Raw genomic sequence first — 260,707 nt, 5'->3', positions numbered from 1 at the left:
GATGAGCCGCTGAACCTCTGTATGCCCCAGTTGAGTGTGCCTTTATGAACTTTGGCGGCTGTACTTGTAAGTCATTAGGATTAGTTCTACTAGCCAGTGGTATAACCTTTGCCTGGATAAAACCTGGCCTTGTGTTTTCTCTTTGTAAGATATAAACAATCTTTTCATTTTTCTAATCTCCTTTGTGCTTGCCAGGTAGAACAGAAGAGCTCTCCTGACATCCAGGGAATGCAGAGCCTTTTCAAGAGAAGTCGTAGGCACACTAAAGAAGGTAGGCAGTACGATATCTTGGTTTATGTGAAAATCTGTCACAAGCTTTGGTAGGAATTTGATATCAGGATGTAGTAAAATCTTCTCCGGGTAGAAGCGTGTGTAAGGGACATCCATTCTCAAGGCTCTAAGCTCACTCACCCTACCGGTGGTTGTAATCACCACTAAGAAGGCAGTCTTTAGTGAGACCAGTTTCAGGCTAGCTGTAGCCAGGGGTTCAAAAGGGGTATCCGTCAGAGCAGAAAGGACCAACGATATACTCCACAGCTCCAGTGACTATTTAACCAGTGGATATAGATTGATGAGACCTTTCAAGAAGCTCTTGCAGCTGGGGTGAGAGAATACCATCCTCCCAGCCCAGCCCAGCCGCTTCGCTGTGATAGCCACTAAGTGCACTTTTATCAAGACATTAGACAGCAGGGAAGTCTTTAGTGTCATCAGATATATATAGCAGGACTTGGCGCACCATAGCTTTCAAAGGGCAGAAGCTGTGTGAAGCCGCATAGCAACTGAATTGTTTCCATTTACTTGCATATTTCTTCTTAGTTGAAGGCTTCCTCCGGTTAAGCAAGATTTTATTCAGAAGCCTATCCTCCAGGCTGTTAGCTTTAGTGGGCACCTCTGCGTACAGCACTTACCTGCTTTCTTGTGACAGGAGATCTTGGCACTGTGGAAGTCTCCTGTATGTGTGTCTAGACGGTCCGAGTAGATGCGGAAACCACGGCTGCCAAGGCCACCATGGTGTTATCTGGATGCAAGTGGCATGATTGGCTGGAAGTCATGCTACTACTCTTCCTATGAGTGGTAGAGGAAGCCACATATACAATAGGTGTTGGGACCAGTCTATTTTGAATGTGTCCTCAATTGACTGCGGGTCGTGACCCACTCTCGAACAGTGCATCTTGCACTCGGCATTGTGAGCCTTCATGAGTAAGTCTATTTTGGGGTACCCCCATGACTTGAATATTGGAATTAGGTACTTGTTATTCAATTCCCACTCGTGCCATTCCTCTCTGATAAACGAGCCACTCAGGTCATCAGCAAGAACATTGTCCATCTCCTTGATGTGAATGGTCTGGGGAGTGATTCTATTTCTGATGCATCAGTGCCATATCTGAACACTTAAGGCACATAGCAATCTGGACACCCTCCCCGCTTGCCTGTTTAGGTAGGCAATTGTTGTATTGACCAACTGTATCTGTATGGTTTGCCCTTTTAGATAGGCAAAAAAGCCTTCATGGTTTGAAACACTGCCTGGAACTCCAAGAAACTGATGTGGAGGTGTCTCTGTTGGTAGATCCACAGCCCCTGAACCACGTTGCCATTGCAATGATACCTCCCTCACACCAGGCCAGCATTGATGCGTCCGTTGTCACCCATACCATGGGTGACTCCAGCTGAAATGGGACACTTGGCAGCAGGTTCTCTGCATGCATCCACCAACCCAAGGTTTGGAGGATCTGAGGAGGAATGTTTAACTGTTTCTGGGGGCTGTCTGTTCAGATGGAAGGTGGATATGTACCATAATTGCTATTTTCTCATTTTCAGATGTGTGTGATGAACTGTCATCTTACAAGATGCCATGAGACCCAGGAGGCATTGAATCTTCCTTGCGCACATCTGTTTCAATTGGAACTAATACACGAGCTCCAAGATGGCTTGGAACCTCTCCTGCCGTAAGTAGGCCTTTCCTGTCTGCATATCCAGGATAGTCCCAGTGTAGGAGATTGATGTCACTGGAGTCAGATGGGATTTCCCCCCATTGACCTCTATCCCGAGGGCTTGGAGAAGTTGCAATAAATACTGTATCTGAGAAAGTAACCCTTCTCTGTCTTTTTGATGTCAGTAGCCAATTGTGGGCAGTCCAGAGGCCAAGTGCTAGCATTTAATATTGGTAAATTGAGTTGCCCACCATGAATCTCAGATATTTTCGGTACAATGGCCTGATTCCTATGTGAAAATAAGCATCCTGTAGGTCTAGCGTTGCAAGCCACCACTCCTGATGTAGAAGTGGCAGAATGTCTTGCAACGTAGTCATTCGATACTTCTTCACATGTACGAACTTGTTCAGATGTCTCAGGTCCATTATAGGTCATATTCCACCACCCCTTTTGGGGATCTGAAAGTAGCAGGAGTAGAATCCCTCCCGCCTCTGTGCTCACTGCACCGGGACAAGTGCTTTCTTGTTTCTTGGTCTGTGTACTAGCAACAGGCCTTTTCAGTGCTGCAAGAACATCCGTGATCTGGGTACTCACAGCAGGCCTTCAAGGCCTAATCTCAGTAGAGGTCTGCGTTGCAGTGGTTGAATGGACCTTGCACAATAGCGTCACCTGCATTGTTGCAGGCACCATGAGCTTGGCAGAACACTTCCTCGCCCTCCATAATCTAAATTCCTGATTCTGGAGCCTGGTGACAATCCATGTCACCTCATCCACCATGGGGCAATAACTTTGGTCCTGTGAGTAATACCCATGTTTTCTTTACAAAAGCCCTTTTGTTAGGAGTTGTAATGTGGATGCATAAACTGAAGTGGTAGATGGCTTGAACAATCTCACTAGGGACATACTTGGAGTCTTTGGCACTGAAACAAGCTAATCTCCAAAGGAGTCTTCATCTAAACCCTGGCTCAAGAAGCCATGGAATGTGGAAGCAGGCAGGGTGCTCTCATTAGATTCAAGTAGTGTGAATAGAGTCTTAGCATTAGGGTCCAGACTTGCATCTATATCAGCCTGTGTAGTCACCTCATGGAAAGCCACTGGTAAGTGAACTTGTGAAAGCACCCAACTGTGAGGGTTGGAGGGTGACTGCTCTGATGTTGGTGTAGGACAGGGATTCTCAGTGTTGGGCCCCCAAATGGTATTGGTCTTCAACTCCCATAATCCCCAGCCCCAATGGTCTTTGGTTGGGGATTATGGGAGCTGAAGTCCAATACCATCTGGCAACCCAACATTGAGAATCCCTGGTGTAGGAGACAGGGATGCTGCCTGATATGGAGCTATTTGGCAACATTGGGCTTTGTCTGAAGACGGGAAACATTGTGTCATTACTGCAAACACTGTCAGATGTTGCTGTCTTTTCCCTGCTAGTGGCGCTGGCTCCAAATCCACACCCAGAAGTGGGGCTTGCTGAGCCAACGGTGGGGTTACTTGTAAATTGCGCTGCAAACGCAGGCACAAGGGGGCAGGCACGAGTGCATGCGCTCTTATTCCTATGCTTCTTAGAGAGAGGCTCCACACTATCTTCCTTATCCGCCCTGCTCTTCTTGTGGCGACGCTCCCAACCTTCTGCCCCTTTAACTGAAGGCTCCTGCTCCTTGAACTGACTCGATGTGCTTGATATTGGAGCCTCTGATGTCGAGGGTTTCAACTACAAAGGAGATGCAGCCTTTGACATCATAGCCAATCCCGAAGGGAGCGGGACATTGGCGTCCCAGGTCTGAAGGTGTCTGCAAACAATGCTGCTCATAATCTCAGGACTCTAGATTTCAGTGTTTGTTTAGAAAAGGAAGTGCAAACTTTACGTTTAGAAGTATTGTGCTTCTCCCCTAGGCAGAGTATCCAAACAGAGTAGCCATCTGTTGATGGGATGGATGCTCTACAATTAGAGCACCTCTTAAAAGTTTTCTTGTTTGGTTTAGGGTCCATATGTCTTTGTTTGGTTTGGGTTTTTGTTTTTGAAACAGTTACAGAGTACTAGAGGTCCATGTAAATGCATTACATTTAACACTTTCCAATCAGTCGTCCACTAGTCAAGTTAGTTGTTAAATATTGTCCAAGTCATAGAAAAAAGAATCTAAACTGATTCCACACCACCACTCCCCACACACACTTTTAAGAACAAGTTTGAGGAGCCATAGCTACTGCAGTATCAAGCACTTAGGTGGTCAAAAAGAAACTGAAGAAGAGAGCACCCAACCACCAATTAAAACAGAACTGCAGCACATGCAGGGGGCAGTTCTGGGCACTGCAAGGAACTGTCAAACACTACCCAGCTAGTCCTGTGCAGGCACAGAACCCACAATTATGGAGGTCATTGGATCTCTTTCCAGACCAATATGCATCACTCTGCAATGAACATTTGCCATTCTGTTGCTAGTCTCCCAGTCTGGAGAGATCTCATTAGAACTCTGTTGCACATTTAATAATCTGGGCTAATCCACAAATCAAGTCACCTCACTGCTTATCTTAATTACATGTAATCTATGAACAAATTGAAAACCACTAGTTCCAATACTGAACCCTGAGGGGGCCCCACTTCTCACTTCCTTGCATTGCATGTATGCTTCTAGTTCTTCAGCCAATTGCCAGTTCACAAGAGGACCCATTCTCTTACCCCATGACCCATTTATAGAACATTTGGCTTTGTCAAAAGCTTTTTGAAAGTGCAAGCATACAACATCAACTGGATTACCTCCATCCACATCCTTGTTATCACTAAGATTTGTGAGGCACAAAAGCATGCCAATTCTTGTCCTTGCACATGTGATCATTAATTTTGCTAATGCTTTTTGCCCATTTGTCTAGAACAGTTTAGTAATCTCCTGCATTCCTTTTTAAACATCAATGTTATATTGGCTTCTTCCTAATCCTTTGGCATGGAAACAGATTTCAGAGATGTTATTTTGGTTAGATAATCAGTTTCACATTTGAGTTCTTGAAGAACTCTTGGTGAATGTCATTTGGACCTGGTGATATGTTAGTTTTTAATTGGTTGAAATGCCTTAAAACATCCTGTAGCAGATTAAAGCTTTTGTCTCAGAGCAAGCTCACATGAGGGGGGGAAATGCTGAATCATCCCTGCTGAGCTGCCTGGCTAGACTTCTCCTAAAACTATTCTGTATTATCAGTAGGTTCAGAATGCTGCAGCCACCACCCCTTTTGTCTACAGAAACTCTCTGGGCTTTGGGTGGGATAACTCTTAATTTGCCTCTTGGACAAGTACAAAAATCTTCAGCATGCAAAACCTACTGATAGTTTTGAGGACGTGTTTGCACCAGAGAAATCTGCCTTTGTTGCCGCCCCCGCCAACTTTTCCAGAGTTAAAAACCAACTCGGAGAGGCTTGTAAAAAGAAAGGAACTACCAAAAAGGTTTTATTCAATTATTACTATAGACTGCTTCCATCTGATGTTTCCTCATCTTTTAGATACAATTAAGAATATTTAGTAGAATTACAAAAATAGGTTGTCTTAATGCACACGTAAATGTTTACAAAGGCTTTTGCAATGCCCTAGGTGTATTGAGCGCAGGCTAGTGTTTCTTATTCCAATTACATTGCAGGTAAACTATAATAGAACAGTATCCACAATATGCAGAGCACACACAAAAAAGAAATAGGACATACCTAACGCAAAATCTGACTAAACAAACTTTCCTCTAAACTTTTCTTTTCCTTGAACTCACTAAACTCCGGGTGGGACTTAAAGCCTCCTGTAATCCTGTCTTATCAGGATTTAGAGTTATCCTCCTGTAGCCAACCTCTATGGCCACATATCCTCCTGTGCACCTCCAGCCAAGCTGCTTTTCTTGTTCCCAGAATTCCCAGCAACCGCTCTCTAGGTCCCACCCACCCGGGATACTGATTGGCTGCCCTAGAGTTCACCAGCCTGTCAGTCAAGGCAGGATTCACTTCCAGTTAACTCTTTAGAGGGAGGGGACCCTGGTCACTACACTTCCTGTCACTTCAATTTGTCTCAGTTCATCAGACTCCCTTCCTGAAAGGAAGTGGATGGAGAGTCCATCTTGTGGTAGCTAGCATGAACTGACCCTTTCCTAGGCAGGGTTCACACTGGTTTGCATTTAGATGAGTGACTAACTGCGAGCACTGCCTGCTGTAAGGTACTTCCCTCAAGTGATCGTGCAGTGGCTCAGTGATAGAGCATCTGCTTGCATGCAGAGGGTTCCAGGTTCCATCCCTGGCTTCTTCACAGGTAGGGCTGGGAAAGACTCCTGTCTAAATCCTTGGAGAGCCACTGCTGATGACTGTAGACAATACTGAGCTACATGTTGACTCAGTACAAGGTAGCTTCCTCTGTTCCTATGAAAGATGGGAGATGTTTCCCATAATGCTACCACATTTTTCTTGCAGCTTCCTCTGTTCCTACGAAAAGTGGGAGATGCTTCCCATAATGCTACCACGTTTTTCTTGCTTAAAATATTGAAACACAACTCAAAGTTACATGTATGGTAAGTTCTGAACTGTATGGCATCTACTTTTGGAAATGTAGCACTTCCACAGATTTTTTATATTAACTGTGTGTGACATCTTGCTTCAGCATTGCTTTCTGGAAAGGGATTTCCACCATAGTCAGTTATCCATTTGCATGGCTAAGAGAAATGGCAGACATATAGGGTTTACTGTACTTGTGATAACAGTTTAATATATTACTTCCAAAGTTGAACCTAGAGAGGAATCCTATAGATTATACTAGCACAAGTATTTGGAAAACGTGTGCCCACAGCATACTAGAGTGTGAAGAGAGATCCAAGACTGGAAGCAAAAGGACAGTGTATCGTGCAATTTGCATGGAAGAGGACATTTTACACACACTCAAAAAACATTCCTTAGTAAAGGGACTCTCATGTCACATCAGATGCTGGTCTGGAAAATGAGAAGTTGGCAATGCTTCTCGCCATTCTCCCAAAAGCTCTCTTTCAGCATGTGTATGGGGGCTTTTGGCCTAAGAACTGTAACAAGTGGTTATCACCTTTTGGGCAAAGCTAATCTGTGTTATGAGTTATGAAAGCTTCCTGGAGGTAGAGTTCATGTTGTGAGGCTTGACTTATGGTCAACACTTCTGATTAATGATCTGCATTGTAGTAGGCTGAATGGCCTTTAGCTGGTAAGATAGGTTGACAGTGCCATTCAGCTGCTCATTGATCCAGCTGTCAGTGTACAAAAAGGTGGCTGCTCATTATGAATCACCACACACACACACACACACACACACACACACACACACTAACAAAACAAGACTGGTTTGGTTTATTGGTTTCTCACTACAATAACCTGAATCCACACATATGTAAGCTGTTAAATCATCAGTAAGACTACATGAAAAACAGATTATACATGCAAATTCCCATTTACATCAGCCACATAAAGATACATCAAGAGCACAGTCCTAGGATGAAACCAATCTGAAGATGTATGCCCCAATTCTAAACATGTTACTTTGAAGGAAGCCTTCAGGGGCACCTTTGTAACCGGTCTAGGATCAGAGCTGAAGTATGAAAAGTTACATAAACATTAAAAAGTTAACTATTTACACAGTTAGGCTTTGAATGCTGCCTTTGCTTATACTGGAGATGTATGAAAAGTACTAAATTAAAGCAGCAAGCAAGAGCTCAGGAAAATAATACTGGTCAGAAGAATTTACTTTCTGCTATACAAGGACATAATTGAAATGCTGAGGAAACAAGTCTTTTTAAAGCTGGTAATTAGTTTTCCTATTTTCTAAGTACCGTATTTTACGGACTATAAGACGCTACGGACTATAAGACGCACCTTAATTTTAATCCAGTTTTTCTGAGTTTTAACATATTAAACTGTTAAAACATATAAGACGCACCTGAATTTTGGCGGATATTTTTTGAGGAAAAAAGTGAGTCTTATAGTCCATAAAATACGGTAATACACTGCCACTAAAATAAAGCGGTTGCAACTTTTTTGTATCAGCTAGACTTAGACTGGAATATGGAATGTTTCAGAGGAAAAGATATTAACTGTTTATGAGAACCAACATTAGGGGAATTATTTGAAGCCTGAAAAGATTAAATGCTGATGAAATCAACTCTGGTTTTCAAAACGTGATAATAGTTCCTTAGTAGCTACCAACATCCATCAGCTCAGAAATTCTGTCATCACCCCCAGGTTTCTATAAACAAATATTGGTTTAGAATGCATATTTTGCATAACATTGAACACACTAACAGAATTATACTTCTATTTATTCTACTAAAACCTATCTCGTATAGAGTTTCCCCAATTTTACTGTATTAAGATTAACATTAAAAATAAAAGTTTTGTTAAATCCTCAAGCCTTAAAGTTTTTTTTTTTTTGCATACACTTAAGCTTCTTTTGTCTGCTTCTGATCTCCAGCCATTTTGTCCATGCGTTTCTGCAACAGAAAGCAATAAGGAGGCTGAATTAAAGTTCTGTCAAGCCAAGTATTGGTATGCTTAGACATACTGGATTGTTTGTTTTCCTCCCTCTCCCTCCAAATGTCATCCAATCCTGTATTCTGTTGGGGTGGCTATTTGGGAGAATTTCAGCGACCACACTTAACGCCTTCCATATCACCTGTTTCGCCAGAGGGCTATGCTTGACAAGAATCATGAACCATGTCTACAGCCAATATATACATTGGCAGGATCCAACCAAAGCTAGACACTTCTAAGTTAAAGAGTTTTCAAAGTGCTTAACTTCAGCTAGATTGTGTAGATTACTATAGTATGCATTATGGAGAACAATGCCATCAATCAAATGAGTCCCATTTGTTACCCAGTCCATTAGACTAGGCAACATATGTCCGACTAATAATGGCAGTACAAAGGATGGCTGTTTGCCTTAGGGAACATATGAAGCTATCTTCTCCCAAATCAAATGATGGGTCCATTCAGCTCATCAAGAACAGTACTGACTGTCAGCAACTCTCTTCCGAGAGGGCTCTTTCCCAGTTCTACTTAGAGATGGCAGAGGACTGTCTGCATACAAACCAGGTGTACAGCCACTCCTCATACAATCCCCCCACCCCGTTTCAGTGCCTTTAACTGCCCGCCACATGTTCTACCTTCTTTTTCTAAGAGTTCCACACAAAACCCACAAAGGTTTGTCTCACCTTCAACTTTTGATAATGTGCAAGACTGCTGCAGTGGACCTTTTTCGCAGCATCTTCATTTGTGTAGAACAAGGAACACAGTTTGCAGTAAAACCCAGCTCTGGGCACCACAAAGTTCACACCTAGAGAGAGAGAGAGAGTGAGAGTGAGAGATAGCTAGCTAGCTAGCTAGATATTTTATTTTTATCCTGTGTGTGCGCGCACATTATTTTCATATCTAATTTAGCTAGGCTCGCCTACAGAATGATGTCAGCGGAATGCAGAATCAATCAATCTGCTCTCTGGGCAGCTTCATGAACTTCCTCAAGAAGCTCCTCCAAAGGAAGCCTTGGCAACACTGTGGGCTGCAAGATGGGTGGGAAGGGAGAGAGCTTGCTGGATGCAAACATAACCACCTGTAGGCTGCAAGTCTGCTGGAGAATATCTGGAATATCTGCAAAAGCCAAACTCCTTTTGTACAAAAGAGACTTCTATTTCAGATGCTTGATTTCAAGCAGGAGTATTGTCTTGGCTACATGCGTCCTTGCTTCAATTATATTCTTAATAGAATAAGGAAGTCCTTCTTAGAAACGTGATAGCTTTGGAGATACAAATTGCATCTAATTTGTGCTCATTATAAAATTTTGGTGACCCAACAGGCCAATTCTAGTTAATGCCTCCGTATGGTAAGCAAGACAGGAATCGATGACAGACCATAACGAAGAGATACATTTATAACAATGCAGATTACACTGAAGGAGGCCAAGGTATTCTTACCAACAGGAACATTGGGCTGATATGGTCCCACTCTAGGCTCATCTGCAACAGCACGTTTCTCACGGGCCGACTTCGATTCTTGCACTTCTGTGTTTTCGTTTTTATCTTTCTCTTGTGTCCCTGTGTGGTCAGTCGCTTCAGATGTTTCTAGCTTCAAGTTCTCTGTTTTGGCACCATTTTCTAATGCTTCATTTTCCTGCCCTGTTGCCTCAGCTTTTTCAACCTTATTTTCAGTCATGCTGTCCTCACTTTTTACAGCAGCTTTAGCCACGCCAGATTTACGTTGTTTCTGATGTTCTGAATCTTCCTCATCACCAACTTCATCCAGAGTGACAAAACCTTCCATGCTTCTTGGAAAGCCACCTGTAAGTCGCTGCTGAGACATCAGATATGGAGAGTCTCCTTCAACATTAGTTTATGAAAACGTACACCAAGTCCAATTCTAGTCGAATGCTGACATCCACCCACCATAATTCTCTTCTCTACAAAGCACCGCCAAGGGAGAGAGAGAGTGTGGTCTGTGGAGTACCGACACCAACGGCCCCAGAGGATGCCACTGCAGCAACCCTGGAGAACAGGCTGAACAATTCTCCCCTACTCAGCAGGTAAAAGGAACGAGATGCCATACGACAGCTCAAAGCGGAGTATCCACAGAAAGAGGAAGACTCCGTACGTTTGAAAAGGGACCTCATCCAACAGTTTCTTAATTCCACAAGTGGCACTCCTCCACACTGGGCCTCAACAGCAACGCTGGGGTCAGTATTCCCTGGCCATGAGTGGGATGGGAGGTATGGGAAAGAGTAGAGGATGGAATGACTTAAGTTCACTTGTGAGCTAAGTGAAAGTCTTGATTAATACTCTCTGTGCAAAGTTGCTAGATGATAATGTGGGAATGGGTGATCACTTGCTCTGTGGGAGTGGTGGCTATATATTTTTAGAAAACTGCTGACCTTGTTGAATTGCTGCTGAATGAACACAAGTTCCTGATTTGCTTGGGATGTTGCACTGAGAGCACAGCAGCCGCCGCCATTGGAGAATGCACTGGATCTCCAACTTAAGATTAGCTGCCTGTCTCTATTAAAATGGAGAGATTTCAAATTTGGATCCTAAAATTGTGATCTGCACATTAGAGCCTATGGAGTGAACACATTCATGTCCATCCCTTCCCAACACCATGCAATTTGTCAAAACTTCTCTGCCCAAGCTACAGTTTAATCTGTAAGCGATTCTCTTTCGTAGGGGGAGAGCAACTGGCCCTATCCATCCCCAGCACAGCATCCCTCCAGTGGCTGTTGCTGGTGTCTATCGAATGTTTCTTTTTTAAGACTGTGAGCCCTTCGGGGACAAGGAACCACTTTAGTTATTTATCCCAAAAGCACTATATAGTTATCCCAAAGGCACTATATAGGGTGATTACCACTGCCGGATTACAGCCATCTCTCTCTCTCTGGGGACCTACTGAAACCACGCACACAGACACCCCTAGCTTTCTTTCTCAGATTGTAATCAGAATATCCCATTATGAAGCAGTATGTTTTCTTGGGAGGTAGGGGGACATATGAAATAAGATAGGAAATGAAGGGTTTTTTGCAATCAAATGCAATCCTTCCTGACCTTTTTGAGCTTTTTTGCCGCTGTAGCACCAACACTCCCTTCACTCTTTGTGGTGTTTTCATCCTCAGCAGCTTCCTTTTGTTCAGTAGTCACATCGCCCAAGTTGGCCACATCAGTATCATCTGCTGCTGAGCTGCCACTTTCTAGTAATGCTGCGGCTTCATCTTCATCTGCCAACAATTCGTCTTCAGATTCCAGGAGCAAGTTTGGCTCCTCTTGATCTGCCTGTTCACCACCTTTGGTATCCATTCTCTCTGCCTCATCTCTCCTTTCCTCTTTGTCTTCCGTACTGTTGCTTTCCATTTTTTCATTATCCTCCAACTTGCATTTCTTATCACTTCCAGAGTCTTTGCTGTCTGGAGAAAGACCTCTTTTTCTGTAAAATGCAAAGAAAAGAAAATAAAGCTTTGCTTACCCATTCCGTTTTGAATTTTTTAATAATCTAGTTATCTACAAGATTATTACCGAGGTTTATCTTTCTTCAGCAAGTCCACTCCTTTGTTGGGAATCTGGGAGGGGGGAAACAAAATTTTGTATAAGTTACACACAATTTATTTCTATAATAAAAGGATGTGCTATCTCTACTCAAGTGAAACAATGTTTCCAGTCTTCAAGGCATATCGAAGTACACGTCATGTAGTTAGTGCTAGAAAACTGCAGCAGGATAGGCGATAAAATGCCTTAATAGGAAGGCATTTTGCCTTTTCGTTCTTACCCAAGAATTCCCTGTTCTGCACAGTACTTCTCAGAATGGGAGTTCTCCGCACACCTATTATCAAGACACTCTGCAGGAGTCAAAGAGAGAACTATTCTCTGGGAATTGGCTTCATGCACAATGCCATAAGGCCTGAGAGGTGCAAGGAGGACAAAAGGAGGTTTCCCCCCCCCCGGATCTTTGTAAAAAGTTCCTAGAAACTCAAAGAAGATACCTGAAAGCACTTCCCTACACAATTGTCTAAACTTCAGTTGAAGAATTCAAAGAATGGAGAGTCTATACACTTGACACATGGATCGAGTGCAGAACTAGTTCCACAGTTCTAATGTTTAAGTCCCATCTACTCCTATGGAGTTGCTTCTTATTCCGTCCCTCCCCCCCTCCCCCCGGGAGTAATGGTGTTGGGGCTACAGCAACTGACATGTTCCTTCTCCTGGAAAGGCTGCCCCCCATTAGCTAGTTAAGCTTAGTCTGTTTGTCTGTGCTTTTCAGCCCAGTTCCCACAGAAGATACCAGGACCCACTTGTCTTGGGCTTCAGAATACTGATCTACAGAAATTGACAGCATGGACTTTAGGCATTAGTCTAAGTTGGAGGTGGGAAGCACAAGCTACGAGCCAACTACCAGTCTCCCCTGTGGACCCTGGATCTTTCCTCCAATACTCAAGAGTTAGGCCAGGGGAAGTGAGGGTTCACTTTCTGCCAGTGTAGCTGAAGTGGACTGAAGTGCAGAAGGCCAAGCAAGGAGGGAAACATATTCTCTTTCCTAAGGGTAGTCTCACATCTGGACTGTGGGGCATCAAGACTAATCTTTGTTCCAAGTGAGTGAAGTGCTCCATCCAGACTTCTACTGTCCAGGGTGGCGGCCAGAAGATTCCCTAATCAAAATTTCTGCAGTTCCACAATTTGAACGATGTGCCCGTCTGCACCACCTTGTCTTTTTGCTGGCAAAACCTCTTCTCAGGCTACTGCCAATTATTCGGTTGTCTTCATTTGCTAAAGCAATTGTTGTCAGCAGCCACATATAAAATTGGCCACTTCATATTACAATAGCGCACAATCAAGTTAGAATTAAAAGCTTATGACCACACATGGTACCTACCCTTAATATTAACTTCTTGTATTTTTCAGACAAGTCTACTTTGACACATCGTCCCTGAAACCAAATGGCTTTGTTGGAACAGTGCTCCATCATTGCTACAGCATCTTCTCTGGTCTCCATTTCTATGAAAGCCTAGAGGAGTTTCAAGAGATTGTATTATGCAGTGTTTCAATACGATTCTTGTAAGGCCCCTCCACACAACAGATAACATTTACAAGGGGACCACTCCTAAAGTTACTCGCTGGGTAAGCCACCCCACACTTGCCTCAGAATTGTTACAAGGATACAATGGACGATGAGAACCAACTTACTCCAATCTCTGGCAAAAAGGATGCTCAAATATGTAACACGGAAGAAAGTAACGAGCCAGGTGTCCAAAATATAACACTGCCATGTATAAGAAGAGGCCATAAAGCCAGCCTTGAAATTAAGTGCACAAAAATGGCCAACCATCAAATTCTTACTCTTTAGTGCCACGAGGAGCTTGAGCATCCCACCCGCAAGTTCCTGCACAGGTGCAGAACTCAGGATTATGAATGTACTACAGATCAAGTTAAAGATCTTCCATGTTTTACAGCTCTTTGAGGCATAGGACTCCCAACTCCCATAGGTAGCAGTTAGGGATGTGCACGGACCGCAGAGGCATGGTCCGACGCCGGGGGTGGGTGGGTTGTACTTACCCCTCCCGCCGCTTTTCCCCTTCCGGTGCTCCAATTTTAAGCAAAATCTTCAGGGCGGCGCAGTCCTCCCTGCTACCCCTGCCCCCTTGTTGTTTGCAATATGCGGAAGTAACTCCAGCGCATGTGGGACCGCACATGTCGGCGGTCCAACATGGCCTGTGAACCGGTTTGTGCACATCCCTAGCAGCAGTCTACAAATGAGGTATCCAACTGTATAATTAATAAGATGAAGATTATAAAGCATGTTGCACACAGAAAAGTGCAACAGAAACTTAAAGAATAGAATCCCACAGCTGGGTACTGTCTAGGGAGGGCCAGCTGCTGGTACCCCACTTCATTTCAGAACCCAAGTGATTATTTCTTAGGAGCCAATGAAGGCTCCTCATTTGGGGGAGGGGGGCATTGTCCCCCTCCTTGCCAGTCCCACATTCTCTCAAACATACATCTCTTCCTCTCTGTCTCTCTCCGAGTTCCTCTTGCTTGAATGTTGCTGCTGCATTTCCACTGCTTGCCAGGAGTCGGCCCTAGCTGTTGGTCTTTTTTCTAAATTTCCTTTCCCTAAATTTTGTAAAGCCATTTCCTTCCTCTGTGGGTGTTCAGTGGGATCATTGCTTCCAAATGAAGTAATTACCATACTTAGTCACTACCCAAACTGCAAAGCCCCAACACCAATCAGGATCTAGCTTTTTCTGCCCCACAGAAGGGTGGGTAGGGTCTAGTCTTGCCTCCAACAAGCGTGAAAGAATCGTTTACAGGCACCTATTCTGACCAATAGCCAGCAAATAAGGCCAGCCCAGTCATCTGGTTTCCAAGGGTCCTTCAAGGCCGGCTGAGCAGACTCCCTGGAGATCTGTGTGCAAAATGGGAGCACTCAGTCTACAAACCAACTGAGTTCAGAAGGTAGGAGCTCTGGCTACCTTTCTTCACCCGCCCCTTCTCCAGAGGGAAGCCAGCCCTTTCCTTCTCACTCAGCACTGACAAAGCCCCGAGCATTAGGTTTCTCCAGCATTTGCTTGGAGATCTTTTCCTTACAATACTTCTCTCCAGACCTTTTTTTAATTTTGCAAGTTAAAGCATAACAAGAGAACTGCAACAAAGAATAACAGGTTGCTCAACTGTAATTATTGATCTGGTAGAGAACCGTCAACATCCCAAAAAGTGGGTAATGCGCCTGTGCAGGACCCTTGTGGTAGAATGCCGCAGCTCATTGAAGTGACCAAGCCCTGCCCCCCTCAAGCCAACAGCGTGCTATTTAAGGGTGGGGCAGATGCCTGTTCTTCCGTTCTTGGATGACCGCCATGGAGGACAGTCATCCATAATCAGTAGAGTTCATCATCAAAGGAGAATAGCATGCACACTCAATACACACATAGTGTAGCACTACTGCAGAAGGGTGGTTTGGGAGAGTCTTATGGATGTTGACCGATCTCTACCAGATCAATAGTTACAGGTGAGCAACCTGTTTATCTGGATTGAGATCCGTTGAGATCTATAATAATGGGTGTTTAGATAGCTCCCAATGGAGGAGGGTGCAGTAAGTAGCTATTTTAACACCTGCTTCAAAACGCTTCTCCTGAAGTTGGCCTCAGCAGCAGAGTGCACATCTATGGCGTAATGCTTGACGAAAGGCAACTCCGTGGATCAATTTGCTGCTTTGCAGATGTCCATGAATGCAGATCCCCATTCTACCATGAAACTCACTGGGTGACTCTGTGCCAGTCATGTATCTCTCCGCCTAACCTAACCTACAGGGTTGTTGTGAGGATAAAAATAGCCATGTACCTTTGAGCTCCTTGGAGGAAGAGCCGGATAGAAGTGTAAAAATAAAATAAAAATAATACACAGAAGAAAGGGGAGGAGAGAGGAGGGGAAGACTGATGACTCACAGCGATGCCTGTTTATTGCTGACACAGAGAAAAAACATGGGAGAGGGAGGATATGCAACAAAAATGTTACTTGAACCCTTTAATGACCTATGTACTTTAAGATTTCCTTAATTTCTTCTTTGCTGTTGAACTCAGGCCATAGTTTATCCAAATATAATACTTCCTTTATATTTCTTTTAAGTGTACAATGTTCAGATTCTAAAATGCCTACTAAGCTAGGAATCTAGCAGAGATAAACAGATATAAATTCCCCTTAAGAAGAACTCATTGGGGCTTACTCCCAAGTAACTGCTGTGTGCATAGGATTGCAGCCCAAGGACATATCCCAGAAATGTTTATACTGTAAGAAAGGGAGAAATAAGGCTTGCTTTTTAAAAATGTAAGAGCGTGTGAGTGTGAGTGTATGAATGAAGAAAGGAAACTAGTGGGGTTTATGCATTGCCAAATACATTGTGGTATTTTCAAGTGGTATGAAACGTCTGTATGCAGGTGCTACCTGCAAATAGGCACTCAACCCCATCCCCTTCAGTTGATGATCTTAGCTTAGCCCTGCAAGGGGTGCAGAGATGGCTGAGATTGCAAGGAGGAGGAGAAATGGAGGCAAGGCATATAGAAGACAGGATGGAACAACTGAAAAAGAAAAGGCAGCATGGAGACTTGAGAGAGAGAGAGAGAGAGAGAGAGAGAGAGCGAGAGAGAGAGAGAGAGAGAGCACTGCTACTTTCCACACTGACTCCTACAATTAACCACACTCAGGACAGGATTCAATTACTTACAACCAACCAAAGAGCAAATTTAGCACTAAATTGGCAGCTGGCTATTTAGTGCTAAGTGCTGGTGTGAATGATGGAGATTTTGGTTGAGACAAGCAAACAAATTTATAGATGGAGAAAACCATGGGCTGGTTCTTTGTCTTAGGGCTTGATCTGCCCACTATTGGCCCTACCTATGGTTACCCCAGCTCCTCCACCAGCAGCCCCAAGAGGCAGCAGCCACCACTGTTAGAGGAGCACTGGGTTATGATGAGGGATAAGGGTAACTGCATGATATAATCTTCACCACCACTTCTTTTCGGGTTGGAGGGGAAGACAACTTTGAATATACCCAACAAGAGTGAAAAGTCCTATTCTATTTGGAAATTGCCAGTTTGAAGGGAATGTTTCCTTTCTTTGGCTGCTGCTCAGTTTCCCCTTTTTGTATTTTGCTTTGATGTCTCATCATATCCCTGCCCCACACAAATTGAGATAGTGGCTGGATTGCTGTCCCACCTCTACCTCTGCTTGAGAATAGTGTAAATCAGGCCACACTGAAGGTATTGTGGGGCTGAGGCATCTAACTCAGCGGGAAAAGGACAGACGTGGGGCAAAGGGAAGAAGAGCAGGCAATGGCTCAAGCCCTACAAACAGCTGCACATTTGAGAGAAGAAACCTACCCTCTTGAGCAACACTGGGACCAGTCACCAGCCCCAAATTTAAAATGCCTTGTCTACTGGACACCTCTATTTCTGCATCCCTAGTAGTACTAACACACTCTGTATTTAGGTGATTTTGCACAGAAGGCTGAAATGCAATTTGTAAAAGCTATATTGCCTACAGGAATACTACAATATGTATTACCATATTTACCCAAATCGAAGACAACTCTAATTTTGCATTTTAAGAATCCCCCTTTAAAATGCAGATGAAATACAAGTTATACCCAGGGCTTCACATCATTCTTCAGATCCAGTTCTCAAATGAGTACCAGCAGAAATGGTTTGGTACTCACACTGCCTCTCTGCATGTAACCAGAGAGCAGCAGACTCTCTGGCCTCTGGTGCTCCCCACGCATTTCAATAGGTGGCAAGGTTCATAATGAAGGAGGAGCTCTCCTAAATACATTGGGCCTAAGCTGTTAAGGGCTTTGTAGGTAATAGCTAGCACTTTATATTTTGCCCAGAAACCTATTGGCAGCCGGTGTAGTTCTTTCAAGAACAGGAGTGCTATTGTTTCTTCAGGACAACTGCAAGACCAACCTAATGGCAGCATTTTATAGTTTCTTGACTATGTACAGAGGCAGCCCCACATAGACTGCATTGCAGCAGTCAAGCCTGGAGGTGATCAGCAAATGCACCAGTGTTCCCTCTAAGGCGTCCACATGTGCATGCACCCATATGGTTTTAATGTCCGCTCAGTTAATTGTATATCCCACTCAGGTTGAATCAGGAAGATCTGGATCGTGATCTGTTGAACCCATTAGAATGGGTTCTGCGCCTGCGCGGAAGCCTCTCGGTATCGGGTCTACAGCTCCTCTTCGGTGCCTGAGCCCCGCCCCACGTGGCTATTTAAGGCAGTTCCTTTTCTACCGCCGTGGGGATTGCTCGCGATTTCTACGGCTCCTTCGTTTTGGTCCCTTGCTAATATTAAAAAGTTCTACTGACTACTATCGTCTTGATCTCGGACTGCACTTTGACTACGCTTTTGATCACGATTTGGACTGACTGATTACTGGCTTGACCTTGGACCATTTTTGGTACTGCCTTGCTTGCCGATTTTGTACGTTGGAAAGAGCGGACTGATTCTCGGATTTTGATCACGGACTGTTTGTGGAGTGAGTACTATGGACACACCTAAGGGAAAGAAAAAGTTCAAACGCTGTGATAAATGTAAAGCAAAACTGCCCTCCCAGGACGGCCACAACTTATGCCTGATATGTTTGGGGGAGGCCCATATAGCTTTGGTCTGCAAAATTTGTCAGTCTTTTTCCAAGCAGACGAGGAGGAACAGGGAACTTCGTCTGAGGGCAGCTCTATATGACGATGTTTTGGCGGCACCTTCCACCTCGACAAAATCTCCACAAGGCATGAGGGCCCTGGGTTTGGCCCTGTCTAAAACCTCTATGCCCGCCGAGACTACCCCTAAGTCCTTGAAGAGGCCGGGTGATAAAATAGCTGCTGCCAAAAAGCCCGCGAAGCAGGCTCGAAAGTTGTTGACCTCGAGTGCCACGGCGTCGCTGAAATCGGCTCAAGAAGTGGAGGTGGTTTCGATCTCGACGGCACCTTCCATATCAGAAAAATCAGTCCCGTCGAAACCAAGGGCTTGTCACTCGACCTCGTCGTCATCGATATCGAGAGAAGTTTCTCCGTCACGTCGACAAGCACCTTCGACATAGAGAGATCCGGCATCGACCACGTCGACATCAATATCGACAACTACCTTGGCAACCACCTTGACATCGACAGTACCACCGGCATCGACGGAAGCGGTTCTGATGACCGCACTGGCATCGTTACCCGCTATACCTTCCGCCCGTGATTTGGTGCCTGCCACAACACCGATCAGGTCTCCATCGACATCGAAAGAGGGGGAACAACCATCAGTCTTGCGTACACCGACCAATATCACTGCCGTAACTCCTCGATTTAGAGTGCCCATGACCTTCTCTTTGGATGAGGAAGATCTTTCTGATGCAGAGGCGGCTCCGTTGGACCCTCTTCTTAAGATGCTAGACTCCACTACTGCTACCCCCTCAACTTTCAGAGGGTTTCCACGTTCTGATGATGACCAAGCACCTGACTCTACTCCAGTTCTGAAGTTACTGACCTCTACGCAGCTTTCAACTTCGACGCCTTGGCTCACTTGTGGCTTTAGCCATGCTGTTACACCTTGGAATGAAATTGCACTGCCAGATGCCTCCTCACCAGGGACGGCTGATGACTACCTAGAGGACAGGGCTTGGAGACAACCAAACGTCTCCATGGCTTGTCAGGCTAAACTAGATCCAGTGCCACTCCGTGTTTGTCCGCTTTCATCAGGGGACATTCCTGTGAGGCCAATGAAAACACTTTCTATGGCTTCCACTCAGACTCCTAGACTTGTTACTGCCAACAGATATTCCTAGACAGTAATGGGTTCTTTTAGTGATTCAGCTATACAAACTGAGCCTTTGTTGGTTTTGGCTCCACCACCCCCTGAATTGCCAGGCCCGTCACCGTCCACTCGTTCTCGTTCCAATGAGAGCTCTGGGGACAGCCATCATGGCTCCTCCGATTTTGAATCAGACACGGAAACTGGGGAGGCAGATCCATCCCCAGATGTAGCTACCTCGGCCCATGTTTCACCAACAGAGAAGGCGTACCATTCACATGTGAAGCAGATGGCTTCTGCGTTAGGTCTAGACCTCTCTTCTCAACTTAAAACCATAGATGACCCGGTCTATAACTTTATGCGACGATCACAATCAGCCCAACGGCTTTGCCGTTACTGCCTATCATTTCTAATGCAGCTCAGTGTGCATGGCAGGTGCTGCACACCTCTACTCCCACATCAAAGCGTTTGGAAGGACTTTATCGGGTGCAAGAGCAGGATAACATGTACCTGTTCAAACATCCTGTCCCGAACTCCCTGGTCATTGACTGTGCCACCAATTCAAGGTCAGGGACATACCACCCTTGCTGATAAGGAGGGGAGGAAACTGGATGTTATGGGGAGGAAACTGTACTCTACCTCCTGCCTATCAGTTAAAATAGCTAATTACTCTGCCTGCATGGCGAAGTATAGTTACTGTATATGGGAAAGCCTGGAAAAAGACATGGATTCACTGTCACCGGAAGAGCTTAAGAATAGATTCCGCAAGACTCTTCAGAAGGCGGCTGACCTCACCTGCCAACAACTAAGTACGGCCAAACATCTGGCTGAATCGGAGTCCAGATCCATCACCACAGCAGTGACTCTGAGACGTCATGCGTGGCTACGCTCGGCTGCACTCCAACAAGACATGGAAGATAAAATAGAAGGACTGCCTTTTTATGGGAAGGGCCTGTTCTCGGAGGAGACAGACCCAACTATGGAAAAAATGAAAGTTGAAGTTTACCACCAAGACATTTACGGCTTCGGCTTCTGCTTCAACATCTTACGGGGGAAAACAAAGATCCTTCTATCGCCCGCGTCCAGCCTATAGACAACAGGACAGACGGGACTACCACAAGTCTTACCAGCCATATAATAAACGTAACAATCAACAGAAGGGAAAATTCCGCACAGGCCAACGAAAGCCTGCAGAGGAGAATAAGCAGCGTCTTTGAAATACAGGACAGCCCATCGCATCACCAAATGACACGTTTGCTTAACCCCCCCCCCAACATCGGGGAGATTCTGGGAGTGGCAAACAGCAACAACATCAAACAGCCGCATCCACTAGCCACCAATTCCATCAGGTTGGCAAGTCATGCGAAAGCATGGCGCCACATAACATCAGATCGCTGGGTACTAAAGATCATCCAGTACGGTTATGCAATAGAGTTCAAAGCTCGTCCGCGATTCCAGGGCATCCGCTTTACCAAAGCAACTCCAGTCTTGTACCAGGAGGTACAGGAACTATTACAGAAGAAAGCGACTGTGCCGGTGCGATGGGCACGAAGACGGGAGGGATTTTACTCTCATTATTTTCAAATCCCCAAAAAGGATGGAGGGATCCGACCAATTATGGATTTAAGACATCTGAACAAATACGTCCAGGTGAAGAGGTATCGCATGACAACGTTGCAGGACATCCTACCGCTTCTGCATCAGGAAGGGTGGCTGGCAACGTTAGACCTCAAGGATGCCTACTTTCACATAGGGATCTGTCCATCCTTCAGAAAGTTTCTTCGGTTCACTGTAGGAAGTGCGGTTTACGAGTACCAAGTGCTACCATTCAGACTATGCACTGCCCCACGTGTCTTTACAAAGTGCATGGCAGTGGTAGTGGCCCACTTACGGACAAAGGGGCTAAAACTTTACCCGTAGCTGGACGATTGGCTCCTGTCGTCAAAGGACTAAAGTGAGTTACGTTCGCAAATACAATATATGTTAAGGCTGCTCCTGGGACCTAGGAATACAGGTCAACTGGAAGAAATCCAACCTCACGCCTGTACCTGTCAGCTCATACACTGGGGCTGTACTAAATGCTACCCTGGGAAGGGCGTTCCTTCCAGAGGACCGTTTCCAAACTATCACATCACTGGTATGTCATTTTCAGAGCAACCCGTTACAACCAGCTCGCCAAGTGCAACGCCTCTTGGGCCTTATGGCATCTTGCAAGTCCACCGTTCGATACACACGTCTGAAGATGAGAAAGTTGCAGATGTGGTTTCTCTCCTCCAATCTGCTGAGAGACGACCCAATGAAACTCTTGCAGGTGCCCATACCAGTCCTACGCACGCTGTCTTGGTGGACCCAGGCAGCCAACCTACTCAGAGGTGTGTCATTCCAAGCACAAGCTCTATTGGTATGGGTGACGACAGATGCATCCCTGAAGGGCTGGGGTGGTCATTGCAATGCTACCAAAACTCAAGCTCACAGAGCCATCTACACATACATTTCTTAGAGCTGTTGGCGGTGTTTCAGTCAATGAAAGCCTTCCTTCCGATGCTACGGGGCAGGGTTGTACAGTTGCAGCTGGACTACATGACGGCCATAGCCTATCTAAACAGACAAGGGGGAACAGTCTCCAGGTCTTTATGTGCCCTGAGCCTTCAAATTTGGCATTGGTGCATCAGAAACAGCATTACGCCAATAGCCATCCACATCAAAGCAGCAAACAACATACTAGCAGACAACCTCAGCCGTTCCTTCTCGACGGAGTTCAGGCACGAGTGGGAGATGAACGATGCTTACTTACGCAACATATTCCGGCTCTGCGGTGTCCCAGATATAGACTTATTTGCTACAGAGCAAAACAAGAAATGCAAGCTGTTTTGCTCCAGGGCAGGCCTCGAACCGTTGTCCCTAGGGGATGCGTTCCAGCTGGATTGGTCGGTGCGCTGGACTTACATGTTTCCCCCTCTGCCTCTTGTGAGCAGGGTTGTAGCTTGCCTGTTTATTGGGTCATGTGAAGGGCATCCTGATCACACCTTGGTGGCCCCGCCAGGCATGGTTTCCACAGCTACTCAGACTAGCTTCGAACACTTATCAGAGACTTCCAAACCGTCCAGACCTCCTGATTCAGGAACGTGGCCGTCTTCTACACCCAGAAGTTCTGACTCTACAACTAACAGCATGGAGATCGACTGTTAAAGAGGATCCTGCTGAACCAGTGTAAACCGTCTACACGGCGAAACTATGCCAGCAAGTGGAAAAGATTTGTGATCTTCGCTTCCCAACATGCTTTCCGCCCAAAGGAAGCCTCCATCTGACAGGTCTTATTGTATATGACCTCCCTGAAGACAAAGAATCTGTCCAATGTATCAATTAAAGTTCATCTGGCAGCATTGTCATCTAAGCATCCGGGATGGGATGGCAAGACACTGTTCTCCCACCCATCTTGTAAAAGTTTCCTGAAAGGCCTTTCTAACCTATAACCCCCATCTGTAAACCACTCGAACAATGGAGCATCTCACTGGTTCTCTCGTCCCTGACTGAGCCTCCATTTGAACCCATGCACTTGGTGACATTAAAACTAACATCCTTGAAAACTGCCTTCTTGGTGGCTATCACCACTGCTCGCAAGGTGAGTGAGCTAATGGCGCTCCGAATGGATGTCCCCTATGCCTGTTTCTACCCGGTCAAGGTTCTCCTTCGACCAGATATCACCTTTTTACCAAAGATTGTGTCTGACTTCCATATAAATCAGGATGTGGTACTGCCCACTTTTTTCAGTTCACCAACCACACCATTGGAGAAGGCTCTGCATTCCTTGGATGTACGCAGAGCACTTCTCTACTACCTGTCAAGGACTAAGCCTTTTCGACTTACAAAATGACTGTTCATCTCCTATAAGGGAGTAAAGAAAGGGCAAACGTTATCTAGACAAAGGCTTTCACACTGGATAGTGAAGACCATCCGTATGGCCTACTCTCTGCAAAAAGTTCACCCACCAATGACCCTTAAAGCACATTCCACAAGAGCCTATGGTACGTTGGCGGCACACCTGTCTGGCATATCCTTCCAAGACATTTGTAAAGCTGCTTCTTGGTCTTCTGAGCAACCTTTCATTAAACACTATGCTATAGACCTACGGTCTGCAGTGGAGGCAAATTTTGGGAGAGCGGTTCTTAAAAGGGTGTTACAATAACTCTACTGCTCCCTCCTCCTTTTGGAGCTAACTAAACACCCATTCTAATGGGTTCAATGGATCACGATCCAGATAAACAGGTTGCTCACCTGTAACTGATGATCTGGTAGTGATCCGTTGATATCCATTAGACGATCCCGATCCTCCCCTCCGCAGTAGTACCTATCTTCCTGCAGTAGAACTTACCTGCCTATTCGACTGCTTCGGCGGTCTCCAAGGAACTGAGGTGCCTGCGCTTCCTCCCGCCTTAAATAGCCACATGGGGCGGGGTTCAGGCACCGAAGAGGAGCTGTAGATTCAATACCGAGAGGCTTCCACGCAGGCGCAGAACCCATTCTAATGGATATCAACGGATCACTATCAGATCATCAGTTACAGGTGAGCAACCTGTTTGTCCCCACTCTGAATGCATGTGCACACACACTGCTTTGATACTGCCGCCCAGAACATAACTCATTCCGCAGACAGATGAAAAATATTAGAGAGAACACTGATGTGCACCACTGTCTCAAAGTCACACTCTTCCAGGAAAGGGCACAGCTGGCGTATCAGCCGATAAAGAAGCACTCCTGGCCACCACCTCCACCTGAGATAGCAGAGAGTTGGGTCCACAAGTACTTCCCAACTGCGAACCTGTTCCTTCTGGGGGAGTGTAACCGCATCTAGAACAGGTGATGGTGGTGAGAAGTGGCCAGCTTTTTCTTTTCCCTGCTCCCCAGAGCAGGGAATACAGGAGCTATGGTGCCACTGGAAGGGAAGGGGGAGGAGCAAGTAAGAGCTGGCAGGCTGGGCAGGAGGGAAGAGACTGAAGGAGGGTGGGAGAGATCTTTAGACAGGCTTGCTGTCACCCACCCACATTATTTTCTCTCTGAGCACAGTTCTTGGTTGTCTATGGCAACCAGTTAAATGCAACTCTGCCACAAATGTGGGCTACAGAGAGGTGGGCAAGTGTCAGCCCCACCTTCCCTTTCCAGATCCCATCCTTCCTTCCTCTTGTCCAAGGCCTCCATCTCTTTTCAGTCCACAAAGTTATGGAACATGGCTTTTGACTATGTTTCTGTACCCATTTGCCAGTGAAAACAAGGACAGGCAACTCCTTGCGTAATTAGCACCAAGACCTAAATGGGTAGACTCCTCCAGCATCTTCCTATGAAATAGGTGGGCAAGCCTTGCTTTCAATATTATACAGAAGTGTATACTCAATTACTTGCATCCTATCTTCCTCCTATCAATATGCCCAATTTAATGCTTTACGAAACAGAATGGCAGATATTCCTAGTTCAAGAATCATATCAATTCACCTGGCTCTTCATTCTCATCAGTATGTAGTTCTTTATTTTTCCAAAGGGCTCAGCTAATTTCAGGACAGCACTGTCCGAATATCCCGAGTGAGGCAAATTGCTGAGATGGATCACACGACCAAGTTCCTGTTTGGGAGGCTCATACTTTGGGTCAGGTGTTCCTTCTGGTTTCTAAAAAAGAGTTTTGAGAACACATTGTGCTGATCCATTATAGTAGTTTGATATAAAAGCCTTAGTTTGATGTCCTAAACTAGAACAGAGAATGAAGCAGCTGGACATTTACCAATAGAAACGCTAGAAGAATATATGGAACTGGTCTTACCTTTATTCTTTTATACTTCTGTGACAAGTGTACTCTCACGGGTTTGCCAAACACTAAAGCTGGTGTTGCTGAATAAAATTCAACTGCAGCTTGAGCATCTTCAGTGGTAGACATTTCAATAAATGCCTGCAATTGCAATGAATACCATCAATACCATAATTTCCACATTCTTCTTCTGGGGGGCGGGGGTGTCTGTCCAATAAGTGAATAGTAATGAAATACAAAAGAAGAAAAATAACCTTAAAAATCATTAAATCAATGAGCACTAACCTTCTGTAGTAAAGTAACAGATCCTGCAGTCTTAGTATCTATCTAATGAGAAATTTGAATTTGCAACGTTGGATATATTTTCAACAAAACATATTCTAATAAGGGGTAAAAGCAGCTAGCTTAATCCCAAAAACTGTACCATAGAAATGCTGCCTTCAGATATTCAAATTTCCTCTGCTACCATTTAGACTAGAAAATTACTTTTAAAGAATGAAACCTGACAATACGATGAAGCCTTTTCATAATATAAGGAAACTTTGAGGCCGCCTGTTTTTTAAGTCCTGTGCGCTGCATAACCACTGTACATCTGTGCAAGTTATCCAAGTTCGGGTTCATTTAGCAAAGCAAATCATGATTTATATTGTTTCAAAAACACTTACTTCATTAATTTTGTTCAAGATTAGGTGATTTGTGATTATTCCAAATGGTTCAACAAGTTGCAGCAGCTCTTCTCTCAAGTTTTTTCCTCTATGAAAAGCCATGATGTGCACAACTCTACTCGTTTCCTATTAAGTAAGACATGCAGTAAACATAACATATTAAAAAGAGATTATTAAAATGTTCATCCAAAATGTTCATTTTGATACAGGATTTTTAACCTAAGTTTGTGATGAGCAGATCACTGCTCTAAAGTTCAGTATCAACATTTAAAAAGCAGACACCTTTAATCCAAGATAAATTTGAGGGGTGCAAAGTAATAAGTGTAGATGTGTGGGGGCGGTAAAGAAAAATAATTTAATAATAATCAAAAGGGAAGGCATGTGGCTTTTGTGTTTCACTTGTATTTTTTTGGCATGATACCTTGAGCAGAGATTAGAAGACACTACCATTAAGATCTTAAGGAACAGAGCAGTTCCCAAATCCAGCTAATGTTGACCATGTTCTCACCTGAGCTCCTCCACACAAAATCCTTGCACATAAAGTTTAGCATGTCAGGGAAAAGGCTGATCTGGTCTCTTCGAAAGGCTAGTGTTACTTGGTTTTAATCAAGGCACATTTTATACAGAGTAACATTCAAACATGTGAGCCATCTCTCTCTCCCCACTCCCTTTGCAGTCTATACTGGTATAATCCAGACACAAAATCACTTCAGTGAGAAGTAAATCCTCATCTCATTCTACTAGCCATAATAACTGCCATCCAAAAGTCATCCAAGGGCAAGAAATGCATCTTTGTTTTTAATGCATCAACTCCTGTGTCAATACTAACCACTCTGCCCTTCTGCATGTGTCTTGGTCCTTGCATACTTCCATTTCCAGCCCCTTGATACAAAAAAGTGAGCGAGAAATATATAATTAGCAGGCTTCTAAAAAAACTACTTCTAGTTGTACTATCACAACATGCTTTTGAAAGGTTTATGGAATGCAGTTCAATTAACATACCATGACTGATCATAACGGGGTTTTTTAAACAATTACAAGCCTTATTAAGCAATAAATCCTTACATTTTACACGCAGACACACCCTTACTAGTACGAAATTCAGTGGCTGATATCGAGACTAACATTTCATGTGCACAAAAGGGGAGGGACAGTTTTCCTTAACCCCTCAGGGACACATATTTCAGGAGGCACAGAGGACTGTGGAAGGAAGGGGGTGGGTAATCCGCAAGGAACCACGTCTTCCCATTGTCCATGCAACTTTTAGTCTGGATGTCTGTTTATCGTTCATTTGTAAACCTCCTTGAGACACTTGTATGAGGCGGTATATAAAAGTAATGAAAACACCCACCCACACACCCACCCCATTTCTGTGATTCTGTTTAGACCGATTTAAGATAATTTGACACAGCATCAACATTTAAGCCACTAAAGCTGCAATTCTGTTCACTCTTATCCCTGGGCAGGCCTCATTCAACACAACAGGACTTACTTCTGGGTAGACATGCAGGCGATTGCCCTGCACTGTACATCACACTACCAGCTAACTTTGTCCCCTATTTTTTAATCTTCAAAACACACTTGGTCATAAGTATGGATTTTTTTCCTGTCTTCCAGGTCTTAGTTCTTCACACAGTTCATACATAATACTGATCAGCAAAGCCTACTATGGCCAGGAACTGAGAGGTTTAAGAGACCTCTCAAAGATGCATTTGCTCATATTACCTCTTGACCCAATTGGTGGCCCACCCAGATGAAACGGTGGTGGAGGTGGCCCCAGAATTCCAGGAGCAGGATTTGTAGACTGTTGCAACATAAATGGATCGCCCCTAGAAGTAACACACATGTACAAAATGAAGCCAGATTAACCTTTAAAAAAACAACTGTCTACACGACTCCAAACAAGTTTTACCAAAAAAGCAATGAACTGTCAAGGCAGGGTCCCATTGTTCACTTTCTTCTGAAGAGACTAGCGCGTAATATTGGTCCAGCATGGCTAAATAGGGCCAACTACTAGAGCTGGCTACAATTCTCAAAGATCCAAAAGAATTTCCATACAATCTCCATCAGTAGTAGTGCCAGGTGGGCAGAAAAAATACAAGTAGTAGTTAATTGAAGAGGTATTTCCTATTGTGGGAATTTGGAGTTACTATTCAGTGTTTGCATGCACATAGTTTGCAGGGATGCATCCTAACAACCCCAGCCTCTTAAAAAAAGACAGTGCACAACACTCCACGGTAATACTAATCAGAAATGCTAGACGAGACACTGTGGAAACTAAGTGTATATATAAGGAATAAAATCTGTTCTTGAGATGATTGATGAACACCTCCATTTATTTAAAACATTTTGAATATTTGAGGGTAATTTTAACCACAGAAAACACATCTGAGTCATCATTCCTCCAAATATCAAACAGTGACCCCTTGCTTGTCAGCTGGGTAGTGAAATGAGGACATCCAGACCAGAGTGGTTTATGTTACTGTGATTAAAAACAACCACCACCCTTCAAAAATAGCATGTTAAACACTACAGCCTTCAGGAGACATGGAATGCTGGGAACGTCCATTAAAAAGGAGCAAAAAAAGTGTATGTCGGGGAGGAGAGCATAGAGTGGGGAGAAACTGGCCGAGTCAAGCCCCTAATGATGGAGCTTGGTTTGGTGTAGTATCCTTGGGAAAGGGGAGGATTAGGATCAAGCAATGTGCTGTGAAGCGTACTGTAACCTCTAACCATAATTCCCAACCCCAAGTCCAGGATGGTATAAAACCATTAAGGGCTCTGGTCACTTTGATGCTAAAAGTCTTTGCTGGTGTGGGAAGCACGTGTAAAGAAAGTGCTTCCTCCAGTTTGAATAAATCATCCCGTAAGGGCTTTTTGCACTTACAATATTCTGGAACGAGAAGTACAGTTAGACTCAAAGATGTGAGACACAGCCTCTGACCTCAGTTTCCTCCAACCTCTCCAAAGGGAGATATACAATAGCCTCCCTACCTGAACTATTCCACTCGGGTTCTGTGCTAGATGAGCAGCTTCCGACTACTTGGCCCCAAACCTCAGCAGCCAGCACTAGATTGTTGAGGTGAGCAGGAAGCCATTTAGCGCACACTATCAAGACATCCCCCCACATTTCCTCATAGGCTGCCAACTTGTTCCCTTCTACTTGTAGAGCACGTTTTACTTACATTCCGTGTCCAGAATCATTATCAGGGTTCCACTCTGGATATCTTTAAAGAAGAACACAGACAGTCAGGAAGATGACATTCTCCTACAGCTCAAATATTGTGCATTTGTTTTTCACCCAAGTAGCAAAATGCTGAATACATAAAGAAGTTGCCTATATTGTAGTTACAGGACTAGCTTAGATGGGATGTACCAAAGTATTGATTATTCCTGATTTCTGAAATGACTGTAGGCTGGTTCAGGCATCACGTAGAATCACAGTTAAAGCCTGGCCCTGGGAGACATGTGCAAGCCTCGGGAGTGCGCGCTTCCCTCTCTGGTGCCCATGAGAGCACCTACTTCTGATTTAAGTGAGAATGAACCAAGACTGGTCATGATGTCCAAATCAACTGATCGTGGCTTATTCTAACCAACTAACAAACTAAACTGAATCTTTCTTACAGATCACAGTTTATTTCAAGCACGCTAAGATCAACAGGTTTGGACGTCATGACCAATCCTGATTTAGTCCAATTTAAATTGGAAGTAGATGCTCACATGGGCACAGAAGAGGAGAGTGCATTCTTCTGAGGTGGGGCCAGGATTTAACTGTGGTTCCCACATGGTATGCAGACCACCCTGTGCCTTGAAATATGGCACTCTCTCTTACAAGCAAGTTACTTTAGGTTACTGACCCATTGCATACAAACTTGGAAGGAAATAAGGCTTTCTTCGATAGACATGTACAACTGAAAATCACAACAGACATTTGAATTCTATACACTTTGTTAAATGGACTAAACTTTTCATTTGTTTGTCATAACTCATCTCATTTCACCCAGAGATTGTATGACAGAGCATCAGGTTTTGTTTCTTAACCTGGCCAAACAACAACAAAAAGGAAGAGGGATGCATGGGGGATTTACATAAACTATGAAAGGTTTATATACATTAGGGGTGTGCAGAACCAGTTCAAACATAAACCAGCACCTTACTGGCTTGTGCAGCTCCTCTAAGCTCCACCAATGCTTCCCCCAAGCAGCGTGGGCAGGCAGCAGCCTGGTTCTGGCTTTGCAGATGCCATTTGTGTCACCATTTGTGTGCTGCAAATAGCCTCCGCATCCGTGGAGGCCACACAAATGGTCTCGATGCACCTGCAGAGGCTGGAGCCAGGCCGCGGCCAGCCTGCACTGCTAGGAGAGAAGCGCTGGTGGGAGGAGCTCTTGAGACACAAACCAGTAAGGTGCCCTCTCGTCACCCTCACCCCAGCCACACTTAGAACATTTTTAAAGGACTCCACCACCCCCTGGTGATGTAAAGAGGAATCCTCATCAGAATTACCCTTTACAAGCATAGCCCTTGAATTGGTTCGAACGGTCGGCTGGTTCAATTGAACTGGCTCGCAGACTGGCATTTCGGTTCAAATTTGTGTACACCACTAGTGTGAAGGCTTTTTCCTATTGCTGGATAGGACGACATCTCATGGGTTATACTTGCCAGTTGCTCCAGAGGCAGGACTATGCAAATTAACTTAGAAAGCTTAAATAGCCCTGGGAATATAACCCCACCCAGTTCTGAACAGCCGAGATAACTTAGGGAACAATTTTAAGCAACAGTAAGTAGAGGGGAAAAGGCAGTCCCTGCGGTAGACCTGGACAGCTCAAGCAGATGGTCCGAGATTTCCTCATATCCAGCAGTAGGAAGAAGCAGCCTTCAGGTCATGTTACCAATGCTCCTTTCCCCGCTGCTGAAAGAGGACATCTTGTGGGACAGGCCACAGCTGATGAGCCTGGGTGGGAAGTGTCCAGGAGTACCTGCTGTGGCTCTCTTCTACTGAATGTAGCTTCAGCAGAGCACTGAATGTCCATCTGGTAATGTCTTGTAAAGGTAGATGGGGATGACTAGGAATGGGCCCAGACCGGTCCGGAGGCCACTGTAAAGGCCTCCAGACCAGTCCGGACCTGGGCATCCTGGTTGGGGGGTGCCTTTAAGAGCGGGGGGGAGGGTTTACTTACCCCTCCCACTGCTTTCCCGCTCTGGCGCCGAAATTGCATGCGCAAAGGACTCCTGGGAGTTTTTAATAGCGACCGCGGGGAAGGGGCGGCAGGGAGGTATCCTGACGCCCCAATTACTTCTGAAATTACTGCGCCAGAGCAGGAAAGCGGTGGGAGGGGTAAGTAAACCCTCCCCCCGCTCTTAAAGCCACCCCCCACCCCAGTGCTGGACCGTAGTTTGGCGGTTTCGTGCACACTCCTAGGGATGACCATGTTGCTATGTTGCAGATCTCTGACAAAGAAGAATTTGTAGAAAAGGCTGCCATTGCTGCTGCTACCGCCACAGTCGAATAAGCCGAGAGATGCAGGTGCGTTGGTAGCTTTAACATACTGTATGCCAGCGAAATGCAGGCTTTGAGTCACTTGGCTATAATGGATTTTGAGACCTTTTGGCCCATGGAAGTGTGGAAATAAGACACAAAATAAGCCATCTGAAGTCTGGCACAGTTCAATACCAGTTCAAAACCCCCTGATAACTTGGCAAAGAGGCACCTTTTAACGTGGTGATTCTCTTTATTTAGCAGGGGGAGAGTAACTGGCCCTAACCACCCCCAGCACAGTACTTCCAGTGACTGTTGCTGGTGTCTATCTTATGTTTGGGGACAGGGATCCATCTTATTTATTATTTCTCTGTGTAAACCACTCTGAGCCATTTTTGGAAGGGCAGTATAGAAATCGAATAAATAAATAATACTTTGGATGCAAACCTTAAAGCAGCATCAAACATCTAGTTTGTGCCATTCCCACTCTGATGGATGTGAAGGTTTAGGACCAAAAGGTAGAATAAAGTCCTGAGATCTATGAAGTGCAGATGGCACCTTAGGGAGAAATGATGGATCAGGGATCATTCTAACTGAATTTGGAGAAATTAGAGGTGCTTATTTACCGATAGAGCCTGAAGCTCGGACAGTCTTCTGGAAAAGGTAACAGCTACTAGGAAGGCCAGTTTATAGGATAAAAGGTTGGTTACGATAAAGTGGATGGACTCGAATGGGGGCTCTGTACCGCCCAAAATACTATTTGTAGATTCCATGTCAGGGAACAGTGTACAATAGGCCTAACTCCCCAGAGGAAGTGTCTGAGGTGGGATTGTATAAGGTGTTGCTATCTGATGCTAGAAGTCAAAAGTCCCAAGTGTGCCGCTGCTTTACCCTTACTCTGCCTTTACTCTTACTTTTCTTTTTAGATTTTCTGGGGGTCTGGCTTTCTGAGGACAAGGAAGGGGATGCTTGATCTCTTCTTCACTGTTTATTGTCTTGCCCACTTCAATGACCTGGACTGTTGGAGAGACTTATCCAGCACGTCTTTAAACCAGGTCTGCCATGCTGGGGATACTGTCTTAAAGGCACCTAAAGGTGGAGTGGAGGGCATCCCCAGTAAGGTCCACCGGGGATTCCCAGTAAGATCTCCATTCAGGGGATCCATAGATGCTGGTCTGTTAGGTTCTTGGCTATCTGGTTGGGACATTGTCTGAAAAAGGCATCTGTGGCCCCATCAGTGGCCCCCATCAGTCCACTCTGCTTCTACACCCTTTCTGGGCATAGTCACTGTGGCTCACTAAGGCAGCTGGGCCTGAGCGTCCTCCTTCCTTCTTGCCGTTGAAGCCTACATTTCCCTCATGGTGAGCATGGGATCCTTGTGGCTCTTGCGAGCACAATCCAGGCCTCCAGACAGGGCTGACCTTGAAGACCTGGGAGGAGCTGAGAGCGAGGAGGCTGCCGGAAGAGAGATTTACAATCTTGTGGCACGAGGCACACCTGTTGCTTGGGTCCTGGGCAGACTGGGGAGGGTTTGGGGCATGGCAGAACTCTCAGCCTGGTGGTGAGAGGCCCAATGGCTCTTGCCCCAAATTCCCAATCGTCATGGTAGCTTGGACAAGGGCCTCATTGCTCTTGGCGCGCTGCTGGGGGACCTCTGTGTAAGAAAACTTGCATGCTTCTGATTGCTTCTAGGAAAAAAGATGGTTAGGATCTGAGGACCGCTCTGCATCCTAATCGCTGGCTCCAGGGAAAAGATAAGGAGGAGCAGGAGAGATAGGAAGAAAAAGGGACTTTTTAATAATCAGGAGAAGGATAGAATTCTGGAAGGATAAAATAACTGAAGAGCTAAGACAACAGGCTTTTGGGAGAGAGGGGGAAAAGGCTGTCTCTGGAGCAGGCACTATCAGAACGGGATGGGGTTATCCTTCCCAGGGCTATTTAAACTTACTGAGTTTTCCCCATAGTCCTGCCTCTGGAGCAACAGGGAAGTATAATCTATGAGATGTTCTCCTATCCAGCAGTAAAGAATAGTGGAGGAATATCCTAGGGCACCTAGAAGTGAAATATGTTGTGTTATGAGCTTCAGTAGGCAGCCTGCTTCATCAAATGCATGAAGCAGATATTGAAGGTGTTGCTACTCTCCATATCAACTATGGGATGAAGTAGGTTCTAGTACATGAAAACTTCTGCCACAGTAAGTGTTACTCTTTAAAGGTGCAGCAGCACTTTTGGAATACCATGGGTTTTTCAGATTTTTCAATTTTACCTTTGCGAGTCAAATCTTGCAATTTTGGTTTTACTGCTAGAAAATGAATGAGAATCCTCACTTCTTTCAGAATAGGCTTGTCTTACAGATACTGGGATACATTAAAAATATACTATGGACATTAAGGCTTGATTCAAACAATCCAACAACCTACTGTTTGTTACATCAGGAATTGAAGGAGGTGAGCCCTCCTTCCCTTTCCCTTCTCAACTTGGTCCTAGAGCTGTGAAATAAGAACCCTTGTTAATGCCGTTCCACATATTGACTGAATGCAAGAGTTGCTGTTTACAAACCAGGATGTGAAATTAAGATCAAATCCTGGTTTGTAAGTTACCATTAAGCAACAGCTCCTGGGTTTAGATGACATGCAGAGTTTAGAAACTAGCCTCTGAAAGGATGGTTTCAGATACTGATTTGTTAACTCGTCAGAACAAACCAGTTCCCAAAACTATCTGAACTCTGGAAACTGTGGTTTGTCCCAAGTTCAGACATAACAGAGCCACCGTGGTGTAGTGGTTAGAGTACTGGACTAGGACCGGGGAGACCCAAATTCAAATCCCCATTCAGCTATGAAACTAGCTGGGTGACTCTGGGCCAGTCACTTCACTCTCAGCCTAACCTACTTCACAGGGTTGTTGTGAAAGAGAAACTCAGGTATGTAGTATACCACTCTGGGCTCCTTGGAGGAAGAGCAGGATATAAATGTAAATAATAACAAGAAGGAACGGTAATTTGCTCACAAGTGGAAGCAGAATCCCCTTCTCTCATGTATAAAGAGTATATGCAATAGCCTCATGCTTTGCTTGTCCCATAAGCAATCACTGCTCACTACTGAAACCGATACTGAAACACTTACATGAGATATTAAGAGTGACCTAATTATTTTGAAATATTAATGGAAAGCATTCGTATTTTCTGAAACTATTTAAGTTATTTCAGTTAAGGAAAAACATTTTAAAGTCTTCAAGTCCATACATTTCAAGGAGAAGTTGACAACGTCGGCTATGTGTTGCTCCATCGATATGCTGGTTCCACTCCTGCAGCAGAGTACAAGGTCAAATTATCAGGAACAACATTTAAACTAACACCTACACAGTCATTTACAAGTCAACCAAAACCTCAAATGTAAGAGGGAATGCCTTTATCTTGGGCTGCATATGATGATTAAAGGGTATATAACTTATTATCCAAACAAAGGACAAACTCAAAATATGCAGCTTTTTATTATGGAAAAGATATAAAGCAGAGTTACAAATCTATCAGCAATTTACATTTTATTTTTATGTCCCTCTTGCTGAATATTCTTTGACATTATCACATATGAGGCTGCTCATATGAGCTCTGTACTGTATTCTCAATATTAGGAGCTATAAAAGTCTAAGCGAAGATAGAAAGAATCCACAGAACAGTCTGGCTACCTATAACTGGGAATGATGCAGTGTTACTGGAGTAATGACCACCCCAACTTTATTTACTGGCCGCCCTATAACAATTGTTTTGTGGGTGGCTCACACATTTATTGTGAGTAACCAACCCCCCCAAGTTATTAAGACTGGATTTGAATATTACTTTAATAAAATACTGCCTTTATTACCCTAATAAAAGATTGTCTTTTGGATGATTAACAAATCTGAAGCCTCTGAAAGAGGGTGCATCCACCAAGACAACTGGTTTGCTACATTTCCCAGGTGGAGGAAAATGAACAGAAGCATGTGGCTGCTGCACACATTAATATTCTTGGGGCAGAAGGAAGCAAACTATCATACAGCAGCATGAATGTGCATTCCTCCTGTAGTGTTGTGTTGATCAGACACCACAGTTTATTTCGTTTCATATACCACAACAATATGTCACTCAGACCACCTCAGATTGCTTGAGTCTCAGGACAACAGAAAAAGAGGGTACATACTTGCTCCTTTGTAGCTCTTGCTCAGGGCTACATTTAAAAAAAAAAATCACTCCCTAATAAAGCAGGTCCTCTCTAAGCAGCAAGCTTTTTCTTATCTCAAGTTAATATGGGGCAGTGCAGACATGACCTTGATTAAGCGATCAGGCACAGGCCAAAGGACTACCGCCTCTTCCCTGTGCAAAATTCCCCTACTGGTCTTAACCACAGTGAAGGGTTATGCCAGCATTATTTGTGAAGCATGACAGTGTTTCTAAGCCAGCTTCCAGCTCTGGTTAACATTAGTGTCAACATAACCGTTAACCATAGTTAAGGGCAGCAAGGGAGGGGTGGGGGAAAGGAACACAAAATCCTCTAATCCAGGGATTCTCAATGCCGGGGGCCCCAGATGTTATTGGACTTCAATTCCCATAACCCCCAGCCCCAGTGGCCTTTGGTTGGGAATTATGGGAGTTGAAGTCCAATAACATCTGGGGACCCAGCGTTGAGAATCCCTGTTCTAGTCCATTAATTATCATTAAGGGATAAGCTGCATTAAATCTGCACCAGTCCCAAGAGTCAATGGTCTGGTTCAGATCACTGCCAAACCATAGTTTAGTTTTAACAAGAGTACACCACAACATGCCTGGGAATTGCACACCTCCCTTCTCCTTCATGAGCAATAAGCTTCCATTTGTGGTTTATAACGAATTGCAATTTTCCATTTCATCTATGCACTGTCAACATCCTGGTTTGTTAACTATGCTTTGTACAAGGCAGTTAACCACACACAGAGAGAGAACCTGCTATACAGTTTGTTGCACATCATGAACACAAGCCTCTAATTTGCATGTGAAAGGAGGAAGTGATGGTGAGAACTGAACCTGAGGCTTGAAAAAGTGTGTTCTCATAATGATACTCCATGGTTTAGAACTACATCTGAACCAGGGTCTAACACTGCACCTATTTGAAGATAAAAATTAGAATCAAGTCCAGTGTCCACTGTCTTTCCTTTGCAGAGTAACTGTTGTTTATTTCGCCGCTGACCTCATGACTATAAACAACCTAATCAAAGTGCCCCTTTAGTAATCCTCACAGTGCTGCTTTTAGACACAATTCTAAAAGTGCTGCATGCAGAATTCAACATCCCAAAAATCTCAAGCATGCTTTTGTTTGTTTGTGTTTTTCAAGCAACATGTCTATCTGTTATGGCTGTAAAGACAACCTTGGAAAAGCGTGGGCAATGCCTGCTGAGGTTCGGGAAATGAGAGGGGACGGAGAAGGGATTGCAAGGGACAGGCTTAAAAAACTTTGCCCAGTACTCTGCCTCTCCCGAAACCTTGATACAGAATACATGAGTCGGTTTTGTGTGATATATACAGGCAGCAGAATCCAGTTTTCTATGGAATAGAATGAGGTTCAATTGGTAATGGTTTTAAGGAGAAAAGCAGAGACAACCTTGCTTTTAGGGCATTTCTGATCAATATTAGATTGATAAAAAGCAGTGTGTTACAGATTCATTAAAATAAATTACATTCAATCATCACATAAATTAGCACTCAGAAAAAAGGTTAGTAATTCAAAAGGCCTACAGCTTTCTATACTCACAAAAAATGCCTTAATTCCACCAAGTCTAAAATAGTTCTCCTAGTAAAACAAGGATATGTTCCTCCCAACTGTACCCCATTGTGCCAAAGGCAATTGAGCGTGTCTATGTGTTCATGTTTTCCAAGTTCTCAAGAAGACAGGAACATTTTTCATTCATTCCTTCTCTGTCTAGCCACACTACTTCTATCTTACACCTACAGATTATCTTAGCAGCACTCTGTGGCCAAGGATCAATTTAGTGGTCATTTTCTTCACTCTTCCATACAAAAAGATTAGCTTATTCCCAAGAAAAGGGAAAGTTCCTTCCAGTACCAAATGTCTTTTCCCAGTACTCAACAATCCTACTTGAGATAGTTTCTTAATTTTTTTTTTAACTTAAGGATCTGCTTATACTATATTGTATTTCTGCTGAGCTACAAGAACCAAACTGTTTTAAGGTTTTATTGATAGTTAAATTGTTTTAAGTGATCTATTATTTTAATTGTTCATGTTTTAATTTGTAAACTGCCCAGATATCTGTTTAATGGGCAGTGAATACATTAGGGATGTGCATGAACCTGTTCAGAGGCCCTTTTACAGGCCTCCAAACAGGTTCGAACACTGGCCGGTTTGAACGTTTGGTGGGGGTGGGGGGTAGGATTTCAAGGGTGGGGGAGGGTGCACTTAACCTTCCCCCTGCTTTTACCCCACCAGTGCTGGAATTAGGCAAAATCCCTCAGGGCGCAGCGTACCTCCCTGCTGCCCCATCAGCTTCTTCGGCCAGAAGTACCAGCCGCCTGTGCGCATGCTGGTTGCATGCGCGTGTGCACAGGCGGGCACGATCGCAATGTGTGCGTGCTGCCGGCATGTGCATGCGCGCCCGGTACTTCTGGCTGAAGAAGCAGAGGGGGCGGCAGGGAGGTACCCCTCCAACCCAAGGGATTTTACCTAACTCCAGCACTGGTGGGGGAAAAGCGGGGGGAGGGGTAAGTGCACCCTCCCCCACCCTTAGTCCTACCCCTCACTCCTTTGAGCCACCCCCGCCTGGTTCCGTGCACATCCCTAGCATACATGTGAACAAACCCATTTTTCTACATAGTTCACTCTATTGAAGAATTATTCAATAATCCTCATTCATGCCAAAATTCTTATATTATGCTTTCTACAGTTTTCTTTAAAGAAAATCTATTCCAATATTCCTTTGTATAAACAAAGGAGCTGTGAGCTTGAAACTAATATAGATGCATCAAGCAAACATAGCTAATGAATGAACACCTGAGAGTCATATTTCAATTATAATAAGTTGTTCAGGTCAAAACCATTAAAAAACGTAAACATTAAGTTGTATGTTTAAGGGTACAACTAGGTATGACAATAAGAAGTCTGTTACTGGATCTACCACTCTTTTTCTAACCTCAGGAGTAGCTGTGTTAAGGCTGAATCCTAGTAGAACCACAGGAAAACAAAGTTAATTCTTCCAATCTGTGCAGTTTTCTTGAAGCAAAAAATATACGAGGGGCAGAGCAGAAGTTTATCAGAGAAAAATTCAACCCTATCCTTCAGAAGCCTAATCCTGACTGAATTCCTTCCACTCTCTGAGTGGGAGATGTTATCATGGATCTCTTGCTGTCATGTCTAGTTTGGACCTGAAACAGGATTCTCTAGAAAATAGATTAGTCATTTTCATACATGCTGCTAGATCAGTTTTAACGGAACTGATGCACTTTCAGCATCTTTCAGCCTTTTTGGGGTGGGGGAGGGGGACCAACAGTACTTAAGCAAGCCAATCCAGGGCACACATTAAAGGTATTTCCCATTCATATGACATTTTTTTCAATGTGTACTTTCATTTAAAATTTAACGTTAGCTTCCAGAAAAGAAAGCTACAAGACAATTTCCTCCTTGAGATGCATGCCCTGCCTCACTTCTCAGCAGAACTAAGTGAGGAAAATGGCACTGTAAGAGTTAAGAGCTCCCACCATTTATACTTTAGCATCCTTTTCTTTTTGAGAGATGCAGATTTTATAATACCACAAGTTTTATTCAGTTGAGAGAATGAACCTTACTGCACAGCAACTATTTTTGTACAAGTTCTGAAAAATCCAGGCAATGTATCAATACCTTTCCATTAAAACGTCTCTGCATCAGACCTGTCAAAGCTTTAAGTATTACATTCACAATTCAGCCAAAGACTTTAAAGTTGACAATACATAACTTGAAATTAGTCATTAACATGCATTGCCAAGTCACTAAAGACTTTAAAATTCTAAAGAGACAAATGTTGTGAGGGCAAGATACTGTTCAGAAAGAGACAGAATTAAAGTGCAAAAGGGAATCTTAAAATTATACGATTGCTAACTGCAAATGTTTTTAAAAACTGCATTTTATAGTTCTGTGGATTTGAGATTCATCTCCATGTGATCGACAAAAATGTTAATTGTGATTGGCAAGAGAAAAATGTAAAATGTCCGATATAGAAGATTCAAACAGAGAAGATGAGCAAAATATAGCACTTCATTCTTTCCACTAGTCTTTTCAGATAGTGAAACAAAACTAAGATATTTCCCAAGAAAATATGCTTACTGTGAAGCAAGCATTAGTGAATATCTAACAAAACAATTTTAATTTCACAGTATGCACTCTTACCTGGAATATATTTTGTAACATGCTTTGGAAAAAAAGTAGAGACAGGGACACCAATAGCCAGTTTAGCAAACAACTGACAAACTAGTAAATGATGAACAGATTGTAAAACAGTCAGAAAACCTGAATAAAGCAACACCAGGACACTTGCTACTTTCTCTGAGAACCGAATTAGGAATAAAGAGAGAAGTCTATTTTGTTCCTTAAAAAACAAAAACAAAACAAAACTAGGATCTACTCTTAGATGTAGAGAATGCCAATAAGAGCATGATTTTGCACAGCAACAGATTGGATGTCTGAGGTTCCAAATAGGGACAGATGCATTATGTAATAATAAAAAATGAGTGTGAAGTGTTTAAGAAAGTTGTGAAAGGGGAGAACAAATGAGAAGTTTCAGTCACAGTATGAAAACAGCTTTTAAAGTGAATTTTTAAAAAGAATGAACTCATCTTAAAACTGAACTACAATCCTGCAAATAGGTTCCACGGCACTACATTAAGTTTCTCTGGCTATTGACCAGAGGAAAAGAGCAGAACTGTGCAAAGATGCAACTATAAATAAATCAACAATCAAGACAGATGGGAAAGAATGCCAAGTCTAGCTTCTTGAATAACTGCAACACAAAACTGAAAGAACTACCACCCCAACCTAGGTTAAGAGACTATGCAGATGCAATATATAAATAGACTCGATGACAACTAACCTGGAGTTAAGCCATATGGGTGAAACAATATGTTAATGCTAAGCCCTGGTTTAATGGGTCTTTCCCACTTAAAAGCTCTTTGAGACCTTTGCATATGTAATCAGAACATAGACAATGAGGCAAAGAAACAAGCAACAGGGACTACAAAGTAAAGAAAAAATAAGCATCTGATGCTCAACTCACCTTATTAGAATGAACAGGCAAATCACAGATAGAGCACAGATGGGGATAACCCTTCGGTAAGAGTCCATGGAAGTCTTCAATATTGCTATTTGGAGGAGCGCCTCTCTTTTTTTCAAAGAGAGATCTCTCAGGGCCCCGGTCCATTCTGTCATACTCACTGTCAAATTTGTGATACTTATGTGAAGTCTCACCATAATAAGAGTCATCCCTACACCTTTCTCCATCTCTTAATCTGTCATCTTCATAATCCAGTCTGTCATAATAAACAGATTCTTGAGAATGACTTCTATGATCATAGTCAACCACTGGGTTGAGACTAGAACCACGATCGTCAAAGCTATCTCTTCTAAAATGCCTTTTCTCTTCCCAATCGTCCCTAGGTACTCTGTATGGCGGCTCCAGTGCAGCTGATCTGCCATCTCTACCATAACTCAGTGAAGTGACTTCTTCAGCTCTCCTCCTCTTAAGTTGCAGAAGAATTTGAGGCAAGTTTTCAGGAGTGATCTTGTCCTCAGGATAGCGACTCAGTTCATCTAAGTCTCTAGCAGACAGACCAAAGCTGGCCAGAATGTTAGTGGCCTGCTCTGCATCTCCACGGTGCTGAGAAGACAGAGAGAGTGGGCCTCTACTTCCAATGTTAAATATAGACTGTAAAGCATGGGAAGATGCACTAGCAGAAGACAGCGCACTATGAGATCCTTGTTGATTCAATGAAGAATTCACTCCAAAATTCATTAAGCTAGCAAGGCGTGCAGTACCCTGGTTCATCCTTCCAAGAGATGCTGGCACGTTTAAAGACTGGGTAGCAGCAGCAAGAAGGCCTATTCCTGCAGACAGGTCACGTCCATGACCTTGGGAATCCCTACTTAGAGATGAGTGCTGGAACGACTTGGACATTGCTGAACTATAGCTTGTCTATTATGGATCAGTTACAGATGTCTGAAAAGAAAGCTCACACTAGAAAGCTAGGTAAACTTCACTTCAAAAAGGTAACGCCAAGAAAAGGGATCAATAATGACCGGAGATCATCTTCAAGCTGAGAAACACCAGACAAGTCTGTAGAAAAACAAGCAGGTTTAGTCATAAATCCCTTTATGCAGATGCAATTTAAAAGTTTATGCATCAGGTTGATCTAAAAACAAATTTAAGATCTTACATGGCTTTTATTACATAACTTCAACCGACTGAAGATGTGTACCCAGAACCCTATTATATATGACTTTTTGGTTAAAAAAAACCCTAGTTCTCCCCACCCCCCTGCATATGCACCAACTTTTGCTTATAATGTGCACTTTTGTTTTGAAGATCAATGGTGTTCAACTAGATGTACAGAATTCTCTATTTTCAAGCCTTCATATTTAAATAGCAGGGTGAAATCATCATGTTACTGCAGTAAATTCCAAGGGAGGAAAAAGACCACAATACATCACTTGTGGAACCAAGAACTGTAACTCACATTGTTGGAAATTAAACCTATACTACTATAGGAAAGGATAGAAGGAACTTAAAGAATAGCTGATGTCTGAATAAGTATTTAACGAAAGAGTTACCAAATGAGACCAAATCTATTCAGTAAAACTGAATTACTGATAAGACTTTTATGAAGAAAAATAGGTTTCAGGTTTGGTAGAAATACATGAGACCTCTTGTTCAAGTAACAGTTTATATGTTATATGTTATATATGTTGTTAGCACCACATATGAACTGTAGCTGCATATTTCAACATTAAGTTGTTTGCACAGCCTATGATGCAAGATCTTAAGCCAAACAAAGCCAGATCTCATGAATACTGGAATTGGGAGACTCCAATTTTGCCTAAAAAAGATAATTTCTATAGCACTATTCCCAAACTAGTTAATTCAAGGATATGTGCTGTTGTCTTTCAGGAGAGACTTGAAATTTAAATTAAAACATGTGATAAGATTCTCATGACATTTTGACAAAACCATTCTTTGAACTAACTTCTTATTCTTGCAATGCTCATCTACCTCATCCTATGACAACAGTAAACAATGTTTAAAAGTCCACTCGCTTCTACCAAGTGACTTTAGAAGAAGAGAAAAGGCTCATGACATTTTTCTAAAGGACCAAAGAGTGCAATTCGAATTCCTATATCCTTGCAGTGAAAACTAAGATCTTATGTTACTTAGCCACTTCTGAAAATTCCACTAGTTGCGGTCTCATAGCACTCACCCTGCTACTGAGGAATAGTTTAGGGACAGGATAGAAAAATGGTAGACCACTACATCCCTCGGAGAGAATACCTTGCACAACCAGAAGCAGCACTGTTTCAGTTAGGAAGCAAGACCCAAAAAATGCAGGCAAGTGTTGACAAAATGTAAACACTCTTAGAGTTATGTATTGTTTCATTGGTAAGTGAATTTTTTTTGAAGTATTTAGCTTTACCAAAGAACTATTAACTTCTGCAGTGACAAGATGCTATACAACATAGAAGCATACTTATACTGTCAAAAGCCAGCACACTTGCATCATAAAGAGATAGCACAAAACTCATTTTCACATAGCTTTTAGATTTGGTTGGCTCACATGGTGGCTCATCAACAACTGATTAACTTTGAGCCTATGCAGCTCATAATGTAACAAAGAAGTTTCACAGCAATATACCACTAAAATATATCAAATTAAATTGCATAGGTGTGAGGGAGAAAAAACTGAACAGCATTCATGGAGGTTTAGAACAAGGAGGATGCTCCACATACTGAAAGCACAGAGTAGATGTCAACAGGAGTAGAAGGAAAACAAAAAAAACAAATGCAGAGTGAGACACAAGTTTACCCATAAGGCCGGCTAAACACAAGAGTTGCTAGATAAAATAGTATTCTAACATTTTAGGTCTGCACATGAGACCGACAGTCACATGCTCAGCAATAACAATGCACACGGCTTTTGAATGAAGAATTTTTGGTAAACTGAAGACAACAACTTTGTTCTCAGGCTTGCAAATAACTGCAGGCCTACGGCAAGTAAATTGCCCCAGACCTTCTGGTTCATAGCAAGTGAGTCCAGCCCTTTCAATGATCAGCACAAGGCCTGGCCAGCTTTTAGTGTGTACTATCTAGCCAGCAGCTTGGCAAAATAAGTCCTCTGCTTCGTTGTGAAAACAGCGACTGCTCATCTTTCCTGTCCACTTAGCTACAACGGCAAAGGTTGACTTAAATGCTTGTTATTTCTCAAGCTCTTGCTTGTCTTGAGGCTAGCCATCTTATTTATTATTTCTCTGTGTAAATTGCCCTGAGCCATTTTTGGAAGGGCGGTATAGAAATAGAATTAATTAATTAAAATCATCATCATCATCATCATCATCATCATCATCATCTCCACTTATATTGTGCAAATATTGACCATGCAGGGGCTTATTTTTCTGCTCGGTTCTTGACTTGTTCTTTCTTGTAGGCCTGCTTTATTTCATTGGTGCTGAATAGTTTTATGGTCAATAACGCAAAACTATTCAACACCAATGAAACAAAGCAGGCCTACAAGAAAGAACAAGTCAAGAACCGAGCAGAAAAATGGAAAAATAAGCCCCTGCATGGTCAATATTTGCACAATATAAGTGGAAAATCAGACATCACCAAGACCTGGCAATGGCTTAAGAATGGTTGCTTGAAGAAAGAAACAGAGGGTTTAATACTGGCTGCGCAAGAACAGGCACTAAGAACAAATGCAATAAGAACCAAAGTCGAAAAATCCACCACAAACAGTAAGTGCCGCCTTTGTAAAGAAGCAGATGAAACAGTGGGCCACCTAATCAGCTGTTGTAAAAAGATCGCACAGACTGACTACAAACAAAGGCATGACAAGGTAGCAGGGATGATACACTGGAACATCTGCAAAAAATACAAGCTACCTGTAGCCAAAAATTGGTGGGATCTTAAAATTGAAAAAGTGGTAGAAAATGAAGATGTGAAAATATTATGGGACTTCCGACTACAAACAGACAAACATCTGTCACACAATACACCAGATATAACTGTAGTCGAGAAGAAAGAAAACAAGTTAAGATAATCGACATAGCAATACCAGGGGATAGCAGAATAGAAGAAAAAGGAATAGAAAAAATCACAAAATACAAAGATCTACAAATTGAAATTGAAAGGCTGTGGCAGAAAAAGATCAAAATAATCCCAGTGGTAATTGGTGCCCTGGGTGCAGTTCCAAAAGACCTTGAAGAGCACCTCAACACCATAGGGGCTACAGAAATCACCATCAGCCAATTACAAAAAGCAGCTTTACTGGGAACAGCCTATATTTTGCGACGATATATATAATAACCAACAGTATTGATGATAAACTTCAGCCATCCCAGGTCCTTGGGAAGGACTCGATGTCTGGATATAACAAACCAGTCAATAACACCTGTCTGACTGTGTAAACAAGAAATAATAATAATAATAAAAATAAGAAGCCATGGTGAGTCAGTCACTATTAACTGAATGCATCGTTTGAACTAAACAAATAGGGTGGGGTCAGAGAGAGGAGACTATGATGTTTGTTATTTATTCTAAGTATCAGTAAGATTTCTGTATTTGAAGGAACATGGTGGTTAGCTATAGTTATGCAGTGATAAGACTCTCTGCAGATGCTGCCCTTACTGCAGAAGTTCTTAGACAGAGCCTGGACACTAACAAAGCCCAGCAAGACCTGACCCAAAGTACAGAGGGTGTGGTGGGTGCCACTTCTACATTCAGCTACGCAGCCCTAAAGCAAATCATTCTGTGTTGTAACCTGTTCTCTGGTTTTGGCAAAAAACAAACACCAAAGCAACCCCCATTTTCCAATTCCAGGAGTATGTGGTTTCTCAGTTGAAAAATCAATACTTTGTACTCAGAAGCTTTTGACATGTTCTTGAGTTGAGCTATAGCAGCGAAAACAGGTTATGCACCAATTCAAATCAAGCACTTGACGATGGGATGGAGAAGACAAAGATGTTAACCTTTAGCTGCAAAGCTCAACTATTCACTGTTCTTTAGTGTAAACAGGTATTGGTTTGAGCATCCTTCAATGTGTTCTAAAAGTTTGGGCAGACAGGCTAATCATGTCTGAGAACTTATTTGCAAAGTTGATGACCTTCCTTTCAAGCAGGGGAACAACAGGTTGCTTACCTGTAACTTTGGTTCTTCTAGCGGTCATCTGTGCTCTTACACCATAGGATTTTGCGCCTGCACAGAGTCCATTTCATAATATACCAAGTTTGAGTTGGTTTTTTAAAAACATATTTATACCCCACCCTTCCAGTACACTACTGCTCAGGGTAGCTCACAACAATAAAATAGATGCAACATACAATAAAAGCAATAAAATTAACCAAGTTAAGAGAACAATTCAAAAGTAAGGTTAAAAACCACAATCAGTATTAATTTTCAAATCAAAAATTTTAAAAGCTAAAAATTGAAAATTATAAAGTTCAGGCGGAAGCCCCACCCGCATCCCCTTATGTGTCTGTGCGAGCCTCTTGTTCCCCAGTCTGAGTCCTCCAGTTAACAAACCAGAAGAGAGGGGAGGAGGGAGGGTGTGTCAGAGCACAGATGACCACTAGAAGAACCAAAGTTACAAGTAAGCAACCTGTTCTTCGGTGTGATCTTCTGTGCTTTACACCTGAAGAAGGAAAACCAGGCTTTGGTTGGTACTGGCCTGGGGATGTTGAGTTGAAGGTTACCCTGAGTAAACAGCACTATTAGCAATTGCACTATTGTGCCTTCCTGTTGTTCTCAATTCACGTTGCAGTTAGTTGGGAACACTGTCTTTCTCTAGTTGTTATTGATGCTCAACACTGTGATGGGACTAACTACCTCACCAGATGTTACTGCCTCTTATGACATTATTGGTACAACATAAACTGTTGTAAACCTTTCATGGAGGTCTCCATTTTTTGAATGAGCTCTCGAGTGGTTGCTAAACCAATAAAGCTACTGTTTGACTTTCAGCAACTGGTGAATAGCCTCCAATCATTCCGAACCTAGTGAGAAGTATTTTCTCACATCACACCATAGGGCGCATTGCAAGCCAAGGCTTACCTGGAGGTGTGAGTCAAGTAAAGAGCGACTGCAGTACAGCTTTCCCAAAGGCAGAGTATCCGCAAGACTAGATATCTAGAGCGTACTGCTGGATGAAGAACAGTGGAGAAGAACAGGTAGCAGCTTGTTAGATGATGTCCAGAGGTACAGATCAATCCAAGGCTATAAAAGTGGCTACCGCCCTGGAGGAATGATCCTTTACCAGCAAGGGGAGGGGCACCTTAGCAATCAGATAGGCCAATTGGATGGTGTTCACAATCCACTTGGAGAGCGTCTGAGATGAAACTTGCCAGCCTTTTTTCGGGTTTGCAAAGGAGACGAAAAAGGCAGTAGAAGATTGCCATGGGGCTGTGAGGTGAACCTAGAAAGCCAGTGCCCTGCGAACATCTAGGGTGTGGAACCTGCATCTGGCATTATCTGATGGTGAAGGAAAAAACACTGGGAGAACTAACAGTTGTGGAACGATGAAAAGAAGATATAACTTTTGTTAAGGAGGAGGAGTCATCTGGCCGCAACACAACTTTATCCCTGTGAAAGGTTAGGTAGGGAGGGTCTACATGGAGAGCCCAGAGTTCACTAATCCATTGGGAAGATGTAATAACGACTAGGAAAGCCACCTTCGAGGAGAGGAGGCAGGGATCAGCGTTCGCTAAGGGTTCAAATGGGGGATTCATTAGGCAACAAAGTACTACAAAGAGATCCCACGCTGGTGCCATGACTAGGGCATCCAGGAACTCATGTTGAAATACTTTCAGAAATTGTTTTACTGTAGGGTCCTGAAACCAGGATGGACTGGTAGATGGCATATGGGCCATAATTGTAGCTAGGTGAACCCAGAAGGACAAAGTCTTAAGGCCCTTTTCCTTTAGATAAGTGGGTAGGCACAAATGGTTTCAGTAGTCAGCGGACTAGCAGGTTGAGCCATCTCTGCTAAGAATGACTGGAAGTGTTCCCATTTCGAGGAATGGAAAGTGTGCGTTGAAGGCTTTCTGGCTGCTAGGAAAATCTTCTGTAGTTCAGCCAGAAAGGCAGCCATATCCTCCATGCAGGGTATTTGAGGTTGTGCAGATTGGGGTGCAGGAACTTGCTGTCTGCTTGTGTGAGGAGGTAAGGGTGCTATGGGAAGAGGTATGTGTATACCAGTTGAGAGTCGCAGTAAAGTGAGGATGCAATCTAGGCCTTCCTGTTGTATCTTGAGCAGTATGCGCAGCAAGACAGATATTGGCGGGAAGAGATAGACGAAGAGGCCTTCCCAGGATATAGCAAATGCATCTCCCAGGAAGTTTCGTCCTTTGCCCACTCTGGAGCAAAGGAGTGGGCATTGGGCGTTGAGTGCAGATGAGAAGAGGTCAATGGTCTCCATGTTCTGGAGAGGGGAAGTAGCACTGTCTTCTCCAAACACCATTTGAGCGTGTCTGTGCAGAGTTTGTTCAAGGCATCTGCTTGCTACAATGCTAAATCATTGTAAACCGCTTAGAGCGCTCCGGCTATAGAGCGGTATATAAATGTAAGTGCTATTGCTATTGCTTCAGAGTTGGCCATACCGTGAATATAGACTGAGTGGGCGAGTATTTTGTGAGCAACACACCATGTCCATAGAGGTGTGTGAGGGCTCTGGAGCCCTCTGAGGGCTTTGTAGATGGTGAGGAGTTCTATGAAATTGATATGGTGTCATGCCTCAGATGGAGACCAGAGGCCCCTGAAATGCAGGTCTTGGATGTGCGCTCCCCAGCCTGATTCGGAGGCATCTATGATAAGTATATGAGTTGGCTTGGGTGTGTGTGTGTGGAAGAGGGCTCCCATGGAAAGGTGACATGCATTTGTCCACCACTGAAGAGACTGGCATACATGGGGGGGGGGCAATACAGAGTCGTAGTCAGGCTGGTGGTCGAAATTGCGAAGGAACCAACTTTGTAGAACTCAGGAGTGAAGCCATGCATAAGGGAGAATGTGCGTAGTTGAGACCATGTGGCCTAGGAATAGCTGAATAGTCCTTGGTGAATCATGCACACCGTAGTCGACTTTGGTAGCCAAAGCCAGTAAGGTGTGGATTCTGTGGCGTGGAAGGAAGATTTGGGCGTGGAGAGAATGGAAGAGCAGCCCAAGAAACTCTATCACAGTGGTCGGGGAAAGCTGCAACTTCCTGTAGGCCCAGATCGTTGAGGAGTGCTATCGTGGTGTGTATAGACATGGTCACTTCCACAAAGGAATCTGCCACTATCAGCCTGTTGTCTATGAACAGGTAAATTGGACTCCCACTTCTTGAAGAAATGCCACCACCAGTGCCATATATTTTGTAGAGACATGGGGGGGGGGGCCTGAAGAGAGCCCAAAGGGAAGAGACTTGATATTGATAAGTGGTTTCACCTATTTTGAAGTGGAGGAACCTTCGGTGTTGGGGTCTGATCGTTAGGTGATAATAGGTGTCCGTCAGGTCTAGGGCTGCAAATTATATTCTGTGTAGGAGTATGAAGATAAGTGGGATAGTCACCATTTGGAAGTGTTCAAAGGTGATGCAAGAACTCATGCCCCTGAGGTCGAGAATGGTACGTATGTTGTCTGCTTTGGGGATTGAGAAATATGGTGAGTAAAGCCCTGGGCGTTGGAGGTACGTGTTCAATGGCATCCTTTTGTAAGAGGGAGGCAACTTTGTTCCTCAGCATCTCTGTATGACTGGTGGTGAGAGAAAGTGAGTAGGGGTGGGTGGGTGTTGGATGAGAATTCTGTTGTATAGCCTATCCTGAATATCCTAAGGACCCATGAGTCAGTGTAATTCCTTCCCAAACTGGCAGGTAAGGGGATAGGTAAGTACCGACTCTGGACAGCCTGGAGAAGTCAATGTTGGCTTAGTATACAAATTGCTGTTATCGTCCATACTGTGGAAATCTTGGGGAACAAAAGGAGCAGTCAGAAGAGAGGTAGGGAGGATTTTGACGTGGCTACAGTTTGGGCCATTGAGACTGTCTGTGAGTGCGGGAAGTTTGAGGCTGAAAGCTCACTGAGCATGCCGTGTTGCACAATTTCTGGACCTTCTGCAAGGTCTTGTCCGTCTTTTCCCCAAACAGCGCATCTCCATCAAATGGGAGATCCTCAATGCGTGCATGAGCCTCTTGAGTAAAACTGGTGGAGGACTGGAACCAAGTGTGGCGGTGGAATGCAATGGAGGTGGCCATCACTTTGGCAGCACATTCTGCAGAGTGCCGAATATAGTTCTTATTTGGTCAGCTGAAATTATTCCTTGTAGAATACCTTGGCTGCATCTTTCTTCACCTGAGGTAAGTATTCCAGGAATGGGCCAATTGTATCCCAGAGGAAGTGACTGTATTTTGCGTTATATGCTTGGTAGTAGGCAATCTTGAGGTGTAATGCCAAAACAGAGTACAGCCTGCATCCAAATGAGTTGGGTTTCCTGCCTTCCCTGTACGCTGGGGATGAGGCAACGCGAACTCTGTTGCGTACTTGGGAGGTCTCGATTACCACCAGGTTTGCTGTAGGATGTTTTTGTAGGCCCATTGCCTGTGGTCTCATCAGCAGTGTGGACTTTATAGAAGTTCTTCAGGCGTTTTGTCAGTTGCTGTAAGGAGGATGGTTTGCTCCAACAGGACTTGGAAATGTGTAGCAGGACCAAATTAAGTGGTAAAGATACTGGCGCACATGCACCTGCATTTATGAGGCCAAAAAGAGCATCTAAGTTGGTTTTCTTTTTCTGGCTCAGTTGGATACCTAGTGAAGCAGTCATTAGAGATAAGTAATCCACATAAATTTTGCAGTCCTCTGATGAGAAAGATGGCTTGTGGTCAACTAGCTGGTCATTGGGGGGTGAGACAAAGGATGTGCCCTTGGACTGTGGTGATAGGAAACCTTCAATGTCTTCCTTTGTCCCCTGTTGTTCTTCCTCCTCATCTCCCGAGTCCTGTTCTGGTCTGGGTTTTGAGGCAGGGTTGAAGGTTGGTCTTTTGGTAACTGGCTAGCCTCTGGTTCAGCAGGTAGCTTTTTTTTTTGAGTGATGGTGGCTGATGAGGGAAAAACAGGTTTTGGCTGGCCCTGGCCTGTGCAGTTGGGGAACTAGGATTAACTAGGATTAACGGAAATGCTGTAATGAATGGAATAACCATATTTGGGTTATCCCTTTTGCACATGGTTACTTCCTTTGCACATGGTTAATATGTTGCTGTATTCAAGGAAACTGTGAACTAGTTCTTTGGCCACTGAGGCTATGCTCTGTGATTGGACTAAAATACCTCTCCTGATGTTGTTTGCCTAATGACGTCAGTGTTACTAAATCAGCTACTATAGCTTCCTTTTCTGGTTGTCTCCTTAGGGAATTCCTGACATTACTAAATGTTAAATACATACATACAGTGAGGGAAATAAGTATTTGATCCCCTGCTGATTTTGTCCGTTTGCCCTCTGACACAGAAATGACCAGGCTATAATTGGAATGGTAGGTTTATTGTAGCTGTGAGAGACAGAATAACAACAAACAAACCCTCAAAAGCCCAGTGCCCAAAAGTCAGCGATGGATTTGCATTGTAGTGAGGGAAATAAGTATTCGACCCCCTATCAACCAGCAAGATTTCAGGCTCCCAGGTGTCTTTTCACTATATGCAGGTAACAAGCTGAGATGAGGAACACCTTCTGTAAGGGAGTGCTCCTAATCCCAGCTTGTTACAGTACCTGTATAAAAGACACCTGTCTATAGAAGCAAGCAACCACTCAGCTTCCAAACTCACCACCATGCCCAAGACCAAAGAGCTGTTGACGGATGTCAGGGACAAGGTTGTAGACCTGCACAAGGCTGGACTGGGCTACAAGACTATCGCCAAGCAGCTTGGTGAGAAGGTGACTACAGTTGGCACGATAACTCGCAAATGGAAGAAACACAAAATAACTGTCAATCTCCCTCGGTCTGGGGCTCCATGCAAGATCTCACCTTGTGGAGTTGCAATGATCATGAGAACGGTGACAAAGCAGCCCAGAACTACACGGGGGGAACTTGTCAATGATCTCAGGGCAGCTGGAACCATAGTCACCAAGAAAACAATTGGTAACACACTACGCCGTGAAGGACTGAAATCCTGCAGTACCCGCAAGGTCCCCCTGCTCAAGGCAGCACATGTACAGGCCCGTCTGCAGTTTGCCAATGCACATCTGAATGATCCAGAGGAGAACTGGACGAAAGTGCTGTGGTCAGATGAGACCAAAATCGAGCTCTTTGGCATCAACTCAACTCGCCGTGTGTGGTGGAGAAGGAATGCTGCCTATGAGCCCAAGAACACCATCCCCACCGTCAAACATGGAGGTGGACACATTATGCTTTGGGGGTGTTTTTCTGCTAAGGGGACAGGACACCTTCACTGCATCGAAGGGACGATGGACGGGACCATGTACTGTCAGATCTTGGGTGAGCACCTCCTTCCCTCAGCCAGGGCATTGAGAATGGGTCGTGGATGGGTATTCCAGCATGACAATGACCCAAAACACACAGCCAAGGCAACAAAGGAGTGGCTCAAGAAGAAGCACATGAAGGTCCTGGAGTGGCCCAGCCAGTCTCCAGACCTTAATCCCATAGAAAATCTGTGGAGGGAGCTGAAGGTTCGGGTTGCCAAACATCAGCCTCGAAACCTTTCTGACTTGGAGAGGATCTGCAAAGAGGAGTGGGACAACATCCCTCCTGGGTTGTGTGCAAACCTGGTGGCCAACTACAAGAAACGTCTGACCTCTGTGATTGCCAACAAGGGTTTTGCCACCAAGTACTAAGACATCTTTTGTGAAGGGATCGAATACTTATTTCCCTCACTACAATGCAAATCCATCGCTGACTTTTGGGCACTGGGCTTTTGAGGGTTTGTTTGTTGTTATTCTGTCTCTCACAGCTACAATAAACCTACCATTCCAATTATAGCCTGGTCATTTCTGTGTCAGAGGGCAAACGGACAAAATCAGCAGGGGATCAAATACTTATTTCCCTCACTGTACATACATAAAAGTTTCCTCTGAACTTCCAACAAAATGGTGTGAAAGCCTCCACATTATTGAACTGATCACAGGTGGGATATTTTTCTGCGATATGGCCTGGGGCAGCTGTTTCTGAGGCTGGGGTTCATGTGGAGGTAGTGGGGTTTATTTTGGTGGGGGATGGGTTCAAGGTGTCTGGTCTTTCGGGATCGGATGGTCTTGACCATGGGTGTGAGGTGAATGGGACTGAGGCTACAAGTGGGCTGGAGAATATGTTCTGTAGCGATCGTCCCATGGGTCTTCATATTCTCCGAGATACATGAATCTGGGATGGAATGCAGGTTGGTAGAGGTATGGTTCTGCTGGGACGTCTGCCTCAGAGTCATACACTAAGACTCATGTTCCTGAAATCTGACTCGAGACTGAGGGCATTCGTAGTCCCATTCTCATTGTTCTCGGTACCGAGAATAAGAATTCCCTCAATCCCAAGGGTCTGGGAGTGGAGGATAGAGGCGCTCAAGCTCAGAGTGCAGAGCTGAAGTAACTGAGTGAGCTTGGTCTGGGTCTGAGTCAACATCCGCCTGCCCAGAAAGCTAGGTCTTTCTGGGTTTCCTGTTCCAGTTCTGCCTCAAAGTCCTCAGGATCTACTTCTTCTGGTACTGAGTGCACCTAGTTCAGGGACCCCTGGCATGGCTGAACTGTCAAATCCGAGTCCAGGAATGGTTGTGTGGCACTTGAATCTAAAGAATTGGAGGACTTTTTCAGGCGCAGAGCTGGGTAGTCCAATGTTGGTCATTTCTTTTGTTGTTTAGCCTGGGCGTAGCTGGATCCTGACCCTGAAGACTGTAGAGGATGCTTTTTCTTTTTCAGAAGGCTTTGCTGGGAGATTCGAGCTTGACTCGCCTGTCCCAGCATCAAATCTGAATGAGCCGTGGGCTCTGGGGTCGGCTTTTGGAGCACCCCGATTGTTTAGCCATTGCTGTCCCTGAGTGTGGCTGCCTTTGCTGCAGAGGGGGTGGGGGTGCTCACTTGGAGAGGCCTGCATGGTTTTTATGCTATTGTCTTTGAAGAGGGCAAGGCCTGTTCCCACAGCCACAAGAGGAGCCAAGGAGCCCGGTTTTTGTTGGCTTGTTTGGTAAAATTTAGGCAGTAGCCACAAATCTCCGCCACGTGTGTTTCCCCTAGGCAGAACAAACACTGACAGTGGTGGTCTGTAGATGGAAGTTTGGCGGCACAGTTTAAAGGTTATTTTCGGGGCCATACACGGAATATGTCCCTGAAATGAAGAGGAAGGGATGGGGGTGTTTAGAAAATGGAAACGCAAACTAACTGAAAAGAAAACTCTGACAGGAAAGTAAATAATAATACTAAAAAAACAATGGGATGTAAGAGAAAAACGATAGGAGGGTAAATAAAAACTTAGTTGAACTCTCTTTTTTTGAAGCTTGTAGGTGTCTACTTCTCAGCTGACGAAGAAAGACTGGGGAACAGGAGGCTCACACAGGCATATAAGGGGATGGGGCAGGGCTCCTTCCTCCCCGCCCCCCTAGTTTTTATTCGATTTTTCCATAACATAAAGACACACACATACACACACGGAAAAAGAAAAGGACTTCCATCTCATCATTAGAACAAGAATCAGTTACAATACCCAAGTCTTGCCTGTTACTTAGTCATTCTCCCCCCGTTAAGTCATACAAAAGTCAGCTCTAGGGCAATTTGGTTATCACAGGGCAGGGCTCCTTCCTTAACTCAAAGTAATATGGAATATTCCGAAATGGTTTCTGCACAGGCGCTAAACCCTATGGATTATTTATTATTAAAGAATTATTTAGATCCTTTCCAGACTGGCTTTCAGGTGGGATATGGGGTTGAGACTGCCTTGGTCGGCCTGATGGATGATCTCCAATTGGTGATCAACAGAGGTAGTGTGACTCTGCTGATCCTTTTGGATCTCTTGACAGCTTTCGATACCAATGACCATGGTATCCTGCTAGGTCACTTGAAGGAGGTGGGATTGGGTGGCACTGTTTTACAGTGGTTCCATTCCTACCTTTCTGGCAGATTCCAGATGGTGTCACTTGGAGACTGTTGCTCTGAAAAGCGAGAGATAAAGTGTGGGTTTCCACAAGGCTCCATACTATCTCCAATGCTTTTTAACATCTACATGAAACCGCTGGGAGAGATCATCAGGAAGTTTGGTCTGGGGTGCTTTCAATATGCTGATGACACCCAGATCTATTTCTCCATACCAACTTCATTAGGAAATGGAACAAGCCCCCCTCCCCTTAATTACCTGCCTGGATGAGGGAAAACAGGCTGAGGTTGAATCCAAACAAGATGGAGGTACTGTCTGTAGGGAGTTGGGATCTGAGAGATGGCTTAGGTCTGCCTCTTCTGGATAGGGTTACACTCCCTCTAAAAGATCAGGTTTGTATTCTGGTAATCCTACTGGATCCCCAACTCTCCCTGGTTTCTCAGGATGAAGCTGTGGCCAGGAGTGCTTTTTACCAGCTTTGGATGATATGCCAGATATGTCCATTTCTGGAGACAAATGACCTTAAAACGGTGGTACATATGATGGTAACCTCTAGGTTTGACTACTGTAATGCACTCTACGTGGGGCTACCTTTGTTCGTAGTTTGGAAACTAAAATTGGTACAGAATGCAGCAGCCAGGTTGATCTCTGGGCTTGCCTGAAGGAACCATATAATACCGATTCTAAAAGAACTTCACTAGCTGCCGATACGTTTACGAACGAAATACAAAGTACTGGTTACCACCTACAAAGCCCTTAATGGCTTAAGAGGGTACTCAATAGAGCTCCTTCTCTGTCGGGAACCCTATCGCCTATTAAGATCATCTGGAGAGGTCCAGTTACAGTTGCCGTTGACTTGTTTGGTGGCAACTCAGGACCGGGCCTTCTCTGTGGCTGCCCCAATGCTTTGGAACACGCTCCCCACTGAAATAAGAGCATCTCCTTCTCTGTTTGTTTTTAGAAAGACCTTGAAGACATACCTATTTTCCCAAGCTTTTGACTGAAACCAAACTTTAAAATTTTAATGTGTTTTTATCTTTTATGATTTTCATCTGTGTTAATAAATTTTAAATGTTTTATGTTTTATATTTTACTAGCTGGGCCGGGTGAAGAGCATCTGCACCTCTAATTCTCCCCGCTGCTTCTCGCCCGCCCATCACTGTTTTCTTCCATCGGCCCACACGCCACCACCTTTTTCTCCCCCCCATCTTTCCCACCTCACCCACAAGCCTGTCTGCTGGCGCCACTGCTTTCCTCTCCTACTGCCAGCAGCTCTCTCATGAGAGCTGCCACTCATGGGATTAGCGACAGGTATGCCTTAGAGAAAGAAACTTTGAACTTACCGTGAAGGGTTCTTTCTCTTCTGAATTAGGAGATCACGGCTCATAAAGGGTTAACTTCCACTCTTTGCTCTCAATAGATAGGAAATCTCAGGTGTTTTTCAAGTAGCTGAAGTCCGTCTCCTTCTCCCAGCATGCTCAGGTGCGATTCCCCAGTTCCGACTGTCACGTTTCATGATTTGGCTGCAAAACTCCACAGTGTTGTAGAAACCAGAAGTTAGCATGCAAAGGCTACAAGATAGAGGACGGATGCCCTGAGATATTAGTCACAGTAGAAACAGAGGTTGTTCCAAAGGTTAGCATCGGAATAATTAGTCCCAATGGTTGGCGCAGACAGGCATGGCCTGACACAGAGCTAGTCCCTGATCCACAGGTGGGCCACATGATCTCCTACTTCAGAGGAGAAAGAACCCTTCATGGTAAGTCCAAAGTTTCTTTCTCCCTCGAAGTAGGAGATCATGGCTCACAAAGGGAGCCACCAGAGCAGTTACAGATTACCGGGGTGGGGGAGTGAATCAGTTCTGTACCATGGTGGAGCACCACTTGCTGGAGCACCGTCCGCACAAAGGCCGCCTGCTCTGAGACAAGTGAGTCAATTTTGTAATACTTGAGAAAGGGAGAAATTGAGAAAGGGAGAAATGGAGCTGCACAGCAGATCTCCCCTAGTGGCGCCTGCGGTATGAAAGCTGCCGAGGTGGCTGCACTGTGGGTAGTGTGCGCTGTGATGCCCTGTGGAACTTGGAGTGACAGGGCTTGGTAGGTTGTGGCGATACATGCTCTTAGCCAATGAGCTAGGGTCATCTTAGAGACCCTAGCGCCCAGGGAAGTAGCGTAGGAGGACATGAAGAGGGCCTCAGACTGCCTTAGGCCCTTTGTCCTTCAAAAGTAGGTCTGGAGCACCGTCTGCGTAGGGCTCTGCGCACATCCAGGGGATGCCACTGCGTTCTAGTGGGTGTCTGGGCTTAGAACAAAAGGAATGTGACTGCTGGAAGCCAGAGTTTATTTTTGGAACAATGATAGGATCAGTTTTAAGAACCACCGCGTTGGGCTGCAGGACGCAGAACTCCTTTTGAACCGAGAGTGCCCCCAATTCCGGCAGCCTGCATCCCAAAGAGATCGCCACTAGAAATAGGACTTTGAAGGATAGATGCTTTAGTGGGATGGACGAGATCGGTTCGAAGGGAGCCCGTGTGAAGGCATTCAGGACTTTATTGAGGTTCCATGAAGGAACACAATGAATTGGCAGAGGAGTGATATTGGTAACTCCTTGCAAGAGCGAGAGAAATGGGGGTGGAGTGAGGTACTGCCTGCTCTTCTTAGCTTCAGGACTGAAGCTAGGGCAGAGGCCTGTCGTTTCAGAGTATTGGGCCTCAGACCCTGGTCCAGGCCCGCCTGTAGGCAGGCTGGTACCTGGGGAACTTAGGCCGAACATGGCTCAACTTTTTTACGCCTTGCCCAGCTGAGGAAGGCGGCCCAGGTAATCGGGTGAATCCTATTGGTGCTCTGGCGCCTAGCGGCCACAATTATATCTTGCACTGTCCTGGAGTAGCCCTTTTTAGCTAACTGTGCAAACTCAAAATCCTGCGAGAAGTTGGAGCCATGCTGGGTCTGGGTGAAGTAACGGCCCTTGGGTCCAAAGGCAGTAGAGGCATTGGGGCTGCGACAGAGAGGAGTACCAGTTTGGCGAACCATGGTCGCCTTGGTCAAAATGGGGCCCCTAGGATGACCTGTGTCCTTCTCTATCGGCGTTGTGCCACCAGCCTTGGAACAAGGCCTAGCAGGGGGAAGGCGTACAGGAGACCCTGTGGTTAAAGAGAGTTGAGTGCATCTGTGCCCTCCGCAATGTGTGATGGAACCTCATGAAGAAGCAGGGAGGCTTGTTGTTTGTAGGGGATGCAAACAGATCCACCTGGGGATCCCCAGGCAGTGCTGTATGAGACTGAGCACCTTGGGATGAAGAGCCCACTCTAACTGTTCTGCTGTCTAGCGACTGAGCCAGTCTGCCTGGACATTGGATGCACCGCTCATGTGTTCTGCTCTGATCAAAGCTAGATGCCCTTCTGCCCACTGGAAGAGGTCATTGGTCTGCATCAGGGATCTGGATTTGGTCCCCCCATGCCGATTAACGTGGGCCTTGGATGTCATGTTGTTGGTTCTCACCAACACCTGCCTCCTCTGTAAGTGGAATGAGACGCGAGCTAGAGCCAGCCTGACTCTTAGTTCTAGCCAACTGATGTTGTGTAGGGCCCCCTCCGGGGACCAGGGGTCCTGCGCCCTCTGCTCCTTGCAATAAGCCCCCGAGCCGGTCAGGATAGCGTCAGTTGTGACAGTGACCCTATCGGGTTCCCTCAGGATTTCTCGTCACCACTGGGGAAAGCCACCAGAGGAGGTGGTGCGAGAGGCGGCGGTGTGTAGCCCGACTGTGGTGGCGGGGGGAAGGTCAAGGGAAGTCTGTGCTGCGGGCCTGCTGGGTGGCGGGACAGGTTGGGTCCCGTCCCTGATCTGGCCAGGTGGAAGCCGTGCCGCTGAACAGCTGGTCAGGGGGGCAGTGAGAAGAGAGTTCCTGTTGGCCACTGCTGCCAAAACGAGAGGTGCAGGGCTTACTCCCTGTGCCGGCACAGTGGTGTAGAGCTGTGAAGAAGCCTGGCTCCGGTCACTGTTGCTGCCACGCCTGGGCGAAGAGAGGTGGCAAGGCCCGCTGTGGTCCTGGGTGGTTGGGGGGGGACACCTGCAAAGTCCTCCCCCACTCCTTGTGACCCGGTTGAGTTGGGTGGAATCAGGGAAGCTAGGGGGAATGGAGCCCTGCTCCCCACTGCCGGCCACGTGTATCTCCTGACCCCCAGGCTGTTGCCATGATTAACTGCAAGCAGCTTGTATCAAAATTCTCTCACTTTGTCGCTGAGCAGGGACCCTTGTTTCTGCTTCCCATCCTTTTATTTGGGTGGTTTCTTATTCTTCCCTGTGCCATGTGGGTCAGAGGGCTCATGGCGGTGCCGCTTAGCGGCCTCTTTTGTCCACCCTACTTTTCTCTTCCCTCCACCCCATGCTCTCCAACAGAGAACCTGCTAATGTGTCCCCAGCTTGCGAGAGAGAAAGGATGAAAGCGGATTAGAAATTGGGCAGGAGCCCAGGTGTATGTCTGATCAGGAACAAAGACAGGAAGGAACTGGGAATCACACCTGAGCATGATGGGAGAAAGTGACGGACTTCAGCTACCTGAAAAACACCTGAGATTTCCTGTCTATTGAGAGCAAGGAGTGGAATTTAACCCTTTGTGAACTGTGACCTCCTACTTCGAGGGAGAAATATATATATACAGATGTTATGTTTTAATCTGTATACCACCTAGAGATATTAGGTGGTATATAAATTCAATTAAAAAATATGGTGTAAGCCACAGAAGACCACGCAGAAGAACCACTATTAGGCTATCCCTCTGATTTTAGTCAGCTGCTGAAAGTATTGGACAACATCAGACCCAGGAGCATCTGAAGAATACCTCCTGACACCGAGTTGGGCTGCACAGCAGATGGTTTCACTGCATAGCCTGGCTTCCACAAGGCTTATTGTGAAAGTGATGTAAACCTACAAGGAAAAAGAATGTATCAGAGAAGGCAAGTCTTAAAAACAGATCACTGAAAGGGTAGGGGAGAGACAGACAAGAGCAACAATAGCCCATATAGCCTGGTCAGTACTACTACTCTGCAGTTCAACTAGTTGTATTCAATTGTAATGCTTAAGGAATATGAACTAAAGGGAAATTAGGATAGATAAAATGCCGAATGATAAAATTGGGAGTGCATCTATCTATATCTATCTCTAGGCAGTGTATACCTAGTATGTACTAGCTTTATATAGTTACTCAATAAGAAGGTCTGAAAAACAGTACTTTTTGTAACATGAGCAGTGTATTTATAAAACAAATTAACAGAGTTTATTATCACAGTCATTCAGCTCTGAAGAACAGCAGCAAACTGAGCTAGATATTCTACAAGTGACTAGTAAAACGTTACTAATCCAACTATTAAGCCTCAGACAAACAATGAAACATTCCAGTTTCAAAATAAACTCCCTATTTCACACAGGAGTATAATAGCAAATTAACTGCCATCTTTAAATCTTAAAAACATAATTAAAACTACTTGATTCAGATGGCTTCCCTCTCTGCAAATCCTTAAAAATCCATTCTTTTCCTAAACCTTCAATCTCAACTCTAACTCAGTTTTAGTATTGGTAACTGCATTTGCTCACATTTATTCCTTTTTGGCATACTTTCCTTAAAGAAAGTAAGCTTATGAGATCTCCCGGCATTGTGTGTGTGTGTTTCCCCTGATCAACTTTGCAAGGCCTGGACCAATATGAACCAAATTGGGAACAGTTGTAGGGACATACAGGGACACCTCAATGATGTCATTTGTAATGACATCATCCACCCTAATTCAAGATGGCAGACGTGTAAACGTTTAAGGCACAAGAGGGCTAACGTGTGAATAAACTAATTGATTTGAACCAAATTTCGAAAAGAGTTGTAGGGACACATGAATAGCGTAGTTTGTGAATTGAGTCATTCACCTCAACTGCAAGAACAGTTGAGGCACATGGGTTAACTTGTGAAGTTGCTAAGAATAAATTAAGATTATAGTGAAAGCTTAGATTTTACCAGAATTTAAGAACCTAAGAACAACCCTGCTGGATCAAGCCAAAGGCCTATCTAGTCTAGCATCCTGTTTCACACAGTGGCCTACCAGATACCTCAGGGAAGCCCACAGGCAAGAGCTGAGGGCATGCCTCCTCTCCTGTTACTCCCCTGCAACTGATACTTTGAGGCATCTTACCAATATAATAGAACTTGTCACATTATGTTATGACCAATGGATAAAACAATAAAAACTTACACATTCATTCCTTGAGAGACCTGTCTCACCTCCATTAACTACCTCACTGTTAATTTAAAAAATTATTTGGGACACGGACCTTTCTGCTGACAAAACTCTTATATGACATGTACATTTATGGAGCTGAACCAACAAGTCAGCTTTTTTACCTGAATAAGCATACTGGATTTTAAAAGAGTGAGATTAGTCAAAGTATTCTATGTTTTCAATTATGGTATTCCAAGTTTTATACTCAGAACTTGCAATGCTCACCCACAGCTGTCCATAGGAATTACAGCAAACTGTTGATTAATATTTAAGAGGCAGACAATGTAAACTGCTCTAGTCCTTATCAGACACTGTAGCTGAGTCAGGATCAGGGACAATGGTCAGCTGTAGAGAAGCCATGCAACTGGCCCTCTTCATGCAATTTAAACACTACAGCTGCACTGCAAGATGAACCCAAAAAACAGCAGCTCCCACATGGCTGCTCTAACATCTAACAAGTTGTTCCAGTAAGAACTAATCTGCCTATTTTTCTTTCATAGAATCTTGATACCATTTTCACAAGTTAGCCCATTTCAGCCTTAAATGTTAGCACATCTGCCATCTTGAATTGGGGTGGATGACATGATCACAAACTTTGCCGTTGATGTGTCCCTATGTGTCACACTACAACTGTACCCAATTTGGTTCAAATCAGTTAGGCAGTCCACACGTTAGCCCACTTGCGCCTCCAACATGCATGTGTCTGCCATCTTGAATGGAGTGGATGACATCACAAATTACACCATTGAGATGCCCCTACAACTGTATCTCATTTTGAGTCTGAGGATATCCATGCCAGACTTTGGAAGAAGTATTGGAGTGAAGCACCACCCAAATTGTGGACTGGTCACTAAGTATATTTCCCTATGCATGGAAAGCACCAGGAGATTGCTCCGAGATGACTACTGATGCAGCAGCAGGAAAAAAGGTAGTCTCAAAAGATATGCAGGATCCTGGTGAAGGCCCTACAGTTTAGGCCAAAACCTTGAAACCACTGAATAAGTCAAACCACCACCACATATAGTAAAGGTCTGGTTAACTGTATGACAAAAGTATATGACTGGCTCACCTATGCCGTATGCATTTATTGAAGAGAGGTCATAGTTCAGTGGAAGAGCACATGCTTTGCATGTAGAATATCCCTGGCAAAATCCAACATCTCCTATAAGTCCAACTTGCAATTGATCCATAAGAGTGGGACACATTTGGACCCCCTATAACTCACGACTATGCAACTAAGCTAGTGGCTGCCAAGCAGTGTTCCCTCTAATTATTTTTTCTATCTATGTGAAGAATGAGTTTTGTCCTGGGTGGCAGTATCAAGGCAATCTGTAAGCACACACGCATTCAGAGTGGGACCTTCCTGATTCAACCTGTGTCGGATCTAAAATTAACTGAGCGGTCAACAAAATACATGTGAGCATGCACACACGCCTTAGAGGGAACACTGCGGCCAAGTCATACAAACTACAATTTCATCTGCTACACAACTGTCATCTGCGATTACCAAACTGTGGCTTCTAATTAAGCCAATCGGGATATACAAGACCACTTATCTGAAGTAGTTCAAACATGTGACAATAGCAAAAAAGAAAAAGAAAAAAAAGAGTATCCATTACTGCTGCAGTGTGGTCATTTAGATTAAATCAATGCTAAAGTTGGTCTTTGGCATGAGCTGATCAGAACTTGTCCTTGAACTGCCCATAGGAACACAGGCAACTGCCATATACCAAGTCAGACCATTGATCCATCTAGCTCAGTATTGTCTACAAAGAGTGGCAGTGGTTTCTCCAAGGTTGCAGGCAGGACAGTCTCCCTCAGCCCTATCTTGGAGATGCCAGGGGAGGGGGGCTTGGAACCTTCTGCATGCAAGTATGCAGATGTTCTATATTTGCATATCAGCGGCATCTAGTCCCCCATATGCCTGCAAAACACAAGTAATGCTTTGGCAGAATGTTTGGGTGCCACTACTGTCAACAGAAGATCCAAGATCTATGAATTCAGCCAGACTACTACAGAAGCTATCAAGGTCAGCAGCCATATTTAGCTGCTGACCAAAAGAATGTCAATACTCAAACAGCTCCATGAAACAACAGAACCTAAACAGTGTTTCACCTGGACAGCAGAATAGATTCAAACCCTCAGAAGATCCAGCCATGACAATGAATTAAGCAAGTGCAAGACAAATCCCTCCCTCATCTTAATTCCCACAGGCTCCCCATTCTCCTTCTATTTTGGTCCAATATGTACAGTAATTTTCCCCCTACAGCAGTTGACCTGGATGACAGGTAGCTCAAAGAGCCTAGCATCCCCACACACACACAAAAACAAGCACCACCAAATGATGAACAGAAAGGTGAAATGGGGTAGGGGAAGACGTGCAACAGAAAAGAGCAGCCCCCTCCTTAAAGATGGAAATTCTAGGGTACGTTCAACTGTGTGGGAGAAGTACTTCAAAATTCTATGGGACACAGAGCAACTTCAGGTGGATTCTGAAAGCATCTTCTGGAAGTCTGCTAGCCATTTTTTATTTATTTTTTTACATCTGTACAACACACGAGGCAAAATGCAACCTTGGTAGAAAGGCCAAAACAAACAAAACCCCAAGAGTGGTGCTAAAGGGAGACATTACCAAGTTGGAAAAATGTTGCTGATAATATCCTGAGATACTTGGGAATACAAGTTAGGGAGTACTGTGCTAGAGATCATTATTACCCTTGAAGCTACTTGAGAGATCATTGCTACCCTTGATTCTTTTTGTTTGAAACTTTTTAGGCATTTCCATTTGGCAGCAGTCTCAGGTTCAGCCTTTTAGTCTGAAGCCCATTTGAGATTAAAATGCTGTACTGCCACTCCACCCCTTAAATAATAAATTTCTTAAATTTATTTAAGAGGTGAAGTAATGCCCTGTTTGAAGAGTTCAAACAGTATTTGGAAGAACAGCAGCACCTTACTTCACTGAACTATGACACAGTGTCCATGGTTTACTTGAGAACAGCAACAGCATGCCAACTAAAGAACAGTTGCAGGAGGAGTACTATATATTTTTCATTCCTTCTCTCTGCGACCTACCAGTATGAGAGATGTGTTGCCAGCAGAGTTACCCCAAATTTGAAGGAAAATCTGGCTGACATCCAGACGAATTCTGCACACACTAAGGGAAAATAGGAAGCTGCCATATACCGAGTCAGACCATTGACCCAGCTAGCTCAGTATTGTCTTCACGGACTGTCAGTGGCTTCTCCAAGGTTGCAGGCAGGAATCTCTCTCATTCCTTTCTTGGAGAAGCCAGGGAGAGAACCTGAAACCTTCTGCTCTTCCCAGAGCAGGTCTATCTCCTGAGGGGAATATCTTACAGTGCTCACACTTCTAGTCTCCCATTCATATGCAGCCAGGGTGGTCTCTGTTTAGCTAAGGCGACTAGTCATGCTTGCTACCACAAGACCAGCTCTCCTCTCTGAACAATGGTGTTTGTGAACCGGGGAGGAGTGATTTTCACTGATCCTCCCATCCCCTCCGCAGCCCTCTGTGCCTCCTGTAAATAGGTCCCTGAGCAGCCTTGAGGGACATATTTTCATGAAGCATAGAGGGAAGCGGGAGTCAGTTAACTGTGCCTCCCGTTGCAGCTGTACCACATTTAATCTCCCCCACAACATTAATATCACATTTGAAGTAATATAATTCAACACACATCCCTTATTATACGATTATATTCCTTACTGCTATAACGTGCTCCCTCATATCACCAATGGCTTTTCCTTTTAAAATTTGTGCAATCACCTCAACATAGTTTCCACACTACTCCAAGTACCATTACCAGTTCTCACTTCAGGGCAAGTATACACATGACTCATCACTTGAGTACTGTGATGTATAACTAGCATGTGTGAATGCCCGTCATGGTACCTTGAGTGTTGCCATTTCCTGGTTGCTAAGAATATAGCAGGGCCTCAATTTAACCCAGCAGACCTAGGCGAAGCTCTAACAAAGGTAGTGAATGTGTCGGGGGCGGCGGCACATTATTGAATGGTCCACCATACAAAAAAAACCCTCTTGACACATTAGAAAGCTAACTTGTCAGGGAGAAGTGTTCTAGCCTAGTCCTCTCTCCACCATACTAGTTTTCTACATGCAATGATGGTTTACCACTTCAAAGTAGGGTTGATTTAATTTAAAACAAATTTATTTAAATCACTTCACAGGACTTGATTTTAATTATTTAAATCACAGTTTAAATTACTAGTTTGGAAGATTCTATTTAGTCATCATTCTTTATAAAAGTATATTCTTGTTTTCCAATATAACCATATATATATATTTAAAGTTAGATGTACGTTTCATTTTTAGAATGCAGGGACACACTATAATAGATACACGCTTCTCATAACGCTGATTCATTTGGGCAACCAAGCCTTGCATTTCATTGTTGCACTGTTTGCATTCTGCACACATGCCTCTTGCACACAGGCACTGCATCTTCATTAAAGTATTCCCAAATCGGTTCTCTTTTATGGCCTGCTGCCATGGCGTGTTTCCCTTCTACAATAGGATACATTTGGAAAAGGTTACCTCAGGACTGCATGAGTATGTTCCTGCACCTTTGGTTTCACTTTCTATTCCCTCCCCTCCCCGTGTATTTATATCCAGACTCCTCCTCCCTTGGCTGGGATGCAGATCTACTGCATCCCATCTCCTCTGGCTGGGATGCAGATCTACGGCATCCCAGCCAAAATCCTCTAATCATTCATTTACCTTCTTTGTCCTTGCACTTGGGGTGATGGGAGCAAGGGCTTGACTGTGTGTGTGTGTTGCATGTACACCACCTGCAGAATAGGACTAGAACATAAGAACAGCCCTGCTGGATCAGGCACAAGGCTCATCTAGTCCAGCATCCTGTTTCACACAGTGGCCCACCAGATGCCTCTGGGGAGCCCACAGGCAAGAGGTATGTGCTTGCCCTCTCTCCTGTTGTTGCTCCCTGCAACTGGTATTGAGATGCATCTTGCCTCTGACACTGGAGGTGGCCCACAGCCATCATACTAGTAGCCATTGATAGACCTGTCCACCATGAATCTGTCTAAGCCCCTTTTAAAGCCATCCAAGCTGGTGGCCAACATCACATCCCATGGGAAAGAATTCCATAGGTTAATTATATGCTGTGTGAAAAAGTACTTCCGCTTGTCAGTCCTAAATTTCCCAGCCTTCAGTTTCATGGAGCGACCCCTGGTTCTAGTGTTGTGTGTAAGAGAGAAAAATTTCTCTCTATCTTCCCTCTCCCCTCCATAATTTTATACACTTCAATCATGTCTCCCCTTAGTCGCCTCTTTTCCAAGGTAATGAGCCTCAGATGCTGTAGCCTAGCCTCATAAAGAAGGTGCTCCAGGCCCCTAATCATCTTGGTTGCCCTCTTCTGTACCTTTTCCAGTTCTACAATATCCTTAAGATACAGTGATCAAGCTGTATGCAGTACTCCAGATGTGGCCACACCATAGATTTGAATAAGGGCATTATAATATTAACATTTTTATTTCCAATCCCCTTCCTAATGATTCCTAGCATGGAATTAGCTTTTTTCACAGCTGCCGCACACCAAGATGACACTTTCAATGAGCTGTCCACCACGACCTCAAGATCTTTCTCCTGGTCAGTCACCGACAGCTCAGATCCCATCAGTGTATATGTGAAGTTGGTGTCCCCCCCCCCAATGTGCATCATTTTACACCTTACATTGAACCACATTTGCCATTTTGTCGCCCAGTCCTCCAGTTTGGAGAGATCTTTTTGGATTACTCACAACCTGTTGTGGATTTCACTACCCTAAATAGTTTAGTGTCATCCGCAAATGTGGCCACTTCACTGGTCACCCCAACTTCTAGATCATTATGAACAAGTTAAAGAGTACTGTCCATTTATTCCTACTCTCTGTTTCCTGTCTTTCAACCAGTTACCAATCCACACATGAACCTGTCCCCTTATTGCATCATGACTGCTAAGTTTACTCAAGAGCCTTTGGTGGGGAACTTTATCAAAAGCATTTTGCAAATCCAAGTATACTATGTCAACCGGATCACCTTTATCCACATGCCTCTTGACACTCTCAAATAACTCCAAAAGGTTAGTGAGGCAAGACTTGCCCTTGCAGAAGCCATGCTGGTTCTCCTTCAACAAGACCTGTTCTTCTATATGCTTAACAATTTTGTCCTTAAGTATGTTTTCCAACATTTTACCCAGCACCAAAGTTAAGCTGACCGGCATGTAATTTCCCAGATCCCCCCTGGATCTCTTCTTGAAAATTGGAGTCACACTGGCTACTTTCCAGTAGGTCAGTTATCTCTCATCCCTATATACAACTGTTAAAATGTTCATAGAATATAATTATGATTGTATTTCATATAATTATGAAACCTTTGATTAGGTTTTTGGTGACTTTTTAAAAAAATGATTTAAATTTTAAAAAATCCTTTTAAAAACTTTTTTATATCATCAATTTTTATCAATCCTGCTTCAAAAACACCAAAACACTTCGTCAAATCAGAGTATGGCACTTCCAAAAACATATTATATTTGTGCACGAACTACATTTGCATGTGCAAAAGATCAAAGACTGCTTCAAAACACAACAAACAAAGGGCTACAATATAAGAAGATGCAGAAAGGCATCATCTCAGACCGCAGGAGATGGCAATGGTAAACTTCCTCCAGTATTCTACCAAAGACAACCACAGGGCTCTGTGGTCACCTGGAATCGACACTGACTTGATGGCACACTTTACTTTACAGTTCATTTACAGTTACCAAAGCCAAGTATTAAATGTTTCTAGCACCATCCAAGTGGTGTAGTGGTTAGGGTGCTGAACGTGAGTTCAAATCCCCATTCAGCCATAATACTAGATGGGTGATTCTGGGCCAGTCACTTCTCTCTCAGACTAACCTACTTCACAGGGTTGTTGTGAAAGAGAAACTCAAGTATGTAGTACACCACTCTGGGCTCCTTGGAGGAAGAGCGGGATATAAAATGTAAAAATAAATAAAAAATAAATAAGGCCTCTTGAATTCGAGGCTCATGTATGCTTACTCGGGAGCAAGGTCAGACTGCAATCCTATGCAGATATACCTGGGAATGGACCCCACTGAATACAGGCGAACTTATTTCTGAGTACTTCATACACATCTGAATGCCATTTTTCGCTTTCTCTTTTTCCGGGACCCCGCACGCGGTATTAATGGACCTCCGGCAACATGAACTGAAGACACTACTTTATATGCAAGCCAAAAGGAATTAGCTAGGTCAGGAAAAAGCAACTATGAACTGCACGCAAGAGAACTGGGAGATAACAAAAAGGCACCATGGCCACAAGCAAAGAATACTATCCTTATACCCCAGAAACCACCACTCCTCGAGCACCAGCATCATGGCCCCGGCCTCCACCCGCGCGCAGGCGCACAGCCACTGTCGCTGCCACTACGGTCCCTCTCTACCCGCACATGGTCCCTCCTCCGAGACCAAGTCTCGCGCCGTAATGCCTTTTTCTTCTGCCCCTACCCCGTTTTTTCAACGGCCCAAGTCACACAACACATAAAACAAAGGGTGGGTGAACAAGAATAGATACGACACAGTCACCCCACTCCTACCTCAGTGAGAAGTAGTTCTTTCTTTACTTGACGTCACAATCACTAGCACCTTCAAGGGAAAGGGCCAGCGCCAGCAACAGAACCACCCCAGGGAGACTGCGCAGCTCTCTATCCCTCACCGTTCCCGTCCCGTATTGGACTGAGTGGGAATCTAATTTACGCATGCGCCTTCTGGGTAGCGGGTGGCGAGTTTTCCGCGCATGCGCCTTTCCTGCGAGAACACGGCTCGCCGAGCGGCGCCGTTCCTTCCCCTCACATATCGCGAGAAGCCGGGATCCTGACTTTCGCCTGAGCTGTTCGTTTTTGTTATTAAATGTGGTTTCACTTTGGCTCGTGAGGAGATTATTGGCTTCCTGTAGTTCCCCCACCATGGGAATTCTGGATTTCTCCGTTTATTTATTTTTTTAAAAGTTGCTCTCAGTTCCACCTCCTGTGGGAGGAAGAAATGTATAAGGAACCCGGAAGATAATATTCCACGTGAGTCTATGCTTTTTACTCGATGGCAGGAAAGGAGGCGGTTATGTGACGCGGCCATTGTTGATTGGTCAAGTGAGCTCCTGGCTGGGTGCTTCGGAGTTCGTCCTGGAAGACTCCGGCGCGAAGGGAAGGTAAGGGGAGGGGAGGGGAGGGGGCCTGGGCTGCGCTGCTCTGCTCGGGGGGGAGAGAGAGGGAGGGGGCCTGGGCTGCTCTGCTCAGGGGGGAGGGCGTGGGCGTGCGCTGCGCTGCCCAGGACTTCTCCGCGGGGCTTTTGCCCGCCCTCGCCTCCCCGCCAAGTTCTTGCTCTTTCCAGCCTCGAAGGCAGCATGCCTCTGAGTAGTACCCGTTGCAGGGGGTGGGGTGGGGGAGCAACAGCAGGAGGGAGGGCACGCCCTCAACTCCTGCCTGTGGGCTTCGCGGAGACGTCTGGTGGGCCACTGTGCGGAGCAGGATGCTGGACGAGCTGGGCCTTCTTGGGCCTGACCCAGCAGGGCTGCTCTGATGCTCTTACGATGCTCCTTCACGCAACCCCGCCCCGCCCCAAAGCCACGTCCCCCGTGGCTACTAGGAGACGATCCTAGGTAGTGCCCACCTTGCTCCTGGACGTGCTACTTTTCTAGTTTTAGGCAACTGGCAACTGGTTGTGTTTTTTTTAAGTGTGTTGATTGTGCAAAGTCCCTCCTCTTCATCTGCACAGCCCAGACGTGGGCGGGTCTTGGTTAATGTTATGCAGAAGGTTGTGTGGTCTGATGTTCACAGCCAAAGGAACGTGTGGAGGAGGAGTGCAGAAGTCTTTGCACACCTGTCACTTCGCTTCCCACAGGTCCTCTCATTTCTCTCAACCAAGCTCACTTCTGGTTTTGGAGAACAAATGTAGAGCTGCAGAGCAGAAAGGTGTGCGGCGTGCGCCGGGGGAGCCCCTCCCCGCCTAAGACCCATTTGCCTGTGAAAATCAGACCTGTCTCCTTTTCTTTGTGATTGGATCTGCCACCATCATCTAGAATATTGCCAAGCAGATTCTGCATGTATCAAACCATATTTGCATGTATTTGCATATTTGCATGTATCAAATTTGTACACATTTGCATGTATCAAACCATATGCATCATACATATTCACTGAGGATTTGGCATCTGTAGAGCTAATCAGCCCATCTGCAGTTTGTGTGGTGAATTAATTTAATCTAGGCACTAAAAGTTGCTTCTGTAATATTGGAGTATCTTTATTCTCTGGCCTCTCGTCCCACAGCACAAGACCTCATATTTAACCTTATAAATAAATACAAGACCTTATAGCAGAATAGAAATCCAAAGCAAAATAAAAATTAAAAAAAGCAAAACACTTAAACCTCAAATGCATGCTTTTAGCGGGGAGCAGTTCAAACAAAAACAATGTTCTGTTTACAGAAGAACAGAATAAAACAACTTTTATTGCCTGAAAATTTGAGTGGAAATGTGTTTATCATCTCTGAGCAGCTCAGTGTGGCAAACAAGATTTTCCTCCATGCATGTTTTTAATCCCTAAGAAAACTCTTTTGGGTTCATTTTATTTATCTGTCTATCTGGGAGAGGAGAGCTGGTCTTGTGGTAGCAAGCATGACTTGTCCCATAGCTAAGCAGGGACTGCCCTGGTTGCATCTGAATGGGAGACTTGATGTGTGAGCACTGCAAGATATTCCCCTCAGGGGATGAAGCTGCTCTGGGAAGAGCAGAACGTTTCAAGTTCCCTCCCTGGCTTCTCCAAGATAGGGCTGAGAGATTCCTGCCTGCAGCCTTGGAGAAGCCACTGCCGGTCTGTGAAGACAATACTGAGGTAGATAGACCAATGGTCTGACTCAGTATATGGCAGTTTCCTATGTTCCTATCATTAAATTTTTATACCACCTTCTAATAAAACAATCTCAAGGCAGCTTACAAAACATTTAATAGTAACACAGTAAAAATATTAAATTAGAATATAGAAATACAAATCTAATTACAAGTTTAAAAAACATAACACAGTAGGATTAAAGTACAGAGCAGCAGCAACAAAAACAACACTCATATAAAAGCCCAGGTAAAAAGCCAAGGTTTTACTTGCTTTCTAAAAACTGTGATGGAGACTGAGGAGCAGATGCCAACAGTTTAGGAGATATCATCTGTCAAACTCCATGTGCTTTTGTGTACAAACAGAAACATGTGGCTGAAGAATTACATCATGGCGACCATGTGGGGTGCTGACATCGTGAGAGCTCTCAGAAGGTCCTTACATCACAAGAAATGGTCAGAGGAGATCCTTTCCTCACCAGAAAGGGTCAGAACCAGGGGTATGCCCTTGCCTCGGAAGTTCAGCCCCCCAACCTTCCACTCCACCCTAGAATATGTCCAGGCATATCCTGAAGGTGGACATGTGACCCCTCTATGAACACACTTTGCCAGCCTGGACCAATAGGAACAGGTTTCAGAGTCCAGAAAGGCCTGAATGCACAGGTGTGAAAATGGCAGCCATTTCGTGTAGCTTTATTGGTCAAATCGACATCAAGTAAACCTTCTACGAAAAAGCCCCACCACCCCGGGCCTATGAACAAGTCCCCATCACTTGCCGGCATGGCTAACAAATAAAGTCAAGGAAGTTTTAAAAGGGGCAACACAAACTCTGGCAAGATAAATGCAAGGTGCAGGTGAATAGACCATGACTCTCTGAGCCCTCTTGTTTTTGCAGACTCACCCTTTGTGTGATAATGGAGTCCCCTGAGAGATCCTTGGCATCAGCTGTACCACTGTCAGTTGTTAAACTTAGCCCGAGATAGTGTTCTATTAGCACAAGTTCTGTTGAGAAGTTTCCACCAGAGCCCACTTCTCACAAATACGCAGGTGCACACTTTTTCTTTTTAAAAGCAAGCCTTTTTTCTCTCTGTCTCACAATATAAATATTTCTGGGATATATCCTTAGGTTATAATCCTATGCCCAAAACAGTTACCTGGGAGTAAGGTAACTTATTCTTATTTAAATTATGTTACAGGTAAACAATAATAGAACAGTATCAGGAATATGCAAAAACATGCCCTTGCTGGTCGCTGACCGAAATAAGGAGATTGATTGATTGAAAAACATGCACACCAAGGAAATATAAGTTTCTAATGCAAAGTCTGACCAAACAAACCTATCCCTAAATTAATCTTCCCGAAGCCAAAACCCAGGCTGCCTTTCCTTGAACTCGACCAACTCCAGATGAGAATTTTCTCCTTTCTTTCTACCCTCTTATCTTTCAAGGATCTGCAGAGTCATTCTCCTCAGCCAACTTCCATAGCTGCATGTCGTCCTCTGCACCTCCAGCCTAGCTTCTTCTCTACCTCTCTTCTTCCTGGCAACAGCTCTTTAGGTCCCACCCACCTGGTGTGCTGATTGGCTGAACCCTAGAGTTGACCAGCCTGTCAGTCAAGACAGGGTTCACTCCTGGCTAACTCTTTAGGGGAAGGGGAGTCTGATCACTACATCCTGGTTTGCTGTGAGGTTAGTTTCTGGAACCAGAACCTCGTCAGCAATAAGGTCAGCCATCTGGTGGGTATTCTATCCTGTGACAGGGTAGGACAGACTCTTTGGTGTCATAGGCCTAATGTTCAGGGGTGTCTGCAGCAATGATAGGTCCATGGGATGTAGTGGAGTCCTAGCATCAGTCATGGTCTTTGTACAACAGTAAAATGGCCACCTCTAAACTCGCAGCCACCACAATTGTTCATAGAGAGGTCACTTGACCCCATTTGGGCCAATAACATTACACAAAATGGCCAGTGGTCCATTGTCACACCTGCGCAGTTAGGTCTTACCGGCTTCTGAAACATGTTCCTATTGGTCCAGGGTGGTGAGGCATGTTTGTAGAGGGCTCACATCCCACTTTTAGGACATGCCTGGACATATTCTAGGGTGGGGTGGAAGGGTTGGGGACTGAACTTCCAGGGAAAGGGCATACCCCCTGGTTCTGACCATTTCCTGTGACATAAGTGTATTATTTATTTACTTACTTACTTACCTACCTACCTACCTACCTACCAACCACCCTTCCAAAATGGCTCAGGGCAGTTTACAACAAGGTAAAAACAATTAAAACAAGTTAACAGTTAAAATCAAACTATAAAAACAGAATAAACAATTCAAACAGCTAAAAAACCCTGGAGAACCAGGGCAGCAATTTAAAACAATTTTAAAAGTTTGTCAATCATTTAAAAGCCCTGGAAGGCCAGGCCAAACAGATAGGTTTTAAGGGCTCTCTTGAACCATTTCCAGTGACGTAAAGACTTTCTGAGAGTTCCCATGATGTCAGCACCCCATGTGGTCATCGTGATGTCATTCCTCAGCCACATGCTTCTGTAGACAAGGTTAAAAACGTAACTTGTATATTTGAAAGTGTTGGTATATAAAGTTGGGAGGCGGGGTGCTTAATGCTCAGGTAAAGAGAGCTTCCCCAATCTTGTGCTGAATTAATTTTTCCCCATTGCTTAAATTGCAGGCCTGCATTTTTATTTTACTAGTTTAAATTTTAGGCATATGAGTCTTTAAAGTTTTCACAAACTGCTGAGGGCCCATGTTTTATTTTCTAGTTTCAGCATGAGCTGTTCTCGATTAGAATCAGATGCATGTGATGCAGCTGATTCTAGTCTACAAACGTTTATGATGACCACGTTGGTTTGAACAAGTCACTAATTATTTAGGGCAAAATAACCTACCTATTGTTTCTCTGTAGAAACAGCCATGTGTTGGGCAGACTGCCACTTTAGAAGTTGCATAGGGCAGTACTATAGCTTTGTATTCTGGGAAGCAGAGCTTTAGGGAGATGTTTTAGGGAGCCACACCTGCAGAGCTCTCATAGGAACATAGGAAGCTGCCATATACTGAGTCAGTCCATGGGTCTATCTAGCTCAGTATTGTCTTCACTGACTTCTCCAAGGTTGCAGGCTGGAATCTCTCTCAGACCTATTTTGGAGATGCTAAGGAGGGAACTTGGAACCTAGATGCTCTTCTCAGAGTGGCTCCATCCCCTATGGGGAATATCTTACAGTGCTCACACATGTAGTCTCCCATTCATATGCAGCCAGGGCGGACCCTGCTTAGCTAAGGGACCACAAGACCAGCTCTCTTCTCCTCTCTCTCCCTTTTGGGAATTTTGGTAGTTATCTGCACCTTAAGGGAAAAACTGCATTATTTTAATGGGAAATATTATTTTACATTGAGCAATTAGCAAACACATTGAAGTAACTGATTCATTATATTGTTGCTTTCTTTTTCAGATGTTTACACAATCTGCCCATGGTCTTGGACAAACATTACAATATCAGGGTACCGGTGTGAAAGTTTGCCTTCTCAAGTACATACACTACTGTGTTCGACACTCTACATAGAATATCAAATATGTAATATGTTACAACTCTGCATTGATTCATGTTCTTTATGTTGTAAGTGTAACTTTACATGTAACTTTGCCCTCTGTGTTACCCATTCATTACTTTCTCCAGTGAATGTGGTGTTAGAAAAGGCATATTAAAAACTCTAGCTGACTTGTGTTCAAAAGCTAACTTGTTCTATTGCCAGGTTTTTAAGTGTTTCACAAGGCCTCTATCTCTGTAGACAAGTGAAAAGGTTCTAGTTTTTTAAAGCAGACTCATCAAACTGCACCCCTGGCTGACATCAAAGCGTCTGAATGCAAAATGGTTCTAGCTAATGTGTTGTGCTACTAAATGGAACAATGCTTGTGTTTGTGTGCAACATTTGTACAAATTTGGTATGCCACATCTGTCTAAATGGGAACATTTGTGCAAGAATGCTCTTGTGATAATCCAGCGGTGGGTGGGTGGGTGGGGGTTTGGTGCAACTAAGTTAAACTTCTTAAGCTAGCACAAACTCACTTGTTTGCTCTAGATGCTGGCCCCTGGGGTGTGTGTGAGAGCTGAGACCCTCAACATAGAATGTGGATAAAATCTGGCCCTTTGTCAGAATGCAGGCCTGCTTTAAAGCATCTGGTACTGCTTCTAGGAGTTGTGTTTCTGCAATTGTGTAGTGACTAGAAATGGCAGGTTCAAATCACTGCTCAGCTATGAAGGCCAGTTGCTGATGACCTTGGAAAAGTTACTCCTTTAGCCTACCTTGTCTCCGTGGTGGTTGGGAGGGTAAAATACTGTTTTGTGGTACTTGGAGGAATGTATAGTATATTACATCCCTTTTGCCCTCTTTAGTATTCTCAAAGTTGTTTTGTTTTGTGCTCTGTGTGTGTGTTTAAAGTTATTATTGGAGCATGTTTCTCCTCTTTCTATTCTACTATTTGATAATACAATTTTCTTCCTTCCTCATATTACTTGTCCTGCTTCACCAGCTTGTAATCTGGAGCAGGGTATACTAACTTAAACTCTGTTGCAGCATCACACAACATAAGGGGATGGGGAATGTCACAATAAGGTTATGGATAAATATGCTACATACATTCTCAATTAAAAAAAATTAGTTAGTTTCACTCTCACTGATGTTCAGACATAGATTTCTAAATATATTTGTGTGTGTGTGTGTGTTCCATCAATAGTTAAAAACCCATGTTTTTAATATGACTTTTCAAAGTTATTAATAAATAGAATTTTTCCACATGTGCAATGGATAGCATAGGGTACTTGTACAAAAGCACAACACAAAGCACTGCCATGGTTGTGAGTTCAAGTATCCCCTGGGGCACTAGTTTTAAAGTATTCAGAATAAAAACTCAATGTTTTTAGAAACCAATTAGAAACACATTTTTTAAAATGCTGTAGTTTTTATAGTTCTCAGGATTTTTTTTAGCTTTTTAAATAATTTACAATTTGAAACTTTTAAAAAATAAATTAAAATTACAATTATGGTTTTAGTGTGGTCTTTTAGCTTGTTTAGTTTAATTTGGTTAAATTTATTAGTTTTATTTTACATTGTATCTTTTTTTATTAAGGTTGTGATCCACCCCCAAGCAGTAGAGTAATGCAGGGGTGGGGTGTAAATATTTTAAATAAATAAAGTACAACCTTGTGGGGTGGGCTGATTTATAATTTTCTAACTCCATCATGTTCTTGATTTTAGAACTTGCTGATGAGGAGCCAGGCAATGCTGACGCACCACCAAATCTGGTGGTGTGTGCGAAAGACCACATGTAGGGGTCAAAAGCCATCCGCTGCCACTTCTTTAAAAAACCCTTCCATACTGTCTGATGATCCTACCGAGCTGTCTCAAACAAACCCATCTGCAGAAGCAGAAAATACTGCTGATCCACGGGGTGCAGATGAACCGTTGAATATGAAGTCAGGTCCACTACAAAGACAACTTTCTGTTGTTGATCTGGCTATAGGTTCTTAATCAGCTAGCTCTGAAGAATCTCAAGAGGGCAGTGCTATGGGGTCCTGACAGGACAGCTCAGAAGAATCTCACACTAATATGGTTTCTCGTGTATACCCAGACCCCGCACATTCACCCCCCCCACCCCAATATCTGCTTTAACAGTGTCCCAGCTGTGTGGGCACTTATCTCAACCAGTCCCACTTCCCATTTTCCAGGAAGATCCTGGGGCCTTGCTAATTGGATAGTGAAGGCTGAACTACAGTTCTTGCTAGCATTACTGGGGAGGGTAATGTAAAATCTCCTGCCACCCATTGGTGTAGGGGCAAAGTAGGCACAGTCCCACAAAGATCTCCACCTACAGCTGGCATGTTACCCATTTAACTATAAGTTGCAGGCATCATTTTGAATTCAGTAACATATGCAACATCACACACACACACACACACACACACGATTTTACTGCTCCAGGAATTGCAGTTTGTGTGGCTATGGTGGGGCTCCAGGTTTTGCTGGGAACTTTTCTCTTTTCCTTTCCTTTTTCCCCTCTTTTAAAATTTCACTAGCAAATCTTAGTAATGTTCAGAGATCTAATAAAAGGGGGTGGATGGGAAAGGGATGGGATATGGTGGACTGGCACTTCTTCTGGGGAGTTCTTTTCATAACAAACACCCACCTCCTTTCTTCTTTGTTCTGGGGACTTTAAGGAAAGCCTGTTGCTAGCTCCTTCAGCTTTTTCTGCCATTAATTGGAGCAAGTCCAAAATAGTCAAGTCGCTGCAGCTCTCTATAGTCCTTATACCAGTTTTTAGCCGACTTTCCAGTAGGCTTATGAGATCACCTGGCATTCTGTGTGTTCGTCCGTCTGTGTGTTCCCCCCATCAACTTTGCAACGCCTAGACCAATATGAACCAAATAGGGATACCTCAATGGTGTAGTTTGTGATGATGTCATCCACCCCGATCCAAGATGGTGGACACGTAAACTTTTGAGGCGAAAGTGGGCTAACTTGTGAACTGCCTAACCCAATTTGAACCAAATTTGCTACAGCTGAAGAGACACTAGAGTAAAGTGTGCCCTCAAGTTGATGTTGACTCCTGGTGACCACAGAGCCCTGTGGTTTTTCTTTGGTGGAATACAGGAGGGATTTACCATTGCCATCTCCTGTGCACTATGAGATGATGCCTTTCAGCATCTTCCTATATCACTGCTTCCCGATATAGGTGCTTCCCATAGTCTGGGAAGCAGACCAGTGGGGATTCGAACCGGCAACCTCATGCTTGCTAGGCAAGTCATTTCCCACTGTGCCATTATAGGGATGCTCAAATGGCGTGGTGTGTGATGTCATCCACTCCAGTTCAAGATGGCAGCCACGTGAACAAGTGAGGTACAAGCAGACTAATTTGTTGACTGACTAACGTATTCAAACCAAATTGGGTACAGCTGCAGTGAGTGACACATGGGGACACCTCAGTGACATAGTTTGTGATGATGTTGTCCACACAGATTCAAGATGGTGGACATGTAAACTTTTGAGGTGTAAGTGGACTAACTTGTAAACCACTTAAATGATTTGAACCAAATTTGCTACAGCTGTAGGAACACATAGGGACACATCAATGGCAAAAATTGTGACCATGTCATCCACCCCAATTCAAGGTGGTGGAAATGTAAACTTTTGAGGCCGAAGTGCACTAACTTGTGGACAGTTTAACCCATGTGAACCAAATTTGCTACAGCTGAATGGACATATAGGGATTCCCCAATGGTGTAGTTTGTGATGTCACCCACCTCGCTTCAAAATGGAGGATGCATATACGTTTGAGGTGCAAGTGCACTGACATGGAGACTGTCTAACCAATTTGAACAAAATTTGGAATATCTGTAGTGAGTGACACACAGGGACACCTCAATGGTGTAGTTTGTAATGACGGCATCCACCCTAATCCAAGATGGTGGACATATGAACATTTGAGGCTCAAGAGATCTAACTTGTGGGTCTTGATTTGTACCAAATTTAGTCCAGATGTAGAGACAGTGAAAGGAAAGTAGGCTGATTAGTTCTTACTAGAACAACTTGTTTTGTTTGCTGTTGGTTGTTTATTTTGTTTTTTAAACTTGGCTGATAGTAGTATTGAAAGGAGAGATCTTCAGCATCAATTCTTTGTCAGGTCTATGGCTTAATTTTCAAATCTGATAAAGTAAAGGTTGCATAGAATTGCAGCCAGGGTTGAAAGAAACCAATGATTTTTTTAAAAATCAGATTTTAAAATTTTTTTCTTAAACCAATTTATTTTACAAAAAGAACATAGGTCAAAGATATCATCTTTGCTCATCCCTGCTAACTTGGCAAAGAGGCACCTTTTTAATGTGGTGATTCTCTTTTATTTAGCAGGGGGAGATTAACTGGCCCTATCCACCCCCAGCACAGTACCTCCAGTGACTGTTGCTGGTGTCTATCTTGTGCTTCTTTTTCTAGATTCTGAGCCCTTTGGGGACAGGGTTTCATCTTATTTATTTGTTATTTCTCTGTGTAAACCGCCCTGAGCCATTTTTGGAAGGGCAGTATAGAAATCGAATAAATCATCATCATCATCGCCATGAATGTTAATCATAACTCCAAATTATATTATGTGAACTTGTTAACAGCAGACTATGGGATGAGAGCTAACAGGTCTGATTAATCTTATTCTGCAGGTGGTGTACATGCTATGTGCATGCACACACATACACAGTCAGGCTCTTGCCCCTCTCTACAAGTAGTGCAAAGACATTAGGTTCATTCACACTGTGAAAAAATGAGGCCTTGACCTCTTGGGTTTCTGTATATAATGCCCTGTATTGTTATTAATATTCCCAAACCTCTTCTTGTAAATAAGCCCTGATAAATGAATTGTTATGTTATGTTCACAAAAACTCTGCAGTATTGTAAATAGGATTTCTGTGCTTTCAAATCCTTGTGCATGGAGAAGATGCAGCATCAAAAGTTCATTCTCGTTTTTCTGTAGTTTCACATTGGGTTTAGCATTTTAACAGTTGGTTTTTTGAGGGAAAAGAGATTTTTTTAAAAAATGGAGGAAATTTTTTGTTTGTTCTGATTGGCTGGGCTGAGGAACTGATGGGCCAGAGAAACTGTATATATTGGGAGTGTTTAGAGAGGGAAGTCAGAGTCCTGGAAGAGAAATCAGAGTCCTGAGAGACAGAGACCTGGAAGCTGAAGTCAAGAATGCAGGAGAGAGGACTAAGGAGTCCAAGAGAGAGTCTTGAGAGACAGAGAAGTCAAGAGTCTGCTAGACAAAGACCTAGAAGGGAAGTCAACCGAGTCCTGAGAGAGAGTCTTGAAAGACAATCTTGGAAGGCAGAGAAGTCAAGTCTGTTGGAGAGAATTGGAGCTGAAGGTTGAAGAAGACAGAGTCCTGGAAGCCAGTCTGCTGGAGGGGGAAACTCATCTAAAATCACTAAGAAGAAAAAGAAGAGCCAGGTTGGATTGAGCCCCTGACCTGTGCTGTAATCAGAACTACCCAGCAGGCCAGAAGCCGACAAGGAAGCACAGAGGACTCTTGAGTAAGGACCAGTATAGAGTCAGTAGTAGATGTGTTTTCCCAGTTTTTATTTTCCCTGACCTGCTCTGTTAATAATTTTTTTGAATTTGTATTTTTTAAAGTAACATTTTAATTGAACCAATTTTTCTAAATGTAAATTCTTGTGGGTTTTTAAAAAAAAACAACACAACACCAAACAAACTAGAAGCTTGTTGATTGTCTTCACCCCAAGCCTATAAGCCTTTCTACACTACTGAGGGGTGTGTGTGTGTGTGTGTGTGTGTTTGGTTTGGTTTGGTTTGGTTTGGGGGTGTGTGTGGAAGGGCTGTTGTACTGGACCCAGCCATACCAAAAGTCCATTTGGTGGCAGCAGTAAGAAGGTTAGGAAGAATAGAGGGCTGTTCCTCCACATGTGGAGGTAGCACTGGGATCTGTCACTCATGGTAGAGGGGTGGGAAAGCTGTTCCTCCACACAGACATTATGTTCAACACTTGTACAGTGAGTGTACACACAGATACAAATCTGTGCACAGGTAGTCTTAGGTTGAACACAGGTACAGCAGTATACTTCCTATCTGTACCATGCATTTGAAGGGCCAATATGAACTCAGGTACAGTAATTCACACCAACATGTGTACACTTGCACAGCATATTGTCTGAATCGGCCTAAAGAAGGCCAAAGAATGACTAGAGGATTTGGGGGTATGGAATAGATCTGGGCAAGGAGCAAGAACATGGAGGAAACCTTTTCTAAGTTTATTCTCCATTTTAGAAGAGAAATGCCTATCATGGCAGCATGCTTAAGAGACCCCCCACTTGGGAATATTTTTATGAAGTTCCTGTACCTGTGGGTGAGACAGGCATGTGTGCAAAAATGCGAACAGTGCAACAAAGAAATGCAAGGCCTGGTTGCCCAAATGAAACAGCATTATGATCTCTGAATACATATTAATATTATACTAGACAACAAGAATGTACTTTTACTAGAAAATGGCAATTAAATAGCATCTTCTTGACTAGTGATTTAAATTGTGTATAAATCATGGTTTAAATCATAGCAGCCCTGTTTGCAACCATTCTATACAATTTCCAAGTAAAGCTTTAATGAACCAATGGGGGCGTACCCCAAGGTAACTGTTTTGGGCATAGGATTGCAACCTGAGGATATATCCCATAAATGTTTATATTGTGAGACACGGAGAAAAAAAATACTTGCTTTGAAAAAGAAAAAGTGTTGCACTTTATGTACATATCTCAGAATGTAAGTGGTAACCATGAAAGCCTTAATCCCTAGCCCTCCCCCGCCCCCGCCAGTTTTGTAGGATCCAATGTAGAATTTAGTGCTGATAAAAATTCACTCAGCACTGCTCCTCCTCATGAGCTCCGATTTGGGTATCTTCACCTTCACCTTGCATTTGTTTTGCCAGAGTTTGTGTTACTTTCTATTCTCTTCATTTGGGCAGACCTTCCAATTTCTGAAGGAAGTCTTCTCCTTTAAAGCTTCTTTGAGTTTATTTGTTAGCCATGCCAGCAAGTGGTGGGGACTTGTACATAGGCCCAGGGTGGTGGGGCTTGTTCATGGAGGGATTACCTGACCCTGTTTTGACCAATGTATTTACACAAAATGGCTGCCAACCTATTATCATGCCTGTGCCGTTGGGCCTTTTCAGGCTCTGAAATCTGCTCCTATTGGTCCAGGGTGGTGAGGTGTATTTGTAGAGGGGTCACAAGCCCACCTTCAGCATGTGCCTGGACATATTCTAGGGTGGGGTGGAAGGTTGGGGGGGGCAAACTTCTGGGGTGAGGGCATTCCCCCTGGTTCTGACCATTCTGAGAGCTCCCATGATGTCAGCGCCCCATGTGGTCCCCATGACATCATTCCTCAGCCGTGTGCTTCTGTTTGTACACAAGAGCACATAGATTTTGACAGCTGGTGTGTCTCCCAAACTACTGATGCCCACCAGGACAGCATTCCAAAGTCTGAGGGCAATAACTGAGAAGGCCCTGTCCCATAAGCACAACAGCTGAGCAGTGTTCTCTCTGTTTTTTTAATTTTTGTGTGGGTGGAATGAGTTTTGTTCTGGGTGGCAGTATCAAGTCAGTGTGTGCTCACATACCTTCAGATTGGTGCCTTCCTGGTTCAACATGAGCGGGATCTAAAATGAAATGAGCGGACATCAAAAAATGTGTGAGTGCACACCTTAGAGGGAACACTACAGATGAGCCTCTCTCACAGTTGGCACATCGAGCAGAGCCCCCTCCGATGACCTTGTCAAATGGGCAGAATCCCTTGGGAGTAGGTGGAGCCTCTGGTATCCAAGGCCCAAACTGTTAAGGGCTTTAAAGGTCAAAAACAGCAAGAAAACAAATTGGCAGCCAATGTAGCTCTTTCAAAATGGGTGCAATATGATTCCAGCGGGCAGCTCCAGATAAAATCCTAGCTGCCACATTTTGCACTTTTGCAACAAAAATAGATTTTTCCAAATATTCTTCAAGGGCAGCCCCACATAGAGCACCTTGCAATAATCCAGCCATGATGTGACTAAGGCGTGGGTAACTGTGCCCAGATTTGCCTTCTCAAGAAAGGAACAAAGCAGGCACACTAGCCAAGGCTGTGCAAAGGCACCCCTAGCCACCGCCTGTACCTGAGCCTCCAAAAGCAGAGCCAGAGGTCATATCTGGCTGCCATTTTGACTTCAGGAGCCACTGGCTCATTTTTTTAAAAAAGGATAAAAAATGCTGATTTTTCTTAAAATTGTAGGGCATCTTCAGACTCCTTGAAAGCAGTGGAACATGGTAGGGCAACTTAGTTGGCCCGTTTTGTCCATTTGTGGGGCAATTTGGGATGGTGCATGAATCTAACCTCACAATTTGCATTCACTTTAAAGGTAAAGTGTGCCATCAAGTCGGTGTCGACTCCTAGCAACCATAGAGCCCTGTGGTTATCTTTGGTAGAATACAGGATGGGGTTTATCATTGCCAACTCCCGCACAGTATGAGATGATGCCTTTCAGCATCTTCCTATATTGCTGCTGCCCGATCTAGGTGTTTCCCATAGTCTAGGAAACATACCAGCGAGGATTCGAACCAGCAACCTCTGGCTTGCTAGCCATTTCCCCTCTGCACCATTAGGTGAATGCCCCGTTATTCATAGATTCGCACTCCGTGCCCCACCCGCCCAGACTAGAACTCCCATGAATAACTGGATTCTCCTGTATTTTGCATCTACCAGCCACTGCAAACCAACTGCAATTCCAGCCTGTGATTTGTATATGTGCATGCATGATTCAATGGTTTTGCACGCAGAAGCTTCCTGGTTTAATCCCTGATATTTTGAGGTGTGGGGTTGGGAAACATTCTTGGCTGAAACCTTCTTGGAGAGCTGCTGCTAATCAGCATAGACGATGTTGAGCTAGATAAACCAATTGTGTGACTCTAATATTAGTCTTCCCTGAGACTCTGGAATGCGCTCCCTGTGGAGATAAGAACCTCCCGTTCTCTGACCACTTTTTAAAAGTACCTAAAGCCTTATTTCTTCAGCCCAGTTTTTTAATTTGACTGTGGTTATAAACCATATTAAGGTTTTTATCTTCTGTGTTTTAACTTGTTTTATGTTGTAAACTGCCCAGCAATTAAAGTTGGGGGTGGTATACACATTTGATAAATAAATAAATAAGTGTAACTATAAGATAGCTTCATATGTTCAATAGTGTGTTGGACTGTAGAATGCCTGCAGTCAGAAGTCAGTGTCTCTGGCTGCTTATTGAAGTGGTGTAGTCAAAGAGATCAGGCATCTTTTTTTCAGGAGACATTCTGAAAATGGAGTCATCCAGACAGAAGACATCCTTGTCAAGGTTTCTGACAGTAGGCTGATTAAACAGATGTCAAGAACTGTAGGGGAACAATTTCAATCGGGAATTCAACCCATACAATAAAAATAATATTTGTGTAGTGTTTTCTATCTAGTGTGCAAAGCACTTCACATGAAAGAATTTCATCAAGAGAATACAACAAACGTGAAATGTAAGTGGGTATTATCCCCATATGGTGATTGAAGGGGCTGCGGCTGAGAGGAAATGGCTTGCCTAAAGTCAGCTAGCGAGTCCATGGCAAAGGTGAAATTTGAACCCCTGAGTTCCTGATTTATAACTCAGCCTCTTAGTGACCCCAGTTTTCAGACCTTTATTCTAGAAGGCTTAGAAGACGCACGCTTGAAAGTTTTTATTTCTAAGTTTCAGTAGAAGCATATGAACTACAGGTGGGGTTTTCTATTTGATCATTTTCTTTATGAGAAATGTGAAACATTATGCAAATTCATACTCCCGAGGAAGGGATTTATTGATGGAAGAGCTTAAGGATGCTGATGTTATAAACAAGCCAGATGGTGGTGATCATGCGTTGTCTTAGTCTTAATCATATAATTACAATGAGGGGAAGGCTGTTTTCCTGGTGATATTTAGGATGTGGATTACTTGCAGGGTTTGTTTGTTTGCTCTGCTTTGATTTTGAAGGGATGCTTTTTAAATTTTTGGATGTATTGAGAATGTTTGCAGGAGGCTTCTGGACTGAGAGACTCCAGGGGAGAAATGAACAGCTGTCCAGAAAAAAAGAATGTCCGTTATTCTTGGCATAGTTTGAGAATTTTTCCTCTTGGGAAGGTATCTTTAGAGTACTGAAATGAACAAGTAAAATAAACATACCAACACCCATTCTTCTGTAAAATCAATTGTTTTAGAGAGGCATAACAATATACAGTTGCCCGGTAGTTCATGTACTGTGTGAAGTACTTCCTTTTGCCAGTCCTGAATCTGATGCCAAACAAACATCATTGTCTATGACAGAAGGGGGAAATGCTCTCTCTGCACTCTCCTGCCATCCTGTCATGTCACCACTTAATGATTTTTTTTCTAAACTAAAACATCCCAAAGCTTCCAGCCTTTGTTCATAGAAAGGTATTGCGAGCTCCTGTTAATGGCCTTTCTGTGCCTTTTTCAATCTATTTGCGTGTCCTTATCCTTTCCCAGTGTTGTGTGTGTGTGGTCATTTAAAAGGATTTATTCCTCTGAAGAGAACCTGTACACCGGAATAAGAGTCATATCTTAGGAATTCATTCTGCATGATAGAATGGGATGTCTGTTAGCCCTGAATCAGAGGTTCTCTGAGGGAGGAGGTACATTTGGACCAATTTTAGTGTGATCGGTGTGGATTTAGTCTGGATTGTCAGATCCTGGCTTTTGTGACTGTAAAGGTAAAGTGTGCCATCAAGTCTATTTCGACTCCTGGCACCCCGCCGAGTAGATATATTTAAAAAGAATATTTAAACAACAATTTTAAAATAGATGAAAAAATGGAACCTTAATTGTAGCACTGGACATTTCTATATGTTTGTGCTAAATAAAGTAAACAGGGCCAATATATCAGCTGCCAGCGGAACAGTTCTTGTACATTCTTTTAAGGTGGAAATGTTGTTCTTCTGTGTGATGCTTTTTTTGTTTTCTGCAAGGTTGGGCCATATTGATATTGACTCAAGCTCATTTACAACTCAAGAACTCAAAAAGGCTTTGTCTAAAATGAAGGAGCACCTGAAGACAGATGATACACTGGAAGAAAAGGTATTCCTCTAGGACAATAACAGTAGGAACACTACTGAAAACTTAACAGTTTTGTGCTTAGATCAAGCTATGGAGAATATGAATACAACGATGAATATCTATAAACCAAAATATTTGGGAGGTTTTTCAGCAAAACCTCCCAAAGCTTTTAACGTAGGTATAAATAAAATAAAATAAAATAAAATAGGCTCCCTGTCCCCAAAGGGCTCAGAATCTAGAAAAAGAAGCACAAGATAGACACCAGCAACAGCCACTGGGGGGATGCTGTGCTGGGGATGGATAGGGCCAGTTGCTCTCCCCCCTGCTAAATAAAGAGAACCACCACTTTAAAAAGATGCCTCTTTGCTCGGTTAGCAGGGGACAGAATAGCAGAATAAGATGAAGGAAACCTATCTTGTGATGCAAATATCAGCTGAGAATAGAATTGCTATGAAAGTTCAGAGTCTAAAAATCTGCTGCAAATAATGAGCTTCCAACTGGAATTTCATATTAGACTTGTCAGTCTGTGCTGCCTGAGCACAAGTGGGAAATACAAGCCTCTAACACGGAGTCCATTTGTTTCTGCAGAATTCTGAAAATCTCTGCTGTATGTTAGTGCCATTTCTTCCCTTCTTCTAGCAATGGGGGAGAGAAACAGCCCTCTAGCTTTAACAAACTGGTTGTTCTTTGATCTGCAGATGTATTATTTCTTGTTCTTTCTTTGCTTTCGTTTGGAGCTGTGTTTGTATGTTTCAGGTGGAAATAATGTGGGGGTTTTTCTTCTTCAATTCCCTTTCAATTTTACAAAATAAGAATCGAGAGGGACAGATTGCCCTATCAGTTTCAAATTAAATATTCAGAGTCTTCCCAATCTGCCCTACATCTGTGCCTGATATCAAAACCCTGTGGCAAACCGTTGCATAAATATTTAAAGCAGGGGTGAGAATAACCACAAAAAGTAAATCACATTATACCTCCATTACTAGATCTTGCAAGAACCTCTAGTACGGGAAGATGAAGTTAGATAAGCACTCCGGTCATTACCAGGTCGGAAGGCTACAGGAATTGATGGAATAGCTGCAGAAATATGGCAGGCAATAGAAAAAGATTCAGTCAAGGCTCTAACCAAACGCTGCCAGAAAATTTGGAGAACACAGTGGACAACAGATTGGAAGAGGTCAGTCTACATACCCATACCAAAGAGAGGAGATTTAACAGATGGTGCAAGACATCACACAATATCCTTAATTTCACATGCTAGCAAAATAATGCTCAGGATCATCCAACACAGATTAGAGCCCTACGTGCAAAGCAAAATGTCAGATGTTCAAGCAGGTTTCAGAAGAGACCGAGGAACAAGAGACATCATTGCTGATGCACACTGTATAATTGAGAAAGCCAAAGAATACCAGAAAAAAGTCAATATGTGCTTTATTGACTACAGAAAAGCCTTCGATTGCGTTGACCGTGCCAAATTGTGGAATATCCTTAGGAAAATGGGCATCCCAGAACACCTCATTGTTCTCATGAGAAACCTATACACAGGACAGGAAGCCACAGTCCAGACGGAACATGGTGAAACAGACTGGTTCCAGATCAGCAAAGGAGTAAGACAAGGCTGTATACTTTCTCCTTCTTTATTCAATTTATATGCTGAGCATATACTGAGAGAAGCTGGATTGGAAGAAGATGAGCGTGGCTTTAAAGTTGGAGGAAGAAACATCAATAACCTGTGCTACGCTGATGACACCACTCAGCTGATAGCTGAGAATGCGGATGATCCGCAAGCTCTAGTAATGAAAGTCAAGGAGCACAGTGAAAAAATGGGATTACAACTAAATGTAAAGAAGGCTAAACTAATGACAATGGGTACAGCAACCAGCCTCAGAATTGATAATGAAGACATTGAAGTGGTGGATAGTTTTTGCCTTTTAGGATCAACCTTCAACAGTAAAGGATCCAGCAGTCAAGAAATACGCCGCAGACTAGCACTTGGTAGGGTTGCAATGAAGGCCTTGGAAAGGATATTTAGGTGCTGTGATGTGTCTACACCTACAAAGATTAGAATTGTTTGGACCATGGTTTTTCCAGTGACACTCTATGGATGTGAAAGCTAGGCTTTGAAAAAGCAAGATAGAAAAAACATTTTTAACTTTGGTGCTGGAGAAGACTTTTGAGGATACCATGGACAGCCAGGAAAACAAACAAATGGATCATAGAACAGATCAATCTAGAATTTTCACTCGAGGCACAGATGACCAGGCTCAAACTATCATACTCTGGACACATTATGCGAAGATCCAGCTCCCGTGAGAAGTCCATAATGCTGGGGAAAGTTGAAGGAAAGAGATGAGGACGACCAGCAGCAAGGTGGATGGACTCGATCACAACAGCAATGAATGCACCACTAAGAGACCTTAAAGGCCAAGTTGAAGACAGATCATCCTGGAGAGAATCTATCTATGTGGTTGCTAAGAGTCAACACCGACTTGACGGCACTTAATCAATCAATAAAGCACTAGGTCTGAGGAGTGAGTCCAACTGTCATCAGGCATAGGCAGGGTAAGGCAGAGGGTATGCACAGTGCTGTGGTGGGCATGAGCAGCCAGCACTGGGGATACTGGGAGTTGTAGTCAACAAAATCTGGGAATCCCTGTTAGAGGGAACACTGACTCCCAGCCGTATTCAACCTACATAGTTTATCTTCCTCCTTTATATTCCCCTTTCTGATATACTGATCTCTCCTCCCAGCCTCCCTTTTCTGCAAGAAGCTAGTTGAGATCTCTGCTCAGGAGATAAATTCTCCATTCCTGACCTCATTTCAGTTTCTCTCCTTTGCACCTCTTACAGCTGGAGTTTCTCTTGTCTGATCATATAACCCAGTCTGGGTAAAGCCTCACCTGAGCTTTATGCAAATGTTTGGTTACGTAGCAATTTTTTTTTAGCAAGGCCTCCCCTAATACATCAAGATTCAGGACTAAAATTTACACTCTTCTGTTGGAGATGAACTTCCAGTGCATCGACCTTTTGCACCAACTGTCCTAATGACCACTAGGGGCATTGGGAGTAGAGACAGTGAGTAAGGGTCTCCCTATCTGTCCCTACTCTATGACCCCTGAACTGACTCTGCAGCACTTCCTGTGCTGAGTCACAATCCTTCCTTTCCTCCTAGAGAGCAGATGGAAACATCTCTCTCTCTCTCCTTACCTATCCACTATGTAGTCCTTTAGATTAGATATAGGTCTTTCCTGTCTAAGTGTATTTAACCAATAAATGTTTAGTGTTTAGTCATAGGAACATAGGATGCTGCCATATACTGAGTCAGACCATAGGTCCATCTCGCTCAGTATTGTCTACACAGACTGGCAGCGGCTTCTCCAAGGCTGCAGGCAGGAGTCTCTCTCAGCCCTATCTTGGAGGTGCCAGGGAAGGAACTTGGAGCCTAGATGCTCTTCCCAGAGCATCTGGGAACACAAGGATCTCCATGTGTTTTCTCTAAATAGCTGCAATATCCAAACCATCCTCTGCTACCTGCTCTGTAACTGGAGTGTGTGCTCATTCCTTAGTGCTCTGCTATTTTACCTATTGTGGGTAAAAATCAACAACCTCTGACAGGGTTATGGGCCCAGCAGGAGCATCATGCTTCTAGGCACAAGCAGAGTTTATTTTATTTTTCATTTTTGAAAGTGCAGCTGAGTTAGAGACTGCAGTATGGATCCTGTGACTACAGCCTACTCAGGAATGGCTCCTTCTTTTCCCAAACTGGATGGCAATAACTACGAAACCTGGGCCCTCAAGATGAAAGCGATCTTCATCACAAAAGGAATCTTTGAAGTGCTCACGGAGAAATGACCAGCCCAAGATGAAGCTGTTCAAGCCTCATGGGACAAGAAAAACCAACACTCGTATGGCCTTTTAATTTTGAGTATAAGCGATGATTTATTGATCTATGTGTGGGATACTGATTTAGCCTCAGAAGCGTGGGATAGACTGAAAAAGCAATGTGGCCAAGTCTCTGCAAACACAGCTCTTCTCCTGTATAAAAGGCTATGTGAAAGCAAACTGCAGGAAGGGGGAGACTTTGAAGCCCACATAGCAAATATCTTAGAAATTAACAGGCTTTTGAAGAGTAACCAATGTGAATTGAATGAAACTATTCTAATTGGGGCAATCCTACAATCCCTGCCTAAAAGTTTTGAACCCCTAATTGTCACTCTTGAACTGTCTCACTGTGAACTGAAGGTTGATTATGTCATGTCCAGTCTGAGAAATTTTAATATAAAGTTGCAGCAGGAGAAATTTGAAAGCGATGGCACTCTGGCACATTTCAGCAGGCAAAGTAATTCCAGCATTAGCAAGCGAAGTAGCCTCAGTGACTCATCAGCATATCCAAAGAGCAGGAAACTCAGAGGACACAGACCTGGTCACCATGGCAATGAAGTAAACACAGGGATGAATTATGGCGACAAACAAAGAAGGGAGGAGAAGCACAGACAAGGTGGCTTATCTGAAAGGGCCAGTAGGAATGCCAAGAGCTACAGCATTACCTTAGGAGAGCGAACACAGGGTCACACTTTCATCCTGGACTCAGGTGCATCCCAGAATATAATCTGTGATCACAATCTGTTCATTGAACTCGACACATGCTACAAATCGGATGTCACATTAGCAGATTCAAGGAAGATAAGTGTGGCAGGCAAGGGGGCAGCAAAGATACTTTGTGGCTCTGCTACTGAAGCTTATGAGGTTAAGATAAATGATGCACTTTTCATGCCAGAGATGCAAGTCAACTTGATTTCAATTGGGCATGGACTCAAGAAGGGGTGCAAAGCAATTTTTGAAAATAAAGCATGCTACATCTCTAAAGGTGATGAGTTAATCATGCCCACATGCGGGATGATGGACTTTTTGAAGTGGACTGTGCTACTGCACAAGCAAACGTGGCAAGTAGTTGCCAACACAAAAATTGTGATTTCTTACGGCACAGAAAATTGGGCCACCGAAGCCTAGACTTTAAAACTGACTCCCAAATGAGGAAAGTAACCAAGGGATTTAATATAAGGGCATGTCCAGAAATGGCCAGCAGATGTCAGTGTTGCATTCTTAACAAGGGAGTCAAGCCAACCTTTCCAGCAAGGGGAAGTGTACAGTCTGGGAGCATTTTGGAACTGGTGCACTCAGATATTTGTGGGCCGTTACCAGTCAGTTCAGGTGGAAATAGGTATGTCCTGACTTTCACTGATGATTACTCCCGATTTTGCTATGTGTATGTTCTAAGCGAGAAAAGCCAGGTGTTTGAGAAATTTAAAGAGTATATTGCACTGGTGAACAACAAATTTGGAAGGAAGCCCCAGTGTTTGAGGTCAGACAATGGAGGGGAATATATGTCAAACCAGATGAAAGAATTTATGAAATCAAATGGTATTTCTCACCAGACTACCCCTCCATTTACTGGACAGGTCAATGGGGTAGCTGAGAGAAAGAACAGATCTCTAGTGGAAATGACCAAATGTCTACTACATGATGCCAATCTAGCAGACAGGTTCTGGGGTGAAGCTGGGGTGAAGCAGTGATTACTGCTAACTACCTGCAAAACAGATTGCCAACCAAGGCAACAAATAAGACACCATTTGAACTTTTGCACAACAGAAAACCTTCCCTAAGATGTATCAAAGTGTTTGGTTCAATGGCCTATGCATATATTCCCAAAGCAAAGAGGACCAAACTCAATTGCAGATGTGAACTGGGAATTTTTGTTGGCTATGAATCTAGAGGATACAGAATCCTTGATCCAAAAAGTGGAAAGGTCAAAGTCCGCAATGCAGTGTATTTCGATGAAAGACAAAGACCAAATAAAGGTGAAGCATCAAAGATTTCCCCAGAAATCCAGATGAATAAAGAGCCATATGATTGGACTCAAATGGATCTGGAGTCAAGCAGCGATCCCGAGGAATCAGTGCCAGATTCAGAAGGGGCTGCACAACCAGAACCAGAACTGAGGTGCTCACAGAGGCATAACAAAGGGGTTCCTCCTAACAGACTCTCACTCATGGCTAAAGGAGGAGAGATGCAAGAACCCACTACATGGCAAGATATAGAAAGGTTGTCAGCTGATGAAGCTGAGAAGTGGATAAAAGCAGCAATGGAAGAAATTGACTCCTTGCACAAAAATGAGACTTGGAGACTTGTGGAACTACCCGCTGGAAGAAAGACTGTGGGATGCAAATGGGTCTTCAAAGTCAAGCAGGATGCAGAAGGGGATGTACAGCGCTACAAAGCCAGACTAGTAGCCATAGTAGGACTATGATGAGACTTTTGCACCAGTTGTGAAACACACGTCAGTTAGAACATTGCTCAGCGTGGCAGCAGCCAAAGGGATGCAAGTTGAACACTTGGATATAAAGATTGCCTTCCTACATGGGGAAATCGAGGAAGACATCTACATGCAACAACCATGAGGCTTTGAGGAACCTGGAAAGAAGGGGCTAGTGTGCAAACTGCAAAAGAGCATCTATGGCTTAAAGCAGGCAGCCAGAGCATGGAATGAGAAACTGAATCAATTACTACAGTACTTAAGGAGGGGTTCACGCAAGGAAAAGCTGACCCCTGCCTATATTCTAGACTCAGAGACAATAGATGGACTTATATTCTGACTTACATTGATGATTTGATTCTTGCACATGAGGAAATGCAAGACAGTCATGAAATTGTACAACACCTGAACAAGGAAATAGAGGTGAAGGAACTCGGAAGCATCTCATATTACCTTGGCATCCAAATAGAAAGAGAAGAGAGTGGAACATTCCTTCTCAACCAAAAACAGAAGATAAAAGATCTTCTAGAATGCCTGGGACTGATAGATGCCAATGAAGTCAGCACGCCAATGGATGCTGATTTCTGGAAGCAAGATGAGGACAGCCAGCCTTTACCAGCCAACAACCAGTACAGAAAGGCAATTGGAAAACTCTTCTACATAGCCACAGTGACAAGGCCAGACATTGCCTCAGCAGTGGGAATCCTGAGCAGAAAAGTGAGTGTGCCAACGAACAGGGGCGTAGCAAGGTTGGAGTGGGCCCAGAGACAAGATTTTAAAATGCCCCCCCCCAAAGTCCAGGGCCTCCGCACACCCCAGGCCCCCAAGGATTTAAGTCTGATATTCCAAAATAAGTATGCTGCCTGCAAATACATTTCACTGAATACACACACACACGTCACAATATATAGTGATATACATTGAGTACTATACATTTGTATTACTTTTAATGCCTAGAACACACTAGAAAGATGAATTATTAAAATGGGCCCCTCGCTGCAGATTAGCAAAGGAGACTTTCAACCATGCAGGGTGAACCTATGTTTGTTTTCTCAGAATTCTGAACAAATTCAGTCAAGTTTGATTGCAGGAGGTTTTTCACAGGAGGCTTTTAAAGCCCTTTAAGACACATCTCCTCTGGAATGGAGGTGCTGCATTCACATGTTGGCCAGATTTACCCTGAAGTCCCTGCAAGTTATTGGGGAGCAGTTCACACACAAGAAAAATAAAATAAAAGCACCACACATGCTTCACAGTTCTCACTCAGACCTTCTGGGTTGCAAAACAACTTGAACATAAGTGCATTTATAAATAAATGAATGAATAAATAAAATTAATAAAATACTGTTCCAGAAGTTTTTGCAATTTTCTGCCATGAAACAAGCCACTTATAGGACTTTTTAGATAGTTTTTTTTAAGTCAGCAAATTTTCCAAGCTGTTTCAAAATAAATATTCAGAGACTTCTCGGTCCCTCCTCCCCCACCCCCATATCCAAGCCCTATGGCAAGCAGATCCCTATATATGGGGGGGGGAAGGTAACCACAAAAAGGAGTTCACACTCTACCTGGCAAATGCTGGTCTGGGTTGAGCAGGGCAGCAAGGGGTCTTCTGCTGCAGAGAACACTCTGGCTGCCTCCTCCTTCCTGGCTTGCTTGTGCCCTACTCGAGTTCAGGCTTCACTGCGGCCTACACGGAGGCCTCCGTGGAAGCCCCGCCCACCCGCCGATCAGCTGAGAGGCGGGAGAAAAGGAGCTCTTGGCAGCTTGCCTGCTGCTTCGATTGCGGGCCAGGAGGACAAGCAGCAGAGACGGCGAACAGGGCAAGTGGCTGAGGGGCCTTGGGGCTGGGCAGGGGGCAATGGGGAGTCACGTGAGGTGCCTCTGGGGTGCCCCTCCAGGCAGTGGGGCCCCCAGACAACTGTCTCCCCTTGCCCTATCATTGTTACGCGCCTGCCAACAAACAAGGACTGGATAGCGGTCAAAAGACTGGGAAGGTACCTGAAAGGTACTGCACATTATGCATTGGAGATCCCAGCAAACAGCAATTCCAAACTTGTGGGATATGTGGATGCAGACTGGGGCAAGGACAGAACGGACTGCAAGTCCACAAGTGGACACCTGTTCCTGTATGGAGGTGGAGCCATAACTTGGAGTAGCCGCAAGCAGTCACTTGTTGCGCAATCATCCACAGAAGTCGAGTACGTTTCAGCAAGTGAAGCACGCAGGGAAGCAGTATGGATACACCAACTACTATCTGACTTTGGCATCGAGGAAACAAAACCCACAGTGATGTTGGAGGACAACCAAAGTTATATCCAGATCTCCCAAATGGAGAAGATGAAATCTCGAAATAAGCATATTCCCATAAAGTACCACTATGTTTGGGACTTGCAAGAAAAAGGGGTGGTCCAGCTGAGGTACTGCCCCACAGAAGAGATGCTGGCAGATGGATTAACTAAGCCATTATCCAGAGACAGATTCCAGATGCTTCGTGAGAAGATGGGAGTCGTGACCAGGTGCGACAGGCGATGAGAAGGGGTGTTGGATATGAACTTCCAGTGCATCGACCTTTTGCACCAACTGTCCTAATGACCACTAGGGGCATTGGGAGTAGAGACAGTGAGTAAGGGTCTCCCTATCTATCCCTACTCTATGACCCCTGAACTGACTCTGCAGCACTTCCTGTGCTGAGTCACAATCCTTCCTTTCCTCCTAGAGAGCATATGGAAACATCTCTCTCTCTCCTTACCTATCCACTATGTAGTCCTTTAGATTAGATATAGGTCTTTCCTGTCTAAGTGTATTTAACCAATAAATGTTTAGTGTTTAGTCACACAAGGATCTCCATGTGTTTTCTCTAAATAGCTGCAATATCCAAACCATCCTCTGCTCTGTAACTGGAGTGTGTGCTCATTCCTTAGTGCTCTGCTGTTTTACATATTGTAGGTAAAAATCAACAACCTCTAACATCTTCAACACATCACATTATTGGCTTAGTCATTTTACAATCAATATCTGAACTTCTCTGTCCTCCACATTCATTCTTACTGGTGAGTTTCTAGTCAATAATACAAAGGCTTTTTGTTAGTCTCAAAATGTCTCCACCGCTCTGGGCTTCTTGGAGGAAGAGCGGGATATAAATGTAATAATAATAATAATAATAATAACAACAACTATTCAACACCAATGAAACAAAGCAGGCCTACAAGAAAGAACAAGTCAAGAACCGAGCAGAAAAATGGAAAAATAAGCCCCTGCATGGTCAATATTTGCACAATATAAGTGGAAAATCAGACATCACCAAGACCTGGCAATGGCTTAAGGATGGCAACTCGAAAAAAGAAACAGAAGGTTTAATACTGGCTGCACAAGAACAGGCACTAAGAATAAATGCAATAAGAGCAAAAGTTGAAAAATCAACCACAAACAGCAAGTGCCGCCTTTGTAAAGAAGCAGATGAAACCGTGGACTACCTAATCAGCTATTGTAAAAAGATCGCACAGACTGACTACAAACAAAGGCATGACAAAGTAGCTTTGGTAACAGATTATGCTTCCACTGGATTTTCAGCAGGTGGTTTCCCCCTCCCCCCCATAACTCCATTCTCAAGGGGCCCTCAACCCTTGGGAGAGGCTTTTCAGGAGGCACAGAGGTTATTGTGGCAAGGAAGGGAGTTCCCTTGTGCAAACTTAAGCAACTTGGGATACCACTCATTGCTTGATTCCTTGCATATTTGATTGCAGCCATAATAGTCAGTGAATATTGTTTCTGCCAATGTGTGATATGATGGTATAAGTGAGGCTGCTTTGTCTGATTTGAGAAAAGAGATTTTGTTTTCCCCCACCCCTCACCCCTAAAGCTTCTTAATCTCCTAAGTGGTTAGAACATGTTTTGATCTAAATGTACCTGCTTTTGAGGGAAAAGTCTGAATGGAAAAATGTACACCCTTCCCTCACACACAAGTTCATATATAAATGTGGAACCACATCTTTTGTAGGTGGACAATGCAAAAGATTTGCATTCCTTTGGTGGTCTACAACTTCTGATTAATGCGCTAAACAGCACTGAGCCATTGATGAAGGAATATGCATCCTTTGTTCTGGGAGCTGCACTGTCTAGGTGAGAATTACTAACATGTTTTGGTGAATTTGGAAGAAAGAAAAGAGTAACCTTAAGAAGCAGGTAGTATCCAGCTATCTATTCGTGTTGACACACAAACTAGTAGAGTGCTGTGTGGCCAGCAGCTTGATGCCCCATTGTCAGATCTGGTCAGCCTAGAATTGATTAGATATGTCCTGTGGTTGCTAGGCAACTGTAAAAGGCCTCTTACCTGGTTGAGGACTGGCAAGACAGCTGTCCAGCTGCTGAAAAATGGCTGGAGTAGAAAAGAGCTGACCCTGCCCACATGTCCAGGTAGAGGATTTCAGGGTGCTGGCTTTTACAACAAAGAAACAAGACACTGGAGAAGACTCTGGTAATTAAATGGTAACTGAATCAAAAATACAGTATGTGTTGCCGAAAGGATTCAAGGTCCTCCAGAAACAAAGCAGTGCATGAGAATATATGCTATTTTGGGAAATACAGCAATAAAATAATTAAAGCAGTTGTTTGTCTCCAGTACCATTCAGAACCCTCAAAAGGCACAGAATAGGGAAGGCAGGACCGTTATATAAGCAAAGCTGAGTGTTTCACAATTGTAAAAGCGAACAAATAGGCCAAGAAAAAGTGCCTTGCAAAATGCAAGGCTTGAGTTTTCAGCAGTGGTATCTGTGCAATCATACCCCCAAAGCCCTTGATAGCAGGACAGGAATTTTGCAAATCTTTTACATGTTACATTCATTTTCAGAAGTACAGGAATTTGGATAAAATTTCCAAAGAGGCCAAATGCAATTGTGTGTCTATGTCAGGGCCTGTCCTTCTGAAAGCAAGGTACTGAACCACTGTTTTACTTCAGCTTTAGGATACCTCACGTCCACTAAGATTTTTAAGGAATCCAGAATCTGTCTTTTATTGTGGCATAATGATATGGAGAATGGAGCATGTTCACTAATAGCATTGTTTGCTGGAAATGAATTGTCATAGCACCACATTGTAGTGGTGTGTTTGGCATGAGTCAACCCTTACACCAGAGGTGGATCCACCATTCAGCAAACGGGTTAGAAGAACCTGGGCTGCCACTCCTCCTGGGCTGCGCCTCACACCCCAGCCACGCCCCCTGCATCTGAGGTCAGATGCGGTGGGAGTAGCTTTGCTTGCAAAAGAGGCTGCATGGGCCCCGTTTGTAGGCAAAATCCCCCACCAATGCCATATTCGCAGCGTGGCTGGAGCAGCTCTCCCTGCCTTTTAGGCAGGGAGAGGCACTCCCGCCGTGCTGCAAATGCGGCATTGTCTGAGGATTATTGCCGCGCAGCCCCATTTTCAAGCTAAACCAGTGCCATGTTCACAGTGTGGCCAGGAGCGCCTCTCCCTGCCTAAAAGGCAGGGAGAGCCACTGTGAACGCAGCGCTAGCAGGGGATTTTGCCTGCAAATGGGGCCCTGTGTCCCCGTTTGCAAGGAAAGCCATGCCCCTTGTGTCTGAGGTCAGATGCAGGGGGCATGGCTTAGCACCTGCCATCAGACGCAGGGGCAGGGCTAGGGGGATGCGGGGGTGGGTTGGACCCGGGCCGCCGCTGGCCTCCTTCCACCCCTGCCTCACACTTGCCAGAACTTAAATGCTTTAAACAAAATCAATGTGGAAATTAAGTACTGAGTAGTATCGTAAGCATGCACCTTAGTGAGCTGTATGGAAAACAGCCAAAAGGCATATTGTCATAATGATACAAACCCAAGAAAGAAAATGGCAGAATCTGAGATCCAGCCAAAAGTTATAGTAATGCTTGAAAAAAGGTTGGATATACACTGAACAAAGAATGAACAACAGGAGAGCTGTTCCTGTGGCAGTAAGCATTAATTGTCCCCTTTACTAAGCAGGGTCTGCCCTGGTTGGCATTTGAATGGGAAACTACATGTGAGCACTGAAATATATTCCCCTTATTTTATTATTTATTTATTTATTTGATTTGATTTGATTTGTATACCGCCCTTCCAAAATGGCTCAGGGCGGTTTACAATTAAAACAGGTTGGGGCCTTCCAGGTTGGGGCCTCTCTGGGAAGAGCATCTGCATGCTTGAGTGTAGAAGGTCCTCCCTGGCAGCATCTCCAGATAGGGCTGAGAGAGACTCCTGTCTGTAACCTTGGAAATGCTGCTGCCAGTCAGTGTTGACCAGGGGTGTCAAACTGTGGCCCTCCAGCTGTTGTTGGCCTACAACTCCCATCATCCCCAGTTACCATGGCCAGTAGCCAGGGATGATGGGAGTTGTAGGCCAGCAACATCTGGAGGGCCTCAGTTTGACACCCCTGGTGTAGACAATACTGAACTAGATTGACCAATGGTCTGACTTAGTTCTGGCAGCTCCCTGTGTTCCTATGAATAAGTTTCCCACAAAGCAGTATGAGTTAACTTTATTTTTCAAATAATAGCTGTTCATTTTTCTCTCAAGTTCATTCAGTAATGTTTCAAATATGTTCACAATGAAAACCTAAATGCTTTTTGACTGGTGTCTTTTTCAGGAGCCACAGCAACAAAATCCAAAACTGATAGCAGTCAAAGCCAAATAAATCAAAAAGCTCTTACAGCCCAGCACATGTCTATAAAAAGAACAGATCTTAATTGTAAGAATTGAAGGTTTACACACATTGTTAGAAGGGGTCAGCCCTGGGTATTTAAAATGCAATAAAGCAGTCTACTTGAAAATACTAGTAAAAGAAGCATATGGCTCAGCAATATGCTGTATAACCTTTTGTTATAAAAGCTCTCTGTAGCTATTATAAGGGGGGGGGGACAATTAATGGTGGTTCCATGTGTCTCTGCATTAAGAATAGCCCTCAGAGTTCTTCTTGTTCACACATGCTGGTTCAAGAACTTCCACATCACATTTGTCAACAATTTCTGCAGGTATCTTTCCTTCTTACAGTGAGTCGAATTATTAAAATTAGGGTTTGTTTCTGGTTGAGTTTCAACAGCATTTTTAAACTCTCTGATTCAGACTTTAACCTTAAAAGGTGTTTCAGTAACCTGTTCAGATGCTCTGAAGTGGTTTTGGACCAGTTTAGGATACATTTCATGTAGGATGTTATTAAACCCTTTAGCTTGCAGTGTAAATCTGCAAAAGAAATTCAATAATAATGATAATCAAACTGTACAAAAATATTCATTTTTAGGCTGCTCATTGCTCAATTTTTAAATGGTCATTTTAAAATACAATTAAAATAGATGATAGGATTTTTTTTTTTAAGCAGGATCACTAAGGTGATGGAAGGAACTTTTTGCATGGAGGGTAGGAAGCATCATCCATTATCATCATCGCTGTGAAGAACTTGGAGATCTTTGAGGTGATCCATGTTCCCTCACATCCTAAGTTCTGCGATTTTGCAGTAAGCCTGGTAGGAGATTATTGTTGGAAAGTTAAAGGACTTTGTGCTGTCTCTTGCCTCAGACAGTGGAGGACAGACTAGTAAGTCAGAGGGCTAGAGGGTCAAGACATTGGTCATCACTTCTCCACTGCTCTGATGCTATCCCTTTGATGTGTAGATTGCTAATCTCAGGGACTTCCTCCTTCCTCTCTCTCTTGCTACCTGCCCGCCTACCTTGCAACATGGCAAGTTCCTCTCCCTGCACCTTTTGTGCAGAGAGGATGCAGAATCCATCTGCATCCAGTTAGATAGATAGATTAGAGATCCTAAATCCTCACTTTCCTATCTAGAATGGAGTTCCTTAATAAATGCCTTTTATATTGATTTGAAACTATGAATTGGCTCCAAGTTCCTTTACTCTCAGCACATGCACATGCCTAACTAAATCCATTGTGTGTTGTGCCTCTGTGCACTCTGCTATATTGAGAAAGGGATTCTCTCACCACAGAGAATTTCCAACAGGTTATGGGAGCCCAGTATTTTTAGCTGCGTGTGCTGCAACTAGAGAGTTAGGTTTGTTCCAGGAGATCCATTGAGATCTAGCGTGGACACTTTGAATTGCTAATCTACAGCAATTGCCTTTTGGAGCCGGTGAGGATGGCTGCATACCTAGAAGGGAAACTCAGGCTAACTATCCTGGATGCGGACAACTACTTGGAATGGAAGACTCGACTGAGGATTGCACTGAAAGCACAAGGACTCCACCAAGTTGTTGAGGAGACGCCCCCACCAGAAGGAACCACAAATGCTGAAAAGACTGCCAGACAAAATTGGCTGGTCAAGGATGCGAAAGCTGGAGCGATGATAGCAGCTTCTGTGAGTAAAAATCTTCTTTTTGCTATTTGTGATCTTGGAACCTCAAAGGAAATGCTAAACAAGCTAGATTCCTTGCATATGAAAAAAGGGTGGGCATACACCTTTAATTTACGAAAGAAAATGCAGGATCTTCAGTATAAAGATGGGGACTGTTTTTCTACTTTTGTGGGAATTTTGGAAGATTTCTTTTTTCAATTTAGAGAGGCAGGGGAACAATTTACAGAGAGTCAGAGGCTGGAAGCTCTGTTCCTGAGCATGCCTCCCAGCTAGAGCAGTATAATCGGCCAATTGGAAACCCACACCAATCTAAGCTTTGAAAAGGCTGTGGAGACGCTCTCCTCAGAGGCAAACAGAAGAAAGATTTTGAACTCACGCTATGAGAGTGAATTGGCAAGTAACTTTGCTCTTAAAGCAACAATTGATCATTCCAGACATAACCCGAGATGGTGAGGGAATGCTGCAAGAGGAAACCTCATGGGCCCCCCACATTTACTTACAAAGAGATCTGATTATGTTGCCGCCAAAGAAACTCAGCCCAGAGAGAGCGGTCACATGACTGCCAGTGCTGAAATGAGGTCAACTGGGAATAAAGCCTTTAGATGTTTTCTATGTAATGAATTTGGCCACAAGTTGGCGAACTGTCCCAAGAATCAGACAAAGGATGTGAGTCAGACAAAGGACTTTACTAAGGAGAATGGAAATCATGATTTCAAGTTTAATACAGAAAGATATTCCAACAGAAACAGAAATTATAATGTTTATTTGATGCAAGGTGAAGAAAAGTTTATCTTAGATTCTGGGTTGTCTGTGCATATCTCTAAAAATCTAAGTTTCTATACTGAACTGTTTGATATTCCTGAAGAGACTGTTTATTTGGGCAATAATACTACAATTAAAGCCAAGAAGAAAGGTGAAGGAGTTTTGTATTGCAAATTGCTGGATGGATCTGTTAAACCATTTTTTCTTAAAGATGTTTTATATATCCCTGACTTCTCAAGCTCCTTGATTTCAATTTCCAAGCTAGAAAAACAAGGCTGTGAACTGTATATTAAAAATGGACAATGTGTTGTTACCCAGAATGGAGAAGTTTGCCTTGTAGGCTCTAATTTTAAAGGTCTTTATTGTGTGGAAGAGCACTCTACAAACAGAGAAAGACCTGAGGCATACCAGCCTAATAAAGTGAACCTTGCTAAGTTATGCCAGCATGGAAACTGCTTACAATTATGGCATAGGAGGCTAGGACACAGAAGTTTTGAATCAATCCACAACATGAAGGAACAGGGATTAGCTAATGGCATTGATTTTGTACCATGTGACATTGTAACTAACTGTGTTTCTTGTCTCGAGTTCAGAGCAGCTGACAAGCCATATCCAAAGCAAAGTGAAAGGAAAACTGAAAAACCCCTGGAATTGATCCACAGTGACATATCTGGACCACTACCAGCAACCATAGGTAATCAAAAGTATTTTCTAACAATAACAGATGATTTCTCATGATACACGTGTGTTTATTTACTAAAGGAAAAATCAGAGATGCTCTAGAAATTAAAAGGATATGTGGCGATGGCAAGCAACAAATTTGGCTGGAAGCCAAAGATCCTACGCACAGACAATGCAGGAGAATATATGTCCAACGCTACACAGCAGTTCCTGAGAGAACATGGAATCGTGCATCAAACGACGGTACCTTACTGCCCGTCCCAAAAATGGAATCGCAGAAAGAAAGAACAGAACTCTACTGGACATGGTAAGATGCATGCTTGCTGATGCACACCTCCCACATAAATTCTGGGGAGAAGGCATCATGACTGCTACATACATACAAAACAGAATGCACACAAAGCCTATAGGAACAACACCTTATGAACTTTGGCATGGTCATAAGCCGTCAATGATGCACCTGCGTGTCTTTGGGAGCATGGCTTACTCATACATCCCAAAGGAAAAAAGGACTAAGTTAGGGGCTAGGGCCACAAAAGGGATTTTTGTAGGCTACGCAGCACAATCCAAAGCCTACAGAATTCTGGATCCTGACACCAACAGGATAACCATAAGCAAGAGTGGTGTGTTTTGAAGAGAATGAAAGAGCTACACCTTCAGAGGGGGCGTATACCGAAGCAAGCAACCAGACCAAGCACCCTGATGACTGGATTATGCTTCCTGATCTCAGAGGAATTGAGGAGGAGGAGGAGGAGACAGCAGATCCAGAACCAACCACACTCGATACAGAGACCCCCAGTGATCCACCAGACGCACCTGAGGTAATGGGAGAGACCACAGAGGGTGAAGTGAGGCGATCAACACGCTCAAACAGAGGTGTTCCAGCTCCGAGACTGTCCTACCTCACAAGAACGGCGGAACAACCGGAACCTTCATCATGGGAGGAAATATCCCAGCTACCACAACCAGAAGCCCAGAAGTGGAAACAAGCTGCAATTGAAGAGCTTGAGGCTCTACAGAAAAACAAAACCTGGACTCTTACTAAGTTACCACAAGGAAGGAAAGTTATAGGCTGCAAATGGGTTTTCAAACTCAGACATGATGCTGATAGTGAGATTCAGCGTTACAAAGCCAGATTAGTAGCAAAAGGATATTCACAGAAATATGGAGAAGATTATGATGAAACCTTTGCACCAGTGGTTAAACATACCACAGTAAGGACTCTGTTAAGTATTGCTGCTAGCAAAGGAATGAATGTTGAACACCTAGACGTGAAAACTGCATTCTTGCATGGTGAACTAGAAGAGGTCATTTACATGCAACAACCACCAGGTTTCTTAGAGAAAGACAAAGAGGACTATGTATGCAAACTGCAAAAGAGCATTTATGGTTTAAAACAAGCTGCCAGAGCATGGAATATAAAACTGAATGATATGCTGCTTCAAGCAAACTTCAAAAGAAGCAACGCGGATCCCTGTCTATACACGAGATGCATAGGTGGCAAGTGGACTTATATTTTGGCGTATGTTGATGATTTGATTCTTGCCTATGAAAATCCAGATGACAGCAAGGAAATAATGCATCATCTGAACAGAGATGTGGAAGTCATGCAACTTGGCAACTTTGCACACTACTTGGGCATTCAAGTACAAAGAGAGAAAGATGGAAGTTTCCTCATCAACCAAGAACAGAAAATCAAAGATTTGATAAACTTGCTCAGACTGGAAAATGCAAATCTTACACCAACTCCAATGGAAGTGAACTACATAAAGCAAGAAGATCAAACTGAGCCACTATCTGACAACCATAGATATCGTGAAGCATTGGGTAAGCTTTTATACATTAGTACACTCACTAGGCCAGATATCAGTACAGCAGTTGGCTTACTTTGTAGAAAGACTGCATCACCAACAGTCAAGGACTAGAATGCAATGAAAAGACTTGTTAGGTACCTAAAGGGTACTGCACACTTTAAGCTCAAGCTGCCAACCAAAACTAGAAGCATATGTAGATGCAGACTGGGGTGGAGATATAACAGACAGGAAATCCACCAGTGGTTACATAATTTTCTATGGAGACGGAGCGATAAGCTGGTCAAGCAGAAAACAAGACATAGTAGCATCATCAACCACTGAAGCGGAATATGTATCAGCTGCACAGGGCTGTCACGAGATACAATGGCTGTGTCAACTACTGAAGGACCTAGGTACAGATGTACCACAGCCCATACCAGTGCATGAAGACAACCAAAGTTGCATTCAACTCTCCAAACAAGAAGATGTAAAGAGGAGTTCCAGACATATTGATGTAAAGTACCATGTAGTGAGAAGTCTGCAGAAGGATGGACTAATCAAGCTGATCTACTGCCTGACAAATGAAATGATTGCAGACTTACTCACTAAGCCACTACCAAGACCCTGCTTTGAAAAGCTGAGAGAGAAAATGAATGTTGTGAACTGAGTCACGAGACATCGAGAGGGGGTGTTGGAAAGTTAAAGGACTTTGCGCTGTCTCTTGCCACAGACAGTGGAGGACAGACTAGTAAGTCAGAGGGCTAGAGGGTCAAGACATTGGTCATCACTTCTCCACTGCTCTGATGCTATCCCTTTGATGTGTAGATTGCTAATCTCAGGGACTTCCTCCTTCCTCTCTCTCTTGCTACCTGCCCACCTACCTTGCAACATGGCAAGTTCCTCTCCCTGCACCTTTTGTGCAGAGAGGATGCAGAATCCATCTGCATCCAGTTAGATAGATAGATTAGAGATCCTAAATCCTCACTTTCCTATCTAGAATGGAGTTCCTTAATAAATGCCTTTTATATTGATTTGAAACTATGAATTGGCTCCAAGTTCCTTTACTCTCAGCACATGCACATGCCTAACTAAATCCGCTGTGTGTTGTGCCTCTGTGCACTCTGCTATATTGAGAAAGGGATTCTCTCACCACAGAGAATTTCCAACAATTATTACGCACCAAGAGGTGCTATTTGGCTCCGCTTAATCACACACAATACGTCCGTTATTTTCAGTGGGAGAGCATCTACTGTATCTTTTCAGCTCCTTCTCAACCTCTGTGCTGCACAGTTTAGCAGGTTGTTGCTCCCTTGTGCCTCATTCCTCAATTGTTTTTTCTCAGGCATCTGAACTTTTGTACTGGTTTTTCAGCTATTCGTCTTCAATTTGGACTTATTTCGTACATAATATTTTTGGCTTGACTCAGAGTGTGTTTTGGACTACTCTTCATCTTTCATCTTCAAATTGTTTGTGGTCTTTTCCAGCATCAACACAGTCTGTATATGGTTTTTTTCTAATTTTGGTGCGCAACTTTTCCCTGATGGGTGTTAAGAAGACATTCAAGAAGTGTGCTTCTTGTGGCTTCACCCCTCCTCAGAAAAACATGATGAATGCCTGCTTTGTCTTGGAGAAGGTCACAATATCAAGGCCTGCAAGATCTTTCTGGCCTTTCCTCAACAAACGAAAATGAGTCGGGAACTCCATCTCTGGGCCTCCTTCTACAAGATGGCTCTCCAATCCCTGACACTGATGCTGCACTCCAATCTGCCATTGACATGGTTGATGTTGACGCCATCAGGAGATCACCCCTCAGGTTCAAGGGCTGTGTCGAGTTCTTCTGGAACTAGGACTCCCAAACACCCTCTCCTGCTACCGAGGACATTCACTGTCGATGCCACAAAAAGCAGGAGTAGTGGGAGGGAGAAGAAGTTAGCCATCTTCCAGCCCAAAGTGCTTGGCCCTCGATGTTGATTCAGGATCTTCTGTGTTGGCCAGATCTAAGCGCTCAAAACTTACCTCAACGTTGACTCCATTGGCTTTGTCTTTAGTTAGGCCTGGCTCGATATCAACACAGTGGAAGCCAGCTTTCACTTCGACATCCACTGTCTCGCCTTATATGACATCCCCATCTACAGCTCAGAGCGGGTATAAGGCTGATCGGCCTTCAACTTTGTCTACTCCTCAGCTTCCAGTGTCAAGCCTGTTGTTGGCACCTACTTTGTCTATCATTACTCCAACCTCACTCATCCTGGGTCATCACCCATCCAAGTCAGCAGTTCCACACTACGTCGTGAAAACTTGCAACTTCAACCTTATAGGTTCTTACTAAGGCTCCATCGAAACCACCACCACTTCTTCCTGCTGAGTTTTCTCCTGCCCGTTCTGGGTCATCCAGGGGCTGCTCCCTGACTCATGGGCATCATACCATCGAGATGGCTTTGGAGTCTTTGCTGGATTCTAATAGCAGCATTCTCTCTGCATCTACTTTCAGTGGTTTCCATCTCATGGGCCCGAACACGATGATGATTCTGATCTTCCTCCAGTCTCGAATACTCATTTTGTTTCGTGAGCAAAAGTGACCCCTTGGTGCTCCCCCTTTCCTTGGTGGGAGTGTTACCACCATTGGCACCTAATTATGCTTTTCTCACTCATCCAATGGACTATTGGAGTTCCCTGGGTGCCCTGGATCCTGGCTATATCAGGAGTCTGTGGTGTTATTGTGATGCTTGCTACCTACTGTCCCCAGGACTGTGATATTCAAGCACCAGCCACCCAGCTCTTTGGTGATTGATTGTGCAGTTAGTTTGAAGTCTCCCAAGTAACACTCAGCCCCGGTAGACAAAGAACAGAGGAAGCTGGACTCCATGGAACGGAAATTCTATTTCACATCCTGTTTGGCTCTTAAAAATTTCTAACTACATGTCATATAGTTAGATCAAATATGATCTCAAGGATGTTCCGGAAGCCTTTCATGAGAAACTCAAGGCAGCTCTAAATCGCACTAGTTAGCAGTAGGGATGTGCACGAACCGGGGTTGGGCCAGTTTGGTGGCTGGGGGCGGTGGCGGTTTATCTTTAAGGGACTGGGAGGGTGCTGTTAATCCACCACCACCACATTTCCCCTGCTGGCGCTGTCTCCAAAACCACTGGTGTGGGGAAGCAGCGTACCTCCTTGCTGCCCTGGTCAGTGTCAAACCGGAAGTACCCAACGCACGTATGCATGCACATGCATCACACACTTACATTTTGACGCTAACTGGGGAGGCAAGGAGGTATGATGCCATCTCACACCAGCGGTTTTGGAGTCAGCACTGGCAAGGGAGAGCACCCTCCCAGTCCCTTAAAGGTAACCCACCACTGAACCGGCCTGGACTGCTGGACTGGTTCATGCACATCCCTAGTTAGCAGGCTCCATAATGCTTAGGAGACATGCGAGGTTATGCTGTACACCTTTACAAAATGACATGAAGGATAAGATATGAACTCTCCCTTTTGATGATGATGGATTGTTCAATTCTCAAACTGATGTAACAATGGAGAAATTGAAAACATCCAAATATACTGCTAAGACCTTCACATTGTCTACCCAACAACAGTCTTACCCCAAAGATTCAAGGACTTTGGTCACCAAAGGAACCACTACAAGTCTGCTGATTGCAAGGATTTTAGGAAGGCTTCAAAGTACACTCCAAAGTGACAGTTTTTCTCTAGCAAAGACATCAGCGAAAAGCTCATGCCCAGGACCACTCCAAGCAGTTGGTTTGATGGCTTGGGCGAGGAAATATCACACCTGCAAACCCTCACTCCTATTTACCTTGTTCCCTATTCCCCAAAATAGCATCACATAATGTGAGATGCCTGCATGTTATCCATCATCATCGGAGCTGGCTTTGCCATCAAAATTTTAAGCCATCCCGTTTACACGGGAATCGAATACACCCACTCAGTTCTAATACATGAGGATGAAGTCATCTTGCTGCTCCAGAAGGCAGCAATATGAATCCCCTTGGAGGACTGGGAGAAGGAGTTTTATTCGAAATACTTCCAGGTGCCCAAAAGATATGGGGTCTTCACCCCACTCTAGATCTCCATCACTTGAAGAAGTTCATAAAGCCAAGGAAGTTCTGGATGCTCTCCTTGCAGATCAGTCTTCCCCTTCTCATGGGGGAAGAGTGGTTTGTGATGCTGGACCTGAAGGACGCCTATTTTCATGTAGGGATTTTTCCCAAATTCTGGAAGTTCCTAAGGTTTAAATTGGGTCAGCATTGCTACCAATAGACCATTCTGCCATTTGGCCTGTTGAATCCGCATCTTCACAAAGTGTGTCAGTGCAATCATAGCACATGTGAGGATGCGGAACATAGCGATTTATCCCTTTTTGGATGATTGCCTAATGTCTTCAGAGTGAGATGCTATTTTTCCATGTCTGTTACACACTTGACCTGCTATCCCATCTGGGGGTCACGGTGAACTTAAAGAAATCTGTTCTTTCCCCTCAGTCCAGGATCCAATTCATAAGAGCTGTCCTGGACTCGCGTATGAAAATGCTATACCTACCAGACAACAAGAAAGCAACTGTCATAATTCTAACCACTGCTTTCCTTCGCAATTCCTCACTTGGTCTATACAGAGAGAGACTGTTTGGTCTCATGGCCCCCTGAATGGCTACTGATCCCAGCTCACGACTTTGACTGTGAAAACTACAACTGTGGTTTCTATCTGTTCAAACCTGTTTGAAACAGTTCAAACCTGTTTCCGACAATCAAAACAAATGGCTTACGTTGCTGCCATCTGTTCTGCGATCTCTTTGTTAGTAGACCAATGTACAGTTCCAAGGAAAAGGCATGTCATTCCCTTCGCCAATTCTGGCTATAACACTGACCACAGATGCCTCTCTAGTAGGATGGGGTACATATTGCTAAGGACTTCATGTATGGGGTGCATGGAGTCTGCATCAACGGACTCTGCACATAAATTATCTGGAATTCCTGGCAGTGTTTCAGATGTTCCACTGAAGTCCTTCCTGCCTATTCTAAAACATCTAACTGTTCAGGTCTTGCTGGACAACACCACAGCAATGGTATACCTGAACTGCCATGAGGGGACTATTTCTCGCTCCCTATGCAATCTACCCTACCAGCTATAGACCTGGAGCCTAAAACATTGCAACCACCCGATTGCATTGCACATCAAGAGGATAGACAAACATCCTGGCAGATGCCTTGAATAGGGACCTCACCTTGGAACCATCAACAGGAATGGAAATTGAATTGGGATGTCCTGCATGCCTTCTTCCGTTCCTGGGGGACACCAAAGATAGATTTTTTTGCAATAGGGCAGATCAAGAAGTACATTCTGTATTGCTCTCGAGTAGGTCTGGGGATGCTCTCCTTAAGAGATGCATTCTAAATACCTTGTATACCTTTTCTATTCCCTCTGCTCTCCAGGGTTTTGAGCAAGGTGTTACAGGATCGAACATGGTGCATATTAATCACAACTTGGTGGCCACAGCAACTGTGGTTTCCCTCCCTGCTATGTCTATCCAAGGGAAGCCACCAGCATTTGCCCAAACATTTTGAGAAAAGACGTGTATTTCACCCCAACTTGAAAGTGCTAAATCTGATGGCCTGAAAGATGAATTACTAGATACAGTGGTGCACCTCCTGCTTGCCAATATTTGACTAAAGTACCAGGACTGGGAGGGTCCTTGGACAGTTACTGTGCACAAGGACTTACAAACTCCTGTTTTGATTGGAAATGATCTGAGCAATCAGGTTGCCTGACATGCCTGCGTCAGTGTGGTCACATGCAACCAGGTTCAAGCAAGCAGGGTATCCAGAAGCCCCACCAAACCTCATTGAGGACCAGCCACTTGCATTGTTCTCAAGTACCAGTGATACCATGCAAAAGGAACAACCGGTGCTCAGGGTTAACCCAGAGACCAATCCAGTAGTGGGACAAGAGGGTCTTACTTTCCAGATCTGTCCAGATCCTGCCGAATTGGGGAGCAGAGGAACTCAGTGCAGCCAGCCCAGAAAATGCACACAAGGTCTGCTTGTGGTGAGCAGTGAGAGAGAAAGAGAAGGAATAGTGTATTGGATGAAGCACAGCAGGATCAGTAGCCCAATCCAGGCAGCATGCATGATCTAACAAGGAGGTCTGTGAGGCTGCTGTGCTATCCCTAGCAGCAGCAGCAGCAGCAGCAATGGCAGAGGGTCAATGCCTGGCTTCTGGAACACAGCACTTGGTCAGTGGCTCCCAACCTCCTCTCTCTCTCTTTCTGTATAGGTATGATGAATTTTTATATACCACTTCTCAACAAAAGTTCCCAAAGAGAAACTGCTTTGGGAACTTTTGTTGAAAAGCGGCGTATAAATATTCATCATATTTATGTGTAGTGCACAGTCTGGCTCTGCTGCAGGAGTGGCGGTGGCATCGTAAGGGGTGGTGCTCGGTGGCATCAGGTAAGGGGGCATGGCTTGGGGGCACCAGGGACTATTTTGGCCAAGGGCACCAAAACCCCTTGAGCCGGCCTTGATGGCTCCCTCTTAGTCTTAGCTTTGGTTTTTGGCTTTCCCCAGCATATATTATGAAAAATAATGGAAATGGTCACACAGATGCAATACAAAACTACTTACTGCATCCAGCAGTGGTATGCATCAGCTTAGTGCTCTGCCCTTTCATGACCTTCTGTGGCTTACTGTCTGAAAAGTGGGGGTTTCTCATAAAGAATGACTTCTAATAGATGCTCACTTGAGCAAAGTGCTTTGTCCCCCTTTAGGAAACATTTTCTCTTCTGCACTTATTCACCTAGTTTCCACACAGACCAGAAGGTGATCGGGTGCAAACGAAGGGGCGGGGGGTGGCTACTGGCTTCCATAAGCACCTGGGCCATTACTTGTAACTGCTGCCACATAAATAACAGCTGCTAGAAACAATCCTGCATTCACAGTCTTCCAGTCATAAATGCACTGAAGCGTAATAACCATGGCAACAGTTGCTGAGGGCAAGTCTTCATAACAGAAGAAAGTAATGCTTTGCAGAGAACAATGGAAAGGACTTTACAAACAAGTTGCATCACACCTAGCCGGAGGCGGGGAAGAGAGTGAAAATCCATGCTGCGCTAAACTGGTCACCCAGCCATGCTCCATGGCATCTTTCCTTTTTAAAAGAAGGGTTTGATCAAATGCAGTCACTATGATCCCATTCATGAAATGATTCAGAGGCAGAAGAATGTGAGCAGTGGTTTTTTTTATTTGTACAACACGTGAATATAAAACATGTGTTGGTTTTTGAGTAGGAATACATGCAAAGGCCAGAGGGTTCTGGGAAAGGAATGTAATCTTCCAAACACGCTGAAATGGGGAGGGAGGGCTGAGATGAATGACAAAGTGTGTGTCCCACTTGCTTGTTGATGTGTTTGGTGGAATTGCTGCTCTGTACAGTAAAGTACAAAGTTCCGTCAAGTCAGTATCGACTCCTGGTGACCACGGATCCCTGTGGTTTTCTTTAGTAGAATACAGGAGGGGTTTACCATTGCCATCTACCACACAGTATGAGATGATGCCTTTCAGCTTCTTCCTATATCTCTGTTGCACCAGCAGACATTCGAACCAGAAACTTCTTGCTCCCTAGGAAAGTTACTTCCCCCTGCACCACTAAGTGGTTACACTGCTCTATAGGGGGCATATGTGACATCACGGGCATGCTACGTCCATAGTCCCCTGCTAATTGAGCTAACCTCTGCTAATTGAGCAAAGAGGCACCTATTAAAGTGGTGATTCTCTTAGATTTAGCAGCGGGAGAGCAACTGACCCTATCCAACCCCAGCACAGCATCCCTCCCATGGCGGCTGTTGGTGTTTGCCTTATGTTTCTTTTTAGATTGTGAGTCCTTTGGGGATAGGGGATCATCTTATTTATGTATTTTTCTATGTAAACTGCTTTGAGAATTTTGTTGAAGAGCAATATATAAATATTCATAGTAGTAGTAGTAGTCGAACTGCACAGCCGTGCAGTTCGGCCAGGGAGGCCCACCAGCTACAGCACCCGCCACCACGGGGGGTGGCCTGCCCCGCATGGCTCACCCCCCATCCCAGGAGGCCGAGATAACAAGTGGTGGTAGGGTGGTGGTGGGATGGCTTCTTGGGGGCCTCTTAGAGGCCCCCTGACCCTCTGGGCCCAGGGACATGTGTCCCTGCATGTCCAATGGACGCTACACCCATGAATGAGATCAAAATGAGAGACATGTATGCAAGCATAAGCAGCAAGCAGCAAGCAGCAGGCAGGGTTTAAATCCAATAGATCTGTTCTAGATCACGGTTTAGTCTTGCAATATCTTGTGGACAAACAAATTAGGATCAGTAAAAGACCCCTGTTTGCCGCCTTCGTGGATTTTAAAATGGTTTTTGATACAGTCTCTAGAAGTCTATTATGGACCAAACTGGCTGATACATCTATTGATCAAAGGCTTTTGCTCTTGCTCATTAAATTGCATGAGAATTCCTCTCAAGAGTGTGTTTGGATTCTGCCGGTAATCTTACTAACCCAGTTCCGGTCACAAAAGGTGTGCGTCAAAGGTGTGTATTGGCTCCTTACTTATTCAGTTTTTACGTTAATGATTTGATCAAGCACCTGCAGAAGTCTGATACTCATGCCCCCAAATTGGCCAATAAGAAGATCCCAATCCTGATGTATGCCGACAATGAGGTTATTTTATCTCAAACCAGGGTTGGGCTCAAAAGAGCTTTAGATGTCCTAGCCTCGTACTGTAATGAGGTGCAGTTAAAAATTAATTATGATAAATCAAAAAGTATGTGTTTTAAGAATAAAGCAAAGAAATTTATATGGACACTGAACGGACATCAATTAGAACAGATCACTCAAATAAAATATCTGGGGGTAGTTTTTCAACAAAATGCCAGGAAATCTACACATATGAGAATGGTAGCCGAGTCGGCAAAACACAGCATGGTGGCAATGAATAGATTCTTTAGAACGCAAGGTGCAGGTTTTATCCCTGCAGCCTTAAAGTTATATTCTGCCAAGGTAATTCCGCAGTTATTGTATGGCATTCAGTTGGGTCCATACTCAAATTTTGATATGCTAGAAAGAAAAAAAATCAAGCTGAGTTTTTGAGAACTTTATTTGGTACCCAAGATGCACTTCAAATGTGGTCCTATGTATGGAGGCTGGTTTTCTAAAAATTGAATCACATGCTTGGCTCTTAATTATTTATTTCTGGCTGAGAGTACACTTGCGGCTGACTGGGCTACTTCCAGAGTTCTTATCAGCTGTTCCTCAGCCAATTTGGTGTTTAGCAGTAAGCAATAAGCTTACCTCTTCAGGAATAGTTCCTGAACTGCTCTTAGAGTTGGGCCAGGCAAATGCTAAAAGAGCAGTGAGACAACGTCTGGTAGATATTGAGTTGCAAAATAACTGGGCCTCTCTACCAGAGTTTTATAAAGGAATAAGATCTGAGATGGCTCTCCCACCTGCTAACTATTTGTCCTCCATTGTCCTTAGTAAATTCCGATGGGTATTCACAAGAGCTAGGGTCAACTCCTTCCCTTCAGTGTTATTAATAGGGAGATACCAAGGTATCCCCATAGAAGAACGCTGTTGTAGCTGTGGATCTGGAGAAGTAGAAACCATCGACCACATTTTATTGCATTGTAAACTACATCTAAATCCAAGGATATGCTTTATTTTTCCTTTGATACGTAGATTGTCAAACCAGTCTGATGAATATCTTGTTAAATTTTTACTTTCAGATGAGGATGCCTCAGTTTCTAACTCTGTAGCTAAGTTTTGTTATATTGCTTCCAGGATGTATGTAGGGGAATTGTTTTTAGGATGTTAATGTATTATTGTATAGATGTAATTGTATCCACAGGTGATATATGTTTTCTGTTTTGGTCTAAGACTGTAAATAAAACTTGAACTTGATAAGCAGCAAGCTAAAGCAGTGCTAAAATCGGCCAAAATCTCAAGTCCAGCTCTCGGCTTAAGAGATGAAGCTTTGTCAGTCCTCAGCACTTCTCTGGTTCTTAAAGATTCTTTGTTGAGCTCTGGCTTTTAATATATAAGACTCTGTGCTGCATAGGAGCTCCCTTTAACCCTGCCTCTGACTTCCTGGTATCTGCCAGGCCTTGGTTTTCTCTCTAACATGTTACCTTGTGATGTGAAGGACTACGGTATATGAGCATGGTGCAATCTAACTCTGACAGTGCCACATGTCCTTAGATTCGAGCTTCAGCAAGTCTCATGTGGGAAATTGTACCACAACAGTCAGGGGATGACTGTCAGTAACTTCTCAGAGTCCGGTTGCAGATTTCAATGGGAGCCAGTACCATATATGCTGTTGTAACGATCAGGTAGTAACAGCCTTTCCTTTCCTGTAAAGAGTGAACCCTGTCTTGACTGACAGGCAGTGACTTCTAGGGATCAGCCACTCAGCACACAGTGCGTGGGACCTTGAGGCCCTTAAGGCAGGAAGAGAAGCGTGTCTTTGTTCAGAAGGAGTTAGGCAGGAGATGAGAGAGGATGGGCAGAAGACTAAGTGAACAGCAAGGGGGTTTTGCTGCCTCATAGTTAACAACTAGCCTGGAGAATTATCTCAGATCATTGAGAGACAGGATAGCAGGAAGCTTGAATTCTCTCCTGGAGTTTGGGGTGAGTTCAAGGGGGGAGGAAGCCAGGGCTTTTGGCTTCTGAAGGGTTTCGCCAGGGAACAGTTTGTTAATTAGCTTGCGTTAGATTTCTTTCTTTTGGTGTCCTTTGCAAATCCTTACAATTGTTCTGAGCTTGTTTATCTGTAACTTAATTCTCTGGTAGCATATGAGAGTGGATTCATGGTTTGTCATTGAAAATCTCATATCTACCAGAGAACCTACACTCAGAACACCTCAGAAACAACAGAATCCAGCAGCTCATAGGTTAGCAAGCCATGGGAGTGGTTGGCACCATATGTGCACTACACCACCACTTGCTCTGGGCCACCCCAGTGTCCCCCAAGTGGAGTTATGGGGCTACTGAAACCTCCATTATTCCCTATGGGAAAAAAATCTTAAAGATGTGTAAACCTCAAAAATTCCTAAGGAATCAGCCCTTTGCCCTATTTGGAATCTGGGTGCACCACCCCTTGGGGCACTGCCCCCTCACCCACTGTTTTGCCCCTGAAGCCTCACATAAACAATTTAAGAGTGAAGAGAATGGTGAACAACAACAGCACTTAACTTTTTGGCGCAGTTCTTTGAGAATTTTGCAGTGGTAGGAGCCTGTCCCTGTGGCACTAGCACAGCAGCACAGCCCATTTGTGCATCCAAGCAATCTTTCAATAAAAATGCTTCCTCCCCATGAAACAGTGACCACAGGTCACTAGAGATAGCAAGATAAACCAATGACCTGCCTTGGTACTATAGAACAGCTTCAAATGTTCATTTAACTGAAGTAGAATAAGTAGTAGCCCAAACAAATCAGCCTACTAAACCATTCATGCCCAACAGGGAAGCTCTGCCAGCTTTTTGCATATCTTATCTTCTGCTAATCACTCAGTGCCTCAGCTGGAGTGGAGAGGAGTCAGAGAAGTCAATTTCAATTGCAATGCTGAAACGGACTTTTCCAAAGAACAAAACATTCAGTCCGAAACAGGGTCATTTCAATTTGGAAACAAAAATCTGTTTTTTTAATTCTTGATTTCGTTTTGATTACAAAACCTCAGAAATTGTCATTTTCGGGCACAAAACGTTTTGTGAATCGAAATGCACAAGCCTAATACAAATCTTCCACTTGAAAGTCCTATGTTGTTCAGTGGTCCTCCTTCAGTGCTTTTCCCACTTTGCACAGTCTGCGTCTTGGTCATGCTAAGTATTTGATATTTTGTAATATCCCCTATACCTCTGTTTGGAGGAACTCTCCTCTATGTCCATATTATGTCAGTATCCTTTTTGACCTGCAGTAGATGAGCATTGCTGTGATGAAATGAGTTTAGAAGGTAAACATGTTAACCAGTCTGGCCATGAAAGACTTAACACTCTTTCTAAGGTAGCCTGCTGAAGGCAGCCTTGAAGCTGGGACTGGGAGACCCCTGTTGAGAGAAATGCCAGTTAAAATATGTTGAGAGTCAGTTGGCAGGAGGAGTGTGTACTGTTAGACCTAGTTCATACATAATGGGGAACTGGAGGTCACTTCACCTCTGGTTTCCAAACCTGAATGTCCGAACCCAGGGAAATGGAGTTTGCGGGGGGAAAGCAACCCACGGATTCCCTCGTCAAACTCCCCTCTGAGCTTTCAGTCAGAGTGGAGTTTCACTACTGCAAACTCCATTTCAGCGGTGCCAGCATTAAGTATGAATGCAGGCACTGCAGTTTGGGCCCCATGGAGCTGGAGTTGCGGGAGGAAGCTCCTCCCTCATTCTGGCCTGATTGGCTGTGCGGGCTGTTCTTCTGTGAAGAAAGAAGCCTGTACAATCAGCTCCCCTGCTTCTCTGCAGTCTCGCTGACTGCAGAGAGATGCTCTCCCCAATGTCCGAACGCAGACGCGTGAGTGGGGGCAAGGGCCCGGAACCATAGGTCCATAGGACCCACGGTTCCATGTTATGTATGAACTGGGTCTTAGCTTGTGTCTGAGAATACAGCCTGGGAGGAGGCTGGATTAAGAAGAATCAGGAAAGGTTCTGTAAAAATGAACATAGATGTAATTATAATATATGAGCTCTGGGAAGAATGTCAGACTCATAGAAGGCTTATACCAGAAGTAAACTATACTACCAAAGAAACTGTTCTGTTACCATCTACCCTACTTATTAAAGCAGAGAAACAAGAAAACCTCAGGAACTGTAAATTAATACCTCTTTGCTTTGTGAAAAAATAAAGGAGATTGTTTCTGTTGGTTCCCCCACACCTACATCACTGCGTTACCAAATCTGAAGACCCCTACCAAGAGTTCCTGATTATTAAGAGAGCATATATGGTGGCAGAAAAACAAGATCCTGTTGGGAAGATTAGAAAGGAAGATTGTTTAAAGAAATATTAGTATAAAATCTCTCCCACCCCCACCCCGGTCACTATTGCCTTTTTTTGTTCACATCCTTAAAGAACGTTTTGTTGTACCTGCCTATAAATATGGTATGCTAGCATAGAACTTCCACTAGTTCACACTCGGCAGACAGGCAAGCCTTCTGAAACTGTGGCGACCTGTGATTTCTAATCTTAAAATAGTCTTTCTCATTGCCCATCACTTCCGCTACTTCCCTTCAGCAGGCAGAGTTTGTAACACACTGAGCCCATTCTGAATCCAGTCCAGACTCCTTAGTCAACTGGGTCCTGTTGCATACTGGTCCCAAGCTTACCCAGCAGCACCAGTGGTGTGACAAAACACAGAACTCTATCTAAACTCAAGAATGTCTTACACTTACACTCCACTCTGAGTGCTCTGAATGGAGAACATGCCTCCCTTTTGTTACTGAATGGGAACAGTCTCTTACTATTGTCATTGAAGGCTCTCTCAGCCAAGGACCTGCCTACTGCTAGACTAAAGTAAAGCTCAGTGCTAGTTTTCGTTTTTTTTTTAAAAAAAAAATTCTGTGTGCCCTTTTTTACTGCCAATTTCCCCTGTTTTCCCCAGTTGCTTATTCTGTGTGCAACCCTTGTCTTTTAATAAATTTCATATACTTAGAAGTGGCTTCAGTCTGCTTTAAAAAGTTCTAGAGGGTTAGAAAGATAGGAAGCTGCCATATACTGAGTCAGACCATTGGGCTATGCAGCTCAGTATTGTCTTCACAGACTGTCAGTGGTTTCTCCAAGGTTGCAGGCAGGAATCTCTCTCAGCCCTATCTTGGAGAAGCCAGGGAGGGAACTTGGAACCTTCTGCTCTTCCCAGAGCGGCTCCATCCCCTGAGGGGAATATCTTACAGTGCTCACACTTCTAGTCTGCCATTCATATGCAACCAGGGTTGAACCTGCTTAGCTAAGGTGACAAGTCATGTTTGCTACCACAAGACCAGCTTTCTTCTCCAGTTACTTGCAAAACCTTCCCCCCATGTGCCTTATAAGATCATGTGCTACTGTTGATTTTTTAGAATATATTGTTGTCTAGAGCTGTGTGGACTCCAGCTGCACAGTGCCTGTCAGTCCCAAGCCAGACAGTTCTAGGCTGTGGAAGCCGTATCTCAGCCTGGTCAATGGTTTTTGATCAGTCTTCAACTGGTGGCAGCCTACTTCGAAGGAGCGGTGTGTTCCTAGATTGGGATCAGAGCAATCTCTCTACTGAGGGTAGATCCCAGGAAAGCCTAGAGTAACCCCATCTCGTCACAAGTGGCAATTGAGAGGCCTCTCATTGCAGGGATGCTGTTAGGTCCTTGATGCCGTCATGGCAGAGTACAGGGCCACCCAAAACCAAGGAAAATGTTGTTTCTATGGTTCTAGATGTGTCTAGTACATTTTCCCATGGTTTCTGATAGCCTTGGACATTACTGCAGCATATTGTAATAGCAGCCCAGAATAAGCTGCGGAGTGCACACACAAAAGAAGAGCTGGTCTTGTGGTAGCAAGCATGACTTGTCCCCTTAGCTAAGCAGAGTCTGCCCTGGTTGCATATGAATGGGAGATTAGAAGTGTGAGCACTGCAAGATATCCCCCTCAGGGGATGGAGCCGCTCTGGGAAGAGCAGAAGGTTTCAAGTTCCCTCCCTGGCTTCTCCAAGATAGGGCTGAGAGCGATTCCTGCCTGCAACCTTGGAGAAACCACTGCCAGTCTGTGAAGACAATACTGAGCTAGATAGACCAATGGTCTGACTCAGTATATGGCAGCTTCCTATGTTCCTAAGTTTTGCAACCCTGACTTGAAAAAACCCGCAGAAGCACACAGTAAAAAGGAATCTGTCCTCCCAACTCAGAACACACATTTCAAACACAGTCCAAAGATGGCCAAAAAAGAATCACTGACCCAGAATCCACTGCCAGCCACAGTACTTGCGCTGCAGTAACATCATTGGCACAAGTTGTGCTCTCTCACACAATTATGCCTCCCTACTTCCTAGCCTTGCAACAGCTGCCACAGCAGCACCCTTCCTTAGCAGCAAGTAAGCAGGCAACCTTTACTTAGCAGCAATTCAACTAGAGCAACGTCAGCCATATTTTGACTGAGTACAATACAATGCAGATTGCAGAGCAGAGCAGAACAGTGAGTAAAGCACAAGTTACTCAAGGCCAGACATGGAGCTCATCACAGCAATCACCAAGATATATTACACACACAGTTGTCCCTACATTCCGGCTCTGGGAGAACTGAAAAGTAGCCAATGTACCTCCGATTTTCAAAAAGGGATCCGGGAAATTACAGGCTGGTCCGCTTAACTGCAGTGCTGGGTAAATTGATGGAAAGCGTACTTAAGGACAAAATTGTTAAAATTGATCTAGAAGAAAAGTCCTTGTTGAAGGAGAACCAGCATGGCTTCTGCAAGGGCAAGACTTGCCTCTCTAACCTTTTGGAGTTATTTGAGTGTCAACTGGCATGTGGATAAAGGTGATCTAGTTGACATAGTATACTTGGACTTCCAAAAAGTTTTTGACAAAGTTCCCCACCAAAGGCTCTTGAATAAACTTAGTAGTCATCGGCTAAGGGGACAGGTTCATGTGTGGATTGGTAATTGGTTGAAGGGCAGGTACGAATAAATGGATAGTTTTCACAATGGAGGGAGGTAGGAAGTGGCGTCCCCCATGGATTGGTACTGGGACTAATGCTCTTTAACTTGTTCATAAGTGATCTAGAAGTTGGGGTAAGCAGAAAAGTGGCCAGATTTGCAGATGACATGAAACTATTTAGGGTAGTGAAATCCAAAACAGCTTGTGAGGAGCTGCAACAAGATATCTCCATACTGGGGGACTGGATGACAAAATGGCAAGTGCAGCTCAATGTAAGCATGTGTAAAGTAATGCATATCACATTACGTATATGCTGATAGGATCTGAGTTGTCAGTGACTGACCAGGAGAGAGATCTTGGGGTCGTGGTGGACAGCTCATTGAAAGTGTCAACTCAGTGCACAGCAGCTGTGAAAAAGGCTAATTCCATGCTAGGAGTAATTAGGAAGGGGGTTGAAAATAAAACTGCTAATATAATGTCCTTATTCAAATCTATGGTGCTGTTACATCTGGAGTACTGCATTCAGCTTTGGACACTGTATCTTAAAAAGGATATTGTAGACATGATTGAGATATATAAAATTATGCATAGAGTGGAGAGTGAAAAGAAATTTTTCTCCCTCTCTCACAACACTAGAAATGGGTCATCCCATGAAACAGAAGGTTAGGAAATGTAGGACCGACAAGAGGAAGTACTTTTTCACACAGCGCATAATTAACCTTTGGAATTTTTTGCCATGGGATGCCATTTTTTGCCATAGCTCCTTGGATATCTGCAAAGCCACCACCTGGTCTTCGAATCTCCCGTTTGTTAAGCATTATGCCATACGTGTGTGCTCTGCTGCAGAAACTAGCTTCGGGAGAAGTGTCCTTAAGCGGGTGTTACAATAGCGCTACTGCACTCCCCTCCATAGGGAGCTTGCTAAACACCCATACTCATGGCTGTCGATGGATTTTGAGCCAGATAAACAGGTTGCTCAGCTGTAACTGATGATCTGGTAGAGATCTGTCGACATCCATAAGACCCTCCCAACCTTCCCCTCTGCAGTAGTAGTGCTCTGCTATGCGCGTACTGGTGTGCATGCTGCTGCCCTTGAGATGCCTTTTCGTCAAGTGTGAACTCACCTGCTTACAGGATGGTTGTTCAAGAACTGAGGGACGTCGCATCCAGCCAGCCCTTAAATAGCATGCTCTGCGTGGGGGTGGGGCTTGGACGCCTCATAGGAACATACTGAGTCAGACCATTGGTATATCTAGCTCAGTAGTCTTCACAGACTGGCAGTGGCTTCTCCAAGGTTGCAGGCGGGAATCTCTCTCAGCCCTATCTTGGAGAAGCCAGGGAGGGAACTTGGAACCTTCTGCTCTTCCCAGAGCGGCTTCATCCCGAGGGGAATATCTTGCAGTGCTCACACATCAAGTCTCCCATTCATATGCAACCAGGGCAGACCCTGCTTAGCTATGGGGACAAGTCATGCTTGCTACCACAAGACCAGCTCTCCTCTCCTGAGGCATGGCTACTGTGGGTTTCCTGTGCAGGTGCAGAACCCATTCTTATGGCTGTCGACGGATCTCGATCCAGATACACTAATTCAAATACTAAACCCTGAGGGGCCCCTGCTTGTCACTTTCTTTCATTGCAAGTATGCCAGTTCACAAGACCACCAATTCTCTTATCCCGTGACTCCCAAGTTTATACATTTGGCTTTGTCAAAAGCTCTTTGAAAGTGTAAGCATACAATGTCACCTGGATCACCTCCATCCACATCCTTGTTGACACCAAGATTTGTGAGGCACAAAAGCATGCCAATTCTCCTTTATTAAGTCTTGTTCTTGTACGTTTGATCATTTTAACTCTGATAATGCTTTTTGCCAAACAGTTTAATAATTCCCTGCATTCCTTTTTAAATATCAATGTTATATTGGCTTCTTCCCAGTTCTTTGTCATGGAAACTGATTCCAGAGATGTTACTTTTGTTAAGATTGTCAGTTTCACATTTGAGTTCTTGAACTACTCTTGGTGAATGTCATTTCGACCTGGTGATGTTAGTTTTTAATTGGTTGAAAATGCCTTAAGACTTCCAGTCACTTCTATTTGTCTCAGTTCATCCAACTCCCTTTCTGAAAGGAAGTGGGTGGAAAGTCAGTCTTGGGGTAGCTAGCATGAATTGACCTGTATGCTAAGCAGGTTTTCACACTTGTTTGCATTTAGAGGACTATCTGCGAGCAATGCCTGCTGTAAGGTACTTCCCTCAAGTGATCAAGCTGTACCAGTGGTAGAGTATCTGCTTCCGGTCAAGACGCTGATGGGAGGACAGCGTTTTTGTGAGCTTACTCTTTTAATCTTTTAGCTTTGTTTATTTCGTTTTATCAACTTGGCTAGCTGCCTCTGAGGAAAATCTTGAAGCACAGCAGCTGCTGTTTGGCTTGTTTTAATTTGTTTTTATTCTATTTGAGCTAATATCTATTTGAGAAACTACGTCAGAAAGGAGACTGAGCGTTGAGTATTAACAAGGACTACCTGATTGTTTTCTATTATAAAGAGATCTCCTGACTGGTCTTCGAGGTGTTATGACTAAGAATAAATCTTCTAGATTTAAATCACGAGAGCAAGGGTTGAATTCTGGATCTCCAAAGCATGCCTTTGTCCAGACTAAATTGGATACCTTCCTATCAAAACAACGGAATGCTCATAAAAGTGATAGTAATGATGAAGTCATTTTATGCCAAGAGTTAAAGTTCTTGGGGAATGAGACTCTCCCTTCTGAATTAGATGTGACTGGAAGGCAGAAAGGAGATGGAGTTAGAGAGAACTTTGCTTCTTCCTTGTCTCTATCTTTATCCACTCCTACTCCCTTTCTGCTTACAGACTCTCCTCAAGCACAGAATCTGTCTGATCCAACTAAAGAGTCATTTTTCCCTTTGGCTAGCACGGCTAGTGATCCATGCCTTAAACTCTCACTTCTTACATCAGAGACGCTTATTTGTTTATTTCAGCGTATGTCATCAATTGTTGCTAAGCTTGATGAACTTAAGGTTGCAGTCAATAAACTATCTTCAGTATCAACTTCAACTTCCTCCAAATATGAGACCAAGAAGTTTGACTTATGTTCTGCTGAAGGATCTCAAAAGATTTGTCAAGAGAACTCAGATGATTGGGCTAATGTTAATTCTAATTTTGCCTCTACTCATTGCAAGGAGACTCCCAATGAAAAAGCAGCCCCTATAGGCTGTCTTAGTAAAGTTTTACAATTGAAGCAAGTTTCTCTTTTAATCTCTTTGAACCGTTTGAACTCAAGCCGATGGTCTAGTTGGTTTTTAATTAAGCGCTCTCTTGCACGACTTCTTTCATTCCATATCAATTTTATTGATCTTCAGTCATATGATATACAACCCACCAGAAGACCGAATACTCTTAAGCTTCTCCTCACATTCAAGTCATCCTTAATTCCGCTTTCTCTTCTACGTATGCATGATTTTTTGGCTATCTACAATATCCAACCTCAAAGAGTTTTTGCTGATGTTTATTCTAAAACATTTAAAAGGAAGAGCTCTCCTGAAGTGTCAAATAGGAATTTCACTTCGGCTGTTAAATGCTCTGTGTTCCCTCAGGATATTGCTCAGGACATTTCCCCCTTGGCTGATTCTGCTATGAATCAATTGCAAATTTTATCTGTTAAGATGGACTGCGAGTCCTTTAATAACTCTGGAAATTCTGGAAACAATCTTAGTATTTCTCCGGATGAATTGAATAGTAGCCAGCTGTTGACCTTATCAGAGATCAATTCTTTTTCTGATCATTCTTCTCCTTCCGCCTCTGGAACAGATGAACAATTAATTGTTATGCAGGAGGAACTGGAGTCTAGTCAGAGGATCTGTATTAAATCGGATACTTTGCCAGAATTGCCAATCCTATTAGACAGTTCATCCCAAGACAAGAGGGACCCTGTATTGGAGGGTCAAGTATTGCCTTTCTCTGCAGATCCACATTTTGATCAATGTATGTTACTCTTAAATACAGGTTCATCCCGTCAACCTTTGCAGGAAGCTATTCAAACTAAGGCAGCACTATCTCCTATGCCTGCCCTACTGAATTTGCAAGATTCTGGTTCTCCAGCTCTTCTTCCTTCTCTGCTAGACCAGTCATTTCAGCCCGAGATGGAGGATCTTCAGACATTTGCTGATTTTACTGGTCCGTATATGGAACACAGGCAACTTTTGGATTATGCTAATATTGTAACTGAGCATTCTGACTGACAATTTTGTAAGAGCCGTTTTCTCAAAAGTCTCTCATGGAATGTGGCTGGACTAAGGACAAAACTGCTGGATTTGGAATTTCGGAAATTTCTGGTGGACGCTGACCTTCTTTTTCTGCAGGAAACTTGGATGACCGAGGACCCGTATTTGAATAGTTTTGTTACCTTCTCACTTGCAGCTACTCCTCCAGTGAATAGAGGTAGAGCGACTGGTGGTCTCTGCATATCAGTTAACACTGCTCTTAATTTTGAATGTCTTTTACTACCGAGTTGTGACCAGTTTGCTATGGCCCTTCTTGTTAAAGCTAAGGCCTTGCTCCTATTACTCATTAATGTATACATTCCACCTTTGAATCGGATTGTTTGCATTAAGTCAATATGGTCTAAACTGAAATTATACATAGAAGGTCTCCAATGTTTGTATCCTCAAGCGCATCTGATAATTGCCGGCGATTTCAATGCTAGGCTGGCTGATAATAATCAAAAACTATTTGCTATGTTTAAATCTTATTCATTTGATGGGGAAATTCAATACCCACTGTTAACTCGTCAGTTTAAGGACTCCAAGGGAAATTTTGCTGGGCTATGCCTATTACAAACTTTTGATGAACTAAATTTGCATATTCTTAATGGGGCAATGTATGGTGATTATCCGGCTGAATATACATATTGGTCTAGCGCTGGCTTTTCAACAATTGATTATATTGCTATCTCGCCTTCGCTTTTTACTCAGCTGGTAAATTTTAGAATTGTCATCCGGTGTGAGAGTGACCACCTCCCGGGGGAATTACTCCTAAATTTTGATACTTTACCTAAATTGGATGTGATTTGTACCCCCACTTCTGATCTGGAGGTTTGTCCCTCTCGGGTGAGATGGTCGGATAGTTTGGGTGCTAGGGTGGACTCCTTACTGACTTCTCGTAACATTGATATGCTTCGCTCAGTTATACTATCTGGTGGTTGTGAACTTGGGCCAGACTTTTTAAGATCTTATGACAAAATAATACAGGCCCCACAACCTATTCTTACTCGGCCAAAGCCTGGGGGAGCTGGTGGGATCTCAAAAAGCTCCCATGGGTGGTTTGATGAGGAGTGTTACAAAGCTAAACACCAACTTACTGCTGCCCTTTTGGTCCACAGAACTACTCTGACCTCTACCTCATTGGCTGAGGCGATGGATAGGAAGAAAGCTTATAAACTTCTTATAAAGCGCAAAAAGAGCGAAGCAGTTATGGCTGACTGGAATCAATTAATTATGGCAGCTAAAGCTAGAAACTCTGCAGTCTTCTGGAGACTGATTACCTGTCAGTTACGATGTAATTCTATTCTTTTTGATTATGTAATCCCCCCATTAGTTTGGGAGCAACATTTCACGAAGTTATTCCAAAAGGAGGACGATTTACTCTTCCATTTAACAGACATTTCGGCCCCATCATCAGACTGGCCTCCGGTGTCATGCAGTGAAATCAATGCTCTTATTACCCAGTTGAAATCAGGCAAAGCCCCAGGTATTGACCATATTACCGCAGAGATACTTAAGAGTAACATGGCTTGGTGGTCTCCTGTTTTAGCTTCCCTATTCACTTTTATAGACCGAACCACTCAGATTCCGAGTGATTGGGGCATAGCAATCATTATTCCTATCTACAAAAAGGGAGATAGGAGACTCCCAGAGAACTATCGCCCAATTAGTTTACTTAGTACTATTGCTAAACTCTATGCTAGGCATCTGTATGGCAAATTGGTGGATTGGTGCGATAGAGAAAACATTCTATCGGATGAGCAATTTGGATTTAGAGCGGATCGATCAGTTTTGGATCCGGCTTTAATCCTTCAACATCTTGTTGGGAAATATGTGCTTGCTCATAAGGCTGCTCTTTTTGCCGCCTTTATCGATTTTAGGGCTGCATTTGATCTGATCCCGCGTGATAAATTATGGTCTAAGCTGTCTGAATCCACAATTGATCGTCATCTTCTATGCCTCATTGGCAAGCTTCATAATAATTCTCGGATCAGAGTTCGTTGTTCTAGAGTTGGGCATCTTACTAAGGAAGTACTGGTATCTAGAGGAGTTAGACAGGGATGCATTTTGGCTCCCTTGCTGTTTAACCTATATATTAACTCATTGATCGCTCACTTGAATCAACTGCATCACCATCCACCTAAGTTAGGCACAAGACATTTGTCCATTTTGCTTTATGCTGATGATGCGATAATTTTATCTAGAACTCAAGTGGGTTTAAGGAGAGCTATGTGTGCCCTTGATGATTATTGTAAGATGAATCTGCTGGAAGTTAATTGTTCCAAAACTGAAATTGTGGTATTTGCAAGACGCCCTATTTTACATCGCTGGTTTTTTAATGGAGTCCAACTTGAACAAGTGAAACAATTCAAATATCTCGGGATTGTTTTTTCTGCTACTGGATCACGACTACTGCACAGAGATTATGTTATCCAGAGTGGAAGAAGAAGTGCTAATTTGATCCAGTCCTTTTTCCGCTCTAGAGGTGCTCAGTATGTCCCAGCAGCCATCAAACTATTTAATGCAAAGGTAAGGGCTCAACTACTGTATGGTGTTCAGTTGGGGCTATACTCCAATTTCGAGAAAGTTGAGGCAATACAATCAACCTTTCTGAAAAACATCTTTCAAGTACCTGGCTGTGTGCCCAGAGTAGTGCTGCGCCTTGAGGCAGGATTGATTAAAGTTGAAGCCTGGGCATGGCTTTTCATTTTGAGCTATTGGCTCAAATTGATGTTTAGGCCTATTGGTATTGTCTCATTGATTTTTCAAGATTCTTATCGCTCAGCCTGGTTGGAAGCTATTGAAGCGAGATTGCAGTACTATGGATTTTCACCTGCAGCCATTCTTAGTTTGCCTTATGAGGAGGCTAGGGGCAGACTTAAGGAAAGGATTCTCGATATGGAATCTCAGATTGACAGGAGTTTAATTCCTAGGGGTGTTTTCCTGAATGTCGAAACCGTAAGCTATTCCCCAGCCAGATATGTATCTCTTCTTACAGTACCTAAATTTCGTAGGGCTTTAACTTTGGCCCGTTGTAACGCCTTGAACACAGCTGTGCTGCAGGGGAGATTCCAAAATATTCCTTATCATTGCCGTGTTTGTCCGTGTGGATCGGGAGAAGTTGAGACAACGGCTCATGTTCTTTTGTATTGCCAATTTTACAGTGATATTAGGAAGAAATACATTTCACCTCAACTTATCCTGTTTCCAGGATTAACTGAAAGTGATTATTTAAATTTAATTTTAAAGGATTGTAAAGAGGAGAACTTACTCAATGTTGCTAAATTCTGTTATATTTGCGGTGTTATTCGGAATGAAGTTGTTAATTCTAAATGATTTTATTTTTGTAATTCTGGCCATTGGCTGTATTAATAAAGACTGACTGAGTATCTGCTTGCATGCAGGAGGTCCCAGGTTCCATCCCTGACCTTTCCCAGGTAGGGCTGGGAAAGACTCCTACCTAAAGCTTTGGAGAGCTGCAGCTGATCACTATAGACAATACTGAGCTACATGCTGACAAGGCAGCTTCCTGTTCATATGAAAAGTTGGAGATTGTTTCCCGTAATGCTACCACATTTTTCTTGCTTAAAATAATGGCAATTGAAACAACTCAAAGTTACACATGAATGGTAAGTTCTGAACTATATGGCATCTACTATTGGAAATGTAGCACTTCCACAGATATTATACATTAACTGTGTGTGACATCTTGCTTCAGCATTGCTTTCTGGAAAGGGATTTCCACCCTAGTCAGTTATCCATTTGCTTGGCTAAGAAAAACTGTAGACGTAGAGTTTACTGTACTTGTGATAACAGTTTAATACATTACTTCCAAGGTTGAACCTAAGGAGGAATCCTATAGATTATACTAGCACAAGTATTTGGAAAACGTGTAGCCACAGCATACTAGAGTGTGAAGAGAGATCCAAGACTGGAAGCAAGAGGACAGTGTATTGTGCAATTTGCATAGAAGAAGACTTTTCACATACCCCCAAAAAACATTCCTTAGGAAAGGGACTCTCATGTCACATCAGATGCTTGCCTGGAAAATGGGAAGCTGACAATGCTTCTTGCCCCTCCCAAAAGCTCTCTTTCAGCATATGTATGGGGGCTCTTTGTCATAAGCACCGTAGCAAGCGGCTATCACCCTTTTTGGGTAAAGCTGGCCTGTGTTATGAGTTATGAAAGCTTCCTGGAGGTAGAGTTCATGTTGTGAGGCTTGACTTATGGTCAACACTTCTGATTAATGATCTGCATTGTAGTAGGCTGAATGGCCTTTAGCTGGTAAGACAGGTTGACAGTGCCATTCAGCTGCTCATTGATCCAGCTGTCAGTGTACAAAAAGGTGGCTCATTATGAATCACTACACACACTCTCTCTAAAAAGACTAACAAAACAAGACTGGTTTGGTTTATTGGTTTCTCACTACAATAACTTGAAACCGCACATATGTAAGCTGTTAAATCATCAATAAGACTACATGAAAAACAGATTATACATGCAAATTCCCATTCACACCAGCCGTATAACGATACATCAAGAGCACAGTCCTAGGATGAAACCAATCTGAAGATGTATGCCCCAATTCTAAACATGTTACTTTGAAGGAAGCCTTCAGGGGCAGCTTTGTAACCGGTCTAGGATCAGAGCTGAAGTATGAAAAGTTACATAAACATAAAAAGTTAACTATTTACACAGTTAGGCTTTGAATGCTGCCTTTGCTTATACTGGAGATGTATGAAAAGTACTAAATTAAAGCAGCAAGCAAGAGCTCAGGAAAATAATACTGGTCAGAAGAATTTACTTTCTGCTATACGAGGACATAAATGAAATGCTGAGGAAACAAGTCTTTTCAAAGCTGGTAATTAGTTTTCCTATTCTCTAAGTATTACACTGCCACTAAAACAAAGTGTTTGCAACTTTTTTTAAAAAACTGCATATGTTTTAATATAGACTCCTCAAAGGTGAAAAAAATTATGAGTATGTCTTGAAAATAAGGTATCAGCTAGACCCAGACTGGAATATGGAATGTTCCAGAGGAAAAGATATTAACTGTTTAAGAGAACCAACATTAGGGGAATTATTTGAAGCCTGAAGAGTAAATGCTGATGAAATCAGCTCGGCTCTTCAAAATGTGATAATACATCCATCACCACAGAAATTCTGGCATCACCCCCAGGTTTCTATAAACAAATATTGGTTTGACTTAGAATGCATATTTTGCATAACATTGAACACACTAACAGAATTATACTTCTATTTATTCTACTAAAACCTATCTCATATAGAGTTTCCCCAATTTTACTGTATTAAGATTAACATTAAAAATAAAAGTTTTGTTAAATCCTCAAGCCTTAAAGTTTTTTTGCATACACTTAAGCTTCTTTCGTCTGCTTCTGATCTCCAGCCATTTTGTCCATGTGTTTCTGCAACAGAGAAAGCAATAAGAGGGCTGAATTAAAGTTCTGTCAAGCCAAGTATTGGTATGCTTAGACATACTGGTTTGTTTGTTTTCCTCCCTCTCCCTCCAAATGTCATCCAATCCTGGATTTTGTTGGGGTGGCTATTTGGGAGAATTTCAGCGACCACACTTAACGCCTTCCATATCACCTGTTTCGCCAGAGGGCTATGCTTGACAAGAATCATGAACCATGTCTACAGCCAATATATACATTGGCAGGATCCAACCAAAGCTAGACACTTCTAAGTTAAAGAGTTTTCAAAGTGCTTAACTTCAGCTAGATTGTGTAGATTACTATAGTATACATTATGGAGAACAATGCCATCAATCAAATGAGTCCCATTTGTTACCCAGTCCATTAGACTAGGCAACATATGTCCGACTAATAATGGCAGTACAAAGGATGGCTGTTTGCCTTAGGGAACATATGAAGCTATCTTCTCCCAAATCAAATGATGGGTCCATTCAGCTCATCAAGAACAGTACTGACTGTCAGCAACTCTCTTCCGAGAGGGCTCTTTCCCAGTTCTACTTAGAGATGGCAGAGGACTGTCTGCATACAAACCAGGTGTACAGCCACTCCTCATACAATCCCCCCACCCCGTTTCAGTGCCTTTAACTGCCCGCCACATGTTCTACCTTCTTTTTCTAAGAGTTCCACACAAAACCCACAAAGGTTTGTCTCACCTTCAACTTTTGATAATGTGCAAGACTGCTGCAGTGGACCTTTTTCGCAGCATCTTCATTTGTGTAGAACAAGGAACACAGTTTGCAGTAAAACCCAGCTCTGGGCACCACAAAGTTCACACCTAGAGAGAGAGAGTGAGTGAGAGTGAGAGAGAGATAGCTAGCTAGCTAGCTAGATATTTTATTTTTATCCTGTGTGTGCGCACACATTATTTTCAGATCTAATTTAGCTAGGCTCGCCTACAGAATGATGTCAGAGGAATGCAGAATCAATCAATCTGCTCTCTGGGCAGCTTCACGAACTTCCTCAAGAAGCTCCTCCAAAGGAAGCCTTGGCAACACTGTGGGCTGCAAGATGGGTGGGAAGGGAGAGAGCTTGCTGGATGCAAACATAACCACCCATAGGCTGCAAGTCTGCTGGAGAATATCTGGAATATCTGCAAAAGCCAAACTCCTTTTGTACAAAAGAGACTTCTATTTCAGATTCTTGATTTCAAGCAGGAGTATTGTCTTGGCTACATGCGTCCTTGCTTCAATTATATTCTTAATAGAATAAGGAAGTCCTTCTTAGAAACGTGATAGCTTTGGAGATACAAATTGCATCTAATTTGTGCTCATTATAAAATTTTGGTGACCCAACAGGCCAATTCTAGTTAATGCCTCTGTATGGTAAGCAAGACAGGAATCGATGACAGACCATAACGAAGAGATACATTTATAACAATGCAGATTACACTGAAGGAGGCCAAGGTATTCTTACCAACAGGAACATTGGGCTGATATGGTCCCACTCTAGGCTCATCTGCAACAGCACGTTTCTCACGGGCCGACTTCGATTCTTGCACTTCTGTGTTTTCGTTTTTATCTTTCTCTTGTGTCCCTGTGTGGTCAGTCGCTTCAGATGTTTCTAGCTTCAAGTTCTCTGTTTTGGCACCATTTTCTAATGCTTCATTTTCCTGCCCTGTTGCCTCAGCTTTTTCAACCTTATTTTCAGTCATGCTGTCCTCACTTTTTACAGCAGCTTTAGCCATGCCAGATTTACGTTGTTTCTGATGTTCTGAATCTTCCTCATCACCAACTTCATCCAGAGTGACAAAACCTTCCATGCTTCTTGGAAAGCCACCTGTAAGTCGCTGCTGAGACATCAGATATGGAGAGTCTCCTTCAACACTAGTTTATGAAAACGTACACCAAGTCCAATTCTAGTCGAATGCTGACATCCACCCACCATAATTCTCTTCTCTACAAAGCACCGCCAAGGGAGAGAGAGAGTGTGGTCCGTGGAGTACCAACACCAACGGCCCCAGAGGATGCCACTGCAGCAACCCTGGAGAACAGGCTGAACAATTCTCCCCTACTCAGCAGGTAAAAGGAACGAGATGCCATACGACAGCTCATAGCGGAGTATCCACAGAAAGAGGAAGACTCCGTACGTTTGAAAAGGGACCTCATCCAACAGTTTCTTAATTCCACAAGTGGCACTCCTCCACACTGGGCCTCAACAGCAACGCTGGGGTCAGTATTCCCTGGCCATGAGTGGGATGGGAGGTATGGGAAAGAGTAGAGGATGGAATGACTCAAGTTCACTTGTGAGTTAAGTGAAAGTCTTGATTAATACTCTCTGTGCAAAGTTGCTAGATGATAATGTGGGAATGGGTGATCAGTTGCTCTGTGGGAGTGGTGGCTATATATTTTTAGAAAACTGCTGACCTTGTTGAATTGCTGCTGAATGAACACAAGTTCCTGATTTGCTTGGGATGTTGCACTGAGAGCACAGCAGCCGCCGCCATTGGAGAATGCACTGGATCTCCAACTTAAGATTAGCTGCCTGTCTCTATTAAAATGGACAGATTTCAAATTTGGATCCTAAAATTGTGATCTGCACATTAGAGCCTATGGAGTGAACACATTCATGTCCGTCCCTTCCCAACACCATGCAATTTGTCAAAACTTCTCTGCCCAAGCTACAGTTTAATCTGTAAGCGATTCTCTTTTGTAGGGGGAGAGCAACTGGCCCTATCCATCCCCAGCACAGCATCCCTCCAGTGGCTGTTGCTGGTGTCTATCGAATGTTTCTTTTTTAAGACTGTGAGCCCTTCTGGGACAAGGAGCCTCTTTAGTTATTTATCCCAAAGGCACTATATAGTTATCCCAAAGGCACTATATAGGGCAATTACCACTGCCGGATTACAGCCATCTCTCTCTCTCTGGGGAGCTACTGAAACCGCGCACACAGACAGACAGACACCCCCAGCTTTCTTTCTCAGATTGTAATCAGAATATCCCATTATGAAGCAGTATGTTTTCTTGGAGGGTAGGGGGACATATGAAATAAGATAGGAAATGAAGGGTTTTTGCAATCAAATGCAATCCTTCCTGACCTTTTTGAGCTTTTTTGCCGCTGTAGCACCAACACTCCCTTCACTCTTTGTGGTGTTTTCATCCTCAGCAGCTTCCTTTTGTTCAGTAGCCACATCGCCCAAGTTGGCCACATCAGTATCATCTGCTGCTGAGCTGCCACTTTCTAGTAATGCTGCGGCTTCATCTTCATCTGCCAACAATTCGTCTTCAGATTCCAGGAGCAAGTTTGGCTCCTCTTGATCTGCCTGTTCACCACCTTTGGTATCCATTCTCTCTGCCTCATCTCTCCTTTCCTCTTTGTCTTCCGTACTGTTGCTTTCCATTTTTTCATTATCCTCCAACTTGCATTTCTTATCACTTCCAGAGTCTTTGCTGTCTGGAGAAAGACCTCTTTTTCTGTAAAATGCAAAGAAAATAAAATAAAGCTTTGCTTACCCATTCCGTTTTGAATTTTTAAATAATCTAATTATCTACAAGATTATTACCGAGGTTTATCTTTCTTCAGCAAGTCCACTCCTTTGTTGGGAATCTGGGAGGGGGGAAACAACATTTTGTATAAGTTACACACAATTTATTTCTATAATAAAAGGATGTGCTATCTCTACTCAAGTGAAACAATGTTTCCAGTCTTCAAGGCATATCGAAGTACACGTCATGTAGTTAGTGCTAGAAAACTGCAGCAGGATAGGCGATAAAATGCCTTAATAGGAAGGCATTTTGCCTTTTCGTTCTTACCCAAGAATTCCCTGTTCTGCACAGTACTTCTCAGAATGGGAGTTCTCCGCACACCTATTATCAAGACACTCTGCAGGAGTCAGAGAGAGAACTATTCTCTGGGAATTGGCTTCATGCACAATGCCATAAGGCCTGAGAGGTGCAAGGAGGACAAAAGGAGGTTTTTCCTCCAGATCTTTGTAAGGAGTTCCTAGAAACTCAAAGAAGATACCTGAAAGCACTTCCCTACACAACTGTCTAAACTTCAGTTGAAGAATTCAAAGAATGGAGATTCTATACACTTCACACATAGATCGAGTGCAGAACTAGTTCCACAGTTCTAATGTTTAAGTCCCATCTACTCCTATGGAGTTGCTTCTTATTCCATCCGTACGTCCACCCCTCCCCCGCCGGGAGTAATGGGGCTGGGGCTACAGCAACTGACATGTTCCTTCTCCTGGAAAGGCTGCCCCCCATTAGCTAGTTAAGCTTAGTCTGTTTGTCTGTGCTTTTCAGCCCAGTTCCCACAGAAGATACCAGGACCCACTTGTCTTGGGCTTCAGAATACTGATCTACAGAAATTGACAGCATGGACTTTAGGCATTAGTCTAAGTTGGAGGTGGGAAGCACAAGCTACGAGCCAACTACCAGTCTCCCCTGTGGACCCTGGATCTTTCCTCCAATACTCAAGAGTTAGGCCAGGGGAAGCGAGGGTTCACTTTCTGCCAGTGTAGCTGAAGTGGACTGAAGTGCCAAGCAAGGGCCAAGCAAGGAGGGAAACATATTCTCTTTCCTAAGGGTAGTCTCACATCTGGACTGTGGGGCATCAAGACTAATCTTTGTTCCAAGTGAGTGAAGTGCTCCATCCAGACTTCTACTGTCCAGGGTGGCGGCCAGAAGATTCCCTAATCAAAATTTCTGCAGTTCCACAATTTGAACGATGTGCCCGTCTGCACCACCTTGTCTTTTTGCTGGCAAAACCTCTTCTCAGGCTACTGCCAATTATTCGGTTTTCTTCATTTGCTAAAGCAATTGTTGTCAGCAGCCACATATAAAATTGGCCACTTCATATTACAATCGCGCACAATCAAGTTAGAATTAAAAGCTTATGACCACACATGGTACCTACCCTTAATATTAACTTCTTGTATTTTTCAGACAAGTCTACTTTGACACATCGTCCCTGAAACCAAATGGCTTTGTTGGAACAGTGCTCCATCATTGCTACAGCATCTTCTCTGGTCTCCATTTCTATGAAAGCCTAGAGGAGTTTCAAGAGATTGTATTATGCAGTGTTTCAATACGATTCTTGTAAGGCCCCTCCACGCAACAGATAACATTTACAAGGGGACCACTCCTAAAGTTACTCGCTGGGTAAGCCACCCCACACTTGCCTCAGAATTGTTACAAGGATACAATGGACGACGAGAACCAACTTACTCCAATCTCTGGCAAAAAGGATGCTCAAATATGTAACACGGAAGAAAGAAACGAGCCAGGTGTCCAAAATATAACATTGCCATGTATAAGAAGAGGCCATAAAGCCAGCCTTGAAATTAAGTGCACAAAAATGGTCAACCATCAAATTCTTACTCTGGAGTGCCACGAGGAGCTTGAGCATCCCACCCGCAAGTTCCTGCACAGGTGCAGAACTCAGGATTATGAATGTACTACAGATCAAGTTAAAGATCTTCCATGTTTTACAGCTCTTTGAGGCATAGGACTCCCAACTCCCATAGGTAGCAGCCTACAAATGGGGTATCCAATTGTATAATTAATAAGATGAAGATTATAAAGCATGTTGCACACAGAAAAGTGCAACAGAAACTTAAAGAGTAGAATCCCACAGCAGGGTACTGTCTAGGGAGGGCCAGCTGCTGGTACCCCATTTCATTTCAGAACCCAAGTGATTATTTCTTAGGAGCCAATGGAGGCTCCTCATTTGGGGGAGGGGGGGCATTGCCCCCCTCCTTGCCAGTCCCACATTATCTCAAACATACCATCTCTTCCTTTCTGTCTCTCTGAGTTCCTCTTGCTTGAATGTTGCTGCTGCATTTCCACTGCTTGCCAGGAGTTGGCCCTAGCTGTTGGTCTTTTTTCTAAATTTCCTTTCCCTAAATTTTGTAAGGCCATTTCCTTCCTCTGCGGGTGTTCAGTGGGATCCATTGCTCCCAAATGAAGTAATTACCATACTTAGTCACTACCCAAACTGTAAAGCCCCAGCACCAATCAGGATCTAGCCTTTTCTCCCCCAAAGAAGAGTGGGCAGGGTCTAGTCCTGCCTCCAACAAGTGAGAAGTCAGAATTGCTTAAAGGCACCTATTCTGACCAATAGCCAGCCCAGTCATCTGGTTTTCCAGGGTCCTTCAAGGCCGACTGAGCAGACTTTCTGGAGATCTGTGTGCAAAATGGGAGCACTCAGTCTTCAAACCAGAAGGTAGGAGCTCTGGCTACCTTTCTTCACCCGCCCCTTCTCCAGAGGGAAGCCAGCCCTTTCCTTCTCACTCAGCACCCTGACAAAGCCCTCAGGAGCCATTCGATTTCTCCAACATTTGCTTGAACTTTTTTTTTTTTAATGCCACTAGCAAATATTGGCAGCGTTTAGAGATCTAGAGAATGAGGGATCAAGAGGGTGATAATGGACTGGCACTTCCTCTGGGTAATTCTTTTACTTGCTAGCAAGCAAGCAACCCCCTGCCCCCCACATTCCCTCTTGTTCTGGGACTTCAAGCAAAGCCTCTTGCTAGCTTCCTTATCTTTCTCTTGGCCTCTCACCTCTCTTGAGGGTGAAGGAGAGGGGAGGAGGTTATAGCTTCCAAGTAAATGATATTTAAACTGAAATTACTAATTGGACAATTTCAGACTTAACCTGTTCGAAATGTGTGTGTTTTTCTACTAATGCTGATATTTGTTTTTATTTAACAATTCTGAATTCCTTCTCATCAGGCACAGCTTTGAAACTAGCCCAGTCCAAAACAGTCAAGGAGCACCAGTATTCTATAATGCCAGTTTGTTTTCTGTTGGTTGGTTATTTTGTGTCCCCTGCCCTGCCTCCCACTCCCCAGTGAGTGGTAGTAGTATTGAAAGGAGGTCCTCAGCATGGACAGGTTTGATTTTATATAGTTTAATTTTCAAATCTGATGAAGGTTCTCAAGTAAATGTCGCATAGTACTGCAGCCAATTCTATACAGTTTATTCCCAGTAAGGCCTCAATGAACTCATTGGGCCTTACCCCGAATTAACTGCTCTGTACATAGTCAGAATTAACGAATTAACTGCTGTGTGCACAGAATTGCATCCCGAGGACATATCCCAAAAATGTTTATATTGTAAGAAAGGGAGAAATGAGGCAGATGCTACCTGCAAATAGCCACACCCCTCCCCCACACATTCGGTTGATGACCTTAGCCTAGCTTTGCATGGGGTGCAGAGATGGCTGACATTACAAGGAGGAGAAATGGAGGCAAGGAACATAGAAGACAGAATGGAACAACTGAAGAGGAGAGGCAGCATGAGGACTTCTATGGAGAAGGAGGGAGGGTGGGCAGGTGCTGCTACTTTCCATGCTGACACTTACAATTAACCACTGTAAGGACAGGATTCCTTTATTCACAGCCAACCAACGGGCAAATTTAGTACTAAAGTGCTAAGTGCTAGTGTGAATGATGGAGATTTTGGTGGAGATTTTGGTTGAGATAAGTAAACAAATTTATAGATGGAGAAAACCACGGGCTGGTTCTTTGTAACTTAGGGATGGACCTGCCCACTATTAGCCCTGTCTATTGTTACTCCAGGTCCCCGCATCCCACCTGCAGCCCCAGGAGGCAGCAGCCACGACTGTGTAGAGGAGCTGGGGTATTATGAGGGATAAGGGTCACTGCACGGTATAATCTTCACCATCACTTCTTTTCGGGGTGGAGAAGCAGACAACTTTGAATATACCCAATAACAGGCTTCTGAAGCATGCTGTGAATCCCCAACACACTGAAATTGTTTTCCCCTCCCTACTAAAACCTGCAATGATGCTCCTGTACCCCCGTATCAGCCACTCACAGCCTATGGCTGAATCTTGACAAGTCCTACTCTATTTGGAAATTGCAGTTTGAAGGGAATGTTTCCTTTCTTTGGCTGCTGCTCAGTTCCCCCTTTTTGTATTTTGCTTTGATGTCTCATCATATCCCTGCCCCACACAAATTGAGATAGTGGCTGGATTGCTGTCCCACCTCTACCTCTGCTTGAGAATAGTGTAAATCAGGCCACACTGAAGGTATTGTGGGGCTGAGGCATCTAACTCAGCGGGAAAAGGACAGACGTGGGGCAAAGAGAAGAAGAGCAGGCAATGGCTCAAGCCCTACAAACAGCTGCACATTTGAGAGAAGAAACCTACCCTCTTGAGCAACACTGGGACCAGTCACCAGCCCCAAATTTAAAATGCCTTGTCTACTGGACACCTCTATTCCTACATCCCTAGTAGAACTAACACACTCTGTATTTAGGTGATTTTGCACAGAAGGCTGAAATGCAATTTGTAAAAGCTATATTGCCTACAGGAATACTACAATATGCATTACCATATTTACCCAAATCGAAGACAACTCTAATTTTGCATTTTAAGAATCCCCCTTTAAAATGCAGATGAAATACAAGTTATACCCAGGGCTTCACATCATTCTTCAGATCCAGTTCTCAAATGAGTACCAGCAGAAATGGTTTGGTACTCACACTGCCTCTCTGCATGTAACCAGAGAGCAGCAGACTCTCTGGCCTCTGGTGCTCCCCACGCATTTCAATAGGTGGCAAGGTTCATTATGAAGGAGGAGCTCTCCTAAATACATTGGGCCTAAGCTGTTAAGGGCTTTGTAGGTAATAGCTAGCACTTTATATTTTGCCCAGAAACCTATTGGCAGCCGGTGTAGTTCTTTCAAGAACAGGAGTGATATTGTTTCTTCAGGACAACCACAAGACCAACCTAACGGCAGCATTTTATAGTTTCTTGACTATGTACAGAGGCACCCCACATAGACTGCATTGCAGCAGTCAAGCCTGGAGGTGATCAGCAAATGCACCAGTGTTCCCTCTAAGGCGTCCACATGTGCATGTACTCATATGGTTTTTGATGTCCGCTCAGTTAATTGTATATCACACTCAGAATTGAATCAGGAACCCCACTCTGCATGCATGTGCACACACACTGCTTTGATACTGCCGCCCAGAACACAACTCATTCCGCAGACAGATGAAAAATATTAGAGAGAACACTGATGTGCACCACTGTCTCAAAGTCACACTCTTCCAGGAAAGGGCACAGCTGGCGTATCAGCCGATAAAGAAGCACTCCTGGACACCACCTCCACCTGAGATAGCAGAGAGTTGGGTCCACAAGTACTTCCCAACTGCGAACCTGTTCCTTCTGGGGGAGTGTAACCGCATCTAGAACAGGTGATGGTGGTGAGAAGTGGCCAGCTTTTTCTTTTCCCTGCTCCCCAGAGCAGGGAATACAGGAGCTATGGTGCCACTGGAAGGGAATGGGGAGGAGCAAGTAAGAGCTGGCAGGCTGGGCAGGAGGGAAGAGACTGAAGGAGGGTGGGAGAGATCTTTAGACAGGCTTGCTGTCACCCACCCACATTATTTTCTCTCTGAGCACAGTTCTTGGTTGTCTATGGCAACCAGTTAAATGCAACTCTGCCACAAATGTGGGCTACAGAGAGGTGGGCAAGTGTCAGCCCCACCTTCCCTTTCCAGATCCCATCCTTCCTTCCTCTTGTCCAAGGCCTCCATCTCTTTTCAGTCCACAAAGTTATGGAACATGGCTTTTGAATATGTTTCTGTACCCATTTGCCAGTGAAAACAAGGACAGGCAACTCCTTGCATAATTAGCACCAAGACCTAAATGGGTAGACTCCTCCAGCATCTTCCTATGAAATAGGTGGGCAAGCCTTGCTTTCAATATTATGCAGAAGTGTATACTCAATTACTTGCATCCTATCTTCCTCCTATCAATATGCCCAATTTAATGCTTTACGAAACAGAATGGCAGATATCCCTAGTCCAAGAATCATATCAATTCACCTGGCTCTTCATTCTCATCAGTATGTAGTTCTTTATTTTTCCATAGGGCTCAGCTAATTTCAGCACAGCATTGTCCGAATATCCCGAGTGAGGCAAATTGCTGAGATGGATCACACGACCAAGTTCCTGTTTGGGAGGCTCAAATTTTGGGTCAGGCTTCCCTTCTGGTTTCTAAAAAAGAGTTTTGAGAATACATTGTGTTGATCCATTATAGTAGTTTGATATAAAAGCCTTAGTTTGATGTCGTAAACTAGAGCAGAGAATGAAGCAGCTGGACATTTACCAATAGAAACGCTAGAAGAATATATAGAACTGGTCTTACCTTTATTCTTTTATACTTCTGTGACAAATGTACCCTCACAGGTTTGCCAAACACTAAAGCTGGTGTTGCTGAATAATATTCAACTGCAGCTTGAGCATCTTCAGTGGTAGACATTTCAATAAATGCCTGAAATTGTAATGAATACCATAAATACCATAATTTCCACATTCTTCTTCCAGGGTGTGTGTGTGTGTGTGTGTCTGTCTGTCCAATAAGTGAATAGTAATACAAAAGGAGAAGAATGACCTTAAACATTGCTGCATCATCAATGAGCACTAACCTTCTGTAGTAAAGTAACAGATTCTGCAGTCTTTAGTATCTATTCAATGAAAAATCTGAATTGCAACCTATTTTCAATACAATAAATTCTAATAAGGGGTAAAAGCAGCTAGCTTAATCCCAAAAACTGTACCGTAGAAACGCTACCATCAGATATTCAAATTTCTTCTGCTACCATTTAGACTAGAAAATTACTTTTAAAGAATGAAACCTGACAATACTATGAAGCCTTTTCAGAATATAAGAAAACTTTGAGGCCACCTGTTTTTAAGTCCTCTGCGCTGCATAATGACAGGTTGCTTACCTGTAACTTGGGTTCTTCTAGTGGTCATCTGTGCTCTTACACGAATGGGCTTTGCGCCTGCGCAGAGACCACATCGGAGCTTCCAAGCTAGAGATCTAACTTTTTGGCGGTAACCCCACCCCCTCAGTATATAGGCGGCTGCGCAGGCTTCCCTCTCCAGTCTTCTGAGTCCACAAATCTGAAATACTAGCAGAAAAGACATGAGAAGAGGGAAGGATGGGTGGGCGTGTAAGAGCACAGATGACCACTAGAAGAACCCAAGTTACAGGTAAGCAACCTGTTGTTCTTCGACGTGGTCTCTGTGCTTTACACAAATGGGTGCATAGCAAGCTGCACCCATGCCATGCTCACCTGGAGGCGGGATCAGGTGAAGATGGATTGTAGCACCGCCCTGCCAAACACTGTGTCTTTTGTGGCTTGGACATCCAGGGCGTAGTGTTGTACTAATGAGTGCTTTGACGCCCACATAGCCTCCTGGCAGATGATGTCCAAAGGAATAGACCTGTCAAAGGCAGTAGACACTGCAACCACTCTCGCTGAATGTGCCTTGACAGAGAGCGGGAGAGGCTTTTTGGAAATCTGGTATGCTAGGGAGATGGTGCGAACCACCCATCTGGATATGGTTTGTGCAGAGGCCTGCTTCCTCTGTTAGGTCCAGAGTGGAGCACAAAGAGAGAATTGGAGGTTCGAAGGGCGGAGGTGCGGTCGACGTAGAAGACAAGTGCCCTACGAACGTCCAGAGTGTGGAGACGTCGTTTGGCCTCAGTCACCGGCTCGGCGCAGGTAAGGAGATCGGTTGGGATTGGTGAAATGAGGTGACCACCTTTGGAAGGAAGGCAATGTCCGGCCTAAGGACAGCTTTTTCTTTGTGGAAAATTAAGTATGGGGGGTCAACTCTAAGTGCCCTGAGTTCACTTACCCACCTGGCCAAGGTGACAGCCATGAGGAAGGTTACTTTACAGGAAAGGAGGTCGAGAGAAATCGAAGCCAGGGGTTCAAATGGAGGGTATATGAGTGAGGAGAGGACCAAGGTCAGGTCCCAAGCCGGGGACATGACTGGCGGGTCCGGATACAGGTGAGTGAGTCCCTTAAGGAGACGCTTGACAGTAGGGTGTTGGAACCACGATGGTGTTGAGGGAGCAGAGTTAGCCACTATGGCTGCGAGGTGAACCCGCAACGAAGGGATCTTGAGTCCGGCCTCCTTGAGGGATGGCAAATATGAACAAACATGTTCTACAGAAACAGTGTATAGGAATCTCCCTGTCCTTTAGAAATTTTTGAAAACGGGTCCACTTGTGGGAATAGGAGGAAACAGCGGAGGGATTACGCGAGGCCTGAACTATTTGTAGCAGGTCTGCTGGGACTATGTGCCAAGCTGTAAGGTGGAGGTGCTGTAGATCTGGATGGAGAAGGCGACCGTCCTGCAGAGAGAGAAGATGAGGGATGTGCGGGAAGCGGTGGTACCGATAGTTGGATAGCCGAAGGAGTTGGGGAAACCAGGGCCTCCTGGCCCACCATGGCTCAATGAGAATGCAATGCGGGCGGTCCTGGGAGATCTTCTGAAGGACTCGAAGAAGTAGAGGAATTGGAGGGAAGGTGTAAACTATGCGTTCCATCCAAGGCAGGACAAATGCATCCCCCAGCGAACTGAGTCCGATCCCGGATCTGGAGCAATACTGTTGGCATTGCACATTCGCCTCTGACGCAAAGAGATCTATTTCTGGGAGGAACCAGCAGCGGAAGACGGAGCAGAACGTGGGGGGATGTAGTTGCCATTCGTGTGATGTTGTTTGAGTCCTGCTTAGCCTGTCCACCGGGACACTGTCTTGTCCCTGTATATGGACCGCCAGGGGCGTGATGCTGTGGTGAATGCACCAAAGCCATAGTTCCATGGACAGGGACAGGAAGAAGTTGGAGGAGGTGCCGCCTTGTCTGTTCAGGCAAACTTTGGCGGTAGTATTGTCCGTCTGAACAAGGACGTGGGAGCCTCGTATCAGGGGAAGGAAGGCTTTTAAGGCCTTGAAGATGGTTAACAGTTTGAGATAATTGATGTGGTGGGCAGCTTCAGTCTAGGTCCAGATGCTGTGGATGTTGTGATTGTTGGCATGAGCACCCCAACCGTCCATGGATGCATCCATGGTAAGTAGAAGGGCGGGACGCAGAAGGTGGAAGGGGGAGCCGACTTTGAGGTCCATCCACCACAGGAGGGAGCGCAGGACCCGAGGCGGGATCGTTAGGGTGGTGGCGAGGGAGTCCTCGTTTGGAGACAACACTGAGAGGAACCAGTGCTGGAGAGTCCTGGCCTGTAGCCTGGCATGAGGAAGGAAGTAGGTGGTGGAAGCCATAGGTCCTAATAGGCATTGAACTGTTTGTGCTGATTGGATTGGGTGGTAGTGTAGGTGGGCTGACAAGTCCAGGATGGCCTGAGTTCTGCGCTGAGGCAGGAAAATTTGGATTTGAAAATTTTGGATTTGGAGTCGAAGAGGATTCCCAGAAATTCTATCGTTCTGGAAGGGGTGAGCTTTGATTTTTCATAGTTAACCTGGAGGCCCAGGTTGGAAAGGAGGGTGATGACCATGTGGACATCTTTGAGCAGGGACTGTGGGTTGTGGGCCAGCACGAACCAATCATCGAGGAACGGAAAAATTTGAATGTTTTGTTGTTGTAGGGCCGCCACCACCTGGGCCATGCATTTGGTGAACACCCGGGGTGCAGATGCCAGTCCGAAGGTGAGGGTGCGAAATTGGTAAGTGTTTTTTGCTATTCAAAAGCGGAGGAAACAATGGTGCTGGAGTCTGATGGTGATGTGATAATACGCATCCTCGAGGTCGATGGATACGAACCACTGGTTCTTTTGTAGGAGGGAGATGATGGTAGGAATCGTGACCATACGGAACCTGTGGTAGGTGATGTAGGAGTTGAGTTCTCGGAGATCCAAGATGGGGCGAAGGGAGCCGTCCGGCTTGGGAACAGTGAAGTATTGGGAATGGAAACCCGGGGATTGTGGATTGTGAATCAGTTCTATTGCGAATTTGGAGAGTATGAGTCGAGCTCAGCCAGGAGAGCCAGGGTGGGTGGAGTGGATAACAGGGAGTTGTATGGAGGAGTGGATGCAAATTCCATAGCATAACCGACCCTCACTATGGTCAGGGCCCAGGAGTCCGTGGTGATATTCTCCCAAGTGGGAATGAAAGGGGAGAGCCTGATGCCCCAGTGGGGAGGAGGGTATAAGTCATTGTCCTTCGGCTGGGGGCTGAGATCCTTTGAATCGCTGCTGCATCTTGGATCTGGTGAAATTGGAGCGCTTTCTGTAAGGCTGGTATCTGTCGAAGCGAAAGGACTTGTCCTGGGGTTGATAGTATTGCTGTTTAGACGAATACGGTTGGCACTGCCATTTTTGTGGTTTATAATGGTGGGTTGTGGAGTGTTGAAAACCCATGGAGCGGGCTGTGTTACGCAGTTTCTGCACTTTTTGAAGAGTGTCATCTGTTTTCTCTTCTAATAGAGAGGAACCATTGAAGGGAAGATCTTCCACTATGGATCTAGCATCAGGCGTGAGACTGGAAGACCTGAGCCAGGCATGGCGATGGAGGACAACGGAAGTCGCCATTACTTTAGCGGCTCCCCCTGTAGAGTGGCAAATCGCAGGAAGTTCCTGCTTAGAGACTTGCGTGGCTTCATGGAGAAGAACTTTGGTTGGGCCCTGCTGTTCTTCAGGGAGGTGATCCAAGAAGGGAGCAATATGGTCCCAAAGAAAGGACTGATATTTGGCATAGTATGCCTGGTAGTTTGTAATTCTTGCCAATAAAGAAAGCAATGGAGTATAAACGCCTTCCAAACACGTCCAATTTCTTCTCCTCTTTGTCGGGTGGGGTGGAGGAGGAATATCCCTTGAATTTAGAGAGGGAAGATTCAACCACAATCGAATCCGTAGATGGATATTGCTTCAGAAAGGAATCATCTTGATCCGCAGAAGCATGAATCTTGTAAAAGGAGTCAAGTCGTTTAAATGTTTGTGGAAGAGAGGAAGGCTTGACCCAAGAGGTCTTGGCCACTTTGAGAATAGATGAGTTTAATGGTAGTGATACCGATGGACGGGCATCATCTTCGATTAATTGAAAAAGGGGGTCAGGTTCTGATTTGTCCCTTAGAGAAAGTTGGACTCCCAACAAAGCTGCCATACATGAGACAAAGTCTGTATAAATACAGAAATCCTCTGATGGAGGATTGGGCCTAGGGTCCAGCAATAAAGAGGGAGACGAAGAGCCCAAAGATATCCTATTGGATAGGGAGGATTCTGGGCCTTCCTCATCCGAGGACGAATCTGACGAGTCAGTCGATACCGGAGGTCGAAGTGGCCGAATCAGGAGCCGAGGTGTTGCTCTGGAGTCGGGAGCAAAGGTAGCCGTGGCTGCCTGCACAGGCGAGATTCTGGGTGGAACCCGTGGAGATAGAAGAGATGTAGTTCGGGGTGGAGGAGGCGGCAAAGTTGTCAGTCCCGAGATCGAAGATCGAAGCCGAGGTCGAGTAAGGCGGTATAGAAGGGCGAGGAGAGGCAGAATGTCGAAGGGGCGGCTCCCCAGCAGTGGAGGCCCGATGGCATTGGCGAACTTCTTGATGAGTGTAGAAGTAGTCTGCTTCTTCTTCAACTTGTCTGGCCTAGCGCTCATCCAGAGCAGCTTCCAAGTCTTGGTTGACCCAGCTGCATGGTTGCTCCGGAGGGAGCTTCTCAGGCTCAGAGTCATGCTCGGACTCGTACACGGGATCGTGTGGGCTAGAGCCATAGGCGACCTCGGTATCAAGAATAGTTTCAGTATGTAGAGTTCAGAATCGATGTTTGGTATCGTGCGTCGATCTCTGCTTCTTTGTTGGTGGTTTGGAAGGAATGCAATGGTCCTTCTTTCTCTTTTTGGCCGGCTAGACAGAGCATGGCTCAATCAATGCCATAGTTGAAATCGACACTGCTACCAAACTCCTCGGTATCGATGTCGAAGCCCGAGCCATGGGATCGACAGGTACATTCACCTCGGGGGTCGTCGCCGAGACTCCCGGAGGAAATGGGCTCTAAGCCCTGGGCTGCAGGAGAAGCACTGGACGAGGCCTGCATGGTGGACAGTTTGTCCGAGCCCACAGTCTTGAACGCTTGTTCCCAAAGCCAAGAACGAAGTCGAGAGGCTTGATTTTTGCATGCCTGTCTGGTAAAGGCTGCACAGTGTAGAGAAGAGCCAACTTTATGGGATTCACCCCGGCAGAAGAGGCAGAGCTTGTGGCCGTTGGTCAAAGGGATTTTGGATTTGCCAGTGTAGAGAAGAGCCAACTTTATGGGATTCACCCCGGCAGAAGAGGCAGAGCTTGTGGCCGTTGGTCGAAGGGATTTTGGATTTGCAGCGACCACACTGCTTAAATTTTGTAGTTTTTGCCATAGGCCGAAGAAGGTATCGGAGAAAAAATGGAGGCCAAGGATCCGCAGCACGCCAGGCCCGAAGGCCGCAATGGGGTGGAAAATGAAACCAGGGAGAAAGCTGAGGGGGTGACTAGGGACGAAATAAAAACGCTAAGGAAGGGAAGTACTGAACGAAAATGGGCGGGGGGAAGGAAGGAGTTATGCAGGACTTGCAAAAGAGTCTAGCAAGGAGCAGCTCAGCAATGTGTCTTCAATCACGGACGAAGAAAGACTGGATAGGGAAGCCTGCACGGCCACCTATATATCGAGGGGGTGGGGTTATCGCCAAAAGTTAGAACTTAGAAGCTCCGATGTGGCCTCTGCGCAGGTGCAAAGCCCATTCGTGTAACGCACAGAGACCATGCCGAAGAACCACTGTACATCTGTGCAAGTTATTCCAAGTTCAGGTTCATTTACTAGGGAAATCAAATCAAGATTTACATTGTTTCAAAAACACTTACTTCATTAATTTTGTTCAAGATTAGGTGATTTGTGATTATTCCAAATGGTTCAACAAGCTGAAGCAACTGGTATCTCAAGTTTTTTCCTCTCTGAAAATCCATGATGTGCACAACTCTACTCGTTTCCTATTAAGACAGGCAGTAAACATAACATATTAAAAAGAGATTATTAAAATGTTCATCCTACTCATTTTGATACAGGATTTTTAACCTAAGTTTGTGATGACCTGATCACTGCTCTAAAGTTCAGTGTCAACATTTAAAAAGCAGACACCTTTAATCCAAGATAAATTTGAGGGGTGTAAAGTAATAAGTGTAGATGTGTGGGGGCGGTAAAGAAAAATAATTTAATAATAATCAAAAGGGAAGGCATGTGGCTTTTGTGTTTCACTTGTATTTTTTTGGCATGATACCTTGAGCAGAGATTAGAAGACACTACCATTAAGATCTTAAGGAACAGAGCAGTTCCCAAATCCAGCTAATGTTGACCATGTTCTCACCTGAGCTCCTCCACACAAAATCCTTGCACATAAAGTTTAGCATGTCAGGGAAAAGGCTGATCTGGTCTCTTCGAAAGGCTAGTGTTACTTGGTTTTAATCAAGGCACATTTTATACAGAGTAACATTCAAACATGTGAGCCATCTCTCTCTCCCCACTCCCTTTGCAGTCTATACTGGTATAATCCAGACATAAAATCACTTCAGTGAGAAGTAAATCCTCATCTCATTCTACTAGCCATAATAACTGCCATCCAAAAGTCATCCAAGGGCAAGAAATGCATCTTTGTTTTTAATGCATCAACTCCTGTGTCAATACTAACCACTCTGCCCTTCTGCATGTGTCTTGGTCCTTGCATACTTCCATTTCCAGCCCCTTGATACAAAAAAGTGAGCGAGAAATATATAATTAGCAGGCTTCTAAAAAAACTACTTCTAGTTGTACTATCACAACATGCTTTTGAAAGGTTTATGGAATGCAGTTCAATTAACATACCATGACTGATCATAACGGGTTTTTTTAAACAATTACAAGCCTTATTAAGCAATAAATCCTTACATTTTACACGCGGACACACCCTTACAAGTACCAAATTCAGTGGCTGATATCCAGACTAACATTTCATGTGCACAAAAGGGGAGGGACAGTTTTTCTTAACCCCTCAGGGACACATATTTCAGGAGGCACAGAGGACTGTGGAAGGAAGGGGGTGGGTAATCCGCAAGGAACCACGTCTTCCCATTGTCCATGCAACTTTTAGTCTGGATGTCTGTTTATCGTTCGTTTGTAAACCTCCTTGAGACACTTGTATGAGGCGGTATATAAAAGTAATGAAAACACCCACCCACACACCCACCCCATTTCTGTGATTCTGTTTAGACCGATTTAGAATAATCTGACACAGCATCAACATTTAAGCCACTAAAGCTGCAATTCTGTTCACTCTTATGCAAGAGCAGGCCACATTCAACACAACAGGACTTACTTCTGGGTAGACATGCAGGCGATTGCCCTGCACTGTACATCACACTACCAGCTAACTTTGTCCCCTATTTTTAAATCTTCAAAACACACTTGGTCATAAGTATGGATTTTTTTCCTGTCTTCCAGGTCTTAGTTCTTCACACAGTTCATACATAATACTGATCAGCAAAGCCTACTATGGCCAGGAACTGAGAGATTTAAGAGACCTCTCAAAGATGCATTTGCTCATATTACCTCTTGACCCAATTGGTGGCCCACCCAGATGAAACGGTGGTGGAGGTGGCCCCAGAATTCCAGGAGCAGGATTTGTAGACTGTTGCAACATAAATGGATCGCCCCTAGAAGTAACACACATGTACAAAATGAAGCCAGATTAACCTTTAAACAAAACAACTGTCTACACAGACTCCAAACAAGTTTTACCAAAAAAGTAATGAACTGTCAAGGCAGGGTCCCATTGTTCACTTTCTTCTGAAGAGACTAGCGGGTAATATTGGTCCAGCATGGCTACATAAGGCCAACTACTAGAGCTGGCTACAATTCTCAAAGATATATAAGGAATAAAATCTGTTCTTGAGATGACTGGTGAACACCTCCATTTATTTAAAACATTTTGAATATTTGAGGGTAATTTTAACCACAGAAAACACATCTGAGTCATCATTCCTCCAAATATCAAACAGTGACCCCTTGCTTGTCAGCTGGGTAGTGAAATGAGGACATCCAGACCAGAGTGGTTTATGTTACTGTGATTAAAAACAACAACCACCCTTCAAAAACAGCATGTTAAACACTACAGCCTTCAGGAGACATGGAATGCTGGGAACGTCCATTACAAAGGAGCAAAAAAAGTGTGTGTCGGCGAGGAGAGCATAGAGTGGGGAGAAATTGGCCGAGTCAAGCCCCTAATGATGGAGCTTGGTTTGGTGTAGTATCCTTGGGAAAGGGGAGGATTAGGATCAAGCAATGTGCTGTGAAGCGTACTGTAACCTCTAACCATAATTCCCAACCCCAAGTCCAGGATGGTATAAAACCATTAAGGGCTCTGGTCACTTTGACGCTAAAAGTCTTTGCTGGTGTGGGAAGCACGTGTAAAGAAAGTGCTTCCTCCAGTTTGAATAAATCATCCCGTAAGGGCTTTTTGCACTTACAATATTCTGGAACGAGAAGTACAGTTAGACTCAAAGATGTGAGACACAGCCTCTAACCTCAGTTTCCTCCAACCTCTCCAAAGGGAGATATACAATAGCCTCCCTACCTGAACTATTCCACTCGGGTTCTGTGCTAGATGAGCAGCTTCCGACTACTTGGCCCCAAACCTCAGCAGCCAGCACTAGATTGTTGAGGTGAGCAGGAAGCCATTTAGCGCACACTATCAAGACATCCCCCCACATTTCCTCATAGGCTGCCAACTTGTTCCCTTCTACTTGTAGAGCACGTTTTACTTACATTCCGTGTCCAGAATCATTATCAGGGTTCCACTCTGGATATCTTTAAAGAAGAACACAGACAGTCAGGAAGATGACATTCTCCTACAGCTCAAATATTGTGCATTTGTTTTTCACCCAAGCAGCAAAATGCTGAATACATAAAGAAGTTGCCTATATTGTAGTTACAGGACTAGCTTAGATAGGATGTACCAAAGTATTGATTATTCCTGATTTCTGAAATGACTGTAGGCTGGTTCAGGCATCACGTAGAATCACGATTAAAGCCTGGCCCTGGAAGACATGTGCAGGCCTCGAGAGTGCATGCTTCCCTCTCTGGTGCCCATGAGAGCACCTACTTCTGATTTAAGTGAGAATGAACCAAGACTGGTCATGATGTCCAAATCAACTGATCGTGGCTTATTCTAACCAACTAACTTAAACTAAACTGAATCTTTCTTACAGATCACAGTTTATTTCAAGCAAGCTAAGATCAACAGGTTTGGACGTCATGACCAATCCTGATTTAGTCCAATTTAAATTGGAAGTAGATGCTCACATGGGCACAGAAGAGGAGAGTGCATTCTTCTGAGGTGGGGCCAGGATTTAACTGTGGTTCCCACATGGTATGTAGACCACCCTGTGCCTTGAAATATGGCACTCTCTCTTACAAGCAAGTTACTTTAGGTTACTGACCCATTGCATACAAACTTGGAAGGAAATAAGGCTTTCTTTGATAGACATGTACAACTGAAAATCACAACAGACATTTGAATTCCATACACTTTGTTAAATGGACTAAACTTTTCATTTTTTTGTCATAACTCATCTCATTTCACCCAGAGATTGTATGACAGAGCCTCAGGTTTTGTTTCTTAACCTGGCCAAACAACAACAACAAAAAGGAAGAGGGATGCATGGGGGATTTACATAAACTATGAAAGGTTTATATACATTAGGGGGGTGCAGAACCAGTTCAAACATAAACCAGCACCTTACTGGCTTGTGCAGCTCCTCTAAGCTCCACCAATGCTTCCCCCAAGCAGCGTGGGCAGGCAGCAGCCTGGTTCCGGCTTTGCAGATGCCATTTATGTCACCATTTGTGTGCTGCAAATAGCCTCCGCATCCATGGAGGCCACACAAATGGTCTTGATGCACCTGCAGAGGCTGGAGCCAGGCCGCGGCCAGCCTGCACTGCTGGGAGAGAAGCACTGGTGGGAGGAGCTCTTGAGGCACAAACCAGTAAGGTGCCCTCTCGTCACCCTCACCCCAGCCACACTTAGAACATTTTTAAAGGCCTCCACCACCCCCTGGTGATGTAAAGAGGAATCCTCATCAGAATTACCCTTTACAAGCATAGCCCTTGAATTGGTTCGAACGTCCGGCTGGTTCAATTGAACCAGCTCGCAGACTGGCATTTCGGTTCAAATTTCTGTACACCACTAGTGTGAAGGCTTTTTCCTATTGCTGGATAGGAGGACATCTCATGGGTTATACTTGCCGTTGCTCCAGAGGCAGGACTATGCAAATTAACTTAGAACTAGCCAACCTCAGAAAAAGCATCTGTGCGGAGCTTTGGGGTCGGCTGTTTCCCCCTCCCTCTTCCTCCTGCCCCGGTATCTCCTCTCTTCCCCTTTCCTCCGGCCCACGCTCTCCAGCCCTCCTCCCCTCCTGTTCCTCCCCACACAGAGAGCTGCGGCGGGCAGCCAAGAAGGGCCCCACTGCCGCCGCCGTTTTTACTCTGTCTGCCCGCCGCCGCCTTTCTCTCCATCCGCCTGCCGCCGCCTTTCTCTCCATCCGCCTGCCGCCGCCTTTCTCTCCCCACTCCCGCTGCCCAGCGCCGCCTTTCTCTCCCCCGCCCGCCGCCGCCTTTCGCCCAGCCAATCAGGCGCCTCCGCCAGCCAAACAGAGCTCAGCCAATCAGGTGCCTCCCTCGCCGGCAGGCATTGCCTTGCCACATCTCCACACTGGTTGGTTAAGAGAATTAATTATAAAGAAACTTAAATAGCCCTGGGAATATAACCCCACTCAGTTCTGAACAGCCGAGATAACTTAGAGAACAATTTTAAGCAACAGTAAGTAGAGGGGAAAAGGCAGTCCCTGCAGTAGACCTGGACAACTCAAGCAGATGGTCTGAGTTGTCCTCATATCCAGCAGTAGGAAGAAGCCTTCAGGTCATGTTACCAATGCTCCTTTCCCTGCTGCTGAAAGAGGACATCTTGTGGGACAGGCCACAGCGGATGAGCCTGGGTGGGAAGTGTCCAGGAGTACCTGCTGTGGCACTCTTCTACTGAATGTAGCTTCAGCAGAGCACTGAATGTCCATCTGGTAATGTCTTGTAAAGGCAGATGAGGATGACCATGTTGCTATGTTACAGATCTCTGACAAAGGGGAATTTGTAGAAAAGGCTGCCATTGCTACTGCTACCGCCACGGTCGAATAAGCCGAGAGATGCAGGTGCGTTGGTAGCTTTAACATACTGTATGCCAGAGAAATGCAGGCTTTGAGCCACTTGGCTCTAATGGATTTTGAGACCTTTTGGCCCATGGAAGTGTGGAAATAAGACACAAATAAGCCATCTGAAGTCTGGCACAGTTCAGTACATTGGATATAGACCTTAAAGCAGTGTCAAACATCTAGCTTGTGCCATTTCCACTCTGATGAATGTGAAGGTTTAGCACAAAAAGAGGGTAAGATAATGTCCTGGAATCTATGAAATGCAGATGGCACCTGATGGATCGGGGATCAGTCTAAGTCTGGGGAAATTATGCAGAGGTGCTTATTTACTGTTGGAGTCTGAAGCTTAGACAGTCTTCTGGAAAAGGTAACAGCTACTAGGAAGGCCAGTTTAATGGGGGCCTTGTACCGCCCAAAATACTGTGTGTCGATTCCATGTCAGGAAACTGTATACAGTAGGCATAACTCCCCAGAGGAAGTGTTTGAGGTGCGATTGTATAAGGCGTTGTTGTCTGATGCTAGAGGCCAAAAGGCCCAAGTGTGCCACTGCTTTACCCTTACTTTTCTTTTGAGATTTTCTGAGGGGTCTGGCTTTCTGAGAACAAGAAAGGGGATGATTGATCTCTCCTTCACTTTATTGTCTTGCCCCCTTCGACAACCTGGACTGTTGGAGAGACTTATCCAGCATGGCTTTAAACCAGGTCTGCCATACTGAGGATACTGTCTTAAAGGCACCTAAAGGGCGAGTGGGGGGCATACCCAGTAAAGTCCACCGGTTCAGGGGATCCATGGGTGCTGGTCTGTTAGGTTCTTGGCTATCTAGTTGGGACTCACTGTTTGAAAACATGTGTCCCCGCTTACACTCTGTCCAATCAAGTCCACTCTGCTTCTGTGCCATTTTGGGGTATGGTCACTGTGGCTCACTTAGGCAACTAGGCCCAAGTGTCATTCTTCCTTCTTGCTGCCAAGGCCTACATTTCCCTTGTGGCGAGCATGGGATCCTCATGGCTCTTGCAAGCACAATCCATGCCTCCAGACAGGGCTGATGATTCCAGGGCTGGCCTTGAAGACCTGGGAGCTGAGAGCGAGGGGGGCTTCTGGAAGAGATTTATGATCATGTGGCAGGAGGCACACCTGTTGCCTGGGTCCTGGGCAGACTGGGGAGGGTTTTGAGTATCCCTACTTCCCTCAGCATGGCAGGACATACAGCCTGATAGTGTGAGGCCCAATGGCTGTTCCCCCAAATCCCGAATACACATGGTAGCTGGGGTGGCAGGCAACAACAGCTTTGTGGCACTTGGTGTGCTGATGGGGGACCCTGGAGTAGGAAAACTTGCATAATTTTGATTGTCTCTAGGAATAAAGATGTTTAGGATCTGAGGACCACTCTGCATCCTAACTGCTGGTTCCAGGGAAAAAGTAAGGAGCAGGAGAGAGAGGAAGTCAGAGAAGAAAAAGGGACTTTTTAATAACCAGGAAGGAAAGAATTCTGGAAGGATAAAATAACTGAAGAGGAGCTAAGGCAGCAGGCTTTTGGGAGAGGGGAAAAAAGGCTGCCTCTGGAGCAGACACAGGACTATCAGAACTGGGTGGGGTTATCCTTCCCAGGGCTATTTAAACTTTCTGCATTTCCCCCAGTCTTGCCTCTGGAATAACAGGAAAACATAATCCACGGGATATCCTCTTATCCAGCAGTAAGGAATAGTGGGGGAGAGTGGGGAGAATCCCAGGGCACCTAGAAGTCAAATATTTTGTGGTATGAGCTTCAGTAGGCAGCCTGCTTCATCAAATGCATAAAGCAGATATTGAACGTGTTGCTACTCTCCATATCAACTATGTCAGGAATTCTCAATGATCCCAATCATTCAAAGGCTTTGTGTGGGTTCTTTTGTGTTTAACAAAGGACTTTCTATCAGCATAGCTTTTCCCCACAGCCTGAACATTTGTATGGTTTTTCTCCAGTATGAAGCCTCTTATGACTGGCAAGCAGAGAGCTAGTATTATTCGACTTCAACTCCCATAATCCCCAGGCCCAGTGGCCTTTCGCTGGGGATTATGGGAGTTGACATCCAATAACAGCTGGAGACCCAACATTGAGAATCCCTGAACTATGTGATGAAGTAGATTCTAGTCCACGAAAGCTTTTGCCACAGTAGATGTGTTACTCTTGCTGCTCTTTACAAGCCAGGATGTGAAATTAAGATCAAATCCTGGTTTTTAAGTTACCATTAAGCAATAGCTCCTTTAGATGACATGCAGAGTTTAGAAACTAGCCTATGAAACCATGGTTTCAGATACTGATTTGTTAACTAGTCAGAACAAACCACAGTTCCCTGAACTATCTGAACTCTGGAAACTGTGGTTTGCCCCAAGTTCAGACATAACAAAGAACTGTAATTTGCTCACAAGTGGAAGCAGAATCCCCTTCCCTCATGTATAAAGAGGAAATGCATGAGCCTCATCCTTTGCTTGTCCCATAAGTAATCACTGCTCACTACCTAATTATTTTGGAATGTTAATGGAAAGCATTCGTATTTTCTGAAAAAAATTAAGTTATTTCAGTTAAGGAAAAACATTTTAAAGTCTTCAAGTCCATACATTTCAAGGAGAAGTTGACAACGTCGGCTATGTGTTGCTCCATCGATATGCTGGTTCCACTCCTGCAGCAGAGTACAAGGTCAAATTATCAGGAACAAAATTATCAGTAACAACGTTTAAACTAACTCCTACACAATCATTCACAAGTCAAGCAAAATCTCAAATGTAAGAGGGAAAGTCTTTATCTTGGGATGTGTACGATGATTAGAGGGTATATAGCTTATTATCCAAACAAAGAACTCAAAATATGCAGCTTTTTGTTATGGAAAAAAACAAATCCAAGTTAAAAATTTGTCAGCCATTTACATTTTCTTTTTATGTCCCTCTTGCTGAATATTTTTTGACATTCAAATACCAGACTACTCATATGAGCTCTGTATTGTATTCTGTTTTTTCCTATCATCTTGATATTAGGATCTATAAAAGTAAGGGAAGACAGAAAGAATCCAAAGAAAACAATCTGGCTACCTATAACTACAGGTTGCTTACCTGTAACTTTGGTTCTTCTAGTGGTTATCTGTCCTTTTACACCAATCGGCTTTGCGTCTGCACAGAGACCTTGTCCAAACCTAACAAGCTCAATTATCTTGCTTTAGGCAGGAACCCTGCCCACAGCTGCTATATGCAGCTACGCCACTCCACATCCCCTCAGTCACGAGTCCATCTTCAGTAGATCCAGCGGGGAGGATGGGAGGGCATGTAAAAAGACAAATGACCACTAGAAGAACCAAAGTTACAGACAAGCAACCTGTAGTTATAGGTAGCCTCTGTCTTTTACACCAATGGGTGCATAACAAGCTAGCACAGAAGGTAGAGGGAAAAACCAAACAGAAACACAGATGTACTCAAACAAGAATTATTTATTTCAAATTAACAAAAGCACACCAACTGAAAATAGACTGCAGGACAGTCCTGCCAAATTTAGCATAATTGTGTGCCCTGGCATCAACAGCATACTGACAAATAAAAGAATGGGGCGAAGCCCAAGTAGCTGCTTGATGGATAGTGTCTAGGCACGCTGGATACTCTGGGTTACTTCCGGTAAAGGGGGCAATGGGGCGGCAGGGAGGAGCGCTGGCCACAGGAAAAATGGAGGAAAAATGGAGCGCTGGCAACAGGAAAGTGGAGGGAGTGGTATGTGCACCCTCTCCTGCCCTTGAAGGTGTACCCTTTGCCTGGTTCCGTGCACATCCCTAATAAGTTACATTAAATCTGCACCAATCCCATGAGAATGGTCTTGTTCAGATCAGTGCCAAACTATAGCTTAGTTCCAACAAGAATACACCACAGCGTGCCTGGGGGTTGCACACCTCCCTTCTCATTCATGTGCAATAAGCTTCCATTTGTGGTTAATAACTAACTACAGTTTCCCATTTTATCTATACACAGAAAAGATCCTGGTTTGTCAACTATGCTTTGTACAAAACAGTTAACCACACACAGAGAATCATGCAGTTTGTTGCACATCATGAACACAAGTCTCCAATTTGCATGTGAAACGAGTTAGTGGTGGTGGGAATGGAACCTGAGGCTTTCAAAAGTGTTTTCTCATAATGATACTCCATGATTTAGCAATACATCTGAACCAGGGTCTAACACTGAACCTATTTGAAGATAAAAATTAGAAGCAAGTCCAGTGTCTACTGTCTTTCCTTTCCAGAGTGACTTATGTTAATTTGGCCGCTGACCTCATGACTATGAACAGCCTAATCAAATTGCCCCTTTAGTAATCCCCACAGTGCTGCTTTTAGACAGAATTCTAATTGTGCTGCGTGCAGAATTCAACATCCCAAAATTCTCAAGCATGTTTTTTGTTTTTGTTTTTCAAGCAATATGTCTATCTGTTATGGCTGTGAGGACAACCTTGGAAGAGCGTGGGCAATGCCTGCTGAGGTTTGGGAAATGAGGCGACTGAGAAGGAATTACAAGGGACAGGCTCAAAAAACCTTGCGCAGTGCTCTGTCTCTCCCAATACCTTGATACAGAATACATGAGGTTGTATCCTTATGTATAATATGCATTTGTGTGTTATATACAGGCTGCAGAATCCAGTTTTCCATGGCATAGAATGAGGTTCAATCGGTAATGGTTTTAAGGAGAACAGCAGAGACAACCTTGCTTTTAGGGCATTTCTGATCAATGTTAGATTGATGAAAAGCAGTGTGCTACAGATTCATTAAAATAAATTACATCCAATCATCACATAAATTAGCACTCAGAAAAAAGGTTAGTAATTCAAGAGGCCTACAGCTTTCTATACTCACAAAAAATGCCTTAATTCCACTGAGTCTAAAATAGTTCTCCTAGTAAAACAAGGATATGTTCCTTCCAGCTGTACCCCATTGTGTTAGAGGCAGTTGAGCATGACTAAATATTTGTGTTCATGATTTCCATGTTCTCAAGGAGACAGGAACATTTTTCATTCATTCCCTTCCCTGTCTAGGCACACTACTTCTATCTTACACCTACAGATTATCTTAGCAGCACTCCGTAGCCAAGGATCAACTTATCATTCATTCATTCAATTTCTATACCGCCCTTCCAGAATGGCTCAGGGTGGTTTACAAATAAAAACAAGAACAGTTAAAATCAATCAACAATTAAAACAAAGATTTTAAAGTACCACAAGACAACAGTTAAACAATAAAAACAGTTTAAAAACCCTGAAAAACCAGGTACACTTAAAACCCTTTACAACAATTAAAAAACCCTGGAAGGCCAGGCCAAACAGATAGGTCTTAAGGGCTCTTCTAAAAGCCAATAAAGAGTTCAAATTACAGATTTCTGCAGGGAGTGCATTCCACAGTCCAGGAGCAGCTACAGAAAAGGCCTGCCTCTGAGTCACCACCAGACGTACCAATGGTAACTGGGGATGGACCTCCTCAGATGACCTTAGCGTGCAGTGGGGATCATACAGAAAAAGGCGCTCTCTAAGGTAACCCGGACCTAAGCCGTTCAGGGCTTAAAAAGGTAATAACCAGCACTTTGTATTTTGCCTGGAAACATATCGGCATCCAGTGCAAGCAACTGTTTCAAAACAGGCATAATATGGTCTCTCCAAGTTGTCCCGGAGACAGAGATTGGGGCAGGAAACAGGGGGAGGGAGTGTAGAAGCAACAACCAACCAATCGAATTCTCCCAACTAAACCCCTAAAAGTAAGTAAACTACAGCACAGATGCTCTGTGCGGGTTCACCTAGTTAAAAATATTTCCCATTAAAATAACATTTTTTTTCAGTGTGTACTTTCATTTAGAGTTTAATTAATGTTAGCTTCCAGAAAAAAAGCTACATATGTCAAGACCATTTTGTCCTTGAGATGCATGCTCTGCCTCCCTTCTCAGCAGAACTAAGTGAGGAAAATGGCACTGTAAAAGTTAAGAGCTCCCCACCATTTATAAGCACTTTAGCATCCCTTTCTCTTTGTGAGATGCAGATTTTATAATACCACAAGTTTTCTTCAGTTGAGAGAATGATCTTTAATGCACAGCAACTATTTTTGTACATGTTCTGCAGAATCCAGGCAATGTATCAACACCTTTCCATTAAAACGTCTCTGCATTAGACCTGTCAAAACTTTAAATATTACATATACAATTGAGCCAAAGACTGCATTTTATAGTTCTGTGGATTTGAGATTCATCTCCCTCCATATGATCCACAAAAACGTTAATTATGATTGGCAAGAGAAAATGTAAAATGTCCGATATAGAAGATTCAAGCAGAGAAGATGAGCAAAATATAGCACTTCATTTTTCCACTAGTCTTTTCAGATAGTGAAACAAAACTAAGGTATTTTCTAAGAGTAGATATGCATGGGAATCTGTACCTCCCAGTAGTTACTGTGAAGAAAGCATTAGTAAAAGACAAAAACAATTTCAAGTTCACAGTGTGCACTCTTACCTGGAATATATTTTGTCACGTTTTGGGGAAAAAAATTGAGACAGGGACACTAATAGCCAGTTTAGTAAACAACTGGCAAACTAGTAGATGATGAACAGATTGTAAAACAGTCAGAAAACCTGAATAAAGCAACACTAGGACACTTGCTACTTTCTCTGAGAACCGAATTAGGAATAAAGAGAGAAGTCTATTTTGTTCCTTAAAAAAAACAAAACAAAAAACCAGGATCTACTCTTAGATGTAGAGAATGCCAATAAGAGCATGATTTTGCACAGCAACAGATTGGATGTCTGAGGTTCCAAATAGGGACAGATGCATTATGTAATAATAAAAGAGAGTGAAGTGTTTAAGAAAGTCGTGAAAGGGGAGAACAAATGAGAAGTTTCAGTCACAGTATGAAAACAGCTTTTAAAGTGAATTTTTAAAAAGAATGAACTCATCTTAAAACTGAACTACAGTCCTGCAAATAGGTTCCACGACACTACATTAAGTTTCTTTGGCCACTGACAAGAGGAAAAAAGCAGAACTGTGCAAGGTCGCAACTATAAATCAATCAGCAATCAAGACAGATGGGAAAGAATGCCAAGTCTAGCTTCTTGAATAACTGCAACACAAAATGAAAAAAATCACCACCCCAAACTAGGTTAAGAGACTATGCAGATGCAATATATAAATAGACTCGATGACAACTAACCTGGAGTTAAGCCATATGGGTGAAACAATATGTTAATGCCAAGCCCTGGTTTAATGGGTCTTTCCCACTTAAAAGCTCTTTGAGACCTTTGCATATGTAATCAGAACATAGACACTGAGGCAAAGAAACAAGCAACAGGGACTACAAAGTAAAGAAAAAATAAGCATCTGATGCTCAACTCACCTTATTAGAATGAACAGGCAAATCACAGATAGAGCACAGATGGGGATAACCCTTCGGTAAGAGTCCATGGAAGTCTTCAATATTGCTATTTGGAGGAGCGCCTCTCTTTTTTTCAAAGAGAGATCTCTCAGGGCCCCGGTCCATTCTGTCATACTCACTGTCAAATTTACGATACTTATGTGAAGTCTCACCATAATAAGAGTCATCCCTACACCTTTCTCCATCTCTTAATCTGTCATCTTCATAATCCAGTCTGTCATAATAAACAGATTCTTGAGAACGACTTCCATGATCATAGTCAACCACTGGGTTGAGACTAGAACCACGATCGTCAAAGCTATCTCTTCTAAAATGCCTTTTCTCTTCCCAATCGTCCCTAGATACTCTGTATGACGGCTCCCGTGCAGCTGATCTGCCATCTCTACCATAACTCAGTGAAGTGACTTCTTCAGCTCTCCTCCTCTTAAGTTGCAGAAGAATTTGAGGCAAGTTTTCAGGAGTGATCTTGTCCTCAGGATAGCGACTCAGTTCATCTAAGTCTCTAGCAGACAGACCAAAGCTGGCCAGAATGTTAGTGGCCTGCTCTGCATCTCCACGGTGCTGAGAAGACAGAGAGAGTGGGCCTCTACTTCCAATGTTAAATATAGACTGTAAAGCATGGGAAGATGCACTAGCAGAAGACAGCGCACTATGAGATCCTTGTTGATTCAATGAAGAACTCACTCCAAAATTCATTAAGCTAGCAAGGCGTGCAGTACCCTGGTTCATCCTTCCAAGAGATGCTGGCACGTTTAAAGACTGGGTAGCAGCAGCAAGAAGGCCTATTCCTGCAGACAGGTCACGTCCATGACCTTGGGAATCCCTACTTAGAGATGAGTGCTGGAACGACTTGGACATTGCTGAACTATAGCTTGTCTATTATGGATCAGTTACAGATGTCTGAAAAGAAAGCTCACACTAGAAAGCTAGGTAAACTTCACTTCAAAAAGGTAACGCCAAGAAAAGGGATCAATAATGACCGGAGATCATCTTCAAGCTGAGAAACACCAGACAAGTCTGTAGAAAAACAAGCAGGTTTAGTCATAAATCCCTTTATGCAGATGCAATTTAAAAGTTTATGCATCAGGTTGATCTAAAAACAAATATAAGATCTTACATGGCTTTTATTACATAACTTCAACCGACTGAAGATGTGTACCCAGAACCCTATTATATATGACTTTTTGGTTTAAAAAAACCCTAGTTCTCCCCACCCCCCTGCATATGCACCAACTTTTGCTTATAACGTGCACTTTTGTTTTGAAGATCAATGGTGTTCAACTAGATGTACAGAATTCTCTATTTTCAAGCCTTCATATTTAAATAGCAGGGTGAAATCATATGTTACTGCAGTAAATTCCAAGGGAGGAAAAAGACCACAATACATCACTTGTGGAACCAAGAACTGTAACTCACATTGTTGGAAATTAAACCTATACTATTATAGGAAAGGATAGGAGGAACTTAAAGAATAGCTGATGTCTGAATAAGTGTTTAATGAAAGAGTTACCAAATGAGACCAAATCTATTCAGTAAAACTGAATTACTGATAAGACTTTTATGAAGAAAAATAGGTTTCAAGTTTGGCAGAAGTACATGAGACCTCTTGTTCAAGTAACAGTTTATATGTTGTTAGCACCACATATGAACTGCGTAGCTGTGTATTTCAACATTAAGTTGTTTGCACAGACTAGGATGCAAGATCTTAAGCCAAACAAAGCCAGATCTCATGAATACTGGAATTGGGAGACTCCAATTTTGCCTAAAAGAAGATAATTTCTATAGCACTATTCCCAAACTAGTTAATTCAAGGATATGTGCTGTTGTCTTTCAGGAAAGACTTGAAATTTAAATTAAAACATGTGATAAGATTCTCATGACATTTTGACAAAACCATTCTTTGAGCTAACTTCTTATTCTTGCAATGCTCATCTACCTCATCCTATGACAACAGTAAACAATGTTTAAAAGTCCACTCGCTTCTACCGAGTGACTTTAGAAGAAGAGAAAAGGTTCATGACATTTTTCTAAAGGACCAAAGAGTGCAATTTGAATTCCTATATCCTTGCACTGAAAACTAAGATCTTATGTTACTTAGCCACTTCTGAAAATTCCACTAGTTGCGGTCTCATAGCACTCACCCTGCTACTGAGGAATAGTTTAGGGACAGGATAGAAAAATGGTAGACCACTACATCCCTTGGAGAGAATACCTTGCACAACCAGAAGCAGCACTGTTTCAGTTAGGAAGCAAGACCCAAAAAATGCAGGCAAGTGTTGACAAAATGTAAACACTCTTAGAGTTATGTATTGTTTCACTGGTAGGTGAATTTTTTGGGGGTGGGGTGGGGAGGTATTTAGCTATACCAAAGAATTCTATCAACTTCTGCAGTGACAAGATGCTATACAACGAGAAGCATACTTATACTGTCAAAAGCCTGTACACTTGCATCATAAAGAGATAGCACAAAACTTATTTTCACATAGCTTTTAAACTTGGTTGCTTCACATGGTGGCTCATCAACAACTGATTAACTTGGAGCCTATGCAGCTCATATTGTAACAAAGATAAATTTATCAAATTAAATTGCATAGGTTTGGGGGAGAAAAAACTGAACAGCATTCATGGAGGTTTAGAACAAGGAGGATGTTCCACATACTGAAAGCACAGAGTAGATGCCAACAGGAGTAGAAGGGAAACAAAAAACAAATGCAGAGTGAAACACAAGTTCTCCCATAAGATTGGTTAAACACAAGAGCTGGTAAATAAAATAGTGTTCTAACATTTTAGGTCTGCACATGAGACCGATAGTCACATGCTCAGCAATAACACTGCACATGGCTTTTGAATGAAGAATTTTTGGTAAACTGAAGACAACAAATTTGTTCTCAGGCTTGCAAATAACTGCAGGCCTACGGCAAGTAAATTGCCCCAGACCAGTAGGTGGTGACCCAGAACTCTTGGTTCATAGCAAGCGAGTCCAGCCCTTTCAATGATCAGCACAAGGCCTGGCCAGCTTTTAGTGTGCACTATCTAGCTAGCAACTTGGCAAATTAAGTCCTCTGCTTCCTTGTGAAAACAGTGACTTAGCTACAATGGCAAAGCTTGGCTGGAATGCTTTTTTCTCAAGCTCTTGCTTATCTTGAGGCTAGGTAATAAGAAGCCATGGTGAGTCAGTCACTATTAGCGTAATGCATTGTTTGAACGAAACAAATAGGGTGGGGTCAGAGAGAGGAGACTATGATGTTTGCTATTTATTCTAAGTATCAGTTAGACTTCTGTATTTGAAGGAACATGGTGGTTAGCTATAGTTATGCAGCGATAAGACTCTCTGCAGATGCTGCCCTTACTGCAGAAGTTCTTAGGCAGAGCCTGGACACTAATAAAGCACAGCAAGACCTGACCCAAAGTACAGAGGGTGTGGTGGGTGGCACTTCTACATTCAGCTACACAGCCCTAAAGCAAATCATTCTGTGTTGCAACCTGTTCTCAGTTTTTGGCAAAAAAATAAACACCAAAGCAACCCCCATTTTCCAATTCCAGGAGTGTGTGGTTTCTCAGTAGAAAAATCAATACTTTGTACTCAGAAGCTTTTGACATGTTCTTGAGTTAAGCTATAGCAGCGAAAACAGGTTACGCACCAATTCAAATCAAGCACTGGATGATGGGATGGAGAAGACAAGGATGTTAACCTTTAGCTTCCAAGCTAGACTATTCACTGTTCTTTAGTGTGAACAGGTATTGGTTTGAGCTATGTAGCACCCTTCAATGTGTTCTAGAAGTTTGGTTTTCCTACATGGTGTTCTCTAGTTAAAGAGGCATCTGCCTCTTTAAAATAATTCCAAAGTAAAAAGCCTGAACACAGTCCACCTTTTAACTTCTGTAATCCCTGAACCACCATTTATTACTTCTGATTTAAGGTTTCAAAAATCAGACCATTTATCTGGATTTTGAGAAGTAGATCTATACACACATGGGCCAACAGGCTAATTGTGTCTGAGAACTTAATTGCAAGGCTGATAACCTTCCTTTCAAGAAGGGGAACCATTATTAGTATACCCCTCTGATTTTAGTCAGTGGCTGAAAGTTTTGGACAACATCAGACCCAGGAGCATCTGAAGAATACCTCCTAACACCAAGTTGGGCTGCACAGCAGATGGTTTCACTGCATCCACAAGGCTGATTATGAAAGCGATGTAAACCTACAAGGAAAAAGGAGATATCAGAGAAGGCAAGTCTTAAAAGCAGATCACTGAAAGGGTAGGGGAGAGACAGACAAGAGAAACAATGCCCCATATAGCCTGGTCAGTACTACTACTCTGCAGTTCAACTAGTTGTATTCAATTGTAATAATGATAATAATTATTATTATTTTACATTTATATCCCGCTCTTCCTCCAAGGAGCCCAGAGCGATGTACTACATACTTCAGAGCCAGCGTGGTGTGGTGGTTAGAGTGCTGGACTAGGACCGGGGAGACCCGAGTTCAAATCCCCATTCAGCCATGAAACTAGCTGGGTGACTCTGGGCCAGTCACTTCTCTCTCAGCCTAACCTACTTCACAGGGTTGTTGTGAAAGAGAAACTTAAGTATGTAGTACACCGCTCTGGGCTCCTTGGAGGAAGAGCGGGATATAAATGTAATAATAATAATACTACTTGAGTTTCTCTTTCACAACAACCCTGTGAAGTAGGTTAGGCTGAGAGAGAAGTGGCTGGCCCAGAGTCACCCAGCTAGTATCATGGCTGAATGGGGATTTGAACTCGGCTCTCCCCGGTCCTAGTCCAGCACTCTAACCACTACACCACACTGGCTCTCCATGCTTAAGGAATATGAACTAAAGGGAAATTAGGATAGCTATCTTCAAATCTTTAGCCCTATTCAGATATTATGTTTCACAGATACCTGTACACATGTACATGTTTGTGTAAATGAATATACATATTTCACTTTATAGGTTAACGTGGGTTGAGGTCCCTTAAATGCATGCTATAGATATGAAGTGTACTGTTGTATGTGTGTCCCATGCAACATATGAATAACTTTACCTGTGTACAGATCAGCATGTGCTACACTATACACAGATTGTGCATGCATTGAACGTAACATGTGAATAGGGCTTTAAGCATTTTCTAAAACTGGTTTTTGATCCTATATCTTGAAAACAGTAGAAAAGGGAATAAAGAAGGGGCTAAGCTTATACCAACAAGTAACTGTCTCCAATATTTTCAGATTCAGTTTCTCATTCAAGTAACAACAAAAGATATATCCTTTCAAGTTCCATGCAGTTTTATCATTCAGCATGAACATAATCAGTGAGTAGTACTTAAAACCCCCTATCACTGAACCGCTTTATTTATTTATATACCACCCGATTTTAAATGTGCGTGCATATATAAAATAAAGCAGGTGGTATATAAATAGATAAAGCAGTTCAGTCATAAGGGATCTCAAGCACTACTCATTTATGTTCATGCCAAATGATAAAACTGCATTGTAGTTTTGATAAAATGCCGAACGATAAAACTGTGCACGCATTTCTAGGCATTGTATACCTAGAGAGTTGTGTACTAGCTTTATATAGTTACTCATTAAGAAGGTCTGAAAAACAGTACTTTTTGTAACATGAGCAGTGTATTTATAAAACAAATTAACAGGAGAGTTTATGATCACAGTCATTCAGCTCTGAAGAACAGCAGCAAACTGAGCTAGATATTCTACAAGTGATTAGTAAAATGTTATTAATCCCACTATTAAGCCTCAGGCAAACAATGAAACATTCCAGTTTCAAAATAAACTCCCTATTTCACACAGGAGTATAATAGTAAGTTAACTGCCATCTTTAAATCTTAAAAACATAATTAAAACTACTTAACGCAGATGGCTTCCCTCTCTGAAAATCTTTAAAAACCCATTCTTTTCCTAATCCTTCAATCCCAATCCCAACCCTAACCCAGGTTTAGTATTAGTAACTGCATTTGCTCACATTTTTTCCCTTTTTAGCATACTTTCCTTAAAGAAAGTAAGCTTATGAGATCTCCCAGCATTGTGCATGTGTGTGTTTCCCCTGATCAACTTTGCAATGCCTGGACCAATATGAACCAAATTGGGTAGTTATAGGGACATATAGGGACACCTCAATGATGTTGTTTGTAATGACGTCATCTACCCTAATTCAAGATGGCAGATGTGTAAACGTTTAAGGGACAAGAGGGCTAACGTGTGAATCACCTAACTGATTTAAACCAAATTTGGCAGAGTTGTAGGGACACATCATCAGCATAGTTTGTGAATTGAGTCATCCACCTCAACTGCAAGAACAGATGAGGCACAAGTGGGTTAACTTGTGAAGTTGCTAAGAATAAATTAAGATTATAGGAAAAGGAAAGTAGACAGATTAGTTCTTATCAGAATTTAAGAACCTAAGAACAGCCCTACTGGATCAAGCCAAAGGCCTATCTAGTCCAGCATCCTGTTTCACACAGTGGCCTACCAGATACCTCAGGGAAGCCCACAGGCAAGAGCTGAGGGCATGCCCCCTCCCCTGTTACTCCCCTGCAATTGGCATTTAGAGGGATCTTATCTATAAAATGGAACATGTCACATTATGTTATGACCAATGGTTACAACAATAAAAACTTACACATTCACTCCTTGAGAGACTTGTCTCTCCTCCATTAACTACCTCACTGTTGATTTTAAAAGATTACTTGAGACATGGACCTTTCTGCTGACAAAACTCTCAAGTGCCATGTACATTTATGAAACTGAACCAACAAGCTAGCTTTTTAAAAACCTGAATAAGCATAATGGGCTTTAAAAGAATAAGATTAGCCAAAGTATTCTACTATGTTTTCAATTACGGTATTCCAAATTTTGTACTCAGAACTTGCAATTACCACCCCAATCTACTTCACTTCCTTCTTTCATGCACTAGAGAAGACATGACATAGAGTTTACTTAACAGGCACCCTTTTTGCAGTGCTTTTCTTTTAAAACTAGCTGGGCCAGGTGCAGAGCATCTGCGCCTCAGGACAGCACCACAGCTGCCTCCCCCCCCCAACTTGGTTTTCTGGCCGGCTGCCCAGCCCTCTTCTCCCCCTGTTCTCCACCCCCCCCCCCAGTTTTCTGGCTGGCGGGCCAGCTGGAAAGCCAGCCCGCCATCTCCCCCCCCCACAAACTCTCAGCAGCGGCCACCTCCTCTCACCAGCTAGGCCGCCTCCTCCTGCTCCCAGCAGCCAGGTCAGCCCATCGCCTCCTCCTGCTCCCGGTGGCTGCCGCCGCCTCCTGCTCTCAGCTGGGCTGGCTGGCCTGCTTCTCTTCTTCCCCCCTTTCTCCGCCCCCCTCGCTTTCTGGCTGGCAGGCCGGAAAGCCAGCCCGCTGCCTCCTGCTGCTCCCAGTGGCGGCCATCCCTATTTTCTCCCCCATCCCCATTGCTAGTCCGGCAGATGCTTGCGAAGTCTTGTGAGAGCTGCCACACATGGGATTAGCGACAGGTACATTTAAGAGAATTAAATATATAGATAGATGCTACTACAGCTGTCCTTAAGAACCCAAGAACAGCCCTGCTGGATCAGGCACAAGGCCCATCTAGTCCAGCATCTTGTTTCACACAGTGGCCCACCAGATTCCTTTGGGGAGCCCACAGGCAAAAGGTATGTGCATGCCCTCTCTCCTGCTGTTGCTTCCCTACAATTGGTATTGAGAGGCATCGTGCCTCTAAGGCTGGAGATGGCCCACAGCTACCAGACATCCTTAGGAACTACAACAGTATGGGAGCTGCTTTTTCTCTTTTTTACTCACCAACTGTTGCTTACCATTTAAACTGTAAATTGCTCTAGACATTATCAGAAAATGTAGCTCAGAGAAATGTTGCTGTAGCGAAACCATGCAATCATTACAACAGCAGTGCAAAATCAACTCAAGAACCAGCTGCTCCCACACAGTTGCTCTAACAGCTAACAACTAATCAGCCTACTTTCCTTTCATATAATCTTGATAATACCATTTTCACAAGTTAGCCCATTTCAGCCTTAAACGTTTGCACGTCTGCCATCTTGAATTGGGGTGGATGACATGACCACAAACTATGCCATTGACATGTCCCTATGTGTCAGTCACTACAACTGTATCCAATTTGGTTCAAGACAGTTAGGTAGTCCACACGTTAGCCCACTTGCGCCTCCAACATGCATGTGTCTGCCATCTTAAATGGAGTGGATGACATCACAAACTACACCGTTGAGATGCCCCTACAACTGTATCCAAGTTGGGTCATACAGTATTTTATGGACTATAAGACGCACTTTTTTCCTCGAAAAATATCCACCAAAATTCAGGTGCGTCTTTTACTCGTAAGCCTGCCCAACAGGTTTGGGGGGGGGGCTATCCCCCGGCAAAGCCTGTACGGATGCTAAAGGAGGGGGTTGGGGGCGACCCTCTATTAACGCCGTGCAGCCTGGGGACTGCCGCCCCAGCTCACCCTCCGCCGCTTGGGCCGTGGACTCCTCCTCCTCCCCGATCGTGCAAGTTTTACATCATCACCAGCAACACCATTGTTATCAGCTCTCCCTCCTGTTTTACTTTCTGCAAGCATGTTCAGCTGCCTTTCTGCAAACATGTTCAGCTGAAGAAAGTGCAAAGAAGTAGGAAAGCCGAAGTGGTGGTCGCTCCCTCCTCTTCTGGTGAGGAGAAGGAAAGCTCGAAAACGAAAGAGCGTTTTTTTAAATAACAGGGTCAGAAGCGAGGTCGAAGAGAAAACAAGGAGTGGAGTAGGAGCAATTGAAAGAGGACTTATCTGAGGCAAGAAGAAAGGAGAGTCCTTTCCTGGAGCTAGCAGGACTTTTTGGTACAGTTTTGATAACAGTTTAATATGTTAAAACTCTGAAAAACTGGATTAAAATTAAGGTGAGTCTTATAGTCTGTAGCGTCTTATAGTCCATAAAATACGGTATTGGTCCAGATATTGCTAAGTTAGAAGGGGACACACATGGAACGCCAGGTGATCTCAAAAGCTTAGTTTCCTTCAGGAAAGTAGGCTAATAAAGGCACTACACTGGGGTCCGGATTGCACTGATTGATCACAATGGGCTGAGGAGTAGATGGGAATATTTTCTATATATGAACATCTGTCTCTACAGTATTGACAGGAGTTGTGAGTCTTGTCATGTATTTGGATTCTTGTAAAGTTCCATCCTCAGTGCAGACAAAAACCTGAGAGCAGACTATCAGGTTTTATCAGAGCAAAGCAGATTAAATATCCTGCTCATTCCCAGGCCCAAGATGCTTGTACAAATAAGAAGGGTTCCATTTTGATTCTGAGGATATCAATGCCAGACTTTAGAAGAAATATTGGAGTGAAGCACCACCAAAATTGTGGACTGGTTACTAAGTACACTTGCCTGTGCATGGAAAGCACCAGGAGTTTGCTCTGAGATTACTACTGATGCAGCAGCAGGAAAAAGGTTGTCTCAAAAGATATGCTGGATCCTATAACTCACGACTATGCAACTAAGCTAGTGGCTACCAAGCAGTGTTCTCTCTAATATATTTTTTTTCATCTGTGTGAAGAATGAGTGCATCTTCTTCACTGTCCTTGATATATTCTTCAAGGCCTCGTTTCTCCTCCTCTACTGTTTGATGGACTTGCAGCATTCCTTTTCCACCTGAGCTGCGAGGGAGGTAGAGCCTATCGACATCACTGCAGGGGTGCAGAGCATGATTGATGGTCATGATTTTCCTGGTCTTACGATCTAGCGTCTCTAGCTCTGCCTGGGTCCAGTCTATTATTCCTGCAGTGTATCTGATAACAGGTATAGGCCAGGTGTTTATGGCTTGTATGGTGTTCCCGCCATTGAGTTTGGACTTCAGGATTTTTCTAACTCTCCTGATGTATTCACTTCCAATTTTTCTTTTAACTTCAGTGTGTGCGATGTTATCATCCTGGAGAATGCCCAAGTATTTGTAAGGTTCTTTCTCTTCCAGGTTCTTGATTTTGCTTCCATTGGGCAGTTCTATTCCTTCGGTTTTTCTTATTTTCCCTCTGTTCATTATTTATGCAGCACACTTGTCTAGTCCAAACTCCATTGCTATATCGCTACTGAATATACGGACAGTGTTTAGCAGTGATTCGATTTCTGACTGGGACTTTCCATACAACTTCAGATCGTCCATGTACAGCAGATGGTTGATTTTACTGGATGTTTTAGATGTTTGGTATCCGAGGCCTGTTTTGTTTAGTATTTGTGAAAGTGGGGTCATGGCGATTACAAACAACAGAGGGGATAGTGAGTCCCCTTGGAAAATGCCTCTTCTAATGCTAACCTGTCCAAGTGTCTCGCCATTGATTGTTAACTGTGTACTCCACATGCTCATTGCTTTTTTTTTTATAAATTTCTGAATGTTTTTGCTGACACCAGTTGTTTCTAAACATTTTAGTATCCATGTGTGAGGCAATGAATCAAAGGCTTTCTTGTAGTCAATCCATGCAACACTTAGATTTGTTTTTCTTCTCTTGCAGTTTTCTAAAATCATTTTGTCAATCAGCAGCCGGTCTTTTGTGCCTCTGGTGTTTGGGCAATTTCCTTTCTGTTCAACTGGAAGCTGTTTGTTAAGTTAATAAGTGTTGCATCACTTCATCTGCTATTATTCCAGTTAATAATTTCAACATGGTTGGCAGGCAGGTTATCGGTCTATAATTACTTGGAACTGCACCTTTTGCTGGGTCTTTCATGATGAGATGAGTTTTACCAGTTGTTAGCCATTGTTCAACATCACCTCCTTGCAAAATGTGATTGAACTGTTTTGATAGTTGTTTATGAAGGCTTGTTAGGTGTTTAAGCCAAAAGCCATGCAGTTCATCGTCGCCTGGCGCAGTCCAATTTTTAATTTTCTTTGCTCTTTCACTTATTAATTCTGGTGGTATTATTAGATCTTGCATTTGTTGGTTACATTTTTTGACCTCTTTCATCCAGCCTGCTTTTTTATTATAATCTATTGGATTGTCCCATAATTTCCCCCAGAATTGCACTGTTTCTTCTTTATTTGGTATTTCTAGGTTTCTTGCAGTTTCTCCTATGCTTTGGTAGAAACGTCTCTGATTCGACTGGAATTGGAGATTCTGCCTGTGTTGTGTAATTCTGGCTTCATACCTGCTAATCTTCTTTGACACTGCTGCTATTTGCTGCTTTATTATTTCCAGGATTTCTCTAATTTTCCTTGAATCTAGGTGGTATTTTTGGATCAGATACTGTTTGGTGTTTTCATTCTTCAGCTTCTTGTCTTTCATATCTTTCAATTTACTAGCATCTGATCTAAGCCTGGAGATTTTATTTTCTAATCGAATCTTCCATTTAGGTGATATACTGCTTTCTTTTTTTACAGGTCCACTGATCTTATATCCGAGCTCTTGTGTTGTTATTGTTGCTGCACTGTACATTAGTTGGTTTGTTTCTTGCAAATTCTTGGTTGTTATCTCTGCAAGTGCAGCACTGACATCTTTTAATGCCTGAGCAAGTTGTTTTTTGGCAACTGTTTTTAGAGCTGGAAGTCGAACCCTGGTGGTTGTTTGGTTCATGAGCTCAGTTATTTTTTTCTATAGTTCTTGTTACTTTTCTGTTAAACGGCATTTGGGTTTTTGAGGTGAAGGCAAAGGGGTGGTTGCCTGGTTTTGATGATGATGATGATGATTAATTCGATTTCTATACCACTCTTCCAAAAATGGCTCAGGGCAGTTTACACAGAGAAATAATAAATAAATAAGATGGATCCCTGTCCCCAAAGGCCTCACAATCTAAAATGAACCATAAGATAGACACCAGCCACAGTCAATGGAAGCACTGTGCTGGGGGTGGACAGGGCCAGTTACGCTCCCCCTGCAAAATAAAGAGAATCACCATGGTCAAAGGTGCCTATTTACCAAGTTAGCAGGGGTAACGTGCTCTTGCTCTTCTGTTTGTGGCCCACACATCCAGGAAAAACACGGGGGTTTCAGAACAGCTACAGGGGAATTTATTCCAAGACAACCTTGTTAAAAGATTGGTAGCAGAGCCCCTGATTACACTAATGCAAAGTGCCTGGTGAATTAATACAAGAAGCTACCTATTTAATTCGCTACTGCCAAGGGTCACTGAATTAAATACGGAGGCTTGAGTTTTTGAAGGAGCTGCGAACATTCATGGCCAATAACAACAATGGTAACTCTGCTTGATAAGAGAAGGGTAACTGGATCTCATGCATCAGGGAGTAAATTGATCATTGAGGAGCCAGGGAAGAACCAACTCCCTAGCCTAGTCAGTCAGTCCTGAACATTTAGCTAGGGGCATGATCAAGGCTTTGTCCCTTATGAAAACATTAGCTATTGGTCACTGCTGGAGGCAGATTACTGAACTGCATGAAGCAATTATCTCTTTCCCCTGAACGTCTACTCCAATGTTTGTTAGCCTCCAATATTCAGGCCAGCCAGTGGGATCAGTTAGTTGATGAATGATTCGAAGGCTTTCTTGTAGTCAATCCATGCAATTTATGTAGTCAATCCATGCAACACATTATTTATTAATTAATTATTATTATTATTATTATTAATTCAATTTCTATAGCACACTCCCAAAAATAGCTCATGAGGTTTATGCAGAGAAATAATAAATAAGACAGATCTCTGTCCTCAAAGGGCTCACAATCTAAAAGAAACATAGAATAGACACCAGCAACAGTCACTGGAGGTACTGTGCTTGGGGTGAATAGGGCCAGTTACTCTCCCCCTGCTAAATAAAGGATCACCATGTTAAAATGTGCCTCTTTGCCAAGTTAGCAGGGGACTCATCCAGCCCATTATCCCTCATCCAGCCCATTACTGCCTCCAGGCAGGCATTTAGAGAAGTTATACCTTCTCCTGATGATGTTGACATGAAGAAATAGATTTAGGTGTCAGCAGCATATTGATAACAGCCTGCACCAAATCTCCAGATGATCTCTCCCAGCAGTTTCATGTAGATGTTAAACAACATCAGACACAATATGGAGCCCTAAGGGACACCATAGGAAAGTTCAGATTTGAAAGAATAACAGTCTCCAAGGCAGTGTGTGTGCATGCACGTGCATTCAGAATGGGACCTTCCTGATTCAACCTGTGCAGGATCTAAAATTAACTGAGCGGCCATCAAAATACATGTGAGCATGTGCACACACCTTAGAGGGAACACTGCTGCCAAGTCATACAAACTACAATTTCATCTCCTACACAGCTGTCACCGGCGATTACCAAACTGTGGCTTCCAGTTAAGCCAATAAGGATATACAACACCATTTATCTGAAGTAGTTCAAACACATGACACTAGCAAGAAAAAAGTCTTCACCACTGCAGCAGTATGGTCTTTTTGATTAAGCCAATGCAAAAGTTGGTCTTCTTTGGCATGAGCTGATCAGCACTTGTGCTTGAATTGCCCACAGGAACATAGGCAGCTGCCATATACCAAGTCAGATCATTTGTCCATCTAGCTCAGTATTCTCTACACCAGGGATTCTCAATGTTGGGTCCCCAGATATTCTTGTACTTCAACTCCTATAATCCCCAACCAAAGGCCACTGAGGCTGGGGATTATGGGAGCTGAAGTCCAAAAACATATGAGTACCCAATGTTGAGAATCCCTGATCTACAGACTGGCAGTGGCTTCTCCAAAGTTGCAGGCAGGAGGAGTCTTTCAGCCCTATCTTGGAGATGTGGGGCGGGGGGGGGCTGGCTTGTAACCTTCCGAATGCAAGTATGCACATGCTCTATTTCCATATCAGTGGCATCTGATGTGAGAGTGCATATTTTTGAGGCTGGAAACTAGGGATAGATTGGGGATTCGTGTACTGTCCACTCTGCTGCCCAACTGACTCCTTAACTGAGCTGACTGAGTTGGTTGTGGAGTTGGAGTCTCCTAGACTTTTGGTGCTGGGGGACTTCAATATCCACTTTGGAACTGGCTTGTCTGTTGCGGCCATGACAACTATGGGCCTATTCTAATTAGTTTCTGAACCAACTCCCGTTGCCAGCCACACACTCGATTTGGTCTTTTGTTCGGATCAGGGGGGTGTTCTGTGGGTGAGGGATCTGGTGGTTTCCCCATTGTCATGTATGGACCACTACCTGGTTAAGGGTGGTTTCACAGTCGCAATCTACCCCTGCAGGGGTGGTGGACCTATTAGGATGATCCGTCCAAAAAAGCTGCTGGACCCAGTAGGATTTCAAAAAGCCTTTGAGAATTTTCATGTTGATGCAGCTGGTGTTTCTGTCAATGCCCTGGTGGGAACCTGGAATAGGGAACTCATCAGGGCAGTAGATATGATTGCTCCTAAGTGTCCCTTCTGACCTGCTTCAAAAATGGCCCCTTGGTATACTGAGGAGTTGTGTGGGCTGAAGCATTTGTGTAGGCGACTAGAGCGCAAGTGGAGGAGAACTTGGTTGGAATTTGACAGGATGCAGCATGCGACCTATTGGAAGACTTATGCGATGACGGTGCATGCAGCGAAAAAGATTCTGGTCTGCGCACACTGCGACTGCAGATTCGTGCTCAGCAGAGCTATCCCAGGTTGTGAGGAGTTTAGTTTCTGTTCCTTCTACTTCAAATCAGCCCCCAGGTCGTTCTGCTGTGATGTTTTTAATGGGTTCTTTGTGAACAAGATCACCTGTATTTGGGCCAACTTGGACTCTGCTATTTTTACAAGGTCTATGGAGGAGGTGTCCAGCGATTCCTCTTGCAGTATTATATTGGATGAGTTTCAATCTGTGACTCCTGAGGATGTGGACAAGCTGCTTGAGGCAGTGCGGCCTACTACCTGTTCTCTGGATCCTTGCCAGACTTGGCTGCTTCTATCTAGCAGGGAGATTGTTGGAGGTGGCCTAGTTAATATCATAAATGCATCGCTGAGGGAGGGTAGGGTGCTCCATGTTTGAAGGAGAGAATGGTTAGACCACTCCTTAAGAAGCCTTCCCTGGATCCCTTAGCGATGGATAGTTACAGGCCAATCTCCCTTGGCTGGGCAAGGTGACTGAGAGGGTGGTGGCCGACCAACTCCAGGCAGTTTTGGAGGAAACTGATTATCTAGACCAGGCCTGCTCAACTTCGGCCCTCCTGCTGATGTTGGCCTACAATTCCCATAATCCCTGGCTACTGGCTGCTGTGGCTGAGAATTATGGGAGTTGTAGTCCAAAAACAGCTGGGGGGCCTAAGTTGAGCAGGCCTGATCTAGACCCATTTCAAACTGGCTTTAGAGCTGGCTATGGAGTTGAGATGGATGACCTTCACTGGGGAACCGATAGAGGGAGTGTGACTCTGCTGGTTCTTCTGGATCTCTCAGTGGCGTGCAATACCATCGACCATGGTATCCTTCTGGATTGCCTGGGGGAGTTGGGGATAGGTGGCACTGCTTTGCAGTGGTTCCACTCCTATCTCTCAAGCAGATTCCAGATGGTGGAGCTTGGTGACAGTCGCTCCTCAAAGCAGGAGCTGTAATATGGAGTCCTTCAGGGCTCCATTCTGTCACCAATGCTTTTCAATTTCTACATGAAACCGCTGGATGAGGTCATCACGAGATTTGGTGCTGGGTGTTACCAGTATGCTGATGACACGCAAGTCTACCTCTCCTTTTCATCTTCATCATGAGGAGATGGCACTCATTCTCTAAATGCCTGCCTACAGGCAGTAATGGGCTGGATGAGGGAGAACAAATTGAAGCTCAATCCAAGCAAGACAGAGGTGCTCATTGCGGGGGCTCAGAATCTGAGGGGTGTGTTAGATCTTCCCATGCTGGATGGGGCTACACTCCCCCAGAAGGAGCAGGTGCGCTGCTTGGGAGTACTCCTGGACCCAGGCCTCACCCTGATATCTCAGGTGGAGGCCATGGCCAGGAGTGCTTTCTATTAGCTTCGGCTGATTCAACAGCTGCACCCATTCCTTGGATGACCTCAAAACAGTGGTGCATCAGTTGGTAACCTCCAGGCTTGACTATTGCAATGCGCTCTACGTGGGGCTACCTTTGTACGAAGTTCAGAAACTTCAGTTACTTCAAAATGCGGTAGCCAGATTGGTCTCGGGGGCAACCCGGAAAACACCATATTATGCCTGTCTTGCAACAGTTGCACTGGCTGCCAATAGATTTCCCAGCAAAATACAAAGTGCTGGTTATTACCTTTAAAGCCCTGAACAGCTTAGGGCCGGGTTATCTTACTGAGTGCCTTCTTCTGCATGACGTTAAGGTCATCTGAGGAGGTCCATCTCCAGTTGCCACCAGTTCTTCCAGTGGCAACTCAGAGGCAGGCCTTCTATGTAGCTGCTCCTGGCCTCTGGAATGCACTCCCAACAGAAAATTCGTAATTTGAGTTCATTACTGTCTTTCAGGAGACCCCTTAAAACCTATCTGTTTGGCCTAGCCTTCCAGGGTTTTTAAACTACTGTAAACTGTTTTAAATTGTTTTAAATGGTTGCCCTGGTTTTCCACGGTTTTTAGCTGTTTGAATATTTAAAATGGTCTTATCCTGTTTTTATAGTTTTGATTTTAATTGTTAACTGGTTTTAATTGTTTTTATCCTGTCTCGTTGTTTTTATCCTACAATTCCTAAGCACCAAGAAAGACTGGGTCACAGCCTCTTATTTCTATACAATCTATTCACCAAAGCTGCGCTGGGCGTTTACAAGAGCTCACTTGAATGCTTTACCCTCGGCGATGCTAGTAGGGAAATTTGAGAGAAAACCCTATGAGGAGAGACTATGCCATTGCGGAGCTGCTCCCGAAACATTGAAGCATTCACTGTTACATTGTCCACTTTATACTGATGAAAGAGATTTATTTTTATCTCAGTATCTGAAAGATCTCCAAAGCCACTCACTGGAGACAATTCTTATATGCTTATTAGAAGACAGGGACCCAACAATATCCCTGGCGGTTGCTAAATTTTGTTATAGATTGACCAAACTAAGAGAAGCTAGAGCACAGCAATCGGTTACTGTAAAAGATTCCTGATTTTATATATTTGATGACATTTTAGACTTTGTTTCCATTATTGTTTTCTCTTTTTACTGTGTATATTGATGTTTGATCTAAGATCGTAAATAAACAACAACAATACCCTGTTGTAAAACGCCCCGAGCCATTTTGGAAGGACAGTATATACATTGAATAAATAATAAATAAATAAATAAATAAAATCTCGTCCCCCATATGCCTGCAAAACACAAGCAATGCTTGGACAGAATGCTTGGGTGCCACTACTGTCAACAGACAAGATCCAAGATCTATGAATTCAGCCAGACTACTACAGAAGCTTTCAAGGTCAGCCAGTCATATTTAATTGCGGACTAAAAGAATGTTGATACTCAAATAGCTCCATGAAACAATAGAACCTAAACAGTGCTTCACCTGGACAGCAGAAAAGATTCAAACTCTCAGAAGATCCTGCCATGAAAATGAATTAAGCAAGTGCAAGACATATCCCTCCCTCATTTTAATTCCCACAGGCTCCCCATTCTTCTCCTCTTTTGGTAGAATATGTAGAGTCATTTCCCCCACTACAGCAGCTGACCTGGTTGACAGGTAGCCCAAAGAGCCTAGCATCCCAGGAAAAAAACAGATGATGAACAGAAAGGTGAAATGAGGCAGGGGAAGACATTGTGCAACAGAAAGAGCAGCCCCTCCTTAAAGATGGAAATTCTAGGGTACGTTCAACTCTGTGTTGGAGAAGTGCTTCCAAATTCTACAGGACACAGAGCAACTTCAGGTGGATTCTGAAAGCATCTTCTGGAAGTGTGCTAACCATATATATTTTTTACAGCTGTACAACACACGAGGCAGAATGCCAACCATGGTAGCAAGGTCAAAACAAAAAAACCCAAGAATGGTGCTAAAGGGAGACGTTACCAAGTTGGAAAAATGTTGCTGATCATATGCAGAGATACTTGGGGAATACAAGTCAGGGAGTACTGTGCTAGAGATCATTCCACCCCTTTAATAAATTTATTTAAGAGGTGAAGTAGTGCCCTGTTTGAAGAGTTCAATCAGTATTTGGAGCAACAACAGCACCTTGTTTCACTGAACTATGATATAGTGGCCATGGTTTATTTTGAGAATGGCAAAAGCATGCCAACTAATTAACAGTTGCAGGAGGTGTACTATATATTTTTCATTCCTTCTCTCTGCCACCTACCAATATGAGAGATGCATTGCCAGCAAAGAAGGAGGATCGATTTTGACCCGTGTCATAACAGGATGTTCCAAAACTCTGGTAATGGGAACTCAATATGGCAACAGTAAAAAATCTTTTAACATGTGCTATATATAATGATATGACTTTTATATATATAGTAAATTGTGTGGCTTCTGGATATTTCTTGTTTGTTTCTTCTAACAAAATAGGGTAATAAGCAACTCAGGCAAGAGTTGTGTTTGAATAGTGTTTCCCCAAATTTGAAGGAAAATTTGGCAGACATCCAGACTAATACTGCACACACTGAATAACAGTATTTGTGAACAGTAGGGGTGTGCATGGAACTGTCTGGCCCGGTTCAGTTTGGTACGGCCCCCATCGAACCCCGCCCCCCGGTCCGGGAACTTTTAATTTTTTCAAAAAAAGGTAAAGAGTAATTACCTGTAGCCCCTTCAGGGAGCTTGCTGTAGCCCTGGGGGGGGGGTGTCCACTCGAGTTCCCCCCCCCGCCAGCCTCCCTCATCATGGCCGCGGCCGGGTAAACTTAGTCTTTTTGGCTCTTTCGGGCCTCCGTAAAAGCGAGCGTCCGCCATTTTAACCACCACCACGCATGAGCAAATGCCCTCTACGGCCACTCGCTTTTAAGGAGAGCCAAAAGGACTAAGTTTACCCAACTGCAGCCATGATGAACGAAGCGGGGGGGGAGGAAACCCACGCGGACCCCCCCACGGCTACAGCAAGCCCCCTGAAGGGGCTACAGGTAATTACTCTTCACATTTAATTTTTTTTTTAAGTTCATGGACCTGCCGGACTGGATGGAACCGGGGTGGTGGTGGTGTTCAGTTCGATCACAAACCCCTGGACCGAACAGTCTGACCGCAGACCAGTTCCGCACATCCCTAGTGAACAGGGGAAGAGTGATTTTCACTGATCCTCCCATCCCCTCTGTGCCTCCTGTAAATACGTCCCTGAGAGCTCTGCAGCTCTGAGGGACATATTTTCAAGAAGCATAGAGGGAAGGGGGGGATCCGTTAAAACTTTGCCTCCCCTGTTGCAGCTGTACCACATTTAATCCCCACAAAACATTAATATCACATTTGAGTTAAAGTAATATAATGCAACACACATCCCTTATTATACAATTATATTCTTTATTGTAGAAGGAATTCTAATATAACTTGCTCCCTCATATCACCAACAGCTTTTCCTTTTAAAATTTGTGCAATCACCTCAACATAGTTTCCATACTACTCCAAGTACCATTACCAGTTCTCACTTCAGGGCTAGTATACACATGACCCATCAATTGAGTACTGCAATGTATAACTAGCATGTGTGAATGCCTGTCATGGTACCTTGAGTGTTACAATTTTCTTGTTGTTAAGAATATAGCAGGGCCTCAAACCCAGCAGACCTAGGCCAAGCTCTTACTAAGGTAGTGAATGTGCCTGTACTAAGCTACAGACTGCAGGGCTGGGACATTATTGAATGGCCCACCATACCAAAAAAACCTCCTGACACATTAGAAAGCTAACTTGTCAGGGAGAAGTGTTCTAGCCTAGTCCTCTCTCCACCATACTAGTTTTCTACCTGCAATGGTGGTTTACCTCTTCAAAGTAGGGTTCATTTTATTTAAAACAAATTGATTTAAATTAACTTGTAACTGTTTTAATCTTGGCAACAAAAACAATAATTGTTCAACAAAATATTTGGATCAATTAACAATTGAGCAGTGATATAATAAGGTGTGGTCAATTGTACTCTTAGAAAAAAAAATCAATGATAAGATTAGATTAACACAGGCTGTGAGAGTGGAATCACAGTTCCACCGTATTTGGACAGATTATATTAATATTAACATTATTAGATATGATTTTGGAGTTTCTTGTGATATATATTGTAATAATAATAATAATAAAATAAATAAATAAATATATAGTAATAATAATATATGGAAAATATGATTGTTAGATGTACTGTGTTATGTGATACTGTTCTATGTTATGTAATTATTGCAAATAAAAACTAAAACAAAACAAATTGATTTAAAAGGCTTCACATAAGGACTCAATTTTAATTATTTAAATCACAGTTTATATTACTAGTCAGGAAGATTCTATTTAATCATCATTCTCTATAAAAGTACATTCTTTTTGTCCAATATAAACTTAATACTTATTTAGAGATAGATGGAAGTTTCATATTTAGAAGGTAGGTACACACTAGGGATGTGCACGAAAAATTATCGGTGCCGGCGGGGGTAGGGCTTTAAGGGCGGGGGAGAGTGTACTCACCCCCCCGCCGCGTTTCCCCCGCCGGTGCTCTCCGAATTTTAAGCCCCTCGGGGTGGCAGCATTCCTCCCTGCCGCCCCGTTTCCCCCGTCGGCGAGAAGTGGCTGCCGCCCTGAGGGGCTTAAAATTCAGAGAGCGCCGGCGGGGGAAACGCGGCGGCAGCGAGTACACTCTCCCCCACCGGCGCCGAATCCGCCCCCACACCCGAAACGTTTCGGCAGCCTTTTCAATGGCCACCGAAACGTTTCGGGCACAAGCCTAGTACACACTATAATAGATACACACTTATAATGCTGTTTCATTCAGGTAACCAAGCCTTGCATTTCATTGTTGCACTGTTTGCATTCCTTAGACTCAAGACGGTTTACATAAATTAAAATGACGACAAGAGAACAAGGGGGGGGGGAGAAAATTAAATAAGAAAAAGAACCCCCCCACACACACACCCTAAAAATGAAAAGCCTGGCAAAATAGATAGGTTTTCAGGAGCTTCTTATAGGACAGAAGAGAGTGGGGTATTATGAATCTCAGGAGGCAGTGTTCCATAAGGATGGGGCTGTAACAGAGAAGACCCTCCCCTGGGCCTGGAACTCTTGAGAAGCTCCACCTGAGACGACTTCACAGAGCAGGTCAAGGTTGGACGGGAGAGGCAGTCCTGAAGGTACACAGGTGCCGAACCTGGAAGGGTTTTATAGTTGATAACCAGCACCTTGACTTGGACCCGGAAGCAAACTGGTAGCCAATACAGCAACCTTAGCAAAGGTGAAACAAGTTTATATTTTCTGCTGCCCATAAGCAGTTGGGCTGCAGCATTTTGATCCAGCTGAAGCTTCCAAGTAGTTTTCAAAGGCAACCCCAGGTAGAGAGCATTGCAGTAGCCCAACCGAGAGGTGACAAGGGCATGAGCTACGGTTGCCAGGGCCACTTGGAAAAAGTTTCCTCAGGACTGCATGAATATGTTCCATGCACTTTTGGTTTTACTTTCTATTTCCTCCCCTCTCCATCCAATGAATTTATATCCCAACTACTCCTCCCTGCTCAGATCTACTACATCCCACCACAAATCCTCTATTCATTCATTTACCTTCTTTGTATTGGATTTGGGGCAAGGGGAACAAAGGCTTGACTGTTTGTGTGTGTTGTATGAACACTACCTGCAGAATTAGACTAATCATTTTTAGATCAATCCTGCTTTAAAGAAAACCAAACACTTCATCAAATCAGAGTACTGTTAGCTTTAGTACGGCACTTCCAAAAATGTATTAAATTTGTGCACAAACTAAGTTTGCATGTGCAAAAGATTGAAGCAGTCTTTGATCTTTTGCACAAGCAAACTTAGTTTGTGCACAAATTTAATACGTTTTGGGAAGTGCCATACTGAAGCTAACAATACTCCGATTTGACCAAGTGTTGTTTTCTTTAAAGCAGGGTTGATCTAAAATAAATTAAAAATCAGATTTTTAAAATCCAAGGCACAAGAAACCAAAGGCTACAGTTCGTTTACGGTTACCAAACCCAACAAATATTGAATGCTTCTAGCACCATACAGGGTTAAGGCCTCTTGAATTCGGGGCTCATGTATGCTTACTCGGGAGCAAGGTCAGGCTGCAATCCTATGCAGATATACCTGGGAATGGGCGCAACCGAATACAGACGAACTTATTTCTGAGTACTTCATACACATTTGAATGCCATTTTCCGCTTTCTTTAATCAGGACCCCGCACCCAGGATTAGGGGCCGCCGGTAACATGAACTGAAGACACTACTTTATATGCAAGCCATAGGAATTGAACTGCACGCAAGAGAACTGGGAGATAAAAAGGCGCCATAGCCACAAGCAAAAGATACTATCCGTTGTTCCTCAGAAACAACCACACTCCTCGAGTACCAGCATTATGGCCTCGGCCTCCAAACACGCGCAGGCGCACAGCCACTAGTCGCTACCACCACAGCTCCCTCTACCAACGCATGCGTATGGTCCCTCCTCCGTGTCTCGCGCCGTAATGCCTCCCCCAACCCCGTTTTTTCAACGGCCCAAATCACACAACGCATAAAACAAAAGGTGGGTGAATGCCCCAACGGGAATAGATACGACACAGTCACCCCACTCCTACCTCAGTGAGAAGTAGTTCTTTCCTTACTTGTCGTCACAACCACTACTACCTCAAACGCTTAACATCAATAAAATGTGAAGAAAGGGCCAGAAACCAAGGCACGCCAAGCTACGCAACTCTCTATCTCTCACGGCTCCCGTATTAGACTGCTGCTAATCTAATTTACGCATGCGCTTTCTGGGTAGCGCGTGGCGAGTTTTCTGCGCATGCGCCTTTCTCGCGAGAACACGGATCGCCCAGCGGCGCCGTTCCCCTCACATATCGCGAGAAGCCAGGATCTTGACTTTTGAGCTGTTCGTTTTTGTTAATAACCACGGTTGTGGTTTCACTTTGGTTCGTGAGGAGATTATTGGCTTCCTGTAGTTCCCCCACCATGGGAATTCTGGATTTCTCCGTTTATTTATTTTTTTAAAAGTTGCTCTCAGTTCCACCTCCTGTGGGAGGAAGAAATGTATAAGGAACCCGGAAGATAATATTCCACGTGAGTCTATGCTTTTTACTCGATGGCAGGAAAGGAGGCGGTTATGTGACGCGGCCATTGTTGATTGGTCAAGTGAGCTCCTGGCTGGGTGCTTCGGAGTTCGTCCTGGAAGACTCCGGCGCGAAGGGAAGGTAAGGGGAGGGGAGGGGAGGGGGCCTGGGCTGCGCTGCTCTGCTCGGGGGGGAGAGAGAGGGAGGGGGCCTGGGCTGCTCTGCTCAGGGGGGAGGGCGTGGGCGTGCGCTGCGCTGCCCAGGACTTCTCCGCGGGGCTTTTGCCCGCCCTCGCCTCCCCGCCAAGTTCTTGCTCTTTCCAGCCTCGAAGGCAGCATGCCTCTGAGTAGTACCCGTTGCAGGGGGTGGGGTGGGGGAGCAACAGCAGGAGGGAGGGCACGCCCTCAACTCCTGCCTGTGGGCTTCGCGGAGACGTCTGGTGGGCCACTGTGCGGAGCAGGATGCTGGACGAGCTGGGCCTTCTTGGGCCTGACCCAGCAGGGCTGCTCTGATGCTCTTACGATGCTCCTTCACGCAACCCCGCCCCGCCCCAAAGCCACGTCCCCCGTGGCTACTAGGAGACGATCCTAGGTAGTGCCCACCTTGCTCCTGGACGTGCTACTTTTCTAGTTTTAGGCAACTGGCAACTGGTTGTGTTTTTTTTAAGTGTGTTGATTGTGCAAAGTCCCTCCTCTTCATCTGCACAGCCCAGACGTGGGCGGGTCTTGGTTAATGTTATGCAGAAGGTTGTGTGGTCTGATGTTCACAGCCAAAGGAACGTGTGGAGGAGGAGTGCAGAAGTCTTTGCACACCTGTCACTTCGCTTCCCACAGGTCCTCTCATTTCTCTCAACCAAGCTCACTTCTGGTTTTGGAGAACAAATGTAGAGCTGCAGAGCAGAAAGGTGTGCGGCGTGCGCCGGGGGAGCCCCTCCCCGCCTAAGACCCATTTGCCTGTGAAAATCAGACCTGTCTCCTTTTCTTTGTGATTGGATCTGCCACCATCATCTAGAATATTGCTAAGCAGATTCTGCATGTATCAAACCATATTTGCATGTATTTGCATATTTGCATGTATCAAATTTGTACACATTTGCATGTATCAAACCATATGCATCATACATATTCACTGAGGATTTGGCATCTGTAGAGCTAATCAGCCCATCTGCAGTTTGTGTGGTGAATTAATTTAATCTAGGCACTAAAAGTTGCTTCTGTAATATTGGAGTATCTTTATTCTCTGGCCTCTCGTCCCACAGCACAAGACCTCATATTTAACCTTATAAATAAATACAAGACCTTATAGCAGAATAGAAATCCAAAGCAAACTAAAAATAAAAAAAAGCAAAACACTTAAACCTCAAATGCATGCTTTTAGCGGGGAGCAGTTCAAACAAAAACAATGTTCTGTTTACAGAAGAACAGAATAAAACAACTTTTATTGCCTGAAAATTTGAGTGGAAATGTGTTTATCATCTCTGAGCAGCTCAGTGTGGCAAACAAGATTTTCCTCCATGCATGTTTTTAATCCTTATGAAAACTCTTTTGGGTTCATTTTACATAAGAACAGCCCTGCTGGATCAGGCCCAATGCCCACCTAGTCCAGCATCCTGTTTCACACAGTGGCCCACCAGATGCTGTTGGAAGCCACAGGCAGGAATTGAGGGCATGCCCCCTCTCCTGCTGTTACTCCCCTGCAACTGGTACTCAGAGGCATCCTGCCTTTGAGGCTGGAGGTGGCCAATAGCCCTCCAACTAGTAGCCTATGATAGACCTCTCCTCCATGAAGTTATCCAAACCCCTCTTAAAGTCATCCAGGTTGTTGGCCGTCACCACATCTTGTGGCAGAGAATTCCACAAGTTGATTATGCATTGTGTGAAAAAGTACTTCCATTTGTTGGTCCTAGATTTCCTGGCAATCAATTTCATGGGATGACTTCTGGTTCTAGTGTTATGTGAGAGGGAGATGAATTTCTCTCTATCCACTTTCTCCACACCATGCATGATTTTATAGACCTCTATCATGTCTCCCTGCAGTCGTCTTTTTTATAAAATAAAAAGCCCCAGGTGTTGTAGCCTTGCCTCATAAGAAAGGTGGTCTAGTCCCCTGATCATTTTGGTTGCCCTCTTCTGCACCTTTTCCAGTTCTACAATGTCCTTTTTTAGATGTGGTGACCAGAATTGTATGCAGTACTCCCAAGTGTGGCCGCACCATAGTTTTGTATAAGGGCATTATAATATTAGCAGCTTTATTTTCAGTCCCCTTCCTAATGATCCCTAGCATAGAATTGGCCTTTTTGACAGCTGCCGCACATTGAGTCAAAACTTTCAATGAGCTGTCCACCATGACCCCAAGATCCCTCTCCTGGTCAGTCACCAACAGCTCAGATCCCATCAGCATCTACTTGAAGTTGGGGTTTTTCGTCCCAATGTACATCACTTTACACTTGCCAAGATTGAACCACATTTGCCATTTTGTTGCCCACTTACCCAGTTTGGAGAGATCCTTTTGGAACTGCTCACAATCCGTTTTGGATTACCCGAAAGATTTTGGTATCATCTGCAAATTTGGCCACCTCGCTGCTTACTCCTACTTCTAGAGCATTTATGAATAAAGTAGCTGACCCCCACATCTGTGGGGGGGCATCTGTGCGCTCTTTGGGGCTGGCTACCTCTCCCCCCCACCTGCCCCAGTCTCCGGCCGGGCCAAGTGCCGGGCCCAGGCTGCTGGGCCGAAGTGCTGCCGTGCTGCCGCGGCGGCCACACCCACCATCGCCTCGTACCTGTGGCCCGCCTCTGCTGCCTCACATCCACGGTCCACAGCCTCGCCTCTGCTGCCGGACCCGCTGCGGTGGCCTGGCTCCCCACCACCACTGTGGCCAGGGTCGCCTCCGCGGCAGCTGAGCCGGTTCTCCTGGGTGCGCCTCAGCTAATCAGGTGCCTCCGCCAGCCAGTCAGCTGGGTGCCAGGACACACATTCCAAGACACACCCAGGAGAATTAATATAATAGATTAAAAAGCACCGGTCCCAGTACAGATCCTTGGGGGACTCCACTTCTTACTTCCCTCCATTGTGAAAACTCTCCATTTATACCTATCCTCTGTTTCCTGTCTTTCAGCCAGTTATCAATCCACACATGTACTTGTCCCCTTATCCCATGACTGCTAAGTTTCCTCAGGAGTCTTTGATAAAGAACTTTGTCAAAAGCTTTGGAAGTCCAAGTATACTATGTCAACTGGATCACCTTGATCCACACACTTGTTGACACTCTCAAAGAACTCCAAAAAGCAAGATTTACCTTTGCAAAAGTCATGCTGGTTCTCTCCCAGCAGGGCCTGTTCTTCTATGTGCTTTACAATTTCATCCTTGAGGTTGCTTTCCATCAGTTTGCCTGGAACGGACATTAAGCTAACTGGCCTGTAATTTCCCAGATCACCCCTGGATCCCTTTTTCAAAATGGGTGTTACATTGGCTACTTTCCAGTCTTCCGGTACAGGGCCTGATTGCAGTGATAAGTTATATATTTTGGCAAGGTCTGCAATTTCACATTTGAGTTCTTTGAGGACATTTGGATGGATGCCATCCAGCCCTGGTGATTTGCTAGTTTTCAGTTTTTCTAAACAGTTTAGAACATCATCTCTTGTTACTTCTATCTGACTCAGTTCTTAAGCCTCCATCTGCGAAACACCTGGTTCAGGAACAGATATATGCTCAGTATCCTCTGCTGTGAAGACAAAGAACTCATTGAGCTTCTCTGCAACCTCTATATCCTCCTTAATAATCCCTTTCACTCCCTCATTGTCCAACCACCTCCTTGGCAGGTTTCCTGCTTCTGATGTATTTAAAGAAGTTTTTGTTATTCCTCTTGATGCTTTTTGCTAAATGTTCCTCAAACTCTCTTTTTGCCTCCCTTATTGTCACCTTGCATTTCTTTTGTCAGGGTTTGTGTTCTTTTTGTTCTCTTCATTTGGACAGGACTTCCGATTTCAGAAGGAAGTCTTCTTCCCTTTTATGGCTTCCTTGACGTTACTTGTTAACCATGCTGGCATCTTCCTGGACTTAGTGGTACCTTTCCTCCTTTGGGTTTCATCCACCAACGTCTCATCTCCTCAGCTCTGCCTATCTCACTGTACCTCTGTGTGGAACAGGTAGCATTTCTGAGAATGCTGCCTTGGGGGTCCTGGACTTCAATACGCTACTTAGCAGCCTAAATTTGGCTTCCAGGACCTCCTGAGTACATTTCCCCACATCATTGGTGCCGACGTGCATTACGACAGCTGTCTCCTCCCCAGCACTGCCTAACAGCCTATCTAGATGCTGTGTGATATCTGCAACCTTCGTACCAGGCAGGCAAGTCGCCGTGCGGTCAACACGTGGGTCACAAACCCAGCTCACTATATCTCTAATGATCGAATCACCCACTACAAGAAGGCCCACCCTGACATTTTATTTATCATTAAATTTTTATACTGCCTTTCATTAAAAGAATTTCAATACGGCTTACAAAACATTTAAGAGTTACACAATAAAATATTAAATTGGAATATAAAAATACAAATCTAATTAAAAGTTTAAAAAAATACACAATAGGATTAAAGTACAGAGCAGCAGCAATAAAAAGAACACTCAAAAAACAACACTCCCCTGCTAACTGGGCAAAGAGGCACCTTTTAATCTGGTGATTTTCTTTATTTAGCAGGGGGAGAGTAACTTGCCCTATCTACCCCCAGCACAATACTTCACTGTTGCTGGTGTCTACCTTATGTTTCTTTTTAGATTGTAAGCCCTTTGGGGACAGGGTTCCATCTTATTTGTTTGTTATTTCTCTGTGTAAACCGCCTTGAGCCATTTTTGGAAGGGCGGTATAGAAATTGAATTAATAATAATAATAATAATAATAATAATAATAATAATTATTATTATTATTATTATTATTATTATTATTATTATTATTAATAATAATAATATAAAAGCCCAGGTAAAAAGCCAAGATTTCACTTACTTTCTGAAAACTGTGGTGGAGACTGAGTAGTGGATGCTCACCGGGACAGCATTCCAAATTCTGGGGGCAGTAACTGAGAAGGCCCTGTCCCACATGCACAACAGCTGAGCAGTGTTCTTTCAAATTTGTGTGTGGAATGAGTTATGTTCTGGGTGGCAGTATCAAGGCACTGTGCATGCACATACATTCAGATTGGGGCCTTCCTGGTTCAACTTGAGCGGGAACTAAAATTAAATGAGTGGACATCAAACAATGTGTGAGTGCATATCCTTAGTGGGAGCACTGCAGCCGAGGCTCCCTCATTGTCGGACCTTGGAGTGGAGCCCCCTCGGATGACCTTGTCAAGTGGGTAGAATCCCTTGGGATCAGGCGGTCCCTCAGATATCCAAGGCTCAAACTGTTAAGGGCTTTAAAGGTCAAAACCAGCACCTTGAATTGGACCTGGAAACAAATTGGCATCCAATGTAGCTCTTTCAAAATGGCTGTGATATGATCCCATCAGGCAGTTCCAGATAATATCCTAACTGCCACCTTTTGCACTTCTGCAACAAATATTTTGCAGAACCCCCAAATATTTTTTCTGAATATTCTTCAAGGGCAGCCCCACGTAGAGTACCTTACAATGATCCAGCCATGACGTGACTAAGGTGTGGGTAACTGTGGCCAGATTTGCCTTCTCAAGAAAGGAACAAAGCAGGCACACTAGCCAAGACTGAGCAAAGGGACCCCTGGCCACCGCCTGCACCTGAGCCTCCAAAAGCAGATCCGGGTTCAGCAATACCCACAAATTGCGCACCTACTTTTTCAAGGGGAGTGCAACCCCAACCAGAACAGGTCGAATCCCCTCATCCCAATTGGCTCGCCTTCTAACAGCACGGCCTCCTTGCCCGGATTCAGTTGATTAGCCCACATCCAACCCATGACTGTCTCCAGCCCTCGATTCAGGACATCCATTGCTTCCCTTGGATCAGGTGCTAGAGATAAGAGCTGAGTGTCATCTGCATATTGCTGTCAACTCAGTCCAGGTTCCTGGGTCACCTCTCCCAGTGGTTTCATGTAGACGTTAAACAGCATGCGGGACAAAACTGAATCCTGTGAGACCCCACAGGCCAATGTTCATATACAGCTCACTGTTGTTATCTGTTCTGGCTGGCTGCAGCTTTCCAAGGTTTCAGAGAAGGGTCTTTTCCAGCCCTACTTGGAGATGCCAGAGACTGAACCTAACTCCTTTTTGTAGGCATACTACAGCCTCTTGCTATTTTGGTCTGATGGCACAGGCCTGTGTCTAGGAAATAATGGGTTCATCAGGTGGTTGCTCCTAGCCCTCCCCATCTTCCTCTGCCACATAAGTTGTGTCCAAGCCATTTTAATCCACTACCCCCATATCAATGTGGTTTGAGGGTGGAGTCATTAAAGCACTGAAAGGGACCCTTTTTGTGTTGCACAGAAAGATAGGAAGCTAGCCCGACCATCTAGCTCAGTATTGTCAACACCATTTTTCAGGCAGGGGCTACTTTGGCAATTTCCCACTGTGCTGACCTCTGTGCAGTGCGATGCTTTCTCCATCTCTGGTGAACGTTGGAGAGAGGGCTTCCTCAAGCTGTCTTGAGCCCCAACATCTTCTTGGACAGCATACACAGAGTGCTGGGAAGTGTAGTCCTTCCCAGTACTTTCCCTATAGAGCTCTATGGAGAAAGTACTGGGAAGGACGACACCAGTGTTCTCTCTATTTTATTTTTTTTCATTTGAGTGAAGATTGTATTTTGTTCTGGGTGGCGGTATTAAGGCAGTGTGTGCACATGTGCATTCAGAGTGGTGCCTTCCTGATTCAACCTGAGCGGGATCGAAAATTGACTAAGCAGGCATCAGAAAGCTTGTGAGTGCACACACATGTGCACGCCTTCGAGGGAATACTGCTGGACTATACTTCAGTGTTCCATGTATATCTTCCCAAGATGATACTGAAGCTTGAGGGCTTTTCGTCTCTTAAGCCCACTGGTGCTGGGCAAATCATATCATTGTGCGGTAGGAACAGTTGCCTCCATGAAATTCCAGGAGGGACTGCACTGAGTATTCAACAACAAACATTTATATACTGCTTTTCAACAAAGGTTTCCAAAGCGGTTTACATAGAGAAATAATAAATAAATAAGATGGATCGCTGTCCCCAAAGGGCTCACAATCTAAAAGAAATGTAAGATAGACGCCAGCAACTGGAGGCACTGTGCTGAGGATGGGTATTCTACTTCACAATTAGTCAAGGAGCCGCACTTGGGGTCTGGGGAGCCGCCACTAGCCCCAGAGCCTTGCAATGAAGATCACTTCTCTACACTGACTGGCAGTGGCTCGCCATGTTTTCAGGCAGGAGTCTTTCCCAGCCCCACCATGGACAAGCTGGCAGTTCAACCTGGGGCTTTCTGAATGTAAAGTAAATCCTCTACTACTGAGCTATGGCCCCATCTCCTGACCTTTGACCTTTATGGATGTCAGAGTTGCTGCAGCACAGCTCCTTCCCATGCCGTGAAAGTAACATCGGAACTGGAGCTCTGGGCCATGTGATTGGACCCCAGGCTGTGACGACTCCTCATGCAAGCATTGTCCTCCTCATGCAACCATTGGGGTGGGAGGGGGGAGGGCGGGCAAGAGAGAGTGGGGAGGAAGGGAGGGAATTGGGCAAGAGTGTGGGGCAGAAGGGAGGGAGGGGGAGGGAGAGTGGGGCAGGAGGGAGGGAGGAACAGCCGGCCCCAAAGAGCGCACAGATGCTCTGTGTGGGTTGGCTAGTTAGTACTGAAAACCTGACTTAACACAGAGTACAGTTTTAGGCAAAATTTTGAACAAATTTTGAGCAGTGTATACTTGTGAGGAACCAACAGTAGTTTAATGCCAGTCTACTGATTGATATTATACCACCTATTCTTCTTGCTGGTGCAGTTATTTAAAAGCTATTTGGTTAATTAATATTCCATCGGGTGCATTTCTCCTCATCTCATTTGTTTTAATTCCCATGTTTATAACCCTTTATATTTTCCCCTTGGTTGTTAGTAAGCGAATTAGTATTCCCAAAAGGGTTATGGTTTCCCTGGGGGACTATAAAAATGTATTTTGGGACTGATCTCTCCCCCCGCCCCCAAGCACTTCTGCTACTGTGTTTGTATGTACGCTGGAGCTAGCTGAGAACTGGGACTCTTTCCAGAAGCTTTGTGGAAATAATTCCTTTTTTAAAAATACAGTATTTTTATTTATTATTTATTCTATTTCTATACCGCCCTTCCAGAAGTGGCTCAGGGCGGTTTACACAGAGAAATCTATATATTTAATTCTCCTGGGTGCACCTTAGAATGTGCGTCCTGGCACCCAGCTGATTGGCTGGGTGGTGGAGGCACTTGATAGGCTGAGGCGTACCCAGGAGGATTGGTCGGCAGTGGAGGCCAGGTGGTGGCGGGCCTGGTGGCGGCGGCGGCACTTACTGGCCCGAGGAGAGGCCGTGCCGTGCCAAATGGACCCAGCAGCCAGAGCCGCTGGACCCGAGCCTCTGGACCTGGCAGCCACAGCCAGGAAATGCATCTTTCCATGCGTCTGCAAATACCTCCGGGAATACAACCTTAGACTTTAAATTTCTGAGAGTTATTCTTAATTCCTTAGTGCCATTTTTACATTCATCAGAGTGCTGCAGCTTGTGGAAGGTACTGTTGACATGCCACAAGTATGTCTTGAAGTATCCTCATTAACCAATTGCCTTCTTTCAGGTTGTGATGCCTCATAACATCTGTTTTGTGCTTGTGGTGGGTAAAATCAACTTGGCTGTCCTGCTGTTCTTTGCAACAAGTTTCTCTTTGTGCTTAAATGACAGAGTTGCAGTAAGTATCTTTATTAATCTAATATCAAAGGAGATTATATGGGGAACGTTTTGTCGTGATTTGGTGCTGGCAGACTGAGTTTACTCTTTTTAAAATTCTTTCTGAGGGAACTTCTAGTGATATTTTAGCACAGCAGGGGGGAAATGGATGTTGGCTACCAATCTTTGTCCATCATGTATGTCATATACCTCATAATGAGGAATATGTTTTCAGTGCAGATTTTTAATCATGTACTGAATTTTAGATATTCAAAAAGGCCTTCTAACAAATATAAAAGTTTATAATGTGTCAATTTTTAATTAGCAAAATAAGCTCTCAACAGTTTTAAAATAATGTTATGTCTTTTATTTCCAAAGGAGTTTGCTCTAACAAAAAAAGAAGACAGCAATTTAAAGGAACAGAATAAGAAAGAATTGGTGGAGGAGGAGGAAGATCTTGATTCTGAAGACTTGGAAGTGTTTTATCCAACACATCAGTGGCAAATCGTCCGTCCAGGTAAATAAAAATTGCTAATTATAATTTCAAAAGATCTGCATATGCTGCTTTACTCGGGGGGAAAACTACCCCCAAACAGGAAAAGGTTGTGATTCGCTACGGGTTCCAAAATAGCTGTAATAGAAACACTATTTAAGTTTAATCCTAATCCTGACAGGAGGTCTGTCGAATAAACATAGGAAAACTCACTCCTGGTATTGTATAAGTGTTATTGAAAATAAATAATAACTTGGTATATGTAATTACCAACACATGTCCACTGAAAATGGCCAAGTGATGATGATAAATTATTAAAGGTCAAAAGAATTTAGTTAGTATTGAGGAGGGCACTATTTAACAAGTGTGTATAATTTACAATTGCATGCCATGTTTAAAAAAAGTGTAAATACATGGAATGGAGGCGTGGCAATCTCTCTTTTTTAAGGTCTATGTCTTATCTACGTGGATAAACCTCTTAAACGGCTTGTAATTACTGCTTTAAACTTTAAAGAGGCCTTTGAAAATGAGGAGATTGTCATGCCTTTTTTATTTGCTGTACAGAAAACCAAATGGAACCAGAGAGAGGAATATCTAGGTTTGTATGCTGTCTTGTTGATTTATGCAGTCTTGTATATTTATGATAATAGTACTTATGATTTAATTAGGGTTGCAAGTTTTAATTAGTAGATTAATCCGTAATCAGTGGGGTCTAGTTTGAATAAGTAAAGGCACATTTTAATAGGCATTAGGGTCACGTTTGTAGAAGTTTTTTTCTTTTTTTGAGGCTATTTTGGTTCTGATTGTAGCAGTGTGTTAGCTTAATAGACAATGAAAAAGGAAATATGGCATTTCCCACAAATGATGGTGTGTTGTGTTTAAAGGTAACTAACAATTCAATATTTCAGAATATTACAACAAGCTGTTACTAGCCAACTTGTACAGAGCATCTGTGCTCTCTTTGGGGCCAGCTGTATCCCCCTCCCTCCCTTCTGCCCCACACTCTTGTCCCTCTTCCCCTCCCTCCCGCCCCACTCTCTTGCCCTCCCCCTGCATTTTATTTTACAGTACTTACCAGGCGGTGGCCGCTCCTCCTCCCGGGCGATGAACACGGAAGTCCCGCTGCCCGGTTCCCTCCCACCCCAGCCTCCCGCGGGTGTCTGGCCTCGGCGGCCGGTTCCACCACCGCCTGGCCATGAGCCGCCTCCGCGGCCTGGCCCACTGCTGGGCTGAGTGCTGCCTTTGCGGCCGGGCCTGCCAGGCCCGTTGCCGCCGCTTGCTAACCTCTGTGGCCGGCCTCTTTGAGGCCGGCTACCTCTCCCCCCACCTCCACCTTCTTGCCCAGGCTGCCGGGCCGAGTCCCGCCTCCTCGCCCAGGCCTGCTGCCTCGCCTCTGTGGCCGGGCCTGCAGCCACCATCGCCACCCACAGCCTGGCCCACCGCTGGCCAAATTCTCCTAGGTGCGCTGCGCCAGCCAATCAGGCGCCTACGCCACCCAGCCAATCAGCTGAGTGGCCGGGCACACATTCGGAGGCACACCCAGGAGAAATATAGATAGACAGATAGATAGATAATGTGTCAATATATTTAAATTGAATACGTTAGTTTAAACCCTTTGATCAGATGTAGGGATGTGCATGAACTGAGGTTCGTGCACAGGTTGGCTGTCAAACCAGTTTGGATGAGGTCCAAACCAGTTCGGTGGTGTGGGAAGGGAAGCGGGATCTTTTTTAAAAAAGAGAGTAGGTCTTTACCAGCTTGTCGCTGCATGTAGCTTCCTGCTGCGGCAGTTCTTGTGCCAAGAACCCATTTGTGGCACTAGCACACATGTGGCATTTGTGCATGTGCAGGTGCCGTTTGCTTGGCCAGCATGGTGTTGCTGACCATGCAAATGGCATCTACACATGCATGGACACCAGATGTGTGCTAGCACTGCACACAGATACTTGGGACAAACACTGCCGCGGCAGGAAGCTGTATGCTGTGGTGGTGAGTAAGTAAGGACCTGCTCTCCTTGTAAAAAACAAAAACAAAACCCACTCCCTTTCCCATAACACTGAACCGGTTCAGATCTGGTCTGAACCAGTTTGGCACCAAACCTGTGCACATCCCTAATCAGATGTGATGACTCTAGCTTCCCTTTGATGCATAATTTTTATTTCCCTATATTATTTTCAAGATTGTTTTCACCTTTTAGGAAAGCCGCATATACATATCAGAAAAGATTTACATTAACATAATGTTTTGTATAATGAACATGGCACTGTGTATATAATAGATACACTCTGAAACATATTAGCGCACTAGGTTGCTTCCTAAGAATGACTTGCATAGAGGAAGTTTTGTTGTGCAAGGGCTTGTGAAAGTCTCTTGTGACTTTGCCTAATCTCTCCTCCTGTCTACAGCTCCTTTTGCCCCCCCCCCATCTGCCTTTGAGAGTTGGGGACCCTCAGATGAAGGTTTTGGGGGGCACATGGTACTGTAAAGAGAAAGGGAGAATGGCAAAAATTGCTCCTCTTAGCTTGCACTATGGAACTTCCTTTTGTGTGTGTGTGTGTTCAAGTTGTTTTTAAGATCCAGGTTACGATGTCCAAATGCAGTCCAGTCTCAACTGACCAGTTAAAAATACTTCAATACATTGAGTCCAATATGCAATTTATTTCCATTTTTGTCAATGCCGTGATTGTAATTCTCATTTGCAGGTCAGGCTGTTCCTGCTGGGTTACATGTGCAATTAAATCTTCAGACAGGAGAAAAATTAGCCAAGATTCCAGACAACAACAATGAAAAAAGTAACATTAAAGATCTACCAAAAAATAAAAGGTACAGCATTTTAAATGTACAGGAGAACCTTGTTAATTGTGGTCCAGCACCCGCAGTTTCTTGTATCCATGGTCGGATAATGAACACTCTACCTGGATACATGGAAAAAACTGTAGAAAAGGCATTAAATCTGTGTACCCGTGGGTCGGGGTTTGCCAGAAATGATCTTGGAGGTCATATTGGGCCACCATTTTACTTTGGAAGCCATTTTATGATTCATTTCTTCCAAAAAATGAGGTTAAAAATGTGATTCTTTGGTTGATTTAGTTTAAATTGGGGGGCATCTTCAGACTTGTTGGAGGCAGTAGGGGAACTTATTTGTCCCATTTTGTCCATTTTAGGGGCAATTTGGGGCAGTGCGTGAACCTAACTCCCCAATCTGCATTCACTTTAATGCTCCGTTATTCATAGATTGGTTCTCCGTGCCCCCCCGAACAGAACCCCTGCAAATAATGGGGTTCTCCTGTATTCTCTTTATTTCTTAACTGGAAGCAGTCCCCACCTCCCTTTTTGAGGAGAGACATTGGATAGTTGGGCTTTCTGTACATGCTTCTTTCCAGCCATCAGTCATCCCTTTTGGTGGGCAAAGTGAGAAGAGAAATTTTGCTTCTTCGACGTGGTCTCTGTGCTTTACACGAATGGGCTTTGCGCCTGCGCAGAGACCACATCAGAGCTTCCAAGCTAGAGTTCTTAACTTTTGGCGGTAACCCCGCCCCCTCGGTATATAGGCGGCTGTGCGGGCTTCCCTCTCCAGTCTTTCTTCGTCCGTGATCGAAGACACATCATTGAGCAACTCCTTGCTAGATCTTTGCTAAGTACTGCTTTGTCACCTTCCCCCCCCCCATATTTATGTTCAGTACTCCCCTTCGTTATCGTTTTTATTTCTTCCCCAGTACCCCGCCTCCCTCCCTCAAAGTTTCGTTTTCTGTCCTGTCGTGGCCTTTGGGCCCGGCATGCTACGGCTTCTTTCCCTCCGTTTTTTCTGCGGTACCTTCTTCGACCTATGGCAAAGACTACAAACTTTAAGCAGTGTGGTCGCTGCAAATCTAAAATCCCTTCGACCGACAGCCACAAACTCTGCCTTTTCTGCTTGGGTGAAACCCATAAAGTTGGCTCTTGTCTGCATTGTGCGGCCTTTATCAAGCAGGCGCGCAAAAATTGGGCCTCTTGGCTTCGTTCTTGGCTTTGGGAACAAGCGTTCAAGGGTACGGGCTCAGACAAACTGTCCACTATGCAGGCCTCGTGCAGTGCCTCTCCTGCAGCCCAGGGCTTATAGCCCATTTCGTTCTCTCCGGGAGTCTCGGTGACCACTCGCGAGGTGAATATACTGGTCGATCCCGTGGCTCGGGCTTCGACGTTGGTACCAAGGAGTTTGGTGGCAGTGTCTATTTCAACAGCGGCATTGATTGAGCCACGCTCTGTCCAGCCAGCCAAAAAGAAAAAGAGATAGGAGGACCATCACACTCCCTCCAAACTGCCAACAAAGAAGCAGAAGTCGACACACGATACCGAACGTCGATCCCATACTTTACAAACGGAGACTATTTTAGATACCGAAGTGGTCTATGGTTCTAGTCTTCACGATCCCATATACGACTCTGAGCATGACTCTGAACCAGAGGAACTCCCTCTGGAGCAACCATGCAGCTGGGCCAATCGGGACCTCGAAGCTGCTCTGGACGAGCGCTACCTCAGGCAATTAGAGGAAGAGGCAGACTATTTCTATACTCATCAGGAGGTTCGCCAACGCTATCGGGCCTCAACCACCATGGAGCCGCCCCTTTGGCATTCTGCATCTCCTCGCCCTTTGGTACTGGCTTACTCGACTTCGGTTTCAATCCCGAATCCACTTTCGGGACCGAAAACTCTTCCTCCTCCGCCTCCACCCTGAACTACATCTCTCTTACCACCACGGGTTCCACCTAGAAATTCACCTGTGCAGGCAGCTACGGCCACCATTGCCCCGGACTCCAGACCAGCTCCTCGGCTCCGAATCTGACCACTTCCACCTCCGGTTTCAACCGACTCGTCAGATTCATCCTCGGATGAGGAGGGTCCAGAGTCATCCTTATCCAACAGAATATCATTGGGCTCCTCACCTTCTCTGCTGTTGGATCCTAGGCCTAATTCTCCATCGGAAGATTTCTGAATATACACAGACTTTGTCTCGCGTATGGCGGCTTCCTTGGGAGTCCAACTCTCTCAGGGGGATGAATCCGAACCTGACCCCCTATTCCAGTTGATCGAAGATTATGCCCGCCCATCGGTATCGCTCCCATTGAACCTGTCCATTCTCAAGGTAGCCAAGGCCTCTTGGTCCAAGCCTCCCTCTCTTCCCCATACATCTAAGCGGCTCGACTCCTTCTACAAGGTTCACGCCTCGACAGATCAGGACAACTCCTTCCTGAAATAACACCCATCTACTGATTCTATTGTTGTGGAGTCTTCCCTCTCAAAATTCCGGGGGTATTCCTCCTCCACCCCACCCGACAAAGAAGGAAAGAAATTGGATAGGTTTGGAAGGCGTTTGTATTCTATTGCCTCTTTATTAACAAGAACTACAAATTACCACGCCTACTATGCCAGATACCAGTCTTTTCTTTGGGACCGTATTGTCCCCTTTCTAGATCATCTACCTGAAGAACAGCAGGGCCTCACCAAAGTTTTTCTCCATGAGGCCATGCAGGTCTCCAAACAAGAACTCCATGCAATTCGCCACTACATGGAAGGGGCCGCTAAGGTGATGGCGACCTCTGTCGCCCTCCGTTGCCACGCCTAGGTTCCAATCTTCTGGCCTCACGCCCGATGCTAGATCCTCACTATTCGGAGAGAAAACAGATGATACTCTTCAAAAGTTGCAGAAACTTCATAACACGGCCCGTTCCATGGGTTTTCAACAGTCCACATCCTGTCATTATAAACTGCAAAAATGGCAGCAACAACCATACTCCTCCAAACATCAATAGTATCAATCTCAAGATAAGTCCTTTTGTTACGCCAGGTACCAGCCTTACAGAAAGCATGCACACTTCGCCGGATCCAAACTCCAGCAGCAATCCAGAGGATCTCAGCCCCCAGCCAAAAGACAATGACTTGCACCCTCTTCCCCGCTGGGGCACCAGACTTTCCCCTTTCATTCCCACCTGGGAAAATATCACTACGGACTCCTGGGCACTGACCATCTTGAGGGTCGGTTATGCTGTAGAATTTGCATCCACTCTCCCATACAACCCTCCGTTACCCACTCCGCCCACCCTGGCTCTCTTTGCGGAAGCCGACTCTCTACTCTCAAAATCTGCAATAGAACTGGTTCACAATCCACAGTCCCCAGGTTTCCACTCCCGTTACTTCACGGTCCCCAAGCCAGATGGCTCCCTTTGCCCTATCCTGGCTCTCCAGGAACTGAACTCCTACATTACGTACCACAGGTTCCAGATGGTCACTATTCCCACCATCATCTCCCTTCTGCACAAAAACCAGTGGTCCGTCTCTATAGACCTTAAGGATGCATATTATCACATCACCATCAGACCCCAACACCGTCGTTTCCTCCACTTCCAAATAGCGGACAACACTTACCAATTTCGTGCCCTTCCCTTCGGACTGGCATCCGCACCCCGGGTGTTCACCAAATGCATGGCCCTGGTGGCGGCAGCCCTGCAACAACAGAACATTCAATTTTTTCCATTTCTCAACGATTGGCTCATGGTAGCCGACAACCCGCGGTTTCTACTCAGAGACCTTCACACGGTCATCAACCTCCTTTCCAACCTGGGCCTCCAGGTGAACTACGAAAAGTCGAAACTCACCCCTTCCAGAATGATAGAATTTCTGGGAATCCTCTTCGACTTTATGAGGTCAAAAAATTTCTTGCCTCAGCGCAGAACTCAGGCCATCCTGGACTTGTAATCCCACCTCCTCTACCACCCATGTCAGTCAGCGCGAACAATTCAGTGCCTATTAGGACATATGGCTTCCATCTACGTTCTCCCTCACGCCTACCTATGGGCCAGGACTCTTCAACACTGGTTCCTTTCAATGTTCTCTCCACATGAGGACTCCCTCGCCAGCACCCTAACGATCCCACCTTGGGTCCTGCACTCCCTGCTGTGGTGGACGGACCCAATCAATCTCATCGTTGACTCCTCCTTCCAGCCCCCGCATCCTGCCCTTCTACTTACCATGGATGCATCCGTGGAAGGTTGGGGTGCCCACGCCAACAATCACAACATCCGCAGCATCTGGTCCCTGACTGAAGCTGCCCACCACAGCAATTGTCTCAAAGCCATCTTTAAGGCCTTAAGCGCCTTCCTCCCTCTGATACAGGGCTCCCACATCCTCGTCCAGACGGACAATACTACCGCCAAAACTTACCTGAACAGACAGGTTGGCACCTCCTCCAGCTCCCTCCTGTTCTTGGCCATGGACATGTGGTTCTGGTGCATTCGCCACAACGTCACACCCCTGGCGGTCCATATATAGGACCAAGACAATGTCATGGCGGGCAGGCTAAGCAGGACTCAAACAACATCACACGAAAGGCAACTACATCCCCCCACGCTACGCTCTCTCTTCCGCCACTGGTTCCTCCCAAAAATAGACCTTTTCACGTCAGAGGCAAATGCGCAATGCCACCAATATTGCTCCAGGTCCGGAATCAGACTCAATTCCCTGGGGGACGCGTTTGCCATGACTTGGATGGGACTCCTAGTCTATGCCTTCCCTCAAATTCCTGTACTTCCTCGAGTCCTTTAGAAGATCTCCCAGGACCGCCCGCATTGCATACTCATTTCCCCGTGGTGGCCCAGGAGGCCTGGTTTCCCTGACTCTTCCAGCTATCCAACCATCGGTACCACCGCTTCCCGCACACCCCTCACCTCCTCTCCCTACAAGGCGGTCACCTGCTCCATCCAGATCTACAGCGCTCCACCTCACAGCTTGGGACATAGTCCCAACCTGCCTGCAGACCTACAACGAATAGTCCAGGCCTCGCATAAACCCTCTACTGTCTCCTCCTATTCCCACAAGTGGACACGCTTTCAAAACTTCCTAAAGGACAGGGAGACTCCTATACACTCCATCTCTGTAGAACTTGTTTGTTCATATTTGCTGTCCCTCAAGGAGGTTGGACTTAAGATGCTTTCCTTGCGGGTTCACCTCGCAGCCATAGTGGCTAACGCTCCGCCCTCCACACCATCGTGCTTCCAACACCCTACTGTCAAGCGTTTCCTTAAAGGACTTGCTCACCTCTATCCAGACCTGCCAGTCATGGCCCCGGCTTGGGACCTGACCTTGGTGCTCTCCTCCCTCATGTATCCTCCCTTTGAACCCCTGGCTATGATTTCTCTCAACCTCCTTTCCTGTAAAGTAGCCTTCCTCACGGCCATCACCTCGGCCAAGCGAGTTAGTGAACTCAGGGCACTTAGAGTTGACCCGCCATACTTATTTTTCCACAAAGAAAAAGCTGTCCTTAGGCCGGACATTACCTTCCTACCGAAGGTGGTCACCTCGTTTCACCGCTCCCAACCAATCTCCTTACCTGCATTCTTTGCCGATCTAGTGACTGAGGCCGAACGACGTCTCCACACTCTGGACGTTCGTAGGGTGCTCGCCTTCGTTGACCACACCTCTACCCTTTGCACTTCCAACTCTCTCTTCGTACTCCACTCTGGACCTAACAGAGGCAAGCAGGCTTCTACGCAGACTATATCCAGATGGGTGGTCCGCACCATTTCCCTAGCATACCAGATTTCCAAGAAGCCTCTCCCGCCCTCCATCAAGGCACATTAAACGAGAGCGGTCGCGGCTTCTACTGCCTTTGACAGGTCTATTCCATTGGATGTCATCTGCCAGGCGGCTACGTGGGTGTCAAAGCACTCATTCGTACAACACTACGTCCTAGATGTCCAAGCCACAAAAGACACGGCGTTCGGCAGGGTGGTGCTACAATCCATCTTCACCTGATCCCTCCTCCAGGTGAGCATGGCATGGGTGCAGCTTGCTATGCGCCCATTCGTGTAAAGCACAGAGACCACGTCGAAGAATGACAGGTTGCTTACCTGTAACTTGAGTTCTTCTAGTGGTCATCTGTGCTCTTACATGCCCACCCATCCTCCCCTCTTCTCATATCTTTTCTGCTAGTCTCTTTCAGATTGCAAACTCAGAAGACTGGAGAGGGAAGCCCGCGCAGCCGCCTATATTCCGAGGGGGCGGAGTTACCACCAAAAGTTAAGAACTCTAGCTTGGAAGCTCCGATGTGGCCTCTGCGCAGGCGCAAAGCCCACTCGTGTAAGAGCACAGATGACCACTAGAAGAACCCAAGTTACAGGTAAGCAACTTGTCCATCTGCCAGCCACTGCAAACCAACTGCAATTCCAGCGTGTGATTTGTATATGTGCATGCATGATCCAATGGTTTTGCACGCAGAAGCTTCCTGGTTTAATCCCTGATATTTTGAGGTGTGGGGTTGGGAAACATTCTTGGCTGAAACCTTCTTGGAGAGCTGCTGCTAATCAGCATAGACGATGTTGAGCTAGATAAACCAATTGTGTGACTCTAATATTAGTCTTCCCTGAGACTCTGGAATGCGCTCCCTGCTGAGATAAGAACCTCCCGTTCTCTGACCACTTTTTAAAAGTACCTAAAGCCTTATTTCTTCAGCCCAGTTTTTTAATTTGACTGTGGTTATAAACCGTATTAAGGTTTTTATCTTCTGTGTTTTAACTTGTTTTATGTTGTAAACTGCCCAGCAATTAAAGTTGGGGGTGGTGTACACATTTGATAAATAAATAAATAAGTGTAACTATAAGATAGCTTCATATGTTCAATAGTGTGTTGGACTGTAGAATGCCTGCAGTCAGAAATCAGTGTCTCTGGCTGCTTATTGAAGTGGTGTAGTCAAAGAGATCAGGCATCTTTTTTTCAGGAGACATTCTGAAAATGGAGTCATCCAGACAGAAGACATCCTTGTCAAGGTTTCTGACAGTAGGCTGATTAAACAGATGTCAAGAACTGTAGGGGAACAATTTCAATCGGGAATTCAACCCATACAATAAAAATAATATTTGTATAGTGTTTTCTATCTAGTGTGCAAAGCACTTCACATGTAAGAATTTCATCAAGAGAATACAACAAACGTGAAATGTAAGTGGGTATTATCCCCATATGGTGATTGAAGGGGCTGCGGCTGAGAGGAAATGGCTTGCCTAAGGTCAACTAGCGAGTCCATGGCAAAGGTGAAATTTGAACCTCTGAGTTCCTGATTTATAACTCAGTCTCTTAGTGACCCCAGTTTTCAGACCTTTATTCTAGAAGGCTTAGAAGACGCACGCTTGAAAGTTTTTATTTCTAAGTTTCAGTAGAAGCATATGAACTACAGGTGGGGTTTTCTATCTGATCATTTTCTTTATGAGAAATGTGAAACATTATGCAAATTCATACTCCCGAGGAAGGGATTTATTGATGGAAGAGCTTAAGGATGCTGATGTTATAAACAAGCCAGATGGTGGTGATCATGCGTTGTCTTAGTCTTAATCATATAATTACAATGAGGGGAAGGCTGTTTTCCTGGTGATATTTAGGATGCGGATTTAGTGAATGACTTGCAGGGTTTGTTTTTGTTTGCCCTGCTTTGATTTTGAAGAGATGCTTTTTAAATTTTTGGATGTATTGAGAATGTTTGCAGGAGGCTTCTGGACTGAGAGACTCCAGGGGAGAAATGAACAGCTGTCCAGAAAAAAAGAATGTCCGTTATTCTTGGCATAGTTTGAGAATTTTTCCTCTTGGGAAGGTATCTTTAGAGTACTGAAATGAACAAGTAAAATAAACATACCAACACCCATTCTTCTGTAAAATCAATTGTTTTAGAGAGGCATAACAATATACAGTTGCCCGGTAGTTCATGTACTGTGTGAAGTACTTCCTTTTGCCAGTCCTGAATCTGATGCCAAACAAACATCATTGTCTATGACTGAAGGGGGAAATGCTCTCTCCAGCCATCCTGTCATATCACCACTTAATGGGTTTTTCCTGAACTAAAACATCCCAAAGCTTCCAGCCTTTGTTCATAGAAAGGTATTGCGAGCTCCTGTTAATGGCCTTTCTGTGCCTTTTTCAATCTATTTGCGTGTCCTTATCCTTTCCCAGTGTTGTGTGTGTGTGGTCATTTAAAAGGATTTATTCCTCTGAAGAGAACCTGTACACCGGAATAAGAGTCATATCTTAGGAATTCATTCTGCATGATAGAATGGGATGTCTGTTAGCCCTGAATCAGAGGTTCTCTGAGGGAGGAGGTACATTTGGACCAATTTTAGTGTGATCGGTGTGGATTTAGTCTGGATTGTCAGATCCTGGCTTTTGTGACTGTAAAGGTAAAGTGTGCCATCAAGTCTATTTCGACTCCTGGCACCCCCAGAGTAGATATATTTAAAAAGAATATTTAAACAACAGTTTTAAAATAGATGAAAAAATGGAACCTTAATTGTAGCACTGGACATTTCTATATGTTTGTGCTAAATAAAGTAAACAGGGCCAATATATCAGCTGCCAGCGGAACAGTTCTTGTACATTCTTTTAAGGTGGAAATGTTGTTCTTCTGTGTGATGCTTTTTTTGTTTTCTGCAAGGTTGGGCCATATTGATATTGACTCAAGCTCATTTACAACTCAAGAACTCAAAAAGGCTTTGTCTAAAATGAAGGAGCACCTGAAGACAGATGATACACTGGAAGAAAAGGTATTCCTCTAGGACAATAACAGTAGGAACACTACTGAAAACTTAACAGTTTTGTGCTTAGATCAAGCTATGGAGAATATGAATACAACGATGAATATCTATAAACCAAAATATTTGGGAGGTTTTTCAGCAAAACCTCCCAACGCATTTAGTGTAGGTATAAATAAAATAAAATAAAATAAAATAGGCTCCCTGTCCCCAAAGGGCTCAGAATCTAGAAAAAGAAGCACAAGATAGACACCAGCAACAGCCACTGGGGGGATGCTGTGCTGGGGATGGATAAGGCCAGTTGCTCTCCCCCCTGCTAAATAAAGAGAACCACCACTTTAAAAAGATGCCTCTTTGCTCGGTTAGCAGGGGACAGAATAGCAGAATAAGATGAAGGAAACCTATCTTGTGATGCAAATATCAACTGAGAATAGAATTGCTATGAAAATTCAGAGTCTAAAAATCTGCTGCAAATAATGAGCTTCCAACTGGAATTTCATATTAGACTTGTCAGTCTGTGCTGCCTGAGCACAAGTGGGATATACAAGCCTCTAACACGGAGTCCATTTGTTTCTGCAGAATTCTGAAAATCTCTGCTGTATGTTAGTGCCATTTCTTCCCTTCTTCTAGCAATGGGGGAGAGAAACAGCCCTCTAGCTTTAACAAACTGGTTGTTCTTTGATCTGCAGATGTATTATTTCTTGTTCTTTCTTTGCTTTAGTTTGGAGCTGTGTTTGTATGTTTCAGGTGGAAATAATGTGGGGTTTTTTGTTTGTTTTCAATTCCCTTTCAATTTTACAAAATAAGAATCAGGAGGGGGGAGGGGTTTTTGGGAGGCCCAAAGTGCCACGGATGAAGGACTTTGTTTTCTACTTTCAGCAGCAGCACCCTCCCCTGTGCCTGTTGAAAAGTCCTACTATGTTAGCTGCCCTCTGCTATGCTTTAGTTCCCTTCTTACAAGACATTAGCAATGAGATTCAGTCAGGGGCAGATTCTTCTGGTCATAATTTCATCCCTGTTCAATACTTGGGGATCGAGCTGTGATCCTAAGAGGTGCTTTAGGATGATGGAAGGATTTGTTCACTGAACTCTTCACTTTTCTTCTTTTTATGTGGCATTTGATCTTTAGCAGTATTTCAGAAGCCATTTGTAATGTAACAGGAAGAGTCTTTAGCCCTTGAGTGCAAAATGTTTGAGGAAGTCCCTGCTGGCTTAAAGGGACAGGCATCTTGTCAGGATTAATTTCCAGGGGTTGTTGGAGTGGAGAAGTTCAGAAGAGAAGACCAGCTTTTCTTTCTTTCTTTCTTTCTTTCTTTCTTTCTTTCTTTCTTTCTTTCTTTCTTTCTTTCTTTCTTTCTTTCTTTCTTTTTGCCTACTTTCCAGTAGGCTTATGAGATCACCTGGCCCGCCCGCCACATCAACTTTGCAGTGCCTGAACCAATATGAACCAAATCGGGTACAGTTATAGGGACATAGGGACACCTCAATGGGCCAGTCACTTATCTCTCAGCATAACCTACTTCACAGGGTTGTTGTGAGGAGAAACACAACCTTGTACATCACTCTGGGCTCTTTGGAGGATGAGTGGGATATAAATATAAAAATAAATTATATATATAACCTACAAGGAGGAACTAGCACAGTATCCCAGTTTGGCTTTTGTGAGTGCTGAAGTTGGAGATCACCATTTTGAGCTGTGGCATCATCATGCAAGTTAATTCCTTAAATGGGACACTGCTCCTGTGAGGAGGCAGCTTGTTCTATTTATTTTAGTTTATTTTATTTTAGTTTTGTTTGTATGTTAAATTTATATTCCGCCCAAACATACATCTCTGGGCGGCTAACAATTAAAACAGATGTTAACAATTAATCAGATGTTAAATGCACAAGTAAGAGATGGAATAGAATGTATGAATTCATCCTTAGGGTCAAATCAGCTTAGAGTCAAGATCTGTAATCAGATCTCTCTTTTTAAAAACAAGCTTGGAAGCAGTTGAGGTGGGGTGGGGGAGTCTGAACTGGATTGGGGGCAGTGGTGCTGCGGGAGGTGGTGTTTAACTTTTCCTCCCACACACTTTAGCCTGCAGTTCTCTAATAGCTGTTTCAGACTCTGTGATGTGTGCAGGGTTGGCCAACTCCAGCACTGTCCAAGGGCCCATGGCTGACTCTTGAGCTCCTTATGGGGAAAAATGAGGACCACCAGCAATGGCAACTAAGAAACAATCCAAATTGTTATCACTACCATCAAAGTAAGCCTCCTCCAAATCCAGGGCCATCCCTAGGGGTATGTGGGGCTCAGTGTTCTCTCTAGTTTTTTCATCTGTGTGTGTGGAATGAGTTTTGTTCTGAGCAGAAGTATCAAGGCAGTGTGTGCGCATGTGCATTCAGAGTGGGGCCTTCCTGATTTAAGTTGAGCGGGAACTAAAATTAACTGAATGGACATGAAAAAACTTGTGAGCGTGTGCACGTGTGCATGCCTCCGAGGGAACACTGGTGGGGCTGGTGGCAAATCAGCATGTGCGGGGTCTTCTTAATATTACATATGTTTACAGAATCATACTGATTGATGACATACAATGAAAATAATGCGAGTAACTGAGTGAGGTTTTTGGACATATCCAACCAGCTTAGACATATAGTGCATTTGTGGGGGGAGGATAAAGTAAAAGCACAACACATGCCCCTTGCTTCACAATTCTCACTCAGACCTTCTGGATTGCAAACCAACTTGAGCATAGTGCATTTATTTATTCATTTATTTATTTATTTATTTATTTATTTATTTATTTATTTATTTCCCTCTCTCTCCCTACCTGTCTACCTATCTATCTAATATCCAGAAGTTTTTGTAATTTCCTGCCATGAAACAAGCCACTTGCAGGACATTTTTTATGGTTTTTCAAAAAATATTAAAAACCAACAATTTGCCCAATGCACTTCAAATTTAATATTCAGAGCTCTCCCACCCTGCCCTACATCTCAAGACCAAAGCCCTATACCAAGTCATTCTAGGTGATCTAAAGGTCGGGGCAGAAAGAGGGGTGCTTTAACCTTTTTTATGAAGGCAAAGGGTAGATGCCTCCATATTTGGGTGGAATGATGGTCCGGGGGGGGGGGGGGCGTTTTCAGTTCCAGACATTTTTGTAATTTTCTGCCATGGAACTTTTTATATATATTTTTAAATTAAAAATAAACAGATTGCCCTATCTGTTTCAAATTAAATACTCAGAGTCTTACCAATCTGCCCTAGATCTGTGCCTGATATCAAAGCCCTATGGCAAACTAATGCATAAATATTCAAAGCGGGGTCAGAATAACAACAAAAAGGAAATCACATTATATCTCCATTACTAGGTCTGAGGAGTCTAACTATCACTAGGCGCAGGCAGGGCAGAGGGTATGCACAGCACTGTGGTGGGCATGGGCAGCCAGCAGTGGCCTCTCGGCCTCCCTTCTTCTTTCCAGTGCTGCCTGCAGCCAGCCATGAAGAGCTTCAGGAGGCCGGGCCTGCACAGAGAGGCATCTCTGGAAGCCCCGCCCACCCACCGAACAGCTGACAGGCGGCAGTGGAGAGTGAGCGAATCGTAGCAGCTTGTGTGCAGGGAGCCTCTCAATAGCAGGCAAACCTGCGCTGCACACACACAACAAAACTGTGGCATCTAGTGATGCAACAGTGAGGGTAGGGACATAGCATTATAGGTTTAAAAAAAAAAAAAGATACCAGCATGGCTGCCCCACTATGCCAAGAGGGCCCACAAAGGCTCTTGGCTGCACGTCTCCACACATATCTGGCACCGTGTGTGTGTGTGTGTGTGTGTGTGTGTGTGTGTGTGTGTGTGTGAGAGAGAGTGAGAAAGAGGGAAGGAAGTTCTTTCATAAGAGATAATGTGGGGTGGGGTGTTAAACACATCATTCCCCCTGTACTCCTGCCCTAGTCGGATTTGTCTTCATGCCATGGCTGCTTTTTAAGTTTATCTAAAAAATACACCAGGAGATCTGATCATGTATCTCTCATGTCTATTTTACCTTTGGATGTAATATCTGCCTGCATGGTATTTTTGTTGTTAATAGAGAGCACATATACATATACACCTAAATATGTCATTTGCTTTGGCAGACTTTGAAGAAACAAAATCATTTAATGTTTACAGTCTTGAGCTTTTGGTATATGCTATTCTGGTCTGTTTTCCCTATTCTAAGGCTCATAAGGAAGATGTCAGACAAAGGTTCCGTCCCATTGAAAAACTTAAAGAAGAGTTTAAAGAGCTCAATCTTCAGCTAGAAACAGACTTTGAAATTATGTTTAAATTAATCAACAAACTCAACAGTTCTACTTCAACGCTGGAAGAAAAAATAGCAGCGCTTCATGATCTTGAATATTATGTTCATCAGGTAAGAAGATTTTAAAAAGCATTAGCAGCTGTTCTATGATATTCTAGGAATGTGATATCATAAAAATAGATTTAGTGGTGTACCAGATGTTATGTAATTGTGGCACTCGGCTTCTTCACACATGACAGTTTATGTATGCAGATGTAAGGGGGAAACACTGTCATGTGTGAAATTCTGTAAGTGGGTTGTATATATTCAGAAACTGCAATATGCCAAAGCTTCCAAACAGAAACAAAAAAAAATTCTATTGTCTTTGTATCTGTATCCAGTCTTCCTCTGAACACAATGCAGGTCTTTAACTTATATTAGGGTTTATCAGGATTCTGTGCTGAAATATATTTTGACTGCTAGGACTCCTCTCTTGGAATTTGGCATATGCTGTGTTTCAGTTGCCCAGAGTAGTCAGTGCTCACCTCCATGCATCTGTGACTAATAGGAAAGGCTTTCAGGCTACATGCTATGGCTTTTAGGTTTGTTGAGTATTGGCTCCTGTCATTGGTGTAGATCAAGCAATTGGGTCTTTTGTACAGCTGTTCTAGGGACACTCGCAGAATTATGTTCTTCTAGGCTTGTAGTCCTAAAAACATTTAGTTGACGTTCACTGGAATCAGTGTGATTTATTTCCAACGAAGTGTAGCAAAACTCAAACTGCTGCTAACATTACACCTAAAGCAAAATTCAAAGTGGATTTGGAAGGTCCTCCTTGGGTTAAACCTTGCTGGAATTTCAAGGGAAGTAAAGAGCAGCAAAATTTCTCAGGAGTGATCTGCACATCCATAGTTAAAACCCTTTTGATTTCTATACTAGGTTCAAGTCCAGTTTATAGGCATAGATTCTTGTACTCCCAGCAGTGTTCCCTCTAACAGGAATTCTCAGATGTTGTTGACTACAACTCGCATAATCTCCAAGCAAAGGCCATTGCAGCTGGGGATTCTGGGTGTCAACAACATCTGGGAATCTCTGTTAGAGGGAACACTGATTCCCAGCCATATTCAACCTACATAGCTTATATTCCTCATTTATATTTCCCCTTCTGATATCTCCTCCCAGCCTCTCATTTCTGCAAGAAGCTATTGAAATCTCTGCTCAGGAGATAAATTCTCCATTCCTGACTTCATTTCAGTTTCTCTCCTTTGCACCTCTTACAGCTGGAGTTTCTCTTGTCTGATCATATAACCCAGTCTGGGTAAAGCCTCACCTGAGCTTTATGCAAATGTTAGGTTACGTAGCAATTTTTTTTTTTAGCAAGGCCTCCCCTAATACATCAAGATTCAGGATTAAAATTTACACTCTTCAACACATCACATTATTGGCTTAGTCATTTTACAATCAATATCTGAACTTCTCTGTCCTCCACATTCATTCTTACTGTGAGTTCCTAGTCAGTAATACAAATGCTTTTTGTTAGTCTCCAAATGTATCTAACTTTCTAAACCTGTAAGTAAAATTTACATTTTAAGAAATTTATATAAGTGTAATATACAACTCTTGAGGTTTACAGTATTGGTCTTCTAAGGCAGTTTTTCTTAATCTTGGGCCCCCAGATGATGTTGGACTACAACTCCCGTCATTCTCAGCCACAAAGGCCATGTCTGGGGATGATGGGAGTTGTAGTCCAACAACATCTGAGGGCCCAAGGTTAAGAAATGCTGTTCTAAGGAAAGGAGAGCTTCGTTTGGGGAAGATGTTAATAAGCTAATCACATAGGATAGTTTCCTGAGCTGTGTGAACAATGTAAGGGAACTTTCCTACCCACTCCTCACCTCCCAAGCAGTCCCTGCATGCCTGCAAAGCTTCTCATGAAGGTCAGGATGGAGTTCAGGAGACTCTAGAGCAGGTTTCCCCAAACTGCAGCCCTCCAGATGTTGCTGAACTACAACTCCCAGCATCCCTAGACACAATTTTTTGTGGCTGGGTATGCTGGAAGTTGTAGTTCAGCAACATCTGGAGGGCCGCAGTTTGGGGAAGCCTGCTCTAGAGGAAGGGGTATAGCTGAAAATGAGGTGCAGACCTCTTCCACAGGTGGAGCTTTGGTAACAGATTATGCTTCCACTGGATTTTCAGCAGGTGATTTCCCCCTTCCCCCCATAACTCCATTCTCAAGGGGCCATCAACCCTTGGGAGAGCCTTTTCAGGAGGCACAGAGGTTATTGTGGCAAGGAAGGGAGTTCCCTTGTGCAAACTTAAGCAACTTGGGATACCACTCATTGCTTGATTCCTTGCATATTTGATTGCAGCCATAATAGTCAGTGAATATTGTTTCTGCCAATGTGTGATATGATGGTATAAGTGAGGCTGCTTTGTCTGATTTGAGAAAAGAGATTTTGTTTCCCCCCCCACACACCCCTAAAGCTTCTTAATCTCCTAAGTGGTTAGAACATGTTTTGATCTAAATGTACCTGCTTTTGATGAAAAAGTCTGAATGGAAAAATGTACACCCTTCCCTCACACACAAGTTCATATATAAATGTGGAACCACATCTTTTGTAGGTGGACAATGCAAAAGATTTGCATTCCTTTGGTGGTCTACAACTTCTGATTAATGCGCTAAACAGCACTGAGCCATTGATGAAGGAATATGCATCCTTTGTTCTGGGAGCTGCACTGTCCAGGTGAGAATTACTAACATGTTTTGGTGAATTTGGAAGAAAGAAAAGAGTAACCTTAAGAAACAGGTAGTATCCAGCTATCTATTCGTGTTGACACACAAACTAGTAGAATGCTGTGTGGCCAGCAGCTTGATGCCCCATTGTCAGAACTGGTCAGCCTAGAATTGATTAGATATGTCCTGTGGTTGCTAGGCAACTGTACAAGGCCTCTTACCTGGTTGAGGTCTGGCAAGACAGCTGTCCAGCTGCTGAAAAATGGCTGGAGTAGAAAAGAGCTGACCCTGCCCACATGTTCAGGTAGAGGATTTCAGGGTGCTGGCTTTTACAACAAAGAAACAAGACACTGGAGAAGACTCTGGTAATTAAATGGTAACTGAATCAAAAATACAGTATGTGTTGCCGAAAGGATTCAAGGTCCTCCAGAAACAAAGCAGTGCATGAGAATATATGCTATTTTGGGAAATACAGCAATAAAATAATTAAAGCAGTTGTTTGTCTCCAGTACCATTCAGAACCCTCAAAAGGCACAGAATAGGGAAGGCAGGACCGTTATATAAGGAAAGCTGAGTGTTTCACAATTGTAAAAGAGAACAAATAGGCCAAGAAAAAGTGCCTTGCAAAATGCAAGGCTTGAGTTTTCAGCAGTGGTATCTGTGCAATCATACCCCCAAAGCCCTTGATAGCAGGACAGGAATTTTGCAAATCTTTTACATGTTACATTCATTTTCAGAAGTACAGGAATTTGGATAAAATTTCCAAAGAGGCCAAATGCAATTGTGTGTCTATGTCAGGGCCTGTGCTTCTGAAAGCAAGGTACTGAACCACTGTTTTACTTCAGCTTTAGGGTACCTCACGTCCACTAAGATTTTTAAGGAATCCAGAATCTGTCTTTTATTGTGGCATAATGATAAGGAGAATGGAGCGTGTTCACTAATAGCATTGTTTGCTGGAAATGAATTGTCGTAGCACCACATTGTAGTGGTGTGTTTGGCATGAGTCAATATGCTTCTATGAGTTGTTGGCTTTCTACCTTTTGAACTCCGCATTAGGCATATCACCCATAAGCTATTAATTATCCATGTCGTTGTTCATTGTCAATACCTGTGTGATTTTCTGTGGCATTTTTCTCTGAGATGGATCTCTGTTTTAGTATAAATGGTTAACATAGTCAGGTTAAGACTAGTCAATTAAAACTCTTCCCATCTATTGGACTGTCAGTTCTGCTCAAAGCATTTTAGTTCAGAGTGCATTCTCTTTTATGTTTTTTACTTCAGACTTTATTGGCCCTTTGTGATGTAAGGAAAGTTCTCTAGACTTCTATTTTGTGTTTGTATTATCAAGCAACCCTCACACTTGCCAGAACTTAAATACTTTAAACAAAATCAATGTGGAAATTAAGTACTGAGTAGTATCGTAAGCATGCAGCTTAGCGAGCTGTATGGAAAACAGCCAAAAGGCATATTGTCATAATGATACAAACCCAAGAAAGAAAATGGCAGAATCTGAGATCCAGCCAAAAGTTATAGTAATGCTTGAAAAAAGGTTGGATATACACTGAACAAAGAATGAACAGCAGGAGAGCTGTTCCTGTGGTAGTAAGCATTAATTGTCCCCTTTGCTAAGCAGGGTCTGCCCTGGTTGGCATTTGAATGGGAAACTACATGTGAGCACTGAAATATATTCCCTTTGTTTGTTTGTTTGTTTGATTTGTATACCGCCCTTCCAAAATGGCTCAGGGTGGTTTACAATTAAAACAGGTTGGGGCCTTCCAGGTTGGGGCCTCTCTGAGAAGAGCATCTGCATGCTTGAGTGTAGAAGGTCCTCCCTGGCAGCATCTCCAGACAGGGCTGAGAGAGACTCCTGTCTGTAACCTTGGAAATGCTGCTGCCAGTCAGTGTAGACAATACTGTGCTAGATTGACCAGTGGTCTGACTTAGTTCTGGCAGCTCCCTGTGTTCCTATGAATAAGTTTCCCACAAAGCAGTTTGAGTTAACTTTATTCTTCAAATAATAGCTGTTCATTTTTCTCTCAAGTTCATTCAGTAATGTTTCAGATATGTTCACAATGAAAACCTAAATGCTTTTTGACTGGTGTCTTTTTCAGGAGCCATAGCAACAAAATCCAAAATTGATAGCAGTCAAAGCCAAATAAATCAAAAAGCTCTTACAGCCCAGCACATGTCTATAAAAAGAACAGATCTTAATTGTAAGAACTGAAGGTTTACACACATTGTTAGAAGGGGTCAGCCCTGGGTATTTAAAATGCAGTAAAGCAGTCTACTTGAAAATACTAGTAAAAGAAGCATATGGCTCAGCAATATGCTGTATAACCTTTTGTTATAAAAGCTCTCTGTAGCTATTATAAGGGGTGGGGGGACAATTAATGGTGGTTCCATGTGTCTCTGCATTAAGAATAGCCCTCAGAGTTCTTCTTGTTCACACATGCTGGTTCAAGAACTTCCACATCACATTTGTCAACAATTTCTGCAGGTATCTTTCCTTCTTACAGTGAGTCGAATCATTAAAATTAGGGTTTGTTTCTGGTTGAGTTTCAACAGCATTTTTAAACTCTCTGATTCAGACTTTAACCTTAAAAGGTGTTTCAGTAACCTGTTCAGATGCTCTGAAGTGGTTTTGGACCAGTTTAGGATACATTTCATGTAGGATGTTATTAAACCCTTTAGCTTGCAGTGCAAATCTGCAAAAGAAGTTCAATAATAATGATAATCAAACTGTACAAAAATATTCATTTTTAGGCTGCTCATTGCTCAATTTTTAAATGGTCATTTTAAAATACAAATAAAATAGATGATAGGATTTTTTTTTTAAAAAGCAGGATCACTAAGGTGATGGAAGGAACTTTTTGCATGGAGGGTAGGAAGCATCAACCATTATCATCGTCGCTGTGAAGAACTTTGAGATCTTTGAGGCGATCCATGTTCCCTCACATCTTGAGTTCTGCGATTGTGCAGTAAGCCCGGCAGGAGATTATCACGCACCAAGAGGTGCTCTTTGGCTCTGCTGAATCATGCACGCTGCATCCGTTATTTTCAGTGAGAGAGCATCTATCTTCTCAGTTCGTTCTTGACCTCTGCGCTGCACCGTTTGAAAGGTTGTTGCTCCCTTATGCCTCATTCCTCAATTGTTTTTTTTTTTCCTTGGGTATTGGAACTTTTGGACTGGTTTTTTGGCTATTCTCCTTAAATTTGGGCTTGTTTCGTAATATTATTGGCTTGACTCGGACTGTGTTTTGGACTACTCTTAGTCTTTCATCTTCAACTTGTTCATGGTCTTCTCTGGCATCAACACAGTCTGTATACGGTTGTCTTCTAATTCCCCTGATGGATGTTAAGAAAACATTCAAGAAGTGTGCTTCTTGTGACTTCACGCTTCCCTCCTCAGAAAAGCATGATGAATGCCAGCTTTGTCTTGGAGAAGGTCACAGTGTCAAGGCCTACAAGATCTTTCTGGCCTTTTCACAACAAACAGAAATGAGTCGGGAACTCCGTCTCCGGGCTGCCTTCTACAAGATGGCTCTCCGATCCCTGACACTGATGCTGTACACCAATCTACCATTGACATTGTTGATGTTGACACTAGCAGGACATCACCTCTTTATCTTCCCCTACTCAAGGGGGAGGAGTGGTTTGTGATGCTGGACCTGAAGGACGCCTATTTTCATGTAGGGATTTTTCCCAAATTCTGGAAGTTCCTAAGGTTTAAATTGGGTCAGCATTGCTACCAATAGACCATTCTGCCATTTGGCTTGTTGAATCTGTGTCTTCACAAAGTGTGTCAGTGCCATCATAGCACATGTGAGGATGCGGGGCATAGCGATTTATCCCTTTTTGGATGATTGCCTAATGTCTTCAGACTGCAGTGAATTGCTATTTTTCCATGTTTGTTACACACTTGACCTGCTATCCCATCTGGGGGTCACAGTGAACTTAAAGAAATCTGTTCTTTCCCCTCAGTCCAAGATCCAGTTCATAAGAGCTGCCCTGGACTCACATGTGAAAATGCTATACCTACCAGACGACAAGAAAGCGACCGTCATAGCACTAAGCACTCCTTTCCTTCACAATTCCTCACTCAGTCTATACAGAGACTCTTTGGTCTCATGGTCCCCTGCATGGCTACTGTTCCCAGCTCACAACTTCAAATGCAAAAATTACAGCTGTGGTTTCTGTTGGAGTTCAAACCTGTTTCCGACAATTAAAACAAATGGCTTACACTGCTGCCATCTGTTCTGCCGTCTCTTCATTAGTGGACCAATGTGCAGTTCCAAGAAAAAGGCATGTCATTCCCTCTGCCAGTTCCAGCTATAACACTGACCACAGATGCCTCTCTAGAAGGGTGGGGTGCATATTGCTAAGAACTTCATGTACAGGGTGGACTCTACACATAAACTATTTGGAATTACTGGCAGTGTTCCAGATGTTTTACTGAAGTCCTTCTTGCCTCTTCTAAAAGGCAATCTGACTGTTCAGGTATTGCTGGACAACACCACAGCAATGGTATACCTGAACCGCCAAGGGGGGACTGTTTCTCGCTCCCTATGCAACCTATTCTACCAGCTATAGACCTGGAGCCTAGAATGTTGCATCCATCCAATTGCATTGCACATCAAGGAGATAGACAAACATCCTAGCGGATGCCTTGAATAGGAAACTCACCTTGAAACCATCAACAGGAATGGAAATTGAATTGGGATGTCCTTCATGCCATCTTCCACTCCTAGGGGACACCAAGGATAGATCTTTTCACAAAAAGGCAGAGCAAGAAGTACATTCTCTATTGCTCTGGAGCAGATCTGGGGATGTTCTCCTTAAGAGATGCATTCCAAATGCCCTGTACTACCTTTCCCCTCTGTTCCCTCTACTCCATGGTTTTGAGCAAACTGTTACAGGATCGAACATGGTGCTTATTAATCACACCTTGGTGTCCACAGAAACCTTGGTTTCCCTCCCTGCTATATCCAAGAGGAGCCACAAGCGTTTGCCCAGAGAGGCCATGTATTTCACCCCAACTTGGAAGATCAATTACTAGATACTATCCTTTTAAACGAGCAGCAAGGATCCACTCAAAGAAATTATATGTGTAAGTGGAAGCTGCCACAATTCGCCAGATCCCTTTGTACTTCTCAGGACTTTCCAATATTTCCCTAAAGGTTCATCTAGTGGCCCTGTCTGCTTGTCATCCGGGTTGGGGTGGCCATATTGTTTTTTCACACCTGGATTCAAAAATATTTCTGAAGGGAGTTGATGATCTATTTCCTTTTGTTCAGGAGCCAGTTCCACCATGGAGCCTGTCACAGGTGCTTTCCTCTCTCACTGAAGCTCCCTTTGAGTCTCTGGTATCAACCTTTTTCAAATACCTTTCCTTGAAGTTTGCCTTCCTTGTGGCTATAATGTCCATTGGACGGGTCAGCAAACTGACTTCAATTTGTGCTGACTCCCCCTATAGAAAGTTCTACAACGATAAGGTTGTACTTTGAGCTGGCCATTCGTTTACCCCTAAAGTTGTTTCTGACTTTCATTTGAACCAAGACATTGTACTACCTACCTTTTTTCTGAACCCTTCAATGCCACTTGAAAAGGCTATACATTCCCTTGACGTCCACAGGTCTTTGCTCTATTTCCTGAAAAGGATGAAATATTTTAGGAAAATGAACCAACTGTTTATCTCCTACAAAGGAAATAGTAAGAGAAATTTTATCTCTAGGCAGAGACTCCTTCACTGGTTCGCCAAGCTTGTTTTCCTTTGCTACAAACAGGCTTGTTAAGCCCCAATCTAAAATAAGGGTTCACTCCATTAGGGTCATGGCAACATTAGCAGCCCACATGTCCAGCATCAGCATGAAAGACATCTGTAAAGCGGCCACATGGTCCTCAAACTTACAATTTGTCAAACATAATGCTGTGGATATTCACTTTGCAGTGGAGGCCAACTTTGATCGGGCATTTCTTAAGAAAGTACTCTAAACCTGTATCTTGGCACCCACCTCCATTGGTGGGAGCTTGCTAGTCATGCCGGATGTGAGGGAACATGGATCACTTCAAAGATAAACAGGTTGCTTACCTGTAACAGGTGATCTTTCTGGTGCTCCATGTTCACTCAAAATACTCGCCTGGCCATCTCCACTGCTAGGATACTCTGTGGATGCACTTACCTGATCCTGTCTTATCTTCAACCTTTCTCAGCGTGGCTGATCAGGAACTGAGGAGGTAGGTGTTCTCTCGCCGAAAATGACTAATAATCCATTTGGTGCAATTTGGTGGAGCCGAAGAATAACTCTTGGAGCTTGATAATCTTACTGTGCAGGTGCAGAGAATCCAGGTTGTGAGTGAACATGGGCAGGGTGGATTTGATTTAAATCAAATCAATTTAAATCACTAGTCAGACTAGATTTAAATCATGGTTTTTAACATAGATCCATTCTTGATGGTATAATCTTAATATTTACAACCAGATAAAGGTTTGATTATTTGGTCCTCTTCTAGATAGAAAAATTGCCCAAAATAATCTTACAGAAACCTCTGGAAGAGCATGACATTGTGAATGGATTTAATGGAATTCATTTACCAAAAAATTTAAACATTGCATATATACAGCCTCATGCTACATAATTAAAAACTAATTCTTATTTCATGATGAATAACATTTGGACTATAATGTATCTTAAATAGAAAACTATTTTTAGATAGATTTTTCCCCTCAAAAAGCATTTTATTTTAAAAATCTGATTTAAGATTTAAAAATCCATTTTTAAAATAAATTAAAAAATCATTGATTTTTATCCACCCTGAATATGGGTCACCAGAAAGAACACCTGTTACAGGTAAGCAGCCTATTTAACTTGTCTCAATTTGGGATAACGTTTTTGGAGTAAAGATTGTGGCTGACATGTTCTTTAGAGTAATGCTGGTGGTTCTGAGCTGCTTGTGCTGCTGTGGGATTCTAAGGAATTGCTGGTAGTCCTGTGCTTTTTTGTAAGAGTGCAGATACTTAAAGTAGTGCACCTTGTACTATTTAGATTGTGCAATTTAGTGTTATTTAGATTGTTTCTAAGAGTACAGGTGCACTACTTAAAGTGTTTGTGCTTTACCGCTGGCAGTTTCTTAGGAAACTGCAGCAGCGTAGACAGCTCAGAACCACTGGTGTTACGCTGTGGAACATGTTGGCCAGTATATTTGTCTGGATGGTGGTATTGTATGTGGTGTCTGTTGAATAGTTTCCTGTCATACCAATTCTGCAGGTACCAGCTTTACAAATAGAAGTGTTCTTGTAGGGTCACATGTGAAAAATTTCTTCACAGGAATTTTTTTTTTTTTGGCCTCTTCCCATCACTATATTAAATCTGTAAGAAAAAAGTATAAATTGATATTTTTTCTGCCCATTGCCCTACACTCACAGTACAACAATGTAACATGATTGTTCTATGGAGAGTTGGGAACTGTGCTTCTTTGTTAGGCCTTTTTTAAAAAAGCATTTTTTGTCTGCAAATTTAAACTTAGATAAGCAAGCAACAGTCAATTATTTACTGTATTGCTGGGAAGAAAGAATTCCCTCCTATTAGGGTAGAAGAGAGAACTTAAGAGAAGCATCATCCAGGAAGGCCTCAAGTAAGGTTATTGCTAATCAGATTTTCATGTCCACATGTTGTCCTTCAGATTTATTAGGGTTGCCAGGTGCAGATGGTGAAAAAAGTGGATATCGGTCACCAAAAAAATGGAACCTAGTTGGTGCTTTTTGCCAAAACATCTCCACTTTGCACACAAAAATTGCCTAACATTTTCTTGTTAATTGGTGTTATATATGCATATTTTGCTAAAAATAGGATAATTTGAGAATAAATACAACTCACCACTGTTGAGAAGCCAGTGTTCTCTATTTTTTTTCATCTGTGTGTGGAATAAGTTTTGTACTGGGCAGCAGTATCAAGGCAGTGTGTACACACATGCATTCAGAGTGGGACCTTCATGATTAAATGTGAGCGGGATCTAAAATTAACTGAGTGGATATCAAAATACATGTGAGCATGCATGCACATGCACACCTTAGAGGGAACACTGTTCTTAACCTTAAATTTACCTCCTGCCACCAGCCCTTCATCCAGCTGTAAGCCATCACATGCCTCTTTCTCCATAGTTCAAACACCAGCCTTTTCTGCATCACACAAATCAATTTGGACAAACCTGATGCATTTTGTGGGGTTGCGGGTAGAAAGAAAGCCATCACACATGCTGCTTTCTCAACAGTTCAAACACCTTTCTATGGATCACAGAATCCTACTGGGACAAATGGTGCATTACATTTGTGGAGGTGGGGAGACTAAAGGCACCACACATGTCCCTTGCTGCTCTACAGTTTAAATGCACACCTGGATCACAAACCAACTTGGACATATAGTGCATTTGTAAGGGTGGGGGGACACAACACATGCCCCTTGCTTCACAGTTCTCACACAGACCTTCTGGATCACAAACCAACTAAAACATAATATATTTGTTTTTAAAAATACCTTGTTTGGATGTAATAGATAGTTCCACATTCATGAGGTATGAAGTAGAGGTGTGAAGTTCAATTAGCGTGTTAATCGATTCGTGCTGAATTGGTGGGCGGTTTGCAAATTTGTCCGTGAACCAAATTGCCCTTTAAATGAAGGGGCTGATTTAAGGTCAAATCAAAGCAGCCCCAATTTGGCACGAATCGATTTGTGCAGTTCATGCAGGCACTCTGGAGAACTCCCCCCCCTGCTGAATGGTTTTCTGGCACTGGTTTCTGATTGCCTTGAGATCTCCTAGGTCCTTATTGGCTTGTTGACATTAAAATCAAGTGTTGGCATGGGCAACTGTGTTCCCATTGGCTGGGGGAGGGAGGACGCAAAAGGAGGGAATTTCAAAACGTATTCAAAGGGACTGGGAGGTAGAGAGAGAGCCCTTATGCAAGAAGAGGATACATCAGGAGGACACGAGGAAGGGAGTAGGAAGAAACCATTCCTACTTCATATCATCCTGGGAATTCATATCATCATCCTAGCGCACTTATCTTGTCTCTTCCCCACACATAATTATTCACTCTCAACTTCATTCACACTACAGATGCCAAACAATATGGCATACAGAATTAATTTCTTGCAACTTAAAACAAGTATAAATACTTGAACAAAATAAAAGCTATGGCAAATATAAACAGTATCACAGAAGATTGAATCTAAAAAAGCATTTCCCAGTTCATTTCAACATTCAGTCCTTATGGGTTCATGGTTCTTCTTGTGTGATTCCAGTACAGTTCTTCTCCCCCTGCCCCCAGCCTCTCCACTCTCTCTGCCCTCTTTCTGCGCACCAATACCTGAGATCTCTCCTTTGTATGGGTAAGCTTGTGAAAGTGCTCTACAAGAAGTGCTTGTGTTTTGTTACAGTACTGCTAAAGTGCATTCATGCCACTGGTCAGGTAGTGAAATGGCATCTACTGGCACTACCAAAGAAACTATTTTGTGCTCTAGTTTATGAACTTGTAGTTCAGTGCTACGTGTGAGGCATCCCTGGAAAATATGTATTATTTGGACAATACTGATAATTATAGGATACAGAATAACCATATCCCAAACAAACACAGTGTTGTTTTGCAAATGGAGCATTCTTGATAATTAAGCATGATTAGTTAAATCAATAGGTGTGTGGGATTTGGACCCTTAAAGCCATGTCTACACTGCTAGCTTGTCACTCTTGCTTTGGTTGAAGCAAAAGGCACAGCAGCAAGGCAACTGTGATCTGATTAATCTGACTGTTTGCATCCGACAACACCTTCCTCTAGTCACAGTTGGGAGTAAAGTGCCTGCTGCAGATCATACATGCCTTATCAAGACCTATGTCTTAAAGTGGTACTGGCCTCGAGGATGGGGGAGCTTCAAATGCAGGCCCTGCTTACACTATTATCCAGATTAGATGGAGGCACAGTAAATGGAAACACTTGGCAGTTGAACCTTTTCAGTACTGTTGTCAGTAAAGGTGGCTCTGTAGAGGTAGCAGCCTATAAGTTGAAGTTAATAAGAGCTAAATTTTTGACATCAGTTCGTTAGCAATTCTGAAGTAGGGGAGTGGGAAGGAAAGCTACCTTCACCCTTGGGCAAGGCAGAATCTCATTGTTCATGGGAAATGTGATGGAAATGTTTTTATATTATAATACAGAGAATGTTATCATCTCTTTTTATAGGTGGAAAAGTAGGTATTGTGTAACTGCCTCTTAATATGAAATAGCTTCCAGGAAACTTTCATTTATATGCACACAGTGTAAAGTTTCTTTTAATTGAGTCATCTTGTCAGACAAGCTGGTGAATAGGATCCCCTAGGATGGATTATGGGTGTTAAATTGGGGCATTCTTTTACAGCAGTAAGGCCCAAATAAGGTGTATTTCCCCAAGCTTTCTTACTTTAAGAAAGTTGTCTTGTGCTGATGTTTTAAAACCAGTTTAAATTACTTGTTTCCCAAAACTTTATTGGATCTTTGAACCCATGAAAACTACACTTGGGATTGTCTGTTAGTCATAGGACCATGTCCTTCAATTCAAACAAAATTTTCCTTTAAAAACACACAATATAGAGTTTTGTGACAAGGACTTTCAGAATTTTTAAAAACTAAAACCAGTCATCCTAACTATGGTGCTTGGTCTCCAAGTTCCAGTGTACATACTTTTTAGACTCCTAAACTAGCTTAATAAAGTACAAAAAATGCTGATGGGGATATCCATCCATTTTTCTTTACTCTAGTACTGCAGTTTAGGACTCTAGTAAGATTTAAGTTCCTCTGTTGGTGTTTCCCTAGAGCAGGCTGCACAACTTTAGCCCTCTTGTGGTTGTTGGACCATGATGATGACTACTACTTTTGGTCTCTGTAGTTGGGGATGATGGGGGCTGTAGTCCAAAAAGCAGCTGGAGGGCCAAAGTTGTTCAGCCCTGTCCTATCCTGGCAAAGGTTTTGCATAGTGCAGGCCTTGAAACATTTTCTTCGAGCCTGGGAATTGGCCCAAAAATATAGGAGCCAGTCAGAGGACATGGGTCAAAATTACCAGACTTAGCAACAGACATGGTGTCAGGGAGGTAAATGAGCTTCTCTTTATGCCTCTACAAGTAACATACTTGGAGCAGAAATAGGGCTGCCTGGGACAATAGGGATGTGCAATTTGATTCGTGCCAAATTGGCAATTTGCTGATTCATCTGTGAATCAAATAGCCCCTTGAATGAAAGGTCCAATTTGAGGTCGAATCAAATCAGACCTGATTCAGTGCAAATTGATTCGAGTGGCCAATTTGGCATCCCTCCTCCATTGCTGATTGGTTTTCTGGCACTGGCTTCTGATTGGCTTGAGTTCACTTTGCTTCTTGGTTGGCTTGTTGTGATTAAAATCAAGTATTGGCATGGGCAATTGTGTCCCCATTGGCTGGGGAGAAAGAGGAGGAGAGAACACTTTTGGAGGGAATTTCAGAATGTATTCAAAGGGAATGGGAGACAGTAAGAGCCACATCAGGAGAGGAGGAAAGAATCAAGCAAGGTTTGATTTTGTGGGTTTCTTTTCTCAGCACTGAATATAATGCTATGTTAGCTATTGCTGCTATAACTGTCTGGTTTTGCTGGATCTCAGATTGACAAAGGCAGAACTTGGGTGCCTACCTCACTTCCTTGAGCTGAGGTTTGGTCTGTTTCTGAGATGGTATTGTGGCAGCTCATTCTCCCTCTCCCCTCCCACCCCGCCATGTGTTTGTGTGCCTGTGATATTTCTTGGTGATGTGATGAGCTCCATATCTGGCTTTGAGAATAACTTGTGCTTAGCTCACTGCTCTGGTCTGCTCTGCAATCTGCATAGCAATGTGTACTGAATCAACAGAGAGAGAAGAGCTGGTCTTGTGGTAGCAAGCATGACTAGTACCCTTAGCTAAGCATGGTCTACCCTGGTTGCATATGAATGGGAGACGATGTGTGAGCATTGTAAGATATTCCCCTCAGGGGATGGAGCCGCTCTGGGAAGAGCAGAAGGTTTCAAGTTCCCTCCCTGGCTTCTCCAAGATAGAGACGAGAGAGATTCCTGCCTGCAACTTTGGAGAAGCCGCTGCCAGTCTGTGTAAACAATACTGAGCTAGCTAGACCAATGGTCTGATTCAGTATATGGCAGCTTCCTATGTAAAATGTGGCTGAAAATGTTGCTGTAGTTGAGCTTATGGCTATGCTTGCTAGCTGCTGAGGGTGCTGCTGTGCTGTGGCAGGTGTTACAAGGACAGAGTCATAATTGTGTGAGAGAGAGCAACTTGTGCCTCTTATGATACTGCAGTGCAGGCACTGTGGCTGGCAGTGGATTCTGGGCCAGTGATCCTTTTTTGGATATCTTTTGCACTGTGTGTTTGGCAAAAGGTGTTTTTCTGTGTTGGGAGGGACTGTGTGTCCTGCTTCTGTTCTGCAACATCGTTTCTCAAGGTAAGGTTGCAAAAAAAATTAAAATCTAAACCCCATAGGATCCTATGGGGGTTTTTTGTGGGTGGGTGGGTGGGTTGTTGTTTTTAAATCACCTGCTTGCCTGTTTCTTTTGTGGGTTGGTTGGCAGGTAGCACCCATTATGCCCTACCACCCAACACACTTTGGTGTGCCTAGGACCTATCCATGGGGAGCAATGGGGTGATTAGAGTAGATTAGAAAAATAGAGTGATTAGGTAATTATTTCGTGTGGGTGAATTTTTGGCGTATTTCTGATTCAGTTTGTAAAACCGGCCAGCTGTGGCTGGCTGGCTCAACAAATTGATTTGAATTTTTGCAATTCAATTTGAGGTTGAATTGCGGAAAGCTATTGGTGCACATCTCTATGGGACAAATAAAGATTTGATTAAATAACTCTATTTCTGAATATCCCAATCTAGGTGCCACTGTTAAATTTCTAGGTGCCATGACTCTCTGGCATCTTGGATGTGTCAAGTCCTGGCATAGCAGATGCACAGTATTTACTCACTCTTTGCAAAATAACCAGTACTGTTACAGGGACATAACATTATTTTCAGTAAATAAATTCTAATGTTCTCTTGCTGGGGAAACTGGGTTGCTTTTCTTTAGCAAGCACAACTAAGGTACTATGAATGTTGTTTGAGAAAGTGGTTGTGTGGATGTTATGGACACCTATTGGATAGGGTTTTTAAAAAAAATTGATTTACTTTCCCCAAAGCAGCTCATGACATTCATAAATATTTTAAAGGAATAAATATGCCTTTTGTGTCACCATTTATTTTTAGATTCAGTTTTAATCTCTGACTTTATTGGGTTTTTTCTATATTGTTTTGTTTTATATAGTTGCAAGTCACTGTGTGCATATTTGAAAAGGTGGGGTATACATTTGAAATACATAATAATAAACATTCAGTAACACCATTAAAATACCTTGTAATTTAATAATTAAATCTAATTATTTTGGGACCCATAAGGTGACATGGTGGAAGAGTAGATTGGAAAACAAACTTTAATGAAACATGAGCAAATCACAGTTCATGACTACTGTGGTAGTGAGGGAAGTCAGTCCCTCTGTCACAGAAACAGGCATATGATCATGGGGATGTGTACCCTTCCACTCCAGGCTCTGCCACAGAACAGCTGGTCTAGCATGACTGCTGTTTCACAAATGAGTAAGATGCTGACCTCTTACCAGGACAATACCTTACCAGGAGCTTTGGTCATATACATGGGCAGTGTATGGCCCATGCTCTCATGTGTGGCCCAATGCTGGGGGATGTAGTATAGCCTTAGTGGGGCAGTGGGGCTACCCTAATGTGCACACTGTGAAGGATGTTGTGGCTAGCTGTATCTCCCGCAACATTGACTGCGATGTAGCAGTCAATGCTACAAGGCAGCATTGACTTGGATGGATAGAACATATCAGGAAGGCTGTTCTTTTTCATTTCTGGGCTATGAATAGAAGAGCCATACAGTAACCATACAGTAATTTTCAGCTCCAAGAAGTGGGGTACATGTGTCTGTTTAAACCAGTTGCCTGATTTGGCCCAAGTTGTGTTTTTTGTATTCTGCCAACTTGATAACAATTCTTTTGTTGGAGATTCAGGGTCTGATCTGTTGCAACTAATGTTTCTGCACTGGACAGATACTGGGTATGAGAAAGTTGGGTCACCCTGCAAATTTTTGACTTTGGGCACTCAAACTGGTCTAGTGAATGGGAGAAGCTAAAGGCAACAGGACTCAGCCTGCATTGTCTTCTGTATTATGCTATTCATCCTCCCAAGTTTTAGCTAGCAACCATAGGTTTATGATTATCTTGTTGGCTAATTATCGTTTTCTCACTGCTAGTGGTGAAGTCCAATCTCACCATAGTATACTTCGTTGTCAACTGCTTACAGACCTTCCTGGTTGTGAGAAATTTAGGGGGAAAGAGAAGAGATGGAATGGAGTCTTATTTAGTGATGATGAAAATGGCTCAGCACAAAGAAATCCCTTCAAAAGCATATAACTTGATCAAACTATGTTCATTTTAAAATAGATGGTCATCTTCATTTAGTAACTCATTTGTTGACTACTATTTCAGTTTGAACATCACTCTCAATCTCTCTCTCCTGCTTCCCCTCCCTTGCTCTTGACTAAACAAGTGTTCTAAATATGATCCTATGCATATTTGTTCAGAAGTCCCACTGATTTCAATAATATTTACTTCCAAGTAACTTCATAAGATGGAAGAAGCCTCTCAAGTACTTTGACCCCATGTAATGATGTGTGCTTTATTGCATAGAGCCTGACTTGTGCAGCTGCATGGAGATGTTTACATAACGCCTCCCTGCAAAATCACCATGATTGGAGAGGGGAAGCCATTTCAGCTCCTACTCACAAAGATTGACAACTCAGCTGCTTAGCTCTTGCAGTGTCAGCCATGCAGCCAGCTCTATCAAGGGCAAACAAAACAAACACAAGCCAGTGGTTTAGTCATTCAGCAAGAACATTTTCTGAGATGAAGAGAGTTGCATCAAAGCCATTCAGCAAGAAAATTTTCCCTCCAACTTCTGCCTGCTGCTTCATCGCAAGTGGTCCCTGTCGTTTTGGGAGATTAAACATAGAGTTACGACCTGGCCACTCTATTTTTGGCCCACCACCTATAATGCCAGGGTCTCTCTCCTCTTAACAGATTATAAGTATGTTATCAAATAACATCATGATGAGTTTTTTGCCCAGCTTGGTGTATGTGTTACTACTCCCACTGTGGACACTAGTTTAGTTCCATCATTACTGGATTTTCATTATGTGATTGTATTGTAGCAGACATGCCGTGATATATTTTCCATACATCCCTGTAAAGGAACTGTACTCTGTTTTCCAGGACACCCTCATGCAGTCTTAGTGGGCACGCTACTTTTCCTCCCCTGGAAATTGCTAAAGTTGAGGATTAGCAGATGCAGATAAATGCAGTAGGAATTAGAAGGTTTCTGCTCAATTGTGTTATAGCCTAATGAGTTGTCAAATGCAATTTAAAGTAGAACCAATGAAGGGTTTTCATTAGGTATGGGCTGATATGTCTTTAATGGCTGAATCCAGATTTCTGTAGGCTTTGCATATTAATAAAATTGTTACTTAATGTGCTGCTGTCATGAAAATATAACCTAAACGTGGGGACCCTCTGCAAGTTACTAGAGCTAGTTTTTATGCCCTACTCGGAGAAGGAGTTTGGTCATGTGGTTTTTTCAAAAATAAAGCATGTTCCCAGAGGTGAAAAGGCACTGCTGGAGTGGGTGACTCAGTGACAGCAGTGGGGGAATTTGATGGAGAGATAAAGGAAATACTTGCCTAGGCTTAACGTTAAGTCTTGCTCTGTGTTATAAATAAGGTGTTTCTGGTGTGACTACCTTGAAAACAAATGTGCATTGGTCTGTCTAACCTATCTACTCTGACAGGCAGTGGTTCTCTGAAACCTCCAGCAGATAGGGCTTTCCCAGTCCTGCTGCCCAAGTTAACTGGAGAAGCCAAGGATTAAACATGGAACCTTCTACATACAGAGCATGTTCTGTAGCATTGAGCTGTGGCCCCATTCCTAATAAGGTTTCATTCACTAACCAGATAGTATTTATTATCTCGCTGGTTGCCACATATCGGATACAAGTGGAGATATTTCCAGCATGGGAATTACACCCATTGACCTTCATTATGGCACAGTTAAGATGAGGAGTGTTTGCAACATTCTGCCATTGTAAGCCTGAACATTCTATTTTGACAAAAGTCAAAAGTGTCCACCCAATCATGCACACATCAGCTAGGAGACAAGAGGCACTACTCTTGCAAATCTATTGCAAAATGGCTGAGATGCAGCAGTTGAAGTTTTTAACTCCTAAAAAGAGGTTTCAAAGTGTTGGCCATGTTTTTTTAATCACAGATAATGTATATTTTTCAATGTTTGATTTCTTTTTAGCATTCCCCCCAAACTCAGGTCCGTACTGGACTGGTGCCTTTTGCTGGTTTGAAAAAACCAGTCTAGTGATCTTTGTGTAATTACTGTTCGAAATCCCCATAATAACAAGGAAAATAAATAAGGGAGAGTTAGCTAAGAGCACAACTGAGTCTGTCCACTGAGAATTCTGAAGCCAAAGTTGGGAGGGGCAGTTCCTGGCAATTTCTAGTGAGTGACTTTCTGTTTCTGAACTCAGGTGCCCGATAAGGACAGTCTGTGAGCACTCTGGCACTTGTAAACAACCATTCCTCCCCTTGCCTTTCCTTCATGGTCACTTGTTCTCTCTCTGCCCTCTTTCTCTCACCTCCATCAAAGGGGTGAAGCAGAGGCCCTCAACAAAGCTTAGTATAGCTTATTAGAAAGTAAGTCCATTGATTCTACTGGAGTTTACTTTTGAGTAAACACACATAGGAATTGGGACCAGCAGAGATTTTAGGCAAGAATGTGGGTTCTTCCCCCCCTTCCTCCCAGCTCCTCAGCAAAGCACAGAAGGGGGGAACTCCATTTAGTTCTCTGGGGTTTAATTCTAAATAAAAATATATAGTATTGGGACCAAGGACCCCGTGCTACAAAGTTCCAAAGGAGAAACCTCAAGGAAACCCTAAAAACATTCCTACCCAACACCAAGAGACCATCATGCTGGTGCAGACTGCTCTTGAACATGGAGGCTCTACGTTGGAGCCAAAGTGCCAGTGAATATGGATATTGGTTTGGCTCTCATGTAGAACCACCATGATCAAGTAACAGTTTGTTGGTACTGAGTGGGAATGATTTTTTGGATTTCCTTTCTGCACTTCTTTGGAGCTTTTTAGAAGCATGTAGCTGAGCACTGTGAGAAAGAGGGTGCTGGGCTGGAATATACATGCCCTTTCCAGCAGCATTTTGACAACTGAACCTGCAATTCTATGTATATGCCTAGAAGGAAGTAAACTCCATTAAACTCAGTGGGATTTGCTTCCATATAATGAGGGAACAGTTAAACAATCCCTGGAAAATGGTGTTGGGGCAGGGGAGAATAATGGAAAGGTCCTTTTAAAAATGGGAGTGGAAAACAATGTAAAAATCCTGTGAGGTAAACCCACCACCACCCCACCCAGCACACAGATTGTTCTCATAGAATCTGACATTAGCCAAAGCATCCCACAGGGCATAAGATCTCTTAGTATATTTAATACAAAAATGTGAATAATTTATTCTTTCCTACTTCCTGGAGAATATAAGAGGAAAGAGATAGTGACTGACATCATGAGCAACATTACTCAAATTAATCTTACTGAAATTAAAAGGAAGAACATGTTACGGAATGTCTGTCGTCTTAATTTCAATGAGACTACTTTGAGTAAGCCATGATCCTATCAGCCATTAAGCAGAAGCCTGAGGCTTAAAGGGAAGAAAGCTACTCCATCTATGCTCAATGACTTCGTCACTTGTGTACAATTTTTAAAATAGACTGCTTTCTAGAAAGAAGGAAAGGAGACACTAATGTATCATTAAAACATGCCATAACTTTACTAAAAGAAGAGCCAAGGCCAGAAGAACTCATATCAGAGCTCAGCTGTAGCCAGAGAATAGGCCCTGGGAAGGTGTGAGGAGGGCTTCTGCTCAAGGCCTGCGTGTCCTGAGTGAAGGGAGGAGAAAAAGAAGATATAAGGGCTCCTATAGGTGTCCATTCCTTAAATGGGTTGGGGTTTCAAGAATGGGATGTGGAAGAGAACTCAAGGTAGGGTGAATGCTTATGAGGAAGCACATGGCAAGGGAATGGGGCCTTACAAGCGATATGAGGCAGTGGGGGCAGAGTGGCAAATGGACCTGTGAAGTCATGTATGGTAGCAATGAGGTGGCAATTGTACTTACCAGGGAAGGCAAGGTAAGGCAAGGCACACAATGACCGGAGCCTTGTGGTGGCATATAAGGTGTGGCAGATGGCCTTTGAACACAGAGGTTTTGCATCAGAGGTATACTGCCTAAGAATGGGAAGCCTCCACTTAATCAGCATGGGCAAGCTCTTCCCCATAGTGTCTAATCAGATTCCCCTTTTTAAAATGCCTGGGAATTCAGTAACCCCAAAACCTTCAGTTTAAGATGAGATGAGATGGAGCCTCATTACTAAAGCTATCATGGGGGATAATCTTAGTAATCCCCCATGTACAAAGTCGGAGTGGAAGTTGGGATGGGCACCTTAACACGCAAGTTCCATTCTTTTTAGAGCATGAGTGAAAATGTAAAGCATCTTAACTCTCATCTTCAGCCGAAAGATTTTGGATTGCTGAATAACCTTCTCTTGGTTTGCATCCCTCATTGGACAATCTTTATGTTAGTGGAAGATAATGAAGAATTGCCCCTTTCACCTTGCTAGCTCTTCTTGCATTTTTGGGAAAGTAACAGAATATTGCACGGACTCTTATGTGGGCGTGAGAATTTTTGCTCACTTTGAACTAAAAATGCACTAGCTGGTTTCCTTAGCTTTTAGTCTGTTCAGCTGCATAACAAATATTTATTGTGTCAGTTGACATGTGGTGCCATTTGTCATGTGTGTGTTGTGTTCCTAAAAGCATCAATATCCTTTTGAAACGTCAGGGTTTTCTAGTTGAGATCCAGTACACCAAACAAGGCATGTGCCCAGCTTCCTCCGAGACCACACTACCTTGCTCCCTGTGTGCATAGGCTCTCTCAAGCTAGCATGCAGAGGTACTGATGCATCTGGGGATGCACAGGAACAGCTCTCTCTGCTTCTGTTGCTTGCTGCTCGCCTCTGCCTATGTGCGGTGTCTCTTTTGTGCTGAGAGGAGAGGCGACCCTGAGGGAGGAAGCGACCCACCTTGCCAGCTTTGATCAGTAGCAGCATCTGGGACCGGATTCTGGATGAGGTGTTAGAAGATGGTAGCAGAAACTTCTGCTCGGAAGATCCAGACCAATCTTTCTCTCCACTCCCAGTTTAAAAGCATGACATCTCTTGCCTGTCAATATAGGAACAGAGGGAGCTGCCTTGTACAGAGTCAGGCATTGGTCTCTCTAGTTTAGTATTGTCGCTGACTTGATAGTGGCTCTCCAAGATTTCAGGCAGGAGTCTTTCCCAGTCCTACGTGGAGTTACCAGGGATGAAATTTGGGACCTTCTCCATGCAAAGCAGATGCTTTACCATCCATTTATGTCCGCCTCCCCAAATGGTAACATGGCTGTCCATGGTAGCCACTTGAAGCCTCTAGCTGCCAACGCTCCATAATCAAGATAACACTGACAGCTCAAAGCAAGATGTTGTTTTAAGGGAACTAGAGTGGGCTTCTACCAATGGGAGTACAGTCATACAGACTCCTTCTAACTGAGCAAAGAGGCACCTTTTGGGGGCAACTGTTCCTGTTCAGGGCCCCCAGCACAGCACCCGTCTAGTGTCTCTTGCTGGTGTCTGCCTTGTGTTTCTTTCTACACAGTGAGTCCTTTGGGGACAAGGGGCCATCTTAGGTATTACCTCTTTATTTTTCTGAGTAAACCACTTTGAGAACTTTTGTTGACAAGTGGTATATACATATTTGTAGTAGTAGAGTAGTCTTGGTTGAGGAATATTCCTCTCCCATTTGGGGCTGGATTGGAGTAATGATTTCATGGCTCCCCTCTAGTGATGTGCCCGGACCGGTACGGAGGCCATTCTACAGGCCTCTGGACCGGTCCTGACATGGGCAGTTTGGGGTTTGGGTGGATTGGGGTGGGGGTTCCTTTAAGGGCGGAGGGTGGGTTTACTTACCCCTCCCGCCGCTTTCCCCCCTCTGGCGCATCGTAGAGACGTGACGCGCACGTGTAACGTGCGCACACGCAAAAGGCTTCTTGAAAGGCTTCTTGAAGCCTTTTGTAGCCCAGCGGGGGAAGGGGCGGCAGGGAGGTATCCTGCCGCCCCAATCACTGACGAAAATACCTGCGGTGGGAGCGGTAAGTAAACCCTCCCCCCGCCCTTAAAGGAACCCCCCCCCAGTGCCGGACTGCAGCTCCGCGGGTCCGTGCACATCTCTACTCCTCTTAGCTTTGGTTTTTGGCTTTCCCCAGCATATATTATGAAAAATAATGGAAATGGTCACACAGATGCAATACAAAAACTACTTACTGCATCCAGCAGTGGTATGCATCAGCTTAGTGCTCTGCCCTTTCATGACCTTCTGTGGCTTACTGTCTGAAAAGTGGGGGTTTCTCATAAAGAATGACTTCTAATAGATGCTCACTTGAGCAAAGTGCTTTGTCCCCCTTTAGGAAACATTTTCTCTTCTGCACTTATTCACCTAGTTTCCACACAGACCAGAAGGTGATCGGGTGCAAACGAAGGGGCGGGGGGTGGCTACTGGCTTCCATAAGCAACTGGGCCATTACTTGTAACTGCTGCCACATAAATAACAGCTGCTAGAAACAATCCTGCATTCACAGTCTTCCAGTCATAAATGCACTGAAGCGTAATAACCATGGCAACAGTTGCTGAGGGCAAGTCTTCATAACAGAAGAAAGTAATGCTTTGCAGAGAACAATGGAAAGGACTTTACAAACAAGTTGCATCACACCTAGCCGGAGGCGGGGAAGAGAGTGAAAATCCATGCTGCGCTAAACTGGTCACCCAGCCATGCTCCATGGCATCTTTCCTTTTTAAAAGAAGGGTTTGATCAAATGCAGTCACTATGATCCCATTCATGAAATGATTCAGAGGCAGAAGAATGTGAGCAGTGGTTTTTTTTATTTGTACAACACGTGAATATAAAACATGTGTTGGTTTTTGAGTAGGAATACATGCAAAGGCCAGAGGGTTCTGGGAAAGGAATGCAATCTTCCAAACACGCTGAAATGGGGAGGGAGGGCTGAGATGAATGACAAAGTAGGGGGTGTGTCCCACTTGCTTGTTGAGCAGATGCTCATTGTGGGTGATGCTAGTGAAATAATGAGATCAAAGTGGGAGATACGTAAGCAAGCATAAGCAGCAAGCTAAAGTAGTGTTAAAATGGGCCAAAATCTCGTCAGTATAAAAAGCTTCCCGCTCTCAGCTTAAGGAATGAAGCCTTGGCAGTCCTCAGCACTTCTCTGGTTCTTAAAGGTTCTTTGTTGAGCTCTTGCTTTTACTGTATGTCTCATGGGGGAAATTGTACCACAACAGATGACTGTCAATAATTTCTCTGAGTCCCATTGCAGATTCCAATGGAAGCCAGTACCATATATCATGTTCATCAAGGCCATTTGGGATTCCACATCCTCTGGGGCATTTCTTCCTTGGGATCAAGGGTGCAGTCTCTCTTCCTGTATCTGACTCAGCCAGCCCTTTGGATTCAGAGCTTTCTAACCTGCCACAACTTTTTCTTTTCTCATCTTCATCTGTAGACAACTGGTTCCTTTCTCTGCTCTGACCCCATGGGGAACAGCAGAATAAGAGATTTTCTGTGCCTTCTGAAATGCTTTGTTCTCTCCACTGCTGGATAAATGAACCCACTCTTCTGTAAGGGGCCTTATTCAGTCCTACATTCCTTTCTGTGACTTGCACACTAGATGTGTTGCTGTGGGCATGTGGAGCCCACTGTGCAGGCCACACCATCAAGAGCCTGGACAGTACTAGAGGATACTACTCATGTCAATATTCTGGAACTAGCAGCAGTAAACAGGTACTCTGGCTCCATGGGGCCCAACTGCGATGCCAGCATTCGTATGTAATGCTGGCACCGCAGAAATGGAGTTTTCAGCAGCGAAAATCCACTCTGACCAAAGGTTCAGCCACTTTGTGAAACAGGATGCAGGATGAGCTGGGCCTTGGGCCTGATCCAGAAGGGCTGTTCTTATGTTGTAGAGTTTGCCAAGGAAAACCGTAGGTTGTTTCCCCCCGTGAACTCCATTTCCCCAGGTTCAGACATTCAGGTTTGGAAACCAGATGTGAAGGGATGTCTGGTTCTCCATTATGTATGAACTGGGCCTATCCACCTTCCCCTCTTAAAAGTAAAAAAATGTGCAGGTAGCAATGGACAATGTTGCTGTGAAATGTTACATGAATAAATGGGAGTACAGCATCCAGAACTCTGTGCATACAAACAGTTGACTCGTAGCCATTCATGCACCAGTCACTTCACCTCTGGTTTCCAGACCTGAATGTCCAAACCCAGGGAAATGGAGTTTGTAGGGGAAAGCAACCCACAGATTCCCTCGCCAAAGTCCCCTCTGAGCCCTTCTATCAGAGTGGAGTTTCACTGCCGCAAATTCCATTTCTATGGTGCCAGCATTAAGTACGAATGCTTGCACCACAGTTTGGGCCCCACGGAGCCAGAGCTGAGGGAGGAAGCCCCTCCCTCACTCTGGCCTGATTGGCTGTGCTGGCAGCTGTTCTGTACTTAAAATTAAGAATGTCTGACACTTACGCTCCACTCTGAGTGCTCTGAATGGGGGACATGACTCCCTTTTGTTTCTGAATGGAGACAGTCTCTTACTTTTGGGTGGATCAACAGGAATAACATCTCCCTTAACAGAATCTCTGTGAAAAAGCTGGCCTATATATCTTGGCCTGGGGACCAGGGATGGATTTGGGATTCTGTTGGCATATCGAGCACCCTGCTGCCCAATGGAAATCGCTAATGGAGACTGGTTGTGGAGTTGATGTTGGAGTCACCCAGGCTTTTGGTGTTTGGGGACTTGAATGTTCACTTTGGGGGTAGCTTGTCTGATGCAGCTCAGGAGTTCATAGCGGCCATGACAACTATGGGCCTATCTGAACTGATCGTAGGGTTAACACATACAGCAGGTAACACACTCGATCTGTTTTTGCTCAGATCAGGGTGGCGATCCATAGGTGGGGACTCCTAGAGTGTCTCCATTGTCACAATCAACCTCAAGCATCCTCTCCATTCTGCTTTGAAATTGGCCCCATGGTATACAGAACAGCTGCAGGAGTTGAAATTGCAAGGGAGAAGACTGGAGAGCAAGTGGAGGAGAATCTGACAATATATGACACAAAGCCCATTTATACTTTGGCATTATGTGCATCAAAGAAGCATTTCTATTCTAGATGTATTACATCTGCAAGTTCATGTCCAATGGAGTTGTTCAGAATTGTGCGGGGATTGTCTTGGGTCCCCTCCTCTCTGAACTTGAATTTGGAGTTGTCTTCATCCCACTGTGATGCCTTCAATAACTTTTTTGCAGGTAAAATCTCTCTGATTTGAGCCAACAAACTCTGTCATAACTGCAGAGTCAATGGTAGGAATGTCCAGTAACTCTTCTTGATTGATTAGAACCTGTCCCCTGGATCCATGCCCAACATGGCTTATATAATCTAGTAGAGAGGCTGTTAGAGATGGTCTAGTTGACATAATAAATGCCTCACTGGGGGAGGGCAGGATGCGTCTATGTTTGAAGGAGGCAATTGTGAGATCTTTATTTAAGAAGCCTGCCCTAGAGCCCTCAGTGATGGATAATTATACATCGGTCACCAACCTTTCTTGGTTCGGCAAGGTAATTGAGAAGGTTGTGGCTGATCAACTCCAGGTAGTACTGGAGGATACTGATTGTCTAGACTCATTTCAAAGTGGCTTTAGAACAGGTTGTGGTTGTTGAGAAAGGCTTGGTTGGCCTGATGGATGATCTATACAAAGGAATTGAAAGAGGGGGTGGGACTTTGCTGGTTCTTTTGGATCCCTCTGCAGGCTTCAAATCCATCAACCATTATATCCTTTTGAATCGTCTCATGGATTTGGGAATAGGGTGTACTGCTTTTCAGTGGTTCCATTCCTATCTCTCAGGCAGATTTCAGATGGTGTTATTCGGGGATAGTTGCTCTGTGAAACAAGAGCTATTGTATGCTGTCCCTCAGGGCTCCATCCTATCCCCAGTGCTTTTTAACATCTGCATGAAACTGCTGGGTGAGATCAGGGGATTTGGAGCAGGGTGCTATCGATATACTGATGACACCCAAATCTATTTCTCGATGACATCATCATCAGGAAATGTTGTAACTCCCCTAAATGCCTGCCTTCAGTCAGTAATGGGATGAATGAGGGATAATAAATGGAAGCTGAATCCAAGAGGGAGATACTAACGGTGAGGGGTCATAATTTGAGGGATGTGATAGAACAGGATAGATTCCTGTTCTGGATGGGTTTGCACTCCCCTTTAAAGAACAGCTACGTAGCTTGGGAGTGCTTCTGGACCCAGGCCTCACCCTGGTGTCTTGGGTGGAGGCTATGGCCAGGAGCGCTTTCTATCAACTTTGGTTGATACGACAGTTGTATCTGTTTCTTGAAGACAATATCAAAACTGTGGTGCACTCACTGGTAATGTCTCAGCTTGACTACTGTGATGCATTGTATGTGGGGCTGCCTTTACATGTTGTTGGGAAACTTCATTAGTTCCAAATGTAGAAGCAAGATTGATCTCTGGGGTTTCTTGGAGAGACCATATTATGCCTGTTTTGAAACAGCTGCACTGGCTGCCGATATGTTTCCAGGCAAAACAAAACATTCTTGTAATCTATATTATTAATTCTCCAAGATGGGCCATGCGTGGGGATGTGGTAGAAAGGAGGCAATTGGCTGACAGAGTTTGCAATTAGAAGTACCTGATTGGGCAGTGGGGATTCCATTGCAACTGTTACTGGCTGGAAGATGTTCTTGATTGTAGAGGAGAGGTGTGTGTGTATGTATGTGTGTGTGTGTGTGTATGAATATGAGAGACAGCAGGCAGGGGTCTGCAAAAAGACAGGTCGTGAGGGAGGAAAGAGCCCCTTCAGGAGAAGGAGGATGCCATTGTGTGAATTAAATGAAGAAACAAGATGAACAAAATCTGTTAACTCAGGGAGGGGGAGAGAGAGAGAAACGGCGAGCGAGAGTGCCGCAGGGGGGCGAGTGAGCGAGAGTGCTGCGGGGGGACGACACAGGCTCAGTGCACAGATGCTCTGTGCGGGGTCAGCTGGTTACCTAAATGGCTTACCTGGGAGAGCGCTGCCTTCAGTATGATCCCCATTACATTTTAAGGTCATCAGGTGAGGTCCATCTCTAGCTACTACCAGATCTCCTGGTGGTGACTTGGGATCAGGTCTTCTCTGTAGCTGCTCCTGGGCTCTGGAATGTGCTCCCTTTAGGTAAGACATAAGAGTTTTAGCAGCCTTTAAAAGAGCCCTTAACATATCTTTTTAGCCTGGCCTTTAGTGAGTACTGAAATGATTTTAAACTGATTTTATTTTTGTTTTGATGAGTTGTTGGTTTTTTAAAATCTGTTTTTATATTTGTGAACCACCTAGAGCCATCTGGGTGAGGTGGAATAACAACAACAACAATAATAATAATAACAGCAAAAACATTCAGATATTTATAAAAAAAGCAATGAGCATATGGAGTACACAGTTAACAATCAATGGCAAGATACTTGGACAGGTTAATATTAGAAGAGGCATTTTCCAAGGGGACTCACTATCCCCTCTGTTGTTTGTAATCGCCATGACTCCACTTTCACAAATACTAAACAAAACAGGCCTCGGATACCAAACATCTCAAGTAAAATCAACCATCTGCTGTACATGGACGATCTGAAGTTGTATGGAAAGTCCCAGTCAGAAATCGAATCACTGCTAAACACTGTCCGTATATTCAGTAGTGATATAGCAATGGAGTTTGGACTAGACAAGTGTGCTGCATTAATAATGAACAGAGGGAAAATAAGAAAAACAGAAGGAATAGAACTGCCCAATGGAAGCAAGATCAAGAACCTGGAAGAAAAAGAACCTTACAAATACTTGGGCATTCTCCAGGCTGGTAACATTGCACACACTGAAGTTAAAAGAAAAATTGGAAGTGAATACATCAGGAGAGTTAGAAAAATCCTCAAGTCCAAACTCAATGGCGGGAACACCATACAAGCCATAAACACCTGGGCTATACCTGTTATCAGATACACTGCAGGAATAATAGACTGGTCCCAGGCAGAGCTAGAGACACTGGATCGTAAGACCAGGAAAATCATGACCATCAATCATGCTCTGTACCCCCGCAGTGATGTCGATAGGATATACCTCCCTCGCAGCTCAGGTGGAAGAGGAATGCTGCAAGTCCATCAAACAGTAGAGGAGGAAAAAAGAGGCCTTTGAAGAATATATCAAGGACAGTGAAGAAGATGCACTTAAAATGGTCAATAATGCGAAACTATTCAACACCAATGAAAGAAAGCAGGCCTACAAGAAAGAACAAGTCAAGAACCGGGCAGAAAAACGGAAAAATAAGCCACTGCATGGTCAATATTTGCACAATATAAGTGGAAAATCAGACATCACCAAGACCTGGCAATGGCTTAAGAATGGTTACTTGAAGAAAGAAACAGAGGGTTGAATACTGGCTGCACAAGAACAGGCACTAAGAACAAATGCAATAAGAGCAAAAGTCGAAAAATCCACCACAAACAGCAAGTGCCGCCTTTGTAAAGAAGCAGATGAAACAGTGGACCACCTAATCAGCTGTTGTAAAAAGATTGCACAGACTGACTACAAACAAAGGCATGACAAGGTATCAGGGATGATACACTGGAACATCTGCAAAAAATACAAGCTACCTGTAGCCAAAGACTGGTGGGACCATAAAACTTAAAAAGTAGTAGAAAATGAAGATGCAAAAATATTATGGGACTTCCGACTACAAACAGACATACATCTGCCACACAATACACCAGATATAACTGTAGTCGAGAAGAAAGAAAAACAAATTAAAATAATCGACATAGCAATACCAGGGGATAGCAGAATAGAAGAAAAAGAAATAGAAAAAATCACCAAATACAAAGATCTACAAATTGAAATGGAAAGGCTGTGGCAGAAAAAGACCCAAATAATCCCAGTGGTCATTGGCGCCCTGGGTGCTGTTCCAAAAGACCTTGAAGAGCACCTCAACACCATTGGGGCCACAGAAATCACCATCAGCCAATTACAAAAAGCAGCTTTACTGGGAACAGCCTATATTCTGCGACGATATCTATAACAATTGATAATAAAATTCAGCCATCCCAGGTCCTTGGGAAGGACTCAGTGTCTGGATAAAACAAACCAGTCAATAACACCTGTCTGTGTAAATAAGAAATAATAATAAATAATAATAACTAAGAAGCAAGGAGATCGCAAGCCAATCGGAAGCCAGTGCCAGAAAACCAATCAGCAAGGGGAAAACAGTCTTCCAAAATGGTGCTTGGAACTTCTAAATGTTTCATTTGAAATGGAATTCTTCTTCTCTGAGCTTGAAACAGGCCCTTTATTTAAAGGGTGTTCTGTTTCGAGCTTGAAACGCCTCGAAACAGCCCATTTCATGTTGAGATGTTTCATCATCGAAAAGTTCTGCACATCTCCAGTCAGTTCCTGGATTGGAAGACTGCCTGGGAGCCTTATTGTACATCACCTTGAGTTCCCATGGGGGGGCGGGGAGTGAAATATAAAGGTAATAAATAAGATTATTTTGCACAGTGCCAGCTGAGCTAAAGAGAATTGTGCCCATTTGTAATCCTTGAGGGAACTGCATCTGAATTATGCCTTGGCATTTGGTGAGGAAACATCTATTCTCTTTGAACTGAGAGACTGATTCTAGGACAAGATTATGCAGTAGTGGATAATGTACTTAAATAAATCGTCATGTTAATAGAAACAGAAGAGCAAGGGAGAAGTGGAAAATTAGCTCAAATTAAAAAAATTAAGGAACAGATGTGACATAAAATGAGCAGATTAATGGAATAATCTGTGTAAATGAAACTCTAGGGAGATAGCACTGAGAGAAATCCTTCTTACTAAAGCAGCACTACTGCGAAGGGAGAATTCTTCATTAATAAAAGGCATTGGGATCTTTAAGAGGTATAGCCAAAATGTCTTGTATGCCTCTTATGTACTAAATCTCATTTTTCTTGGTTCAAGGTATGTTAGTCATGTTTCACTTTCTATTATGTTGCTGATTCTGTTGAAGTTGTAGAATTTTAGTTTTGAAGTTGTTGTCACTCTGTAATATTAATCTCAGATAGTTGTTGACACCACTATTACTTCCTGTCTTGGTTTTTTTGGATGCCCGCTTCCACCAGAGTTTTAAAAGAACTGAGAATGTCTGCTGACCTTACTGAAGCCAAACGGTGCATAGTTTTTATTAGCCGACTTTCCAGTATGCTTATGAGATCACCCAGCATTCCGTGTGGGCGTGCGCACATGAGCATACTCCATCAACTTCGCAATGCCTGGACCAATATGAACCAAATTGGGTAGTTGTAGGGACACACAGGGACACCTCAACAGCATAGTTTGTAATGATGTCATCCACCCCAGTTGAAGATGGTTGACATTTAAGGTGCAAGAGGGCTAATTTGTGGGCTGCCTTACTGATTTTAATCAAATTTGGTACAGTTGTATTGAGTGACACACAGGGATACTTCAACTGCATGGTTTGTGATGATGTCATCCACCCCAGTGCAAGATGGCAGACACATGAACATTTGAGGCACAACTGGGCTAACTTGTGAACCACCTAACCAGTTTGAACCAAATTTGCTACAGGTGTAGGGACATATAAGGACAGCTCAAAGGTGTCATTTGTAATGATGTCATCCACCCTGATTCAAGATGGTGGACACATGAACGTTTGAGGTTCAAGTGAGAACCGATTTGGACCAAATTTGGTACAGTTATAGGGACACATAGGTACACCTCAAACAGATAGTTTGTGAGGATGTCATCTACTCCAATTCAAGATGGTGGGTACATGAACATTTTGACATAGCAAAAGGAATGAGAAGATGGATCCCTGTTCAAAGAGGGCTCACAATCTAAAATTTAAACTTAAATTTAAAAGAGTTTTTTCATTGCTTTGTATTGTATTTTGTATTTTCTATTTCCCCCTTTTGGTCTGTTGATTTAATGTGTTGTGTTGCGAGCTGCCCAGAGAACAATTCGTTATGGGGCAGCTAACGAATAAAGTTTAATGATAGTAATATTAAAGCAGGGATAGGCAACTTTTGGTGCTCCGGCGGCTGTTGCCTACAACTCCCATCATCCCCAGTCACAATGTATTTGGCTTAGGATGAGGAGAGTTGTGGTTCAACAACGGCTGGAGATCCAAGGTTGCTAGCCCTGGATTTAAAAGGAAACACCAGCAATGGCCATTGGGAGAAATTCTATGTTGGGCTCAATAGGGGCAGCTGCTCTTACCCTACTAAATAGGAGAGTGCCACCAGTGTAAAAGGTGCCCCTTAAACCAGTTAGCAGGGGATATCTGAAGTGCAGAGTGCGAACTTTGTGGGAGAGGGCAGCACCCAGGATATAGAACTTCCTGCCCTAGGAGGTGCCCCATGTCCCCTCTTTATACTGCTTCCAATGCCTTCTGCAGGCTTATTTGGTCTAGTTCACTTTTGTTTTCCATGGATGGGTTGATGGTTTTGTTCTGCCATCTCTGCGTTATGATCTATCTGCTCTGTCATTAGTTTTGATAATTATTTGATTTGCTGTTTTAGTAGGCTAAAATTGTTAGATGCTTTGAGCATTTGTAAAAAGGCAGGATAGAAATTTTTTACATAAATTATCAAGGATTAGAAACGGTACCTTTTGATAACATTTTGATTTTGCCACACAAGGCTCTCAAGGAAAGTAATGTCCTGCAACAGCAGTTGTGATAGGAATGTGTTGCCTTTTATTCTGCCCTGTGCGGAATAATTTAGCAAAACTGTGATGCTTTGCCAGAGTGGGGAGAATACATAGTTGTGTATTACTAACACACAACTTGTCACATGGTCCCATATGGTTACATTGTAAGCTCAGCTGCTCGGAACTTGTAGTTTTGAATAGCAGTTGAAAATAGACATGGCCCTAGTTTCATGGGCCACAGAGATGCAGGTGCATGCCAAAAACACTTTTTAAACTGTCACCTTTTTTCATTCTGACCAATAGAAAAAACGAATGTCTTTCGTTGTAATGCTAGGATGACCAAGGTGGTGTTGATGACCAGTTGAAATCCTGCTGAGGAAAGATGAACTCCTTGCAATGCAAAGAGTGTGTGACAGTTGTCAAGTTTCTTATTGTCATTTAAGGGTTCCTGTTTGGTTGTGTTCACAAGTGAATGCCCTCCCATAAGAAATGAACTCGAGCTCCTTATATCATGGGAGTTGACAGCATGGGACCACCTGGGCACATTCCCTGGATCAGTTCTTTAGTGCCCAGGTCCTCTGTGCTGCCTGACATGGGTAGCTTGGTGATTAATGGCTTCAAAAACTAGAAAAGAACATTGGATTCCTTTAGAAAACATGAGAAGGCTTAATTATCAACATGGGGGGCACTTTGGGCATGGGCCGAAGCTCCAAATATTTTAAGCATCTAGCAATATCCCTGCCTTGGCATTGTCACAAGCTGCAGATCTGGGGGATTTTCCATCATGTCCAAATTTACTTCTGCACCCCGCGTGTTTTGCTTAACATCCTGCCTGGTGAAGAGTTCTGGAGATCTCAAAGCTTATTTGATATTTTGGAAATATCTACTATTTTGATATTTCAAATATCTACTATTTTGATAGTTCAGTTGGTCCAAATAAAGGTACTACTACCCTAATTATCCCCACCCACCCCCCATCCCCTGGACAAACATTGCTATTTATGATCTTTGCATCGTTAGGTTTTACCAGTAGGTGGCGACTCCTGAGGCAAAATCCAAGAAGATGAACTTTAGCAGTACAATATCACACAAGAGTTTCATGTTCATTTAAAAGCTTTTAGTATCTTGTTAAAAATAATTCTCCCCATAATTGTCTCTTTCAGAAGCCAATTGCATCTAGATTTAAAGGACACTAATGTGTCTTCAACTCTAATCAGTTTATTTCCTCCTCTCTTTTTCTCAGCAACCCCAAAGTTCAAGTTGCAGCGATTGAGGGTGGTGCTTTGCAAAAACTGCTGGTTATTTTGGCTACAGATCAGCCACTGCCTGTGAAGAAAAAGGTAAGGAGGCAGCTGTGTGTGTTTGACTGTCTTCCAGAGAAAACACATGCAATTATATTTCACATGGCTCTATAGCTGTATCATGTTTATGGCCATGTGTGCAGATGATTGCAGTGGGCAGACTCACCCCTGAAATTAAGCAGGATTGTATATTCCTTTATTGCACAGCTTGAATTTGCCTTCTTAGGTTGTAGTCTTCCTTGTTCAGGACAACACCAAGTCACTGAGCATTTGATAGTGCACTTAATGTTACAGCCAGCCCTATCAGAAATGCTTAGTGCAGGAATAGTATTACACAACATAGAAAAACAAAGCCCCTTCTCCCTCTCCTGTGCTTCTCTGCTCTGAATCACCCTATCAATGCTTCTTCTCTTTAAGAACAAAACAAACCACTTTGGGGCTCTGTTACATAGATCAGCAGGTAATGTGCAGTTAGCCCCTGAATGAATTGGGTTCACTGAGGACTTCCCCCCTCCCCCCCCACATCCCATTACAAGAAAATGCTCAGACCTAGGACTGCTATGCCTCTGATGCAGTAGTGGTGATGGAGAATGGCCATCTGAATCGAGGACTCATTGAATGAAGGAGCACAACTGTCTTAAGCAGGATCTATCTGCCTTGCTTGTGAAGAGTCTTACAAAAATTGTCTTTTTGCACAGAGACACAGCAGTAAACAAACTGAGGGGAAGTGTAGATGGTATTTCACCTTTAGTGCCATTTTAGCCCTCCCAGGGTCCTGTTCAGGAAACAGGTAAGGCAAAAGAAGCTTACCTTTCTTCTAGCAAAGCTGGGACAACTAATGGGCTCAGGCCATACTCCACGATCTTACCTAGTAGCTTGAAGATTTGGGGTTGTACCTTCTGAGCAAAGTCCAGTTTTTCAACATTTTGCAAGGCTCTTGATGATGCCCATCCTTCCGCCTGCGATAGAGTTTCTCTTTTGATTGACAAAGTTCAGAGGTCTCCATAATAGGGCAGCATGTTGTTGGCATTCTATTGGAACCAGCCACTAACTGATTATGCCTGAGGGCTTTACTAAAGATTGTGGGTGCTTCCTTTCCTACAAATAGATTCCTGTTTTGTTGTATATTGTGGTCTTATATATTTAGTGCTGTAGTAGCACATGAAGTGTTTCCTAATTATGTTTTGTTCTTGTATTGCTAATTAAATGTGTCCTTCAATATGCCTCAGTTGCTCTGTGCAAATAATAGTAATACTGGGTGCATTTCAAGTGTTCAAAGAGCTTCAGGGTTCGGGACTGGAAATGCTTAGTTGCCCTGGTGGATCTTCCTCTAGAGTTGGACGGGAAAGTTGTACCCCTACTCATAACCTTTCAGTGGCAAATTATTTCATAGGCCATCAAATCTTTCTCAGTTGCCTGGTTGGGAGTTGAAGGCGTGACTTTGTAGTGTTTCTGCTCCTGTTCTTATGGGCTGGTGTCAAAGGGTACCATTAAGCAACTGCTGCTCTATTCTATGGGATTTGATCTATGGAGAACCAGAGAGTTCTGTCTGTCCCCAGTGCTCTTCAACATCTGTATGTAGCCACTGGGAGAGATTGGTGGTGTTAATATGTTGGAGATGCCTACCTCTGTTGTTTATCCTACCAAATCCAAGGAGCAGTGGCTCAGTCCCTGCAGAATGCAGTTACGAGCTAACATGAGAGCTAACAGATTTGAGGCTTAATTCTACCAGATTGTGGGGAGTCAGCCTAGCAGTGGATAGGCAGTGGTCTTGCCTGCCCACGATGGGGCTACACCATCCGAGAGAGAAGACTTGCAGCCCTGCGTTGCTGGTGAATTCCCAAGTGGCAGCAGCGGGGAGGAGCACTTTTGGTGAGTTGGCTGTGGCCACATTAAATGGGTGATAATTTGGCCTCTGTCATTCATGCTTTAGTAAACTCCCATGTTGACAGTTGCAATACACTCCATGTAGGACTGCCTTTGGAGGTGGGTTGGAAACTGCAGTTAGTGCAGAATGCTGTGGTCTGATTTTGTCACGTTGAAATTATAGAGAGCACATGACTCCCTCGAAGTAGTGGCAGCCCTTTCTTGAGGTGAGGCGAGACAGTCTCCTCAGGTAGCAGATTATAGAGGTGGCATCAGGGTGGTAAGATGCCACTACTGGAGCAGGTCTTCAGGACCAGTCTGCCTCTCGCAAATTTTGCAAGGAGTGCCTCTTTTGACACTTAACTTCTTGTAAATCTTGCAAGAAGTATGAAGAGAGGAGGAGGAGCAGGATTCTGGCATCCTTTCCTCCTCCCTGCCTGCATGCCACTTTTAAAGCTTGAAAGGGCTGGTTTCAAAGTGGGGGCTGGCCACTTGATCTTTGATCTTTGGTCATTTGAACACAGAAGCATATAGATCTGCCTTCCGTTGATTTAGACCCACACTGGTAATGGTTCTCCAGCATTGTATACCTACCCGGAGATGCCCAGGCATTGAACCTGGGGAGTTCTCCATGGAAAGTGGTTGTAGCTACCACTGAGCTACAACTGTGTTGGAATGGCTGCCTGTCTCTTCCAGACCCAAATCAAAGTGCTGGTATGAAAGCCTAGATAACCCAGGGTCTTCATGCTATTGGAGGCATCTCTTCCCATAGATACCTCCCCATTACCTTAGGTACATGAGGGAAGCTGTGCAATTAAGGAAACTATGGGGTGCCTGTGGCCCCTAGTGAGTGCATGGATCAGGTGGGGTTTGAACGTGAAACTTGCTGGCTTACAGCTCTCATTGTTAATAGGTAGGTAGGTAGGTAGATAGGAGAGCGAGAGAGGGAGCGCATGCGCATGTGCCCTTTTTACTTGGCATTTGCGTGAGTAGGCTCTTCTTGCCTATGAACACCCAAGCTGCAATAAGACTATTCCTTTTAAGGTGCCACAGCACTGTTGGTTGCCTTGCTGTAGAGATGAGCATGGCCAGTCTTCTGGAATAATAATGAAGTGCAATTGCCTGTTAACTATCCTTTCATTGGGCTACGTTGCGATTTTCTGGGCTGTGCTTTTGTGATCGCATCATGAGGCTGTTTTTCAAGGGGGAAATGGAGCTCGCATAGCGCAGTGTACAGAACTGCAAGGCAGATTGCTCTGTGCAGTACTGACTGTCAGGAAGGAAACTAACTGATCCCACTGGCTGGCCTGAATATTGGAGGCTAACAAACATTGGAGTAGACATTCAGGGGAAAGAGATAATTGCTTCATGCAGTTCAGTAATCTGCCTCCAGCAGTGACCAATAGCTAATGTTTTCATAAGGGACAAAGCCTTGATCATGCCCCTAGCTAAATGTTCAGGACTGACTGACTGGGCTAGGGAGTTGGTTCTTCCCCGGCTCCTCAATGATCAATTTACTCCCTGATGCATGAGATCCAGTTACCCTTCTCTTATCAAGCAGAGTTACCATTGTTGTTATTGGCCATAAATGTTCGCAGCTCCTTCAAAAACTCAAGCCTCCGTATTTAATTCAGTGACCCTTGGCAGTAGCGAATTAAATAGGTAGCTTCTTGTATTAATTCACCAGGCACTTTGCATTAGTGTAATCAGGGGCTCTGCTACCAATCTTTTAACAAGGTTGTCTTGGAATAAATTCCCCTGTAGCTGTTCTGAAACCCCCGTGTTTTTCCTGGATGTGTGGGCCACAAACAGAAGAGCAAGAGCACGTTACCCCTGCTAACTTGGTAAATAGGCACCTTTGAACATGGTGATTCCCTTTATTTAGCAGGGGGAGAGTAACTGGCCCTGTCCACCCCCAGCACAGTGCTTCCATTGACTGTGGCTGGTGTCTATCTTATGGTTCATTTTAGATTGTGAGGCCTTTGGGGACAGGGATCCATCTTATTTATTTATTATTTCTCTGTGTAAACTGCCCTGAGCCATTTTTGGAAGAGTGGTATAGAAATCGAAACAACAACAATAAAAAACACCTAACAAGCCTTCATAAACAACTATCAAAACAGTTCAATCACATTTTGCAAGGCGGTGATGTTGAACAATGGCTAACAACTGGGAAAACTCATCTCATCATGAAAGACCCAGCAAAAGGTGCAGTTCCAAGTAATTATAGATCGATCACCTGCCTGCCAACTATGTTCAAATTATTAACTGGAATAATAGCAGATGAAGTGATGCAACACTTATTAACTAACAAACAGCTTCCAGTTGAACAGAAAGGAAATTGCCCAAACACCAGAGGCACAAAAGACCATCTGCTGATTGACAAAATGATTTTAGAAAACTGCAAGAGAAGAAAAACAAATCGAAGTGTTGCATGGATTGACTACAAGAAAGCCTTCGATTCATTGACTCACACATGGATACTAACATGTTTAGAAACAACTGGTGTCAGCAAAAACATCCAGATATTTATAAAAAAAGCAATGAGCATGTGGAGTACACAGTTAACAATCAATGGCGAGACACTTGGACAGGTTAGGATTAGAAGAGGCATTTTCCAAGGGGACTCACTATCCCCTCTGTTGTTTGTAATCGCCATGACCCCACTTTCACAAATACTAAACAAAACAGGCCTCGGATACCAAACATCTAAAACATCCAGTAAAATCAACCATCTGCTGTACATGGACGATCTGAAGTTGTATGGAAAGTCCCAGTCAGAAATCAGATCACTGCTAAACACTGTCCATATATTCAGTAGCGATATAGCAGTGGAGTTTGGACTAGACAAGTGTGCTGCATTAATAATGAACAGAGGGAAAATAAGAAAAACCGAAGGAATAGAACTGCCAAATGGAAGCAAGATCAAGAACCTGGAAGAGAAAGAACCTTACAAGTACTTGGGCATTCTCCAGGCTGGTAACATCGCACATACTGAAGTTAAAAGAAAAATTGGAAGTGAATACATCAGGAGAGTTAGAAAAATCCTGAAGTCCAAACTCAATGGCGGGAACACCATACAAGCCATAAACACTTGGGCTATACCTGTTATTAGATACACTGCATGAATAATAGACTAAACCCAGGCAGAGCTAGAGACGCTAGATCGTAAGACCAGGAAAATCATGACCATCAATCATGCTCTGCACCCCTGCAGTGATGTCGATAGGCTATACCTCCCTCGCAGCTCAGGTGGAAGAGGAATGCTGCAAGTCCATCAAACAGTAGAGGAGGAGAAAAGAGGCCTTGAAGAATATATCAAGGACAGTGAAGAAGATGCACTTAAAATGGTCAATAATGCGAAACTATTCAACACCAATGAAAGAAAGCAGGCCTACAAGAAAGAACAAGTCAAGAACCGGGCAGAAAAATGGAAAAATAAGCCACTGCATGGTCAATATTTGCACAATATAAGTGGAAAATCAGACATCACCAAGACCTGGCAATGGCTTAAGAATGGCAACTTGAAGAAAGAAACAGAGGGTTGAATACTGGCTGCACAAGAACAGGCACTAAGAACAAATGCAATAAGAGCAAAAGTCGAAAAATCCACCACAAACAGCAAGTGCCGCCTTTGTAAAGAAGCAGATGAAACCGTGGACCACCTAATCAGCTGTTGTAAAAAGATCGTACAGACTGACTACAAACAAAGGCATGACAAGGTATCAGGGATGATACACTGGAACATCTGCAAAAAATACAAGCTACCTGTAGCCAAAAATTGGTGGGACCATAAAATTGAAAAAGTTGTCAAAAATGAAGATGTAAAAATATTATGGGACTTCCGACTACAAACAGACAAACATCTGCCACACAATACACCAGATATAACTGTAGTTGAGAAGAAAGAAAAACAAGTTAAAATAATCGACATAGCAATACCAGGGGATAGCAGAATAGAAGAAAAAGAAATAGAAAAAATCACCAAATACAAAGATCTACAAATTGAAATGGAAAGGCTGTGGCAGAAAAAGACCAAAATAATTCCAGTGGTAATTGGCACTAGGGATGTGCACGATAAATTTTCGGCACGGCGGGGGTAGAGCTTTAAGGGCGGGGGAGAGTGTACTCACCGCCCCCCGCCGCATTTCCCCCGCCGGCGCTCTCCAAATTTTAAGCCCCTCGGGGCGGCAGCATTTCTCCCTGCCGCCCCGTTCCCCCCATCGGCCGGAAGTGGCCGGAAGTCCCGAGCGCACGCGTGCCCGTTGTGCGCCCGCCCGCTGTGCGCCCGCGTGCACTACGGGTGCACGCGCCCGGGACTTCCGGCCACCACCAGCCGACGGGGGGAACGGGGCGGCAGGGAGGAATGCTGCCGCCCCGAGGGGCTTAAAATTTGGAGAGCGCCAGCGGGGGAAACGAGGCGGGGGGCGGTGAGTACACTCTCCCCCGCCCTTAAAGCTCTACCCCTGCCATCGCCGAATCAGCCCCCACACCCGAAACGTTTCAGAGGCCTTTACAATGGCCTCCAAAACGTTTTGGGCACAAGCGTAATTGGCGCCCTGGGTGCAGTTCCAAAAGACCTTGAAGAGCACCTCAGCACCATAGGGGCCACAGAAATCACCATCAGCCAATTACAAAGAGCAGCTTTACTGGGAACAGCCTATATTCTGCGACGATATCTATAACAGCAACAACATTGACAATAAAATTCAGCCATCCCAGGTCCTTGGGAAGGACTCGATGTCTGGATAAAACAAACCAGTCCATAACACCTGTCTGACTGTGTAAACAAGAAAAAATAATAAAAAGAGGAGGAGGAGGAGGAGGAGGAGGGAGAATCCCTTCCTGGAATGCGGACTCTGTTCAAAGCGGCACAAGCAGAAAATGTTCACAGCCTCTTCCTGAAAGCTGTGCTGGGGGCCACACTTTGTCTTTGTAGCTATAAACACATAGCTTGGCCCTGCATGTGAGGGTGTGAAGTGAAACAACAATTGGGTGGGAGCTGTTTGATTGGATCCACATAATGTGAGGAGGGGGTGTGGGAATGTTGTTGTCATATGTCCAGCCAGTAGGTGGCACTAGCATTTGCTCGTAGAGATCCTAATTGGAGGCAGGGTCCTTTCCAGCTTCCTGCTTGTTCTTCTTGTTGAACGTGTCCCTTCCTGTAACTTGTCTCTTCCTCTTCCTCAAGAAGTGTTGCCTTCTTCTAATGGCTGCCTTCCTCTGAACTCCCATGACAGAGGGACTATTTAACACTGTTAACCCTTTCTCTTGAACACTGCAGGCCCAAGGAAAACCTACACCCAAAGGCATGGCTCCTGTTTGCCGTGAATTGCTAGGCAGCTGCTGTTGGTGCCTACCAGCTTACCATGCTAAATCCCCACCTAGCCGAGAAGCTCTCTAGGTGACCCTGGGCAGTCACTGCTCTCTCAGCCTAACCTACCTCACAGGGTTGTGGTGAGGTTAAAAGGAGGGTGGAGAATCCTGTGCTCTGCCTTGAGCTCCTTGGAGGAAGGGCAAGATATAAATGCAAAGCACACATAAGAGACGCTTGCCCAGTGGTTTGTTCCCATAAAAGAACTATGGGAAGGGAGTGTGAATAGGGAATAGCTGACAGCAGCAATCCACTCTGGAAGTCAGGAGAACAAGGGTACAGTGAAGGATGAGCTCCGATGTTTGCTCTGTCCTGAGGTAGCAGGCAGAGGGGATTTTTCAAAGGGCTTCTGATCTACAAATTAACGTATCCCTGTGGCAAGCCACTTCTATGTGTTTTCTCCTCAGCCTGCTGTAATACCTAGCAAAGCAGATTTTATGGAGAATGCCCACACAGTTTCTTCCAGGAACATCCGAGAAAGCTCCCCACATCACTGGGGAATCCGTGGGGCAAGGCGAATCTCCAGGCAGAAGTGGGTTAGTAGCATAGTAAATAACTTGCTGACTGGCCCTAATTCTTTCCTTTGGAATCTGAGGAGGGCTGGAGGAACTGGAGCCAGGCTTTGTGTCTCCCTCTCTGCCCTGCCATTCTTTAGCAAGCAAGTGCAGCAAGTCGGGGACCCATGTTGATTCCCGCCCCCCCTTCCTGCTCAAGTGAATCTCAGGGCAGCCTGTCAAAATGAATGAATGTCCTGCCTCACTGTAGGGCCCCGTCCACAAAACCATAGAGGAAGCACTGCAGTTCTGTCCACAGCTGCAAGCTGCTTTTTGGCAAATGTTAAAGGGATTCTAGTACTGGGGGCAATGCTAGAATGTTGGGTCTCAACCTGGGTTCAAATCCCTACCTGGCCATGAAGCTTACTGGGTGAGCTTAAGTTATCCATCTGTTCAGGGGCGTAGCAAGGTTGGAGTGGGCCCAGAGACAAGATTTTAAAATGCCCCCCCCCAAAGTCCAGGGCCTCCGCACACCCCAGGCCCCCAAGGATTTAAGTCTGATATTCCAAAATAAGTATGCTGCCTGCAAATACATTTCACTGAATACACACATGCACACTTCACAATATATAGTGATATACATTGAGTACTATACATTTGTATTACTTTTAATGCCTAGAACACACTAGAAAGATGAATTATTAAAATGGGCCCCTCGCTGCAGATTAGCAAAGGAGACTTTCAACCATGCAGGGTGAACCTATGTTTGTTTTCCCAGAATTCTGAACAAATTCAGTCAAGTTTGATTGCAGGAGGTTTTTCACACGAGGCTTTTAAAGCCCTTTAAGACACATCTCCTCTGGAATGGAGGTGCTGCATTCACATGTTGGCCAGATTTACCCTGAAGTCCCTGCAAGTTATTGGGGAGCAGTTCACACACAAGAAAAATAAAATAAAAGCACCACGCATGCTTCACAGTTCTCACTCAGACCTTCTGGGTTGCAAAACAACTTGAACATAAGGGCATTTATAAATGAATGAATAAATAAATAAAATTAATAAAATACTGTTCCAGAAGTTTTTGCAATTTTCTGCCATGAAACAAGCCACTTATAGGACTTTTTAGATAGTTTTTTTAAGTCAGCAAATTTTCCAAGCTGTTTCAAAATAAATATTCAGAGACTTCTCGGTCCCTCCCTCCCTCCCCCCCATATCCAAGCCCTATGGCAAGCAGATCCCTATATATGGGGGGGGGAAGGTAACCACAAAAAGGAGTTCACACTCTACCTGGAAAATGCTGGTCTGGGTTAAGCAGGGCAGCAAGGGGTCTCCTGCTGCAGAGAACACTCTGGCTGTCTACTCCTTCCTGGCTGGCTTGGGCCCTACTTGAGTTCAGGCTTCACTGCGGCCTACACGGAGGCCTCTGTGGAAGCCCCGCCCACCCACCGATCAGCTGAGAGGCGGGAGAAAAGGAGCTCTTTGCAGCTGGGCTGCTGCTTCGATTGCGGGCCAGCAGAACAAGCAGGAGAGACGGCGAAGAGGGCAAGTGGCTGAGAGGCTATGGGGCTGGGCAGGGGGCAATGGGGAGTCACGTGAGGTGCCTCTGGGGTGCCCCTCCAGGCAGTGGGGCCCCTAGACAACTGTCTCCCCTTGCCCTATCATTGTTACGCGCCTGCATCTGTTTGTCTGTATTGCATTATACCCTGTTTTATTTCCATCATGTTCAGACCAGTGAGCATGGGAATTATCCTGTTTTGTCTTCACAACAGTCCTGTGAGGTTGGCTAAACAAGAGTGACTGTGTCAAGGGTCACCTAAGTAAGCTTCATATCTGAGTGGGGATTCAGCCCCAGTTCCAAGCCCAGGACTATAACCACTATGGTATACTGGGTCTCAGGTTAACTTGCTCCATCTCACAGGGTTGTCATGAGGAGACGTGAGATCTGCTATGAACCATCTGATAATCTCTCCACTCAGTGTTCCCTCTAACAGGGATTCCCAGATGCTGTTGACTACAACTCCCATACTCCCCAAGCAAAAGCCATTGCAGCTGGGATTCTGGGGGTTGTAGCCAACAACATCTGTGAATCCCTGTTAGAGGAGGGAACACTGCCTCCACCCCGCAACAGCTATTTGTCCCAGATGCAGCTGTTCGCTACAAATAGCTGCTGGGTATGGTGTTGTGATTTTCAACGTTAAAATGACCCAAGAGGACACATCTTCACTGCCTGTTACAGTCTTGGATCAGATTGGGCCTCTCCACAGCCAATCTTTTGATGTGAAAAGTGTTGGAAGTGAAGGACTCTGTGCTGTCTCATGTCTCAGTGATAGAGGGGGACAGATTAGTGAGTCAGAGGGCTAGAGGGCTCAAGACATTGGTCATCCCTTCTCTCTACTGCTCTGACACTATCCCTTTGATATGTAGATTGCTACTTTCAGGGACTTCCTTCCTTCCTGCCTCTCTCTCTTCCTCCTCCTTCTCCCTATCATAGACACGCTCGCCTCGCTCTTTGCACCATGTGTGCAGAGATGCAGACAGCATCTCTGCATCCAGTTAGCGAGATAGATTAAAGATCCTATCTCTCCACTTTCCAATCTAGAATGGAGTTCTCCAATAAAGACTCCTCATATTGATTTGAAACTATGAACTGGCTCCAAGTTTCTTTTACTCTCAGCAAACACATATGCCTGGGCAGACTCCGCTGTGTTTTGCCTCTGTGCGCTCTGCTGTAATAGAAGGCTATCTCTTACCAGAGAGAATTCCCAACAAAAAGACCCATTTCAGTCCTCTTCTTTGTTAAGCCCTTCAATCAGTACGGTTAGCATCACATATAGTATGGCCTTAAGGGTACGTCCAATCTGGTGCTCTTGTTGTATTTTATTTTACTTTGCCCCTACTACCCTTCATGTGTTGCCTAGGCATTTAAAAACAAAACAAAACACCTAAGTAAAGTTTAATTTGTGTTATTGAATCCATATGTATTTGATGTAGTGCTCCGGGGTGTGTGTGTTGAGGGATACCTTGATTATCTGGGGTTGTGCCCCCCTCATGCATAATGACAAAAGAAACTGGCAAGTTATGGTTCATGTGCGACTCTGTGCCAAAATAGCTTTTAAGAATTGCTAGAGGAAAAAGTCTCCAGTAATGAATTGGGAGAGGCGGGAAGTGAGGAAAGATGCAGCCAGATGTATGACTAATTCGGAGACTTGTAATCTGTAGAGTCTTCAGGGAGTCCTGTGCAACCCACCACCACCAGGTCAGTGCCTAAGCTGGGAAGAGGTGCTCTTTTCTCAGGAAGTAGATTGGGTGCGGAACTGGCAGACTGGAGAGCTGAAGCCTCCCTGCAGTGTTTCTTGCTGGTACTCCTCTGAATAAAAGGAAGCCTGGATTAGTGCTAGCTGGAATGCACTCTGCATTAGCATTTAACAAGGGGAGAGATGCTTGCACCCTTTGGAATTCTGGTGCGGTGAGAATATGATTGAGATTTATTGTCCATCCATTTGTAATGCAATGGGAGTTGAAGCATCGCAGCAGGCCTTTGCTGTAATCTAGATAAAGAAGCTGGAGCATCTCCTAAATTACTGGAGGGAGTGTAACAAATTGAACTGGAGGGGGGAAATTGCTGCCTGCTCAGATCAGTCCATGAAGTTCTGAGGAGCAATGTCTGTCTTGCATTTGTATTGAAGGGAACTGTTACAGATTGCTGTGAGGAGTTAAGACAACCCACGAGTTCAAAGATATGGGGTGTAATCACTGGACACCATCGCCAGTTCTAACAGAGGAGCCAACGCACAAACGGCATAAATCTACAGTCCTTGAGTTGTATGTGATTTCCAGTGAAAATATCTCCCTGAAATTACATCTCAGTAAGGGAACCTTACAGATCTTTCCTAAGCCAGACAAATATTGGTGGCTAGGTTTTGTTTAAAATGAGAGATCTTTTAAAAAAACATAAGATGAAAGGGCTCTGCTTCCAATATTAGTAGTTTTCACTCACAAGTGTTCAACCATAAGTCAGAAGGAAAATGAAAACACTGAAGGGTTTCTTTCTGTTTGCGAGTTAGGAATGCTGAGTATCTCTCTGTCTATCTTTCAATCTATCATATTTGTACATTGCCCCCAAACTTCTGTCTCTGGGCGGCTGAGAGCTGTCTTCTAAGAGATGCTGTGCACATGTGATTCCAATATATCCACTGAATATCTGATTGTAAACACGCACATGCTGTTGACTGCCCCTCCCTGACATGTGTCCACCTTGTCTTTCGCAGACCTACATAACTGTTTCAAACACATGGTAGACATGCTTGGAAATGCATCTGCCTTGGTATTGGAAGATGCCATCTTTCAAAGACTGAAATAGCAACTCTGCTGTTTGCACCACAGCAAGATATGCCCACACAGTGTTGGGCTTCTCGCTCCCCAAATAGAATTTATTAAGTGAGCTAACTCTTGTCCGTGATAAAAATCTTTTCCCAGCCCCTCATATTCATGGTGTAGCAAAACCTGCTCCTGGTCTTGTGGTAGAAAACATGACTTGTCCCCTTAGCTAAACAGGGTCTGCCCTGGTTGCATATGAATGGGAGATGAGAAGTATGAGCATTGTAAGATATTTCCCTCAGGGGATGGAGCCACTCTGGGAAGAGCATCTAGGTTCCAAGGGCTGAGAGAGATTCCTGCCTGCAACCATGGAGAAGCTGCTGCCAGTCTGTGAAGACAATACTGAGCTAGATGGACCAATGGATAGACTCAGTATATGGCAGCTTCCTATGTACTACCCCAGTTCCAAAGTAATTCTTTTAATCGCCAAATAGCCTTGTTTCTTTGCCCTTAAAGGTTCCTGTGGAACACAAAAAGGTAATTGTGGAGAGTCATAAAAACGATTGACAGTAGCTATGAGCAAAGATCTGACTTACAAAAATTCAAAGAGCCCTGGCAAGGCTGGACCATAGGCAGCCACTGCAAGATGGTCCAGAGTCGGGAGCAGGGGGCAAGCTGAGAACCAGCATTGAGGAGTCAAACCAGGAGTCAGGATGTAAAGTAATCCAGGAGTCAGGACCAAAGCCCGGAGTCAGAACAGAGGAGGCAAGCTAAAGATCCCAGACAGTAACACACCATTGTCAAGGAGACCTCATTACTCAGGCAAAGAATTGGCACAAATAGGAGACCTTTTTGCCATCATCATTCCTGTTCCAAAGGCCAGCCTGGCTGAACGGGGCCAATCCAGAGCCCTTTTCTCCTACAGCTGTATTGCAGTTTGGGCAGTTTGCCCAGCCCAGCAGCTGCTCACAGAGCCTAAACCTCTCGCTTCAGCTCTGGCACTTTCTGACAACCCTTTCCTAATTCTTATAGGGGAAACAGAACGGGGGCCTCTGTTTCCATCAGAATCTGTTATAAGGCACAAGAGCAGGAAGAGGCATGTTACAACTGTTCACTTGCCCAAACAAATCGGGAAACGTTTGAAATAGCCATATATACATGCTATTTCTAGACAATTTTTTGTGTGGATTAGAACTGTTTTTCTACTGACGTGCCATAATGTGCTGTGCAACAACAGCCCATTCCTGACCCAACCCGAAATCCATCCCCCGCACAAAGAACCCCGACTGAGATAGGGTGGCAGAGCAAAGAATTGAACCGTATTAGCCACTGGGCCCTTCAGGCCCCATAAATCCAGATTTCATAGAGACTCCACAAAGCAAAAAACATAGTGAACGTGTAGAGAGATGTTTGTTGAGTATAGGTGAGGAGCTGGGGCCTGGTCTGACGAAGCTGTGCAAGAAGGCATTGAGGGATCAGAGTGTTCTTGAATTTGCAGCACAGTGTTTCTGTTTCTTTCCAGGCACTCTTTGCTTTGTCATCCATGCTGCGGCACTTTCCCTATGCCCAGCAGCAGTTCCTCAAGCTTGGAGGCCTTCAAGTGCTTCGAAGCCTCTGCACAGAGAAAGGAATGGAGACGCTGCATATCCGCATCGTGACTCTTCTCTACGACTTGATAGTGGAAAAGGTAAGGAGTGTTGTGCTCCACAAACTTGCAAAACCAGTTTGAGTGCGTGGGAATGGGTCAGCTGCAATGTTCTCTCTAATTTATTTCACCTGTATGTGGAATGAGTTCTGTTCTGGGCGGCAGTATCAAGGCTCTGTGTGTGCGCGTGCGCATGTGCATTCAGATTGGGGCCTTCCTGATTCAACCTCAGCAGGATCCAAAATTAACTGAGCAGACATCCAAAAACCTGTGAGCGTGTGCACGCCTTAGAGGGAACACTGGTCAGCTGTTACTGGCGTAAGAAATGCATCCAAACACTCTTCAGGGGAGCAAGGATGCGATTCTTACCATGAAGAGAACCATGTAGAGGAACTGGACCGATGGCGCCTGCGAAAGTGTGGCCTACTACAGTTCATGAGAGGCTAATACAGAAAACTCTGAGGCAAAGAGCTGCAAAGTTCCTGCTGGCAACCCAACATGGCGCACATTAGATTTGCTCTGGAAGGATTAGAAAACAGGGCCGTGGGTGGTGTTATTGGGGAGTTTATACAGAGTGCTGGGCTGTAGGAGGCGCTACGTAAGTTGGGTTGCCCGTGTCAGGGAGAGGAGGGTGAGGTTGATTCGGAAACGCTTGACATGCTGCTGCTTGGCTCTTTTCAGTCTGGAGAAGGTATCAGAATGATGGTGGTTCAGCTACCAACAGTGACTTCTTCACCCCTCCTTACCTACACCCTAAATTGCCCTCATTGGGCCATCTTGGGTACAGCAAGGTGTCAGAGAGCAACCGAGCCCACAGAAATGAAGACGAAAGGCATGTTTCACCATGCATAAAATACCATGCTTGGGCCACAATGGAGAATGTGACTGGAAGTCTAGTGGTAGAATTATCAGTGCAGAGGTTTACTTAACGTGTCATATTTGTACAGTAATTTGCAGCACAGTCCTATGTAAGTTTACTCAGAAGTAAGTCCACTGTGTTCAATAGTACTCATTTCCAAATAAGTTTATTCAATATTGCAGCTTTAGAGTGCTGAAATGTTTCATATGCAGTCCTTACAACAACCCTCTAGTGTAGGTCAGTGTTATTATCCTCATAGGTTAAAGGAGAGACGAATTGCCCAAGACCACCTGGCAAATTCATGGCAGAGACTGGAGAATCAAACTGGGAACCTCCTGATCCATAGCTCAGTCTTCTAGCCTCTACACTACATCTGTCCATTTGAATGTTTGTTCAAGTTTTCTATTGTCTGTTCTGGGAAAAGTAATTAATTAGTCCTGCATGGATGATTCATCTTTCTCCAGATTCTCCTAAGTGGGACATCTTCAGAAAGGTCACAGCTGACTGCATTTGGCATGCTGCATTGTGGCAAGTTACAAATTAGGGGCCACCCTCTGGATGCATTATTATTTCGACAGAATATTTTTTCCAAAGTTCAGCGGTGCCATTTTTATAGTACATTTGTATATGTTCAGTTAGCTGCATTGGCAACAACTATCTGCTGGGAAGTTTCATGTAACTGACTGCGTGAACAAGGGGGATAACAGCATCTTTAGCTGTAGAGGAGTCTGCCTATGTGCTACGTTTGTGTTCACAAATGGACCTGGGTATCACCTATGCCTGCTAAAGACATCCTCCTCCCACTGCAGGAAAGAGGGCAGAGGTGCTAAGGCTTGCAGAGCAGCTGAGTCAGTATACTTGTGCCAGACTTTGAGCCTCTGTCAAAGCCTCTGGGTCCAAATTGCCATCTGCCAATACAGGATGCTATGTTTGTTGTTGTTGTTGTTGGTTGTTTTTAAATGAATACATTATGACAAAAATTGATACCACTGTTCCCTCTAAGGCATATGCATGTGCGTGAACTCACACATTTTCTGATGTCCGCTCAGTTAGTTTTAGATCCCGCTCCGGTTGAATCGGGAAGGCCCCACTCTCAATACACGTGCACACACACTGCCTTGATACTGCCACCCAGAACAAAACTCATTCTGCACACAGATGAAAAACATTAGAGAGAACACTGATTGATACCCCAAATTATATATTGTTTCCATCACCTTTAAAACTACACTGAATAATAGATAACTCCATAACACTGATACTAAACATACAGACACTTAACCTATACCTAACCGATTATACAAAATAAATTTCACTAATATGTTGAGAAGAATAACTTGTAGGCATTCATGTCCATCCCATTCTGAGAATTTGTATAACTTTCAGAAGTCCACCAAGTCTGTTCCTACTTTACGTGCTGTCATTTCCCCTCATGTAATCCATTAGTTTGGCCATTAGGTCTGTGTGCTATGTTTCCTGAAAGCATTCATTGATCAGTGCAGGGCAGAATGCTATCTGAGTTAGGCACTGAGCACACTATTCCCCAGCACCAGACATGGCCCTATGTGCCATTATAAGTGGGAGATCCTCAAGGAACATAGTACAGTTAAGTGTTGCCCATGGCATGTTCCCAGCACACATACCACTCCAGTTTGCTGATTTGACTTTGTTTCTATGGGTTGAAAAGAGCAATCCTCCTTAATGATAATATACTAGTAAGGAGACTCTTGTAATTAAGATCTAATTAATGAAGCACATATATAGCAATTAACACAGGAGGCTGCCAAAGGATTTATTTATTTTTTAAGACAGCACAATGGGGGCTTGTATTCTTATCTGGCACCAATGTGCTGTAAACAACCTTTTGCTTCATAAGCCAAGCCAGATGGTTGGCTTGCAGTGCCCATGTGGGAGTTTTGATGATGGAACCGAGCTTCTTAGCTGTATGCAGACTATTATTTCTGTAGAATGAGGGGAGCAACTTCCTCTTTTACCACGATGATGGTCCTAGTCTTGATCTAGCAGTCAAAGCTCAAGCCTTTTACAGTATAATTTGGGGGCAGGGGGGTGGCATCCCTGTTCTCTCCTTTGCCATCTAATTGTTGCCACTTCCCTAAACCCCACAGAAGTAAATGGAATGGTGAAAAGATCAGATTGGACTGCAAGCAGTTTCTGGTCTAATTAATTTTGCTGCCAAGGGAAACTTGCCCTCAGAAACAAAGGGCCGCATTTGCGCATATGCATTAGGCATCCATTCTTGTAGTTAAAAAAGCGTTCCAAAAGTGCTCTGGGTATTGGAAGGCAGAGGTGGTGTTTGTTTGGACATCAGCCAATAGGTACGAAGAGGTCATGCCGAAATGCTCAGGCGTGTGTTGTAGCAGTTGTGCTTTTCTGATTGGCAATGGCAGCTGCCTGATACTGCCTCCCTCCCAAGTCTTGGAAACGTCTGTGGACAGCCCTTTTATTCCCAGCTCAGCTAGACCAAAAACATGAATTGTGGCTGTATCAACCAGTAAATGACCAGGGCAGGGGCAAAACCGTGTGGAAAAATTCCAACAGAAAATTCTTCATCCTTTCAACTTGTTATAGACTTCTGGAGCAGAAACCTCTTTGGCTTGAGGAAATGTCACTTCTTTCCAGACCGCATATTGGGTGTAGATGCCTTTGTGCAAAAGCCACCATCAAAGAATGCCTTTATATGAGACTGCTTAGCCCCCACCCCGCTGGAGGAGTATCCCCTGTACGAGAGGATATAGCCGCCTCATTCACAGAAGTGGTCCCTTCTAAGGGAGTGTTTCCCTCTTTCTTAGAATGATGTCCTCCTTCCCTGAGACCTTAATTGTCTCTGACAGCAGAGGAGCCATTAGCCTGGGGGTGGCATGCCTCTATCACGTCCTTTGTCCACGTAACTCTCCAAGCTTCTCCAGATCTACCACCTTGGTTTTGAGGAATCAGACTTGTTCCTTGGGAACCAGAAGCACCTTGCACCAAACACACACCCATTACTTCTGCCTATGGAGCAAATAGTCATATATGTAGCACTCAGAGCAATACACTGGGAAGCTCCTCCTCCTCTTCTGGCTTTCTGTCTTCATAACTTGTTTTGTTGGCCGTTTGGAATATTTGGAGATTGTGTATTTGAAAGTTAGGCCTTAGCTGTAGTTTTAAGCTATTCAACAGTTTACACTCCGCCCCCTCCCCCCTAATAGGAAAGGGGTAGTACTTAGCTTTTCTTCCCGCTGGTCTCCTTGTGATCAAGGGGCTTCATTTCAAGCTTACACACACACTTCCCCGCTAAACTCCATGCAAAACTCCTATGACCCTGTTTGCTAATCCCTGTTTGCTAAGCTATGTTTTCTAAGCTCTCTGGCCATTGCCTCTTATATAGAGAGTAGGCTTCAAACTGAACAGGAGTGTGGTTCAGCAGGAATGTGTACCACTGAGCTACAGACCCATTCCCAAAGAGGGGGGTTGCTGCCTGATAGATTGATAGGTTGTAAATGGGGCAGGGCAGTAAAACAAAACTAAAATGCATCATAATCCAAGCAAAAATTCAAGTTAGGAATTTGCCTGATTGCCTTTGATTTTGCTTGCACAAATCTAAATTCTTACTCCTTTTCACACTGCAAATGAAAACAGAACTAAAACTGTGATTAGTTTTGGTTTCACTTGCAACCCACACAAACCAGTATCTCATTTATTTTGTTGAGCTGAGGAGATTGGAAGTATTTATATAAAATACTATTGTGCTTTGTCTTTAAACTTTTACAAGTATTCTGGTAAAAAATAAATTCCACATTAAAACATATTTAAATGCAGCTTTTAACCCACATTACATGTGCTTATTGCATTTTTTCCTAATTGAACGTTTGTTTGACTATAAGGAAAATGTTTGAGATAGTTATACAGCACATAAAATCAACATGAAGTATTTTTAGTTTTGTTTATTAAATATATGTCAAACACGTTAAATTAGATCACAGTCTATTTAGAGCATTGGAAAAATTTCTCATTATTAATTATTTGGAAAATCACATAATTGGCTATTACCATTGAAATGTGTATTATTTTCTTATATGCATACTATGCTTTTCAGCCAAGATCTGCAATATTATCCACTTGCACCACAAGTAAATGACAATTTAAAGATCTCCTAGGTTAACATAGTGGCTGTCACTCTCCACAGCCCTTCAAGGACAGGGCTCTTGCTCCTCTTTCACAAGGAGCCAGTAAACTGGCTGTGCTCAGGACATGCCTTGCAGCACAGCACATGTAGAGGGGAAAACATTATTTGCTTCTCTCTCTTCCCCACAAAAGCCTTTTTCATTGCCATTAATATGTCCCTGAGGGCTGTGCAGCCCTTGGGGCTCATGGCAACAAAAGGCTTTTATGGGGAGGGGAGAGAAGTGAAAATTGCATCCTCATCCCCCTCCGTGTGAACTGTGCTGTAAGGCAAGCCTTAACTGCAGCTAGCTTACTGGAGCCTTGTGACAGCAGAGGCTGCAAAAAATGTTGGCCAATATCTAAACAAATAGGAGAGAACCCTAACGAAACCCATGAACCGCTGGAAGTCATGAGATCTTGGTTCCATTAGTGAAAGCCAGTATATAACATTGCGGTCTTCATACAAGTGAATGCATGTGATAGGAGAGGCCAAGTGTACCAGTACAAATAATTTCAATGGATTTTGTTGCAGCTGTTGCTTAAGGACTCACATGATGATGATGATGATGATCAAATACAGGAGAGAACACAGCAGTACAGCCAAGTGAACTTGGTGCCAGCCATTGTGGAACAGGGCTGGTGCACAATCATCTCAAACCTCCTCATGTTGCCAGAACATGACACCAGGGAAAAGGTTCTCAAGACTGTGCATGTGATCCTGGGCTTCTGCAGCGACAGCTACAAAGGGGATCATAACCTCAACCAAACACTAAGCCTTCTTCGCCAAGAATATGAGGAGCTGGCAGCAGAAGAGCAGAAGGAAGGGGATGAAGATGGCTATTTTAAGGAGCTCCTTAGCTCTATAAATAGCATTGCCCAGCAGCTGAAATGAAGGCTACAGTGGCCTTGCTGAGATGTAAAGATTCATTTGGAAATGAATAGTGCCTAATAAACCATTGAAAAAGCCTCAGACTCTTGTGAGATCTATTGATGCAATATGAAAGCCCATATCATTTTTGTAGAGTGAAGGCTACCTTCATATGAGCAATTCATAATGTGTTTTATTTATGGAACTAATTGCAAGAAGTGCCTTGACTATAACAGGAGTGTCCCCGCAGTAATTGTACAGGAAAAGATCATGGGGCAATACAGATGATCAATCGTGAATGCTACCCATACCTTGCCAGGACCACATGCTGCCTGCTCTCACCATCCCCTTGCTTCCATGGAGACCTGTGATATTTCAATATT

At 44.0% G+C, this 260,707-nt stretch overlaps 4 protein-coding genes across 12 annotated transcripts; 2 read left to right on the top strand and 2 right to left on the bottom strand.

The window, feature by feature from the left end:
* Window positions 1-7,230: 7,230 nt before the first annotated feature.
* Window positions 7,231-68,968, bottom strand: LOC128340150 (matrin-3-like). Of its 6 annotated transcripts, XM_053284950.1 has the most exons (17): window positions 68,835-68,968; window positions 59,780-59,865; window positions 54,956-54,998; window positions 40,909-41,964; window positions 34,883-34,944; window positions 29,351-29,392; window positions 27,891-27,994; window positions 26,995-27,047; window positions 26,166-26,291; window positions 25,516-25,641; window positions 25,194-25,364; window positions 13,296-13,427; window positions 11,945-11,988; window positions 11,480-11,855; window positions 9,866-10,241; window positions 9,110-9,231; window positions 7,231-8,389 (listed from the first exon to the last, which is right to left on the bottom strand). In XM_053284950.1, exons 4-17 carry the CDS (start codon window positions 41,803-41,805, stop codon window positions 8,339-8,341), a joined length of 2,682 nt encoding a protein of 893 aa, XP_053140925.1. In that variant the 5' UTR covers window positions 41,806-41,964; window positions 54,956-54,998; window positions 59,780-59,865; window positions 68,835-68,968; the 3' UTR covers window positions 7,231-8,338. The 6 variants fall into 6 exon arrangements, with proteins under 6 accessions (XP_053140925.1, XP_053140926.1, XP_053140924.1 ...); XM_053284951.1 differs by lacking the exon at window positions 54,956-54,998; XM_053284949.1 differs by lacking the exons at window positions 54,956-54,998; window positions 59,780-59,865 and having other exon boundaries at window positions 68,835-68,961.
* A 65-nt stretch (window positions 68,969-69,033) lies between these two features.
* On the top strand, window positions 69,034-101,768 carry LOC128340152 (nucleotide exchange factor SIL1-like). The gene is made up of 6 exons (XM_053284958.1): window positions 69,034-69,442; window positions 74,576-74,652; window positions 85,677-85,785; window positions 96,075-96,196; window positions 100,164-100,407; window positions 101,760-101,768. The coding sequence occupies exons 1-6, from the start codon at window positions 69,320-69,322 to the stop codon at window positions 101,766-101,768; spliced, it is 684 nt and encodes a 227-aa protein (XP_053140933.1). The 5' UTR covers window positions 69,034-69,319.
* A 26,166-nt stretch (window positions 101,769-127,934) lies between these two features.
* On the bottom strand, window positions 127,935-181,203 carry MATR3 (matrin 3). Of its 3 annotated transcripts, none has more exons than XM_053284945.1 (16): window positions 181,027-181,203; window positions 162,565-162,640; window positions 158,400-159,455; window positions 153,622-153,683; window positions 148,589-148,630; window positions 147,374-147,477; window positions 146,478-146,530; window positions 145,657-145,782; window positions 139,170-139,295; window positions 138,848-139,018; window positions 133,908-134,039; window positions 132,550-132,593; window positions 132,085-132,460; window positions 130,464-130,839; window positions 129,704-129,825; window positions 127,935-128,981 (listed from the first exon to the last, which is right to left on the bottom strand). In XM_053284945.1, exons 3-16 carry the CDS (start codon window positions 159,294-159,296, stop codon window positions 128,931-128,933), a joined length of 2,682 nt encoding a protein of 893 aa, XP_053140920.1. In that variant the 5' UTR covers window positions 159,297-159,455; window positions 162,565-162,640; window positions 181,027-181,203; the 3' UTR covers window positions 127,935-128,930. The 3 variants fall into 3 exon arrangements, with proteins under 3 accessions (XP_053140920.1, XP_053140922.1, XP_053140923.1); XM_053284947.1 differs by having other exon boundaries at window positions 130,464-130,836; XM_053284948.1 differs by lacking the exon at window positions 158,400-159,455 and having other exon boundaries at window positions 181,027-181,199.
* Window positions 181,204-181,277: 74 nt separating this feature from the next.
* SIL1 (SIL1 nucleotide exchange factor) lies at window positions 181,278-260,422 on the top strand. 2 transcript variants are annotated; one of them, XM_053284957.1, is made up of 10 exons: window positions 181,278-181,507; window positions 190,246-190,356; window positions 190,713-190,851; window positions 193,530-193,650; window positions 202,274-202,382; window positions 206,571-206,762; window positions 209,253-209,374; window positions 240,680-240,776; window positions 254,311-254,475; window positions 259,989-260,422. In XM_053284957.1, exons 2-10 carry the CDS (start codon window positions 190,252-190,254, stop codon window positions 260,346-260,348), a joined length of 1,410 nt encoding a protein of 469 aa, XP_053140932.1. In that variant the 5' UTR covers window positions 181,278-181,507; window positions 190,246-190,251; the 3' UTR covers window positions 260,349-260,422. The 2 variants fall into 2 exon arrangements, with proteins under 2 accessions (XP_053140932.1, XP_053140930.1); XM_053284955.1 differs by having other exon boundaries at window positions 181,507-181,638.
* Window positions 260,423-260,707: the final 285 nt, after the last annotated feature.

Source organism: Hemicordylus capensis, chromosome 1, assembly GCF_027244095.1.
Source record: "Hemicordylus capensis ecotype Gifberg chromosome 1, rHemCap1.1.pri, whole genome shotgun sequence".
NCBI lineage: Eukaryota > Metazoa > Chordata > Lepidosauria > Squamata > Cordylidae > Hemicordylus > Hemicordylus capensis.
The sequence above is the reverse complement of the archived record's forward strand: the minus strand, read 5'-3'. Positions and strand labels throughout refer to the sequence as shown.

Coding starts and splice junctions, on each gene's coding strand:
- LOC128340150 (XM_053284950.1), bottom strand. CDS start 41,805: ATGTCCAAGTCGTTCCAGCACTCATCTCTAAGTAGGGATTCCCAAGGT. Junction 25,642..26,165: donor TCTTGAACAAAATTAATGAA/GTAAGTGTTTTT, acceptor TTGCAATTGCAG/GCATTTATTGAAATGTCTAC. Junction 13,428..25,193: donor TGATGAGAATGAAGAGCCAG/GTGAATTGATAT, acceptor AAACTCCTCTAG/GCTTTCATAGAAATGGAGAC.
- LOC128340152 (XM_053284958.1), top strand. CDS start 69,320: ATGCTTTTTACTCGATGGCAGGAAAGGAGGCGGTTATGTGACGCGGCC. Junction 69,443..74,575: donor GACTCCGGCGCGAAGGGAAG/GTAAGGGGAGGG, acceptor TTTCTTTTTCAG/ATGTTTACACAATCTGCCCA. Junction 96,197..100,163: donor CTGGGAGCTGCACTGTCTAG/GTGAGAATTACT, acceptor GCTAATCTACAG/CAATTGCCTTTTGGAGCCGG.
- MATR3 (XM_053284945.1), bottom strand. CDS start 159,296: ATGTCCAAGTCGTTCCAGCACTCATCTCTAAGTAGGGATTCCCAAGGT. Junction 139,296..145,656: donor TCTTGAACAAAATTAATGAA/GTAAGTGTTTTT, acceptor TTACAATTTCAG/GCATTTATTGAAATGTCTAC. Junction 130,840..132,084: donor CGGCAAAAAAGCTCAAAAAG/GTCAGGAAGGAT, acceptor CTGATGTCTCAG/CAGCGACTTACAGGTGGCTT.
- SIL1 (XM_053284955.1), top strand. CDS start 181,516: ATGCTTTTTACTCGATGGCAGGAAAGGAGGCGGTTATGTGACGCGGCC. Junction 190,852..193,529: donor GTGGCAAATCGTCCGTCCAG/GTAAATAAAAAT, acceptor TCTCATTTGCAG/GTCAGGCTGTTCCTGCTGGG. Junction 254,476..259,988: donor ACGACTTGATAGTGGAAAAG/GTAAGGAGTGTT, acceptor ATTTTGTTGCAG/CTGTTGCTTAAGGACTCACA.